We start from the raw sequence: 286914 nt of genomic DNA on the forward strand, positions 1-286914 counted from the left end.
AGTACTTAGGAGGCTAAGAAAGAAGGATCACAGGTGTGAGGCCAGCAAGCAAGGTAATTTAGCAAGACCCTATTTTGAAAAATAAAGAACAAAAGGAGCTCAACAGTAGAACGTCCCTAGGTTCAATCCTGAGCACTGGAAAAAAATGAAAGAGAGAAAGCAAGGAAAGAAGGAAGGGAGGAAGGAAGGAAAGAAGGGAGGGAGGGAGGGAAGGAGATGCCCAAAGTGGCCTTCCTGTTTCCCTCACTTTCCTGTTCTTCTTGGGACCTTGAGCCCCCATGCCCCTCAGTCACTATCGCTCTTCACATTTTGAGGTCTCTGGTGCCAGCCAGCCTGGTGCTCTCTGCTGAGTATGTTCAAAGTAAGCCACAGATGCTCTGTCTACCAGAGATGGGTTCTGTTCTCCACTTGAGATCCAGGGCAGGGGATTTAGAGATTGACTTTTTGCCATTCCTTCAAGATGTCAGCCCCGGTGAGCACAAATCCACTATGGGCATTTTTATTTTCATCTTTGTAACACACACACCTTATGAAGTGGCTACTGTTTGTCTGTTTGTTTGTTTTGTGGTACTGGGGATGGACCACAGGAGCATTCTACCTCTGAACTACACCCCCAGCCCTATTTTTTTTTATTATTATTTTGAAACAGTGTCTCACTGAGTTGCAAAGGGTCTCACTAAGTAGTTGAGGCTGTCTGTGAACAGAGATCCTCCTGTCTCAGCCTCCCGAATGCTGGGACACCCGGCTGATGAAGTGGCTATTGTTATTTCCATTTTTCAGATGAAGAAACTGAGGCTTAGAGAAGTTTAGAAACTTGCTCCGGGCTGCACAGCCAGTCAAGGAGGAGCTGAGACTTAAGCCTTGAGGACCAGCCCCACCTCTCTCCATTCTCTACTACTGCCTATATTGTTTAGAAACCCAGGAGAGAGAACATTCTTCCCTGCGGCAGAAGCTTAGGTGTGTCCTGTTTATAGAGATGCAAGAGCTTCAGGGTAGGGTGATTGAAGTGTTCATGTGAGTATGGGTATGAGATTTCTGAAGAAAAAAAAAGAAGGGCTTTAAAATATGGAGTTAGAAGATTCTCCTATGAGAAGTGTAAACCAAACATGGTGGCACATGCCTATAATCCCAGGGAAGTCAAAATTGTAGATTTTGGGCCAGATTTAACAATTTAGTGAAACACTCAGCAACTTAGTGAGACCTTGTTTCAAAAGGTGGGAGAATGCTTCTGGATTCAATCCCCAGTACTAAAAATGAAAAGAAAGAAAAAGAAAAAAGTGTAAAGCAAATTTTTTTTGTGTGTGTGGTATTAGGGATGAAATCCAGGGGCATTCTACCTCCAAGCTACACCCCCAGCCCTATTTTTTTTTTTTTTTTGGTGGTACTGGGGTTCCTGGAAGCCCTTCTACCTCTGGGCTACACTCCCAGACCTATTTTATATTTTTGAAACAGGGTCTCTTACGCCAGCACGGCTGGCTTCAAACCTGCGCGATCCTCCTGTCTCCACCTCCCAAGGGCAGGGATTACAAGCGTGCGCCACCATGCCCAGTCCCTATTTTTTTTTTAAACAGTGTCTCACTGAGTTGCAAAGGGCCTCACTAAGTAGCTGAGGCTGTCCGTGAACCGTGATCCTCCTGTTTCAGCCTCCCAAATGCTGGGATTACAAGCGTGCGCCACCATGCCTGGCTTAGCAAAAATTTTTAAAAAGCCATAGCCCTAGCCGGGCGTGGTGGCGCACACTTGTGATCCTAGCATTTGGGAGGCTGAGACCAGAGGATCTTGGTTCGCAGACAGCCTCAACTACTTAGTGAGGCCCTTCGCAATTCAGTGAGACCTGGTTTCAAAATAAATAATAAAAAATAGGGCAGGGGGTGTAGCTTGGAGGTTGAATGCCTCTGGGTTCCATCCATAGCCCACATGATTTTGGCTTTTGTTTAGAGCTGCCTCCGGACATTTTTTAGTTCTCTCTCTCTTTCTCTCTCTCTCTCTCTCTCTCTCTCTCTCTCTCTCTCTCTCTCTCTCTCTCTCTCATGGTACCGGAATTGGAAACCAGGGGCATTCTGCCTCCAATCTACACGCCTAGCCCTCTTTTTTATTCTTTATTTTGAAACATGGTCTAAGTTGTGGAGGGTCTCACTAAGTAGCTGAGGCTGGCCAAGAACCTGCAATCCTCCTGTCTCAGCCTCCCAAGTACTGGGATTACAGTCCAGTTTGAGGAGTTCTCACCATCAATGTGCGGAGAGGAATGCATTTGCCCAAGGCCACACAGCAAGGTAGCCAAGCCAAGGGCTTTAACTGCTGGCCAGAAGCTATGTTCTTTGTGCTGAACTGAAGCCAGGTATGGTGGCACATACTTCTAATTCCAGCTACTCAAAATAAAATATTAAAGCCAGGCAAAATGGCGCACGCTTGTAATCCCTGCACTTGGTAGGCAGAGACAGGAGGATCGCGCAGGTTCGAAGCCAGCCTCGCTGGCTTAAGAGACCCTGTTTTCAAATAAAATATAAAATAGGTCTGGGAGTGTAGCCCTGAGGTAGAAGGGTTCCATCCCCAGTACCACCAAAAATAAATAAACAAATAAATAAATAAATAAATAAATAAATAAAATATTAAAAAATTTTTTTTAAATGGCTGGGGATGTAGTTGAGTAGAAGAGTGCTTGTCTACCATGCACAAAACTCTGGGTTCAATCTACAGTACCAAAAAAAAAAAAAAAAAAAAAAAAAGGCAAAGGAGAGGGCCAAGTCCTGGGCAGCCCAACCACTTCAGTCAATGTTGTGTTCTTGGTCTGTGACATGTTCAGTTTCCACTCCTCCCTACTCCTCACACACACACTCAGCCAGGTCCCCTAAGAAACTTATCTCCAAATATGCAAATGCAGTTGTGTAAACCCTTAGAAGCCCCTAGCACGCACCCTTCAGTGGAGGTGTTGATGGAGGCAGTGAAGCCAGAGCCAGGATGAAGCATTTCATGCTCACGTAGGGAAGAGTTCATTTGTCTGACCAACAAATATTTAGCAGCCACTTATAATCTGCCAGGCTGGGCAAAACCAGTCCGCCCTCAGGGAGCTTTCCATCTGGAGGGAGGAGAGATGCAATAATTAAGCAAGTTAATTAACCAATTGCAAATTGTGTTGAGTGCTATGAATGTAACCATGAGCTGTCATTCAAAGTCATTGGGATTGGGGAGAACCTATTCCAGGTACAGTCAAGGAGTGTCTGTCTAAGTGGATGATAATGACATGGAATTGGACACTTGAGGGATGAGAAGGAGCCAGGTGTGGACGTCAAGAAAGGAAGGACGTTCCAGGCAGAGAAATAACATGAACTAAGGTTCTGAGATTTGTTTATTTGTTTGTTTATTTGTTTATTTATTTATTTATTTTTGTGTTGTGGGTCTGGGGATGGAACCCAGGGGCACTGGACCTCTGAGCTACACCCCCACCCCCTGCCCTATTTTTTTTAATTCTTTTTTTTGAAACAGGGTCTCACTAAGTTATGGAGGGCCTCACTAAGTAACTGAGGCTGTCTGCGAATTGTGATTGCCTGGCTACGTTCTGAGATTTAAAAAAATAATTTCCAGGAAGCCGGGCATGGTGGTGCATGCTTGTAATCCCAACATTTGGGAGGCTGAGGCAGGAGGATCATGGTTCGCAGACTGCCTCAACTCCTCAGTGAGGCCCTCTGCAACTCAGTGAGACCCTGTTTCAAAATAAAGAATAAAATATTTGTCTGGGGAGTGTAGCTTAGAGGTAGAATGCCCCTGGGTTTCATCCCCAGTACTGAAAAAAAAAAAAAAATTCTAGTTGGGCGTGGTGGCACACGCTTGTAATCCCAGCATTTGGGAGGCTGAAACTGGAGGATCGCTGTTCGCAGACAGCCTCAGCTACTTAGTGAGGCCCTCTGCAACTTAGAGAGACCCTGTTTCAAAATAAAGAATAAAAATAGGGCAGAAGGTGTGGCTTGGAGGTCAAATGCCCCTGGGTTCCATCCCCAGACCCACACACACAAAAAAGCTAACCTTTATTTATGTGTTAAATAATACTATGTGCCTGGCACGATTCTAAACACCTTACTTATATGGCCTTGTGTATTCCTCACAACAGTCCTAAGAACAGACAGGGAAATGCCCGAGGCTGACTGGCTGGCATGTGGCAGAGCTGGCCATAAGATGCCTCAGACCACCACTTGACCTTTTAACTATGGTGACAAGTTGAGGCTAAACCCAAGTGTCCTGACTTTGACTTTTATGCTTACTTCATGAACAAATACATGGAGTACATACACATACATATATGCTTGCACATATATACTCTCAAATTTCTCTTTCAGAAATCAGCATTTATTTATTATCATTATTATTATTATTTTGTGGTACTATGGATGGAACCCAGGGACATTCTACTTCTCAGCTACACTCCCAGCCCTATTTTTTATTCTTTATTTCTAAACAGGGTCTCACTAAGTTGCACAGGGCCTCACTAAGTAGCTGAGGCTGGCTGAGAACCTGCGATCCTCCTATTTCAGCCTCCCAAGTAGTGGGGCCTAGCTCAGAAATCAGGATTTATTTATTTGTTTGTTTACTTATTAGCACTGGGAATTGAACCCAGGAGCATTCTACCCCTGAGCTACACCTCCAGCCCTCTTTTATTTTTATTTTGAAACAGGGTCTCACTAGGTTGATGAGTCTCACTACTTGCTGAGACTGTCCTCGAATCTGTAATCCTCCTATCTCAGCCTCGCGAGTACTAGGATTACAGGTGTGCGACACCATGCCTGGCTCAGAAATCAGTATTTAAACAAAGGACATCCAAAGGCACCTCTGAAAATTCAAGGCTGCAGGTGACCGGACTCAGTGATACGTGAGTGTGGTCAGTCACTAAATCCCAAAGTGGCAGGTCGCGGGAGCCTGGTAGTGACAAAAACTGGCTAGAAAGGCAGACCTCCACAAGAAGGGACAGGACCTCATATCAGCAAGTTGTTAAGAACCCAGACTTGCTCGAGACCCATACTGGCTCCGACCACCTTTGACCTCCTTATTTATTCTTTTGTACATTTAATGATTGACTTTCTGTGTGCGTGCACACTAGGGTTGAACTACCTCTGAGCTACGCCCCCTGCCCTTTTTAGTTCGAAAAGGGTCTCACTAAGTTGCTGAGAGTCTTGCTAAATTAATGAGGCTGTCCTCCAATCTTCAATCCTCCTGTCTCAGCATTCCAAGTGCTGGGATTACAGGCATGTGCCACCGTGTTCGGCTTGATTAGTGCTTTCATCTGGTCATTTAACTTTATTCAACAAATGTTTACTCTGTGTCTTCCACATGGCAGTTCCTGTGCCGGGCAGCGAAGATACAAAGACAAGTGAGAAGTGGCCCCTGCACTAGAGGAGCTTGCAGTGTAGCGGGGTTGGAGAGCGCGTGATTCAGAGAAGAATTCCTGGGGAAAGTGAGTCTGAGCAGCATCCTTCTAGAAGGAGTGGAGAGGGAAGAACAGTTTGGACAAAGGGAACAATTGCAAAGCTGTACTGATTAGAGGGAGCCTGGCTCAGTTGGCTAAGTGTGGAACTTGCCCATATGCCGGCCAAATGTGAATATGGAAGGTGTGAATGCAAGGGATGTGGGGGCAGAGCCAAGACAGTAAAAATACTAACATGTTCCTCCACCTTCGCTCCAAAGCAACGTACTGTAATGCATGACAGAGGGAAATGGGCCTGGTGATCAGGAGATGGGTTCCAGGCTGAGCTCGGGCACTCATTCAGTAGGTGACCTTGGGCGTGTCCCTTCTGGTCTCCAGGCTTCAGTTTAACCCTCTGTAAAATGATGGGGGAGGATTATGATGATGTCTTAGGGGCTCTCTTCCAGCTCTATCATTCTGTGATTCTAAATCCCTTTATAACAAACTCTAGGAGAGGAGCTTTGCTCTTGCAAATGGAGTGTAAAGTTAATCCTGCCTGTGCTGAGGCTAACTAATGTGGAGTGTGGTTTATCCTACTTCATTAGACCCTGACTCCCCGCAGAGCAGTGCGCAAGGCAGCCCAGGCAGGTAATACCCAAGTGTGGCGGGATGGGGTCTCCTAACGGAAATGATCCCCTACTCTTTCACAAAGCCTGTCACCTCCATTTTCCACACTGTTACCTTGTCACAGGTGCAGATTCAGACCCAAGCAGAGGTATGGAAAATTGGGTCCCCATGCTTTATTTAAGAGCACACCTCACCCCAGCTCCTACTGTGCTGCAAGTTACAGCATCATTTTACAGATAAAGAAACTGAACCCGGACAGGTTTGGTCACGTGGTCGGGGAGGCAGCCTTGCGTGCTGTGTGATATTTGAAGGGAGAGTGTGCTGCTAAGAGGTAGAAAAAGGAAAGGTAATTGGGAAGCTCTGAGGCAGTGTGCTGGTGAAAGACTTCTCCTAAAGGTATTCTGTAAAAATTCTTGCAGATTCCCAAGTCCCCGTGTGTGTGTGTGTGTGTGTGTGTGTGTGTGTGTGTGTGTGTGTGGTACTGGGGATGGAACCCAGGAGCATTCTACCCACAGGCCTATTTATTTTTTTATTCTTTATTTTTAAATGCTCACTAAGTTGTAAAGGGCTGTGGCTGTCTGCGAACTATGATCCTCCTGTCTCGGCCTACCAAATACTGGGATTACAAGCATGTGCCACTACGCCCAGCTCCTTTTTATTTTTTGAAACAGGATTTTGCTAAGTTGCTGAGGGATTCATTAAGTTGCTGAGGCTGGCCTGGAATCTGTGAGCCTCCTGTCTTAGCCTCCCAAGTACTGGAAGTACAGGCATGCACCAACAGGCCTAACCCAAGACTCTTTCTTTCTTTCTTTCTTTCTTTCTTTCTTTCTTTCTTTCTTTCTTTCTTTCTTTCTTTCCTCCTTTCTCTCTCTCTCTCTCTCTCTCTCTCTCTCTCTCTCTCTCTCTCTCTCTCTCTCTCTTTTTCTGGCAATGGAACCCAGGAACATTATACCTTTGAGCTACACCCCCAACTCTATTTTCTATTCTTTATTTTGAAACAGGGTCTCACTGAGTAGCTGAGGCTGTCCTGAACCACAATCCTCCTGCCTCAGCCTCCCAAATGGTGGGATTACAAGCATGTGCCACCACGCCTGGCCCAAGTCACTTTTTCTAAGACCTTCTAGGTTGCCAGGCATGGTGGCGCATGCTTGTAATCCCAGCTTTTGGGAGGCTGAGACAGGAGGATCACATTTTGCGGCCAGCCTCCGCTACTTAGTGAGGCCCTCTGCAACTTAGTGAGACCCTGTTACAAAATAAAGAATTAAAAAACAGGGCTGGGGATGTACCTCGGAGGTAGAAAGTCCCTGGTTTCCATCCCCCGTACCACACACACACACACACACACACACACACACACACACACACACCACAGAGGGACAGGGGCATTAAGGCACATCCCATGATTTTAACTCACTCATTCATTCATTCATTCATTCATTCCTCAGACACTTTGGGGATCTTACTATGTTGGGGTTTCTGGGCTGGGAATATGGAGGACATGGAATGAGATGTCTCACATTGCTCCTGTCCTGAAGGAATAGGAAAATCTGGAATGAGTGGAGTCTCGAATGAAGAAAAGAAGGTTTTGGAAGTGCCTAGCTGTCAGCCAAAATGCACTCTCGTCCCCTCTGAAAAAGAGGCAGGACCAGGAGGAACAGAAGAGCTCCCACAGGTCTCGTGAAGAGTAGGGAGGCTGCTGCAGATGAACAAGTGCAATTAGCCTTCATGACTAGGTCCTGGTAAGCCAGCTAGAAGGTGGTTTATGCGCAAATGGGGGACGCCCAAAAGGGTCAGAGATTAGGTTCCAGAGCTTGAGAGAGGACAGGTACCCAGCCATTACCTAGCTCATCGTTTGTGAATGATAAGACTGAGGTCCAGAGAAAAGTGGCTTTTCCAAGGCCACCTAGATAGCTGAGGGGAGCCTAGAAGTCAGGTTCCTGCCTCCCCAAACAGTTCTCATCCTTGGCCCAGAATAACCATGAATGTTTAGAATTGCGAGTTTTTAATGGGTGTGAAAAAAAATGAAGAAAGAGTACATATGAGCTAAAAAAAAAAAAAGAAAGAAAAAGAAAAACAACCCACAAAAACCTTTCTTTGGTACTGGGGATCAAACCCAGGGCCATTCTACTTCCAAGCCACACACCTCAGCCCTCTTTTATTTCTATACTGAAATAGGATCTTGCTAAACTGATGAGAATCTCACTACTTGCTGAGGCTGCCCTCAAACCTTCATTTCTCCTGTCTCAGCTCCCAAGTACTGAGATTATAGGCATGTGCCACCACATCTGGTTTTAAAAAAAAGCTTTTAGTGGTAATCTAATTTACTGACTACCAAAACTGGCTGGAGGCAAGTTGCTTGATCTTTTTTTCTTTTTTCAATACTGAGGATGGAACCCATGGGGCATTCTTACGTCCAAGCTATACCCTCAGCCCTATTGTTTATTCTTTGTTTTGAAACAGGGTCTCACTGAGTTGCAAAGGGCCTTGCTAAGTAGCTGAGGCTGCCCACAAACTTCCATCCTCTGGTTTCCTCCTCCTGCATGCTGGGATTACAAGCATGCACCACCACACCCGGAGATAAATTTGTTTAAAAACAAACAAACAGATTCCAGCTGGGCAAGGTGGTATACACTTATAATTCCAGTACTTGGAAGACTGATACAGGAGGATCACAGTTTTGAATACAGCCTCAGCAAGACTCAGCAACCTAGTAAGACCCTATTTTAAAATAAAAAATTGTTGGGAGCATAGTTCAGAGGTAGAATGCCCTCAGGTTCAATCACCCAGGTTCAATTCCCAGTAAAAAACACACACACACACACACACACACACACACACACACACACACACACAGAGTTTCTGGCACCCCCAACTCCTGAGATTAGGGTTTGGAACCTAGTAGGACAGTGTATATCTACCTATCTATCTATCATCCATCCATCCATCCATCCATCCATCTATATTTTTTTTTCGGCACTAAGGATTGAACATGGGGACATTCTACCTCTGAGCTACACCCCCAACCCTATTTTGTATTCTTTTTATTTTGAAACAGGGTCTCACTGAGTTGCAGAAGGCCACCTGGCTCAGCCTCCCAAATCAGTGTATATACTTTAAAGCCCGCACTTCACATTCTCTATCCACATCTGCTCTGATGATCAGCAGACAGGACATTCACAGTCCTAGACAACTCTGTCCAATTAACAAAGGAAGAAGCTGAGGTATAGATGTGGGGAGGTAGAGTGGCTATGTAAGGTCATGTCTCCCTGTTACCCACGCTCCAGATGTCCAGGATAGAACGGAGCCAGACCACATAGCTAAGAGCCTTGATTTATTAATAGTGCTTTCCCCTAATACTGTTTTGGTGGTTAACACGTTTCAGTTTCATTTTTTGAAGCAGCTTAAAAGATTCCCAGCTATGCTGCAAGGCACTCAGATTTGTGCAGTGTTTACAATGACTTTGTTGTTCATTAAACAAATTTACCCAGACTAACCCAATATGAAAGAAATCATCTTGTTTACAGTGAGATCCTGACAAAAAAATATGTGTAGCAAAGACAGACAAACACACATAAACCTGGGTTGCCGGGTGGGACTTGATTTGCTGCTGCATTCAATTTTTCTCATTAGAACTTGTTTTATTTGAACATGACTCAGTACCCCGTGTAAATGTGAAGTTGTTAATCTTATTACTATATGGAAAACAAATTAATTAGTATGCATGCTATTGGAGATGAGTTGTTAGGTTGGTGTTGGAAAGATTAGGAAAATACACTCATTATTCCAAATGATATCTGATATACACGTCTGACTTCCACTTTAAGATCGGTTCCAATATATGGGCAACAAATATAGCTAATAAAAAACAAGCTTTTGTGCTCAGCATCTAAATGTTGGTGTTGGCCAGAGTCACATGCAGGGCTTTCTTTGTTTTAAAACAAAGGTCAGTGTGATGAATAGCTGCTGTGGCTGTTCACCAGCCATAGATTCACCTGCAGTGGACAGATGCCTTCCTGGGTTCCAGCTCCCAGCCAACCCCGGAGCCCCTGAGGACGACCTCTGTCCTCTGCTTGAGCACTTTACTTTATATGCCCCACCCCGTAGCACTTTCTACCTTCTTTTAGCAGTCATAACGATGAGCACACCTCATTTTTGCAGGGAATTGTGTGCTCCTTAAAGTGGAGACTATATTCCAATTGGTGATTCAAATGCATATTGACCAGAATACCATGGAAGAAAGCAAAACAATGAATTTAGGAAGCTCTTTCTGTATCAATGTGGAACAGTCACCAATTTTCAGTACCAATGTGGCATAACCACTGAGATATACTGTTAAGTATACACGTGTGAATCTCTCTGTAAATATACTAGTAACATTGATTACCAGGTCACCAGGAGATATACCGGATGGCTGAGGGACAGACATCTGGAGAGACTTTCTTTAAGGTTCCTTTTCTACCTTTTGAATTTGAGTAATATGTATGTAGTGCCAAGTTAAAAAAAAAAAGTAGAACAAACACTGAATTTAAAAGTAAAGTCTAGTAAAAAGCAAACATTTGCTCAAAGTAAAAAATAGACAAAACCCAGATTTATTTGGGGTATTGAATTCAATGTTTCTCAAATGATTTGACCCTGATATTCTCCCTCCCTCCTTCCTTTCTTTCTTCCTTTCTTCTTTCTTTCTTTCTTTCTTTCTTTCTTTCTTTCTTTCTTTCTTTCTTCCTTTCTTTCTTTCTTTCCCTTTTTCCTTCTTTCTTTTTTCATGGTACTGGGGATTGAACCCAGGGGCATTCTACTTCTAAGGTACACTCCTAGCCTTATTTTTTATTTTTTATTTTGAAACAGGATTTCACTAAGTCGCAGAGTGCCTCACTAAGTAGCTGAGGTTGGCTGTGAACTTGTGACCCCCTTTTTTTTTTTTTTTTTTTTTTTTTTGCAGGTCTGGGGATGGAACCCAGGGGCATTAGACCTCCGAGCTATACTCCCTGCCCTATTTTTTATTCTTTATTTTGAAACAGGGTCTCACTAAGTTGCAGAGGGCCTCACTAAGTACCGGAGGCTGTCCATGAACCATGAGCCTCTCGTCTCAGCCTTCCAAATGCTGGGATTACAAGTGTGCGCCAACACACCCGGCTACCTGCGACCCTCTTGTCTTAGCCTCCCAAGTACTGGAATTACAAGCGTGCACCACCATGCCCGGCTCTTTCCTTTCTTATTCGTGGTGTTAGGGATCCAACCCAATGCCTTGATCATCCTAGACAATCACTATAATCTCTGAGCTATATCCCTAGCCCAACCCTCATATTCTTTTTAAATCATTCACTTATTAATATCTTACACACAAGTAACACACTCTAGGCTCTAAGCAACATTTCAAACTACAGTGTGGGTCCCACTTCTGCTGCCAACTCCATGAATGAACCTGACTACATACTTTTTCTTCTCTGGGCCTTAGGGTATTAATCTCTGAAATAAACCAGTTGTATGGGATTATTGCTGATGTTCCTTCTGGCTCTGAAGGTCAGGGATTCTCTGGCAAAAATGTATCTGATGTTTTCTCCAAAGTGAGCCCAAGCTTTGAGTAGCAATGGGAGGCAGGGAGGCCTATGATGTTTGTTAAAAGAAGCTACAGAAGTGCCTGATGTGGACATATCTTCCCTGCCTCTCCAAAAACTGGGTAGCTGGGGTGGTAGAGGAGCCCGAGGACCTGGGCATGCAGCTCAGTGGTAGAGCATGTTCTTAACATGCCCAAGGCTCTGAGTTAAATTTCCAGCACAAAAGCAAAACAAGCAAAAATGAACACCTAGAATATCTCCCAGGAGGCTACAAGAGACCAGTGCATCTTTGGTTCACAACAGTTACTGCTATTACCCAAGTCTCAGCTCTCTCACTCACTGGGAAACCTTGGGTGAAACCTGAGTAGAGACTCAGTTTCCTCAACTGTAAAGTAGGAATAGTAATTGCTTTGCTGCTTCCTCAAATTCTCAATAGGGGTGTTTAATTTATGACAGACCCAGAGCTAAAAGAAAGAGCCTACCATATGTTTTGTCAAGGCATTTTTTAATGAATTAATAATGTTGCTTCTCAAGTCATATTTTATTTGTTGATGGATTTCCTGGGGTTGTGGCAAGAGCATGGAATGAAGCTGTGGTACTCACCCATCACTGAAGGCAAAATAAATTTATTAAAGCCCTTTTCTAAGTGATTTGCCCATTTATATTAAGAATCATGTAGGAATTCAGGCCCTTTGACCCAGCAAATCTAGATCTGGGGATTTTAAGGAAATGACAAAAATAGGAGAAAGTGATATGTATGAAGACACGCACTTTGGGATTATCTGCGATAGTGAAAAATTGGAGTCCTTCTAAATATGCAATACTAGGGACTGATATATCCATTTGAAAGGGTATTAAGCAGCCATTAAAATAATTATTAAAGCATCTATTTTAAAGCGATAATTATGAAGACCATGTGGCATTATAATGATAAACTGTTACATGAAAAAGCTGAACGCAAAGCTGTAACTGCACTAATAAATCACCTATGTAAATTTTGCCTGCCTAGAAGAAGAGACAGAAGAGGAACACTGAGCAGTTTGTTAGGATGGTAGGATTATGGATAATATTCATTCCTTTTAATTTCCCTTATTGTTAAAACATTATAAACTAAATAAAAATCTGAAAAAATGCAATGAAAGCAACAGATAGGTACATTCTGTTGTATCCTTCCTAAATCCTTTCACTGGAGAAAGGGATTAAAAGTGGCTTACCATAGCAAATCATAAAATAAGACCAACATACTTCATTTCCTGTAGACCCTCCTACCCTTCTGAGAATAAATTAAAATATAAACACCAGAGTTGAGTTTTTAAAACCCAGGATTATCTCATTATTCTATTCCAAACATATAAAAAATGCACTCTTTTTTTTTTCTTTTGGATTAAAAGTTTCCCAGCCAAGTCCCATGTATCTGTTCTTCCCTGTTGGCAGGAAATGGGTCACCATTTGTACCTTATGCATTTGCAACCCAGCAACTCTTTATCTATATCTGACATTATCTTTCAGAATTTTAGCAGGAAGGGGCTGGATTCAGTGGCCTCCCAGGGCTGTCATAGCATAGATGGGCCAGGCCCCTGGTTTCAGTGTGGTTGTGACAATGTCATTTGTTTTTTGTTTTGTCGTTAGAAATTAAAGCTAGGGCCTCGTACTTGCTAAGTGCATGCTCTACTACTGAGCTACACCTCCACCCAGCAATTTTTTTTTTTTGTACTAGTAATCGAACCCAGGGGCATTCCACCTCCAAGCTATATCCCCAGTCCTATTTGATTTATTTATTTTGAAACAGGGTCTCACTAAGTTGCTGTGGCTGGCTGCTCCTTGTTGAAGCTTCCCTCACACTGCTGAGCAGATGTTTTCACTGTGCCATACTGGCTCTAACTCCAGCCCTCACTGTGTCTGTTCTTTCCCGAGGAAAATGTTCCCCAAAGGGCAGAACTAGGGCCACTGGTCAGAGGCTACATGGAAGCTGGTATGTGCTTGCTGAGGGAAAGGACTTCTTGGTAGGCAAGCATCGCTCACTGCAAGGGGGTAGTGAGCTCACTGTCCCTGGAGATAATGCAACCTCAAACTGACCACTGTTCACTGGGCTGCTGTAGAGAGACCAGCCTAGAAACCGTTCATTCAATTCAAGAGACTCACTACCATTAAGTCCTTGTTCTATTAGTGAACTACTTATTGATGCATTATTAATTAATTAGCAATCTGTTAACTGATAAATTACTGGCTGTACCATCTTGGAGGCTCTGGCCTATTCTAGTTTCTCTCTATAGAGAATGCCCATTGGAAGATCCTGGGGCAGAGGGGAGTAGCGATTGGTAGAGAATCAGAATGTTTATGACTCATCTTTTTGAGCCTTCCCACGGAGTGAAAGTCTTTCCTCAATTTATGGGACGTGTGTGTGTGTGTGTGTGTGTGTGTGTGTGTGTGTGTGTGTGTAGATATACACAGTAGAGGCCCCTCATTCACGTGCTACTGACTGCCATTATGCCTTTTCACTTTTCCTCCAGGATCTGAGGTTTTCCTCCTGCTTCAACTCTGCCCAGCTGTGTTGTAACCCAGCAGCTCTACATCCGACAATGTCTTTTCAGAATTTTAGCAGCAGTATCATGACAGCTGTTAACCTTACGGCCCTCAGATGTGCTTGAATTGAATTTCTTTGCTTTCTTTCTTTCAGTGCCGGAAAAGAATACTTTAAAAAAGAAACACAATTTTTCAATACGTGAGTTCTGCCAGCCTCTTCCCATACAAACCTTCACTCATAGCTCCTGTCAAACGCGAGCCATTGGCTCCTCTACCAAAGGAGAAATATATTTAGTCAACCAAAAAAATTTTTTTTTTCTTTAAACATCTTGGAAGAATCTAAACCCAACCTAACAACACTTGAGCAAGTGGCCTGTTGTTACAACATTTGATCCCCAACAGCAGCCCTGGGAGGTAAGTTGAGTGGACAGCAAATATTCTTCCCATTACACAGCTTAGGCAACTGAGGAGTAGAGAGGTGAAGCCATACTCATAGGATATGGAAGCAGGAGCTAGAGAGGCCTAGAGAGGACTCAAAGGGCTGAGTCCAGGGAAAAGTTTCTCTTCACATTTATTCATTCATCTGACCCTCACATGAACATTTGTGTGTGTGTGTGGTATTGGGGATTGAACTCAGAGATGTTCTACCTCAGAGCTACAGCCCTAGCCTTATTTTACAGGTTCTTGCTAAGTTTCTGATGGTCTTGATACATTGTTGAACCTGTTTTCTAACCTGTGGTCTTCCTTTCTTAGCCTCCCAAGTGCTGGGGTTACAGGCATGTGCCACCGTGCTTGGCTTCATAGGCACCTTTGATGTGCAAGTTCTGTGCTGTTTCCAGGACTGCCGAAATGGATCGCATACAGAAGGCAAGAGGTCGAGGAGCTGTGACAGTGTAACAGAGGCATTAGCAGAAGTGTGGGTCCCAGAGCGAGCATGATACACTCACTCACAGGGTGACCCCAGGCACAGTGTTTCTGCTTACAAAAAGCAGCTGGCAGTGACTCCCACTGAGCCAGAGGGCTAGGCAGGAAGGCTTGACAAGAAGGTCAGTTTTGCAAAGCTCCACAGGAAGTCCAAGTGATCCCATAGGTACCAGCCCACAGCGGTGGGTAAGTGGATCAAGCATTAAGCAATTCCTACTCTGCCTCCACAGGGGCAGTTTCATCACCAGGGAATTTTCTCCATTTCCCTGCCTTGCCAGTTCTTAAGTAGGCTAAGCATTTTCTACCTCCAAGCTATTGCTCATTCTGAGCCCTTAATCTGTAGCATCCATCCCCATCTTTTCTGATTTATCCTTCCAGACCCAGATCACATGCTGAAGACTAAGAAATCTTTAGAGTTTCCCCCTTGCAGGAGGGAAGGACTCCTTCATTTCCCTAATTATATTTAATGAAAAACCTGATCAAACTCTACCTGGTATCATGAGCTTATTTTTATGACCTGACTGTAAACAATTTGAGGGCAGGAGGTTCTCATATTCATCCAGGACTAGTGTCATGAGGAAGGGGGGTTCTCTTTGCTGAATGGAGTTGAATTTAAAATGGGAGGAGGGAACGTAGTCATTTCCAAAGTTAGAGGTTTCTTTGGAATTTTTGAGACAAACTGAGAATCATTTTCAAATCTGGCTGCTGGTACTTTGGGAATTTGGATGCTACTACTTTGACAAGTTCTGAGCCATTTGCAGACCTGGTGGTGAGGACCAGTGAATTGTAATGGTATGGTCTTTGCCCTGAAAGAGTTTCTAAGTTACCATTTCTCCCGGATGGTCAGGTTTTCCTGCATCTGACTCACCTGCAGAAGTTATTAAAATTCTGTTCCAAGCTCTGTCCCATAGCACTAAATCAAGCTCTCCAGGGCTGGAGCCCAATTGACCTGCCTATAATTCCTCTTGCACTTAAGTTTAGAAGCATCTGTTATAAGGGGACAAAATGCCTTTAGTGGAAGAAGAGCTGACAGTGAGGGAAGGAGCCCTATCCAAGGGAGCTCACAGACTAGGAATGATAAGGACTGGCATAAATGCTTCATCTCCAGCTCCCAGGATAGCAGGAAGGGAGAGCTCAGGGCTGCACGGCATGAGCAGGATAGTAGCCACCAGCTTCTGGAAAGGTTTCACAGCCTAGGACTTAATAAGGCTCATGAAGAATATTCCAGGCTGAAGTTTGTTTTTTTCCCAGGCTGAAGATTTGGGGGAACTTTGTAAACTTATCAGAGGAGAAGGTATAAATTTATGGAAATTAAGCTTACTGATGTGTCTTTCCTTTGGTCCTGGGGACTTTCCCTCAAGTCTACTTATCCCACCTGGTGAGAGGAGCCTGCAGCTGCTGCTCTGGTGACCTCAGGTGAGGTGTGGCAGGGGCCTTCCCATTTGATCCCTGCTCCCCAGGCCCCTGTGAATTCCGTCAGAAGCATTTGGCATTTCTATCATGCCACAAGTCCTTGGCCCATTTTTTCATAGCATTTTGCTTATACATTGATATTCAGTGGTCCCTCATCTGCAAAGTGGGATATTAATTACGCCCTCTGTACCCTTATTTATCTAGCAACAGTCATCCCAGGGAGGTCTCCTCCACCCACCCCAACCCTTGCTCAGTTCTCCAAGAGCCTCCTCTGGTCTGAATAGTGATCTGTCTGCCTTCCCTCTGGTCAGGGATTGGGACTCAAGAGACATCACCCCCTGGCTTCTGAATAGGGCCTGTGCACCCCTTTCTAGGGTGGCTTCGAGGACCAAAGGATGCTATTTGGAGGCTCGCTGAGGGCTTTTTGCCCATGTTTTTGCCCTCCACCCTGGCTCTCATGGCGGTGGTATGTGCCAGGCTGGCCTGTGAGGTTGAGAGAACAGGGAAGCTCGGGCTCCCCAGCTGGGTCTGAAGAAAGAGTGGAGAGCTATCCACTTGGGAATGTGGTCCTTCAGGACTGGGAAGCATGCCACCACCTCCATCCTCTGTCCCCATGCCAGGTGGGAATCTACCCTGGCCAGGTAGTCAGAAGGGCTTTGGGGGCAGAGTTTCCCTCTGGCTCTTAGAAGCTGTCTTGTTGGTGCAAACTGCACAGAGGACCTCAGAAGAAATGCAGGAACCAAAGGCTAAACAGGCTTTGGTGAAAGGAGCCAGGACAAAACCCAGCTCCCAGCTTAATTAAAAAGAGGGCTTAATCCCCCCCCACAAATTCGGATTGCCCACAAAGGAGAACAGGAACCCCAGTGGCCAGGAAGACCCGCAGCCTTAAAAACAAGCACTTGGGGCTGTGCAGGGCAGCTCCGCTATGATCTGATACAATGACTATTGTCAGGGAGAGCTGTTTTTCCATGTTTTTGTATCCTTTTCTTCGAATTTTCTTTTGCTACCTAATTTCATGCATCAAAGGTCAAAAGACAAAAGGTCAGGCCTGGTTTAGAGGCAGCAAACTCTCTACCACCAGGAACGTGTGTCCAAGGGAGCGCTTTGAGGCACCGCCCGCAGACATGGCAGGTTTCCATCCCGCCTAGTTCTCTTTTGTCACTTCTTGGGGGACTTGAGCCTCCGTTTGAATTGTATGAGAAATGAGACACCAACTGCTGTACCAAACTAGGAAAACATTGTTCTCCTTTCAGTTCACCACCATTTCCATCTCATATCTTGATGAAAAAAAAATTGTGCTTAGCAAGGAGAAGCCCATCTGTGAACTCTCAGTCTGCCACTGCAGAGAACTGAACACACACACACACACACACACACACACACACACACACACGTGTGTATGTGTCCACGTATATGCATATATATAACTTACTGTAAATATGAAATCTAAGTACATACTCCTTAATAGTTTTTCTGAGCAAAGTACAAAGAGCTCTCTAGAAAATTATCAACACTTGTTCTAAGAATCGTTTCAATTGAAATAGCAGCAACATTTTAGTATGAATAATTTGGTATGCCTATTTTAGTAGGACCTTAGTGTATTTTAACCTCCAACTTTAAAATCTTTTCAGTGTTCCACTTTAGATTCTTTGGTAAAAGTGGGATGCTGGGACTCCCTTTTGATAAGCACTCTGTGTTTATAAAGAAAATAGAATGTCATGATTTCCCACAAGAAATATTTTTATGATTTAGGAGGGAAACAGCTTTCTTGTTCATAAGCTCCTCATACTAATTTAATATTTCAAATGGCATTCATCTGATTGAAGATACATTGGAAGGTATCTTTTTCTCTTTGCAGACTTTTTTTTTTTTTTAAAGATTTGCATTCCATGTTGAGAGGTCTAGCCTCTACCTCCAGTAGAAAGTAAAGAAGAAATTAAGCACTTTGGCAAGTGTCTTTGGCAACTGCTAGACACTGGGGCTGTCTGCAGGGCTCATCTGAAAGACCCCCTGAGAACCCAGGTTAGCTCCTCTTTTCCATCTTATTTCGGGGTGAGTTCTGGAAGAAGCTACCAGCAAATAGCTGGTCAAGTTGCTGAAAACAGGCAACCAGCTGCAAATCTGAAAGACTTTTAGAGCACAGTTTTATTTCAGATATGTCCTCAAATCCAGAGGTATTGTACTTCAGTCTCTTGATGGCCCCATTAGACTTCCCACCCCCCAAAGAAAAACGCCCTCGGGCGATTTGCAGGTTCACACTGCAGGTCCCAGGGAAAGTGCCCCAACCCTGCTGTGATCCTCACAGCTCTGGCTATTATAGAAAAATGGGAGGAAAAGTAAACGAGACCATAAAAGGGCCTACTTAGAGGCTTCCCTCACTTCTGTTCAGTATTCTGATCTGCACCAAAAACTAAAAGAATCCTTTAGCCTGTGAATTCACCCTCTCTCAAAATCGCCTGTGAAGCAGGTTCTTTTGGGTTCCACTACTTCATGAAATCAAATTATATCACATTAAAATGTTATTAGTTTAAAACACATTAAATAAATGTAAGTCTGGGCCGACGCATGAATATTTAAAGCTCACATCACACCGTGAAGCAGAAGCAAAAGGAGTGAGGAGAGCTAACAGTTCATTGTATTAATAATGATAGAAAAAAAAATCCTACGTGCCAGCTTTCTTTAGCAAAATATGATTTTATTACAAGTCACGGTACTTTTGAATTTAAAAGGAAATATAAAAAGGAACAAACAGATTTACACTTGTTTTCAGTAAGTCTTTTCAATACCTCGTTTTGGTTTCTTAGATCATAGTAGATTGCTAGCATGTGTTTGGCACATTTTAAGTACAACTGAGTGCCTGGTTTTCATAATCATATATTTCGAATGCAACTCCAGAAAAGTAAATTTTATCCCGAAATTCTCTAAGAGTTGCCTTTAAATCGCGCTTCTGAGCAAATGTGTACCGCGTACACTTGACGTCTGCCATGTGTACCTGAGCACTGGAAGCCAGCTGTGGAACTGAATCACTGGTTTGAGTTGAAATGAACCCATTCAAAGGTCCCAGGTCTGCGCTCTACTGGGGTTTCTCTCCATAGCACTTCAGTAAAGCAACAACAGCAATAACCCGCCAAGAGCACCAGGCTCCCCGAACACACAGCCACATCGTGTTTGCCAGCGCTAGCGAGTCGCTGGCACATGGCAACCCGCGAGCCGGCGCCAGAGCTCGAAGCCCTGTTGGGCGCAGAGTACCTCGCCGGCAGCAGAAATGGCTATTTTGACCCAGTCCAACCCTCAGCTCCTTTCTGCCGCGGGTGCCGCCTGAAATCCCGCGGCGACAACCGACGCTGGCTGTGCGTTTTTGGCGTCCAGCGACCTAGGAGTTGAGGGTGGCAAGGCGCCCCTATCCATCCCGGCGCCGCCCCTGGGCAAGCGTCTACGGAAAGGGACCTACTCGCTGCGAGCCGGCGTCCACCCTTAACACTGACCCGGCCCGGGCCGGGCGGACCGGCCAGGGCGGGGCTGGGCATTAGGGGCTGCGCCTGCCCCCGGTGCGGCGCCACGTGCGTCCTGCGCGGACCTGGAATCCTGGAGACCCGCTCCGGCCACAGACGCCCGCGGGGCTGGGCCCCCGGCGGTAGGGCGGGGCCTCCCCTGCCTCCTGCCGGGACGTCCGCCCCCACCCACCCTCTGCGCGAGCTCCAGCCCCGAGCCCGGGGTCCGAGCCGCTCCCCGCCGCTCCTCCCAGGGCTCGCGCTGCGGAAGGCCCAGCGGCCGGCAGTGATGGCCCCGTCTCTGCTAGAATCCGGGCTGGGGTCCTGGGGGAGTGGGGTCGCCGGGCCCTGTCCCAGTCCCCGCTCCACCCGCTGCAGAACCCCGACGTCGGCCTGGAGCCTCCCCACGTCGGCCTCCCCGGCCCGTGATTGCAGCGCCTTTGCTAGCGGGGAGCTCGAAACGTGCCTAGGCCACCCCCTTCGGCGTCTCTTTTCTCTCCTGTCACTGTCGGTTCTTGGAGAAGCCCAGGGCGCGGAGCGGCCTGGAGGAGCCTCCGCACCAGCCCCTTCCCGGGCCTCCCGTCCGCCTTTCCCACAGTCCGGTCTCTGCCGTTTCCGTATTTCTCCCCTGGCCTTCCCCTGCCGGCTGATACGGCAAGCCTCAGGGCCTCTCAGTGTGCCTATCCGTTTCTCCCTAGCGTGGCAGTAAACACCGAGGCGTGTTGAGGTGGGTGTGTTGGCCAGCAGGGCCTGGTTCCGTCCTGGGCACCCTGGCGGTCACTGCGGTTCGGTTTCCCCCCTGCAGGCCGCGCCGGCTGCTCGCCTCCCTTCCCAGCCGCGCGAGCTGTGCTCGGGTGTGGACACAGTGTCAGGGGTAGCACACCAGGGCGGTCAGTCCAAACCGAAAGCTGAGCCGAGTTGGGTTTCTGGCATTCTAGGGCTGCGGGCAAGGGAGATGGGGGGCTTCTAGGTAGGGATGGAGACGCCGGTCTGCGACCAGACCCCACGGGTCCTGGCCCCTTGCCCCGGGTTTCTAGGGCCCGAGCATCAATTCCGTGTCCTCCGAAGCGGTTTGGTTTGGCACCGGCTCCGCGGCAGGGGGCCGCCCCGCGGAGAAGTGGGGAGCGCGCTGGCCGGACGCGAGGAGTCGCCGGCCCGCCCCGCGCTGGCAGAAGGGGCCACGAGACCGCGGCCGGCCTGGGTGCGACGCTCGGGGGCTCCGTGAATTCCGGCCCGAGCGCCCGCACCGCGGGGTGGCGGCTGGCAGCGGGCGCCCCCCCGGGAACGCGCTGGTCTGGGGCGCACAGGGCAGGGCGTCGGCGCCGCCGGGTCCCGTATTTCGGACGGAACGTGGCAAACCCACTATTCGCGAGCTGGGCCTAGTCCTCTGCACTTCCTGGGTGCGGGCAGGAACGAGGTAGCCGTCAGTGTCCCCTCCCTTTATCCAAAAGCCCCCACCAAGCCAAAATACACGGGCAAAACTCACCAAAGCATCCCACAAACACGAAAACTAAAGCCAACACACAAACACACAACTCCAAACCACCACCCAAAGCACAGCTAATCAAAACAAAACCAAATTCCAAAAAGATGTGCAGTGTATCCATGCAACACAAACAAACGACACTCACTAATACAAAGTCAGAACAGGGCGAAACAGCAGGCAGAAAGAAAAGCCTTGCGTAGGGCACGCAGAAAGACCATCGACAAGGACAAAACCACACGAAATTAAAATGAAGACAGAAAACAAAACCCACCCGAAAGACGGAGGCTCAGAGAGTTAAACGCACTGAAATGAATTCCACGAAAAAAGCAACAACACGCAGAACACCCGAACAAAGACCCGCTCATGTGAAAACTCACAGAAAACGAACAGAAACAAAACAAACCCTCTAAATAGAAAAAATAAATAAATAAACCCCAACACCCCCACCCCCATCCCGGGGTGAAATGTCAATTCCGGGAGGGCTTTTGATCTCCAGGCGCGAACAGGCCGCTCCTCGTCGGCTCAGCATCCCGGTGCGGGCGAGGCGAGAGGGCGGGAAGTGGGAGCTGGGGCCGGGCTGCCGAGGAACCGTCCAACGCTTCGAGATGGCCAAAAATCAACTCTCAGAGTAGGGACCGGGACCCTCAGGATGCAGGGAGGAGGCGGCGCAGAGGGACTGCGCAGACCACTTGGTGGGGGGGCCACCCGGGAATCCGCAGCCACGTTTCCGATTGTGGCGAAATCTGCTTAGTGGATGCGCGATGTCCGGTTCCCGCTGCCCACCCCCCTGAACTTTAGGCTCTTCCCCCTAGGTTGCAGCCCAGCCTCGTGACCACCCCCTCCAAAAAACAAACACTTTTGCTGAGGATGATTCACTCTCCGAAACTGCCATTGTCCGGCTGGCCCAGGGTCCTGCGAAGCGCTCCCCCCGCCCTGGAGATCCCCCGCAGCAGGGCCCCACAGGCTTCCAGTGGCCAAGCGGTGCAGCTGGACTCGGGACTGTGGAGGGGGGAGGGAGGGGTGCCTCAAACCTGGGCGGAAAAGAGCGGGCTGGGCATGCCACATCTCTGCCCCATGATTTTCTATCTGTTTGCCCCTCTTGAATCAGGCCCGGGGGCTTGGGGATGCCGCTGGCCCGAGGGCAATGGGATTCCATTTAGAGGCCCGGGTAAGGTGTCCAGAACTCGCGCCAAGCTCCAGGATCTACTGAAATGGTTCTACTCTGCCCTGGTGTTCCAAAGCGGAGGCCTGGATTTCGTTTGCAGCATTTCACAGCTTAATCTTTATACTCTGGGCCAGAAGTGGACATGCTGTGGGGAGGAGTTCTGGGAACTGGAGGCAGAGTGGAACCTGGGGGAATTAGAGGTCTGGTGTTGCCCTAGAATCAGGGGCCCAGCAATATAGTATTGCCGCTGCAAATTGCGGCGGGGGTGGGGTGGTTAGGAACCCTGGGGGCGGGCGCCGCCCTAGGGGTGAGGCTGAGGATGCTGGAAGGTCCCTTCCGTGTCTGGCGACGCTGCTCGTCTTTGCACTCCCTTCAAAAGCACCTGCTTGGCAGAGTGGTTAATTTCTTTAAAACAAAAACATGGCCTGCGTCAGCCGACACAGCGGGTTTGCACGTGGAAGGCCCAGCATCCACCAGCACAGATAGCGTAGAGGGCCCTGACCCCCAGTCGCTGTTTTGGTAGAGGGCGAGGCCAGGGAACGGGGTTCGGCTTCACTTGCCCCTTCCCGAAAGCGCGCGGACCAGCTCCCGGAGCAGTGAGGAGCCTTCCTTCCCTCCCCCTCCACCCTCTATAAAAGTCCGAGGCGGCAGCTCTGCGGCTCTCCCGGCCCGGCCCGGTCCGCCCCGTCTGGCACTCTGAGAGGCCTGGCGGTGCAGCGTGGACACCGTTTTCCCGCTCCCGGCCCGCAGTGCGGGGCGGCGCGCTGGGGGCGCGGCGTGTCTGGGGACATCTTGTGATGTTGGCGAGAACAGGACATGATCTCACATGGCGAGAAGCTCTTTAGTTCCTTAATCATTTCACGGTGCCTTCGGACGCTTTTTTTCCACCTAAAACGTTTAGTTTCAGCTCAGTGATCAGCTACCCCAGCTCGGCGGGGGAGCGGAAGGCTTGAATTATTCCGACCTGTGAGCGGCCCCTGGCACCAAAAAAAAAAAAAAAAAAAAAAAAAAAAAGCACAAAAAAGTGGAAACTTTTTTTCCCTGCCCAGTCCATCAAGTCCTGAAATATCAAAATGGATTTAGAGAAAAATTACCCGACTCCTCGGACCGGCAGGACAGGTAGGATTGCTTTATGGGTTCCAGATCGGGGAACACGACCGGGCTTTGGTCCCCACGCAGGGCGACCCTGGAGGAGGAGGGGCGCAGCATTTTCTCGGGGTTTGACTGTCTCTGCCTAGCGTTTGTGCGTCCTTTTATCAATTTGTTCATTTGCTTCTGCACTCGTCCAAGTGTCTTTGAGTTTGCTTGTATGTTTGTTTCTGAATGTTTGCCTACTAGGAAGTGTGCACATTTGGGTCCGTGTGTTCACCTAAGGAGCTCAATGTGCCCTGAGTAGCAGTGAGTCTGAGTGCCCCTATATTTAAAAAAAAATGCCCGAGTTTGTGTCAAGAGTTTGTGCGCCTCTGTGTGTATATATTTATACTACTGAATGTGTTAGCATGGTGTTTATGAGTTGGTGTTTATGCATATATTTTTAAGTGTCCAAAATGTGTATCTAAGAGTGTTTTGATTATAATTTGGATGTCTGAGTGTACATCTACTGCCTTGAGGGTTTGTACTCACCTGTTATATACCACATGATTTGGGAAACGAGAAACAGGTCATTACTCTGACCTCTCTCCATTTTTTGGACGGACAACAGCTGTCCAAAGTGTACCTGCCAATGTGTTTAAAAGTGCCTGGCTCTAGGGACAGGCATGAGTCGGGGGCCTATGGGGATCTACTGTACTAAGCACGTACAGTCAGGCCCAGGTCCCATTTTGTTTGGGGACAGAACTAAAAATGGAGATATAAATTCAGGATGTGTGGGCCCTTGGTGGGCAATGTGTATGGCCACACACTTTGGGCACTGTTGAGCCTAGCATTCATGTAAAAGGGCAGAAACAACCTTGGCAGGTGAGAGTGGGCTACTAGTGACATTTCTAGAGACCCCCTAGCCTGTCTTTGCTTTTACCCACGACTAGCCTCTGACTGTGTGTGTGTGTGTGTGTGTGTGTGTGTGTGTGCCTGCACGCTCAAGTTTTATCCTGTGGGTGCCGCTCCAATGGAGGAGAGCACAAGTGGGTGTCTGTGTGTGCCTAGCCAGGGTACTTAGCTCCAGTGACTGTGTGCACACAGGCTTTCTTGGCACAGGACTCCTGTGTCTCCCACAGGCCTATGCTCCGGGGAGCAGAGTGTGTTCATGTCTCAGAGGAGGTGTCAGGGGCTGTGTGCCTCTCTTTGCCTTGAGGCCATAGGTAGTTCCTGGCTTCTTTCATTCCCTACCCCATCATGTCAACCTGCACACTATTGTACCCTCAGGCCTGAGAAGAAACTCCTTTTTCCCACCCTGAGCTATCTACTCACCACCTCTACTCCAGTCCCAACTAAAGGTCAAGGAACAGAGAGAGAGAGAGAGAGAGAGAGAGAGAGAGAGAGAGAGAGAGAGAGATAAACAAAGACCCCCAAGGCCAGGACAACTCCTTGGGCTTAGCTTTGGTTCTAACACAGGGATGAGGTGAGGAGAGAGATCTAGGGGCAGGGGAACTGGAAAAGAAGTCCTGAGATGCCACTGAAGAAAAAGGAATTGGAGACGCCCTGTTCTTCACTCTGCATTCCCAGACAGTGGTCCTGACTCCAGGAGGCAGAGTGTGCCATAGATGGGATGCTAAAGGCGCCTGTGCCTGGAAGTAGGGTTCGTTTGCTTGTTGGAAATGGTTGAAGGTGTGGGAGGGTCAGGGAGAGAGAGCCGCGTGGCCCATGGCTGCCTCTCCTGGCAAGCTGTCTACGAAGAATGTAATTCATGGTGGTCGATGGGCTCTTTGATTAGTTCAATCGCCTGAATAATCGTTTAATCAATAAAGCATTTCATTCCTCTGTGGAGCTGGACTGGGTGGGGTTTGTGTAAGGGGGGGACTTGGGGGGATGGAGCTTAAACTCTGAGAGCCACGCCCCTCTTCTCTGTGGGGTTGGCAAAAGGGCTGCCTCCAGGGAAAGGGTGACAGTTCAGGTGGCTGGCACTTCCGCCTTTCTCCCGACTGGGGGAGGGAGGGAGGGGGCTGCGGAGCTGTCCAGGCCGGTGCTCAGAGCATCCAGGGCCGGTTTCTGTGGGGGCTTCTTTCTCAACTTCTAGGCCTTTCACAGGCAACTAGACTCCCTTCAGGGCTATATTCCATTTCTTTCCCCCTCAGTATCCCCATTGGTGCAATGGCAAGGGAGAATGTTCTAGCTCTGAGCCCAGGATTAGGCAAGGTCATTGCTCAGCAGGGAGCTGCTTAGGGATCTACCTCTCTGGCCTCTTCCATGTAGTTTGGAAAAGAAAAGGAGAGGTCGAGAGAGGGCAGGGACTTGTGGAGCTCACAAAGCAGGAGTTATGGCAGGAATAGGTCTGGAAGGGTCTCTGCCCTTAGACCTCTTATTCCTGCTGGATGAAGAGATAGTCTCCCATTTGGCACTGGCATTCAGCCTCAGAGCTCTGGAATGAGCCCAGGGTGGAGAGATGATGATAATTCTCTTCAACGTTGCAGCCTCATCCCACAGTCTTGGGAAGTGGCCTCTCAGTGGTTGTTCTCTGCATTAGAAACGAGAGGCCATAGGAGAAAAGGCTGCTGGACCTTAAGTATTTGAAGGGGAGAGTTTGTCCCAGTGCTCTTTGCCTGGGTGGGGGCGTCAGATTGGTCACAAGAACTAACCCCAAATCAGGTGGTGCTTATAGTCCTGGAAAAACCTCATTTCCTGTACCCTTCCTTCCACATCTCTACTTGTAAACATATCTGGGCTGTGGAGGGCAGGAATCATGCAGGAGTCTCTGTGCCTTGACGTTCTGTGTAATCACCTGTCACTTGTTTTCTCTCTTTGATGCTTTTTTAAAGGAAGGTTAGAGAGAGCCCATCAGGTTAGGGCAGTGTTGTCCAATGGCATCTCTGATCTTCCTCTCACTGAGCAACCAGTCTGAACCCTGTGAGACCTTGATTGGTCCAAAATAAGAGCAGGGAAATGGGCTGGACTGGGCTGCCGGAGCAAATTTCAGGCTCAGAGAACACTGGATAGCAGCCCTGAGAGAGGGAACCGCAGGACATCCAGAGAGGGGAAACTGCATCCCAGACGAAGAGAGGTCTCCAGCAGCATGCCAAGGAAGATGCTCTTGAAAAGTGTTCTGGCTTCGTAGACATTATTCTCAGTGGACTTTCTTCCAGTAGCAAAACTTTCAAAGGCAATTCAATTTACATTAAATTGAGCTGGGCGTGGTGGCACACACTTGTAATCCCAGCATTCGGGAGGCTGAGACCCGAGGATTGTGGTTCACTACTTAGTGAGGCCCTCTGCAACTCAGTGAGACCCAGTTTCAAAATAAAGAATAAAAAAAAAATAGGGCAGGGATGTAGCTCTAAGGTAGAATGCCCCTGGGTTCCACACCCAGACCCACAAAAATAATAATAATAAATTAAGCTTCTTCCTGTGTGGGTCTCTCCTGTTCTCTGCCCCCTGGACATGGCCCCAAACCCTGTTGCCGGGAGAAAGATTGTTGGGTGTATCAAAGTCTCTGCATTAAGTGGGGCGGCCAGCAGGGAGACCAGCTCACTGCTTGTCTCTTTCTCCCAGATCCAGAATGGGGCTCCTAAACACTTAGAGGCAGAGCTGAAGAGCAGAAGATGGGCTCTGAGATGGGACTGCTGTATAATCTCAGGGTAGTCACATAACCTCTCTGGACTGCCTGTGGGTGGGCTGTAAGATTGTGTTAGATGGCCACAAGACCAGATCTGGTCATGCTCTTTGGGTCTGGAAGTTTTTGAAGGCTGTCCCGCTGGGGTGGTGATGAATAACTTGCACTCACAGGTAAACGTCCTCTGCCCCATGCCAGTCGTCAGGAGGTGCAGGAGGGGCTGCTTCCCCAGAACAGATTACACTGGCCCTGTGGGAACCACACAACAAAACACCATCCAAAGCCAAACACCGACTGTGCAAAAAGGGAAATCTGAGCCATTCCTGTTAGAATAGTATCTGTGGTTCCCCATCTCCATGGTGCCCCAGGGATTCTGTGGAAGCCACACCAGAAAACTGGCTTGAGCCGGCATTTCCCAGCCAGGTTCTTTGATTTGGCAGAATCCTTCCTCCCTCACAGATGCCTGGCCATCCCCCAGAGTGTCTGGAGAGAGGGGAAAAGTTTCCAGCCCAGACTTTCTTCTACCCCAGACTTGTGTGTATGATCTTGGACAAGTCAAAATTGGCCTCCTTGCCTCAGGTTCCACATCTGTAAAATGGGGAAAGCATAGCCTCAGAACCTTTTTTTTTTTTTTAGCTCTAAGAGTCTAGATCTACATAGGGGTGTCACTGGCTGCATCTTTGGGGAATCCCCACACTCCCGGCCTCATTAGTGTGAACACAGAGCTGAGGCTGGGAAATCCTCAGTGTCTCTGCCAGGGCCAGTCCCTGGCACACCATGGGGGCTCATAAAACTAGATTTTGATCTGGGGGTCTGAATTTCAGTGATTTTTGATCCACTTGGCCCCTCTATGAAGACTGTTGGGACCTTATTCCTTCCCCAGACCTCTCCAGTCACTGACCTTCCTGCTTCAGGGTGGGGGCTGGGACTGGGATCAAAGATCTGGACCAGTGGGGTTCCAGACAATGGAGAGATAATGCTACCTTCCCCCCTCCGGAGCACAGCACAGCCTCCTAGGTCCCTAGAGGCCGCCTGGGGCTGTTTTCCACAGCTGTGCTCTGGTGGGGGCGGGGTGGGGTGGGGGCAGGTGCCTGCACCGGAAACTTGTCTACTGGGCAGTGCAGCTGGGTCTGGCATAGAAGGTGGGCCCAAAGTGTGGACCCAGTTTAGAGGTATGGGAAGTGGAGCGGGTGGGGGGGGGCAAAGAGAAGGGAGATGTGGGTTGGGGGGGAACTTAGCTTGAGAATGAAGCCTGTGGATGAAACCCCCTCCCCCATCAGCCTATGTTCTTTCCTCCTTACAAGCTCATGTCTGGGGCACGAATCTAAGACCTTGTTTTGGATTTATATTTATTATTAGAGGATAATTATGAATTCAAAATGGTGAGTCTTTGGATCACTCTCCACAACCTGCTGAGGCTGAGAAATCCTCAATGTCTCTGCCAGGGCCAGTCCCTGGCACACCATGGGGAGCTCATAAAACTGTATCATCCTAGGTAAAGAATGGCTGATCCATACTTCCATTTTAAGGTCCAATTTCTTTGATTGTGGTCCCAGAGCCTTATACCTCTGAGAAGCTGAGCCTTGCTGGCCGAAAGCCCTTTCTGGGTCAGGAAAGTTTTAGAAATCCACCCATTTTTTCACAAAAGTTACAGGAACTTCTCCCAGTGAGGAGGGGTCAGCGACAAGGTGTAGCATTGCAGTGCTTCTGAAGGGGCTTTGCTGGACTCTTGCAGACAGAGCATCTGCTTCACTGCCTATCTCAGGGACTCTTGTTAGCACTGGAGGAGACTGGGTCCATTCGGTTTCCAAGAAGCCTTGTGCTAGAGGCTGTTGTTCCTGCCATCAGAAGAAGCCTTTAGTTGCATGCATCGTCAGTCCCAAAGCCTCTGACAGTTCCTAGCCTGAGACTAGAAAGAGGCCTACAGCTCTCCTTCTGCAAACTGGTCCACAGCCGGGGATAGGCTTATTCCCCAGGGACATTCTGGATGCTAACTCCAAAGGATTATTAGATACCTTTCTTCCTGATGTCTCTGACTTGGTCAAGGCATTCTGGGAATCTTAGGATAGACTAAGGGAATGCGAGGACAAAGAGGAGGCAGCTGTGGGTTAGCAGGTGCTTGATCAAATTTGTAAGTGTTTCTGCTGAAAGGAGCATTCATCAAAAACCAGTTAACCCATTTTACAGATGAGAAAAGTGAGGTTAGACTGGCAGATATGAGCATACTAGGAGTCCATCACTTAGATTGAAAGCGAGATCTCTACTTCCTCCAACACTCCTACTTTCTACTTTCTCGAACACCCCTGGGAGGATTTTTTTGCTTGTTTATTTGGCTTAGTTTCTTTCCTATATTCCCCTACTCTCACCCCTCCCCCTGCTTCGGCTGCCCCCAACCCCTCGGGGCGTCCCAGGATCCCAAGGCCGCAGCGGGGAGGGCCCCTGAAGCCCTGGCGGGATCAGCAGGGACACACTCCAAGCACCGCGTGGGCCCTCTTCTCCCTTCCCCCTCCCCCATCTGCGATCCTCTAGGCCTGGGCCCCGCGCGTTTGTCAATGAACGTGGCGCCGCCGCTTGGGCTCCGCCCCCCATTCTCTCCCATTGCCCAGGTATCGGCTAATCAGGCGGAGCCCATGGATTGCTTAGCCAATGAGGCGGTGTTTCGGACCGTGGCCGCCTGCCACCATTCTGATTGGCTTGGTGGGGCGTGATTGGCATGTTAGCCCCCGCCCCGCCCCCGCCCGCAGGGAGGCTGAGCCCCGGGCGGCGCTGTCCACACGCAGCGGGTCCTGAAAGCGGCTCCGGGGCGGCGCGGTGGCGCACTGTGCGCGCCGAGCAGGAGGAGGGCTAGCGCCCGCGGCGGCAGCGGTAGCACCAGCAGCGAAAGCCGGTAGGGGCCTCGTCACAGCACCGACAGTCCCAGCGGCCTGGGTCCTGGGGACCCTCGCTCTCTTCTCCGTCCTGCACTCCAGCCTGGGGCGGGCGCGGCGGCTGTCCCGGAAGAGGTAGCTGGAAGACAGTCCAACCAGACCCCCGCCCCGAGCGAGGGCGGCGGGGCTCCAAGAGTTGGTAGGCGCGAGGCAGAGAGCCAGGCGAGAAGGAGCGGGTCGCTCAGGTCCCCGTCCCCGGTCCTAGCGATGGGGGAGCAGCGGGGGCTGCGGGAACTTTGAAGGCAGCGGGTCCCGGGGCTCGAGGGTTTGCAACTCCGAATCTCTCGGCCCCAGCACCAGTGGCGGACGCCTCTCCGAAGCCACCCGGGCCCCTGCGCGGCCAGAAAGGAAGTTCTCTGCAACTTCGTCCGAGACGTCGGAGAGTCAGTTGCAGAGAGGCTGAGGGGGGCAGGTCTAAGCCCCAGAGACTCAGAAGCAAGAGAGAAAGGATCTGGAAGAGACCAAGGGGCGGAGGAACGACTCTAGAGGCCAGCGAGGCCGGGGAACCAGCCTGGCAGCCCGCGGGCCTCGCTGCTCCCGGGGTGAGGCCGAGCGCGGGCCGTGTGCTGCGGCGACCTGCTCAGAGCTGATCCTACAGTGGCCCGGGGGCTCCTAGCCGTCCCGGAGCTGGGCCCCTACGCTATGACCCCGAAGCCGCGGGCGCATTGGCCGCAACTACTCCGGGCTGGGCCGGGAGCCGCCGCTTAAGCCAGCCAGGGAACGAAGCCAGCCAGAGTTGGGCGCCCACTCGCAGACCCACTACTCTAGCGCCGTTTCCCGCCTCTCGGAGCAGCGTTGGGCAGACTTCCGCAAGGAGGCTCTGGGAGAGACCTCACGGCCCCAGCAGTGTTTTCCGAGCCCGGCCTGGTGGCGCGGCTTTCCGGCCGCTCTGGGCAGCCCCTTGGCGCCGGGAGGCGGCGGCGTGGGCCGGCCTGAAGTCTGGAGCGCCCCGATGGAAATACACTGTAAGCACGACCCGTTTGCATCCATGCATAGTAAGTAGGCGGCGAGCTCGCTTCTCTCACTCTCCGGCCGGGACCGGGTTGGGGGTGCCGGACCGCGGGGCACGTACTGAGGTCGGGAGGATCCCGGACCTCCGTAGCGGCACAGTCAACTTTGCAAAGTGCAAGGGCGTCCAGGCAGGGGCCGTGCAACACCGCCTTGACCGCCAGGCCGGGGCACCTGGTCCGGGAATCCCGCCTCCAGCAACTTCTAGGGTAGGCAGCGAGCTGCAGCCTTTCCGGGGCTCCAGCAGGGACATCTCAGATCCCCCAGAGAACCGTGGCCGGGGCTTGTAGAGGGCTCCAGGCTGGGCCAGTTGGAGGGCACGAAGTTGTAAGGAGAGGTCAGCCGGATTCTCAGCGCCCCACATTCTAACCCTGATGGCACCTTTTTCAGCAGAGGGTCTGATCAAGACTGCCCCTTTGGAAGGAAAGTGGGTCTCTGACCAGTCCCTGTATTTGTGAAGGAAGAGGCTGAGAGTTAAGAAAGGACGCCGGGTTCAGGAATCCAAAGGCGTCCTGGAGTTGAGGAGGGGGGTTTGACAAATTAACGAAGTCGCAGTCTGTGAGCTAAGCTTCTGCTCAGGAGGCAGCCAGTTCATACCAAAACCCTTAAAGACCCCACCGGGTCTTTCTCTGCAGGACGCCTGCCTCAGGATGGCTTTGCCCCTAAAAAGGAAGAAAAGAAAGAAAGAAAGGAAGAAAGAAAGAAAGGAAAAGAGAGAGGGAAAGAAAGAAAGAGAAAATAGAAAAGCCAATTAGTCACCATACAGGCATCCCTGCCTTCTGAAAGCCGCTTCATGTGTAGGAGACGGGAAGGGTCATTTCGGGTGCGGGCAAGGTCTGACTGCCCGACCTGCGGGAACCTGCCAGTTCACCCATTAGCACAGCCTCCTGTGAGATGAGCGCTCCTCTCACGGCGAGTTAACGCTGGATTAGATTCGGGGATTTCAAGGAAATTCCAAGTGGAACGAATCGCGTTTTCCTTCTCTTGGCTTTGGAGCCGGCTCCAGAAAGATGCCAAGCTTAGCCGGGAGCCCGGTGCCGAGCTCTGGTCTCCTGCTGGCTGCAGGTCAGGGAGTTGCTCAGTGCTAAGAGCCCTCCCAAAGCTCAGCTCCCCTCAGAATGCCAGGGATCCAACATCCCTAGTCGGTGGGTCCCCTATTTAACAAAGGCAGTAGAGACCCGGCTGGAGAGAAGGCGAGCTTCGGAGCAAGAATGTCCCTGGCTGCCACAGAGGGAGGGCTGAGCGGCAGGGGAAGGCTTGTGTAGGCAGCCAGGCTGGCTGCAGGCGGGCCAGTTTCTCTTTGTGTCAATATCCAGAGTCCGAGGTGATCCTTTAAAGTGATGGGGAGGGTTGCAGAGAGAAGCAGCTTGCTCAGGTCCCAGCCAAAACGATTCCTTACTGTTTGGGGCCTGTGCTCAAACCTTTTCCAGTCCACAATGACCCCATACCTGCTGCAGCCTTTTCCTGCACATATTTAAGCCTGGCTCTAGAGAGGCTCTGAACTTACAGAGGGAGCCAGAAAGCAAATTAGTTGGGGGCAATACTTTGAGAGGTGGGCAAGCCCCTTGGCTCAGCCAAGTAGTGACTGGGGACAAGATGGGGAGGGCTGGCCCCTGTGCTTCTCTCCTTGCTGGCTGGAATCCCAGGCCCTCACTGCATCCTTCTGCTCAAAGCACTGCTGCCCAGAGGTGGTACCCCAGCCCTTGGGAGATAGCATCAGACTCAGTGGTCTCCTGGCTGTGCATCAGTATGGAGAAGGCAGCTCCTTCCAGATGCAGGTTAGTCCTTGCCTGGGCCTTCAGTCTGCTCCTCCTGGGGCTGTGCTTCCTCCTCTGGTTTTCAGTCTTCCAGGGAGCGCAGTGGGGGGCTGGGCCTCAGCCAGCCCAGTTTCTAGGCATGGTATAAGCCTTTGACTTCTGGAAGAACCTTTGGTTCTGGCACCCAAAACTGTTTGCTTGCACAATATAGGCCAGCTCTGAGGCCCAATTTTCTGGCAATAGGGGTGGGGTGAGAGCAAATAGATCCTGGGAGGTGGTTGGGTTAAGTAGTGGTTCTAAGTCCTACCTCCTTATCTTCTTTCCTGTCCCTGGTCAGTTTTTCTAAGTTACCTCTCTCCTCTAGCCCTTATACCACCACTTCTGAGTAAACAACTTCTATGGGGCAAGCATCACCAGAAAATGGGTTTCTGAGTTCAGAGCTTCCCCCCAACCCCCTTCTATTCTAGGCTCGCCATTCACATCAACACAATACCCACCCACATAAGACGTTTCCTTCCCTTAAGCATCTTTACGAGTTATAAAGCACTTTTGTAGCCAGTGTCCTACTTGAGGGCTACCCAAACCTTCAGTCATGCCCATTTTATAGAAGATGATACTGAGATCAGAGAGACAAAAGGATTGACAGAAGTTCATAGGGGAAAAGCTGGAGCTGCTTCTTGGGTCTCCTTGACAGGCATAATATGAGGCTTTGGGGGGTTCACAGAAGGGGAGAGGGGGTGCCTCAGGTTCCAGAGAGAAGGCAGTGGACTGTGTGGGTGAGTGCACGTGTGTACAGCTTTCGCTCTGTGTACTTCATTCATATCTGTGGCCACAGCCCTACTGTGCATGTGTGTCAACACCTGTCTACCTGTTGGAGAGTCCTTTGGGGAGATTTCAGACCTGTCTCTTCCTTATGCTCCTGTTATATGTCTGTGTGCCCCTTTCTTCTTCCTTGGTGGTGCATCTAGGAGGACTTTCAATGACCCGGTGGATTCTGTAGTTTAATCTGCAGCTGAGTCAGCAGAGGCCCTTTCCCTAAGATCTTATGGCCTTTCGTGGCCTTTGCAGGGTGGGCAGCATGTCCTTATCAGGACCTGAGGAGCCTCCATGGAGGCCTGCCACTTCCAGACCAGAGCCATAAAGGCCCAGGGGCTTCTGCACTTCAATCCTTCTTCCCCCATCCTCTCCAAACCCAGTTCAGTCTGCCCGGAGAAGGCTGGCCTGCATTTCCTGCCTAACTATGTGTTTGCTTCCTCATTTCCACCTCATTTGTCTGCATCTGTCATCGTTGCTGTAAATCCTCCCCTGGAAAGTGCCAGTTTGCTTGGCCCAGCACCCTGCCAGGGGACGAGCCTTCACTTAGCTGGAGTCCACAGGATTGGGACTAGGGGGTCCCCAAGGAAATGGGGCATTGAAGCTGGGGCCTCACAGAACAAAGGTCCCACTCCACAGAAATCTCCTGTCTTCCAGATGCCCCCTTCCTGGGCTTTCCCCATTTTTCCTTCTCTTTCTTGGCCTGTTCTGGCTTCTCCATTTCTTTTTTCTCCTCTCCCACCCGATCTGCTGCCTCCTTTCCAGGAACTTTCTCCCTCCTCTGTCTCTTTTCGTGCCCACTTTTTACACCCTCACCACCTACTTCCTTTTTGCTCTTTTCTTTCCCCTGCCTGCCTTCTGTCTCCAAGACTTTGGGCTTCCCTTCTTTTCAATCCTAGGGTAAGTGGCTTTCCTCAGGCCACAGTTACATACCTTCTTACAGCCACCATGGAAGAGCTCTTTGGGATAGGACTGTGACTGAGGCAAGGCCAAGGGGGGTATGGAGACTTTCCCGGATGTTGAGAGAGTAAGTCTTCTGGGCCTGGTGTCAGCTGTGGACACTAGGCTCTGCAAGAGCAATAGGAACTTTGCCTTTGTGCTCAAAGGTAGAAGATTTGAAGACCTGCTGCGACCTAAAGAGACCAGACTCTAGGAAACTCTTGATACAAAAAAAAAAAAAATTCCTCCAAACTCACAAATGTCTTGCAAGACTACTCTTGGCATTCAGGTCCTCTGAAGGTGGAAGGTTGACACTGTGTTTTGAGCAGACATTCTCAATTGCCAGTGGTATAGAAAATAGGCTATTGCATATGGTCCACAGGGTCTGGACTCTCAGGCCATACCTTAGTGTTCTGGGTTCCTAGCTTCCTTTTCTTGCCTTTTGTCCTCCCAGAGCTCATACTAGTTTCTTTTTCTTTTTTCTTTCTTTCTTTCTTTTTTTTTTGTGGTACTTGGGGTAGAACCCAGGGGCTTTCTACCTCCAGGCTATACCCCCAGACCTATTTTATATTTTATTTGGAAACAGGATTTCATTAAGTTGCTGAGCATCACCAAGCTGCTGAGGCTGGCTTCGAACCCGTGATCCTCCTGTCTCAGCCTCCCAAGTGCTGGGATTACAAGCATGCACTACCACTCTGGGCTTCATACCAGTTTTGAGTTTACTTACTTTCACTTAAGTCTTACTCTGAAAAGATCTGTAGATGTTCTTCTTAGATGCTTTCAGCCCCAAAAACAAGCCTTCCTAAGGCTCTTGGCCAGGGTGGCTGCAGTTTTTCTGGTTTAGGTAAATTGCAGTTGTGTTCCTAACTGTAAAATCCTGTTTGAGGTGTATTTATTTTGTATTTATGCCTGGAGTGTTTCAGAGCAATCAAAACTGATTAAAGTCTATTTTGAAAATCAGAGAAAAATTCAGGACAGAACTGGAACTTAAGTATCGCAGTTACCTTTACAAAATTGTGTCTTTTTAATGGAATAAGCCCGAGCTTGTTTTGAGAAATATTTACGGGAAATTTTAGTGGATTTCCTGGACAGTTTTAGGGATATAGGCTATAGTAGAAGTTTTTGCCCCCTCCATTTCAGATGTTGTTCATGAACGTAGGCAGCCAAAGAAGACTGAGGTGCAATGTTTTAGATTTGGAGTGTGTATGTGTGTGTGACCTTGGAGGTGCCCTGGCTTCCTTATCAGTGCAGTCCTGGGCCGGGCAGTCCCAGTGAAGGAGGAGGTTTACTCCTTCTTGGGCTCTGAGCTGCCAGTGACATCAGCACATGCTTTTGACTTGGTTTTGGCTCCAATCCTCAGCAACATCAGTTCGTGGCTGATTAACAGCTACAAGATTAATGGTGTTGCTACACTGGATCACTGTGTGTTTACTGGTTTAGACCTTCAATTTATTTGGGTCCTTATTTTTTAGAAAATAAGGACCAGACCTTGATGTAAAGAAGGGAGCATGTGGGTGGAAGAGACCCTTCCCTGGCTCCTTTTGCTTAAAATCTATCCCATAGCCCGTGTCAAATCTGGGACTCAGAAGCTTTCTTTGGCTTTTTTTAATTCTCCCCCATCCCCAACCAACTTAGAGCAGGTTGTCAATTGCAAAACACTCCAAAAATTCCAGGGAAACGCCTTTGTAACAAATCCCGATGCAGTGAAGTGGAATATGCTGTGTGTTGAAGATCCTATGACCCATTTCTTTTGTGTGCTCTGAGAGGGTACAGTGGTCAAGGTTGCATGTCAACCTCCCTTCTTAAAAAAAGGGTTCTTAATTTCCTTTCTGTGATGGCAGTTGCTGGGTTTTGTCTCAGCACTCTGCAAATGCCGCTACATTTTTTTTAAAGTCACAAGCCCTTAAGTTAGATTGCTGACTTAAAAACATTTTTCCCTTGAGATGTAGGTTTATGGGAATAGTTTTCTTCACATTTGAAAACATTTTGTTAAAAGAGTTGTCTGTATTCCCTTTCTTTCTTTCTTTCTTTCTTTCTTTCTTTCTTCCTGTGGTACTGGGGATGGAACCCAGGGACATTCTACCTTCGAGCTATACCCCCAGCCCTATTTTTTATTCTTTATTTTGATACAGGGTCTCACTGAGTTGCAAAGGGCCTCACTAAGTAGCTGAGGTTTTCCGCGAACCGCGATCCTCCTGTCTCGGCCTCCCAAATACTGGGATTACAACCGTGCGCCACCACGCCCGGCAGTCTTTTTCATTTTTAAAAACGTTTGTCGAAAGAAAAAGAGTTTGTTCTTTAAATGTGATGTATTTTAAAACAAAATTTTCTCTCCAAGAGCTTTCTTAGACTTTAGCATCATGTACTAAGTTGTGCCCCTGTGCAATCTATAGTTAGTATAGACTGGGGTCTCTAATCATTTCATCATTGAAAAAAATATGGGAGAAATGCTAGTAACTAAAGGAAACATAGTATGGCAATCCTTGTTACCAATGGCTCAAGTGACTGAAAATGAACAAAGGCTAAGAGTAATTTTAAAAAGCAAGTGAAGGTCCTAGTGTAGTTTGCATGATTGGACTCCAGGAGTGCAAGCCATCCAGCCTGCCGGCCATTCGTGGTAGAGGGAATCCGGGTGCTCACAGTGGCTTCTACTATATGACTGGTTCTAACCACCCTTCCCTTGCTTTTTGTTTCTGATCTATTTCAGGACATGGAGGAGTGAATCAGCTTGGGGGGGTTTTTGTGAACGGACGGCCACTTCCAGATGTAGTCCGCCAAAGGATAGTGGAACTTGCTCATCAAGGTGTCAGGCCCTGCGACATCTCCAGGCAGCTTCGGGTCAGCCATGGTTGTGTCAGCAAAATTCTTGGCAGGTAAAGGCAGGCTTCCCTCGATCTTTCAAATAAAGACCTAAAAGAGGCCCCAGCGGCTGTCCAAAGTGCCAGTGTCATAGTGAGCACCAAGGTGGCATTTCACTCTACATGCGCCACACTTTAGAGTTTGCTAAAACCCTTTGAGGCCATCCAACTCAGAGTGGCCCTGGGAAACCCCCGTCTCAAGTGACATGTGGAAGTCACTTAGCCAGGAGGGGCAACACATGTTTTTTGAAACCCTGGTGATGTTTTCTAAAGAGCCTAAGTGTGAGGCTTGAAGGAATTTCCCCTGAACATATTAGGTGATCCCAGGGCAGGGCTGGGAGGAGAATCTCTAAGTTCAAAATTATATAACCAGAGTTTAATGTCTCTTTTTCTGTTTTGGTGTGTGTGTGTGTGTGTGTGTGTGTGTGTGTGTGTGTGTGTGTAGGGAGATTAAACCCAGGACTTTGCAAATGCTAAGCATGTACTCTACCACTCAACTATATCCCTGCCCTCAATGTTTTCCTTTTAATGTGTTTAAAAAGCACAATCATTTTCAGTTTTGGGCTATCCTCAACTTTATTATGTCGGGCTGCCGTATTTTCCCTTTGCGTGCTTTGTTTCCTTCGTCGTGACAGACATCCTAAGTATATATTAAATTATAGAAGTCGGAGAAGAGAAGGAAAAAAAAAAGCTCAGCAAACGCCAACTCTCAAATTTGACATTTGAAAGTTGCCACTTGACCCTGCGATTTGCTGTAAGCAAAATACTAACAATGAGGATTCTCCCAGAGGGCCGTTGGGCCTTTTAGCGCTCTCGTTTATTTTCTCAGTAGCCTCAGCATGATCCAGCGAAGCATGTTGTAAGATGAAGAAACAAACAGAGTGAGGCAAAGTGACTGACCCAGGTTTATCAGCCTCGTCAGTACATGGGTTGGGATGGAGCTTAAAAGACTCCTGAAGCATCTCTGTCTTCCCAGACGCTCCACACACAGCCAGGGGTCTGTTCTTGGGCGTGTGGTGTTGTTGTAGGTCTTCCCTGGCAGGCAGGAACGTCCTTGGGTTTAAGTTGTTCCACGCTTTCTATTGCTTTCCCTGTGTTCAAAAATAACCTAGTCTTGTAGCTTGAATTATGGTTTGAGAAGGGATGCCTGGATAAAAAATAAACATTTTGAAGTATGTCAGCGACATCATGACTTTCTGCTTGCTCTTTTCCTTCTATCTGTTGGAATTCAAGAAATTCTCTCAGATGGAAGGAGCCACAATATTGAATAACCTTGCAGAGTCTTGCTTGAGTTCAAAGGAAGAAGTTTCAGGGCCAGGGGCCTGGCAGCCCCATTAGGGCTCTTGATGCCTGTGTTTACTCTTCATCTTCCTGCTCAGCACAGGTTTCCTCGGCTGTGGAGGCTGTGGGCTTCACTCCCGCTTGGCCCTCAGCGCGCAAAATCAGGAAATCAGCCTGTTCTTGTTAGATGGTGGTTTGGGGCAGGAGGATTCGAGCAAGAGGAGCAGAAGAAAGTAGCAGACAGGGAGATGGAGAAAAGAGGAAGAGAAAACAAAGAGAGTGGTTTCAGAAGGACAGAGAAACAGAAATGATTTAGGAGAGAGAGAGAGAGAGAGAGAGAGAGAGAGAGAGAGAGAGAGAGAATATTTTAGACTATCTCAGCACCAGACTTCTAGAGCTGAATGGGTCACAGATATCTTCTTTGTACTGAGGGAGAGGGAGAAAGAAAGAAGGCCCTTCCTTTGTTTTTGCCGAGACATCTTTGCTGAGCCGACATTTTGCTTGCTGTTTGAAATCTTACAAATACTGAGCCTTTCTTAGGAGGGGATGTCCAAAATCACCGTTCTCACATTCTGCTGCCTCGGAGCCCTCCAAACCTCCCATGGAGACTAAGGAAGATAGGGATCCTTCCCAGGCCAGCCGGCAGCCTCTCTCCGCCAGAATAGATTTGTCACTAGGTAGAGTGGCACTCGGAAGTTATGCGTCGCTCCGGTGCCTGACCGTTTAAGTTGTCAACAATAAATTGGAATTTCATAGCTCATTATTTTCATAACTAAGAACCACAGTGGACAAAATGTCACTCTAATTAGAACTGCCTTTTAAGAAACAAGTTCAGCCCTAAAACAATATGACTGGGAATTTCTGAATTGGGGCTTTTCGATCCACAGATTTTCTTCCTTTCTTCTCTTTTTCTTTCTTTCTTTTCTCTTTTCTTTTTCTTTTTTGGGTTTGTTCACTGAAGAATTTGATGGGCACAAACGAGGTGACAGATTGGAGAGAGCGAGTGGTGTGTGGTGGCTGTGTGGCAGGCAGGCAAAGTCCTGGGGCAGGCAGGTTTCCCCGTCCCCTCGGGAAGATGGGCGGTATGCTGGGAGCGTGGGCATGCAGTCTTGATCACAGGGCTGCGGAGGGGCTGGGGAGGCAGGGCCGGTGGCATGTGAGGCCGCGTTAAATCCAGCTCAAGCCTGGCTGTCGTCTTCTTTCACCGGAGCCTGGTTGGGAGGTCCACGTCATTTGGAATTGGGTGGTATGTTACACAGCAAAAATAAATGGTTTAATGGAGATTTTAATCCTCCAGCCATGCTCTTTATTTTATATTTTGCCAATATTTTTTGGTTGCCATTCTGTATTTCCGTCTTCACAACAGCCCTGCAAGTCAAGCAAGGCAAACATCCTCCCCCTGTTATAGAAATAGGATAACAGAGGCCTAGAAGGACTGAGTGAGTTGGCTGGGATCGCATAGGAATCACACAGTGAGTTAGCGAGAGAACCGCTGACCAGCACCTACACCTCTTGGCTCCCAGACCAGCTCCCTGGGCCTCGGAGGATGCTGCGCATTGGTAGCTGCCGTCTTTTGTCTGTAAGCCAAAGGGCTGTGCTGCTGTTTTGCTGAGAGGAAAGGATGGTTATTAAGTCTGAACCCTCACTTGACACAGTTGCAAGTTGGGGCTTCACCAGTGTCAATGCTACCTTCCAAGTATCTGGCCTCTGTGTCAGTCAAGAGGAAGACAGAGACCTCTTGGATCAAGCCTCCCACGTTGAACTGTGCAGGTGGGAGGGCCGGGGAAGCCTGAGGCCATCCCCCACCAGCTAGGTATGCTGCAGGCTTCATCCGCTGCCTTCTGAGTTGCAGGGTGAATGTGGTAGTCCCATTCAACTAACCTGTTTTAAAGATCCAGCCTAGGGTTGTCTCTCTGTCTGTAACCCCTGCGCTGAGACCATCCCTATCTCACAGGCACCAGTGACTAGTGATTCAGTGAATGAATGAATGCTGTGTGTGGAAATGCCTGGCAGACAGCAAAGCTCTTTACATTTGTAAGGTATCATTATTGTTATTACTTAAAATTTTACAGCCAAGGCAGCAGTTTGCTCTAGTCGGACGAGCACTAGATTCAGAGTCAGGTTTGAAGGAGGAAGCTGCCTCTAGCTTGCAGAGGGAATCGGGCAAGTCACTTAGTCTTCTAATAACTTCTTTTCCATTCTGTAAAACCCTACTGGCCTCATAGGATTGGTGTGAAGATCAGGATAAAAAAAAATGTACTAAGGAATTGAACCCAAGAATGTTCTACCACTGAGTGACATCCTCAGCCCCTTTTATTTTCATTCTGAGACAGGGTCTGGCTAAGTTGCCCAGGGTAGTCTTGAACTTGCGATACTCCTGCCTTGGCCTCCCCAGTAGTTGAGATTACAGGCACGGAGCATCAAAATAATTTGAAGAAGAGCTCTGTAAACTTCAGAGAGCTATGTCTAAATAACAAGTTGTTGTGTTTTAAGTAAAAATTGACATTCTATTGTAAAATTCACGGTATAATTGGAGTCTGCAGGAATTGCCGTCATGCCTAGATTTAGGCATTTTTTTCTAGACTTCTGACAAAAAAATCCTTACAATATTTTCTTGGATATTTAAAAAACCTTGTTGTGAATCATATTTTTCAGCAAGTAATGTAGCAAATTGCTTTCAATTTTTTTCTAGAGAGAGAAAGGATAGATTGAGTTTTGCTTTGTGCTTAAAATTTATAAGTGGGCCACTCTTCTCAATAAAAAGTAGATTTTTCACTTCCACATAATTGCTCCCAAATTATTTTTTCTGTTCTAGAATGTTCACCAACTTGACCATAACCAGACCTACCTAGGCTGAGAAGAATGTTGGCATCTCTATAAATGTTAGAGTTGTTCCTGGGCAATGTTTTCACCCATCCCAGAGTCACCTGGTTTCCTTACCTCTAGAAATTCTTAGATTTAGAAATTACTAGTTATTAAGCCGGGCGTGGTGGCACACGCTTGTAATCCCAGCATTTGGGAGGCTGAGACTGAGGATCACGGTTTGCGGACAGCCTCAGCTACTTAGTGAGGCCCTCTGCCTCAGTGAGACCTGCTTTAAAATAAAGAAAAAAAAATTGGGCAGAGGGTGTAGCTCGGAGGTCAAATACCTCTGGGTTCCAGCCCCAAACCCGCCCCCCCAAAAAAAAAAATTACTACTCATTTTTAAACTGTTTTTTAGTTAAAATAAATTCAACTGCAAGATAATCTCCTTTGGAAGAGGAAGTGAAGAATTCCTCTGTAAATATTGAGAGAGACATCCAGTGACGGCTCAGATTCAGAAAAAGAATCAAGTCATTTTCTTCCTCTGAAACGATCTTTCATGGCACTCTTCTCCCTGGTCTCGGTTTTACTGTAAAACCCTGACATCCTATTTGCGTTAACGAGGAAAAGCTGATAGCATGGAAATGTCCTTAGAAACAGCCATTTACCTCAGAGGAAGCCCCTGGAAGAGCTGCCGAGACTTGTGGTTGCTTTTTCTGATTGCTTGGGCTTGGATTTCTAACATACATTTCCAGTTAATTCTGGAACCCAACACTCCTTTTAATTTTATTCCAGGGTTATTGTTTTTCTCTTATGGAAAAATCAGTTGTAATTTAGAGCACAGTTTCACAGAATGCTGGAGAGTCTGCTGGGGTGTGTGTGTGTGTGTGAGAGAGAGAGAGCTGGCATATTGAAGGTATAAACCTTTCTGGAGACATTTTAGTCCAAGGGGCTTGGCTATAGACCCAGCTTAGCCACTTGGTCTTGTCTGACACTGAGGAAGCGATTTCAGCTCTATGACTCTTGTTTATACTACAGAGGGTACCTATTAGTGTATTTGTTCATTCGTGCCTTGATTTATTTAAAACAACTTATGTGCTTAGAACTGTGGAGGATCAAATGTGAAAACTCACTGGAAGGATTCTTGTTAACTGTAAAACAGTAAATGCATGTGAGAGAATTTTGATAAATACACAACATTCCTGTTAATGCTGTCCAGTAGAAATATAACGTGAGCTGTGTATACAGTTTAAAAAATTTTCTAGTAGCATATTAAGAGAAGTAAAAAGAAACATATAGCTAATTTTAATTATATGTTTTCTTTGACTCAATATATAAAATGATCATTTCAGCATATAACTAATATGAAAATTATTAGTGAGATATCTTACATTCTTTTTTATTTGTTGTAAATTTAAAAAATCTAGCCAGGCATGGTGATGCATGCCTGTATTTCCAGTACTTGGGGGGCTGAGACAGGAGGATTGCTAGTTCAACATCAGCCCTAGCAACCTAGCAAGAACTTATTAAAAAAAAAAAAAAAAGCCGGGTGTGGTGGCACACGCTTGTAATTCCAGCATTTGAGAGGCTGAGGCTGGAGGATCATGGTTCATGGACAGCCTCAGCTACTTAGTGAGGCTCTCTGCATCTTAGTGAGACCCTGTTTCAAAATAAAGAATAAAAAATTGGGCAGGGGGTGTAGCTCCGAGGTCAAATGACTCTGGGTTCCATCCCCAGAACCCCCCCCACACACACACACAAAAAGACTAGGGGTGTAGGTCAGAGGTAGAATGCCCCTGGGTTTAATCCTAGCACACACACACAACACACACATTCTGATTTGTAGTTTACATGTACAGCGTATCTTGATTCAGACTAGTCACATTTCAAATGTTCATCTGTTTGCTGGTTCCTTGTGGCTCAGCTTCTTTCTCCTTGTGTCTTAGGTATTATGAGACAGGAAGCATCAAGCCTGGGGTGATTGGAGGATCCAAACCAAAGGTCGCCACGCCCAAAGTGGTGGAGAAAATCGCCGAGTACAAACGCCAAAATCCCACCATGTTTGCCTGGGAGATCAGGGACCGGCTACTGGCGGAGCGGGTCTGTGACAACGACACGGTGCCCAGTGTCAGTTCCATCAACAGGTGAGGGAGGCGCTGGTCCTGGGGGGTGTGGCGGTCCTGAGGGTTCTGTGTGCCACTCCTGGAGGGTCTGTTCACTCCTTTTATCAAGGCTCCTTAGGAGTTAGTGGACAAGAGGGACAGATTGGGAGCCTGCCCGGTCTCTGTTCCTCTCTGTCTCCTCTTCCTTCTCTTCTTCTCTCTCCAAAGTCGGCAAGAGTCCTTGGCCCAGGGAGGGGAGACCATGCCCCACCCCTGGCTGCTTGAGAACTTTCAGAGCCCAAGGTGATTTCCATTACTGCCTTCACCATCTGCCTGTGTAGAGAGCTTTGCAGTGCATCACCCTGTTTCACAAATGGCCCTCCCTGTCCCTGCCAGCGAGGCCCAAGGTGTTAGCGCTGGCTCACCTCAGAGGTTCCCAGGAAGAAGATCCTGCCTCCAGTTTGGGCAGAGGTTGGGCACTGAGTGTGGGGAGCAGAGCCCTGGCATGGGGTGAGGGATTTGCTTCCTTCTTCCAGTTCTGTTGTCAATCTGAAGTGGGATCTGGACAGGCTTTTGTTCTCTGGAGCTTGTGATGTAGGTCTCCTATCTCTGGGGATGAGGTCCAGGATGCTAAGATGCTCTGGAGTGAGGGGATTGCTCTTCTAGATTTCGCTAAATCTCACCCCTGGAGAGAGGGATCCAGAGAGGCATCCAAGGGCCAGCCAGACACAGCATCTTCCTGGGAGCCACAGCGACTTCTTTCCCTCTCCGGTCTGATCCAGGCTACACCAAATGCTGCTCTGATAACTTTATTTATTTATTTATTTATTTATTTATTTATTTATTTATTTTTGGTGGTACTGGGGTTCCTGGAAGCCCTTCTACCTCCGGGCCACACTCCCAGACCTATTTTTTACATTTTTTATTTGGAAACAGGGTCTCCTAAGCCAGCACCCGCGACTGGCTTTGAACCTGCGCGATCCTCCTGTCTCCGCCTCCCAAGCGCGGGGATTACAAGCGTGCGCCACCACGCCCGGCAAGAGAACTTTAGATATAAAAGAATTTCTTTATTTTTCATTTCTGGGGGTTGAACCCAGGGCCTCGTGCATATAAGACCAGTGCTTTACCACAGAGAGCTATATTCTCTGCCCTAAAAAAAAAAAAATCTCTGGAAGAAAATTTTCTATTGTGGATTCAGGGGTGAAGTTGTGAGACGGACAAAAATGTTAGTTCTCTAAGTCCACAGTGAAAAGAAAAGCCAGCAGACTGGAATCTGAGCAGCCCCTGTTTCTCCTAGGTCACACTCTCTTGCTGAGGAGACCAAGGGGTTTGGGCACATACCTTCTTAGTCTCTGTTCTAGAGGGCACCTCCTGTAGGCTAGGCTTTCACAGGCACTCAGTCTGAACAGCCTGGATGAAATTGGGGTGCAGGATGATACCTGTTCCTCTTCTGGATTATAATGGCCTCCAGGGTGTGTGTGTGTGTGTGTGTGTGTGTGTGTGTGTGTGTGTGTGTTGCTGGGTTTTGAACCCAGGGCCTTGTGCACGCTAGGCAAGTGTTCTACTTCTGAGCCATATACCCAAGCCCTGTGAGTCCCCTACTCCTGGTTCACTGTAGGATTTCCATGACACAAACAGCAAGGGAACTTTTTTCCGGGCCTTCAAAAGCATGGATACGGCAGCACATCCATCTAAAGTGATGCTGGGGCAGTTGGCCTGCTCTGCAGAGCAACCTCTGCCGAGCCCCTGGTCAGGTTTCAAGGGCCCATGGGTTTTTCCAACATAGGTATACATGTCATCAGGTGATTCACAAAATAACTTTGAGTGGGCCGTGGGGATCACAAACTCTAATGCTTTATGTGGGGCCAGGCAGCAAATGTACTGAGGGAAGCAGGCTAGGTGTAAGACTTGAGTGTGTGGCAAGCTAAACAGAGTGGGGCCTATTAAAGGGGCAGGTCCTTCTCAGCTCCAGATGAATGCTGCTAGAAATGTGAGCCCAATGTGTGCCAGAGGGTGTCTATTCTTCAAGAGAAGCCAGAAACCAGCACCTGTGTGTGTTGTAGGACGCATGTGTGCATGTGTGTGTGTACGTGTGTGTATGTGTGTATATGAAGTCTCTGTTTTTTTCAGCAGTGACAACTAATTTCAAGATTACACACTTTCTGGGCTCTGGTTTATATCTTCTGTAATGTAAGGATGAAAACTGATTTGTGATGAAAACATTTTCTTATATTTTAGAGAAATATAAGTGGTGCCCCAAATCACTGAGCTTGTAGACTGGATAAATTTTCCCTACCCATTCACAGTGAACGGCTATTATGCCTTAAAGAATGCATTTGTGTAATTCGGAAAGTAAGTTATTGGAAGGAAACACATGGAACAAAGAGAGCGGTGGCTGGAGATGTGGCAAAGGCTGCGAAGGGGGCACTTGAGTTAGTGGCTCAGGGAGGCACTGATTGGCTGATGCTTGGGGAGCTTTGCAGGCGGAGGTTCTGTGGCTGGTGGCTGGGCCAGTGCTGGCCCCCAGGGCTGTCTGCATGACCGTGGCCCGGCTCGTGGTGTCTCTAAGCTGCCTTCACATTTGTGGTCTCCTGCAGCCTTCAAGGCCTGACTATCCTATAGCAGGTACAGAAACGGAGGCCCAGATGGTGGGGTGCAGGGGAAAGGTGACCTTGAGATAGAGCTGGGAGTGGAGTGGGCGTGAAGGAGGGCTGGCCTCCTTTCATGGCAGTCCTGTAGGACTGCTGGTGACAGACCTGAGGATCTCTGGGAATGTTGGAGAGAGGAGTGAAGCCCTCATTCCTTCTCTGTTAGAAGCCTGGCACCTGGCTGTTCTGCTGTCTGTCTGCCTGCCATATCTCTCCATGACCCTCAGCCCCTTCCAGTGCTCTCTGGGAGGACTCTGTCTTCTTGCCACACTCTTCAGCGGGTGGAGTTTAAGGAGATGCATTCCCCTTCTTCCCTCTCAGGGCAGCCTGAGCCTGGGCTGCACCTGTGTTATTTCCATATGAAGGCAGAACTCCCCTTGCATTTAAATGAATGTGACTTCTAAATACCTGGAGAATGCCAACGTCACCCCGTGGGAGGGTACCCAGCTCTCCCAGCCCATCTTCCTAGCGGCAGCTTCTGGCCTTTGCCAACATAGCTATCATGGTGGCCACTGACCACTCATAGAAATGTGTCCTTTAAACCAGGTGTGGTGGTGCACACTTGTAATCCCAGCATTAGGGAGGCTGAGACAGGAGGATCGCTGTTCACTGACAGCCGCAGCTACTTAGGGAGGCCCTTTACAACTCAGACCCTGTTTCAAAATAAAGAATAAGCCAGGTGTGGTGGCACATGCTTGTAATCCCAGCATTTGGGAGGTTGAGACAGGAGGATCTGGGTTCAAAGACAGCTTCAGCTACTTAGTGAGGCCCTCTGCAGCTTAGTGAGACCCTGTTTCAAAATAAAGAATAAAAAATAGGGCTGGGAGTGTAGCTCAAAGGTAGAATGCTCCTGGGTTCCATCCCGAGTACCACAAAAACAAAAAACAAAAACAAAATAAAGAATAAAAAAAAGGATGGGGTGTGGCTTGGAGGTAGAATGCCCCTGGGTTCCACCCCAGTACCGAAAAAAAAAAAAAAAAAAAGAAAAGAAAAGAAAAGAAAAGAAATGTGTCATTTCTGGTGTCTTAGGGAGCAACCCCAGAAATCAAGATGGGCACAGGGTTAGGCAACACTGAACAGATTCTGCTAGACTTATGGGAAATTTCCTGAGACACAAAGCACATGTTCCTCTGGCTTCTGAAGGAACGCTGTTGCTGGGATGTCTGAGGCAGAGGCAGCCTGAGTGGTAACTGGAGGTGGCTGTGCCGGAGCTGACCCCTGTGGTGTGGGAGATGGGGCCTTCCTTCTTCAGTTGCTGTGGCCTTTAAGCCAGGGGCCAAGTGGTGGGGACCAGTGCCATTTCCAGCTAAGAGGGGCAACTCTGTCTAGCACCAAGTGGTCATTGTCATGTAAGAATGTGGGGGCCCATTGCCGGATATTCTGATTTTCCAAGAGAAACTAGAAATCAGGTATTTATGGAAAAGCTTACAACGGGTACAATATTAGCAACAAATTCAAATATAAATATTCTGTGCTGGGCTCAAGGTAGGTTGGGGCAACCATCTATTAATTCTAACTTTGGCAGCCAGACTTGTGGGGTTGCTTACTCCTTCCTCTCAATTCTCCATATCATCTACAGGCCTGGGTGTTACCTGGGACCCCTCAGCGTGGCCACCTGAACCCCAGGGTTCTGGGTTCCCAGCACAGATGGTGGCCTGTGATTTTTTTCTGCATGGATGGCAGTTTCATCAGGGCTATTGGCATGGTGTTTCTTCAGCCTCAGCTCCCTCTTTTCAAGGCACCATAATTTTCTCTTTCAATGTATTTTATTCTTTTCTTTGTGTGTGTATGCTACTGGGGACTGAACACCTGGGGGCATTCTACCTGAGCTACACCTCCAACCCTATTTATTTATTTATTTTCTTTTGAAACAAGGTCTCGCTAGGTTGATGAAGGTCTCATCCAAGCTATCCTTCAACCTGTGATCCTCCTGGCTTATCCTCCCAAGCACTGGGATTACAGGTGTGTACCACCGCACCCAGCCTCTTTCAATGTAATTTCATGAGGAGTGATGGTGGGTGGTGGTGAGAAGACCTGATTTTCCAGAGTTAGGGGATTGGTATTGAAATGGAACCCTTACGTGCCTACAATCTGTACAGGCTCTTTGGGATTTTAACCCTCAAATTCTAAATGGATTTTGAATCCAAATAGGCTTTATGCTTCCTGGAGGAAGAATTTAGCAGTGGGACTACTTTTCGTTAACTGTGGCTCAAAGAAAAGTGCTCAGGCACAAGAGCTGGGAGCCTGGGGTGACTTGCTGTGTAATCCCGGGCAGGTCACTTGAGCGCTCTAGGCTTTCGCTTCTTCATCTATAGAAAGAGTTTGCTTGCTGAACGTCCTGCTCTGCTGGACCAGGGGATGTTAGATGGCATCCAGGGTCACACTTAGCTCTGCAACGTAAGGATGAGCTCCATCCATCTATCTCTCTCTCTCTCTCTCTCTCTCTCTCTCTCTCTCTCCCTTTCTTTCTTTCTTTCTTTCTTTCTTTCTTTCTTTCTTTCTTTCTTTCTTTCTTTCTTTCTTTCTTTCTTCTTTTCTTTTCTACAGTACTGGGGATTGAACCAAGGGCCTTGTGCCTGCTAAGCAAGTGCTCTGCCACTGAGCTACACTCCAACACAAGGATGTGCCTTTTAGTGTCGACAGCGAATTCGTCCCAAGTGTCTCTCTGGCTTGGAAAAGGTTCTGAGTGCTCTTACTGGGACAGGTCTTGATGATAGCTTGACACTTTTTAATTTTGATTATTATTATTATTATTAATTTTAGAATTCCTAGGATTCAGGTAGGCTTGCTCTTCCTACCACTGATTCTCCTCGGTGGAAGATGATGCCCTTTATTTTTACTTGGTGGCTGCTGCAAGCAGATGGGCCAAATCTCTCACCCCTGGGGGCAGCTTGGAGGCTTCCCTTTAACTGTAGGCTCCCTCATAAAGCGCCGCTGCAACCTTAAAATAGTGTGTGAGGATGGCTACTTCCCTCCCCTCAGCTCCCAAGGGGAATCAGTCCCATGTGCTATTTAAGGCAAATGAGAAAAATATGGGGGTTTTAAGGTTGAGGCTGGGCATTAATCTTTATGAAGACAATGAGAATTATAAGCATTTAACATTTACTGAGCATTTACTATGTATCAGTCACTTCTAAGTAGTTAATTAATTTAATCCTAATAATTACCCTATGAGGGAAGAATGATTCTCGGTCCCATTTTGCAAATAAAGGAATGAACATAGAGAAGCCAAGTCGTTTATCTCGGGTCATGTAGCTGGTAAGTCACAAGGCTGGAATTCAAACTTTAATAGTTTGATTCTGGAGCCTACGCACTTAATCTGTGTGCAGTAGGTGCCTATCAATGATATATGATAATTGATAATGCTTTGGTAGTGATTTAGAAATATTTTAAAAGAAAAATAAGGGACATATAAATTTCTTCACTTTGTTTATGTACAAATTTAATAAAAATTTAAATTTTAGTGGGAAATCATATTTTACTATTTATTTATTTATTTATTTATTTATTTATTTATTTATTTATTTATTGGTACTGGGGTTCCTGGAAGCCCTTCTACCTCTGGGCTACACTCCCAGACCTATTTTTTAATATTTTTTTATTTGGAAACAGGGTCTCTTAAGCCAGTGAGGCTGGCTCCAAACCAGCGCGATCCTCCTGTCTCCGCCTCCCAAGAGTGGGGATTAAAAGCGTGTTCGATCACGCCCGGCTTTACCACATATTTAATCTCCATATTTAATGTATATACATATTTAATTTAATACATATATTTAATAGACATATAAGCTATATGTATATCTGGAATATCTATATTTTCACCTATCTAGCTATAACTCTGTAGATATATATATATATATATATATATATATAATATATATATATATATATATATATATATATATAAAGAAGAAAAGACACAAAAATATAAAAACTAGGTCCAATGCCAACTTTATTCCAGGTGGTTAAAAAAGCTGCTTCACACCAGGCATAGTGGTGCACACTTATAATTTGGGGGGCTGAGACTGGAGGTTCGCGGTTCGCCAACAGCCTCAGCTACTTAGTGAGGCCCTCTGCAACTTAGTGAGACCCTGTTTCCAAATAAAGAATAAAAAATAGGGCAAGGGGTGTAGCTCAGAGGTCGAATGAATGCCCCTGGGTTCCATCCCCAGACCCCCCCCCCAAAAAAAAAACAAAAAACAAAAAAACTGCCTTACTTCCAGGTCTTTGTCCAATCTTTTTTCTGTTTGTTACTGTAACTGGATTGATTATTATAGAAAACAAACAAACAAACAAACAAACAAACACACTCTGAATGTCTTTGAGGAAGAAAAGGGCAAAACATCTGGGCATGGTGGTGTACACTTGTAATCCCAGTATTTGGGAGGCTGAGACAGGAGGATCGTGGTTCACAGACACCCTCAGCTACTTAGTGAAGCCCTTTGCAACTCAGCGAGATCCTGTTTCAAAATCAAGAATAAAAAATCGGACTGGGGGTGTAGCTCGGAGGTAGAATGCCCCTGGGTTCAATTCCTAGTACTGCAAAGAAATATAGAAAGGAAAGAGAGAAAGAAAGAAAGAAAGAAAGAAAGAAAGAAAGAAAGAAAGAAAGAAAGAAAGAAAAGAAAAGAAAATGGCAAAACATTCTTTGCTGTGCTGAAGTGGCCAGGGCTGCAGAGGCCTGCGGTAGGCTGTGAGGTGAGTGGGAAAGTCCACTCCAGGCCATCCCGTGAGGATGCCCGTGCTCTGGGTGAGCAGGGCCACCCTGGAAGGTCAGCGAGGGCAGAGCCTGCTGCCCAGAAAGTTTCCAGGGAGGCCCTGCTGCTCTGTCCTTCATTTGGACAAGCTGGAGACTCACTGCAATCTTGAAATGAACTTCCAAGTGTAATGGTCTGGCATGTGGAAAAGTTTCTTATAGAACGTGGCGTAAAAAGAGCAGAATACAAAACTGTGTACGTGGTTTAGTCCTGATTTTGTTAAGGGAAAATGGGTATTTCTAAATATGAACGGGAATGTTGTCATAAAGGAAATACTCCAAAATGTGATTTTTGGATATATTCTGTATACTTTTCCATGTTGTCCAGATAGTATACAATAACCATATTACTTTTATGATGATGCAACATTTTAATAAATGTTCTGGGGATTGAACCCAGGGACATTCTACCTCTCAGCTACGCCTCAGCCCTATTTTATTTGGAAATAGGGTCTTGCTAAGTTGCTGAGAGCCTTACTAAATTGCTGAGGCTGTCTTGAACCTGCGATCCTCCTGTCTCAGCCTTCTAAGTACTGGAATTACAGGAATGCACCAGCAATAAATATCCTTTTACAAAGGAATAGTTTGAGGTTGCAATAGAACTCTTTTAAGGAAGTGGAACATTTTATTACTACATAACCTTCTCTTAAATGCCAGGGAAGGAATTTTCTTGTAGATCTCAAAGGGAGATTGGCTTGGCTCTGTTCTGTGTACAAGGATGCATGGGGCTAGTGGTCTCCTGGGGGGTCCATGTGTTCTCCCAGCTGGAGGCTTATAATCTAGGCTCCCCAGAGTCCAAGGTTCTGCAGAACATCAGGGCTGCCAGGTGGCAAAGGGAAGTCAGTACCAGTATTCTTTCAACACTGGGTTTTGGGTAAGATTTTATTTATTTATTTATTTATTTATTTATTTATTTATTTATTTTGATGTTACTGGGGTTCCTGGAAGCCCTTCTACCCCCGGGCTATACTCCCAGACCTATTTTTACATTTTTACTTGGAAACAGGGTCTCCTAAGCCAGCGTGCGCAGCTGGCTTCGAACCTGCGCGATCCTCCTGTCTCTGCCTCCCAAGCACGGGGATTACAAGCGTGCGCCACCACGCCTGGCAAGAGTTTTATTCTTTTAAAAAAATTTTTCGAAGCTGGGCGTGGTGGCGCACGCTTGTAATCCTGGCATCCAGAATGTGGAGACTAGATGATGTGGTTCGCAGACAGCCCCAGCTACTTAGCGAGGCCCTAAGCAACTCAGTGAGACCCTGTTTCAAAAATAAAAAGACTAAGCCGGGCATGTTTTCTTAGAGGGACGCATATGTCCCCTCCCTTGGTCATTTCTGGTGGGTGGGGGTTGTAGAGCTGGGGCTCTGCCTGAGGGATGCTTACCTATAATCACAAGCTTCCCCTTTTGTTCACAAGAAGCACACAGGGCCCGGAGAGGGAGTGCAAGTTACATAAAGACACCCAGGGAGATAGGGGCTTCGCTGGGAATAGTCTGTAATTCTTCCAACCCCCTAAGGCCCACCTGGTTGAAGCTTCCCTGCCTCCACCCTTACTCCCCAGCATGGGTATGGGTTTTCTGGTTGTCTGTGTATACCTGGTTGAGGCCTTTTTCTTCCTGATGGTAAATAGCCATTTGTTTTTTTCTCCCCTCTCCCCGTAGGATCATCCGGACAAAAGTACAGCAGCCTCCGAACCAGCCAGTTCCAGCTTCCAGTCACAGCATAGGTAAGAAGAACTTTTGAAAAAAATTTGAAAACCTAATGGGCTCCAAATATTCTAAAGAACTTTTAATCATTCTTATGGACAGATAATTCTGCATAAAACACTTCGGCACACGTACTAATGCGCCTTCTTTGTCATTCTCCAAGGGCTGAACCTGGTAAATGAATTTTATAAATACTGCTAAAAGGTTTTGAATTTTACTGATTATTATGATAAATAGCTTTCACCATGAGACAGAAAATTGAAATCTAAGCCAAAAAAAATCCACTAATGGGGGTCTATAGAATGTCAGATAATTAAAGTAATAAATCAAGAAAGGGATACTTATTCATAACATTTTCTGCATCATTAGTCAGTAAGTAGTTTTGAATGTGTTTTTTTCTTCTATCAACCAGCCCTTCTACAATTCTTTGTGCACTTGCAGTCTTGAGTGAAGATGTAGCAAAACTTCCCAAACTTTCTCTCTCTCTCTTGCTTCGATCTCATGTACTCTGTGAATTGCCATCGCCGGGGCTGCCAGTGGGGTTTCCGATGCTTGTGGGTGAAGTCTGAGAGTAGCCAGGACCTTTTTAGAGTGGAGTCCCATCTCTTTCATTGCCTCCTCTTCAAAGATGAGTTGAAAGTAACGTGTTCATTTAAAGCATATTATTTCTCCATGTGGGATAAAAAATACTTTTGCTATCTGGGGGAAAGTTACTGTATTATAAGAAAGTGGACAGCCATTCAGCAAGCCTCTGACAGGTCAGGATGCTACAGTCCCTGTGAATTCTATGTGGTCACACCTCAGCTTGTACCACCTTCCCATGCCTTTGTCAATGTCAGTCTTTAACAGGAGACTTGAACTTCCCATGGTGATGGGGAACTATTTTAAATTCTGATTCTGTCATTAACTCACCCAGTCAGCATTCAAAGTCCCTTCACCTCTCTGAGGCTCAGTTTCCTTTTTGGTGGATGGAGGGATACTGGTGAGGTGTTTTCTGAGGTCTTTGATCCTCCAAGGTCACCTCTTTGGATAAAGGTGAGAAAGAACGCCTCTGAACCTTGAGATAATTCTTCATTTAGCAAAAAACAGGAAGTGTTTGCTAAGACCCTGGTGTGGACCATGACTTTGGAGACCAGTGCTACAAGGGGCAGGACAAAGATAGTCTCCAGGGCTACCTAGTCTATCCAGGGAATATAGTGAAAAGAGGTTTGCAAAACACTGAGATGAACCCCAAGAAGAAGGTATGGGTACTGGGGGAGCAGAAGGAAGGGAGTCAGCAGCTCTTTGGGGCTGGGGCGAGAGGGCGGAGGAAGGCTTCCTGTGGGGATGTTTGTGGCTGAGATTTCATTTGTGGCTTTAACTGTTTCAGGTCATAGAGCAGTGAAAATCAAATGAGTTGTAACTGATAATATTCTATCAGTAGGTTTAGGGGAGTCTTTCTGCTGAAGGTCAGCAGAACAGTTTTTTTTGGTTCCAATTTTTAAAATTTTATACTGTGTTCTTATTGGTGCATTATAGTCTTACATCAAAAATTTTTATTAAAACTACATCTCACATGTTTATAACCCCTTACAGTTATTGTTGTTGTTGTTATTATTATTATTATGGTACTGGGGATGGAACCCAGGGACATTCTACCTCTGAGATATGCCCCCAGCCCGATTTTTTATTATTTATTTATTTATTGTGTGGTACTGGGGTTCCTGGAAACCCTTCTACCTCCGTGCTACACTCCCAGACCTACTTTTATACTTTTTTATTTGGAAACAGGGTCTCTTAAGCCAGCGAATGCGGCTGGCTTTGAACCTGCACGGTCCTCCTGTCTCTGTCTCCCAAGTGCAGGGATTACAAGTGTGCGCCACCACGCCCGGCTTATTCTTTATTTTGAAACAAGGTCTCACTGAGTTGCAAAGGGCCTCACTAAGTAGCTGAGGCTGTCTGCGAACCGTGATCCTCCTGTATCAGCCTCCCAAATGCTAGGATAATAAATGTGCGCCAACACACCCAGTTATTATTATTATTATTATTATTATTATTATTAATTAATCACTTTGGTCCTGGGGAAGAACTCAGGGATGTTCTATCTCTGAACTATACCCCTTGGTCTTAAGTTGCTGAGGGTCTTAAATTGCTGACATTGACCTCAAACCTGCAATCCTTTTCTCTCAGCCTCCCAAGTACTAGGATTCCAGGGGTACACCGCTTTTCCCAGCAACCCCTTATGGTTTCCGCACTTACTGAGCAGTGCAGAAACTGAAGCTTAGTTTAAATAACTAGCCTACAGCCATGTTGCCAGGAAGGGGTGGAGCTAGAATTGAAATCTGGGTGTTTCAAGCCCCGTACAATCACAAAATACCTACCCAAATGTCATCACCTACAACCTGGTGAGCGTGCATTAAATGTGACTGTTGTTTAAAGTATCAAGGGACTTGTGATTCTCTTTCTCTGTTCTTTGCACCTCAGTACAGAGTAGGTCTTGATATTTGCATAAATCTATTTTAAGGAGCTTTTACTGATGAAGGAAAAGAGAAGTTAACGATTTCTGCTTCTGTGTTTCTTAAGGAAGATCTAACATCAAACTCAACTATGAGAAGAAAGGCCCTGTGCCCTCTAGCTCTGTGTGAGCCAGGAGCTGGATCTGCTCCAAGGAAAGGAACAGCTTCTCACACGGTCCCCACCACGTCTAGCAATTTCTTACACTTTAGCGCAAAAGGCAGCACCGCCTGCCTCAAGCTAGTTATAGCCCAAGGAAGTCTGTCTGATTGGTCTGTAGGTTTTAGTGAACCAAGGGAGAATTACCCCCAGATGGAAATTCAGCTGGATAGGCGGAGAGAACCCTTGTAAGGACTGGGTCTCTCCCTAGGACTCTGGGGTGAGGGGCTGGAGTCAATGCACCAGAGCGCCCCCCCTCCTTTTCCTTAGGATCTTAGAGGCTAGACGTCAGTCACAAGTCTCTGTCCCCACTTCTGGGCAGGGAACATCTAGACCTCACATGGATACATCTGAGAGGGAGGCCCAGTACTGCTGACCAGCTAGGCAGCCCTGAATCCTCCACCTGGTGGAGCCTCAGTCTCCTCATTTGTTAAGTGGGGATAAGCACCCTGGGCTGCCCCAGTGAAGGGAAAAGCATTGTGTTAATGTGGGGCATGTATTGTGCTTTATTATTAATTAAAGAGGAATGGGTCATAATGTCATAGGATTCAGACTTCAGAGTCTGCCTCTTACTCGCTGTGTGGCTGGCGTAAGTCACTGATCTCCCCAGAGCCTTGATCTCCTTCCCTTTCCAGTGGGGTAAATACCATTTCTTAGCTTACATGATTGCTCTCAGAATTAAATGTGATAATGCCCGCCATAGAGTAAGTTCTCAGGAAACATTAGAAATCAGCATTATCACAATTAAGGTTAAAAATAAAATCTAGGTGAACACGAGGGAGAAAAGACAGCAAGGAAATAAAAAGAGAGCAGCCTGCTGTTCGGTGGGCTGTGAGCGTGTGGGTGTCTGCGTGCCTGGGTGGGATGTGAGCTGGAGTCAACAGGCCTTACTTTCTCTTCTCTTGGCCCCTGGGTCCTGCATTCTTGGGCTGGCTGAGTTTGAGCAAGTTTCTATCCTGTTGTTGTTGTTGTTGTTGTTGTTGTTGTTGTTTGTGTGGTGCTGGGGAGAGAACTCAGGGCCTCACACATGCCAGGCAAGCGCTTGACCACTGAACTCCAGGCGACCTAGCAAGCTCCCTTTCTACTCTGTCCCCACGTTCTTTCTTGGATGGTCAGCTCTGCTTGCCGCCCACACTCCCCGTTTCCCCAGCAGCAGAGAACCTGGGCAGAACAGCCAAAGCCTGAGCAAGTGAACCCAGACTGTCACTCCACCCGATGTATGGTGAGGGCCTTGGTGACAGCCAGCACGGGTGCCCTTACCCCTCAGCCTGCTGGCCCTGACCGCCCGCCCCTCTTCCTCTGCAGTGTCCACGGGCTCTGTGACGCAGGTGTCGTCGGTGAGCACGGACTCAGCCGGCTCTTCGTACTCCATCAGCGGCATCCTGGGCATCACGTCCCCCAGCGCTGACACCAACAAGCGCAAGAGAGATGAAGGTAAGAGCCATGCAGCCCTATCGGGGACAGAGACAAAGGGTTGTTTGGGGTGCTTGGTGAGCATGGAAACAAAGATGCTACTTAGCACCCTGTAACCTGCAGAGGACTGGAGTTCCCAGGGTCCTGTCCTTCCTGCGGGGGAACTGGGAGCTGTGGCGGGCAGGCACCTTGCAGGAACTGTGGATTCCCCGCTGGTCTCCTCCCCTTTTACCTTCCCAGGCAGAGCCCTGATGGCTGAGCTTTGTGGCCCTTAGGAAGACTTAGTGTGTGCAGTATGATGCCTGAGGGGCCCTGTGTGAGGAGGTCTGAGCACAACACCAGTGTCCCCATTGGGGGAGCCTTGGAGGGGAGAGAGGGAGCTCGCAAGGCAGCCGCCACCCTTTCCTGCAGAGACCGGGGCACGTGTGTGGAGGGGGAAGGGGTGGGCACATTTCTCAGCAGAGAAGGTGGGGTGTGGAGGAAATTAATAACCACCTCGTCTTTGCCTTTGGGCCTGGCAGAAAGGAATGCAGGGGCCTCACGGGGATTACAAAGATGACAATCTTCCGGGTTGGTTTTTCTCAGCCCCTTGGTGTGCAGAGCGCTGCCTGGGCCTCTGGAACCAGCTGCATCTGTCTGTGCTGGACAGGGCCCACCTAACCCCCGGCTCCTTCCGCTGGATGAGCTGCCAGTGCTGCTGACATTAATCGGTTTGAGGGGAGAAACGACCCCCTGGGAGTCTGTAAAACCTTAGTCAGGAAAAGAAGGAGAAAAAAAAAAAAAAAAAAAGGGCCGTGGTGGTCCGGGGCCTGAGAGCAGCATGACAGAAATCTTGATTCAATTATTCTGTTCCTCAGCACAATTCCCTTTCTCAGCTCCGTGTAAGGGATGTATGTTCTCCTGAGCACATGCCCGAGTACTTAAGATCTGTAACTAGAAAATTGAGTCGGCCCAGCGGAGGCTTGGCCTATGGTCTGCGTGCTCCAGGCAGCGCAGGAGCCGGGCCTGGGCCTCGATTGCAGCCGGGGGTGTGTGGGGATGATTCCCGCGGTGACCCCCCCCCCCACCTCCCCTGCTCCACACACAGATGCCAGAAATCTTTAACTCAGTGGGTCGCTGTGCCGCGCTGCTGCGGGAGGTGGCGGGCCTGCCATCTCTGTTGGTTTATGGCATTGACGGAATCATTGTTTCTCCTACCCGTCACCTAGACTAGCGGCAGATGTGCCACTCTGCAGCCTGCCTGTGTTTGCTCATGGCAGAGGGATGGGTCGTCTCTCTCAGCATCGAGGGATCCGGGCAGAGGTTTTGAGAAAGAGAAATTCTAGTTTTCTGTATACCAGTGGACAGGTCCTGGCCTGGGGATATTGCCTTGCTGTGTTTGTGGAGCGCTGGGCTGGCCTGTGGTCTGACCAGCCGTCACAATTTGGTCTCTTGAGGTGCTTAGAAAAGGGGTAGAGTGGTGAGACGTGGGTAGTGTTCGTCTTGATTGATCTGTACAGGTCAGGCCACACCCTGAGGGCTGGCACATTTGGGATATTGAGAGAGACAGTAAAAATTGGGCTGGGTTCAGATGAGAATAACCTGGTTGGAGAGGGATCCGAACAGAGCACCCAAGGAACCCCCCTCCAGGACCCAGGGGTGCTCTGGCACAAAGAAGAGCAGAACGAGCCAGACTGGGTTACCTCCTTCAAATATTTGGAGGGCTGGCATAGATCAGGGAGGGAAATGAGACTTTGTGGCAAGGTGGTTTCAGCTCTGTGTAAGAAGGAACTTTGTAAGTATGAAAGTGGTCTAGGGATTATAGGGAATAGCAGGAGGCAGTGAGCGCCCCAGCTCGGGGAATATGTAAGCAGACCAAGTGGCACTTGCGGGGCTGCTGTATGAGAGTATTAAGAACCAGAGGTGGGACTGGGTGATCTTTATAATCCTTCCAGTGCTGGAATTTATGGTAAAGTCCTGATCCAAAGAAGACTTGGGAGGAAGCCCAGCCTGTGGTCCGTGAGCCAAGGGAGAATGACAGGATGGTCTGGGGAGCTTACAGATTGTGAAGCATGGGAAGCCCCATAGCAGCCAGAACCGCCCCATCCCCTTCACCAAGCTGAGCAGAGGGACAGGCAGAAATGCCCTGGCTCACATCAGGGCCGAGCCTGGGAGAAGCGCTGTCTGGTGCTCCCTATGTCCTTTCCCATCCTCCCTCTGTTTCTTCCTAGATCCTTGCATTGGCTCCAAGGACAGAGGTGATAAGGCAGGGATTGCCCCCCCTTTATTACAGGAAGTAGCCAAGGCCCCAGGAAGCTCCATGGCATTGGGGTTGGGAGGAGCTGGCAGCCGAGGCCTCCATCCCTGGTGTTGTCTTGGTAGAGCTTCCGGAGAGGCTCTTGGAGGGGGCGCAGCCTGGCTGGCAGAGCCTGGGAACGCTGCAGGGTGGGGTTAGGGAGCTGATTGCTGCCATGAGCCTAGTGAAGTGAGACATGGAGGTTGGAATTTGTGGAGAGCAGAGAACAAGGAAATGGAGATATAGCCCGGCACACCAGGGCTAGCCCATGCAGGCGCAGACCACGGGTTTGTGAGGGTGCTGGCTTCTGGGGTGGTATTGGTTTTCCTAGGAGCCCTCAGCAGGCTGAGAGAAGCCACGGGGAGACAGAGGCAGTAGAGGGCCAAGAGCAACACAGCTGAGGGTCTCACCCCATTTCTCAGATGTAGTGACTGAGGCTCTGCAAGGCAGAGGCGCTTACACAGTGCTCTGGTATGCAGTCCTCTCTGGCTGGGACTTGGGTTTTGCCTGTGAGCATTCCTGGGTGCTATTTTGCTCAGACCTCAGGGCAGGGGATGGGGATAGGGTTTCACCAGAGAAGGTGGGCTGGCCCTCAAGACTGCAAATCCAAAGTCACTGGAGGGGGAGCAAGGCAGGGAGGGGCCTATGTTGATCAAAGGATCTGGGAAGGCTCCTCATAGAAGGTGGGATTGGGCTGGGTGGAGGGGAGAGGGAGTGGACGGGGTCTGAGACTTCAGGGAGAGGACCAGCGTGGAAGGACTGGGGCAGGGAGGTAGCAAGAGGCTGGGATGGTTCAGGCACCGACCTCGAGCTTTTAGTTTGGAAGCGGCGGGGAGATGGTTTTGATGGGTTTAGAGACTTGAGAAACACAAGTCCTACTGAATGTTTCAGATATAAGGGTGGATGGGAAAGTGATCAGGCCGGCACTCTTGAATAAATAGACATAGGATGTGAGCCACACACATAATTAAAAATTTTCTAGGAACCACACTGAAAACAGTAAAAGAAGTCGGGCATGGCGGCGCATGCCTGTAATGCCAATACTTGGGAGGCTGAGATAGGAGGAGGATCACAGGTTTGAGGCCAGCCTGGGCAACTTAACAAGATTCCTGTTCCAAAATAAAAAGTAAAAGGGGCTAGGGTGGGTGTGTGTGTGTGTGTGTGTGTGTGTGTGTGTGTGTGTGTGTGTCTCAGTGCTAGAATGCCTCTGTATTCAATCTCTGGTAATTAATACACATGCGCGCGCGCACACACACACACACAGAAACAAGTGGAATTAATTTAATAATACAGTTTATTTAGTTGAATATACTCCCAAATATTATTACTTTAACATGTAATCAGGGTAAAAATATGATGGCACGTCTTCCCTTTTATTTCATACTGTCTTGAAACATGACATATATTTTACACTGATACATCTCAATTTAGATGCTAAACATTTGACTGTTAAAGCCAAACATAGTGAGTTCTAGCAAAACAAAGTTGTGTTCAGTGGTAAAATATTTAACATGGCCTCTGTTTTTAAATTAAAATTAAATAAAATTAAAAATTTTGTCCTTCAGCTGTACTTAGACACATTTCAAGTGCTCCAAGCCACAGGAGGCTACTGTGTTGGATAACACCGAGAGCACAGTAGGTGCTCAATAAATGCCCGTTGGTGGAATGGATCCGTCGCATGCCTTTGGAGGGCTTATGACTAGTGAGGAGGGTGAGTGGGGGCCCCGGTCTCCTCAGTCGTGGGGCTTCTGCATAAATTCTTGTTTGAGTAAAGAGTTCTGCAGCCAAAATAAAGTTAGAACATTGTCAGGCTGGCAGAGTGACAAGGGCCCTTTCAGACTAGAAGTCCTAGGTTTCTTTCCAGGATGCCTTCAAGACCGTTAGGGATGTGGCTCCTGTGTCCAAGACTCAGATGAGGCGCTCTGCCGCAGAGGCAGCAGGTTAGTCCTGGGCCCTCTGAAAACAGAGCCCGGGCTGGCTAGAGGAAGCCAGGGCCGAGGGGTAAAGGCAATTTACAGCTTCTGGACAGCAGCCAGGCCGGGCCAAGGATGGGGGTGCTGTCTTGGAAAGGTAGTGAGCGCTCTATCAATGGAGGTGTGAGCAGGGGCTGGGCAAATGAGGTACAGGAGAGTCAAAGAAGGCATTCTGGTTTAGATACCATGACGTTTGGGGCCCGTGACTGTGCTGTGGGGCAGCGGCTCTTCCTGCGTATTTCCCTAGGCCGCCGGGCTCAGAGTCTGCAGTATGGATGGGGCTGGGCCGGCGCCGGTCTCATGCATTTTGTTCCAGCCCAGCCTTTGGCCCAAACCTGCTCCCAGAGATGCTCAGGAGGTTTGTGGGGAGGCTCTAAGAGTTGGGGGTGGCCTGGGGGAGAACCAGCCTCTCTTTGTTGGTGTGAACTGAGAGTCCTCGTGGAGGAAGCTGTGGCACTGGCCTCGGGAACCCCGCAGGGCTGGGGTTCAGAGCCTGGCGTGGTACCTCCCTCTCGGGAAAGGCCAGAGGAGCTGGTGGCGGGGCTGGACTTGGCAGGACAGGCAGGGCTGTGAATAGCGGCCATGGGTGAAAGGGTAGCCCCAGACCCTCCGTTGCCTCCTGGGCCTTTGATCTCTGGTAAAGCCTTCTTCCGCTGTCTCGAGCGCCCCCATTCAGGTCCCCTCGACTCCCCTCCCTTCCTCCCCGGAGCTTGAAAGGCCCTGAACACACCGAGGTCAGTGGAGTGAGAATCCCTTTCACCAGCTTAGAAAGCCATCTGGTCTAGCAGTAGTGTGGATTGTGGGGCCCGAGGCTTCTTTGGGACACCAGGGGTACATTGCAAGTGGAATTTCCGGCCCTCCGGGGCCTGGGCTGCCCTCTGCCTCAGGAGGCCCAGGAAGGCCTGCCAGGACACAGAAGTGACCAGCCCAACGTGACCCCCATGGGGAGGCTTGGGAGCTCCTGGCGTGACTTGTCATCCCTCTCTCTGGGTTTCCCTGTCTCTTCTGTTTTTGTGTCTCTCCATGTCTTTTGTTTTGAGGTGCGTCTCATTCTGTCTATTCCGGTTTATTAAACCCGTTTCTCTTCCTTGCTCTCATATACATACACTCCTTTTTCTTTCCATAGTCAATCTTGCTCTTTTTTCCTGTGTGTGTGTGTGTGTGTGTGTGTGTGTGTTTGTGTGTGTGTGTGTTTGTGTGTGTGTGTGTGTGTGTGTGTGTGTATGTTACTGGGAATTGAATCCAGGGTATTATTTTATTTTTTATTTTTTGCAGTACTGGTGATGAAACTCAGGGACATTCTACCTCTGAGCTACTTCCACAGCCCTATTTTTTATTCTTTATTTTGAAACAGGGTCTCACTGAGTTGCTCAAAGTCTCACTAAGTAGCAGAGGCTGTCCCAGACTCTGTGATCTTCTTGTCTCAGCCTCCCAAGTGCTGGGATTTCTGACTCTCTCTCTCTTTCTTACCAACCCTCTTCTCCTCCTGTCTTTCAGGCTGGGGCCCTAGCTGAGGCCTGCACAGCAGACCTCCATAGAAGCCAGAGAGTGGAGACAGGGTTTCAGGTGCTCAGTCTGATTGTGGGCAGGCCCTTGTCTTTTCTCCTTCCAAAGAGCCTTTTCTCTCCCCGACACACAGATCTGACTGCTGTCTCTAGGCTCCGGGGCAGAAGATAGGAGGTTGGAGCAGGAATGGGAAATTGAGATTTCCCAGAGGGAATGGGCGTGAGGCAAAGTCGGGATTCCTGAGTCAGGAGTTAGAGACTGCCTGCCTGGCAACAAGATTCCACCCATGTCTGCTCTCTGGAGAGACCCCAGAAGGTGCCGGGGCGAGGACGCAGGCTCCGGGGCCAGGGGTGAGCAGGCCTGAGGACCCCCAAGCTGAAATCTTTGGCATGTTAGATGATCTCCCTGAACCTCCATTCTGTCATCTGAAAAACAGGTGACACAGGCCTCTTAGATGGTCCTGAGGACTAAAGCCGGTGGCTCCTACAGCGGGCTTCACCCAGAGCCCCTGGTAGTGAGTGCTTAATGTATGGTCCCTGGAGGCTTGCGGACGGACCAGCCGCTGTTGGCAGGCCCTGGGCTGTTGGCAGGCTCTGGCTGCAGGTCTGTTTGGCCACTGAGGGCTGATTTGCCCACCGCCCACATCCTGTTTATAACAGTCCACACAGTGGGCTCTGGGGAACGCAGTGAGGAGAAGCCGGGCGCCCCTGGGCATCTAGGCTGAACAACAGTGCCCCCAGGTGTCAGCCTCAAAGCCAAGGGCCCCTGGCTTTCCTTTTCTGCCTTCCTCAGGCTTGGGAGACTTCGGCCCTCCTTTGCAGAGGAACAGCAAGGCCGCACCTCAGTTTTCCATGAAGAGGAGCCCCAAGTGGCAGAGACCTCTGGGATGGTAGGCAGAAAGCAGAGAGACAGGCCGAGGAGGGCTGGGAAGCTGAGGGGGCCTTGGGACCACTGAGAGCATCGGGGATGTTCCCCTCCAGTCATTATGGAGAGGGGAGGCCAGGCTGGGCGAGGAGGGCCTGAGGGAGGGGAGGGGGAGAGAACGGCTCCCCAGAAGATCCTGGCGGTCCTCTCCTTTTGATGAGCTGCATCTCAGCGCTCGTCTCCCCCCTTCCCGCCATCCTCACAGGTCCATCCGCCGTCCCTGCTCTTGAAAGTCATCTGGACCCTACCCACCCACGTATCACGCGGTGGGGGAACTCAGGGATCCCCAGGGGATTTCCACGGCGCCCCCCACCCGGCCTCCCTCCCGTGCTTCCAGGCCCTGTGAGTGCTCTGAGCTGGCTGTCGGCAGAGCCTCCACCTGGAATGCTGGCTTGAAGCAGGGCTTTGGGCCTGGCTTGGTCCAGAGCCAGCCCCCTCCCCTGAGGGGACGGTCAGCGGTGGGCCCTCTGTGCCTCATACCTGTCTAGGCCTGTGGACCCTTCAAGCAGCAGTATGGGGCACCAGGGACCAGCAAGCTCTATAGACACACAGGCATCCCCTCCTTCATAGTGGCTTTTGGGGCCAGGAAGGAGGTTACTGCATTTGGTCTTGGTCTCTGTTGGGGCTTCCCCAGGGCAGGTCCCCTCCCTGGCCAGTGTGAGATATCTCCTGGATGCTCCGTTCTGCAGGGGAAGTGGGCTTCCCTGGCTCTCGGTTTCCTAGGTAGGGGCCAGGACCATGGTCTTCTCTTGGAGGACATCACTCAGAACTGGGGGGCAAAGGCTGGGCTGGTTGTTATGCTTTGGCTGGTTCACTTTTTTTTTTTTTTTTTTTGCGGGTCTGGGGATGGAACCCAGTGGCATTCGACCTCCGAGCTACACCCTCTGCCCTATTTTTTATTTTTATTTTTTAATTTGAAACCGAGTCTCACTGAGTTGCAAAGGGCCTCACTTAGTAGCTGAGGCTGTCTGCGAACCGCGATCCTCCGGTCTCAGCCTCCCAAACGCTAGGATTACAAGCGTGCGCCACCACGCCCGGCTTGGTTCACTTTAGATTTACAACGATTTTGAATTTTGTACTGACATTTCAAACTCAGGAAGTTTTGTGCATAGGCTTTTTTTGGGGAAGGGTCAGATCTGGCAGCTCAGGCTGACAGCCACTGCTGGGGCTGTTCCATCCCACCTGCTTGGGCACTGGTGCTGCTCTTCTCTGCTCAAAGGTGCTATGCTTCTAGAATCCGAGCACAGACTCCAAGGAGCAATCTTGGTTCCATCCAGCCGGTGGCACCTGAAGCCTAAGGGAGGCAGGGCCTGGCCTGGCCCGGGAGCGCACAGTGCGTAGGTGTGGTCAGGGAAGCAGGCTGTCAGGCTCCCAGGCTGAGAGTGGGTGGGAAGGGAGGCATTAAGGACAGGCCAAGGAACCACCCTCTGTGGCACCCCAGAACCGTGGGATTTAGGCCAGCTGCTGGGCGCCTCCAGATGAGGCAGTCCTTGGACAGGGCTGGGCAGTATGCAAGGGCCGCAGGCAGTGGTGGGAGACAGATGCTCAGGCCCCAGGTCTTCTGGCTCGGGGACTTGCTTGTCCTGCGCCACAGCTGTGGGTGCCTTGGTGGAGACCCAGGTAGGCAATTGCCAGAGGCCTCCTGGACAGAGCTCAGGGGGTTGAGGGTCTCCAGGGGTCTTTCCCTCACGCCCTAGGGCCTGTCCCATGGGTGGGGGCCAGGTTTCAGTTCCTCTCAGCTCCTAGGCCCTCAAGTTTCACTTTGATTCAGTGAGTGAGAGCCTTCGTGAGAGCCAAGGCCTCTGAGCCCCTCCACCCCTGCCGCCTGCTTACACACCTGCTTTGCCCAGGCCCCTCTCCCCTGCTCGATCCTTTCCCATAGGGCCACTCACTGGTGCTCAGGACAGCCCTGGGGGCATGGGACCAGCTGTTCTCAAACTTTTGCTCTTGGGACCCCTTTGAACTCTTAAATTTTTGAAGACCCCAAGGAGCAAGGGTTGATTAAAATGGATAACATTTTGAAATAGTTATTTCTTAATTTATTAAAGTAACAGCAATACAACTGCCATGAATAATCTTTTTTGAAAAAGAAAGAACGAGCCGGGCGTGGTGACGCACGCATGCTCGTAATCCCCGCGCTTGGGAGGCGGAGACAGGAGGATTGCACAGGTTCGAAGCCAGCCGTGCTGGCTTCAGAGACTCTGTTTCCAAATAAAAATATAAAATAGGTCTGGGAGTGTAGCCCGGAGGTAGAAGGGCTTCCAGGAACCCCAGTAACCCCCCCCCCAAAAAAAAAAGAAAGAACCCTGACAAACCAACTATTTGGTGAGAGTGGCACATGTAGCTTAGGATTGTGCAGATCTCTTTAGTGTCTGGCTCCACAGGGGACCACGAGCTTCTCAGAGCTGCTTCTGTTCTGGGTGGTGGGTCCGCACATTCTACAGACTCTGGCTGACCGTGTAGTGGGACTGCACATCCCACAGACTCTGGCTGACCCTGCAGTGAAGGCGGGCAACATGGCCGCGTTATCATGAAAGTAGTTTTGACCTCACAGATCCTCCTGAGGATCTTGGGGAACCCTTTCAGCCTCCCTCAATGACGCTTTGAGAATTTCTGCTCCGGGCTGCTGCAGGTAGTGAGCTTGCTTGTTCATCTCTTGTGCTCAGTTAAGTGGTTGGATGAAAGGGAAGGTGCCATCAGCTTCTCCCTTTCTTAGCTCCTCAGGCAGTGGGATCCACAGCAGAGCTGGGGAGGGAATGGTGAGGCATACCGAGCTCTGGAAAGCCTCTTCTAGCAGAGTACAATATGGAGTGTTTCTGCCTCCCGTTTCCAGCTTGAACGCCTACAGAAAGGCACAGGTGCAGAGGCTCCTTGCATTGCCAGCAGAATTTCTGGGGTTTGATCTCCCTCCAGTGTGCTTCCTTCTGCGCCAACAACAGCCAGCTAGTGCTCCCTCAGTGCTGGGGACTGGGCGCGTTGGAACCCAGCTCCATCTCCTACCCAGTCCAGCCCTGCACTGGCTTGCAGACCCCATTCTGGGCATATTTTTGGTGGGGGAAAAAGCATCATTGATATTAATTGGAAATTAAAATAATATGAAACAAGAAAGTGATTTGGTGTTTATCTCGACACCTGACATTTGAGGCAGAGCAGGTCTGAAGGGCAATGGAGAAGGGAGGATTTTTGTTCTGAGTACATAAGGGCTTCTGGATATTTTTGGAAGGCTGATGGTTGGTGACTCATATGTATATGTGTGTATGTGTATGTATGTAGGGTGTGTGTGTGTGTGTGTGTGTGTGTGTGTGTGTGTGTGTAGGTATTTAATTTCACTCTGAAATTTCCAGTGTTTTTTGCACTAGTTTTTCCTTGGTTCATTTTATCCACCTGTGGAATAAAATGGGGGAGAGGGAGAAAAGGAAAATTTCTGACAAGAACTGATGGAGGAAGGATAGTAGGATAATGGGGGCACTGTGTGTGAGAAAGAGATTGCTTAAAGCGGAGCTATGAGCTGTGAGCGATTGGCAGAGAGAGAGTCGGGGCCCCTAGAGGGATGAGAAAGGAGGATTAAAGGCCAGGGGGCCAGACACTTCCCAGCACCAGCCACCAGGTGGCACCACTGACCCAGGACAGCTTAGTTGCTGTCCAGGGTTAAGGACCAGAGGGGTAATAGGGCAGTGCACACTGGCTATATGCAAGCTGGGCATGCTTTAACTGGGCAGGGGCAGCACGTCCAGGCAGGCTGGCCACCTGCCTAGGTCTCACTTCTTTGCCAGTCTTTCGTTGGGGAGGGGATCTGGTCCTTTCTTACATCTATGGCCCAGATGTGTTGACACAAGCTTTCCAGGGGTCTTTGATCCTGCACTAAGCCTTTACGTGCTGTGTGACCTTGGGCAAGTCACTTTTCTCTGAGCTAGTTTCATTCATGTTAAAACATGGAGGTTTGGACAGCTGATTGTTAAGAGTCTTTGGGGTCCTGGTATTCTGTGATGCACCAGAGAGACCACTAGAGTTAAACTTAGATTCTGGATTCGTCTTGGTTACTGTGGCCTTGGGCAGGTCATTTCCCTCTGAGGAGGTTTTAGTAACAGCTCCTTCCTGGGATTTTATATAAAATAGAAACTGGAAAATGAAGTATTTGGGGTGTCTTGGGAGAGAGAGGATTAGCTCTTTGTAATATCTCCTGGAATACCTCTGCCTGTGACTGCAGGAAAAAAAAACCCACATCATTTTCTGGCAGGTGCCTGCCAGAGGCTGCTGCCTCTGTCCTCCGTATCTCTGGAGTCTTCACTTTTCTCTCTACACTCACTGCTCTGCCTTGGTCAAACACTCTCATCTCTCACTTGGACTGTTGCTGCTGCCTTCTAGCTGGCCGCCACATCCAATGTCCCTGATTTCTCCAAAGAGCCTGCACTCCACACAGCAGCCTTAGTGCTTCTTCTGAAATATGATGATTTTTTTTCTTTTTCTTGTACTAGGGATTGAACCCAGGGGTACTTTATTACTGAGCTACAGCCCTAGTCTTTTTAATTCTGAGGCAGGATCTCACTAAGTTGCCCAGGTTTGCCTCAAATTTATGATCCTCCTGCCTCCGCCTCTTGAGTAGCTGAGATGACAAGATTACACCATTTTTCCTGGCTGAAACGTGGTTCTGATCAGTGACTTGCCAGAAGGGTTCTAAGCCTTCACATGTACCCAGTGTTCAAGGCTGCAAAGCCTTCTGTGACCAGGCGCTGCCTCGGAAACCTCGGCTCTCTCCATTCTAGTCTTTCCACGATCATCCCAGTCAAACCACGTTCCTTCAGCACCAGATGCTCTGTCCTGCTACCAGCCTATGAGTTACCTGCATGGATTAGAGTCAGACAACCCTGGACCTAGTGCCGACTCCACCAATTGCTACTCCCGTATCTTTGGGCAAATTATTTTATCTCTGAGCCTCAGTTTCCCCATATGTAAAGCCAGGGTACCAATTGTGTCCACAGTTGAGTTATGTAAATTGAATGAAGTCATATACGTGAAGACCCCTGAGACACCATAAGTGCCCCCATAAAGGTGGCCTTTTATTACAGTGCTGTTTCCACAGCCTGGAAAACTGGTTCCTTCTCAGCCGCCATTGTGTACTCAGCTGATGTTCTGGAACCTCGGGAGTGAAGGCTTCCTGAAGTTCACTCCTAAGCATTAGCTCTCCTGCCCCATCAAATAGAACCTGATGTTCTATAAATAAAAACGTCACAGTGTCACTCTTCTATTTCCCTGAGAGAACACGAGCTCCGAGAGGGTAGAAAGCACGTCCACAGCCGTCAACATTGTCGCCTTAGTGCCCGGTGCCTGGCAGCATGTATGGACTGAATGGTGACCCTGGGTTTCATAGAAGCCAGGAGCCTGTCAGCTCAGAGGGCGCAGGCTAGAGTAGAGCCCGGAGTCCTGCACATCAAACATGTGCCCCTCTGGCCTGACCCCACCTCTGTCTTCCTGTCCTGGCTGCCAGGCTCCATAGAAAGGGTCCTGTGATGACCCTTCTAGAGGGGGAGGGGGCTCCACCATGTCTGATACACATACACACATGTACATGGACGTACATGCAGGAGTATGCATAGACAGGCATGCTGGCACCTGTGCCAGCATGCTTTATCTGACCATTTGCTTCAGTCATGGCTCTGAACAGGAACTCAATATGGTATAACTGTAATGACTGGACTTACTGAGTGTTGAGCACATATATTTAAATTATTAATACAGTTAACCCAACCACTATACCAAGTGGCTGCTCATTCTCTCCACTTTGTAAGGATTCAGAGAGATCAAGGAATGGTCCAAGGTCACCCAGCTCAGCCCTGGTAGTGCTGGAATTGGTGCGGGGGTGGGGTGGGGTGTCTGGCTCCAGAGCAGCCTTAACCTGCCCCCCCCCCCCCCCCCCCCCCCCCGTACCTCTCACAGAACCCTTTGTGTTGCAAGGGTGGTGTCCTGGTGAGGCTGTCTGCATGGGAATGTCCTCACATCCCTCCAGCGGAGGTCTTCTATTCCACTTTTTTTTTTCCAGTTGCTGTGGAAGGCTGGACTCTTGGAGGGACTTGGCTGGGGGCTTGTGGACCGAAGGGTTCACCCTGCCGGTCCTCCTAGGGCTGTGTGACCTTCCATTTCCTCATTTGACAAAAGGGAATTTTCCTGTTTCTCCGGGTAACTAAAAACAAATCTGCCTACATATTTTTTTAATCAGCACTGGAACATATCAAGTTTCAAAAATATCAACTATTATTTTCCCTGTTATCAGAGTAAAGTGTTTTCACTCCAAATCCAGAGTCCTCCAGAAGACTTTATGGAGAAACGTCTAAATCCCCAGCTATTTTGTTTTTGCTTTATTTATTTATTTATTTATTTATTTATTTATTTATTTATTTTTATTTTTGGTGGTACTGGGGTTCCTGGAAGCCCTTCTACCCCTGGGCTATACTCCCAGACACCTATTTTATACTTTTTCATTTGGAAACAGGGTCTCTTAAGTCAGCGCAGCTGGCTTTGAACCTGCATAGATCCTCCTGTCTCAGTGTCCCAGGCGCGGGGATTACAAGCGTGTGCCACCACGCCTGGCTTCGCTTCCTTTTTTTTAAAATGGTTATTTTTTTATATATATATATCGATAAAATCAATGCTAGAGCATTTCAGGCTAGGGTCAGAAGGAAAAACAAGAACCAACCAGAACTTATCCTGGGTGAGTGGTGGTAGCCTCAGGCTGTCCTTGAGGGAGGGGAGGCAGCCTGAGAGGCCCCGGCTCCTCCTCCGCCTCAGCACTACTTGCTGCGTGATCTCAGCGGGGTTCTTGCCCTTTCTGAGCAGCGGTTGTACCCAGCCTGGGTAGCCCTCCAGCGCCCGATTCCCTCTCCTCTTTCCTCCCTCCTCCCTGCCGCTCCCCCTCCCTCCTCCTCCATCTTCTCTCTCTTCGCTTCCTTTCTGTCTGAGACACAAACGCCATCCGGCACTTTTGAATGGTACTTTTGTTCCGCGAACATCTCTTCTCTGAAAAGGACGATTGGACAGGTTTGTATCTTTTAAACGCCGGCACATTTGATCAGTTAAGAAGCTGCGTACCGCACCTCTCTCTCCAGAGAGGACCTTAAGGAGGCAGACAGAAGTGACAGAGAGGAGAGTTTGTGGGAGACAATGGATGAAAAACAACACAACCTGGCTGGGGCCTCGTGCCCATCCCCTTAGCAAATGCCCTTGCCAGGGCTCTCAGCATCTTCTAGCTTGACTCTAGTGACGACTCCCTCTCAGCTCCCTGCAGAAGAGGGAGAGGGGCCAGAGCAGAGGCTGTTCAAGGCATGTTAGAGATGGGGCTTGGAGCACTGGGCTCTGAAGCCCCAGCCCTGCACTCTATTGCTGGTGATCTTGGGCAACCCATTCTGGGCTTCAGTTTTCTTACTGGCAAAAAAAGAGAGCTGCAGGCTGCCTTCCTCAAAGTCCTGTGCAAATTCCCCAGAAGCAATGAACGCAGGAGAAAGAGCTTGGCCACTGAAGAGCTCTGGGGCTCCGTGGGCTGATCACGTAGTTCATCTCACATAGCGGCTCTGTGACCTCAGGCAAATTCCTTAACTTCTCCAAGCGTCTCTCAGGGCAGATGCGAATCACCCGGGGCAGTTCTTGGTCTGGATTGGGGCCTTTTCGTTTCCCCTTTCTTATTTCTTTTCCGTGCTGGATACTTGAGCCACAATTTTCTGAAGTGGGACTTCCCAGGCTGAAACCCAAATACCGCTCCTCCTTTGGAGTGCTCAGAAGCTTCTCTGACCCTTGCCTCACCTCTGTGTAAAGGGCTGGGTAGCCTTAGTCAGCCTCGGAGGGTGGAGATCGGGCGGCGCTATCTGCACCCCGCTGGCACCCGCCGAATGTTGGCGATTCTGCCAGCTTTGCCCTCTATTACACTCAGACACGGGACTTGGGTTGGACCCAGTCCCAGCCACCACCTCCTTGAAGCCTCTCCTAGGAGGGCCAGGAAAGCCGGGCTGGAGCAGAGCAAAGGAAGTCAAGCTCCCGCCAAGAGCCACCTCCCAAGACCATTGCAGAGTGCCCCGGGAATTCCGCGGAGCCTCGGGCACAGAGAGGCCAGCTCTCAGGGAGGGGCCAGACCCTCCACACTCGGCCTGGGACAGAGGGTGAATGCCTCCCGGGAGGGATCTGGATTTTTCTGAACGATGTGGGAGGAAAAAAAAAATCAATCTCAGCTGAACCGGGCGCAAAAAGAAGGCGGCGAGCGGCGCCCACGGGAAGGAGGCCGCCTGCCCGCGCCGGGCCTCTGCCGAGCATTTGCAATTTAATTGACATTTGGCGGCAGGAAGCCAATCAGTATAAGTCAATTGACGTTCCGAGATAAAACTAATCGCCGGCCGGGCGCTGCCCCCGCCGGCGCGGCCTCGGCTGGGCCTGGGGCGCCGCGGGTCCGCCCGGCGGGCACCGGCGCTGGCGCGTGTCTCGGCCCGCGAGGGGGCAGCCCGCGGCCCGCTGATTGCTGCGCAGCCCATGGCGGCCAGGAGCGGCCCGTAATGAATGACTTTATTTGCCGGGGCCCTGCTGAGAACAATTGAGTTTGTTATGGTAACAACGGATGCCAGCTTCCCGGGACCCCGGGGGGCGCAGGCTGGCGGCGGCCGGGAGCTGGGCGGCCAGGCAGATGTTGCCGCGGCCCGGACGAGGGCGCCGGGATGGGGGCTGGGGACAGAGCAGGTGTCAGCCTCTGGGCGGAGAGAGCCACCGCCGCCTGGGACCCAGGTGCTGGAAGGACACACAGTGCAGAACTGGGAGGGGGGATTCCTTAAATTCCTTGCTTGCTTGCGGGACTGCCTACTTCTGGCGGTGCCTACGACCACTTCTTCCCTCTGCCCGGGAGCCAGGGTGTTGTCCAGTAGTGCTCTGACATCAACTTTAATATTTTGCCCCATGGGAAATTAGCAAAAGGCTCCCCCTTCTTTGAATGCTGTAGCTCAGAGTTGAAGACTGGATTTCAGCTTCAGCATTAGTGCCCCCAGAGAGATCCCTCCCCTCTCTATCCCCTCGGGACCCCAGGCTCCGTGCTATGGCCTGGAGTATCCCTCCTTACCCCCATAAAGAAGCCTTCGCCTCTGAGCCCCCAGGACCTGCTACTGCCTCCTCCACCCGCCCATATGGTCCAAGGGCTACCTCCCTTGGGATATCCTTGGAATATCCCAGAGTCCACAGGGCCCAGCACAGAGCCTGGCACAGATGTGGAAGGAATAAGTGGGGGCGTGGACTTCTTTCTTCTTTATACCCTTGTTTTCCCTCTGGTTCCAGACACTAGAATTCTCCTTTCCCCGTTTTTAACTTCTTTTCCAGTTCTGTTTTCAGGTCTGTTATCACTCACTCAACAAACATCAATGGTGAACCAACTGTATGCATGGTGCTTGGTATAACAGGCCTCTGCTGAATTTCTTGGCCAATGAGAGTTGATAACATAACATGATGTTATGGATAAAGATGCCAGGTCCACTACATGCTGACTGTTGGCCAGACTTCCTTGAGTTGGCCAAGGCTTTAACAGGGGCTTGCTAAGGTCTTTCCCCTTTATCATTGTACTCAGTGACCCCTGGTGCCACCCCATGACAACCACCCATCTAGAGATGTGCAAACCAGCTCACAGCGCGATGCTGTGGAAGGGGTCTAGACTGGGAACTCAACACAAGTTGCTGTGTGAGGCTTGTTCGTTCTCTTCCCCACTCTGGGCCTTAGTATCCAGGTCTATCAAACAAGGGAGTTGAAACGGATGGTCCTGGAGGGCTGATTGGATGGTCTTGGAGGGCTGATCAGATGGTCCTGGAGGGCTGATCGGGAGGCTCAGCTGGGAAGCTGGTGGCAGGACCCAAGTCTCTGCTCCCAGCTTAGTGCTCTTTGGTCTTGCAGTGTGACCAACGGAAAACTCTGACTCCCTCCTCAGCTGTGTGAGGCTGACTGTGGGGTCGAGGCACTCGGAACGTGACAGGAACTGTGCTAACAGCAGCCTTAAGAAGAGTGGGTGCTATGACTGTTTGCCTTTTGTAGATAGAAAAGCTGAGTGGTTAAGTGGTTAAATAACCAAGCTAGTCACAGAGCCAGGAGGTTGAAGGCTGGGATTCAAACCCAAGCAATCTGTTTTTTTTTTTTTTTTTCCAGTATTGGGGATAGAACCCAGGGGTATTCTACCTTCAAGCTACATCTCCAGCCCTATTTTTTATTCTTTATTTTGAAACAGGGTCTCACTGAGTAGCAAAGGGCCTCACTAAGTAGCTGTGGCTGGCTGCGAACCCGGATCCTCCTGACTCAGCCTCCCAAGTCCTGACATTACAAGCCCGTACCACCACACCCGGCTCCAAGCAATCTGTTTGCAGAACCTGTTCACTGAACCACTCTGCTAGTTGGCAGAGGTAGCATATACCCCCCTTATTCTGCCCTCACAAGTCACCCCAATCTTATCCCACTTCCCTTGCTCACAGAACTCCAAGACTTACTGGACATATTTACAGGACAGCAGGTACAAATACATATATTTGGTACTGGGGATTGAACCTTAGGGGCATTCTACCCCTGAGCTATACTCCTGTAACCCCTTAATTAAAAAAAATTTGAAATAGGTTCTCACTAAATTACTGAGGCTGGCTTTTAACCTGTGATCCTCCTGTCTCAGCCTACCAGTCACTGGCATGTCAGGCCTGTGTTACTGTGCCTGGCTGGTGCATTAATTTTTGGAGGTGTCTTTTCTCCCCCTGGCCTTTTCCTCTTTACCTTCATACCAACAACTGAGATAAGGCTTTGGAAGGAAGGGAAAGTTGCTGCAACAGCTGGGGTCCCTTCTTGGCACAGTCTTAGATGAATCTAGTATTTGGGCAAAGGTTTTCTAAAACAGGCAGGGTGGGGGGAACAGATATTGCTTACTACGAACAAGTTTTTACCATCCTTGGTCAATGAAATACCTTTGTTTTCCAGTTGTTTGGGGGCACCTGTCTTTCTGTTTCTCAAAAGGAGGTTTGGGAAACTCTTTTCCAGGAGATAGCCCCTTTTCAGCCAGATAGATTAAGAAAATGATTTCTAATCTGGGATAGTGTGTGTGTGTGTGTGTGTGTGTGTGTGTGTGTGTGTGTGTGTGTGTTCGTTCACCGGGAATTGAACCCAGGGGCATTCTACCTCTGAGCTACATCCCCAGCCCAACTTTTTATTCCTTATTTTGAAACAGGGTCTCACTAAGTTGCAGAGGGCCAGACAAGTTGCTGAGGCTGCCAGTGAACCTGCGATCCTGCTGTCTCAGCCTCCCAGGTACTGGGATAACAACCGTGTACTACCACAGTCAACAATATGGGATAATTCTCAATGGCAGAACTGGAGAGTACTTGGAAATTACATATAGTGATTCTTATGGCATTGTTTTTCTTTTTTCTTCTTTAAGTTTGTGGTGCTGGGGATCTAACCCTAAGCCTTGCACATGCTAGGCAAGCATCTCACCACTGAGCGACACCCCTAGGCATATATAGAGATTTCAAATGCTGTCAGCCCGAGGGTGGGGATGTGGCTCAATGGAGTGCTTGCCTAGCAAGTGGGAGGCCCTGGGTTTGATCTCATAGCATCACAAAATAACCCCCTCCGAGCCAAATATTGCTTTAAAGAAAAGTGTCCCCTCTTTAAAAACCATCTCCTAGTGTTTCCTTTGCTATCCTAAAATGAAATTTAGATAAAATATAACCTGCCTCTACACATAATTTCAAAATCAATATAATGCCCCAACTGTAACAAAAAGGGGAAAGAAAAATAAAATCATAATAAAATGATGTATTTCATTATGTAAATGCTCAGGCGTGACTATACCAGAAGACATAATAAAGTAGTTAGCCGCTTGCATTTATGCGTTGAATCACCATGAATTCAGCAGCTACAAATGTGGACAGCTGTGTTTTTTGGCAATGCAAAGACCTCTGGTGGTATTGCCACCAGCAAACTGTTTTTTTTTTTTTAATTATAAACATGTCCTGATGAAATTCTAGCCAAAGTGAAGTTTAATCTTTCCTCAATTTTTATGGTAGTTGTATTCCTGGAAAAGTGAGTATAAATGAAAACACCAAGTTCTTGTGGACATAAGTAAAACAGAGTTAGGTTCATGGTTTAAGTATTTATCTAGAGTTTTCACCAACCTTAATGTCTGGTGGCTCATGTCAAAGATGTGTGGGTGTGGAGTCATTCTTCACGATGCTGGACTGTGCTTGGTAGCACCCCCAACCCCTGGCGTCCCTCCTTATCAAAGCCCTAACTCTCCCCCAATAGCAATAATAACTCACAGATTTCATACATCATCTCTGAACCGACTGTTCTTGTTGAGAACCACTGGAACAGATGGGTCTCTCTCTAGGGTACCTTCCTTTGGGAAGTTTTGAGTCTGTTAAAAAGACAACTGCTGCATATATTTGCACCTACTTTGTGCAAGACCTTTGCTGGGGAGACATAAGGGACCTCTGACCCACTGTGTGGGTGCTGTGGTGCTCCCAGGGGGGCCTAATTGAGTGAGCCCAGCCCCATCCATATCTCACCCTGCAGGGGGAATCTCCTCTGCCTCCTCCCTCAGGCCCCCAAATGCACATCCTGGCTCACATGTCACTCCTTCCTCCAGGAGCCCTTCTCTTATTCCCCTCTCTGCCACACCAGGCAGGTTCTCTTCCTGTCTCTGGGCTCTCTAAGTCTACTGCTTGGGGCTTTCCAAGGGTGCCGTCCCATGCCGGGACCATACCTTCATTCCCAGATCTTGTCTTCTAGCCACAGGCCGGGCTCTCTGAGGTCTGACGCTGGGTTTTCTCACAGGCTCTCCTTTGGGGTCAGAAGGAGGCAAAAGAGGTCAGAAGGGTGCAAAAGATAAATGCAAATAAGCTAAACCATATTCATACTGGAGAAAACAAAACAAAAAAATAAATGCATGTTTAAACCAAGGAACTCGGCTTAGTTGGGCACTCCTCTGTATACATCTTATCCTTTATTTATTTTTGTTACTAGAAATTGAACCTTGGAGCAATCTACTTCCAAGTTACATCCCCAGTCTCCCTTCACCCTTTTACATTTTGAAACAAGGGCTTGCTAAGTTTCTGAGGCTGGCCTCGAACCGGTGATCTTCCTGTCTTAGCCGTTCAAGTCCTGGGATTATGGGAGTACACTGGCTCCTGATTTGGTACTGGACACATGGTTTCCATGGTGAGCCAGGCCTGGCAGCTCCCTTTGTTTTCCCATATGAAGCTTTGTCTGGGAGCCCTAAGCCAGGCCTGGAAGGTGAGCATCAGCTGCTCCAGAACAAGGGCCACTGTTCTCTAGCAGGAGGGCAGTGGTCGCCTTTGTGCCTCTGGGTCCTTTTTCTCCCCATGAAATTCCTACATTTGTTCTTTCATCCTACAAGTATTTATTATGCACCTGCTGTGTACCAGGTGTTCTAGGTGCTGAGGCCACAGCAGTGAACAAGAGAGACAAAAATGTCTGCCCACAGGAGTGGAATCCTACGGAGGGAAGAGAGAACAAGGAAATAAGGAAAATGAGCCAAACTCATCGGGGGGAGGCAGTGCCTGAACCAGGCAGGTGTGCTTGGGACTGAGGGGCAGCAAGGTGACAGCAACAGGGCGTGTGAGGGCAGAGCCTGGGCCACGGGTGAGAGGTGGGGTGGCGGGGGAGCCCCAACCCCAGAATGAGCAGGATGTCAGTGGATGGCAGCCCAGAACCTCTAACCAGGACCTTCACAGGTACTTTTGTCCCCTGCCTCCGAGAGCTACTAACTCCCATGGGCAGTCCCTCCTGACCATCCCCTGCACCTACTCACCTTTCTCGGTAGCCATTCCTGTCATGAGCTCTCCTGAGTGCCCTTGGGCCTCTGTCTCCTCTCCCTCCAGTGGGGTCTCTGTGCTGTGCCCAGACTGGGCCCTGAGGTTTTCTCCCCCGGGTCTGGATGGCAATGTGAAAGTATTCATATGCTCAGACAAGGGGCTGCCTATTTGAAATAGACTGGGAAAGCTGCTGGGAGGTGGGTTGTCATTTTGTGAGGACAAGAGGCAGTGCCCCTCCCTCCCCTGCTCCTGATCCCCAGCCTGGGGTCTGGCTTCCCAGAGGAGCCTGCTTTATTTATGGCTTCTTCTCAGCTCCCCGCGGCCAGAGCAAAGTCAGCTAGCATGTTTGCAGACCCCACCAGCTCTGAGCAGAGCCAAGGCTTATTTGCAAACTGTCATTGCCTTGGCCTCCTCCAGAGACCCTCATGCTGCGCTCAGCCTTGTGCCTCCAAGAGCCTCCTCCCCCAGGCAGCCAGCCAGCGGCCGCTTTCCCTGATTTCCCAAAGCACAGTCATGGCTTGGAGTTGGGAAAATTAAATTAAACGCCACAGAGGAACCACATCAGCGCAGTGGGCCACGCAGACAGTGGAGAATGAAGTTCTCTGTGTCGATAGGAGCTCATTGGTTTGACATAAATTAGGGAGACTTTAAGAGTTGGGGGTGGGGCCTCCTGAGCTGAGGGTGTAGCTAGTTGGGCTGTCTAGTTGTCTAGGTGACTTTGAGCCACTGCCTGTTGCCCTCTCGGTCCTGGTTTCCAAGCTGTGCAAGAAGCTGCGGATGCTCTTAGAATCCATCACACTAGACAACCAGGAGCCCAAACTCTTAGTCTCACCAGGCCATTATGCTGTGTGACCTGGACAAGCTACTTCCATCTCTCTGAACCTATTTTCTCATTTTAAAACGGGAGCCGTAATCTCTTGCCTACCCGAGATTATCACTAAATCAGATAAGCAGGCGAACGTCTTCACATTCAGCATGAACATATATAAATATAAATATGTACATGAGAGGTGGAGGTTGTGGTTCTTATCACCGTGGCTATTAAGAGTTTCTGATGTGCCTTTCCTCACCTAGGCATACACACTTGCCGGTGTAATCCAGGAGTAGGTCCCCATGAGCACAGAGTCCAAATAAGTCAACTTAACTGTATAAATGGGAAATAACGGTGCTTCCAAGCCGAATGAAGAGACCCTCTGGCCATGTGTGCTAACTCAAGTCCTCCCCATCGTAAATCCACCCCTCACGTGCGCGTGTCTGTGGGAAAACACACCACGGGTATTCACAAAAGCCTCTTGAGTTCTTTTCAGTTGGGACGGGAGATGACACACGTTGGCAGACAGAGGCCGATCTCTGTGTATCCAAGAGAAGTCAAGCCAGTCCAAGTATATCTAACAGGTCAAGCTCTGAAATGAAGAAGCAATAAGCCAGTGAAATGGTACTATCACCGAAACATGATTGATCAATTGAATTCTATCAGAGACAGTGGACAGTGAGATTAACTCAGGCCTGATAGGTTCAATGAGTTAAAGCATGATGTTCATTTCAGCTTCATTTCACCAGTCTTTGCTTGTGAAATTGGTCAATCAATAGAGGTTGAAGATCATATATATATATATATTTCGGGGACCATCTTATGGGGAATATAATCTCAGCAGTTGGCTCCTGGCTGGGGCTGCCTGCTGCAGGTAATGGAGACAGAACAGGGACTCCATCAGCCCCATCGAAATGGCCTGATATCTTCTCCAAATGAAAAGTATTTTTGGATCTCTGATGATTTATCTTTTTTTCCTTTCCCTCACGTTGATCTATGACAAAACCCATACCCATCTTGGAGAAATATAGTGATTTCTCCTGCAAACATTTGTGCAATGATCAGATAGATACAGCTCAGAATATGAGCCTTCTTTTTAGTTATGTCGTCCTTGAGAGAAAAAATAAAGACAGTAAATTCGAAACTCAAATGGAGTAATGCAAAGATATCAGAGTAAATATGATTTCAAGCCTTTTTTTTATTATTTATTTATTTCTGCGCTGCGGGGGATGGGAGATGTTGCTGTATTGCAAAAGCCAAAAAAAGGGCTGTGTGGGAAAGTCCTTCCAGGTATAATTAAAACAAAGCCTTTAGCATTTTTTGATCTCATTTAAAAGCATGATTCCCAGACACGAATCACCCTGTCGCTTCTAGTAATATTTTATTTGCTTCAGAATATTTTCACTACGATGGTTCACATTCCTCCTAATGAGTGTGCAAATCTCTCTGTAAGGTGGAGTAATTAGGTACCACAGGAGGAGGTAATGAACTTGGACAGTATGGATTATAAAGAACAGATTTGCCCCTTGGTAATACACAAGGTATCACTTCCTTTCTGCCTGTTCTTTGAGACCATCTAGGGTCTTTTTATGGGCAAGGCAATCTCATCTCTTTATACCAACACCATGGTAGTTTCAACAGTTTCCTTATCTGTAAATTGGGAAGGGCTAGGAGAAACTTGGCATCATAGGGCTTTCATAAGGCTTCAGTAGGTCAGGCGCTTAGAACAGTCCCCACAGAGTGAGCGCTGAGCATGGCTTGGCTACCCTTTGGCTCAATTTGGCTACCCTTTGGCTTCTTGGCCATCTCTGCTTCTTAGTACTTACTCCCAGTGCTACATTGTGATTATTTACTTTTCTGTGTTCCCCACCCAGCACAGGAACTCAGACTTAACCCCTTTAAGCTCTGGCACAAAGGGCAGGGCCAGACACCCAGCACACTGCTCAGGAATGAGTGAATGGTTCTGTGCGGGGTGGAGGAGGAATCAGGGCCTCAAGTCCCAGGCCCTGCGGCCTGGCTTTACCTTTTCCATCCCCGGGTGTGCAGTCACCAGTCCCTTAGCATCAACCCCTCACAGCAGCCTGTGACTCACTGGGTAACACATGGCACAATCAGACTCATGCACATCCAACCTGAATGTATTTGGCAATTTTATAATCCCACGTTTTCCTTTTCTGAGAAGAAAGATTGAGTGAAACCAATGGCGGAATAATGGTCATTCCAGTGGAATTTTCCTCCTTGCCACTTTGATTTTCTCAGTCTGGCCCTAGTTCAGGATGGGATCTATAACATCACCCAGAACATTGATTTTAGTCTTGGACTGCTGTGGGACATTCCCAGCCTTGCCACCTTGGTCCTGAGCAAGGGGCCTGGCTCACAGGAGATGCTCTGGAAATGTCTGCCAGCCGGATCTGCTCGCCTGTGCCTAAATATGATGCCCTCCCCTGGCTCGGCACCTGTCCGTGCTCACCCAGGCCTGGCTCACATGGCCCCTCTTCCATATCTCCCCCTTCTTAGCTCTGGCTCACCCTAAGCACCCCAAACAGGACTGTGCAGAGACCAGAAGTTTCCAAACAGTTTGAATAGAAGAACTAATGTCACTTTCCATTCTTATTAATCTGAACAACAGGCGACTCTCTGCATTTTCCTTTTGGTGTGCGTGCTGGAAGCTTAGCGCTTAACTGAGTTTTGGTTCTTTTTTGTCCTTGCTGGTTCCAAACTTTATGACCTGTTTCAGATCTTAGAAGCAGGTAGAACATAAACCCCTGGTCATCTCACTCTCTCCTCGGGGATCACTGAAAGGGTGACTCGTTCAGCCTTGGACCCAGAGGCAGGCTTCCTGGAGGAGAGAGTCTTGATGGGTGGGGTGAAGGGCATGCCAGCAGGGGGAACAGAAGGAACTGTGGCACTGGGGAGCGATGCTGAAAGAACCTGGGGGACCGGCAAGTAGCCTGCTGGGGTGGCCCTATCTGGTGGGGCAGATCAGGAGGCCTGGGGGCTTGGGCTTTACCCTAGGGGAGCCTTGGGAGAATTCGCCAGATTAAAAAATGATGACAACATGGGCTAAAATTGTGCCAGGAGCCATGTTGCGGAGATGATCTCATTTAATTCTCCCAAGAGCTGTGTGGGTTGTCCTGTATGCCACTGTCCCCAGCCTACAGATGAGGACACACAGGGATTTTGTCCCAGTAGCTGGCATGAAGAACAAAGAGGAAGGCAGTGAGCACCGGCTATGCAGGCAGGAGACTCGGGTGCAAATCCCAGCTATGAGCTGAGCGACCCAGTGAGTCAAACCTGCTGAACCTCGGTTTTCTCATTTGCCAAATAGTACAAGAGTATTTGCGAGCATCTATCACAGGGATGCCCTGAGGACCAAAGAAAGGCGAGGATGTGAAGATAATGGCTCAGTGTCCTGCACTGAATAGTGCTCCATCCAGGGTGAGATCCAGGGTCTTGGAGAGCCGTGGGTCCCATTGTCTCTGCTGGTCCCGCTTCATTCTTTGCTAGAAAAAGATGATACTCTGCCAAGTGTGTGTGTGTGTGTGTGTGTGTGTGTGTGTGTGTGTGTGTGTGTGTTTTGCTGGGATTTGAACCCAGGGCCTTGCACTCTCTAGGTAGTTTTGTACCACTGAGCTACAGTCCCACTCAATCTTATGCAGGGAATTTTGCTAAGAGACCCCTAGAGCAAGTGCCTTGGCTTCTTTCCCCTTTTATAACCCATAGTCATGCCCAGCTCTTCCCATGGAGAAATTCCAGAGCCACCACCTACCATCAGCAAATTTCTTAAAAATTGTGTCTGAGCCAGGCATGGTGACACACGCATGTAATCCCAACCTCTGGGAGGCTGAGACAAGATTGTGGTTCACAGACAGCCTCAGCTACTTAGTGAGGCCCTCTGCAACTCAGTGAGATCCTGTTTCAAAATAAAGCCTAAAAAATAGGGCTGGGGGTGTAGTTTGGTGGTAGAATGCCTTTAGATTCCATCCCTAGTACCACACACACACACACACACACACACACACACACACACACAATTGTGTCTGAAACAATTTCTTAAAGTTGTAACTTAGAGCCGGGCGTGGTGGCGCATGCTTGTAATCCCCATGCTTGGGAAGGGGAGACAGGAGGATCGTGCAGGTTCGAAGCCAGCCTCGCTGGCTTAAGAGACCCTGTTTCCAAATTAAAAAAAAGAAAAAAAAAAAAAATATATATATATATATATATATATATATATATATATATATATATATAGAGAGAGAGAGAGAGAGAGAGAGAGAGAGTAGCCTGGAGGGAGAAGGATTTCCAGGAACCTTAGTACCACCAGAAAAAAAAAAAGTTGTAACTTAGGGTGGTCCTTGGGTTGGATTGCTTTTAAATTTAGCCATTGCAGCCACCTGAGGATACCAACGCTGAGCTCCCTGGGCTCACCTGACCCAAGCTGGAAATAGCCCAGGTCTCCTCAGTGGATTTTCCCAGTCACCGGGCTCTGGGCTCCTGGGACTGATGACCTGCCAGGACCTGGCTCTGTCCTCCAACCTCACTGTGGGCGGCAGGTCTGGGAGCACAGTGGGTGCCAGAACTGTGGTAGACGTGGCAAACCGGCCTGGCCTGGGAGGTCCTTGGGCTCTTGCGCGAGGCCGGGTGTTATGATGCATAGGCACAGAGAAGGGATCTGGGGGTCATCACAATTTCAAAAAGCTTCCAAGTAAGCCTGGCATGGTGGCACGTGCTTCCCAGCATTCCAGAGGCTGACAGGAGAATCATAGGTTCACTGCCAGCCTTGGCTACTTAGTGAGGCCCTTTGCAAGTGAGAGAGACCCTATTGCAAAATAAAGAATAAAAATAGGGCTAGGGGTGTAGCTTGAAGGTAGAATGCCTCTGGATTCCACCCCCAATACAAAAAAAAAAAAAAAAATCTTCCAAGTGAATGTACCAGTAGAAAACAGAGGTTTCTCCGTCTCTGTCTCCTTCTTCTTCTTTTTTTGCAGGTCAGGGGATAGAACCCAGGGGCATTCGACCTCCAAGCTACACCCCCATCCCTATTTTTTTTTTTATTCTTTATTTTGAAAGAGGGTCTCACTAAGTTGCGGAGGGCATCACTAAGTAGCTGAGGCTGTCCTCGAACCGCGATCTTCCGGTCTCAGCCTCTTGAATGCTGGGATTACAAGCGTGCACCACCACGTCCTGCCAGAGGTTTCTTCTTGCCTGACTTTTTTTGGAGCTCCCCCAGGTTGATTTAGAAAGAATAAAAGGGTTAGAAATGACTCATTGAGCTTCCTTAGTTTACTGTTGGGGCCTCTGGGTATGGGGGTGGGGGAGAAGAACTCACTGGGGCTCACACAGCAAGGAAGGGCAGAGCTGGGGAGTAGAACCCAGGTTGCCGGCTCCCAGCCCTTTCCCTGCTGGGCCCTGGCACTGCCCTTCTGTGCTGAGGAGGAGCTGTGTGGGTGCAGGAGGTTCTGTAAAGCCCCTGGCTTTGGCCTAAATATTTTTAGGGAAATAGGACTTTGAGAAACGCTGGAGGCTGACGTGCGGTGGCTCGAGCCTCCTTTCCTGGGTTTCCTCAGCTTCCAGCTGAGGTCGCATTCCAAAGGCCATGGTGCCAGAGGGATTTTGGAGATTCCAGTTTGTTTTTTATTTTTCCTCCCAGTGAGCATCTGTAGACAGAAACTGCATGATGATTTTTTTTTTTTTTTTTAAGAAACAAGCCAGAACCCTCCAAGAAAAATACAAAACCCCTGAATCTGCCGAGCTCTGAAGAAAACGCAATGGGTTTATGATCTTTTAAGACACACAAGAGACAGCTTTCTCCTGACAGATGGGAATCTGAGGCTGTTTTGCTTCCTTCCTCTTTGCGTGACCAGACCCGATTGTGTAAAGCTTTTAGCTTCAAAGCCGGGTTGTGAATAACATTGGTTTAACCTGAAATTTAAAGCCAGCATTTCTTTGCTCCTCGAGACGGGGCTTCCTGCCCCTTGCTCCCCTGAAGCTAGCTTCCAGAATGTTAATTCTACGAGCCATGGTTGACTAAGCCCAGCACTGGGTCTATTACACATTATTTGATTTGGAGTAGAAAAAAAAGATTTAAAGATACCATGCCCCCTGTATACCTTTGTACTTTTGCCCGTGTCTATCCATATATTTAAGCATCCCATCCGCATTGTGAGTTGAGATTTTTCTCCCTGGGATAAAATGGGTGCGAGCATTTCTGTAGCCTGCTTCCAAGCCCACATTCTCCAAATTAATCAGCTCCTTCCAGGGCAGCAGAGAAACGCTCCGGAAGCTTATGCTGGAGGCCTGTGGGTTCAGACCTGTCCTGGGGCAGGGGATGATTTGGGAGGTTGCTTTTAGTAGCTGTCTCTGAGCGTAGTCTGCATGGCTCACGTTCACAATGCACCTACTGTGTGCAGCATCCAGAGGCCGGCTGGCCTGTCCCTGCCCTCCTAGCCATACGCACCTTTTGTCAGATACTTACCTTGGTTGATACCTGCACCTGTACTGGCCTGTTTCTCCGTTAACATTTGCCTCCTCTGCCGGACATGAGGACAAGGGCTGCGTCAGCTTCTGCCCGTTGCTGTGTCACCCACATACGCACTCACTAAGCCCGGCGGAGGAAAGAAAGACTTAATGAGCACATGCTGGGAGTCTAAATGAAATAGGCGGGCAGGGAGAAGTCCCTGGAAAATGGATGTGGTCCTTCTGGCAGGAAAATTTGGCAGGAGCTGCTGGGACTGAGGTTGAGGTCAAACTTTGGCACAAGTCATTGGAACCGGGATGACTGGGTGGAGCAATTGCTGAGGAGAAGGGAGTGGATCCTCTTCACACACACACACACACACACACAAACACACACACACACACACACACACACACACACAAGTACATAAGACCTTTGGCAGAAGCGCCCTTTGGTGGACGTTGACCAGTGGAGGAGTATTGCTGGGCTGAGCTCCCACGTTCTGTTAGTGTTGGTGACCCCATGGGGATGGTCCCCATGGATGGGCCAAGATGGAAGAAAGGTCTCTGGGGATGATGTCCAGTGGGCAGGAGCAGGCACCCATCTCATGGAAGTCCAGTATTGTAGGCTGCCAGAAGAGGGACCTGGGTTTTATGTGAAGGACATTAATCAAAGTGGTGAGCTTCTGTCTGGCCCACATGTGGCGGAGGGGTCTCTGCTCATTCCGGTTATGGCTCAGCTTGTGACATCCTCTTGGGTCAAAAGTGACGTGGGAGGCTGGATTTATAGCTCAGCGGTAGAGCATGTGCTCAGTACACATGAGGCCCTGGGTTCCATCCCCAAGAACAGAACAAAATATTGGCATGGGACCATATTCCTAGGGGGATTCCTAGGGGGTGAGCCACCTCTGGAAAACCCTCCTGTACAGGATGCTGGGTGCTCTGAGTCTGCTGGCCTTCATGGGGACTCAGTACTCAGATAAACGCTCAAAGCTGGTGTCTGTCCAGATATCAGACCCTGCCCCAGAGTTGCACAGGTTGGGCAGTTGAAGAAGCCTCAGTGATGTGGTGCTCTGACCTCGAGCTCCTTAGGTGGGGACTGGACATGACAGATGGCACCTCAGGCAGCAGTGTGCTGGCAAGGGAGGGGCTGGACGAGGCCTGTTCAAGGCTGCCTTTCAGCAATAAGCTGATGCACACTGGTGGCCCCGCAGCTTCCCAACAGCAGAGGAAGATGCCCTGCTCTGGCCTGGCTCCCACAGAGCCTCCGGTCAGTCCTACAGGGTGACATGGTCCTCGAGAGTCCTGGCAATGAGGTGCCCCTGGGCCTTTTCCTGGCAGGAACCTTTTGCCCTCCATGCTTGCTTTCATTTTGAATAGGTCAAGTCCAAGAGTTACAAAAGATAATGTCATTCCATTTGCTTTTTTATCGATAATTCATGGTATTGTCTTTGAAATGTAGGCATCATCATGAGAAACATGCAGGGAATTTAATCACATACTTTTTTAAAGTTATGTTTCTGAATGGGCAAGAAATTTAACATTCTGAAACAACACAAAGCCAAACAAAAAAGCAAGCTATGAAGCCAGGCATGGTGACATATGCTTGTAATCCCAGTACTTGGGAGGCTGAGACAGGAGGATTGTAGGTTCAAGACTAGCCTCAGCAACATCGTGAGGCCATCTGCAGCTTAGTGAGACCGTGTTTCAAATTAAAACATAAAGCCGGGTGTGGTGGCGCACACTTGTAATCCCTGCGCTTGGGAGGTAGAGACAGGAGGACTGAGCATGTTCGAAGCCAGCCTCACTGTTTCCAAAAAAAAAATATATAAAATAGTCGGGCATGGTGGCGCATGCTTGTAATCCCCGTGCTTGGGAGGTGGAGACAGGAGGATCACTCTGGTTCGGAGCCAGCCTTACTGGCTTAAGAGACCCTGTTTCCAAAAAATATATATAAAATAGGTCTGGGAGTGTAGCCTGGCAGTAGAAGGGTTTCTAGGAACCCCAATACCACCAAAATATATATATATATGATATATATATGTATATGTATATATATACATACATATACATACATACATATACATATACATACACACACACACACACACACACACACACACACACACACATATATATATATATATATATATATATATATATATATATATATGGTCTGAGAGTGTAGTCTGGAAGTAGAAGGGTTCCATCCCAAGTACCACCAAGAAAAAAAAAACCATAAAAATAGGGCTGGGGTTGTAGCTCGGAAGTAGAATGCCACTGAGCTCAATCCCCAGTAACACACACGGACACACACAGACACACGGACATACACACACATGCTATAGAAAGTCTCTCTACCCTCACCTGAATGTGCACTCACTATAAATGTTTCTAATGCATCACTCACACCTATATATAATATATATATATAATAAATATATATACTTATAAATATGTGTGATATAAGTAATATTTTATATAATAGAAAATAAGATTCTTTTTTTTTTTTGGTGGTACTGGGGTTCCTGGAAGCCCTTCTACCTCCGGGCTACACTCCCAGACCTCTTTTTACATTTTATATTTGGAAACAGGGTCTCCTAAGCCAGCGCACGCGGCTGGCTTCGAACCTGCGCGATCCTCCTGTCTCTGCCTCCCAAGCGCGGGGATTACAAGCATGCGCCACCACGCCCGGCCAATAGAAAATAAGATTCTATGTAATATAAGTATATGGATAATATATATATGATGTAAGTCTTCTGTTTTTACACAAAATGTATATAACGTAATCTGTGCTGCACCTTGCTTTATCTTACGTAAGAAGTGTCTTAAAGATCTTTCATACCAATTCACCAATTCACAGAGGGAGTTCTTTTTTCTCTTTGCTGATATACAGTATCTCATTGCGCAGAACTGTCCTAGCTTGCTTAACCAATCCCTTGTCAATAAACTTTGGTTGTTTCCAGTCTTTTGCTCTAGGAACTCTGTATGTATATCATTTTCCTATGTCTAAGTCTAGCCATAAAATAAATCCCCACAGGTGCAATCACTTTATCAAAGGGAATGTGCACTTGTGATTTTGATAGCTTTTGGCAACTTGTCTAGCACAGGTGTGTGACCATTCCCACCAGAATTGTATGAGTGTCTGTTCTCCTACAGCCTTCCCGGCTCAGTGTTTTATTGACTGGTCATATGATGTGGTGGCAAATGACCAGGGTAGGGACATCAGTTTTGGGAAAATCCTTATCTCCACGGAGTGTCTTCAACACAGAAAGGGCAGTAGCACCAGATGATTGATCTTCTGAGTCAGACTGAGCTCTAATCCTCAGGCAAATTATTTAATCTCTGTACGTCTCAATTTTTCCATCTGCAAAATGGGGGAAAATAACAACACACTGTATTAGTCTGTTCTATCTTACTATAATGATTTATCTGAGGCCAGGTAGCTTTATAAAGAAAAAAGGTTTTAGCTGGGCACGGTGGCACATGCTTGTAATCCCAGCATTTGGGAGGCTGAGACCGGAGGATCACGGTTCACAGACAACCTCAGCTACTTAGTGAGGCCCTCTGCAACTTAGTGAGACCCTGTTTCAAAATAAAGAACAAAAAATTGGGCAGGGGGTATAGCTTGGAGGTTAAATGCCTTTGGGTTCCATCCCCAGACCTGCAAAAAAAAAAAAAAAAAAAAAAAAAAAGGTTTTTAGCTTGTGTTCTGGAAATTCAAGCGCATGATATCGTCATTAGCTCTGCTCTGGTGAAGGCTTTTGGTGTATGGCACCACAATGGTGAGAGTGGGGAGAGATCACGTAACATCACAAGGGAGCCACAGAGAAGGGAAGGGCCAATCTTGTGACTTCTAAAAGGTCCCACCATCTCTATACTATCACACTAAGCTTGCATTTTCAACATATGACTACTTGGGGAACAAATTCAAGCCATAGCACATACTTTGGGGATCGCCGTGAGGATCAGATGAGATGCCACATTAATAAAGGTTTTGTAGCCATGCACGCTTGTGATCCCAGCATTTGGGAGGCTGAGACCGGAGGATCGTGGTTCTCAGACAGCCTCAGCTACTTAGTGAGGCCCTCCGCAACTCAGTGAGACCCTGTTTCAAAATAAAGAATAAAAAATTGGGCAGGGGTTGTAACTCAGAGTTCAAATGCATCTGGGTTCCATTTCCAGACCCACACAAAAAAAGGGGGGGGTGTTTTGTGCGGTACCTGGCATATGGCTAAGAGAGGCTGGCTCTGCCATCACCAGCAGCCCCTGACCTGGACCGGCTGTTTCCTCTCTTGTCAGGGAGGGAGCCAGTGTCCTGCCTTTCTTTAACAACTGTGTAACCTCCACCCACCCTTCCTCTCTCGTGGTCCTTAAAGGTATTCAGGAGTCTCCAGTGCCGAACGGTCACTCACTTCCGGGCAGAGATTTCCTCCGGAAGCAGATGCGGGGAGACCTGTTCACACAGCAGCAGCTGGAGGTGCTGGACCGCGTGTTCGAGAGGCAGCACTACTCAGACATCTTCACCACCACGGAGCCCATCAAGCCTGAACAGGTACGCCCTGTGATGAGCGCTGGCGCCACGTGCCCCAGCGGTGTGGGCCTGGCTACTCTCTTGAAGCAGAAGTATCTGGCAGTGTGGGCAAGGGCCTGGCTGGTTCCATTCAGAGTGGGCTTGTCATGGTTCTTGGCCGTACTTGGCCAGTCCCCGCATCCCACGAGGCCAGGAGGACGTGCCTGGGGCTCGGAGGGTTCTTGCCCTGCTGCCTGTCTCTGGCCAGTCGGGACGTACAGGATATTGCTGAATGGTGCCCTTTCTGGGCTCTTTGCACAGAGGAGCGTAATGACTTTCTGAGCCACTTGAGGTGGTCTTGGGTCATTATTCTGTCAGTCAGGGTGACACACTGTGGTCCAAGAGCTCCCCAGCCATAAACAGTATTACCATGGCACCAGTGTGTACCCTACTTCAGCCTCTTTCCAGGTTGCCTGGTTATGCTTTAATAGACTGAATCAGAGAGACTGGAAGTAAAGAGGCTTCTCATTGGACAAGCTCTCACCTGGGTATGGGGACAGAGGGGAGGGAGCAGCAGGACCACCCTGGCTGGCAGCGGCCAGATGTCCCCAGGCAGAGGGCAGTCACTACCTGCAGCTGTAGAGAAGGGACCAGAAAGCTCTCCAGTAAGAGGCTCTCAGGGCCTGAATAAGGTCTCTAAAGTGCCAGATTCAATTCAGGACAATACTTCCTGATGTCCCTTAGGTGCCAGGTGCTTTTCAGACCCCCCCCCCTCGCAAGCACGGGTAGCACAGACATGGTTCCAGCCTGCTGAGAGTGCCCATCTGGGCGGCAGGTCAGAGAGACCCTGTGAGCAGTAACCTCCCCACACTTTTCTACCTGGTACTGGCAATGAATACTGGCCTTTCTCAGCTTCCTCTAGATGCTAATTAGCTAATGCTTCTGAAGTTTCCCCAAAGAGCCATTCAAAAACACACAGGCCACGTGTGCCAGCTCCACGGTGAGGCAGGTTTTGAAGATCCTGGGTACTGAGGAGTGAGCAAGGCTCCCAGGGCTACCATCTTAGGACCACCTGGCTCCCTGAGCGGTCCCTGTGAGGGCTTTTACAGACCATTCAGATGGGGAAACTGAGGCCCAGAGAGGCAATAGACTTGCTTAAGGCCACCCAGCAAGTCACACACTCATTGAACACACACATAAGTGTCCACTATGTGTGAGGCGCAGAACCAGGCACTACAGGCCCATCAGTGAGCAAGAAAGGGTTGGACCTGCCCTTGGGAGCCTACAGACTTGTGAAAGAATCACAACACATAAAAGCTGCCCAGAGGCTCATGGCTACAGCTGGGCTCGGAGGCCACAGTGGGAAACGCACTTGGGCAGAGCTCCCAGGGCGCTGGGCAGAACAAGACCAAGAGATGTGGAGGCGGGGAGAAGGCACCTGGCAGAGGATCAGCCAGTGCAAAGGTCCTGAGTGAGAGGGAATGCCACAGGAAGAGAGCCAGGTGTGGCTGGGATTTGGGGACCAGGTGGGAGGTGACGTTGGAGAGATGGCCCCGGTCCTGTAGACTGTGGTGGGGTTGTTGGTCTTTCTCCTACAAATCGCATGATGTCTCTCTGGGAATGCATGTGTGTGTGTGTGTGTGTGTGTGTGTGTGTGTGTGTACGCGTGCACGCATGTGTTCATGCACACGCATGTTGGGAGAGCTGATCCCACACTGTAGAGCCTGAGCTCTATTTAGGGAGTAGAGTCTGCTTCTAACACAGTCTCTCCCCACTGTTAAGATCCCTTCTCAAAGATGGCAGAAACCACATTTCATCTGACCCAGGAGGAGAGACAGGGGACTCTATCAGGAAAACTTCCTGGTAGAGGTCAACCTTTCCCTTTAGAATCCAGGAGTAAATCCATCTGTTGGCAAGATCACACATTTTTAGGGTTAGCAGGGACCGTGTGGGCAAGCTTTGGACTCCCTCAGTTTTTGGAAAGGACAGAGCCATCCGCGGTTGCCCGGCAAGTTCACAGCAAAGGGCAAGGGTCCAGAGCCCCGTACTCGGCCTGGCCTTCCAGCACAGAGCTGCCCGTGCCTCTGCTACGCCAGGGTTTGCTAACGCGTTCAGTGTCGGGCTCTCTGCACTTCACAGTTCTCGTGGCCACCCAGGATCCAGGTCCTACTCCCTCCAGCTTTAGGGTGCCTAGAAGGAGCAGGCAGAGACTGTGATGCTTCACTCTTGGGGGTGTCCAGAAGCCACCCCATGCTCATTCACACCCTCATGTGGACTCTCGTTGAGCCAACATGTTTCTTGTGTTTGGGCATAGGCCTGGCACTGTGCTGAGCACTCAGAGGCACGAATGGCATTAGCTCTGCCCACAGACTCACAGGGGCCGCGGACCATGGACTCAGAAGCTGCAGGATGAGAGAAAAGGTCCTGTGGGTTCCAATGATGTGTCCAATGAGAGAGGGAGACACCTCCAGGGCAACGATGTGGCAGGGCCCGAAGCACTCACACAGAGATAGAAGTCCGAGGGGGAGGAGACCTGAGTTACAAACTCCTTGAGGACTTCATCCTACCGGAGTCCTTCAGAATGGCGCGCACTTCTGTGCCCGCCTCTGTGTGGGCCGAGGCAGGGCTGACGGGCTCTGGGTTTTGTGGTTAATCAGCTTCACCTCCCTGTAATGGGCTGTAATGAGGAGGGGTGGCAGGTGAGGCTGCGGGCTGCCCTGCACGCACACAGGCACTGGACTATGAATGACATCCCCAGCGCCCCGTTCCCAGTCTCTCCCGACAAATGACGGCTTGAGCAAGGGGCCACTGGTGTGAAGGGGACGCTCGTCAAGGGTACGGCTTCCTGGAGCCCCTCCACTCGCTCTGAGCCAGGAGAATATTCCACGGGCCTTGCCTTACAGTCCCAGGGGGCATGGTGGTGACACTAGGAAGGAAGGGGCCTGAGCCGTTGCCCGTGGGCACTGGCCACCTCTTTTGTTTACCAGCAGATCGAGCTGCCCGAGTCCGTGTCTCTGCCGTCTAGTTGCCCACGAGGTGGCTCGCTCTCACTGTCACTGAGCAGCTTGGCGGGGGCAGGAAGAGGGTCTGCTGGCTTTGGGGCTGGGGAGTGGGATTTGGTCGTGGCTCTGCCCTGCTGAGCAAGCCACTTCTTTCTGGGCCTCAGTTTCCATGTTGGTAGCCATCACGATTTTGATGAAGACAACTAAAATAATGAAGCAATAACAACAGCAACGTAACAAATAACAATGACCACAGAGATTTTTCTCACCTGTGCATGACAGTGGTCAGTTCTGAAAGGTCTCTCATACGGAGTCTTTAATTGGATCTTTTATTTATTTATTTATTTTTTTTTGCGGGTCTGGGGATGGAACCCAGGGGCATTAAACCTCCGAGCTACACCCCCTGCCCTGTTTCTTTTTTTCTTTATTTTGAAACCGGGTCTCACTGAGTTGCAGAGGCCTCACTAAGTAGCTGAGGCTGTCAGTGAACTGTGATCCTCCAGGTCTCAGCCTCCCAAATGCTGGGATTACAAGCGTGTGCCACCACGCCCGGCTTGGATCTTTTATTTTAATTTATTTTTGGTACTGGAGATTGAACCCAGGGCAATCTACCTCTGGGCTGTACCTCTGGGCTCTACTCTCAGACCTGTTTTATATTTTATTTGGAAACAGGGTCTCACTAAGTTGCTGAGAGCCTCACTAAGTAGCTGAGGCTGGCTTTGAACCTGTGCGATCCTCCTGTCTCAGCCTCCCACGCGGGGATTACGAGTGTGCGCCACCACGCCCGGCTTACTTTTTAAGTTTTGAAACAGGATCTTATGAAGTTGCTGAGGCTGACTTGGAACCTGATCCTCCTGTCTCAGCCTCCCAGGTACTGGAATTATAGGCATGTACCACTGTACCTGGACTTTCAATTTAAATGCCTGCTAAGTGGAACAGGCAAGATCTATGAACTTGTTTATAGAGTAGCACTTTTTTTTTCTTCAGATTTGTCCCATTTTCGGGCCCAGGATCATTGGGTTCACAGGACTGGAACCTGACCTGGAGATCCTCTGCTTTTCTGTGGTACAAGATGGTTCCATGGGCCTCTGTGCCCCTAGAAGTTTCTAGAGGCAGTCCTCTGACTGGCTGGCTTTCTGATTGGCCTTCTGTAGCCAGAGTTAGCTTGTCATTCCAGGACTCTCCGAGAGGTCACATCCTGCCAACTACCTACTCCATGGCTGGGAGGAGCAGCCCTGTTGAGGGCCGGGCCGGGCCCCGCCATTATTGCTGTGAGCTCAGAGCCTGTCTTGCTGCTGCTTTTCCTGCCAGGGTCTGTCCTATGTGGGTAGACCTGGCTTGGGCTTTTGTAGGGAAACTCGGTAGACCCTTTGTCCCATGGAAGGGGTTAAGGGAGACTCACTTCCAGGACAATGAAACATCTCCTTTCCAAAATGGTTATTGAAAAGGCAATTTTGCTTTCTGTACATATGGAGCGAGTAAAAATCACCTTTGAGGAACAGGGGGGGAGAGAGAGAGGGGACTACTGCTGGTGGTGAAAGAGAGCATGCATGTCCAGCAGAGGAATCTGTTTCAGGAAACCTGTGTTGACGCCTGGCGGGCAGCGGGCTCTGGCAGCGCGGGTCCCTCCTCCGGCCATGGCCACGGCGGGAAGGCCTCCGAGCCCAGCCTGCCGTATTTACTCTCGGCAGACTATTAACCAACACCAGGCTATTAATCTGGCTTTTGAGCCTTCACTAAAGCCCATAAAAGCTCACAGTTGTCAAATGGAGTTCATTTTAATTTCCTTTCAATCACAGTAAATTATTCAGGTGATAAATCAGCTGGAGCAGCCTCCTGGCTGTAATAGAAACCCTAATTCCTGGCTAATTATCCAGCCCATTGCTGCCAACAGATCAATACGGGCGCAAAATGGAACGGGCCCAGGGCCCTCCCTCCCATCGGGCCAGAGACAGAGAGACAGCTGGGGAAGGGGGACGCGCCGCTGACCTCCTGGGAAGTTCAAAGGTCACAGGGGGTTAAACCGGGAGAAGGCCTGTCCCTTGTCTAACAGAGAAAGCCACCAGAAATGCCTCCCGCTCTCAAGAGCCTCTTTGCCCTCTGAACAGTGGCATTTCTCCAGACCGGCGGGTCAGACGGGACTCTCCGTCACCTTCTCCTGTGGGTATCCTGCTCCTGGGAAGGGGCCCATTTGCCTTTCCCAGTGTGACTGAGCTTGGTCATCAGAGATGGCCTCGAACCTGCCACAAGTCCAAACAAGGGCTGGGATGGTGGTGACAAAGACACATTTCCTCTCTTCAGGGAGCTACGTTTCCTGCCTAGGGTCTGTGTCCTCTCGTGACGAGGTGGAGGAGGATAGGAAGGCTGGGAAGGCCTGTACACCGGGGTAAAAGAGGGGCAGGCTGCTGGCAGAGGCGCTGTGAGCGCTGTGCCTTGAGGGATGGGTGGACTCCGGACGTGCAGAGTTGGTGGACAGTGGATGGAGGGAGTGTTTGGGGGGAGGAACTGCGTGGACAAAGGTCTGGAGGGATGGGAGTATGGGAGGGAACTGCCAAGGGATCCCGGGGTTGGAATGTGAGTTCAGCCAAAGGAAGACAGGGATGCTGGAGCTGAAATGTGGAGATGAGGAAGTTTAGCTCTGTTTTGGGCCAGGCTTTCCAAAAGTGTCCCCGCTCTGTGGGCTGAACACGTTTTCTGCATTGGAAGCAGCCTTCTCTGGGACTTTTTAACTCTCGCGCTGCCCTGGCTATTACTTATGGATCTCTTGTTTTGAAACAGGGTCTTGCTAGGTTGCTGAGGCTGTCCTCGAACCTACAATCCTCTAGCCTCAGCGGTGTGCACCACCACGCCCAGCTTTGGATCTCTTTTTGCTGAAGCCCATCCCCACACAGAGACCCCTCATGGTTTCCCTCAACTTGAAACCCAGCTCCAGACCCTCCTCCCTATCAGTACTTGGCACACAAGAAGCTCTGGTTCTAACCAGGCCTGACCCCTCACTTCCCCACCCGGGGTGGGTGAAATGCCCTCATGTCTGAAGGGGTTACAGACCATGGCCCTACCTTTCATAGGCTGGTATGTGCGTGTGTGTGCGTGTGCCTGGGCTCATGAGTGCCAGGGATGGCTCTGCACATGTTTAATGGCAAGCCCGGCAGTTCCTTCCTTTCTCTCTCTTTCCCTCTTTCCTTTCTTTTCTTTTCTTTTCTTATTGTGGTACTAGGGATTGAAACCCAGGCCATTCTACCTCTGAGCAACACCTTCAGTCCTTTTAATTTTTAAATTTTGAAACAGGGTCTCGCTAAGTTTCTAAGAGTTTCACTAAGTAGCTGAGGCTGGCTTTGAACGTATGATCCTCCTGTCTCAGCCTCCCAAGTACCGGGATTACAAGCGTGTGCCACCACAGCCAGCACTTTTACTTCCTTAACATTGTGTACACTAAAATCCTGCTCACTGTTTTCCTGCCTGGAACATTCTTTTAGCCTATTTGTAAGTCTTACCTTGTCCAGGCACAGTAGGAGTCCTGGCTGCCCTGGAAGGCCTGAACTGACCTGTCCCTAGCCAGAGCTCATGAACACATGGAGTTTTAGTCGTTGCTGTAGCAACTGGCTTCTGTACTCAGTGCCTGCCACAGGCCTGCCTCTCTTCTGAAGAGTACTTGCCCCATCTCCTTACCAAGTCACAGCAACAGGACAGCTGTGGCCCAGAGAGATAAGTGTGGCGGCTTGGCCAAGGGCATGCAGTAAGTGTGGAGCCCGGATCAGAGCTGGGTCCCAGGCCAGATCCCAGGCTGGTAACTACTGGGTGACACCAGGTGCAGTGCAGCTGGGCTGTCCGCTGACTCTTAGTGGGGGCACTCTCCTGGAGATACAATCTGGGGATTGTACCCACTCATTCTGGGAGCCCAGCATGAATCAGGCCTGGGGTTGCCACTCAGACCACACTGATGTCTAGAGGGATGACCAGAGGTTGAGAGCCATGTCAGTCCTGTTCTACCCTGAGCTAATTCTGTTCCTGTCACCTTGACCCTCCTATCAGGAGGCTGTGCTCAGGGCCAATCTCCTCCTTTACAGATAAAGTAGAGTTTGTCAGAAGAGACAACTGAGTATTCTTTCCTAGGAAGGAGGACTGAGTTGAGAAACGGGGACTGTCTGATCTGAAGATAGGAACACTTGGAACTGTGAGCAGGGCAGGAGCCAGGCTAAGAGAACTTTGCAGCACCTTCACACCGCGGAAAGGGCCTCCTTGTGAAGGAGCAAGCTTCCTGCCATTGGAGGCGTACACATAGAATCTGTCCTTTCTGTACATGCTGTAAGAAGTTTAAGAGCCCACCGGTGTGTGATTATCTAAATGGGCAAGGCCCTCTGACCTGGAAGAATGATTCTAAAATAGGAAGAGAGAAGAGTGTGGTGGGAAAGAGGAGGGGATAAAAGGCAGAAAAGAAGGCCTTTTATTCTCAAGCATGGTAGGCAGTTCCCTCCCAGGAATCCTCACTAGGGTGGGTGGAGAGGTCAGCCCCGGCCCAGGGACCATGGCCTTGAGCAGCAAGGCTGCAGGCTGCAGGTTCTTGGGGGCCAGGGTTGACTGGGGCTCCTCCAGTGGATCGTGAGGAATCTGGGGCCTGGGGTGGCAGTGTTGGTGGCTGCTGTAATTCTCAATGCCTCAGGCAGCTCCCTGAATCGTTGGCCTGCAAGTGCTGGGCCAGGTCCCTCGGGGGAGGTAAGAGAGCAGAGGATTCCACAAACCCGCGTCCTGCTGACAGGTGCTACAGCTTGAGGGGTGTAGGGCTGGCAGGGTGGGATGAACGAATGAAGAGAAGGAAGCACCTTTAACCCCAAGGACCTGGCGCATAGCACGATAACTCACAACCCGGGAAGCAGAGTACACCTGAGCCGTGATCTTCATGTAGCAGATGAGGAAATAAGGCAGGGGGAGACTAAAGAAGGAGTCCCAAATGACGCAGGCAGTGACTGTCACATCCTCCATTCCTGCTTCTCGTGAGCACAGACACTCTTCCTCGACAGGGTGTATAGACATCTTCTGGTTGGCTGATTGATCTAGCAAGTATTTCTCAAGCACCTCCCCTGTGCCAGTGTTGTGTGGAGTGCTGGGGATGTGGGCAGCAGCAAAACGGACATGGTTCCCAACGTTTGCCTTATAGCGATGGAGACGACGATCCTCCCAGTAGAGGTGGCATGTCACTGCTGATGGTCAGTGTGGAGGCCTAGGGGGAGAGAGCCTGTGTGTGATGAGGACAGATGGGAAGCATCTCTTCTGGGAGCATCTGTCTGAGCTGGCACCTCTAAGCCGAAGGTGGAGAAGGGTGGTGGGGACAGTCCCAGGCCGAGAGAATAGCCTGTGCGAAGGCTGGACAGACCTCAGTCCAGTAACCAAAAGATGTCCCAGGGGCTGGCCAGTGTGGGAGGCAGGAAGCAGTGTGTGATGTCGTTAGTGAGGTGGTGGGGCCGGATGTGAAGGGACTTGTGGGCCAGGCCAGGGCCTTGGGTTTACCTTGAGGGGAAGGAGCATTCCAAAGATTTTAGACCAGGGCATCAGGATCTGATCCAATGGTGATAGGATTGTTCTGGCTGCTATAAGGAGACTTGGATGGTTGGGGGATTAGGAAGCTATGGCCAGGGTACATTTGGAGATGGCCACCTGCTCTGTGTGGGGCTGGCCTTCTCTCCAGGAATTGTGGCCCCATGATGAACTACTCCTCTCTCCCTGCTCTTCCCTATTTCCTCCATGGACCACCCCCCAACTCTCCAGCCAGGTTCTGGGATTACTAAAATTAGCTCAAACTTGATTCTTTTTTTTTTTTTTTTTTTGGTGGTACTGGGGTTCCTGGAAGCCCTTCTACCTCCGGGATACACTCCCACAGGCTACACTCCCAGACCTATTTTTTAACATTTTTATGTGGAAACAGAGTCTCTTAAGCCAGCGAGGCTGGCTTTGAACCAGCACGATCCTCCTGTCTCCGCCTCCCAAGCGCGGGGATTACAAGCGTGCGCCACCATGCCCGGCTCAAACTTGATTCTGAGCTTCCTGATGACCAGAGCAAAATAGGAAAGATACTTTGTGTGGTACTTCTTGTCCAGTAGGGGAAAATAGACTAGTTCTTCAAAGGAAGTCACATTTTTTTCCCCTGATGCTGACAGTGGAACAGAAGTTTTAATATGGGTTTCCAGTGGTGGTGATGGTGGGGGGTGCTGCAAGGAAATAGCCACAGACCCCAAGATATACTTTGGGGTCCTGCAGCAGATTTTGTAGGACTCTGTCTCATGGGCAAAAAGAATGACCACATAAGCCAGGATGGTGGTGAGTGCCTGTAATCCCAGTACTAGGGAAGTTGAGACAGAATGATCACAGGATTGAAGTCAGCCTCAGCAAATTAAGTGAGGCTGTCAACTTAGCAAGACCCTGTTTCCAAATAAAAAATAAATCTGGTCTGGGTGTGTAGCTCAGAGGTAGAATGTCCCTAGGTGTATTACTAGGGAGTAATACACACACACACACACACACACACACACACACACACACACACACGCACCATGAACACACAGAAAAAAAAAAGAATGACAATATGCTAGCGAGCGCATTTCTGCAGGGCCAGGGCCTCTATGGCCTTGGGACCCAAGCGTGTGGCCTCTAATAGCCAATCCAAACTAATAAAGCCTCGGCACCTGGGAGCAGCACTTCCTGAATTCTCTCATTTGGTGTTCTAGAAAGATGTGCTTGAGGCTTTGAGACTTCTGCAATCCAAAGGGTACCCTAGAACCCCCCCAGCCCTGCCCCTCATTAGAGGAGGTTCTGTCCATTAGAAGGCCCCTCAGATATGTACCTTCAGCCCAGCTCTATCAGCTCAACTCTAGGTGGGGGCAAGATGGGGGCAAGAATTTCGCAGCTTGCATTTCACTACTTTGATGCGGGCTCGGTGTGCAAGGACTGGGGATGCTGATGGAGGAGGGAGTCGTTGGTTTCAGAGATTAAAGAAGCAGGTGGTAGTCCAGGACGCTTCAGCTCAGACTTCTCAGTCTTTGCCATGCACAGCGCATGCAGAAGATGTTGACATTTATGCCACACTGTTTACAGAGGATGCTCGTGGCTGGAGGCAAATAGGGACTATTGGGTATCTGAGCAAGTACCCAAAGACTCACCCCACACCTCTTCAGCCATTTCTGGAATCCTCTGAAAGTCTGAGTGGGGCAGCACCACGTGGGCCAGGAAGGACCCAAGGGAAGCTCTTGGCACATTTTCTCTATAACCAACTGCCCTGCTGAGCAGACCACTCAGGGACAGGTGGAAAAGATGGGGTCAGGGACAGGTGGAAAAGATGGGGCCAAAAGAAGATAGGACTGGGCCACCCATGAAGCAGGCCTGGCCTTGTTGATGCCCTGAACTTGAAGTTCCAGAGTGAGACTGCTGACCTTTGGAGCCCAGTGACCCTGCCCCCAGTGAGCACAGCGGCACAGTGTGTGTCCAGAGCTCTGCCCAGAAGAAGAGCAACTCCTCCTAGGGCAGGGGGCTGCAGGAGGGGATGGCAGAACCAGGGAGCAGGGGCAGGGGCTCCTCCCAGTTCTTTCTAGCATGAAGAGAGGGGTAGAAACACCCCCAACACTGAGATGCTAAACATGGTTTAACATCACATAGTCTTGTCTTTGGAGTGAGATAGTACTAGATTTCTTGCTTCCTAGATCTCCAGAGCTCCTGGGTACTTTTAGACCAGCCAAACTCACCTGTTAGCTAGGCTCTCTCTCTCTCTCTCTCTCTCTCTCTCTCTCTCTCTCTCTCTCTCTCTCTCTCTCTCTCCCTCTCTCTCTCTGTGTTAGTAGGGATGAACCCAGGGTCATTCTACTTCCAAACTGCACACCCGTCCCTTTTAATTTTATTTATTTTTATGGTACTGGAGATTGAAACAGGGGCTTTCTACCTCTGAGCTACACTCCCAGCCCTTTTTATTTTGAAGCAAGTTATCACTAAATTCCTGAGACTGTCCTCAAACCTTGATTCTCCCATCTCAGCCTCCCATGCACTGGTATTACAGGTGTGTACCACCACTCCTGGCTCACCCTTTTTTATTTTGAAACAGTGTTCTGCTAAGTTGCCGAGGGTCTCACTAAGTTGCCAAGGCTGGTCTTGAACCTGTGATCCTCTTGTCTCAGCCTCCCAAGCCCTGGGGATTACAGGTGTGCAACGCCACGTCCAGCTTCCTCTTAGCTTTCTATTATCATCATCTCAAATTAACCAAAGGGTAAAAATTTCATAGACTTTGTGGCACCTCAGCCTGCATCGCTGCATTGCCCAGAGACTTGCTGGGCACACCCATTTGTTCCCAAGCAGCCTTTGTAACGTTTTCTAAGCAACGGGGTATTCTTTGACTTCTTATGGATCAAGTACAGGGTGACTTCCCAGGAAAAATCATTATGCCCGTTTCCCAAGATGGGGAATGTGTGAGGGATCCCTGAGCAACGTGTCATAGTCTACAGGCACAGGGCACCCAGGCTTCAGTGATGGCTCTTTAGTCTCTTCTCTGGTCGTGGTTTCTGCATGTGGGGCGCATGGGGGCAGATTGGACTGTGTCATCCTTGAGATCTGCTCCAGATCTAACATTTTGTGAGGGAAATCTGCCTCCTGTTTTTTTTTTTTTTTTGAACTTGTTTACAGTTTTTCCTCCTGTCTGTTCTACTCTTTTTTTTTTTTATGACAGGCAAATTCTGTGTACGTGGGGTTTAAATATTACAAGTGAATTGTCAAAGAGCTGCCTGCATCTTGCTGGGATGTTCTTTCATTCATTTATTCATTCATTCATCCAGTAGATTTTCACAGCTCTGCCATGTCAGTGACACCGGCCACCTGTGTTGTGCTGTGCCGCATAAAGTAATAGCAGTTGCCGCCACCAAAAGTACTGTGTGAGGATTGACGTCAAGGAGAGATATTTCTCCTCAAACAAGGCTAACAAATACTTGCAGTTAACAAAGGATAGGAGAGCAGGAAATTCCAGTCTGAGTGCTTGCTTGGTTTTTGAGGAGACACTGGAGGTTTGGCTTGAGAAATTTGGCTATTCAAAAAACTCTTAAAAATGACAATAAAACAAACCTTTATTGGCTTGCAATTAAAAAAATAACATAAATGCATGCCTGTAATTCCAGTACTTGGGAGGTAATACAGGAAGATTTCAGGTTTGAGGCCAGCCTCAGCAATTTAGTGAAGCCCTCTCTAATTTAGTGAGACCTTGTTTTAAAAAAAAAAAAAGATCAAGGCTGGAGGTGTAACTCAAAGGTAGAATGTCCTTGGGTTTAATCTCCATTAGCACTAAATAAATAGATGATAGATAGATAGATAGATAGATAGATAGATAAAGGGCTGGGGTTATAGCTCAGTGGCAGAGTGCCTCTGGGTTCAATCCTCAGTGCCACATATACACAAAGAACAGAGATTTGTGATTCTGTTAATAGGGTCTGCACTATTTCTGGTTCCTGCCAATTTCAAATAATAGAAATACTGGATTAAGCAAAACAACAAAACATGCACGCACATACATATATTTGAGGTCTGAAGAAAGAGAGGGAAATCCTCAGGGGCTGGAAATTAAGGGGAAGCTCAGAACTGAACTTTAAACAAATGAGCAAATGTCCTGGTGACCTGGGTACCATCATAGAGAGCAGGGATTGGGGTTTTGATGCTGCATTGGGGTAGAAGATGTGGCCTTAGACCTGTGTGATATGGGAATTGGTCTTGAAGCCCCTGCAAGCAGTTTGATCCCTGCAGGGCCTGCACTATCTGTGAAGTGGGCACCCGATTTAGTTTCACCGATGGGCCACAGAAAGCGGCAAAGAAACTTGATTCCCCATGAGAAACCGAAATCCCAAGCCTGTGCCACTGACAGGTGTAGCAGTTAACTTTATATTATACATAAGGAACCCAGGAATCGAAGTTAATGAAAACTGGAATCCTATCTGTGAAATCCCTGAGATGCCTTACAGAAGCATATGAGAGACTTTCATCTTGATATTTTCACAATTCAGCATATACCACATGCCTGAAGGATAAGCGATAGCTGCTAAAGATGAGCTCACAATCAGAAAACTCCACATAAGGAACCGATGGCAAGTCAGAGACATGGCTAGGAGGATTAGTCATCTAAAAACCTAGCCGGGCGTGGTGGCGCACGCTTGTAATCCCCGCGCTTGGGAGGCAGAGACAGGAGGATCGCGCAGGTTCAAAGCCAGCCATGCACGCTGGTTTAGGAGACCCTGTTCCCAAATAAAAATATAAGAATAGGTCTGGGAGTGTAGCCCAGAGGTAGAAGGGCTTCCAGGAACCCCAGTACCACCAACCCCCCCTAAAAAAACTAAAAATAACGTACAATTGGAAAGAGACTGTAAAATGATAAAAGAAGAGCTAGAAACCATAACAATAGAGCAAACTACCACGAGAAAAGAAGCAAGCCAGAAAAATAACCAAATAAAAATTTCTAGGAATAAAAATTATAGCCATCATAATTAAAAATTAAATATACAAGGGCAAGTAGCCAGATAAGAAACAGCTGGATAGAAACTTAGTTTTTTGCGAAACAGAGTTGAGGAAGTTGCCAGAAACATAGCATAGAAAGTTAAAAAATCTGGAAACATAAAAAAGGGTAAGAGATTAAAGGAAATATCATGAAAAAGTCCAATATACATCTAATAGTTTGATTGGAAAAACAGAAAAGAGGAGAGGCAACAGTTGAGGAAGTACTGATGAAGACTGTGGAACAGGACTTTTGCAGGACATGTATCATTGGATTGAAGAAACATACTAAATCATAAGCAAGTCAAATAAGAATAAAGAATCATCTAGGAAAAATTATAGTGAAATAGAAGAACATCGAAGACAAAGAGAAAATGATAAAAGCAACCAGAGAGAAAGTATAACATTTATACGGGCAGGGACCTTTTTTTTTTTTTTTTTTTTTTTGTACTAGGGATTGAACCCAGGGAGCTATACCCTCAGGCCTATTTTCTATTTTGAAACAAGTTCTTGTAAAGCTACAGAGGCTGGTTTGGAGCCTGAGACCCTCCAGTCTCAGCCTCCCAAGTAATAGAATTAGAGGCCTGTGTCACCATGCCCAGCTGACAGGGTACTTAAAAAATGATCGTTAGAAGTCAGAAGATAATATAAAGTATATTCAAGTGTTAAGAGATAATAATAGTCAACATAATTTAGATGAATGATCATTCCATAGTGAAGGCAAATAAGGACATTTTCAAGGACAAGGAGAGTTTACCACTCACCAGTTCTTGCTGAACTGCTGAAAATGTACTTTAGTAAGAAAGCTATGAGAGCCGGGCGCGGTGGCGCACGCTTGTGATCCCAGCATGCGGGAGGCTGAGACAGGAGGATCGCGGTTCGCGGACACCCTCAGCTGCTTATAGTGAGGCCCTCTGCAACTCAGTGAAACCCGGTTTCAAAATAAAGAATAAAGAATAGGGCTGGGGGTGTAGCTCAGAGGTAGAATGCCCCTGGGTTCCATTCCCAGTACCCCCCCCCCCCCACACACACACACGAAAGCTATGAGAAACTTCTAGTTTCAGTTCCAACAAGTGAAGATCTTAGATGTTATCACTCCCATCTTTACAATAAGAAATAAAGGGAACAATGGGAAATTAACATGTTTTCTTGACCAGTTAGAAAATTGAGTCACAGTGCAAAGGTCCACTCTGTAATATGGATAGGTATGAGACTACAGAGTTACAGCTGGCCATTGGCCAGATCAACAGAAAACCTCCTACTAAAGGGCTCTCACTTCAGTTTCTACTATTGATATATCATGTGTGACTTTCAACAAAAAATTAGGCAAGGAAAAAAGCAAGAAGCAAAATAAGCATCAGATTCAAACCTAGGTATGGCACAGATTTTGGAATTATTACAAAGAGAGCTTAAACTATGAATAAAATGTTAATGACTATAGTAGAAAAATATGAGTGATATAACAAAGAGATGAAAACTCTAAGAAATAATCAAAAGGGAATTCTGGAGGTCAAAAACACGAGAGTGGCTGATCAATGGAGTGGACACAGCCAAGCAAGAAATAAATAAGGTTGAAGATACGTCCATAGAAAGTTCCCAAACCAAAATGCAAAGAAAAGAGAGAATGAAAAACAAAACAAGATAACAACAATAACCCAAGAGCCAAAAACCCAGAACCATGGGATGATTTTAAGGAGAGTAATACAGGAATAATTAGAATGCAAGAAGGAGGCAAGAAAATGGAGAAGAAATATTTGAAGTAGTAATGATGATGTTTCCAAAATTAACGACAGAGACTAAATCATAGATGCAGGAAATTCAGAGAAGGTCAAGCAGGATAAACACTAAAAATTATAGCTAGAGGCATAGCATAGACTTATGTCTGTGAAAATCAAAGACAAAGAGAACATCTTGAAAAAGATCAGAGGTTAAAAAAAACACCATTATAAAGGAAGGGTAAGAATTATAGTGACTTCTTGTCAGAAAACACACAAGCAGGAAGAGACTAGAGCAAAGTATCTGGTGTTGGGAGCTAAAACCACCAATTTAGAATTCTGTATCCTAGGAAATCATTCTTCAAAAGTGAAGGACAAAATAAAGTCTTTTTCAGTCAAACCCAAACTGAGCAAAGTCATCCCCATCTGGCCTATAGGAAATGTTAAAGGTAGCACTGCAGGGAGAAGGAAATGGATACAGGCCAGAACCTCAGATCCCAAAGAAAGGAAGGAAGGAAATCTGAGAAGGAATAAATGAAGGTAAAATAAAACCATTTCTTTCTTTCTTTTTTTTGTGGTAGCAGGGATTGAATCCAGGCTACACCACAGCTTTATTTATTTTTTATTTTGGAAAAGTGGCCGTTTAAGTTGCCAAGGGTCTTGCTGAGTTGCTGAGGCTGGCTGTGAACCTGCTATCTCCCTGTCTCAGCTTCCCAAGTACTGAGATTACAGGTGTGCACCACCACACTCGGCTTTTTCTTATTCTTAGTTGGTCTAAAAGATAAACGGATGACTGTATAAACTGATAATACATACAGATAAGTGAAATGAATTTCAACAACCTCATAAAGGGCAGCAAAGAGGAAGAGGAACAGTCTGTTAAGAAGTTCCTATATTCCTATATTACCATTGAAGAGGAATAGTGTTATTTGAAGGTGGACTTTGAATAATTATAAATCTATATTATGAACTCCAAGGAAAGTAGCAAAAAAATTTTTTTGCAGTACTAGGGATGGAAGCCAGGGGCACTGTACCTCTTAGCTACACCCCCAGACCTATTTTTTATTCGTTATATTTGAAATGTGCCTCATTGAGTTGCAAAGGGCCTCACTAAGTAGCTGAGGCTGTCCGTGAACTGCAATCCTTCTGTCTCAGCCTCCCAAATGCAATGATTACAAGAGTGTGCCACCACACCAGGCTTAAAACTTAAAATGCTAACAGAAGAGACAAAATGAAATCATATGATATATGCATTAAAGAACAGAATAGGTGTGTGGCACACCTGTAATCCCAGCACCTGGGAGACCGGCAGGAGGATCACAAGTTTAAGGCCAGTCTGGGAAATTTGACAAGACCCTGTTTCAAAATAATGAAGATAAAGCCGAGCGTGGTGGCGCACGCTTGTAATCCCCGTGCTTGGGAGGCTGAGACAGGAGGATCGCACAGGTTCGAAGCCAGCCTCTGCTACTCAGTGAGGCTCTCAGCAACTTAGTGAAACCCTGTTTCCAAGTAAAATATAAAAGAGGTCTGGGAATATAGCCCGGAGGTAGAAAGTCTCTGGGTTCTACCCCCAGTACCACCAAAAAATAAATTAAAAAAATTTATAAAATAAAACAAAATAAAAAAAAATTTAAAAAAAGCCTGGGGGTGTAGCTCAGTGGTAGAGTACCCCTGGGTTTAATCTCCAGTACGAAAAAACTTTTTTTGACATAATATTAACACACAAAAATAAATAAAAGCAGAAAATAAAGAAAAAGGAGAAAAGGAACAAAGAACAAATTTAACAAATAGAAGAGCTCTGAATAGTAGTTATAAATTCAACTATCTCAATAATCACTTTGAATGTTAATGGTCTAAATATATTTGTTAAATAACAGAGATTGTTAAGTGTATTAAAAAAACCCATGAAGATCAACATATAAAACTGTATGTTGCCAGCTGTACGTGGTGGTGCACGCTTGTAATCCCAGCATTCGGGAGGCTGAGACCAGAGGATTGCAGTTCACGGGCAGCCTCAGCTACTTAGTGGGGCCCTCTGCAACTTAGTGAGACCCTGTTTCAAAAAAAAAAAAGAATAAAAAATAGGGAAGGGGGTGTACGTAGGACGTCAAATGCCCCTGGGTTCCATCCCCAGACCCATAACAAACAAAAAACAAAACTATATGTTGCCTACAAGGATATGTGGGCTGGGCTGTGTGGCTCAGTGGTAGAATGCTTGTCTATGCTGCCCAAGGCCCTGGATTCACCCTCGGCATGGAAGGAAAAAGAAAAATAAATATGATACAGAGGAAGAGAATGGGGAATTAAACAGCAATGGTAATCAAATCCATTGATAAATGAAGGATAATGTAAGTAAGATTGTCCAATAAAGGATATTGACTGTCAAAATAATGACTCGTTTTGAAAATTTAAAAATAAAATAGAAAGCCGGGCGTGGTGGCGCACGCTTGTAATCCCCGCGCTTGGGAGGCAGAAACAAGAGGATTGCGCAGGTTCAAAGCCAGCCATGTGCACTGGCTTAGGAGACTCTGTTTCCAAATAAAAATGTAAAAATAGGTCTGGGAGTGTAGCCCGGAGGTAGAAGGGCTTCCAGGAACCCCAGTACCACCAAAATAATAATAATAATAATAAATAAATAAAATAAAATAAAATAATTATTATAATTAAATGTAAGATTAAGAAGAGGCTGACCTAAGTTTAACCACCCTTGTATCCTCATATTGCTCAGAAGAAGGGTACATATATGTATAAACTTTGATTGGGGTAGATAAAATTAAGGATACCCACTAATACTCATCATTACACATAATAATGGAATGTGTAACTTCCAGACTGGAAGAGGCAAAAATGAGATATATAGAATACTCAGTAAATCTAACGCAGACACGAGAGAAAAGAAGAAGGAAGGGAAACCATGGTAAATTAAAAATAAAAGCCGAGCTTGGTGGCACACACTTGTAATCCCAGCATTCGGGAGGCTGAGACAGGAGGATCATGGTTCGTAGACAGCCTCAGCTACTTAGTGAGGCCCTTTGAAACTCAGTGAGACCCGGTTTCAAAATAAATAATAAAAAATAGGGCTGGGGGTGTAGGTCAGAGGTTGAATGCCCCTGGGTTCCATTCCCAGATCCACAAAAATAAATAAATAAATAAATAAATAAACAAACAAACAAATAAATAAAAATTAAAAATTGGCTAAGACTAGACCTAGTTAAAACTATTTGAGGAGTCTTAATAAATGTAAAGAGATTAAAATTTTCAGATAATATGTAAGAAAGATAATCAAAACCTATATTCTGTTTATAAGAAATAAACTAAAAACAAAATAGTAGTGAGTCAGGCACAGTAGTGTATGTCTGTAATTCCAGCTACTTGAGAGGCTGAGGCAGGAGAATCCCAAGTTCGAGGCCAGCTTAGGCAACTTAGTGAGACTGTTTCAAAATAAAAAGGGCTGGGTATGTAGTTTAGTGGTAGAAGACTCCTGGATTCAATCCCCAGTGCTGCCCCCCCCCCTAAAAAATGGACTGAAAGTTTATAAATAATGAGATAGAAAAATATAGAGCAGGCAACACTAACTCAATGTGATGTGATTGAATAATGTTATTATCAAAGCAAATAAACTCTAAAGCCACAGCATGCTTAAAGACTGAGAGATTATTACTTACTGATGACAAGAACAGCTCACAGGAAGATACAGTAATCCTGAACTTGGATGCATTTAGCATTAGAGCCTCAAAATATTTAAAGCAAAAATGATCAATGAACAAATCCCATGGCATTTTGAGGAGACATTAACAAATACTTCTTATTAATGGATAGTTCAAGCTAGGCGTGGTGGCACATGCCTATAACACCAGTACTTGGGGGTTTGAGAGAGAAGGATTTCTGGGAGGAAGCCAACCTCTGCAATTTAATGAGGCCTTCAGCAATTTAATGAAGCTGTTTCTAAATAAAAAATAAAATAGGGCTAGAGTATGGCTCAGAAGTAGAATGTCCTTGGGTTCAATCCCCAGTACTAAAAGAAAATTAAAAAAAAAAAGAAAAAGAAATGAACATCTCAGGATGACAAAAACTCTCAAAGATACATGAAAGGTGTGTGCAACATAATGAACAAGGCTTAAATAACTAGATATATACAGGGACAGCAGTTAGAGAATAGGTGCTAGCTGGGAAAGTGCTTCTTAACAGTACTAAAAATCATGCCACCGACCATATTCTTTAATCATAGAACAACAAAATAAAAAACTGAATCCCAGCCAAATATGGTCTCTAAATTTATGTTTGGAAATTAAAAAATGAGGCATGCCTGCAATCCCAGGCAAATATGGTCTCTAAATTTATGTTTGGAAGTTAAAAAGTGATTCGTGCCTGCAATCCCAGGGACTTGGGAGGCTGAGGCAGGAGGATCACAAATTCGAGACTAGCCCTAGCAACTTGGCTAGACCTTATCTAAAAAATAATAACAAATAAAAAGGGCTGGGGGCCTAGCTCAGTGGTAGAGTGCTCCTGGGTTCAATCCCCAGTACCAGGGATGGGATGGGGGCGGGAGAGAGATGTTGACCTATTGGAAGATGACCAGGGGAGGTGGCCAGGGCCTAGACCAATAGCTGACATTTACTGAGCACTTGTTAAGTGCCAGGTATTGTGCTGAGCTCTTTTTGTCACTCCTCCCCTCCCCTCATACCCTGTGGGCTTGGCAGTGTAAAATTATTCCATTTTATAGGTAAGAAAACTGAGAGGAGAGAGGACAACAACTTGTCCAAAGACACACAGGCAAAAGGCATATCTGAAGCCAAGCAGAGTCCAGGGCCTCTACCTGGGTCCCCTGTTTATCCTGCCCAATCCTGCTCACCACCCCCAAACCTGCCTTGTGAGGAACTTGGGGACGAACTGGAGCTGTCTGGCTTGGAGAAAGGACGGCTTGGTGGACACCAGGAGTGTCATCTGCTCTCAGAGGGGCACAGAGCGGGCCACTTTGTGGTCCAAGGGGCCGACCCCAGGCCTCGGTGGGAATTAGAGACAGGCAGCTTGCCTCTCTTCTGTTCTGGAGGAAAGGTGGATTTGTCCATCCTCTCCTGAGGCTTTGGCTGTGAAGCCACGCAGGATGAGTTCACTGAAGACCATCACAGAACCCAGCTCTGTGCTGTGCATGTCTGAGGGTATGGGCATTTTTAGGGTCAGGGCCAGGGCGTTGGCAATGTCGTCACTTTAGACTGATCAAGATGGCAGACAGCTTGGTCCACCTGTGGGTTCCAGCAGTCCTGGGCTCCTGGCAAGAGCTGGCTCTTCAGGACAAGAGTGGAAAAGATGATGAGACAGGACTTTCAGAAGGGAGCCTGGGGGTTTGAGATCTTCGACGTAGATTAGTCCTAAATAAAGAGATAAGGTCCCACCTATGACTGCGCATGGAGCTGGGAGGGCATCTGGAGCTCAGGATGGATGGAGTTAAAGAGGTGTGTCTGGGTAAGGTCGAGGGCAGGTGAAGAAGAAGGGGGAGGCCTGGAGGAAGGGGTCTCAGGAGGGAAGTGGGCATTTGGCAATGTGGGGTTCTACAGACAAGATGCTGTGGCAGAGAGCCCTTGCAGCAATGGCCTGGCATTGGCCCTGGAGAACAGCAAGCCTGCAGACCCCTGCACTGCCCACATGTCCCAGAAGAGGAGGGAATCCTGCTTCCTGTTGGAGGGGACATCGGGACCCAACTCTGGAGGATGTTGGAGGCAGTACAGTGTTGGGATTAAGAGCACAGGCTTCAGGAGCAGCCGCTTTGGACTTTGCGACCTGTTGTGTTGGTTTTGAGCCTCTCAGGAGATGATGGTGACCACCGTGGTTGCAGGCTGACCTCTGGGGTCAGGGTGGTCTTTCCTCTAGTCCTGTGTTCCCATTGCCTCCCCGAAAGGCATGTTCTTTTCTCTTTTTATGTACAAAGTTATTATTTTAAACCTACTCCAATGCTTGAGCTTCAAGCATTGGATAATAGGGCCTGTGACTTAGAAGGCTGTACTGATTAAATGAGATGGAGATAAATAGGGCTCGGCAGAGGGTTCGGCCCATAGGAGGCACTCAATACACTTTGCTTTTATTATTATGGTTATGTTGTTATTAAGGAGCATTTTGCCACAAGGAGGTTCCCAGGGCAGAGACAAGGGCACAGTGGGAGGGCTTGGGAAGGGCGGGCTGGGTGGAGTAGGAAGGGAGCCAGAGAGGGTAGGAGGGGCTTGCACCTGGGAGACAGGGAGCTGGGAACTGTCGGGGTGCTGGAGCAGAGATGGAGCAGAGGTCTGTTTGGCTGCAGGGTCAGAACCTCAGTGCTGTGAGTGGCTGGGAGCTTTTTCCTCCCCAGGCTTCCTCTGAGTTCACTGTTTACCTCGCTACAGATTACACAGGCAAATGAGCTCAGGCTTCAAGGGGAAAATCCCATTAAAGCAATCAAAATAACAATTTGTATTACTTTTAGAACTTCTGCCTGAGGAGCTAAGAAACCTTTGTAATAAATTATTAATTCTAGTTGTACTATAAGAATATCCCCCTACAAACAAACACATCCATGTTTTCTTTATTTGTGCAACAGAGGACAGGAGTTCGCCAGCCTCCCAGATCTGACTAAAAGGGAAGGATGAGAGATTATAACCCAGACTCTGAAGTGTCTAACCGACTAGCCTGCGGAGCATGCACGTCTCCCCTGGAGGAAGGGACGAGATGGCGTCCTGAGGGACACCTGTCACTCTCCCTCATGCACCTTGTCACCCACAGAGCTAGGCCATAAAGCAAGGGTTCCGGAGGCAGCCTGGCCCTGGAATCTAAGCTTGTACCCGGGAAACACTCAGGGGACATTCTTTATCCTTATTACTTACATCCTTGGAGGATACCCAAATGATACAGATGCAGCTCCTGCACCCACAGAGCTTATAGTCTGGGGGTTGCACATGAGTGTGTGTTGGGAGAGGGTGAGTAAGAGGTCAACAGGTGGTGAAGAAGTGGAAAGGGGAAGAGGAAGGGCAGAAGCATGACGGCACGTGCTGGTGTGCTCTGTCTGGGAAGGTCAGGCAGTTTCAGGTGGTCAGAGTGTGAGTTTGTTTTACACACACACACACACACACACACACACACACACACACACTGCTTATAATTGAATACTTTGTTTTATCTCATTTGATCCTCAGAACACATTCTATCAGGTAAGTATTTTCTGTGTTTAAAAGAGATGAAGAAACTGAAGGGCTGATACTTGATACATGGTAACGGCTAAGGTTTTGCATCACTTTTCCTGCCAAGACATATGTGGTAGGTTTTGATACTCCGTGAAATTTTTTTCAACTTTGTGTGTGTGTGTGTGTGTGTGTGTGTGTGTGTGTGTGTGTGTGTGTGGTACTGGGGATGGAACCCAGGGCGTTCTACCTCTGAGCTATACCTCCAGCCCTATTTTATTCTTTATTTTGAAACAGGGTCTTACTAAGTTACCGAGGGCCTCACTAAATTGCTGAGGCTGGCTATGAACCTGCGAACAGCCTGTCTCAGCCTTCCAAGCACTGGGATGACAAGTGTGCACCACCATGCCTGGTGTTAATATATATATATATATATATATATATATATATATATATATATATATATATATAATTTTGGTGGTACTGGGGTTCCTGGAAGCCCTTCTACCTCCGGGCCACACTCCCAGACCTATTTTACATTTTTTTGAAACAGGGTCTCTTAAACCAGCGCGGCTGGCTACGAACCTGCGCGATCCTCCTGTCCCCGCCTCCCAAGCGCGGGGATTACAAGCGTGTGCCACCACTCCTGGCCTGGTGTTAATTTTTATCATCTTTTAAACCTCCACATTCATCACTCTTGGATGTTTGAGTGGCTTCATGGAGCTGCTGTGAAGGGGAGAATTGTTTCTCTATGAGACATCTTTTTGGGAACAAATTAATTTATATGTGTTCTTCTCAACAAATTCATTTATGATGAGAATCTGGGAGCCAAATTACAGCATATAGAATAAACCTAGAAAGATCCCATAGTATCTGTGCCCTGGGCAGCTTTGCAAGTTCTCTCACTAGTATCCTTTCCCTGTTTTTTTTTTTTTTTTTTTTTTTTGTGGTACTGGGGTTCCTGGAAGCCTTTCTACCTCCGGGCTACACTCCCAGACCTATTTTTACATTTTTATTTGGAAACAGGGTCTCCTAAGCCAGCACGCGGCTGTCTTCGAACCTGCACGATCCTCCTGTCTCTGCCTCCCAAGCGTGGGGATTACAAGCGTGTGCCACCACGCCCAGCCTTCTCTGGGTTTTGACACTCCTTAGGATGGACATCTAGGATTTGGTGGGGGGGAGAATAATTTCCTTCCTGTTTTGGCTCTGGACCTGGCTGGCACCATTGTACTCTAGGATTCCAGAAGTCAACAGCTAAGAGACAGAAAGTGGGCACTGAGACCTTCAATTCTGTGGCAGACCTGCCTATTGGTAAAGAAGTTGCTTAAATTGGACATAACCCACAAAAGGTCCTGGTGTCTCTATGGCCTCTCTCCAGCACCAGATTTTCTCTTTGATTACCTGGTAGTCAAAAAACTATGTTTGTGCTCTGGGGCGTGCATGACCTTGAACGATGATCCCTCTGTTCCCCTAGAGGAGCTGAACTCTAGGGAAGTCTTAGGGGAGGACCCAGCATTGGCCACTGGATACCTACTGGGGCAGATTTGGGGTCATCATCTCAAGGTTTCAGCCTCGTGAGTGTGGGGCAGGTTCTGACTGGTTCTAGGGTAGCTTATTTTTCTTTCCAGTGCTACAAACTGAGGCCAGCTGCTTAGATTTCTTTAGATTTCTGGCTGGTTCTCAGTAACTGCATTCTGGCTTAAACGTTCAGTTGCCAGCCATGTGCAGTGGCACATGCCTGTAATCCTAATAGTTGGGAGGCTGAGACCATAGTATTGCAGGTTTGGGGCCAGCCTCAGCAAATTAGTGAGAACATCAACAACTTGGGGCAATCTTGTTTTTAAAAAGGAGAGATCCTGTTTAAAAACAGAAAGCAGCTTAGAAGTAGAATTCCCCTAGATTCAATGCCTATTACCCCCCAAAAAAAATTCAAGTTGTTCTTTTGTGCCTTTCAAGACACGTGCCTATGTTCGAGTCAACACTGAAGTCCAGGGAAGCTGTCCAGGGCACCGGTTAGCCCTGGGGGTTGGGGGATTGCTTCCTGATGGGGCAGTGCAGTTTCCTGTATGTTCTTCCTTCATGATGTGTGTGTGTGTGTGTGTGTGTGTGTGTGTGTGTGTGTGTGTGTGTGTGTATCCTGGTATAGAGAACTCAATGTGAAAGCCTCATTCATTCCTGGCTATATCAGTTGGTAGTGACAGAACACTTAAGATGTGCCAAGGATTGTTCTAGCTCTTTGCATGTACTAACTCTTTCTTTGTGGTACTGGGGGTAGAACCCAGAGGCTTTTCTATCTCCAGGCTATACTCTCAGACCTATTTTATACTTTGGAAACAGGGTCTCACTAAGTTGCTGAGAGCCTCACTAAGTAGCTGAGGCTGGCTTTGAACCTGTGCGATCCTCCTGTCTCTGCTTCCCAAGCTGCGGGGATTACAAGCGTGCGCCACCATGCCTGGCTGTACTAATTCTTTTAATATTTTCAATAGCCCTGTGAGGTAGGGACTTTTATTCTTTTAATTTTACAGACAAGGAAACCGAGGAAGAAAAGAACTAAGTAACTTCCCCAAGGCCATGAGCTGGGAGGTTGTGATGCTGGAATTTGAAGACAGGCTCCATTCTCTCATCCAGGAAAGGCCCAGACAGTAGGACCAGCTGATCCAACTTGCTAGAAAGCAAAACTGTGAATCAAATGTTATAAAATAAAAGTTATTATTTTTAGGACCTAGTTCCTATGAGCGAACTGATTTACAAATAACAACCTGTTTTTGAAAGTTCACTAGATTTGGTTATCTCGACCTAGATTTCATTGTGGAAGGTACTCTAAGCTAGTTGCCCACAGGGAATTTTAGTTCTTTTGTTTTTCATGACTGTGGCTACACCTGCTCCAAATATCTTCCAGTCTGTAACCCTTGTAACTGTGCTGAATGGAGAAGAACCTCGGGGTCTCATCTTCCACAGCTCTCTGTGTTGGACAGGACCCCAAACGATCTCTAAGGAGGAGATTCCCGTCTTGGTCCTGTCTGTGGGCAGTTGCTCAGGACACTCTGCAGGCTCCAGCCTCTGTCCCCATCAGGCCCCTGGCGCCTCCGTGTGGACACAGAGAGGCTTTCTTCCTGCCACTTGTTATCAATAATTTGGCTTGGAGATGCAATGCTTGGGTCAGTCCATTCAATTGGTTAATTAGACCACCTGTGCTGCTTTCTCTGAGTTGCACTTTGGGGTGATGTCAGAATTTATATAAGTATCACCTTAAGAAGTCACCTGTGGAAATTACTCCCTGGTGGACATTGCTATATTTCAGCTTTTTTTCTTTCTCTCTCAGTAATGGGGATTGAACTTAGGGACTTGCACATGCTAAGCAAGAGTTCTATCACTGAGCTATAGCTTTATTTAAATTTTTTTTTTTTTTTTGCGGTACTGGTGATGGAACCCAGGGGCATTTGACCTCCGAGCTACACTCCCCACCCTATTTTTTTATTGTTTATTTTGAAACAGGGACTCACTAGACTGCAGAGGGCCTCACTAAGTAGCTAGCGGAGGCTGGCCAAGAACCCAGATCCTCCTGTCTCAGCCTCCCAAATGCTGGGATTTTCAAATTTTGAGTGTCTCTGCTAAGTAGCTCAGGCTAGCCTTGAACATATGACCCTTCTGCCTCAGCCTCCTGAGTAGTGGGATTACAGGGGTGCACCACCATGCCTGGCTCAGCTTGCTTTTTGGAGACCCGAGGAGAAAGACCTGCCAGGACTGAGAGTCAGTTGGAGAAACCGAGCAATGAGCAGTTTGCTTCTCGAGGACCACGAAGTCACTCTCCCAGTTCTTCTCCAGCCAGAAGGACCAAATGTGGTCCCTCCTGTAGCAGTTCATAACCTCCAGCCTTGATCTGGGCTTTGAGGGTGTGAGAGCCAGACTCCCCGGGTTCCATCCCAGCTCTATTGCCAGCCTCGTGGTCATGACCTCGCTGAGTCTCAGATTTCATCTTCATTGTTGGATACAGCGGATTGTTATGGGTCCCATTTTATGTTCTCCTTTTGCTTTCCTTTCTTCCCGCTATGCCTCCATGTACTGTTGCGAGCTTCCTTCAAGCTTTCCTGGAGAGTAGCGAGATATGAAATCATGACTGGCTGAACAAAGAGCTGGGGTCTTGCCAGGGACCCACCCCTGGGTCTTCCTCAAGCCCTACCCTGCACATCTGGGAGTTTTCACTTTCTGTCCCTGAAAGATGCTGTGAAGTTCCCTTTCGTTTCTGTGACCTTACTTGATCCCCATGCTTGTAGAGGATAGATGGAAGCTACTCTTCCCATTTTGCTGATGAAGCAAGTGAGAGTCAGAACTCTGGTCCTTCCTATGGCACGTCATGCCATTCCTGAGACCTGTTCTGACTTGGCCAGTAGTCTTTCTGTGGTGCACCCCCAAGCAAGTCTTTCTTCCTAATTTTTCATCTGAAAAATGGAATGGGGATGCTTTGAAACCCTTCCAGCTCAGGCACTCTGGAGCTGAGGGTTGTGGAGCCCTCTGCGAGACACAACTCGGTCCCTGGTTTTCCTCTTCGGTGACTCGGTGCCAAGCCCATTTCCCAGGAAACTCACAACAGGCATGCCGGGTGATATAGGGTGTGCAAGGCACCCCTCAAGACAGAGGGATCCTGGGGGGGCATGAACATAGCCACGGTCCTGTTCAAGTCCAGGCAGCACCTGCTCAGTACCATTTATTTGAGCAATACATTTTTTCCATTCCAAAACATTTTAATAGGTATTACAGAAAAAATGGTAAAAATTTCAGACAATGCTAAATATATGCAATGAAGAGTAAGTCTTCCCCTGACTCTTTTCTCCCAGCCTCCCCATTCCCATCTTAGGAAGCAGCCCTGTAATCAGTTGCTTCTGTATTTTTTAGAGATTTTAAAATATGCCTGCAAGTATATATGAATCGAGATGGCCCCCTACTTGGGGTGGTTTGATTTATGAGATTTTTTAAGTCCATGATGGTGGGAAAGTTCAGCTGTACCACCATTCTGGTTTTCACTTTCAGCATAATATTATACTTGAGATATTCAATCTATATTATACAGAGGGCTTTGTGTTAGATGATTTTGCCCAAGTTGTGTGAATATTATATATATATATTTAAGTTAGGTGAGGCTAGGCTATAATGTTTGGTAAGTTAGGTGTATTAAATACATTTTTGACTTCAGCTATTTTCAATGTATGATGTTTATCTTTTCAACTTTTGCTGCATTTATTGACATATAACTCCATCATACACTAAGGAGCATCTCTATGTAGTTTTTTTTGCTTTGATGAGGGTGAGGTCTACGTTTAAATATATGCATACTTAAATATCTATAGTTCTTCCCCTTTTGAACAGAAATAATAGAGCACTATCTACGTATCTCTACTTTTGTTATTTTCTATGAAAAAGTGTTTCTTGGAGACTGTTTCTTTTCTTTTCTTTTTTTTTTTTTTTTGATGGTACTGGGGGTGGAACCCGGAGTCTTTCTACCTCTGAGCTATACTCCCAGACCTACTTTATATTTTATTTGGAAACAGGGTCTCACTAAGTAGCCAAGAGCCTCACTCAGTAGCTGAGGCTGGCTTCCAAACTGCGCAATCTTCCTGTCTCAGCCTCCCAAGCGCCGGGATTCCACCACGCCCAGTTGGAGACTGTTTCATATCATATGAGTACTGCTTCAATCTTTTCAACAACTACAATAGTTTTCCACTATGTGTGGTATCAGAATTTATTTAATAAGTTTCCTGTTGGTTGTGTCCCATATATATTTATTTCTTTTCGAAAAAGCCAGCAGTGAGCATCCTCGTCTTCGTTTATTGTGTACACGTGGGACTACACCTGCAGGATGAATTCCCAGAAGTAGAAGGGCTGGCTTGGTGGGTATGCATTATGCATTTTTAAAGGCAGAGCCAAATTGCTCTCTGAAGAGGTCCACGCCCCTAAGTGAGGAAGCCTGCTTCCCACGGCCCGCCATGAGGCATAGCATCAACATTTTTAATCTGACAGATGAAAATGATACTCGGCAGTTTAAATTTGCTTTCTCTCCTCCTCACTATGGATGAGATTTGTTTTTTTTTTAAAAAGGCATATTATTTTATTTTAGAATTATTAAAAATTTGCCGAAAGGTTGTAAAGATAGATCAGAAAGTTCCCATTTCCCTCTTACCCAGTATCCCCTAATGTTGATGTCTTACTGACTCATAATACCTTTGTCAAAACTAAGAAGCCAATGCTGATACAATGCTAAAATAAAGCACCAGGCTTTATTTGGCTTTTGAACAAAGTTTTCATATTTTGAAGAGGGTGAAGTACACCTGTAAGGCTGTATAGCTATAGATGATGTCGCAGGTACCAACCGCTCCCCATCCCCTCCCCAGGATCCTGGGTACCACACCTCAGGCCTTTGATCTGCACCACACCCGGCACTGTGTGGTGCAGCCCATGCCTCCCTAGGAAGGACAGGCTGGACCTATGGAGCAGCGATTGTGGTTCCTCTGAGCCCCTTTGGGAGACACATGCAGCTTTTGCTGTTAAATGCTAACCTCTGGAGAGGACATTGGGCAGGTGGGAAAGACCCCTTTCTTCTTTCCCTGCACTTCATTCCCCGCATGGAGAGGGCACTTTATAATGTCAAAGAGCTGCAGGGCCCTGCTGTCCTGTCCCTGCAGCTCTGGGAGGTAGGTGGCTCCTTTTGGACGAGGGAACTAAGGCCCGAAAGGGTAGAGTAGCTTGTCTCAAATCACACAGCAAGTACCAGGCAGAACTTGTATTTGAACTTGCTTTTCCTGCTTCCCGAAGAGAATCAGGGCAGCACAGTCACTCAGCATCTGGTCACTCTGCCCCCCACTCTCCAGTTTCTCATCTACTCAGAAGTGCTCTCTGAGTAAGCTGCTATTAGGCTAGTTCCACAGGCCAGGAAGTTGAGGCACAGAGGCTGAGGCCGCGGGTGTGAGTAGGGAGCTGAGATCCTTACCCAGGGCTCTGCTACCCAGCCTGCACGCTCTTACCCTACAGCTGCCTCCATATGGCTCAGGGATTCTTGGGCACTTTTTATTTTTTCTTCCAGTACTGGGGATGAAACTCAGGGGCATTCTACCTCCAAGCTACACCCCCAGCATCTATTTTTTAGTCTTTGTTTTGAAACAGGGTCTCACAGAGTTGCAAAGGGCCTCACTAAGTACTAGCTGAGGCTGTCCATGAACCGTGATTCTCCTGTCTCAGCCTCCCAAATGCTGGGTTTACAAGCATGCGCCACCATGCATGGCTCTTGAGCATTTTTGTTTCTCTGTTGTTTATAGATCAGCAGTACCAGCGCTCCGGTGCCTCTCCCTGCCTCTCTCCCTTTCGGTCTGGTTTCTGGGCTCCTGTGATCTTTCCACCGCCTGGGCGCAGGTTCTTCTTGTCTTATTTTTTTTTTTCATTGCCGGGGACGGAACCCAGGGGACTATACCTCCAAGCTACACCCCCAGCCCTAGTTTTTAATTTTTTTATTTTTGAAACAGGGTCTCACTGAGTTGCGAAGGGCCTCGCCAAGTAGCTGAGGCTGTCCGCAAACTGCTGTCCTCCCGCCTCCACCTCCCGAATGCTAGGATTACAAGTGTGCACCGCCACGCTCGGCTTCTTCTTGTCTTACTGCAGTTTTTCAGGACATTTTCTGAGCGGGTGCTGGGTGCCAGGCTCTACTCCAGGTGGTGGAGAGACAGCAGGGAATAGAGCTTACAGAGCTTCCATTCTCCTGGAGCAAAGATATTTCTGACCGTGGGGCCCTCTCCATGTCCAAATCCAATTCTCCCTCCTTCTGGGTTCTGAGAGTCCTTCCCCCTTCCTGCCCCCTGTTTTCTGAGACAGTGGCACTTTCCAGTAGCTGTTCTAGAGGCCCTGGGCATTTCCCTCTGGAGGCCTGACCTCCTTTTCCAGATGCCCCCGGGGTGTTGCCCTGGGCTCAGGGCTGGTCCCCAAGCTGCTCCCGGGGCCTGTGTGTACGTACGCACGTGATTTACCGTGCCTCACCACGCCACATGTCTTTAAAATTACAGTGCCCATTTCCTGCTGAAATAATTTCCACAAAGAGTGGCTCCTATTACCGCAAGAGGCGTGCAGACGTCATGATTTATTATTATTTATGGTCCCAAGGCCTTGTTTATGCAAGACGGGTTAGGTGCGTGCGATAGAAATGCCATTATGCAAATGACATTGAATGTCCTTACTGCGCCTAAATAATTTTTGTGTTGGACGATTAAACCTCATCTGTTATTGATATGGGCTGCAGTCGGGCTATTACAGAGTCCCAACAGTACTTACTCCCAGTAATGGGAAAATTGAGAGAGAGAGACCAACACAATTGCCTCAAGTGGGCCGTGATGGTCTGGAAGGAGTAGAACATCTCAGGGGCCCGAGCCGAGGGAGCCGCCGACTCCTCTGGATAAATAAGGAAGGCAGCGCCGGGCAATAAATTAGGTCCGGGTTTGAGTGGGTGCCTTGGAGGATTTGAGGCTTTCCAGACTCTTGATTTAGCTATTTGATTTAGTCAGGGGACTAGGCCTCATGCTGAGGGAGCTGCCAGCGTGGAGGGGAGAGGACAGAGGATGAGGGTGGACACAATACTGCTGGGTATCCAATCTGCTACCCATATGATGCTGGCCCCCTCGGCCCTGTGCGTGCTCTCTCTCTCTCTCTCTCTCTCTCTCTCTCTCTCTCTCTCTCTTCTCTCTGTCTTTTTTTTTGACACAGCTGTGAAGTCCCATTTTGATCAGTGTTGATAGCTTATGAATTCCAAAATTGACAAAATTTACAGAAAAATGAGGATAATCCATCTTCCTTAGTGGCCTGTCAGGAGCTGGCCATACTTCATAATCTCCAATTACAGATGCTATTTTCCGACATTTACATGCAGATATTAGAAGCAAATGAAAATGAGAAACAAAGAGAGAATGGAAATGTAGCTATTTATATGTATAAAAGAAAAACAGGTAAATTTGAGACATTTAGATTGCATTTGGGGTCCCTCTAGGAGGTTGGAAAGAGACAGCCTTGAGCAAGTGGGGTTTAAGAACAAAATAGTAAGACACGGGGTCTCAGCGGGCCTGTCTGAGGTCTGGCCATTTGGGTTAGAATGGATCAAGCCCACCCAAACAACTGGGGATGCTTGCCTGGGGCTGGAGGGGTGCATGGAGGGTATCCCTCCAGAGTTTTCAGGGTTCCCTGGGGATCATGGCTCTCACAGAGCCATCAAGTCTGCACATACTTCACAAAAGGGTGAGTTTATAGTCTCCTACATTTATTTATAAGGCAAGAATAACAAAAAAGGGACACTGATGGAAACTGCCTTTAAAGTCTGCTTTTTCTCCAAGGGAAATTTCAAAAAAGTTGGCACATTCTGATGACAAATGTATAAATCCCCCCCTGACAAGTTCTGGAAGGTGCCACTGCTCACTGTCAGAAGAGCTCTGGCCAGGTGTAGAGGGAGTTGTACTGATAAACCTTTAAAATAGGATATAAATAATAAAATTACTGGGGAGAGAAGGAGTCCAGATACATGGATCATCCCTGCTTCCTTCTCGAGGCTAATCTGGCTGAGAGAGGAGGGCCCGGGAGGAGGCTTTGTAATGAAAATGTTCTTCCCATAAAATTGAAGGGAGAACAGCCTTGTTGCCCTCGCAGCTGTATGTGGCACTGGCTTCTGGAAAGCTGGGGATATTAATTAGCACTGCTTCGGATTAAACTCTCCCAACCATGTCGGATGGTACGATTTTTCTCTTTGTGAGCTTGACACAGGGTGGCAAGGAGAAGCCTGCCTGACTTTCCCAGCCTCCTGTTCCCCTGCACTTGTCTTTTATTTGGGGATCAAACCTCTTCCAGTCCTGGAAATGAAAATGAGATATTTGGGGGTTTTCCAGGGCAGTGGGTCAGAGGGAGGCTGTTCTGTTGGATTCGCACATTCGATGGAGATGCTTGGATGGGGAGATCTGAGCATCTCAGCTGCCGTTGGCTCTGTCGCTTTTGTTGTCTGTGTGAAGCCCATGTCTAGCCAGCCGTTTTGTGTTGAGGTTTGATGTGTGTGTGTGTGTGTGTGTGTGTGTGTGTGTGTGTGTGTGTGTAAGAGAGAGAGAGAGGGAGAGAGAGATAGAGGTAAAGGAAATAAAATCGGGAAGCTACATGAATGTGTATGTAGGAGAGAGAAAGGGGGTTGTTCAAAATCAAACACAAATTGAACCTTCAGGAGACGTGTGTTTGTTTACATGAACAGTCTCAAGGCAAACAGCTTGTTTAAGTAAATTACAGGTATTGGCACAAATCATGATTATTATACTTTGTTTTCTGGTCTGGAATGTGAGCTTCTTGGAATAAACACTACAAGATACAAACATATTTCCCTAATGTAAAGCAGAGGCTCTTAAGTAAAGTTCACCTCTGTAAAAGGCGTGTGAGCAGAAGCCCTGATCTCACAGTGCTAGCTTTTTTTTTCTATCTTATGAACATTATCTAAAGTTCTGACTTGCCCAGAGTAGCTAAAACCTACGATTAGCAACTCCTTCCTTTGGTTTCTCATCTTTCTAGAAGCTTCAACCTCAGAAAAGAAATGAAAGGGCTTAAAGCAAGCTTGATCTTTCCCTAATGGTGCTAACAATGCCACATGTCACCCTTTATTTTTCTATTGTCTCCCTCTCATGTTGAGATTAATTACTAATGTTGATGTTGCATCTGAGCATGGCTGTCCTCTGAGTGTATCGTAGAGGAGCTTTCTGTCTAACTGGGAAGAAGAAAAGACAAAGTTAATGGCATTCATATCTGGTCCAATCTGGAAACTGTTTCTAGAAGAGGTCATCTTTGCGCCAGGACTGGAAGGTAAATAGACAGGATTGGGGCAGAGGGAGATGAGGGGCACTCAGGCATAGGGACTGGCCAAGGCGGGGTTTAGCATCAGAAACAGGCAGGTTATCTGGAGATGTCATAAGACACGGTAAGCTGTGCCGGTGGAGCAGTCGGTGTCCCCTCTGGTTGCTGGTGCTTCGTCATGAGGTGGTTTAAGACCAAGATAAAGAACACAGACTTTGGAATCAGACAGAACCTGGGTCTATCCTTGCTCCACGACCTACTAACAGCTCGAAACCTCGGCGTTCTTGTCTAATGAAGCAGGGCGAATCGTAGTGGCTGAGCGGTGGCCCACAGCGCTGTCCAAGATCTTGGGCTTTGGGTCATTCTTCTGGGACACAGACATTATTCTGCTACCTGGTGCCTCATTTTTACCACCTCAAAAGGGGTGTTAGTGACACTGACCCCTTGGCATTGCTGTTAAGATTAAGTGAACATTTATTTATTTATTTATTTATTTATTTATTTATTTATTTATTTATTTATGGTACTGGGCTTCCTGGAAGCCCTTCTACCTACGGGCTATACTCCCAGACCTATTTTTATACTTTTCTTAATTTGGAAACAGGGTCTCTTAAGCCAGCATGGCTGGCTTCGAACCTGCGTGATCCTCCTGTCTCCGCCTCCCAAGCATGCGCCACCACGCCCGGCTAAATGAACATTTAGTCTTCAATGTTTTGACACCTAGAGTAGTCCCCAGTGTGTAGGAAACATCCAGCAAATACAAGTTATTCCACGGCTATTAAGGTGGAGGGGATTTCTTTGTGAGCTTCTGAATTGTGGAATGAAGAGTCTGATTTCATGATGAAGGCCCGGCCTCCCCCGCCTTCTTTTTCTGGAGGTTCCTTACACAGGTTCTGTTTGGCCTTGTGAGCTGGGTGATGAAGAGGCCCCATCCTTCCCCAGGCTGCCTGTGTTTGCCTCTGCAGAGCATCACCTGACAGGGAGCAGAGGGGCAGAGATGCAGCCTCTGGCCTGAGGAGTGTGTGTGTGTGTGTGTGTGTGTGTGTGTGTGTGTGTGAGTCCACTCAGAAGCAGCTGGAGGTGGGGGTGGAGGAGCAGGGCTCACCTCTCACCCCACCCCATTCTACCCTAAGGATCTAGCAGTGCAGAGGGAAGTGTTCCCTTCTTGTTCCTTTATGGTCGCAGGATAAACTTTCTGTCCTCCCCATAGTTGGGATGTCAGACTTAAAGAAAATGAGCTGTGGGCATCTTGGGACACCCCTCCCCTCCCCTGCCAGGCACTTGAGGATGAGGGGTCTTCCTTTGTACCCCTCCTTTCAGGCCTCTCCGTAGTCAAGAGTCTTGCATTCCACTGGGATAATAGGCCTCCCTGCCAATCCTTAGGCTCGTTGCTAGATGGGACAGCCCAGCCCTGACCATGATGTGCCTGGGCAAAGCCTGTGGAGTTTGGCTGCCTGGCGATAGAACTTTGTTTCTGGAACTTTTGTTTCTAGAACTTTCATTCTTTTCCGAGTCAGGACCTGCTCCTGTGTTTTGTGGGAGATCTGTGAGCTTGCAAATAGCACCCTGGTTGAGGGCATGGGAAAACAAATTCTTATTCATTTCAATCATACAATCACTTTACATCTCTAATAAACTTGGAGCGGGCTCTGTGTTGATGATAACAGCCAGGTGACAGGGCCACCGGGAAAGCAGAAGCAGGCGTCCCATGCCCCACTGGGAGAGCAGTCCAGGAGCAGGAGCTGGTGTGGGAGCCTGTGCTCCATCTGGCAGGGGGGCTGAGGGGATGGCACTGGAAGCCCCCGGAGGGCGTTTGTTGAAACTAGAGCTACAGAGAGTACACCAAAGCCACCAGGAGCACTTTCTCATGGCCAGAGTAGCTGCCTCAGGAAATAGTGAGCACCCCGTCATGGAGACATCCATCTGGTGGGCTCAGCCATCAGAGAAAGGGAGGCCTCCGCAACCCTGGGACTCCTTTGGACTCTCAGATTTGGGGCCCATCATCATCTGTAAGAGGCCAGGGGAGGAAAATGGCCTCCTGATTAGTCACTGCTAGAAAGTTTCTCCGCAACAGAAACTATGATATCTGACTCTACCGTGCCCCTGGGGCTCCCTCTGCTGTCGCACCCTGCCTGGGAGCCTTCTGGGGTGCACACAGAACAAGGGAATGAATAATTTACACTTGCAAATCTCTTCTCGGAAGCCCCTCCTTTCTGCGGCAAATCATTCTGGCCCAGGCACAGTCACGGTTCCAGAGAACTAAGAAGAACTGGGGAGGGAACCCAGGGGCATTCTACCTCTGAGCTATAACCCCAACTCCATCTTTTTTTATTCTTTATTTGGAAACAGGGTCTCACTGGGTTGCAAAGAGTCTTACTAAGTAGCCAAGGCTGTCCGGGAACCGCGATCCTCCTGTCTCAGCCTCCCGAATGCTGGGATTACAAGTGTGCACCACCACGCCCGGCTCGTGGTACTTTCTGATGAGTGAAAGCACCTCTGTGACCCTGGGAAGCACCTTCAGTGCTGTGGGTTGACCTAGGCCGCCGTTCCCACCCAGTCCACTCAGTTCCACAGGCCCTGGACCAGCAGCTACTGCCACAGATGACGGAGAACAGCCTCTCCTTATGAAGCTCACACTCTAGTGTGTGGATGTGGGGGGTAAACGGTTATCTGTGCAATGCAGGTGTTTGGGGAACACAGAGGAGAGGAAATCAGGGAGGACTTTCTAAAAGAGGGAGGCCTTTCAGAACCCTTGGCAATTCTCTCCCCTAGTTGACACTCACAGTAGTTGAGGCTGTCCACGAACCATGATCCTCCTATCTCAGCCTCCTAAATGCTGGGATTACAAGCGTGTGCCACCACACTCAGCTTAATTAACTTTTTGTTTTGAGCTAATTGTAGTTTCACATGCAGTTGTAAGAAATGATGCAAAGAGATCTCATGCTCCCTCTGTCCTGTTGCCCCCAATAAAATAATCTCACAAAACTATGCTGCCATAGTACAATTGGGGCATTGAAATGGATATACTCAGGATACAGAGCAGGTCCATCCTAAAATCCTGTCCGTTATTCTTCTCAGTAGACACTTTTAAAGTGTGTGTGTGTGTGTTGTGTGTGTGTGTGTGTGTGTGTGTGTGTGTATGTGTGTGTGTGTGTGTTTAAGAAATATGCCTGGCCCTGGCAACTCAAAATGAAGAAAAGGACTGGACATTCACTCTCGCCCCCTCGTGCCTACTCATGGCCTCTCCAGATAGACTGTATGTCCCAATAGACTGTATGTCCCCAGGTTATGAGTGAGAGAGAGTCCAGAGCAGGAGCTGCCTGGCCTCATTTCACACAACATGAACTTGGCCGAGTCAGACTTGAACTCTGTCCTGTTGGCCTCATTGGGTTTCTTGGCCACATGGCCTCTCCCTTTGACTGCCAGGTCTCTGGATTTGCCAGGTCTCAGCCTCCCAAGTACTGAGATTACAAGCGTGCGCCACCCCACCTAGCACCAGGAGAAAATTTTTAAACCTGTAGTCAGGTTTTAAAATGTGGACTGTGCCTCCTCTGTCCTGAGGATTCAGGGCTTTCTTCCTAGCTGGAGCAGTGGACCTGTGTGTGTGGCCAGAGCACTTCCTGGAGGAGGAGGACCCACCATGAGGTCTGAGCTTTTCCCCCAGGGCTGGCAGTGAAGTCATCTCCGATTCTAACTCCCGGTCTAGGGCCTGCCACTCAGCTTGGTGTTGGCACACCTGAGCTCCCCTCTCTGAGCTCCGTTTCTGCATCTGCTCGCACCCCAGGATTCCCAAGGACATCATGGACCTGCAAGGACGCTGCAGACTGGAAGGTGCTAGGCAGATGAGAGGTCTGACCTTCCTGTGTTTGAACTGCAGAGTCTTTGAGGATGCGGGGCTGGGGGGGGGGGGCTCGAGGAGCAGGGCAGGGCAGGAGGAAGAGGAGGCTGAGAGCAAACGCCCAGCTGTCCTCGGCTCTTGGATCCTCTTACTCTTCCACAGGGATTTCTGGACTGATGCTAAGTGCCTGTAAGCATGGCCACAGGTCTAATACATGCTGGCTGGCTTTTGCTTTTGTTTTACTTTAATTACAGAGACTTTCAAAGTAGATGAAATACTCACCAACCCCTAAGCACCCTGCATCCTGATCCAGCCATCACCAACTCACTCCAGTCTTGTTCCATCCATACTCCTGTTCCCCCGATGCTCCCCTTTAACATTTTTTGATGTATAATTTTATGCCATTACATTTTCTCATTATTAGTGTGCAAGTCAATGCTTTTTAGTAAATCTAAGGAGTTGTGCAACCATCTCCAACATCTGGTTTTAGAATGGTTCCATCTCTCTGGAAAGATCCAGCCCTGGCCCCTGTCAACCCCTGCTCTGCTCGCTACGTCTGTAGATTTGCCATTTCTGGACCATCTGTAGAAATGGAATGTCTTTTCCTCCTGGCATCTTTCGGTGTAACACACATCAGCATGTACCCCCTTTTTACTGCCCAAGAGGATGCCATTGGATAGGTAGGCCACATTTTGTTAACTGCACTTTATTTTGAAGCAAACTCCACATCGTATCACTTCAACTGTAAATATTCTGGACTAAATCTTTAAGTGACAGGACCTTTAAAAAGCTTAATTCCAATACCATTATCACACTTAAAAAGTTAGCAAAAACCAATCCCAGTACTTGGGAGACTTAAAAATCACAGGCTTGAGGATAGCATGCAGTAACTTATAAGACCTTGTTTCAAAATAAGAATAAAAAGGGCTGGGGGTGTGGCTGAGAGGTAGAAGGCCCCTGGGTTCAACCGCAGTACCGCACACATGCGAAGCAGCAACTCCCTTCATGTCATGAAATACCCAGTGAATGTTTGCATTTCCAATCGCTCCATTACATGCCATGATTGTTTTTACAGTTATTATTATTATTATTATTATTATTATTATCATTATTACAGTACTGGGAATGGAACCCAGGGACACTCTACCTCCAAGCTACACTCCCAGCCCTATTTTTTATTCTTTATTTTGAAACAAGGTTTCACTGAGTTGCAAAGGGCTTCACTAAGTAGCTGAGGCTGTCCTCAAACTGCACTGCCATCCTCCTGTCTCAGTCCCCTAAATGCTGGGATTACAAGCGTGCACCACCACGCCTGGCTTACAGTTATGTTTTTACAGACTCTTTTTCCGTATCAAGGTCCACACTGCAGCCGAAGTGTCTCTAAGTCTCCTCTAGCCTATAGGCCTTCCTTTCTTTCTTTCCTTCTTTCTTTCTTTCTTTCTTTCTTTCTTTCTTTCTTTCTTTCTTTCTTTTCTTTCTTTTCTTTCTTTCTTTCTTTTTACCTTGCAGTCCCTATGGTGAACACGGAATCCGTATCACTTTGCCTGTGATTATAGTGGCACAGAGTGTCAACAGTAGAAGGGACGTAGAGATTATCTAATGAAAGTCTCCAGACACAATGGGGACGCAGAGGCCAGCGAGGGAGGGGTGTGGGGCAGAGCCCACTGCTTCCTCAGTCTGCATCCCTCAGGCAGGCCTGAGGACTCTGCACCCCAGCCTCCGCCTCCTGCGGGCAGGCATCCGCTCCTTCCTGACGGCAGCTGCTGCGGGGCTCTGGCCTGGCTCCGGAGGCCTCCTGGCCCGCAGTGGCCATCTGTGTAGCCCTCCCTGCTGCGCTGTGCGCGGCCCTGCCCTCCTTCTCACCTGTCTGTTTCTTTTCTCCTTCATGCTCTGGCAGTGGTGCCCGGTGCTGATGAGACAATACTTGGTGCATCCCCAGGCAGTCCTTTTCCAGGTAATTTCCTAGGGACCCAAATGATGCCCGGCTGGTGCACGCTTTCAAGGGACATGTGCCTCCTGCATCCTTTGCTAGGACCCTTTAACTTCAAACAGTGTTTCATCCAAAGCGCTCTCCCTCGACCATCCCTTGGTTTCTCACAGGCCCCCGCACAGGCAGGCAGGCAGCTGGAGATTAGAACCCCAGCCCCTTGGACTGTTTCTCGCCTTTCTCCATAGAGCTGGGCTGGTGGGCTTACGCCACTCAGGGGAGAAAGGCCGACTGGAGTGTGGTCCCTCCTAGCTCAGCGATCTTTCCATCACTGGGTAAGGGTCACACATGACATGGACAAAAATGAACTAGGAAGTCCATCCCCTGCTCTACCTCAGTTTTTTCAGGTTGGGAAAGATGACCCTGGGTGTCCCCATGGCTCTGACTTGGGAGAGAGTGAGGCTTTGCATGAATTGGAACGTGATATCCCGAGAAAGGCGCACACGCTGGGGCTGGTAGTCTTGACTTTGAGCCTGCAGGAGGTGCCTGTGGCCACAGACAGTGGAAGTTTTCTTCCAAATGGTTGCACTGGGATGGAAAATCTGATTGCTTAGCTTGCAGCACCAGAGCCCCAACGGGAGGAAGCATGGCATTTGAAGAAAGAATCCCAAGTGCAGGCGCAGTAGGGGACACCTGTCATTCTGGAACTTGGGAGGCTGATACAGGAGGATTGCAGGCTCAAGGTCAGCCTTAGCAACTCAGCAAGACCATGTTTAGAAAAAAAAATTAAAAGGGCTAGGGTATAGCTTGGAGGTGGAATGCCCCTAGGTTCAATTCCCCAGAATTTCCCCCTCACTAAGTTGCAGAGGGCCTCACTAAGTAGCTGAGACTGGCTGAGAACCTGCTATCCTTCTGTCTCAGCCTCCCAAGTACTGGGATTACAAGTGTGCACCACCATGCCCTGAGTGAGCACTGAATGTGACTGAGCTTCCTGGCAGCCAAAGCAAATGGGGACATTCAGTGGTTTCTAATGTTCTTGCTGTTCAGTCAGAAGCAAATTAATAATTCACAAGGGGGGAAAAAACCTTTTTTCTGGTATTGAATTGCAGAAGGGATTGACAAAGAATTTTAATAGTCTAGTGGCAGTGTTTGCAGAGGTTTTAAAATTATTCTTTGTATGGCTATTTTTTAATTGCCTTTAACAAATGTCAAATGCCTGATATTCCATCACAGACAAGTAGAGGTCTAACTCATGTTGAACTTTGACATGTGATGAGGGATAGAGGCGGGAGGACGGCAGAGGATGTTAGCACATCACTTAGAGCTGTTGTTCAAACACTTCCCAGTTCTTGAGAGACTTGTCACTTATATCATGCTATTGGATCATTCATTCATTCGCTCATTCATTCATTCATTCATTCTCCCAACAAACACTTAGAGGGCAGTGTGGATGTTCATGTTACATGCTCTCAAAGCAATCTGGAGGGAGAGAGACAGCCACTATACGTATGTGTGGGAGGGATATAATTATAGATCCATGGAAAATGCCATCAGGTGTGGAAGCATAGCTAAGAGAGGGACTTAGCTATTTCTCTGTAGAGGTATAGAACCAGGAATGGCTTCATGGAGGAGGTGACATTTGAGCTGGGTCTGATGGAGAATGTAGGAGTTCTCTAAGTGGCTGAGGTGGGTCCTCTGGGCAGGGAAAAAATAGGGTCTGGATTGCCCAAGGAGAGCTGGTGCATCAGTGCTCCGGGGAGCCCAGGAGATCAGGCAGCAGGCAGTTGCCCTGGAAAATCATGGGTAGCTCAAAGGGACAGACAGAGTAAAGACTTGGGTAGCAATTAAACACTCAAACTAAACGGTAGCATCCCCTGGCTCCTGCAGGAGCAGAGTAAGGGCTGTGGAGGCCCACTGAGGAAGAGAGGCCCTGGGTGGGGGGAGGAGGGTACAGACGATGAAGGGCAGCCCGGGCCTTGTTTCTGAGTTACTGTTCCCCAAGCCACAGCTCTTGGGGCAGGTTCCTTTACCTGCTGGGATCTCCCATTCCTTGTGCGGCCCGGGTTGACGGTTTCACATCTTGAAAAGATAATCCAAACACAAGTGTTGGAGCAATGGGACCAACTTTGTTTGACTGAACTTATGGACTAAAACAAAATCAAATAGCAATTTCCATCTGGAATGTAAATACATTGAGGGGCAGGATATGCCCATGGCCATCCTATCTGCAATTCTTTTACACCTGCATTGGCTCTACTACTTTTGGGGGACTAGACTTTCCCTGGTAGATGAGCTGCTCAGCCCTGTCAGGGAGGCGGGGCCGGAGGGCAGGAGGCAGTGGTGACTGGTGAGGGTGCGGGTATGCTAACTCCCGGCCCTCTGAAGGGGTCCTCGTTCATTGTTCATCCTTGTGTCCACCGTTCAAGTCCTCTGCGGGCCAAGCCCAGCTGGCCGGCCTTTCTACCTCTACCTTCCGCACTTCTTCCCCTAAGACGACTGTGGGCATGGTGACTCAGCTCACTCCGGTCCCTCCTCCTCAGAGCCTGAAGGTTAGGCACCCCTTGGTGTCAGATTAAACACAGCCTGCCCCAGGCACTCTCCTGGCCAAGCCCCTGCCGTAAAGATCAGTGGCTTTGTGCTCAGGTCCTTCTTGGGTGGAGTTTCTGGAGCCATTTGTGCCTTTTCTCTCGGGGTTTGTGGTTGAGAGTCAAAGAGCCTGTCTGGTCTCACACACCATCTTGCATGCAACAGGGCTTGATAAAGGTGGAGTGGACACACCGCACTCAGGCCTCCTATGGGGTATCTCGGGCACAGAAAAGAGGGGAAACTCGTACCCAGCCTGGGGGCCCAGAGACTCTAGAAGACCCCGTCCAGGAAGAAACCCTTAAAGAGGCATCTGCCCTTCCATCTTAGCGTGAGGCCATGCACCAAAGGAGGGACCACTGGGGAGCTTTACTTCTGAATTCATCCTTTGCAAATTAGGAGGCCATGTCCCTTTCTACAGGCATGAAGTCTAGATGGTGACCTTTCCCCAACAGCTCCCTGCTGCATGGAATGAAGGTAGTGTTAAAAAAAAAAAAACATTTCCAGCCATAACTTGCAGCAAGAAATAGATTTTCATCTCCACCTAATACACTTTATACTCTCTGATATGTAAAACGAAGATTCCCAAAATAGGATTTGCCTTTCCTCCCTTCCTTCCTTCCTTCCTTCCTTCCTTCCTTCCTTCCTTCCTTTTTGGGGTGGTACTGGGGTTTCTGGAAACCCTTCTACCTCTGGGGTACATTCCCAGACACCTATTTTTTATATTTTTTATTTGGAAACAGGGTCTCTTAAGCCAGTGAGGCTGCCTTCAAACCTGCCCGATCCTCCTGTCTCCGCCTCCCAAGCGCGGGGATTACAAGCGTGCGTCACCACGCCCAGCAGGACTTGCCTTTTCGATGTGTGAGAGCCATGGGTATTTTTGGTTCTATTCTATTTTTATTTCATTTAAAGATTTATTAGGGCCAGCAAATTGATTTCACTTCCTGTTGATGGGTCATGACCAAAGGAGAAAAATCACTGGGGTACTTGTCAAGACTTTGGAGTCAGGGGAGCCTGGATTGGAGTCCCAGCTCTGGAGCCTAGAATCGGGTGACTTCAGGCAAGTCACTTTCCTCCTATAATAAGAGCCTCGGATTCCTCACTAGTAAGTTGGGGATGGAGTCGACTTCATGAGGGGATAAAACGGAAGGCCGCAGATAGAGCTCCTGGCACAGAGTAAAGTGGTCGTCAGTGGAAGCTGTCGATGCATGAGTGAAGGTTATGGTTGCTATTTCCCCAGCACCACTCAGGAGGGCTGGCAGGTAGAGTGGGACTCAGGCCTCCTAGGGAATAGTAGTCAGGAAAGACTTCCCGGAGGAGGAGGCACTGAGGCCAGGTGACAGGATGACTGGGAGTCGCTCCTGTCCTCACATTCCCCAGGAGCCCTGCACGAGCATCAAAAAAGACCTCTTTCCCTCTTGCATGAAGGACAGGCTTGTGCCCAAGGACTTCGGCTGGACCTAGAGCTGACTACGTTAGACACCTTTTCTTTTTGCATTTAGGTCTCTAATCCACCCGGGATTGATTTTTGTGTCTGGTGTAAAGATCCAATTTCTTTTTTCCCCCCTGTTTCTGAATGGATAACCAGTTACCCCGCACTGTTTATTAAAGTCCATCCTTTCCCGCTGATTTGTACATCTCCACTCTCATATATCAAGGTTGCATATGTGCAGGGCTCAGTTTCTGGCCTTGATTCTGTTTCATTGGTCTATTTATCTGCCCCTGTGCCAATACCACACTGTCTTAATTACTGCAGCTTCATAGTGATTCCCAATGCAGGCAGGCCCAGCTCCTGGCCACCTTCTTCTCTCTTAGAAATTCCCAGGCCCATTTGGGCTTGGACTCTTCTCTGCATGTTTCAGAATCACCCTCTGCCGGGAGAAGATTGATGAGCCAGGGAGCTCTGGACCAGCTGTCCTCAGGGAGCATCATCTTGGGGCTCTGAGGCCTGCAGCACCTCCTCGACTCAACTTCCATCAACCCTGGTTGGCATCAAGGCTGCCCACAAAGTGCTTTCTGACTAATTTGCAAAGTGCCAGGAATGTGCTTGAGCCTGAGTCCCTTCTGCCGCCCATTTGCCCAGTGGCTCCTCTGCTTCCCTCCAGTGCTTTAGTCCTCATCATCCTACGCAGGGTGCCTGCAATCCTTCCAGCAAACGGCCTGCTTCCCTGTCCCAGCCTGCCAAGGACGTAACCCTGGACAGACAGGGACGTGTCCCGCACTGGTAATTCTGAGGTCCCAGGAAGCTCCCCACGCCAGAGCTTGGCATACACGGCCCAAATCTTTGGCTCCGATGTTTGCAAACGTTTTCTTTAACTTATAATAGGCGTGGGGCTTGGTGGGAGGAAGAGACCCGTGACCCACGTGTATAATTTAGTCTGTCCTCAAAGGGGAAGATCCACGGGCACATTTTCACTGCTTTCTCTGGAGACTGCCCTGACAGTGGCTGGATGGCAAGGGGATGACACGGTGCAAGCTCTGATTTCATGAATGGCTTCAAGAAAAGAGCATGGCTCGCAGGCCAGTGCACTTGGTTGGCAGGGGTCTGGTAAATCGGATGTATGTGCCCCAGTTTTCAGCATACAGGCATTTGTTTACTTGCTTCCAGAACTCACAAACACTTGCCAAACGGGACTCAGCCGACTCCATGCATCGGATGGTGAGAGTTTGCAGTGACTCATCACCTGGTCTGGGTTCTGCCCAGTCTACCATGGACAAAGCCCTCATCCCCTTGGGCCTCAGTTTGTGTCTAGACTGGATGACCTCTCAGATTCCTTTCAACCCTTGTCTCTGTGATTCTGTCCTGTGGTTTGAGAGCACAGAAACCAGAAAGGGCTCTATCCATCCTCTTGATTTCTGCCTCACTTGGTCATCCATATCCCCTCCCCGAATTGAGGAGGACGGTTGTCTGGCCGGCTGGGGCTGGGCTGGGGGAACCTGCAGGCCACAAGGGAGCCAGATTCAACCTCTCCTGATGCTGCGCTCATCCCTGCCTACTTCTTTGCCTGGGGAGCATGGTCAGTTCTGGACAATCGGCTTGTCCTGTCAAGCTGAATCTACCCTTCAACACGGGGGGCTTCAGGAGCCCTGTGGGCCTTGGCACAGGCATACCCTAGCTGGCTTGGCGGCTGAGCCCAGAGCGTGGTGCCGGCTCCTGACAGAGGTGCTTCCGTGGATGGGAACTGACATGCCTCTGCTTCCTCTTTCAGACCACTGAGTATTCAGCCATGGCCTCGCTGGCTGGAGGGCTGGACGACATGAAGGCCAACCTGACCAGCCCCACGCCCGCCGACCTCGGGAGCAGCGTGCCGGGCCCACAGTCCTACCCCATTGTGACAGGTGAGGGGTTGCGGGAGGGGAGAAGGAGTGAGAATGCTGCGTGCCTGGGGGAAGCATGTCTTCTTGGTGCTTTTGGACTCTTCTGCTTTAATGAGGTGGCGAGGTCCCGGAATAGGTCAGGGGGGGGACTGCGGGGCCGCAAGTTGTGGCTGAGATGAGACACGGCTGCTTATTTCAGCTGCTGCTAGATGCCGAATGGACTGCACACAGGGAAGCCTCTGTCAGAGGGCCCGAGGCCGGGGCCGAGTGGTCAGAGGCCTGGGATTTAGCCATCTCCCGAGTGAGGCAGCTGTGGTTGGTGCCAGCTTCCAAGGGGAAAGGGGGGAAGGGATCCTTGCAGGTATCATTTCAAAAATTTCCAGAGGCTGAGTCAAGGAGGACTGAGGCTTAGGCTGGGAGTGCTGGGTATGTGCCAAGCAGCTGCCTGCCTGGAAGGACTGGCCTCGGTGGTTCCTGGTCAGTGTGAAAATTAGGAGCATGGTCCTTTGTCTGAGGTGTAGCTCAGTGGTAGAGCGCTTGCCTAGCAGGTGCCAAATTGTGGATTCCATCCCCATACACACACACACACACACACACACACACACACACACACACCCCACATGGCCCTTGCCTCCCTGCTGGGTGGAACCTGCCACTTCTACCTGTGCAATCCCAGGTGATCTGCATGGTAGGGACCATGGGAGCGCCCAGTGCATAGCGCTGCTGTGAGAACCAACAGGTCCACGCATACGGGCTTAGACTTGCCACGCACACAGTAAGCACCCAGTAAATGTGGCTCTTGCGGTTCCTCTCGGAGCCCTTCCGTGTGGCTTGCCAGCTTGTTGTGGCACAGGCTTCTTTCTGGCTCTAGCAGCCCTGAGAAGACTTGGCTGCTTCCTCTGGGAGGAGTCCTGCCAGCCAGGCAGGTAGTGAGGGGCTGGTGCTGCATGTGGGCCAGAGCCTTGGGTTCCAGCCAGAGCTTGCGGGATGCCCCTGTAGGATGTGAGTGGGACACAGTGGACAGTGACAGAGAAAGGGCTTCTAGATGTGCAGGTGGGCTGTGCGTGTATTAGGGAAGCTGAGGGCCGGACCTGAGTTAAGACTTTAGGAGTAGGGACAGATGAGACAGGAGCTCAGCAGGTCCTTTATCTACAGGATCTTATCTACAGAAGCAGGTGGCCAGCTAGCCCCAAAGGATTATCTAACCCATGGATACCTGTAGTTGGGCCCATACAGGACTTGTAGAAATTTTCAGACAACACTTCAAAAGGTAAAAAATCTGAGTTTCTGGCTTTTCTTGAAAAAACAAACAAACAAACCAAACAAATAAACAGAAGAGCAGCTCCCCAGGGCTACATTCCCACTTGGCTATGGTAGGTTTGGGCTTAGAGTAGCAGCCTCTTAAGTCAGGACCTGCAGTCCCAGCCAGCAGCTCCCTCAGGTATCTTACAAGCCTCACCTGGGAAGGCGTGTGGGCTGAGCATCATGGTCGAGAAGGTTGGCTAAGGGCCACCAGGTGGCTTCACTGGAGTCTGCAGAGGATGCAGGAGGCCGGGAAGGGAGCCTGGGTGTGGATTGCATTTTCTTTTTTCTTTCTTTATTTATTTTTTTTGTATTGGGGGTTGAACCCAGGGGCATTCTACCTCTGAGCTATAGCCCTAGCCCCTTTTATTATTTTATTTTGAAACAGAGTTGTGCTAGATTGCCGAGGGTCTTGCTAAGTTGCTGAGATTGTGTTTGAACCTGTGATCCACAGCCTCCCAAGTACTGGGACTACAGGCATGTGCCACCATACCCAGCTTGTGGATTATGTTTTCAGGTAAACCCTTGGCTAAAGATCTGTTCATATTTTGATTTCTCCATTTTAAAGTTATTAATAGAGCAGGAAAAGAGTATAAATATCCCAGACCAAAGTTAGAATTATGCTTAATCTTGAAATATTAGGAAGAGTCTAATTATTAATATAATCATTAGCTTTTTATACTTTTTTTTTGGAAACAGGGTCTCTTAAGCCAGCGCGGCTGGATCATTAGCTTTTTATAAATAAGCAATAGTCATAACAGAAGAAACTAGCCATTAACAAAAAATATATAAAATGCCTAATTATGAGGTGAAGGGGAAATGAAAGGAACATTATCTATAATTAAATAATATGTCTTTGATATGTACATATTCTGAATGTCTGAACTGTGGGACAGCTGGGTGCAGTGGCATACTTCTGTAATCCCAGTACTTAGGAGTCTGAGACAGAAGGATTTTAAGTTTGAGACCAGCCTTAGATACTTAGTGAGACCCTCAGCAACTTAGTGAGACCCTGTTTCAAAATAAAATAAAAAGGGCTGGGGTGAAGCTCATAGGTAGAATACCCCTGGATTCATTCCCCAGTGCCCCCACACCCAGCACACACATACAAATTGTTAAAGTTCAAGGCATAATGCAGTGGTTCAGGGCTTTTCCCGTGCACAGAAGGACCAGGAATGCAGCCGCCCTGAACAGAGGCACGGAGGGTGTGGACCAGGGACTCACACCTGCTCATATTGCTCATGATTTTGCAAATAGGAGAGGAACTCTTGGCAAAGTTCCCAGTGAAACAAAGTATGAGGTTTGCTCGATTTACACGGTGGTTGCATTCCTAGAAAAATCAGAGTATAGGGAGACCGTGAAAATCCCAAGTTCACATTTATATGTAAATCAAGTTCAGTCCTAGATTCAGATCCTTGTAAAGGGTTTTTCACTTACCTGAATGCGTGGCAGGGTGTGAGAACAGTACGGAATGAAGGAAAGTTCTTTACTGTGTTCAGGACTGTTCCTGTGCAAACCAGTAATGCCCCTCATCACCTAAAAGCCCTCCAAAATATCCATCCCCTTCTAGGAAGCTGTTACTGCCCCATGGAGAACTGTGAGAGCGGCTTGAAGGAGACACCCCCAAGAACTTGGGGCTCTCTGTTGCTACAGGACATTCACTTAACTCTGCCTTTGCTGGTGGGTGTGCTGAGAAAGTTGTGATCTTTTGGGGGAAATCAGAGTCTCCCAGCCACCCCCATCTCTCTTTCCTCCCAGGAAGCCCCAGAGCACAGTAGGTTCTCTGCCTGGGGTGTGGGGAGGCAGGTGGTCCCCGCGCTGCTCCATCCCAGCCCTCACACTCCAGGCTGCCCAGGGAAGATGTGATTAGAGAACCAGCTGTATTAAGTATTAAGCATTAAGCTAGACCCTGCTCTACCCGCCCAGGCCATGGTTCAGAAACCGCTCAGCATTTGCACACTGGTGACAGGGCCAGCTGGTCCCTGCACTGTCAGCAGTTTAGGTTTGTTCTGATTGGGACTAATTACCTGCAGGTGTGTCCTTAGGCCAGCAGCCTGCTAATGGGGCAGCCATGGTGCCTACCCACCAAAGAGGAGAGCAGGCAGGGCACCGGGCTCCCTACTTCCGCCACCTCCCCACTGGCCAAGGAGCTGGCAGCCTTCCCTCAGCAGGGCCCACCTGACCTTTTGCCTGGGAGAACTAAGAAGCGGGCCCAGCCTATGTCCTCGTCGGCCTCTTCCTCTGGGGCCATATCTTTGCATCAGCAGGTGGGAATGGCAGGAGGGGGCTGAGAGAGGCCTCCTCTGGTGCGACAGGTTTGGGAGGCAGCGGCCTGGTAGGTGACTCCCTGCCACAGTTTGCCAGGCTTCCCTTGGGCACTACCCCTCTTAAGCAACAGAGACTATACGATGAGCCAGTGGGTAAATGCCCAAGGCAGACTTAGTGGCTGGTCAGTTCCCGACTCCACCAGCTCTGATGTGCTGCGTTCCTTGGCTCGGTGTTTGGCATCTCAGTTTCCCCAACTTGACAGTCCCCCAAAGCACGCCCTCGTATGCTGCTGCTGCTGCTGCTGCTGCTGCTGCTGCTGCTGCTGCTGCTGCTGCTGCTGCTGCTGCTGCTGAGGATTTAACCCAGGGGCATTCTACCTCCAAGCTACACCCCCCAGCCTGATTTTTTTTTTTTTATTCTTTATTTTGAAACAGGGTTTCACTGAGTTGCAAAGGGCCTAAGTAGCTGAGGCTGTCCATGAATTGGGATCCTCCTGCCTTAGCCTCCCCAGTACTGGGATTACAAGCATGCGCCACCATGCCCGGCTTCATATGCCTTTTAAATCTAAGGAATAACTGAGGGCCGGAGGAAAGAGCACTGGAATAGGAGTCAGAGAAAGAAGTTTAAGCCTAGACTTTGCCACCTACCTGGTCCTATTCTCGGGCAGTTGATTGTCCTCTCCGAGCCTCAGTTTTCCTACATATAGAATGGGGATGGCAATGTCTGCCCTTCCCAGGCTGATGTGAGGGGGAATGACTCAGTGGTAGCAGAGGGTATGAGAGCCATCAAGGGGGGCTGAATGTGTGTGGGCACCTGTTGGGGGAGACTGGAGGGACTTAGGATACATTTCACAACGGCATGTGCTCTGAAGAAAATGAGCAGGGAAAGAACAGAGAGAGGCTGGGTGTGGGTTGGTGGTGAGCAGGGTGTGGTGGGGATGAGGCCGCAACTTTCTAGGAAGATGAAGTTTGATCTGAGGTCTCAATGGTGAGAAGTGTTGGAGCTTCTTCTAAATGATGGGAGTGAATCCCAGCTCTTGGGAGGCTGAGACAGGAGGATCGCGCAGGTTCAAAGCCAGCCTCAGCTACTTAGTGAGGCTCTCAGCAACTTAGTGAGACCCTGTTCCCAAATAAAGTATAAAATAAGTCTGGGAGTATAGCCCAAAGGTAGAAAAGCCCCTGGGTTCCACCTCCAGTACTACCAAAATAAATAAACAAGTAAATATAAATGACGGGAGTGTTGGCACTTCCCGGTTTTGCTCAGAGCGAAGGTCCTGGCCACGCAGGGCCAGGGCGAGAAGGTCTTTCCTGCAGTCTTGGAGTCCCAGTGTACATCATCAGGAGCAATGACACTGCTGTGTGCCTTGGGACTTTCCAGAAACATTCAAAACCTGTTCCTCGTGTTGCCTTTAGCCTGTGAACTTACTGACTTTCAGCCCCTGGAGTGGTCTCCGGATCAGGGAGGTGGTTTGGGCTGCATGGGGATGGAAGCCCCTCTGGCTGAGCCACTTTGGGGCTTTCCTGAGGCTTCTGGCTCAGATGTGTCCCGCCACCCCCTTCATGCCACCTCTGCCAGGCGTCAAGGAACCCGGAGCGGCTCTTTATTCAATTTTCGGTCAGGAGCGCTTCCTTTGACCCACTTTTTTTTATGAGTCTTTTTGAGACTCATCAGACACAACTAAATACCTCTTCCGTCTGAGTGAAGTCATTATGAATAATGAAAGCAAGAATACGAGAAGTGCCTATGTATCCAGGCTGCCAAAAGGTGCTGCAGAAAATTACAATAAAAGCTATAATAGAGCCCAGTGCCAGGGGAGCCCAGCGATCAGCCACGGAGCAATCCAGGGAATGAGGGGAGTTAAAGTCACTTTGTACATCAGAAAGGGAGGATGATGTCAGTAGACACTGTTTGTTGGGCTTTCGCTCTGTGCCGGGCTGGGACTTCAACGGTGACCCTGGGGGACAGCCCTGCCTTCACTGGGCTTACTGTCGGGGACTGCAGACAGCTTACAAATGTGCAGCATCATTTCATGATGGCAGGTGCTCTGAAGAAAATACACAGGGAAAGAATAGAGAGGCCAGGGTGGGAATTGGTGGTGAGCAGGGTGTTAGGGGATGAAGCAGCGGCTTTCTAGAAAGATGAAGTTGGATCTGAGGTCTCAATGATGAGAAGCTTTGGGAAGATGTGGAGGAGGGGGATTCCCATAAAAAGATACAGCCTTTCAAGATGCCTTTCCAATGTCTAAATGAACGAATGAACAAATGAATGAGGTGCCCGGAGGGTGGGGCTGTTTCTCAGTTCTTTCTCTCCTGTCAGTTGGGCCCAGCCTGTAAATTAGCCCCTTGTGGGAGGTTCTCATAGTTAGTGGGCAGCCTGACTCTTCACCCAGTCCGGATTAGTTCCATATCAGGGCTTGGTCACTTCTGGTGATGGGGATTTCGCTACCTCAAGGGCAAAGAATTTTCAGACAGCACTTGGAACTGTTCTCAGTTGAACTTATTTCAACAGTCAGGCCAGAAGCTGAGGTTTCTGTGGTTTAGGCCGGCATTTATGCTGTTGGAGTCTAGACCCAGGTACTGCTCACAGGTCCCTCAGCCTGGCATGCGTGGACCAGCCCAAAGGTCGTTTGGTCTGCATAGCAGTTTTTAATCATTAAGATCAGAGAAGAACCCAAATGTCATCAGGAGGGGCCTTGTTAAATGAAGACTAGCTTATGTGTACAGTGGAATAGGGTGCAGCTCTAGAAAAGAACAGGGGAGCTCTGGTGTCCTGATGGGGAAGGCTCTTTGAGATACATTATTCATGAAAATATCAAGGTAAAAAATTGTGTATACAGCAGGCTACCTTTTGTGTAACACATGCATGCAGACAACACAAATGTGTAGTTGTATATGTGCAAATTAAAGAAATTGAAAAGATCTTTAGGAATTTACTAGTCATGTTTAGGCAGAATGTATAGGAAGAGTACTTTTTACTGAGATTTACTTTTTTTTTTTTTTTTTTTGCAGTACTGGGGATTGAACCCAGGGGCATTCTACCTCTGAGCTATACTACCAGCTCCATTTTAAACTTATTTTTTTATTTTTTATTATTTATTTTGTAATGTTTTTGTGATACTGGAGATGGAACCCAGGGGCATTCTACCTCCAAGCCCTATTTATTTTTTTAAATTTTGAAACAGGGTCTCACTGAGTTGCAAAGGGCTTCACTACATATTAGCTGAGGCTGTCTGTGAACTGTGATCCTCCTATCTCAGCCTCCCAAATGCTAAGATTACAAGTGTGTGCCACCACGCCTGGCTATTCTTTTTATTTTTGAAACAGGGTCTCACTAGTTGCAGAAGGCCTCACTAAATAGCTGAGGCTGGCCACGAACCTGCTATGTAATCCTCCTGTCTCAGCCTCCCAAGTACTGGGATTACAAGCATGTGCCACCACGCCAACTTGATATTTACATCTTTAATTGTGAACTTTTGTCAATATATCAACTAGGACAAAGCTAAATTTAAATGTGCCATAAACATCAGGGGATTTACGAAAAAGATGAAAAGGTCTAGCCTCTCTTGAAAAACGTGAAGGACTTGCACCCTTGGGTCTGCATGCCCATGTGGCCGCACTTGGGGGAGAGTAAGATGTGGCTGCCTCCTTCAGATGCCTTAGATAATACCTGGCCTTCCCTCTTGCTGACTGGCCTGCTAGCACCCTGGCCATTAGAGCTTTCAATGGCCTCATTGCTCTATCCCGCCTGTCTCCTCTTATTCTTGCTCTTGCCCAACAGACATGCCCCATGTCAAGCCAAGTAGGGCTGCCCACCTGCTCTCCAGCTGGCCTGGCCTGGCCTGGCCTCCATGGTGCGGCTGTCCTCAGGATCAGCTCGGTGTGCAGACTGTCAGCGGAGGGCCTGGAGCTCCACGCGCACAAGTCTAAGGAATGAGCCATGCGTAGCAGTCCCTCCCAATGCTGTGACATCAGCTCCCTTCAAAGTAAATATTTCAGGTCCTTTGTAACAGTGTGGTCTGCTTCAGGGCAGACAGAGCTGCACAATAGGCTGCTGTGAGAAAACTCGATGTCTGAGACTGGCACTCTCCCCTGAGATACAGAGCTATTTGCATTTTAGAACAATACAGGGTAAATTAAATTGGGGTCTAAAGTATTTGTTTTTTAGATTGCTAAATAGACTCATAGTGACAGATTCTTGGAGTCCTAGAAACTCGGATTTTAGAGCGTTAGTATTTGGAAGGACACGCAGGGGTTCAGAGATGCCAGAGGTCTGATCATTTTAAAGCCAAAATGAAACTCAACCATCTCTGTAATTAAAATGCACGTCAACAAAAATGATGATTTGCTTTCAGGTTAATGCAGTGTTCCCCAGAACTATTTGTTGAAGAAACGAATTAATACTTGTGTAAAGTATAGTGTCAATTAAGAAAAATAATTTCAGCAGAAAGTACTCTGCTTGTTTCTGACCTTGTATTTTGTAGGATAAAAAACAAACAAATCTGGACGGTCCTCCTGGTAATGCATGCATAGATTTTTACACTTGCGGGCAGCTCAGAAGCCAACCTTCCCATCAGCCTTCAGGCAGGTCTCTGGGCCGCTGAATGCCCAGCCCACCCCGCTGAGACCCATCTTCCGAAAATAGCGACTTCATTAGCTTGCTCTCCTGCCAGAGGTCTCCAGCGCCTTGTTATTGTGTGGAGGGAGAGAGGGGCTAAACGATAGCGCCCAGGCAATTGGCAGAGCTGATGCCATCATTCATTCATTCATTCATTCATTCATTTATTCATCCACTCATTCACTCAGCATCCACTGAGCATCCTCCATGTTAACCTAGATTTCCTCTTGGGGGTTGTAGAGTTCCTGCCCCCAAAACACTCTGTTGGGAGAGGCAAGATGGATACATGTACAAGGCAAACCCAAACAAAGCCAAAAACAAAACAGTAGAAACGCTGAGAAAGGCCAAGTGCTTTTAAGGTGTGAGGAGGGGACCATGGCTTCTCTTTGGCTGGGAGGTGTGGGGAGGGCTTGGGAAGGAGGCCATGGCTCTGCTGCTGCCCAGAAGGCAGTAGTGAGCTGTTGGCTCCTCTGCTCTGAAGTTTCTCTCATCACTCTTTTTTCTTAAAAATAATTTCCCTTTAATCAAAATATAATGCATGCGCATTACATGAGGAGCCACACTTCCCACACTTCTCCAGTGGTGGGAAGTGTGTCTATGGACCTGTGGCCACACCCCTCATTCCGTTCCTGACCTATTCCGCAGGGCACTGTCAGAGCTGATGGCTCAGTGTATGCCCCTCCAGAACCTTGTCTCTGTATAAGGTTCTCTGCATCAGACTATACACATCCAGCTTATTTCTTACAAATGGGTTCACACTCTGCACATTGCTTAGTTTTTTAAAAAATTACTTCATGTTTTGTGGGCGCTCCAATCTGTCAGAAAGGAACTTCTGACCTCTCCGATGCCAGGGATGGCTATTGTAAACTTTTCTCTAGCAACACATTAGACACAGCTCATATTCTGAGGGCTGCAGGGTGACTCTCAGTACTGGGTCCTCAGAGCTGCAGATAGAGGAGGGAGGCCCAAGAAGAGGGAGAAAGCAAGGAAACTTGTTATCCTATCGCAGCCCAGGGCTGCTGATTTCGGGTGGAGACTTGAAGCCTATCTGCTGCCTCCCCCATGCTCAGGGCTGTGGGTGGAGGAATGAGGAGCCATGAGAAGCCACAGGAGGCCAGCATTAGTTCAGCACAGAGGAGAAATTTTTTTTGCAGGTCTGGGGATGAAACCCAGGGGCATTCGACCCCTGAGCTACACCCCCAGCCCTATTTTTTTATTCTTTATTTTGAAAGAGGGTCTCACTAAGTTAGGAGGGTCTCACTAAGTTGTGGGGCAGGGGGGCTTACTAAGTAGCTGAGGCTGTCCATGAACTGCGATCCTCCAGTTTCTGCCTCCCAAATGCTGGGGTTACAAGCATGCGCCACCACGCCCGGCCAAAGGAGAGCTTCTTAACAGTCTGAGCTCTCTGAAGGCTGAATTGGTGGCCTCCGAAGATAATAACAGGACAGTCTATCTTCTAACTCAGCCGTGCTCTGTTCTGACTCCATGCCTGTCTTCTGCTGGTCTCTATGCTTAGACGGCGCCTTTGCCCAGAGGTGACCACATCTGCCATTACAGGAAGGGCATTGGACTGACTCAGAGTCAGGTTCGCAGCACCTCATCCCTGCTGTACTGTGGCTCTTGGGGGCTCTGATGATACTCTCCCAGCCTCAGTTTTCTCATCTGCCCAGTGAGAATTCTAATCCCGGCTCCTCCTCTTCTTGGACTGTGGGGAAGAATGCTTGAGGGAAGCATGTGACAGTGTCCCTCGGCCAGCATGAGCTGTCCCCTGACATGTGAGCTCGGGGAGCGCTCACCTCCTTGACTGTGCCAGGGGCTCCTGTGAATCCAGCGGATCCAGGTCTGTGCCTGTAAAGGCTCTCAGTTCCTGCTGAGGGTCTTAGAACCAGCAGGCCTGTTTTTGCCCTGTGCCTCTGGCAGTCCCCAGACGCTCCTCCTCCAGGACGCCCTCCCCTGTTACCCTAGTCGGATCCTCATCCAGGCCCCATCTGCCCGCCAGTATGCCTGCATTCCACGGTGCCTTGATTTATGATTCTTCATGTCCTGCCCAACTTTCTGTGGACACCATGAGCTTGTGTTTTCCCTGCCTCCTGCATCGCAGCCTAAGTGTGGGGCTTGGAATATAGCAAGAACTCAGGCAGTGCTGGCCGGATGAGCTGTTATGATTGGTTGTTACCGATCGCCCCGCACCCCACCCTTCTAGGTCACAGTCAAGGTTATTGACATGATTCACACACTCACAATCCTTTGGTGAGCAAAAAGGCACATTTGATTTCAAGATATTATCATAATTATTATTTCTCCCCAAATGCATTAGTTCCTACTATCTGCTGACTTTTCTTTCCCCAATATTCACAGCTCTGGGGAAAAAAAAACCTCCTCTAATTTATCTCTATTAGCCTTTATTTTCATTATCTGAGAAGCCATAGGACTTCTGCTCTCATCCTGAGATGGTCTGTACACGTTTGGTGAGGCTGCATTCGGCTGGCATCCTTGGGGACACCACCGCCCCTCCGACTCATCCAGAGATGAGCCTGCCAAAGGAGGGTTTGCCTTTCTAGACCCAGTAGTCCCTCTAGGGCCCCTCTGTTGCCCAGGTCTTTTGCCCACCTCAAGGACAGGCACTAAGCAGCCTAACCTAGGGGTTGGTATCTAGGGTGGGGTCCCCAGTGAGACCTCTCCCCGGCAAACTAGTCTTCATCTGAATAGCCAGAGGTAGAACCAGGCTGGGATCCGAAAAGCTGAAAGTCACCAGCAGGAGTGACAGCTAAGGCTTGTATCCAAGCGGATCTGTGTCCCACATAGCCCAAGCACTTTATGGTAGCTTACCCAGGAGGGAGCTGTCTGCATTTAACTGCTGCAATAACTGAGGCGCAGAGAAGACAGGAACTTGATGAAAGCCACACCGCTTCTTGAGCTGGTCCAGGGCTGTGCCCTTAAAAGGCTTTCAAGACAGCTGCTGAGGGACTTGGGAACCAACGTCCTTCAGCAGCATTCAGATGCAGGTAGGCAGGCTGCAGGCACTTGATCACCCGGCCACAGTGCTCTCCATAAGCCTGGCACACTGCTGGCCGGCAAGAGGGCCGACGTAAGCCAGGCGTGGTGATGTACGCTTGTAATCTCAGAACTTGGAAGGCTGAGACAGGAGAATTTCAGGTTCAAGGCTAGCCTCAACAACTCAGCAAGGTCCTCAGCCACTTAGTGAGACCCTGCTTCAAAAGAAAACAAAAGCAAAAAAGCTGAGAGTGTAGCTTGGAGGCAGAAAGCCCCTGGGTTCAACTCCTAGTACCACACACACACACACACACACACACACACACACACACACACACAGAAGGTTGATGAGGAAGGCTGAGTGAAGCAGGACCTGACCTGGGAAACAGAGCACACGGCTAGCAGGTGATATAGGACCACTCCAGGAGCTGGACCCAACCTGGCTGGTCTTAATCCTTGGCAATATCCAGCCAAAGGACACCACGGCAACACCCTCCAAAAGCCGGCACCCCATAAGTCCGCCTCTCAGCGGCACACAGCAGGCTTCCAGGAAGGTTTGCCCTGTGGGTGGACTGAGAGCAGCAGGAAGAAGACATCCCCTTTTTCTTGGGAAACTCTGACCCAGTCCACTGGGGCATGTTTCAACTAGAACCCCAGAACTCTGCAGTGCACCCCACCCCAGGGTGTTGTGGTCTAATATGGGGAGCCTGGCAAAGGCGAGTGGCTCCCCAAATACACCAAGGCTTTCTTCTGTTGTTCTCGGGGGGGGGGGGAAGCAAGAGAAAAATAATTGTCCTGTTTTTCTTCAATAGGCTCTTTTTTACTCCTTCCCCTGTTTGGGAGAGGGAGGCCCAGGCCCTGGGACATGGGTCCTGCCTCCCAAGCCTGCTTCTCTTCACCCCACGCCCAGAAGCTTCCTCGGCTCCCATCCCTTATTGATGCTGAGCAGTAGTGCAGGTGGTGAGAGGCAGGAACCTGTGGCTGGAGGGAAGGGGAGGAGGGAGAGCAGTGCTCACCTCAGCAAGCTGGGAGGGGCTGGGGTGGGAGCCAGGCTACATCTGCTAGAGCTGATCTCAGCTCAGCTTCCATCTTCTCTGGAAGACAGAGGTGGCTGGATTCAGGGGTGGAGGACAGAGGGCCCAAGGACGGGCCAGGGGTGAACGATGGTGCAGTGTGGACTCTGGGCAGGGCTCTCCACCAGCCAGATGCGCTGGCAGCATTACCGCATCCTTCTAACCACTAACATCAGCCTGGGAGAGTCGCCCATGAGAGTAAGGTTCAGAAAGTCAAAGGCAGTCTGTTTTCTCTTATATCTGGAAGCTAGAGAGAAAATAGGAAACAGAAGGGACTTTAAATAACACAGAGAGACCTGTAAAGAGGTTGAAGGGGGTTAGGGGAGAGAGTTGGGGAGGGGAAGAGGAGGATAGAGGAAGAAAACAGTCCAAGTAATACTGTAGCAATATATGAATCACCCATCTCACTAGCTCCTGTGGGAGGAAGGGGAGTGGGGATGGAGGTAAGCGCTCAGAGCTGCGTGCACGCGTGCCTGATCACATCCAACCTCACTATGATGTACAATTGCAATGCACTGATAAAATATTATTTAAAAAGAGAGATATAGGACCATCGCTGCCACAGATAATTCTCTGTGCCAGTGTGGAGCTTATGAAAACATGCCTGTGGGCGGGCATGGGAGCACATGCCTGTAATCTCCTTACTTGGGAGGCTGAGACAGGAGGATTGTAAGTTCAAGACCAGCCTCAGCAATTTAGGTTCTCTGCTATAATTTAGTGAAACCCTGCTTCAAAATAAAATAAGTTTGGGGGTGTAGCTCAGAGGTGGAATATCCCTGGGTTCAATTCCTAGTACCACAAGAAAAGGAAAGAAAACATATCTATGGTTTCATTAGTTTAAAATCTCTTCTGTGCTAATGTAGCTGATGGAGTAAGAAGCTCCCATGGTACCCCGCCTGGGGGGCAGTGTGGTTCCCCATCCCCCCAGCATTCCCTCCTCTGGTCCCCTAGCACCATTTTGGCAGCTCCTACCCCAGGCTCCCAGGGCCTGTGGGAGGACTGGGCCTTGGGCACCTGAGAGCAGCCCATCAACTGCCCAGCTTCCTGGTGGCCTGAGCACACCTCCGAAGGGGAGGAGGGGCCAGCTCTGCCACGGTACCCTCCAGATGAATCCCTTCTTTGACCTTTGTAATTATTCCTGCTCACCCTCCCTTCGCGTATCCCCCCCCCCCCTTTGAGGTGTTGGACTCCTGCACTCTCTCCAGTGTATTAAGGATGTGAGTGAAATTGATGGCTGGGATGTCTCAGGTCTTTATGATGATGAATGACTTTCACTGCCAAAGCTTTTATTGTCTGTGATTTGGGAAGAAGGGGGAACTGATATATCAAGGCTGCCTGTCACACCATTTAATACAGTTATAAATCCTGACGTCACTAACTGGTGGTCAGGTGCTGGAGAATTCCACCGGCCTCTGCTTTGCTGAGCCTTTATGGATTTTTTTTCCTCGCTTGCCTTTCTTGGCTTGACTGTCACAGTTTGTGTTTGGGGAGGGGGAGGGGACCGCTAGGTGGTGACTTTAAATATCCCATGGACTCCCCGGTCTAGGGAGGAAATGAGAGCTGGCCCCTCAGCAGACTGAGGTGAGCATGGAAAATGCTCAGTGAAAAAATCCTGTAAGTCTGCTAATACCTTCTTGGTTGTGCACTACCCTCTACAGTTTGCCGGGTATTAACATCTGTTACGTTTCAGATCCTCCTTCCATCCTGGGAGGGTAGCAAGAAGGGACTCGATCCTTGCATTGTAGAAGGGAAAACTGAGGCTGAGCACACAGGTGATGGAGAGGGAGCGCCCTGGTGGAGCGGCGGAGCTCCACCATCAAGATTGTGAGGTGAGCCAGGCTTGGTGGCGCACACTTGTAACCCAAGCATTTTGGAGGCTGAGACAAGAGGACTGCAGTTGGTGGACAGCCTCAGCTACTTAGTGAGTCCCTTTGCAACTCAGTGAGACCCTGTTTCAAAATAAAGAATGAAAAATAGGGCTGGGGGTATAGCTTGAAGGTAGAATGCCCCTGGGTTCCATCCCCAGTACTGGGGAAAAAAAAAAAAAAAAAGATTGTGAGGTGTTTGCCAGATAGGCTTGGGCTCCAGCCCTGACGGCACACTGTTTAGCGGCTTACTCTGGGAAGGCCACTTAAAGTTTCTAAGCCTCATTTTCTTTGCCCGGAAATGAGAATAACTCTACTCACAGGGTGGTTGTGAGGATTCGATAAGCTCACACACATTTCTTAGCAAGCTTCCCAGCCCAGCAAAAGCTCTCAGTAAACATGGTGTGTGTGTGTGTGTGTGTGTGTGTGTGTGTGTGTGTGTGTGTGTGTGTGTTACTGGGAATGGAACCCAGGGGCCTTCTACCTCTGGGCTACACTCCCAGACCTATTTTATATTTTTTATTTGGAAACAGGGTCTCTTAAGCCAGCAGAGGCTGGCTTTGAACCTGTGTGATCCTCCCGTCTCAGCCTCCCAAGCGCGGGGATTACAAGCGTGCACCACCACGCCCGGCTCAGGAAACATTTTTAAAAGATGGAATTGCGATGAGAGAGGGATGGGGCAGATGTCACAGGAGCGCCAGGAGGGCCACCTCCACCTTCCTGAGGTTGTGTGGTAGGTGGCCAGGGAAGGCTGTGTGCAGGAGGCGGCACTGGGATGGATGGGAATTAGCCAGGCTGGGGAAAGAGGCTGGGAGAGCTCGCAAGAGGGCAGAGGGATCCACGTGATACAGGTGAGGAAGTGCAGGGAGGGAGAGAGAAGCAGCTGGGGATGAGGGAGGGCGGCCTCTGGGGCTGCCAAGGACCTGAAGCCGGAACTTCCAGATGCCTGAAGCCTCCAAGGGCTTTAGGGAGGGAGACATCTGAAGGGAACCTCCTGGGGGTCTCTCAGAGGCTGGACATAAGAAAGAGGACACTCAGCAAGGAGCCCCAGCCCACTGGGCGGAGGCCAAGCGGGAGGAAAAGTGTTTGGGGATGGAATTGGCAGTCGCCCAACATGGGGAGCGGGGAGAGGATGTCAGGGGGGCTCCCTGGTTGGAGTTGGGAAACTGGGCAGATAAAGGCACCAGTGGCTGAGACAAATACCATAGAAGAAGAGCTGGTTGGATGCGTTGGCTTTCCAGTGTCCCGAGGCACCCAGGTGGAACTGTCCAGAGGGTAGCAGGGGAGGGGTTGGGGCTGGGGGCGTGGTTGTGTGTGTGTGTGTGTGTGTGTGTGTGTGTGTGTGTGCGCGCGTGCGCGCGCTCTAGGGATGGAACCCAGAGACTTTTATACCTCTGGGCTACACTCCCAGACCGATTTTCTATTTTATTTGGAAACAGGGTCTCACTAAGTTGCCGAGAGCCTCGCTAATTAGCTGAGGCTGGCTTCGAACCTATGTGATCCTCCTGTCTCAGCCTCTCAGGTACTGGAATTACAAGCGTGCGCCACCACGCCTGGCTGGGCGCGTGGATTTGGAAGTCATGGGCTTAGAAGTAAGGGAAGGAGCTGGGTCATTAAGTGAAGGTGTGTAGAGGAGGAAAGTTGAGAACAGAGACTTGGGAACGGGCTCCGAGAACAAGTGTGGCTAGAGAAGGAAGTGTGGGGAAGTTTGGAAGTGGCAACTTGTGAAGGACAAAGCAGGCTGGTTGATGCTCCTTTGGTCCTGGGGATGGGACCCTGAGCTACACCCCAGCTTTATCTTTTTTTTTTTTTTTTTTTTGGTGGTTCTGTGGTTCCTGGAAACCCTTCTACCTCCAGGCTACACTCCCAGACCTATTTTTATACTTTTTTATTTGGAATCAGGGTCTCCTAAGCTAGCGCGGCTGGCTTCAAACCTGCACAATCCTCCTGTCTCTGCCTCCCAAGCGCGGGGATTACAAGCATGCGCCACCACACCCAGCCTCTACATTATTATTATTATTATTATTATTATTATTATTATTATTATGGAAACAGGATCTCACTAAGTTGTGGAGGGCCTCACTAAATTGCTGAGGCTTATGGCCTTGAACCTGTGATCCTTCTGTCTCAGCCTTCCAAGTACTAGAATTACAGATGTGTGCCACCATGCCCAGCTGTTGGGTACTCATCATCTTGGAGGCTGGAGCAGTTTCAGGTCTTAGCTGTAAATGACAAAATCTTCTCTGGCTGGTTAAGCAGAGAATAGATTTTCTTTCTTTTCGTGTGTGTGTGTGTGTGTGTGTGTGTGTGTGTGTGTGTGTTACTGGGGATTGAATCCAGGGGCATTCTACCTCTGAGTTCTCCCCCCCCCCACTCTCTCTCCCTCTCTCTCTCTGGAAACAGGGAACAGGGTCTTACTAGGGTTACTGACAAATGCTTCAAACCTTCAATCCTTCTGTATCAGCTTCCCAAGTACTGGGATTACAGGCATGTGCCACCATGCCTGGCTAGAAAAGAGATTTTTATAAGAATGTTAGGACATCTCCAAGAGGACACAGAACAAGGCTCAGAGGTCTCACAGTTAGGAATCACCCCAAGTGGTACTGCAGGGCTATTTTATTTTTTCTGTACCAGGGATGGAACCCACAGGCATTCTACCTCCAAGCTACACCCCCAGCCCTATTTTTTATTCTTTATTTTTATAACCCTGAAACAGGGTCTCACTGAGTTGCAGAGGGCCTCACTAAGTAGCTGAGGCTGGATGCAAACCGCGATCCTCCTGTTTCAGCCTCCCAAATGCCAGTATTACAAGCGTGAGACACCATGCCGGGTTCTTGTTTTTATTTTTGAGTCAGAGTCTCACTGAGTTGGGAAAGGCCTCACTAAGTAGCTGAGGCTTTCTGTGAACCGTGATCCTCCAGTCTCTGCCTCCCGATTACTGGGATTACAAGCACGTGCCATCACGCCCAGCTAGGGCTACTTTTTCAGAGATGCCGTACATTTGCCTGTGGACACAGACCCTTAAGAACACATGACTGTCTCTGGGCTCTGGATGCCACCACTTGGATCTTTGCCTCAGCAGAAAGACCCCACATGGTGCTTGCTTCTTTGTGTCACCAGTTTCTGATTTAAAGAGTCTGTGCTGTGCCCTAGCTGCAAGGGAGGCTTGGTAATCTTATTTCTGGCTTCTCTGTTGAGAAGCCCGAACTCTTAGAGTAGAAAATTCTCCCAGCCAAAGAAGGGTGAATGATGATGCCAAGTGGCCAAAAATGTTTGAAGAATTAGAGAATGGGCAAAGAGATCCATGACAGTAGTTTTTGGGGACCACACACTGGCTTTTGCAGTTAGTGGGGCTTGTGCTTAGAGTCATTTATCTACTATAGACCACTCCTTCCCACAAAGCTTGAGGCAGCATTAAATTAAAGCCCAAGGGGGACATTTTCACGTTGGCCAGAAGCCACCCAAAGAAAAGAGGGAATGGTCACACAGAATTCTGGGTGGAGTTGTGACAGTTGAACCCTGAAGTTCAAGGAAAGCCCTAGTGGGGAGAGGCAACTACACTAGGAGCCTGTGGGGTTGGGGTTGTCTCTCAGGATCTGAGTGGGTTCTGGTGAGCTCCAGAACTGGGGGTTGTGCCAGGGAGATGGAAGAATCGAGGACCCAGGGGCCTGTCCCAACCCCGGGTGGGGGCCATGAGGGTATCTGGGGGACATTATTCTTTGACTAGAATTGGGTGGCTTTCTGTGCTTTGACTGGTAGCTTTTCTTCACTGGACATGGGAATGGAAAGTAACACCTGTTGGGCTTAAAGAAATAGCTTCCTGTATTCTGGGCACAAAATTTCCAGCACTTTACATAGGCTGAGCCTGGAGGCACGGCTTGGGAAACATTCTCTGAGCTGCTGGCATTTGGCCTCAGCTCTGCTGAGCATCCCGTAGGGGAACAGAGGTGGACAGGACATGGTCTCTGAGCTGGAAGGAGTCAGGCTGGGCTGGTGTCTCCACTGGATGGCTGTCCCAGACAGTCTGACAAGTACTAGGATGTACAATTGTGTTCAGGGACTTTGAGAGTACCAAGGAGGCAATGTGGGACTGTGAGTGGATAGGGCTGGGTTATGGGGGATTCTGTCACGGAGGGGGGGCGAGGGTGGAGAGGGCCAGGTGCCGGTTAGGGTGCTACAGCAGCACTTGCTAAGGCATGGAGCCAAGCCAATTTGGGGGAGAACGAGCCCTTTAGGGCCAGGTTGGGGTGGCACAAAAGCAGGCATAGCTCTGGGCAGAATGGTTAGAAAAAGGCAACGAGGGGGCTGGACTTGATCCAGAGGCAGCAGGGAGATGAGAACAGGTTCAGTTGGAGGAGGCTGGAGCCAGGAAGGGGCCAGTTCAGGGTGGATGGCAATGGGAAGGCACATTCTCACTTGGCGGCTGGAGGTGGTTGGGGACGGTTGCTCCCCAAGGTGTTGGTGGGAGAGGTGGGCAGGTGGGTGCTGGGGTGCTGGGCAGGGCCTTCCGGGCTGCCGAGGCCTGCTGGGTGCCCTCATTATGCCTCTCACATGGTAGGGAGAGACGCGGCAGCAATGGAGTCGCCGGTGCCTCCTGCTGGTGTGCGGAGCGCCGGGCAAACCACGTGAGATCCCATCCGCACATAATGTGCATCCGAGGACAAAATTAGATTGAGGAGTAAATGGAGCCGAAAATTTCCAAAGCGTTTCCCGTCAAGAAGCTGCTCGATTGCATGTTTTAATTCTCGGAGCCCTTCTGCCCAGCGAGGTTCATTTTGGTGGAGATGGCAGGCGCAGAAGGGGCTTGGAATGGGAGGGGACTGCTAGGACCCGGGCAGAGACCAGAGGGGAACGGAGGCCTCTCACTCCCATAACCCCCCCCCCCCAATCCTCTTCTCCTGGATGAACTGGCCCAGGCCTGAAAGAACCCTGAGATGAGTGTGCTACTCGCCCTGTTTTGGAGACAAGGAAACTGGGAGATGGAAATCAAGCAACCTGCCTAAGGTCTCAGAGATAGAACGCAGGTGGTTGGGATGGCTGGCGCTGGCCTGTTGAGCTTTACAACTCAAGCCAATGCCACGCAGGTTGCATGTTTGAATGTTTTTGTTTATTCACCAAGGCTCTTTCCCTTTCTCTCTCCTTCCTCGATTTTGAAAGCCCAGGAAGCCTGGGGATGAGCAGGGTTTCATTCCCACTGTGCAGATGTGACTAGCCAAGCTCAGCGAGTTGCGTCCTTTGCTGGTAGCATAGAGGGGAAGGTTGGTGGGAAATTCTGTGACATCTGGGTTCTGTGTGTGTCCCCCTACCCTACCCTGCCCAGAGACCCTGCAGACTCAGGCCGCACCTGTGGGGCTCAAGAAGATGCGGGCAGTCCTAGATCCACTCACCAAAGCAAGGGTTCAGGTTCACTTCATCAGAGACATCAGTGCCCCACACGTCTGGAAGAAACAAATCGGTCGGTTTCTTGAGCCTGAGGGGTGTTCTGCGTATGTGTGGGAAAAGGAAGAAAAAGAATAGAGAAAGCAAGGAAAGAAAATTTGGTCCAGGGCACATGGTGCTTCTAGGTCACAGGCCTGCTGTGCGTCTGTGCATGGCTCTCTGGGCAAGGCCCTGCCTCTGCTGGGCTTCACTACCTACAAATAGATTATTGGTCCTTTTCAACAATTGTTATGGTCTTGATTGTGTGTGTGTTAGTTTGTTTGCTTGTTTTGCCATGATGAAGACTTTGGTTCAAATAGAACCATCTGGAAAACTATAAACCCAGTTAGAAGTGAGGTTGAGAGTGGGAGTCCCTGTGGGTTCTGGTGTCCCGGGGTGAGGGGTAAAGGCAGCTCACAGGACATGTCCCAGCTCAGCCCAGCCCTCAGTCCCTGCAGCCTTCACACCTTATGCTGCTGCCACCATCCCTCCTTGGACCACCTCTGCCAGAACCCAGCTCTCTAGGCTCCTCCCCTAACCCCCGAGAGTGACAGGAGGTAGGCGGGTCAGACAGCCGCCCTGCGAAACACCCTGTCCCTACTCCACCTGAGCCCCTCTGGCTCCTCCTGAAGGAACCCTTCCCATCAAGGCCCAGTCTCCGGGGCTCCTCCTTCAGGAAAGATGCCGTCCAACTACAGAGATTGGAGCTCAGGTCTGCTCTCCGCTACACATGGGACCTTGGGCAGACCCTTTGCTTCTTTGAGCCTCTGTTCCCCTGAGATGATGAATAACCAGCAGCTTGAACCCAGGCCCAGCCGACTCATGTGCTCATCCCCAGGCAATGCTCCCAATTCATTGGGGCCCCCACCCCGGCTTTACACGGAGCACTCTGGCCGCTGTGATCCCAGCTGGGGCTCCGGGTGGCTCCGGAGAGGACCAGGGCAAGATGGATCAGCTGGGTTTACAAGATAGTTCGAGACCCAGAACCAGCAGCGGCTTACAAGCGAGAGCTTGAGCTCTTTCGGGGCTCTCAGAAGCAGCCAGGCATTGTGTGAGCTGGCAGAGCCCTGGTGCCTGGCCTGGCTTCTCTGCTCAGGCGGCCCGCAGCGCCCACCCAGCAGTGCAGTTTAATGCCTGTTTTCTGCAGCACATTAATTTGCTCTGCACCCCAGGAGGTGCCTCTGTGGGGCGGGCTTGGTGTTCCCTGGCCAGCAGCACACCTGCCCAGACCTCTGCTCTCCTGGGGACCTCTTCAGCAGTTGGTTACCAATACCGGCCTGACCAGTTGGTTTGGGGCAACAATCAAGGGCAGGAGGGTATGTTGTAAAATATCAATGCCGTCTGGCTAGGCTTTCTCTGTTCCAGTGCTGGCTCTGTGACATCTACATCTGGCCCACTGGACCAGAAGCAACCCATTATGGTGCTAATTTAGGACTGATGGGCCCGAGTCCCTTTACCAGAGATCAGAAGCCTATCTGAGGCATAGACATTTACCTATTGACTTTTTCTTAAAATGAATGAGCTGTCAATCCTCACGTCTCTGTAGTGTGGTTTGAGCTTGCAGGTGAGATGTTCAGAGAAGGGAGGGGACGTGTCGGAGACACAGTAAGGAAGCAGAGACTTTCTGAGTCCCAGCCCAGAGCTGGCTGCGACTCAGTGGGCTTTGTACTTGATCCATAGCTTGGAAGATCCAGCAGGCCCCTCCCACCACACCTGCCCTGTGCCAGATTCCAGCCCCAGGAAAGGCCTTGGTCAGCAGGAACTGGCAGTTAAGAGCACAGGTGGCTGGGTCTCTGATCCTGTCTCCCCCAATCCCCATTCAGCCCATTTTCTGCCTGTGCAGGCTTGGTAAGTTCTAAACCTCTGTCAGCCTCAGTTGCTTCTTTTGTACGTGGGAGGTTAAACACGGGGTAACTGACATTTGGGAGCGTTGCACGGGCCAGGCACCTCTCAGAGTGCTTTCCATGCACCGAGTCTTGAATTCTTTTAAACAGTCTAAGGAGGTGGCACAATTAGCCCCATTTTATAGATGGAACTGAGGCTTGTCTAAGGGTACAAAACAACTAATGATTTTAATTTGGGTAGTCTGCTGCCAGAGCTTGTCCTCCTAACCACTAGGCTCAGCCTGCCAATAACAGAGACCCTAGTAATTTCTACTCCCTAGGGCTATTTTGATGACTACTTGGGACAGAGCACTAAAGCGCTTAAAGAAAACCTGGCAAACAGAAGGAGCCAGGTTGTGTCTCCCCTGGTCCCGAGATGCCGGGGCACATGCCAGGGTGGGGAGACCAGCTCCCAAAGCTTTCCACGTTGGACAAAGCGTCACTTCCTTCTGCACTGGCCAGTGTCCACTTCTCCACCTGCACATGATTCATGCAGGCCTGGGCTGGCTGCATGCCGGCCGGGGAGAGGACAGTGGACCTTGAGCTTTATCTGTGTAGCTTGGCCGAGGCGCTCCTGGCATCCTGACGCCATCCTGGAATGCAGCCCCTTCCCTGTCAGCTGTGGCTCAAGAGCAGGCGGCAGGGAGGAGCCCCACTCCATGCTTCTTGGTTCATTATTCTTTCCCCTTCTAGACAGAGAGTGAGCCCCTTGGGGTACAGACTGTGTCTGGTTCTGCATAAAAAGTTAATTTTAAATCACACGTTAATTTTGAATGGAAGATAATACATGAATGTGGTTAAATATTCAAACTGTACAAAAATATGAAAAGAAATCTAAGTCTCCTTCCCCAACCTCTGCCCTCCTATCCATAGCCCTTCTCCCTAAACCTAACTGTGTTTTGTTTATACATTCAGTAACATTATTTATGTATTAGCATGTAGATTTCGTACATTTTTACTAGCACGAATAGACCCATATTGTACACAATGTTATTCTATACTTTGCTTTATTCATTTAATAACTTACATTGGGGATATTTCCACAGTCTCCACACTCAAATATAAACCCTTCAGAACTGTGTAATATTCCATCATGGGTAGTATAATTTATTCTAGCCGTTATCACAGTTGGGTAGCTCAAATATAACTGCCATCAGTGCAAATCTTGAACTTTTCTTCTGTGTATTTGCACTGATAAAATACTTGAGGTAGAATTGCTGGTCAAAGGGGGAAGTCTTTGTTGTATATTGTGATTGACTTTTTGAAAGAGAATGTGTGGAGGGGGAAATTTAGGCTTTGAAATCAGAACCTCACTTGGCATCTAGATCTACCTCCTGCTAGCTGGTGCCTTATCTGCAAACTGGATATAAATCTGTATAATCTCCTACTCTGGGAGACACAAATGAGAGGTACTTACTTAAATGAGATATACATGGAATGTGTTTAGAATAGTGCTTGGCACATGGTAGCAGCCATATAAATGATAGTTGTTATTGTTGTGGTCATTATTTTTATTATTACTGTTGTTTTCATCTCCGGGTCCTCTGGAGCACTCAGGATGGTGCTTAGAACCTAGTAGGTGTCAGACCATATATGAATGAATGAATGAAGACGTAAGCCAGCCACAGTTGCCCTGGGGATCCTCCTCCTGTAAATTCTGCCTTCCTGCTCATTGGACGAGTGCCTCTCCTGGCAGGGGCTCGGAGCCCTGGGCCTGGTGGAGCTGCCTGGCAGCCCTTCTAATTAGAACCTGCATTGTCACTAACAGTTGCTAGTTCGAGGAAGATTGTGCCACAGATGTACACAGAAATATTGTCTACTCTGAAATGCCAGGCAGGTAAAATTCAAACATGCTCTTAGAGCTGGAACACGGGACCGGAGCCTGATCACTCCCTGTGAGTCCAGGGAAGTAGACTGGCTCTGTTGGAATGAAGAAATGGGGAGCATCGACAATGTCAAAGTAAAGGCCCTGATTACCTACCGGGTTCTCGGATTTGTCTTCCTGGCTCTGCAAATCCAGATTAGATCTTTGGCCAGGACAATTAGAAGGAGGCCAGTCAGAATTAGTTAAACATGAGGGATAAGTAATTTGGGGAAACGAAATTCAGGGTTATTGTTTCTAAGTAAATAACACCACCTACACTGATGGCTAATAGGCCTGTCATTAGGAGCCTGCCAGATCTGCTAAAATGATGGGATGCAGTTCATCCGCTATTAGTGCGGCCCTCGTCTGCAGCCTGAGGTGGGCCAGTGGAGCGCCGCCGCCTTTCCTCTAGCGATGTGAGCACCCTTTACCAGCAGCAGGTCTGAACCGATGGGGACTTCAGGGCTCCCCTGTTCAAACTATTACCTATCTCAAGCACCATCTGGGACAGGGAGCCTAGTGGTGTACATGGCCAGGTTTGTGTAGCAGGCCTGGGGCTGTTTCTTCCCCTCTCCTCCAAGGTGGTCATTGGCCACTGCCATCTGCTTTAGTGTTTGTTGAAAATCTTCAGCTCAGGTTACTGTCTTGACCAAAGTTCCTACAACGGGTATCAAAATATACTTTCAAAACAGTTAAAAATAGCCAGACGCAGTGGTGCACACCTGTAATCCTGGGAGACAGAGACAGGAAAATTTCAGGTTTAAGGCTAGCCTCAGATACTAAGGCCTCATTTAAAAAATAGAGCCAGGCGTGGTGGTGTACGCTTGTAATTCCTGCACTTGGGAGGCGGAGACAGGAGGATCGCACAGGTTTGAAGCCAGCCACGCTGACTTAAGAGACCCTGTTTCCAAAAACAAACAAACAAACAAAAGTATAAAATAGGTCTGGGAGTGTAGCCCAGAGGTAGTAGGGTTTCCAGGAACCCCAGCACCACCACCACCACCAAAAAAAAAAAGATAAATAAAATAGGGCTGGGCTGGGAGTGTAGCTCAGTAGAATGTCCTGGGTTCAATCCTTAGTACCCCCCTTCCACACACACACAACTAAAAATATGTGTATTAGATTTTCATTCCTGTAACAAGATACATGAAATAATTGACTTAGAGAAACAGTTTGTTTAGTTCCCAGCTCTTGAGGTACCAGTCCAAGATTGGATAGGTCCATTGCTTCAGCATGCTGGATGCTAACCTCATGAGCCAGGAAACAAAAGGAGAAGGAGAAGGAGAAGGAGGAGGAGAAGGAGAAGAAGGAGAAGAAGGAGAAGAAGGAGAAGGAGAAGAAGGAGAAGGAGAAGAAGGAGAAGGAGAAGAAGGAGGAGAATGAGAAGGAGAAGGAGAAGAAGGAGAAGGAGGAGAAGGAGAAGAAGGAGGAGAAGAAAAAGAAGGAGAAGGAGAAGAAGGAGGAGGAGAAGGAGAAGAAGGAGAAGGAGAAGGAGGAGAAGGAGAAGAAGGAGAAGGAGAAGAAGGAGAAGGAGAAGGAGAAGAGGGTGGCCACAGTCCTCTTCAAAGGCACACCCCAGCCGGGCGTGGTGGCGCATGCTTGTAATCCCCGTGCTTGGGAGGCGGAGACAGGAGGATCGCACAGGTTCGAAGCCAGCCGCGCGCTGGCTTAGGAGACCCTGTTTCCAAAATGAAAATGTAAAAATAGGTCTGGGAGTGTAGCCCGGAGGTAGAAGGGCTTCCAGGAACCCCAGTACCACCCAAAAAAAAAAAAAAGGCACACCCCAATGACCTAAAAGACTCCCACCAGGCTCCACCTCCTAATAGTTCCACCACCTCCCAATAATACCACCCTAGGACCAAGCCTTTAGGGCCTTTGGGGGATGTTTGTCCAAACTGTAGCATGATTTTTATACAATGCAATGAGGATAATATATAAAATGGCTGGGCATGATGGCACACACCTGAAATCTCAATATTTAGAAGGCTAAGAAGACAGGAAGATCACAAGTTTGAGACCAGCCTCAGCAATTCAATGAGGCCCTCAGCAACTTAGTAAGACCCTGTTTCAAAATAAAAAAAAGTAGATCTGAGAGTGTAGCTCAGAGGTAGAATACCCCTGGGTTCAATCCCCAGTACCACATAGACACACAGACACACACACAGCATACACATACCTATATACATACACATATACATATGTACTATATGTAATGAAGATTTAATTCCATTTGTTAATGAGGAAATTTATAAAAAGATAAAACTGGTTCCAAGAACACATGAGAAATAGGGGTTTATATTGCCCATCAGAAAAACCATTTTTAAAATGCTAGAATAAGATTTCTAGATTAGAGATAAAATCGGTCAATGTTCTGCAAGGCATCAGAGCCCATATCTCTAGGGTTGTTTTCTTACTGAACACTTTACTCTTCCTTCACAGCCTCTGGGCTCTACTCAGATGGTAATGAATTCATTAAAAACAGGAATGTTCTCTCAGAGGCACAACCCTCGGGCTACCTGTGGTGTTGGAAGGCTGTACACACCGCCCATCCTAATGACCGCTTTGTTTTAAGTTCTAGATAATATTTCTTAGCTTGTAGAAAGGTTCCTCATGGTTCTGTGGATATGAGGAAGGGTCCTGGGGGAAGATCCTGGAGGTAGAAGAGTCTGTGATCTGTGAGATGATTGAACTAAGACAGGACTGGACCTGCTGCCTTGAGAGCCAAGTCCAGCAGGGGCCTCGGTGGGTGGGGTAAGCAGGCCTGGGAAGACACACGTCAGGCCACAGAGTCAAGAGGGGTTTGGGGGCCCACTGGACACGAGGGAGGATAGAGGTTCTACCTTGCAGGCTGGCTTCCTCTTTGACAGACACCGGGTCACCGGGCGGGGGTGGTGTCCTCAGGCAGGCCTGGTAGCTGGTGAAGCTGCTGGCGGCGGTGATGGCGATGGGTTGGGGCTCAGAGGGATCTGGAGGGCTTTGAGGATCGGTAGAGGTGGAAAACTGGTGGTTTGAGGGCTAAACATAGACTTTGAACATGTTTTCTTTGGCCCTCGGTATCTATTTTTTAAAATGGAATTGGTTATTAGCATTCACATAGTCGAATGAAACTAGATGGGAACCAGGGCTCCAGCTTCTTTTACAAACTAGTCAGAGCTGAGCAGAGATGGCTGTCCCGGGCCAGTGCCTGCCCTCACTCCACGTTAGGTGGGAAGGCCCGTGGCGCTAATGTGCAAGTCAACAGCCCATGTACAAGGTCCTTTGCTGGAGCCAGAGTGAAGAGGCTCAGCCTCCCTTCCTGGGGTGTCATTCAGGGGTCCAGGAGAGTTCAGTGGCGTGGACCAGAGGCAGAGGCCAGGGCGAGCAGTCGCTGCTGGGTCCGGGTCTGTAGCGGTCAGCACCAGCCTCCCTGTCCACCTACACAGAGTGCAGAGGCCGCCCACTTACGGAATGTTGGGGTGGGAAGACTCTCAGGCCATCTGTGACCACTGCTTGAGTGGTCACATGGGAAAACAAGGCCCAGAGGGGAGGTGGCATTTACCTGAGCTCACACAGCAAGGCAGGTCGCTGTTGCCCCGGGTGAGCAGGTTTCCTGAGCATTCTGAGGCCCCAGCAGAGAGGATCCCTGCTCAAAAGGGCCCTTGCCTTTCCCAGCCAGTCCTGCCACGTTCCTCACATCGTGGGCCTCTTGTGCAGAGACCGCCATCCTCTGGGAGAACCTCCCACTGGGGCGGTCAGGGCTGGTGGCCCCTCTTGGGCCTGGAGGTCTCCATTGAACCATTGTCAGCGGGGGCCACCAGCTTCTCCTTCACAACAATGGGCGGCCTCTCCCACAGCGCGGGCGCGCCTTCCTCCCACGCACACCCAGCGTCAGGTGGGCAGGGGGAGCCTGGTTGGTGCCCTGCGGTATTCAGAGTGAAGGGTTTTCACGCTGTCAGCGTAATGAATTCTGCAAGGGTTTGAAGAGAGGGGCTGGAGGATCTCCATGTCGTGTGTCTGGGAGTGACAACCCCCAGTGGTTAATTACTGCCACACGATGAGAACCGAGCTGGTAGCAGAATGAGATAAGTTCATTATGAGCTAAATTTGAAGCTAATTGGATGCACATCTCCCCCACCCCCATTAATGTACAGAGAAAGCCTACCTAGAAATGGGCGGGCAGGAAAAGAAAAAGTTGCATCTAAGCAGAACCTGGTAAATCAAGCCTCATCGTTCTGCACAGCTCCCTCCAGTGAGAAGAACCAATGCCATTTGATGAATGCATCTTGGTAGGCACTTTTGAGCACCTACTGTGTGCTGGTTGGGCGGGGGAGGGAGGGAAGACCTCTGGTGCCGAGGCAGGAGGAGGGGAAGTACCAGGGTGCTGGAGGACTCTGGTGGCAGAAGGCCTTAGTCTGAATGTGATTCCATCTCTTTCGCCACAGGGACTCGGGCAGGTGCCTGATATCTCCATGTAAAACAGGGATCATAGAGCTTTGCCCTAACGGAGTTTTTGAGGATTAAATGACTCAGTTTCTATAAAGCACAGTAGTTGGAAAACAGCAGTTAGAACCACACCTGGCATCAAGTAAACGCTACAGAAACGCTAGCTGTCATTACCACTCTCAGCTGCACAGCCTGGGGGCAGCTGCTTGGAGCCTTCACTGCCGCGGCTGTAGAATGGGCCTAATAACGGCTCCCACCTGTCGGGGCTGCTGCGTGTGTTGAGGGCAGCAAGGCGTGGGCAGAGCCATGTGGCGGCGTGGCCCAGGCCCGGCTCCTAGGAGCCTCCAGGGAAGCTCTAGTTGGTGATCAAGGGGGCTCAGAGCCCAGGTGGAAGGACATAGGCCCCGCCCTCTATGAGAAGGTAACAAAAAATTCTCAGACATGTTTAAATACTGTCACAAAGTGTCATTATCTCACCCCCGTCTCATTAACCCCCCCTTCTAATTATAAATCTAACACTGAGGATTGGATGGGTGTGTTGCTCACCAAAGGTCACGCAGCGGGGAAAGGGCAGAGGTGAGACTTGAACCCAGGCCTGTGTGGTCCCGAACTCTGCCCCACCCTTCCAGGCCCAAGTCTGGAGGCCCCCGGGGGCCCTGCGTGAAAGAGAGAGCGGATGTGGGGGCTTCATGTCTCTTCAAGCTCTGGGGCTCTCAGAGGTGGCCCGAGCGTCTCACAGTGAGGATAGTGATGGCAATGCACGATAACTTAAAAACATTGAGATAGAGTTCACGTACCTACAATTCACCCGCCTCAAGTGTACCCTGCTCTCTCTCCCAGATGCATCCCAAGAGGCCTCACCTTCCCTTTATTGCTCATCTGTCGAGCATTCCAAACTTAAACACTTCCAGGGCCAGCACGCTACCTTTGCCCCTTCCCTACATTGTCCCTCTAAGACTTTCTGTTAGTTATTTGGAACCTCACCTTGGACTTCCCCGAGGGCTCTGACCTGGGATTGTGTACAGAATGGCAACCTGGACCTTAGGAGGTTGTGGGGCCAGTGTTTAGCTCCTGGGCTTCACCTGCCCCAAGCTGAGATCTACCAATGCCACATCCTTTGTACAGCTGCATAGTACTCTGTGGCATGTATGTAAGTATGTATGTATGTATCACAGTTCATTCCGTTTCCTTTGTTGGTGCATTCAGATAGTTCCCAGTATCCTGTAGTTACAGATAATGCAACTGTCAATAACCTTGTGCATATGCATTTTTGTATTGTTGAAGGTATATGTATCTTCAAGGTTAATCCCTGGAAGTAGGATTATTTGTTCAAGGTCAAATGCATGTGCAGGTTTGTTAGAAATAACCCAATACCATTTTAATTTGCTTTGCTTTTCTAGTAGATGAATGAAATTGAATATCTTTTCAATTCACTTAAGGGCTATTTCATAGAAATATTTTTTGGTGAGTTTTATATCCATGTATTTTGCCCGTTTTTTATGATTTTTAAAATCTTTTTCTCTTTAATTTTTTTTTTTTTTTTTGGTACTGGGGATTCAACCCAGGGGCATTCTACCTCCAAGCTACATCCCCAGCCCTATTTTTTTTTTAAGTGAAATAAGGTCTCAGTAAGTTGTGGAGGGCCTCACTAAGTAGCTAAGGCTGGCCATGAAGCTGTGATCCTCCTGCCTCAGCTTCCCAGATACTGGGATTACAAGTGTGCAACACCATGCCTGGCTTGTTTTCCCTTTAATTTTTATAAATTATTTTTCCCTTTAATTTTTATAAGTTCTTGATCAAAAACATGTAAAAAATATATAAAATCTCTTTACCTATGGCATACTCTACAAATAATTTCTCTCAATTTGTCATTTACATTTGACTTTGCTTTTGTTGTTTTTGCCAGCTGTGAGGTTTTGTTTTATGTAATCTAATTTTTCAATCTTTTATTGCCTCTCTTCTCTTTCCCCATAAAATAAGTTTATTTGCCTTAGAACAATTTATTTAACATGTTTGGTGTCAAATTACTGTTTCTTTTTCAAGATGATAGTAATAGATGATACTTTTAAAATGATTAAGAAATAATTCACATACTATTCAATTCAAGCGTACAATTCAGTGGGTTTTAGTATAACCACAGAGCTATGCAGCCATCACCACAGTCAACTTCAAAACATCCCATCACAGCCCCTGAGAAGGGTTCATTAGCAGTGAGTCTCTTTCTCCCCATTCCCAGTCCCCAGCTCCTGGCAACCACTAATCTAATTTTTTTCTCTGTAAGTTGCCTATTCTGGACAGTGAGTGAGTGAGTGAGTGAGTGAGTGAGTGAGTGAGTGAGTGTGCATATGTGTGTGTATGGTGGGGGGGCTGCTTTCTTTCTCTTAGCATAATGATTTCAAGTTCATCCACATTGTAGCTCAAATTGGTGTTTCATTCTTTTTTATTGCCAAGTATTTCATTGTGTGGATGGACCACATTTTCTCTGTTCATTCATCAGTCAGTGGAGATGTGAGTTGTCTCCACTTTCTGGCTATTATGAATAATGTCGCCATGGCCACTCGTGCACAAGTTGTCCCGTGGACACTGGCTCTCACTTCTCTCGGGTACATGCCTGGGGATGGAAATGCTGGCTCAGATGGGAACACCATGACATTTTGGAACTGCCAGACATTTCCAAAGTGGACATTTTGAGGAACTGCTAGACATTTCCAGACATCCAGAAGTAGATGGGGGTGCCAGTTTTTCTTCTTCTTTGCCAAAGATTGTTACAATCCATCTTTTTCTTTTTTATCATTGCTATCCTAGTGGGTATGATGTTTTACTGTGGCTTTGACTTGTATTTCCCTAATGACTAATGATGTCCAACATCTTTTCCTGTGCTTGCGGGTCATTGCATCTATTCTTTTTTACACAAATTCCTCTTCAGATCCTTTGCTCATTTTTAATTGGTTTATTTCTCTTTTTATTATTAAGCTGTAGTTCTTTCATATATTCTAGATGCAAGCCCTTTATCAGAGAGATGGTTTTCAAATAGTTTCTACCATTCTGTAACTCATCTTTTTTTACTTTCTAAATGGTGTTCTATGAAGGACAAAGTTTTTATGAAGTTCAATTTGTGTGTGTGTGTGTGTGTGTGTGTGTGTGTGTGTGTGTGTGTGTGTTCCTGGAGTTTGAACCCGGGGGTGTTCTCTCTTTGTGCTATACCTCTAGCCCGATTTTATCTATTTTTATCCTGAAGGAAGTGGGGTCTCACTAAGTTGCTGAGGGCCTCACTAAGTAGCCGAGGCTGGCCACAAGCCTGAGGTCCTTCTGTCTTTGTCCCCCAGCCCTGGGATTACAGGTGTGTGCCACCACAGCTGGCTTTCAACTTACCTGTCTTTTCTTTTGTTGTTTGTGTCATATCTAAGAAACCATTGCCTAATCCGGTGTCATGAATATTTATGCCTATGTTTCCTAAGAGTTTCATAGTTTTAACACTTACATTTGGGTTTTTGATCCATTTTGAGTTAATTCGCATATATTGTGTACATCTGGTTTTGAGTCATTGTGAGAAAGCTTGTCCCTATATCTAGCTTAGAGAGGAATTCGCTCTTTTCCTTCTGGTGCATGTACAGTTTTCTTTTTTACATTCCTTTCTCGGATCTATTTGGAGTTTAGGCCTGCGTGTGGTGCAAAGAATCAATCTACTAACTTTTTTTCAAATGGTTCCCCAGATGTCCTCACGCCATTTATGTGACGTCCATATTTCCCCCACTGAGTTGAGACACTTCCATATACAGCTGGGTCTGTTTCTAGTCTGTTCCATTGGTCCCCTATTCTATTTCCTCTGTGCAGAGGTCACACTTTTAGTTATAAAGCCTACGTGGAATGTTTGAGCATCGGGTAGGACCAGTTTCCTTGAGGGGACTTTTGAGAAGCCCTTCAAGAATGGCATGTGATTAAAAGTTATGACATCTGAGGTGCGGTCCCTCTTCTACCTCATAATCTGACTTTGGGCCAGTCAACTCTCATCTCTGTGCCTCAGTTTCCCCAACTGGACAACAGGGGTAGAGGCACCATTTTTCCCTCCCTCTCCAGATTGCAGAGTGAGTTATTTTAAGCCATATACTTGTTATTCTCCTAATTTCCAAAGTCCCACGTGGACTCTCTGTAATAATAAACAAGGCCAAGTCTTATTCTTCTCTCTAGAGAGAGAGAAGGTCACATTTGAGTTGGGACAATATGTCCTTATGTGTCATAATGGGAGAAATTATGTTTGGGGCTCAAATCAGTTTCTTTCACTTAGTTACTTGCAAATTTATTTTATGCTATCTGTAACATTTGGTATCATTGCAAATGATACAAGTAGTTTATTCTTTGGCAAGAAAGGATATAAATAAGCTCTCTGATGTCTCATGGTTTTTAGCAACATCAATTCAGGATTAGCATCCCAGTCCACAGGCCTGAATCAGAGCTCGGGAGGAGCCGTAGCCTCTCCCTAGCTGCCTTACGTTGACTGGTCCTTAAGTACCCTCAGCCCTGGCGACATGCCCGAAACAGGTGAGAGAAAGTACTGTGACCCTGAAAATGCCTGTGTCCTCCGAGGTCACAGACTCCTGGGCTCAGGGCCCGGAGGCTCCCAGGTCATCAGAGCACACCTGTGGTTTGCACTCCCGCTGTGCCTTCCCACCAGAGATTGTCCAGCCTCTGCTTGGATTTGGAGCGAGGTCCTTAAAGACCCCGGAAGTGTTTGTATGTAAAGAATAATGAGTCAAACAGCACGTAACACTTATTAAGTCCCATATCAATCAGCGATGGCCGCAGCTCTGCACCGGGGCAAACCGCACGGAAACTCAGGGCACACAGAGCTATCATTGGTCCTTGCTCATGCTGGCTGGGGACCGGCCAACCGGGGCTGGGCCTGGCTCCAGGGCAGGTCAGGGCCATTTCTGCTGCTTGTGTCTGTCCTTATCTTTGGATCAGAGGCCAGGTGGGGCATGCTCTCATGGTGACGGGACCTGCAAAGGGGCACACCCAGCTACATACGTGTTCCAGGCTTCCTCCTGCTCACACCCAAGTGGCCAAAGCAAGGTGCATGGCTGAGCCCACACTACAGATGCAGAGTCTACACTGCCTGAGTGGGAAGAGCTCCATAAGGCAATTTATTTATTTATTTATTTTAATGAGTTAGCTGGGTATAGTGGCACATGCCTGTGAAACACTGTATAATCCCAGTCCTTGGGAGGCTGAGACAGGAGGAGGCTTGCAGGTTCAAGGACAGCCTCAGTAACTTAGTGAGAATTTCAGCAGCTTAGCGAGACCTTGCCTCAAAAAAAAGCGAATATGAGTTACTCTTCTGTACTTCCTACATTTCTTCTTCAAGCCGATGGGATACAGGTGGGGCAAAGGACTGGGGCCAGCTTTCCACCCCCACCTTGCCTCGTGGGCCACACACCTCCCCTCCCTGCTGCTCCCGACAGCCCCCCCGCCCCCCCCCCCGAGAGGGGTGTGTCCATCACGGAGAGGGGAGGAGCACAGACTTGCTCTTCTGCCTGTTGCTGTTACTCAGACCCTGGGATGGAAAATAATTTCCAAGACAAAGAGCAGAGCTATAGGCAGGTGTATTTAAAGCAAGAAATAGACACCGAAGGAGAGCGCGGGCCCTCTCCAGAGTGAGGGATGGCTTTCATGGCTCCTCTTTTGTAGGCCACTCGTGAGGAGTGGGAAGGAGGAGGTGCATGAGGCTGGTGTCAGCCCAGTGTCACGAGATGATTAGGGTGTTTTGGTAATCTCCGGGCTCCTGATGGGGCCCTCAGGGTCACGTCAGACTGCTATTTTGGTTGTAACGCAGCTGGGCCTGCGAATGGGACATGTCCTTGGGGTGCCAACATGACAAGTGTTGGTCTTTGGGGTCTGCAGTCAGAACGCTCGTTGTTGGGGCTCCCTGAAGCCTCCCCTGGCCTCTTCACAGATGAGGAAACTGAGGCTCAGAATGAATAAGGAGTCCTCTGGAGGCTGCACAGCTGGTCAGCAGCGTGCAGGGATTTGAGCCTGGGCAGGCTGAGACTGGGGCCCCTCTCTCCTGACCTTCATATGCTGAGCTGCAGCTGGCTCCCGGCCTCTTCCCCACAAGGACCTTTGTAAACTATGATGATAAAATGCACAATGTCCATCGACAGCCTCCCCCCACATCCCGTGACTGTGATTCAGGTAGTTGAGACAACACAGAGAGCAGTCAGTCTGTCGCTTCCCCGCCCACCCCGGACAACTCAGACCCTTTGCCTCTCTGGCTAGTTCAAGGAAAATAACTGCACTAAGGGGTGAAGCCCCTGGCTCTGGGGACGTGGTCTGGAGAAACATGCAGCTGTGGATGGTGAAAAGTAGCACTTCAGTGGCGCTCCTCAGAGGCAAAGTCATGTGTGGAATAGGTGTGGCCTTCGTTCGGCCCTTCCCAGTGTGCAATGCCATCCCTGTGGCTGGGGGAGGGACTGGAGGGAACAAGCCCCTGGCACTGCGGCCCACACAAGGCTGGCGCTGCCACCAAGCCCTGCTGAGGTGTGCCCTGGAGAGCTGGTCACCGGATCTGGGAAGGCTGACTCAGGACTTAGGGCGTGCAGGTGGCCTGTGGACCCCATGACAGGAAGCTGCACGCACAGCTCGCTGGCCCTTGGTGTGTGTGTGTGTGTGTGTGTGTGTGTGTGTGTGTGTGTGTGCTCAGGCCAGTAGGAGTGTCAGGCTCTAGGAGCTGTTGAACTCATAGCCCTTTTTAAAATTGGGGAGATTGAGTCCGGCAGCGGGAGGGGAAGTGTGACTTGCCCAGGGTGTCACCAAAGTTCAGAAGCAAAAGTGGGATTGGGCCAGGATGGTGGGTGTATGCCTAAATCCCAGTACTTGAGAGGCTGAGACAGGAGGATCTCAGGTTCTAGGCCAGCCTCAGCAATTTAATGAGGCCCTGTTTCAAAATAAAAAATAAAATTGGGCTGGGGGTATAGCTCAGAGGTGAAATGCCCCTGAATCTAATCCCCAGTAACACACACACACACACACACACACACACACACACACACACAGAAGTTGGACTGGGGTCAAAGGGCCTCAGTGGCCTTCTTGTCCTGCCCCTGGAAATAGTTACGGAGCTCTTGCTGCATGCCAGGCACCATGCTGTCCTGCCCTTGAGGAGCTCCTGGCATTGCACACTGACCTGGGTGAGTTTCTTTTTGAACAGCACCCTTGGCCTGTGACTTTGCTTCCTCCTGCTTCAACCCGCCCGCCCTGCTCTGGCCTTCCTGTTGCTCCTGAGTACTCCATGCTCCTAGGCCGCAGTCATCCTTCTTCACTCATTTTCTCCCACCCACCGACCCTCCTCCCGACCCACAGAGGCTCAGGCTGGGCCTCACCATCTTGGTGCTGAGCCAGGGACTCGTAGCTGGACAGTGACCCCGGGAGGCTCAGTGTGTACCCCCCTCGTCAGGTTTCAGCCTCTCAGGGTAAGGTCAGGGTGGCCTCTGTGTATTCTCTTGAATAGCCGCAGATCATCTCCCTTTGGCATAGAACAGAATGCCTGCGCTGAGACCACCTAAAGCCGATCGACATTCCCACCCCCACAAGTAACCAATAAAATGTGCCCACTTCTTTGGTTCAGGGATCTGGCCTCCTCTTGTCAGAGCCATGTCTCCCTCCCTACATGGAAGCCCCAACGAAGCCTTGTGTGCATGTTGGCTGGCCTCACTCACCATTGGGCCAAAAGATCCCGGTGTCCAGCATCAGTTCAAAGCCCAGCTCTGTTTCCGATTAGCTGTGCCACTTGGGGCAGATAATTATTTGAACCTTGTGGAGTTCTTAGGATGATAAAACAAGTTAATGCTTGTAAAAGAGAGAGAGAGTTTGGTGTGTAGCAAGAGCTATTTGGTGATTACTAGTGTCACCATCTCTAGACTTGCCTGTTCCCCTGCTCCTGTTGCACTGGGCATTGGGTAGGGAGCAGGGACCTTAGGGAGAGTCAGATGCCTCATAGACAAGAAGGACCCAGGACGGCTCCCAGCAGGAGCGCTCTGGGGGATGGGGCTTGGAGAGGCCCAAGAAGTTTAATCGATAGGAAGGGGGGCTACTTAAAAGAGGGGAGGGAGAGTGCAAAGAGGTTTGGGGGCTGGCACCGAGAGCAGGAGCTGATGGGACTGGAAAGGCACCAGTGGGGGTGGAGGGAGGCTTGGAAACCAAGCTGAAGAGTCAGTTTTTAACTTACTAGGCAGTGGGGAGCTACTGAATCTAGAGAGCTGATGCTCATGGATGCCCACGACCTGGCTCTTACCAAACTTTTTTTCTTTTTTTCTTTTTTGGTGGTACTGGGGTTCCTGGAAACCCTTCTACCTCTGGGCTATACTCCCAGACCTATTTTATATTTTTATTTGGAAACAGGGTGTGTGTGTGTGTGTGTGTGTGTGTGTGTGTGTGTGTGTGTGTGGTACTGGGGTTCCTGGAAGCCCTTCTACCTCCGGGCTACACTCCCAGACCTGTTTTTATATTTTTATTTGGAAACAGGGTCTTTTAAGCCAGTGAGGCTGGCTTCGAACCTGTGCGATCCTCCTGTCTCTGCCTCCCAAGTGTGGGGATTACAAGCGTGTGCCACCACGCCTGGCCTTATATATATACTTTTAAAGGCCTTATTTCTATTCCTTCCAAGGTTCTTGGGCTGTTGGTATTTTCTACCTGGTCTTGAGTTAGTTTTGGTAATTTATGTTTTCCTAGAAAATTGCACCTTTTGTTGAGATTTCCACATTTATTAGTATGGAGTGCATATTCTTCCTTTTTTCTATTGTCCTTTTGATATTTCTGGTTATATTTTCATTCCTTATCTTGATATTTTCGTCTTTTTTTTTTTTTGGTGGTACTGGGGTTCCTGGAAGCCCTCCTTCCTCCGGGCTACACTCCCAGACCTATTTTATATTTTTGAAACAGGGTCTCTTACGCCAGCACGGCTGGCTTCGAACCTGCGCGATCCTCCTGTCTCCGCCTCCCAAGCGCGGGGATTACAAGCGTGCGCCACCACGCCCGGCAGTCTTTTCTCTTTTAATCTTGACCCAGGTTCATCTATTTTATTAGTCTTTTACAAATACTAATTCTTGGTTGTACTTATTGTTGTGCCTGCTTTTCTGTTTCCTAATTCATTATTTTCTGCTTTTCTTTATTGATTCTTTCCTCCTATTTTCTCTCGATTCCTTTTATTACTTTTTTATCTGGCTTTCTGAGTTGAGCGTTTCTGTGAGGCTCTGATTTTTGGAACCTTTACTGGAGGGATCAAGATTTTAAGATATGTGTAACAGCGGCAGGAACCGTTGACCAAACATGACCTAAAGGGCAGCCCTCTATTGAAGGAAGAGCCCAATCCCAGGAGACAGGAGCTGGATCCCTAGCCAGGTCTCATCTCAAATCAGCTGAGCCTCCACCACCAAGTTCCTCCCGCCTCATGGGCCTCTCACCCATTGTAGGCATCTGGGAATGTCTCTGAAGGCAGATGTGGCATCCCCTCCAATGTCCTGGCCTCCACCCTAGCACACACAACCATCAAAGCTGTGCATTGAGCTTCCTTCTGCAAGGTAGAGCTGACAAGTAGTGATGCGTGTCCCAGCTGAGACAGTGGAGCCTCTGAGCTCACCGCTCCAGCGCCGCCAGGCCCACCTGCCAGGCAGTGGAGTGGGGGGCTAAACACATGGACTTTGACACTGGGTTCTTGGCTTCAAATCCCATCCAGTACTGGGCAGCCCTGGACAAGCCTCTTTCCTATGAAATAGAACTGGTATCAGCACCTTACCTCATAGGGTTGTTGAAAGCTAAAGGAGTTAACCATTTCAAATACTTAGGGCAGAGTCTCTTATAATTTCTATATAAATGTCTGTAGTCTAGTTGTTGTCACTATGAGAGGCGGGGCCAGGGAAGGAGCTGCTTCTCTGATTGGTGGGGAAGCCAGCTCATCAAAGCAGCCTACCCCTGGCTGTCGTCTGTCTGTCTCACAGTCTGGCCACTGACATCTCAGTCTTGTGCTGAGCAGTCTGACTTGCGCTTACTCTGCTTCCTCGTACCCCTTTCGAACAGCCCTCAGCCTCAGGAGCTCTGTCACAGCTGTGGGGAAAACTGAGCCTGCCCGTACCCCAGGCCTCGGTGCCGCTTAAGGTAGAGGGGGCCTGGGCCGCTGTGAGGAAATGTGAGGTACCGTCCCGGCGGGACCTAAGCCTCTCCCCCACCTTAGGTCTCACTTTTCCCATCTGCAAAATGGTAGCAAGGACTGGTCAAGAGCATCCTTCCTGCAAAGGCTCCCGCACATGGGTGAAGAGCACTGTTATGGAGTCCTGGGAGTCCCTGCTTCTCCTGCAAGGTCCCCGCCTTTCATTCATAAAGCAAGTATTCCAGGCAGATGTCATTCAGACCTCAGGGTGCAAACCCCTGGCCCCTGGAGCTGAGGAGGCGCTGCAGGCATGGAGCTGGAGGGAGGGAGGCATTTGTGCCGGTTCTTGGGGTTTGTGTCAGGCTGTACAGCTGGAGGAAGGGGCTCTGTGCAGAAGGCCCAGCAGAAGCAATGGTGCGGAGGTGGACAGGGGAGTGGGCAGCCCCAGGGCGCAGGCACCTCTGTCGTCCACCTCCCTGCGGTTCTGCTTTCCCAGGGACAGGCCAGAGCCCTGACTCGGTTCTTGCTGAGCTGAGCCGGGGTAGCTGGAGGTGTGTGTGTGTGCGTGTGTGTGTGTGTGTGCGCGCGCGCTCTCACACGCGGGCTCAGGAGCATACACGAGTGACGGGGGCCAGCGGGGGCCTGTTGATGGTCATCGCCCCGACGTGACAAATGTGCATTCGTGTCCGGGGAACTCCGGACACGAGCGGCTAGGCGCGGAGATGCTCACCCTGTGATTTGTCGCTTTGATTCCTCAGGCCGAGACTTGGCAAGCACGACCCTCCCCGGGTACCCTCCACACGTCCCCCCCGCCGGACAGGGCAGCTACTCAGCACCGACGCTGACAGGGATGGTGCCTGGTGAGTTTTTACTGTCGGTGTCTCCACAGCAGGCAGCAGCGGGCTGGGGCGGGGAGCCCCTCAGCAGCCCAGTGACCTCTCTGCTTCTGAGGAATGGACTGAAATAAATCAGGCCCGGGGCCGGCTGGGCCTTGCCTGCAGCTGGGTCTGCTGTGGGATGGGGACAGCAGCACTGTCTCTGGGAGGTCATCAGAGAGAGGGGGCCCTTGACTGTCACTCAAACACACTATTGCTGGCCACGTGTGGAGTCTGAACACAGAGAGGTGCGGCAGGGGTGGGGGGCAGCAGGGGGCTCTCCTGGTGCCCGGTCCCCTCTTTCCTACCCAATCTGTGTGACATGAACCAGCAGAAGCCCCAAGAGCGGCTTACTCCTTGGGTTTGAGGACAGTATGTTCAAAGACAGGTTGCTGGCTGAGGTGGGGGGGGGTCACTTGATTCTACACTGAATGCCCCCAAGACCTGATCTCCTCTGGCCAGTGGCATGTCGGTTCCAAGCACTTTGGAAAGGCAGCCCCGGGTCACGTGGCCTTGCCTGGTGGGGACAAGGCCACGCATCCTCATGGCTCCAGCTGTCTGTGTGTTGGGTGGTGATGTAGCAGGGCTACCCTGAGGGTTCTCTTTAAAAAGATGCTTTTTTAAAAATTGGGGAAACCAGGCCTCTGTTGGATGCTGCCAGGCCTGCTGTACAGGGCAGCGTCGTCTCTCGTCTGGTGTCTCTCGTCTGGTATCGTTTGCCGGGGCCACACCACTCTCCTCGGTGCCGGTCCTGCTGCACCGCTGAGTCTCTGGGCATCTGAGGAGCCAGAATGCTCATTTCACTTCCCCCACTCCCCAGCTCCTGTCTCTTTGGAGCCTCACAGCAGCTCTGAGAAGTAGGCAAGGGATCGTTCTTCCAATTTATTGGTGAGAAAACTGAGCCCAGAGAGGGGCTGGATTGTGCCTAAATCACCTACCGAGCAGAAGCCAGGTGCAGTGGACCCACACTTTGTTTTTCTTTTGTTGTTGTTGTCGTTGTTTTGGTACTGAGGATTAAACTTGGGGAATTCTACCTCTGAGTTATACCCCCATCCCTTTTTTGGAAACAGTCTCACTAGGTTGCTGAGAATCTCTCTATGTTGCTGAGGCCGTCCTTGTACCTGCACTCTTGCTGTCTCAGCCACCAAGCACTGGGATTACAGGCGTGCGCCACCATGCCCAGCCTAGACCCACCCTTAGACCAGGCCAGAGGGCCCCCTGCTCTGGGACCTGCTCCTGTGAGGCCCTGCTCTGGCTCTGCAGCTCTTCCCAGGGAGCAGAGACGAGACTACTGTGCCAAAAGGAAGCACCCTCCTCCCACCCTGGAGACCTCCCCAAGTAGGGCCAAGACAGCCCCATCACTGGTGTGTGCGCCCCTGGGCCTGAGAACCTGCTCTTTGAGGGGACAGGGGCAGGGCTTGGGTGTGAAGCCTGGTGTCCCACAGGTGTGCAGAGGCCTCAAGGAGTGTTGAGTGGGGCGGGGGGGGCAGCGAGCGGCAGGTGGGATTGTGGCCAGGTGGGCTTTCCCCACGTAGCACTTCCTGGCACAGAACACCGAGGAGTCCCAGGATTCTAGATTCCCCCCTGGCCTCCAGGTTGTGTTGGAGATGGATTTAACAAGCTGGGAGGATGGAGCATATTTCATTTAACGGTTTGTTAGCTTGATTTATGACTTTTAAATATGAGACATATGGGAACCGGCCTCCATGCGGGTTCCTGCCCTGGGCCTTGCCAGTGCAGGGAAGGGCTGCAAAGTCTACCTGCAAAATCTCTGCCTCTTCTGTGGCAAGGACTGGCTGTGCTGGGCCCAGGGAAATGTTGCAAGGAGATAGAAGGAGGCGGCAGGACATGTATCATCCTCTCCATCCAGGTCTCATCTCCCAACCTTGAGCAAGTTAGGATGGAGCCCAAGCCACAGCCACATGGACCTGCAGGCGTATGTAGTGTTTTCACAGAACGCCAAGTCCTTTCCCTACAACCTCCAGATGTAGCCACCCTGGGAGGTGGGCAAGCTCTCGAAAGTACTGAGAAGCCAGGGGGTTGCGCAAGGTTGCACAGCTTGCAGGTCAAGGACTCCGTCCTGGAAAGGTGCTCCTCTGCTGTGGGCCATGCCTCAGTGATGGCAGACGAGGAGGTGGCAGCAGCCCGGGCCCTGTCCCCAGGGTACACTAGCAGGTGAAGCTGAGGCCATCTGGCTGGCCCTCCCCACTCCCCACAAGACCCCCACAGAGGCCAAGTTCAGAGAAGCAGCTGAACCTTCTGGAGTATTTTTTGAATTTTTTATTCTCGTTGGTTTCTGGGTCCGAGGGGCATTCACTCCACAGTGCCAGCGCTGCAGACGACGATCCCACGCCTCGGCCCCAAGGGCCTGTTCTCACTCTGCTGCTGTAGCATGAGGGGCTATGTCACATGTGGACCAGGCGTCCCTCCAGCAGGCTGCCAGTACGACCTACAGGGAAGCCAGAAAGACCCGGTTGGTTTTCCACCATGGGCTTCAGGTAACCTCTAGCTGTCGCTGCTTCTATTTATGAGGGAAGGCTCCCAATTATAACGCTTACTTTTGGACACAAAGGAGGTGTGCCTTTAGTATGCACTTAGGCAGTTGAACTCTGCGACCTGAAAAAAGAGAATATAACATGGTTCCATATTAAACGTCAGCTTGTTGGCTTGGCCTCAGGCTTACTTTGAATCCTGAATCCTGATGAGGGTGTTCTGTTCTTCTGGTTCCAGGGCATCCCCATGCCTGCAAACCATGGCTTCCTGTTCTTCCATAGCATTTATAAATTCCTTTTCTGCAGCTCTGCAAGCTCTGTATAGGTCTTTGCTGGTCAGGGACCTTGGAGAAAGCAAACCCAGCATGTGATTATCAGCTTAGAATGGAGACAGTTTTCAGATTTTATTTTCATCAAGTCTTAGCAAATGCCAAAAGTTTTGCACCAAAGATTCCATAGTGTCTTGATCGGTGTAACTGCATGATTCCTGCCAAAAGATATTTGTGCAACCTAACAGATATTGACATGGCATTTGAAATTCTTAAAAATTCTGGGCTGGAGGTAAAAGGAAGGGGAGCTCACTGCCCTTTGGCTTTTGCAAGTCTAAAAAACGGGGAAGCATCTTTGAGAAGAACCAGAAAGGTTCTTCATGCGGTCCACCCCGTGAACCCCTTACTTGACTCCTGTCTGAGGGCTTCGGGCCACAGTGCTAGAAGTCCTGCTGGCGTCATAGCCTTCCTTCCCAGCAACGTGCAGGAGGAACGTGGCCAGCTCCTACGGTCCTGGCACTCTGCTTGCCAAAGATGGGTGGACACTGTTTCTAGATGCCTTGCCGTTGAACTGGTGGCTTTTATTCTCTCAAAGGAGTAGGGGTTGAGGGTGAGGGGCAGCAGGGCGGGGTGGAAGCCTGAGGCTGGGGGTGTCTTGAAGGGTGGGAGGGCAGGCTCAGGAGCTGGCACAGGGGCTCAGTATTCCCTGTCAGGAGGAACGAGGCCTCCACTTCTTCCCCACTCAGTACCTACAGCTTCCTCTGCTTCAAGGGGTCAGCTGCTCTCTACCCAGCCTGCCTGGCCCCCTCACCCCCTTTCAGGTTTCCCATCCTCAGAGAGGCCTTCCTCAATTACCTAAGTGTATTAGTGTCATATTGCTGCTGTAACAACTTGCCACGAAGCAGTGACTTGAAACAGCAGAAATGTATTGTTATCTTCTAGTTCTGAAAGTCAGAAGTCCCAAACAGGTCTTCCTTGTTAAAGGAAGGCTAAAGTCAAGATGTCCACAGGCTGAGTTCCCTCTGGAGGCTCTGGGGAAAACTGTTTTCTTCCTAGCTGAGATGCTGCCTGCATTCCTTGGCTTGTGGCTCCATTCCTCCATCTTCAAAGTGGGTAACATTGGGCCAAATCATTATCATGCTGCCATCTTCCTCCCTCCTGCATCCCTCTCCTCTTAGGAAGACTCTTGTGATGATGCTGGACTTGCCTAGATAATCCAGACTAACTCTTTAGCTCCAGGACAGCTACTAGCAGCCTTAATCCTATCTACAACCCTAATTTCACCTTGCCATGTAATCTAACATATCCACAGCCTCCAGGGATGAGGATGTTTAGACATTTGAAGGGGGCATTATTCTGCCTACCACATACCAACTAGGCCAGTGCCCCCACTGTTCCTCTCATGGGGCACCCTGTTGCTTTCATTCGTGGTACAAAGCACAATCAGAATAATTCAATGAGAGGTTTACTTGTCCCCTTCCCTGTTTCCCTCCAGGTCTGTATATCAGGACTATAAAACAACTGAGGCTGAGTATTTTGCTCATTGCTACAGCCTTGCTTTCTGGTGGTGCCTAGCCCCTAGTGACACTCAGAAAATAGTGATTGGAATAAAAGTGGGAATTTGAGGCTGGGCTGCCCATGAGAGTTTGGCCCAATCTGTGGTGGTCCCAGGGAGCCTGGGGGCAGGGCAGCAAGGCTGCCAAGGAGGCCAGGGCTGACCAGGGCCAGGAGCAGAGGGCCGCTGAAGCAGGGAGAGGCTGGGTGGCCACGAGTGTGGCCTCTGGAACAAGACTGCCTGCATCTGAATCACCATCCTGCTTCTCAGTAGCTGTGTGACTTGGGGAAAGTGTCATAAGTTCTCTGGGTTCTAGTTTCCTTCTCATCTGAAATGGGGATGATGATGGTCAGTGTGAGCATTGAATGATGTCGGATATGTAAGCATTCTTAGAACTTTGCCTAAGTGACATGTAATGTTCATTATCAGCAGTATTATTACTTCTCCAGGGGTTTGAGCTGGGTGTGGCTGTGTGGACAGAGGTCTAGCAGGCATGCCCACAGCCAGCCTGGTCAGCATGTCAAGCCAAGAGCTCTCCAGGGGAGCTCAGACCCCATGGAGGGAGCCTGTGGGTCAGTAGGAGAGCCAATTAGGAAATAATGTAGCCACCAGAAGCACGGGCAAGCAGGAGGGAAGCGGTGCAGGCCTTGAATGCCGGGGAAGTGCCACTGAGATGCGTTCTAGCAAAGTGGCTATCTAAGAGAAAGGTGGGGACTAGCCAGGGGCCAGCATGGGCTCCTGTGGGTGGGAGTGCAGCCCGGCACAGGCCCAGAGTGTGGCTGGCACCAGCACCAGCGAATGGGAGTCAAAGACATATAGAACCTTCCCTGCAATTAGAAAGGAAGTCACTGGAATGGACAGACTAAGAGGGAGCCAGAGAGAACTTGGTAGAGGGGAAAATGGACGGCGCCCTCCACGCACCTCCCTAATGCAAGCATTGGGTTCAGGAGTGTTTGCGTGGGGAATGAACGGCCTTTGTTCTTAGCTCTGGCATTCCCTACCTCGGACTCTCCTCCGGCACCCTCTCTGGGGCTCCGGGTGGCACAGGCCTGGATACTTCTAAACTCCTTACCAACCCTGTCTGGGGTGCACACCTGTTGCTCGTTCCTGACTCTTTGCTGCCCTCTAGTGGCGTCCAGTCACTCTGCCATGCTAGGAATGTAGACGACCCCACCAGAGCAGGCTGAAGTACAGGTGGCCTCCCTATAGGTTCATGCATTCATTCATTCTTCCGATGTTTCTGAGAGATATCGGGTGCCAGTTCTGGGATGGGTGTGGTGTTACACATCCAGGAGCTGCCCTCAGGAAGCTCACAGTCTAGTGGGGGAGATAGATATAAAAAAAATCATCCCTCTGTGCTGTGTGAAGAGCTAAAATAAAAAATCAAATACGCCTGGGGGGTGTATCTTGAAGGTAGAGGGCCCCTGGGCTCAATTTCCAGTACCAAAAAAAAGAGCTAAAATTTAGGAATGTACACAATCAGAGGAGGGGCTTCTGTGTCTACTGGGGTATTTGGGGGGAAGTGGGAGGGTCAAGGAAGGCTTCCCAGAGGAGGTCATTTGAGCTGGCACTTGAAGAGTGGGCTGGTCAGTACAAGGAAACATGAGAAGCCCCAGGGACCAGGAAGCCCAGGCATCCTGCAGGAGCTGGGAGTGTCTGCAGCTGCGGGGCCAGAGGAGACCAAGAAGGGCAGTCTGGGTATGCTGGAGACACCCCTGCTGGCCAAGCCTCACCCCCAGCAAACCTCTGGGTAGCCTTGACAGGGTGCAGGCTCTGCCCAGGTAGATCTGACATGAGTCTGAGTGGTGAGGCTGCCTGTGACCTCGTGGAAGGGGACAAGGGTCTGGAGTGGCCTGATTTGGACAGCCCATGTAACGAAAACTCCAAGGAACCTTGAAATGACAACTGGGCTTGGGGAGAAACCAACACTCCATGCAGACTTTCTGAGCTCTTGGCTATATTTGGGAAGAAAAGAATTGCAAAGCAAAGACTCAGAGATGTAAAGGATACTGGGGGCCTGAAGGTCCTGCTTGAATTGTGGAGGCCTAGGTTCTTATTCTAGCTGTCAATCACAGTGTGATTTGGGGACCTCTTTTTGGGGGGAGGAGTACTGGAGGTTGAGCCCAGGGGCATTCTACCTCTGAGCTATATCCCCAGCCCTATGAAACAGGGTCTCACTAGGTTGAGAGTCTCACTACTTGCTGAGGCTGTCCTTGAACCTGCGATAACTGGGATTTCAGGTGTGTGCCACCACACTGCCTCACCTGGCTCCTTTCTTAAAACTAGAGTGGGTGAACCCTAGGAGGCTTTGTGGTCCTCCCACTCCAGGGCTGCTAAGTCGGTGACATCTGTGCCTGCTCATGTCACCTCCTGGCTAGACCTGAGCACTCCCTGAGCCCCACCACCTCTAGTAAGCACTTCCAAGTTCCCTGTGGACTGGGGGCTGTAAAGTGAAAAGGCCATAGCCTGGGCCATCATGTGTGAACTTCATCATGTGAGGAGAAGGGAGGAGCCTGAAGATATGCTCATCCCCATCACCCCCCTCACCATCTGGAAGGCCTTCCCCACACCACAGCACAGGCTGGGGTGGGCTTTCAGGGCTGGGCGCTCACAGGCTGGAAATTTGGATTCCATTCCACCATCATAAGCAATGTGCCCTTCTCAGGAGTGTGAGGTTCAGGAGGGAGCCATCCCAGGCCTGCAGGTGCTGGGAAATAGTGTTTTTTCACATGCATCAGACAGCAGCAGGGTTTTACCTGGGAAAGCGCACCCTAGCCAAAGACGTGTGCTCCTGGGCCTGTCCGAGAAGTGTGTAGAACTGGGGGCCTTGGAGCTGGCAGCTGAAGATGCCTTCATCCTTGGTGCTGCTCTGGGATAAGGTCGTGTGTTAATTCTCCCAGCGTCCAGCTCCATCCGGTAGTGGTTGGCAGGACCCAGTCCTAGTTGTGAGTAAGTGAGGCCACATGCGTGGGCTCCCGACTACAGTCTTTTCCACCTGGTCCTCTGTCGGTGTTTCTTAAAAACACAGAACAATTGGATTGTGATGGCTTTTTAGGAGATGAAGGGCATGCAGTCAAATGAAACTGGAGTACCTGTGGAAAGTCTGAGACTTGGACATATGAATGGGGATAGACTGGGCCTGGTGGCCCTTCCAGTCCCCCCTAAAGGGTTGGTCAGGGTACCTGATTTGTATAGAAAGGAGCAGGGAGGTACATGGTGTCCTGCAGAGGGCCATGGGTGGCCTTGCTGCGCCTTGAGTCTGGTCCTCCTAAGTCCAGATTCTGACCAGAGGCAGAGTAAACCTGAATCCAAGAGAGAAACCCAAGGTATGGGACAAAGACTTTAGCCCTGGAGGGAAGCCCCCCCCCGCCCCGTGCCACCTCTGCCCAAAAGCCCCGCCAAGAGGTCCTCATGGCCACTCTCACTGGTGACGTGGAAAATAACTGTTGTGGGTGGGGCTGGCTTCCTTGGGATTTGTGGTGGGGTAGGGGACACTGGAGTCCTGGGAGGAGTCTGGCCAGGTAGCCCCCCACAACCATCGCCAGGGCTGCTCGTGGAGTGTTCAGGGCACGGACCAGCCCCTCATCACCTGGATGGCAGCCTCTGCCCATTCGTTCCTCTCTTTCCTGCTCTTTCTCACAGCCTTTGTGAGCGTATCTTAGCCCCTTGGGAGAGGAGGTTGGGTCCCATTTGGGTCTCTGCACAGGGTTGTGAAGAGAAAGGCCTGGGAGCTTTTCCGGAATTGACCACAATTGGAGGCCTGAACTCTTTTTGCCTATAAATTTTTTTTAAAAAAAGGAAACCAAAGCTGGCATTAATAAATTTTATATGAAATGTCTACACATTGTAACATTCACTTTATTAGCTGTTAAATTTAGGGCTCATGAAATTTTCATTACATTTTTAAAACAATTTTTAGGTTAGATTTTTCTCACTTTGCAAGAGTTCCTAAGTCTGAGCCTTGATTGCTGAGAAATCATACAGTAAATCACTTGTGGCCAAATAATTTTAAAGATAAAATTATAAAGTTGTTTTGTATTTTTAGAGCACAAATTATTATTGGAGTGCATTTAATGTGCTGTAAGGTAGGGTTGAAGGGCCTCCATAGTATGGCACCTGGTGGCTGGGGAGGACGGGTTTGGGAGAGACCTTGGTTTCCTGTTGAACCCATAGACCGTAATAAATAATGCTAGGGCCTTGAGCTGAGTAGGTTGCCCTCTCTCCCTCCTCCTCACCATCATCCATCCATTCATCACCCTGCCTTCCTTCCTATATTTATTAAGCATCTGCATGTGCCAAGCATAAACCTAAGGGTGGTATGTCAGGCAAGTCATTGAGGGCCAAAGGAGGACAGGTGTGGTGACGGGGAAGCCCAGGATCTCTGGGAACACCCAGGAGGGGATCCAGCCAGGCTGGGTACGCCAGCCACACCGAGCTCCAGGATTGCCATGCAGAGGCATGGGTGGGGCGTGTCTGAAGGTGCTTTTGCAAAGAGTTCTGTTAAGATTGAGAACACACATTGGCCACATCAGAGAACAGGCGAGGTCAGGTGCACAGCTATCACCCACAGCTGCCAGGGATAGCACCGACTCTCGGTCTGCACGCTCAGAGCTACAGTGGCCAAGTTGCCATCTCTTGGTTGCTTCTGAAGTCAGAGCCTGCCTGGAACTTTTCCCAGAACCCTCCACCCCCCCACCCCCCACCCCCAGTTCCTGCAAACATACATAGGTGCTCCATGGCTGCAGGTGGAATTTTCTGAGTGCAGCACTCATCCCTTCCTCTCTCGTCTGGTCCAGATCAAGGGTTTAGGGTCCACCGTGTAATTAAACAGGGCTCAAGTCCCACCCTGGACCCTTATTTGCTTTGAAGCCTCTCTGGAAGCCGCTGAGACAATGGCCCTTGTTACCCTCTGTTTGAGTTATTTATTTTTTTCACTTTTCCCTCCTTCCCCTCTCAGGGGACTTGCCTCTCGCCCTCATCCCTCATGTCTTCCCTTTCACTTGATTGTCACTCTCATTGTCCTCCCGGGGCCGGGACGCGGGGTGACAGGCACGGGAGCCCAACCGGGCCGGGGCGGCTGGAAATATAGTCGTTAATGGGACCCGCGAAGCCCAGATGTCCTCCCTGGATGCGGGTAATTTGTTTTTAATGAAAAACCACGCGGTGACCCTGAACAAATGAATTTTCTTTATAAGGAGTCTATGTGCAGAGGCAAAAATAAAAGACCCGAAACCCGGAGACTTAAATCTAGGGCTGGAGGGAAGAGAGGAAGAAAGAGGGAAGGGGCGGGAGAAAATGAGAGAGATAAAAGAAGAGCTTAAAAGGATAACTGTGTTAGCCTATCTCTTGGCCTAAAAAGCCATCCCAGGTCAAACACTCCGTAGGCGTGGCCCTGCCAGAGCAGGGTGCAAGATGGCTGTAACCATCCTGAGCCCTTCTTGACGGTGATGCTAAGAATACACGCCACCGTCTGAATGGAGCTTGAGGATTTCCCAGGCTCTTTGTGTGGTACCCCAGTAGATCCTCATAGTAGCCCGAGGCCGGCACGACTCTTAGCCCCATTTTACAGAGAGAAAAATAGGGGCTTTGGAAAAGGTCATACAGCTAGTGAGTGGATGAGGCTAGACAATGAGGGAAGCATTTGCCATTTTGGAGTTTGATGCTCAGACACACTGTGTTAAAGTCTGTGTGGCACCAGAGAAGAGCACGGCCAGAGGAGGTGGGGAAAAAAGGCCAGGTGCTATGTTCCTACTGAGGGGTCTTGGGTTGGAGCAAACTCCCAGGGTCCCTGGAGTCGTGCGCCGGGACTTTATCACTGTATGGTCTTTCCAAGAGTACTTTGGGCGGGGGTTCCTGAAGAGAGAATGCTCAAGAATGAGCCACTGGGAAAATGCGTGCAAAGAAATTGGTGTCTGCAGCCAGGCCTAGTGGTGCACCTGCAATCCCAGTACTCGTGAGACTGAGACAGGAGGATTGCAGGTTCCAGGTTAGCCTCCATGACTCAGTGGGACCCTCAGCAACTTAGCAAGACCCTATTTCAAAATAAAAATTTAAAAGGGCTAAGGGCATTAGCTCAGAGATAGAACACCCTTGGGTCAATCCCTAATACCACCAAAGCAAAGGAAAGAAGTGAGTACCTGCCTCCTGAGAAACAGGAAACTAGCCATGTATCACCCACCACCTCTCAGGACCAGGTAAAGACAGGTCTTGGGGCTGGGGCACAGCCATCGATATAACTGAGACCCAGGCAAAGAGCCTGTCCTAGGCTTTGGGTGAGTCCGCCCTGCTGAAAAACCACCACAAGTGGCTACATAGCCCAGACTGGGGTGACTGTGCAGTGTGTGTAGGGGGGGAGTCTGTCCTAACACACCTCAGAGGGGCCCCCTGTACCTTCTGCAGCCACTGGCCCACCGAGGTGGCTGAGCAGCCTGGGAGAGTGCTGAGGATAAGCAGAGCCCATACAGGGCAGCAGGGGAGTCAAAGGAAGAGCCAGGAGCCCTATTGTCCCCCCCCTACCCGCCCTGGTTCTTCTCTGAAACCAGAGAAGGAAGCCTTTCCCCCTCCCTTCCCCATGCAGACCTGGTAGTATGGGATGGGCTTCAGGCAGCAGAGCTTCTGCAATCGCTCACATCAGACCCCGCGCCACCCCTCCTTTTCCTGTGGGCCCCCTCTTCATGGACTCCCCCCCTGCCCTGCTACAGGGGTGCAGGCAGTGGCCGCCCCACTCCCTCCCCCTCTGCCTCTCACCAGAGTCAGGAGCTTAGGCAAAAATAAAATGGTTGTTTTCTTTTCCCAGGTTCAGTTTCCCTGTGGAAGTTGTGACCCAATTAGAAAATCAAACAAATAGAAAAATCTGACCACAACCCTGCTGAGGTCTAAGTCTTGGCTTCTCTTGAGGCCTTTGCCTCACAGGGGCCCCCGAGCCCCAGCGTCCTCAGCCTCTGTGAGCTGGCCTCCCTCTCTGCTGGTTTCCTCCGTAATTGATGATTTATTCCCCACTGGCTTCCAAAATGGATTTGAGGCAGCTTCTTGACCTTTCAATAACATCAGCCAGACCTGAAATCCCCATCATAAAATAGGAGGGCTGCCAGCATTCTGTGTGGAGGCCCAGGCGTGGCCGCACACCGCCCCAGCTCCCACCAGCGGGCTGACCGACTTTTGACCGTGGGGCACCGTGCCCAGCCCCGCGCGGAGCCTCCACTTCCCTACTGGGAGTGGGGACGTACTCGGAAACTGTTCCTCTCTGGGTGCGTTCCAGAGCATGCTTCCCAACTGACTTTCAATCAAAAGGAAGATCACCAGGAAAACTGGGACAAATTGTGACTTCTACAGTGGACAATTAGAAATACCAGGAGAGGTTGCCAATTGGCAAATAAACTCCTCAAGTGAAGTCTTGGATTAATCACTCTGCCAGCAAGCCAAGCCTGTGGGGGCTCTGTTGGTTGTCCTCATTTGTGGAATGTGTTCTGGCCTTCCTCCTCCTCCTCTCCCTTCCTCTCTTCCCTCCTTCCTTCCATATTTTCTTTGCTTTTCTTCCTTCTTTCTTTCTTCCCTTCCTTCCTGCCTTCCTTCATTCTCCCCTCTTCCCTTTCTCTCCGCCCTCCTCTTTCCCTTCTCCCTCTTCCTTCCTTCACTCATCCATTCTCATTCACTTGTTCATTCATCAGCTGACCCCTGAGCTCCCCTTTGGTGCTGAGCCCAGTTCCCAGTGTGGGCACAGAACATCTGAGTGGGCTTCTCATGGCCTAGGAGCGTCTCTGAGAACTGCCTGTGTCACCTGCTCAGAATGGAGGGGAACCAGCTTGAAACTGGCAGTTTTGCTGGTTCATAGGCCCAGGGACTAGGCAGAGACTCCTGGGGGGATAGAGAAAGAGCTGGGCTGATGCCAGGGAGGGCGGCATGACCAGTAGCCAGCTCCAGCCCAGCTCACCCTGAGCCTCCCAGGGAGGGCTCCAAGGGAAGCCTGGTCCCGGGAATCTGTCCCCCGTAGTGGGGGCCAGACCCCTGTGTACAAACAGGGGGCTCAGTATTTAGAGCAGGGAGGATCAGGGAGCTGCCCGAATGGCTGCCTGCTTTGGAAATTTCTATGCATTTGTAATAACAAAATTACCATAATTTGCTCGTTAACGCAGCTAGATCAGTCAAGCATTGTTCCATTGCAGGCGGGCGGGGAGGCCGGCGCCTCTCTCCACACACCCCAGCCAGCCTGCCAGCCCGTTAGAGCACTGGAAATTAGCATGCAAATGGTCCTAATTCGGTGGGCGAGCTGTCAGGCAGCGCCTCTCCGGCCTTGTCTCTGTGAAGGCCCTGACAGCCCAGCTCTGGAGCTGGCCCACCCTCCTCGCTCCAGCCAGGAGGGGCTCAGAGGGGCACCTGCAGACTGACAGCTTGGCGGCCGCCCTCCCTCGTCAGCGCCATCAGGCCTGGCGGCGGGCTCCCCGGGGAGCAGGCAGGGCCTGCCACCATGCCGGAGGAGGAGGTGGGCAGGCGGTGGGCTGCGGGGGAGGCTGGCCCCCACTCAGGGCCACCAGCCTTGGCTCTCGCCTGGGGCAAGGAGGGCAGAGCGAGGTTGGAGTGGAGTCCCCTGGCTCAGGGCCCAGCTGGAGCAGAAACCCTCCCAGCTGCTGGGTTCTGAGTGGGACCTTCTCTGGCCTGCACTTCCGTAGGGACCAAGTTCAGATCCTGCCCTGCTCTCCTTTCTCCCAATGCCTGACTTGGCATAGGTCCACCTCTAGACCTGGAATCGCTCTGTCTAGGACTGTGCCTGGAATTCCTCCAGCTGAATGAGCAGGACAATTGGTGCTAGAACTGCTCTTGGCTTCCCAGGCTCGGTAGGCAGTCAGCTTCCTAAGTACTCCTGACCCCCAGTCTGCACCCTCCTCCTGGGCTGCTGTGAGGGTTAGCGAGCAGGAGAGGCCCTGCTCTGCACCAGCAGCCATGTTGCCAGTTACCGCAGCAGGTGCCAGCCCTGCTCTAAGGCCCTGTGCTCCCAGCCTGCTCACCCTCCACACTGCCCGCAAGCCCATTTCACAGAGGGGAAACTGAGGCCGGCCTCCTGCTTGCAACTTGCCCCAGTGGTAACACCAAGCAGAGAACCTAATGGTCTTGCTGAGCCCTTGTGTTGGTTTATTTATTTGCTATTTGTTTTTGAGATGGCGTCTCGCTATATTGCCCAGGCTAGCCTTGAACTCCTGAAATTTTCTGTTTTTATTTTTTTTTTTTTTTGGTGCTGGGAATCAAACCCAAGATACCACATTGGCTAAGCAAGTGCTCAACTACTGTGCCACACCCCAGCCCTCAGAGCCCCTTGAACAGGAGATGGAGAGCCCAGAGAGCCAGAGCACACCTCTGCCCGTTGTGTGGCCCAGGGCGCATTCCTGGACTGTGTCGGGCCTCAGCTTTGCCCTTGGTGAAAGGCACCCTTCTCGCCACGATGGTGCCTCGTGCAGTGCCTGGCACATCCTTGGTACCAAATGCAGGTGGAACGGAGCGGGTCCGCGCAGGAGCAGACATGCCTGTCTTTGAGGATCTACCATTCCCCTCTGTAAGTTGTCCTCTTCGACTGTGACAGCAGAGTGCAGAAGTGACTGTGGGCAGGAGAGCTGATACCCCAGGGCTTCCCTTGCAGCTTCTCCTGGTCGGTCCTCACGCCAGCTCTCAGGACGTGTTCCTTCCTTCCCACGAGTGGTGCAGACGAGGCCGAGGTCCAGATCCTGGTTATGGAGAGCAGGCTGGGTCCCAGGCTCCACTTGCCCAGTCAACTGGCTGCTCTTGTGCAGCCAACAACCTAGTCACCCCCAGGCAGCTGCTCAGTTCCCTTTGTCTGTTTTGAGGACATCTTATTGGGTCTTTTTAAATCTTCAGATGAGTGGAGAGGTAAGCGAGACCCTGAGAAATTCAAAACTCCAGCTGTCCCTGGCTCTCTGGGAGAAAAAGAGGGGACTCATGAGCCTGAGTTCCTGCTGTACCCCAGGACTTCTCATTGCTCAGCACAGAGCTGGGCACAGGGCAGTGTTTGAGGAATAACCTGTGGACCAAGATGGAGACCAAGCACGGATGCAGGTGTGAACCCAAAGCCCCAGGCCTACTTCATACCAGACAACTTGAGCCAGAGGTCGTTTTCTTCCTGCTGCGGCCTTTTTTCCCAGCTACTTTTTGGATTATTCATTTGGGGTCTTGAAACCTTAAGGTTCCATGTACCAACCTCTCAAACAGCTGCCATTGGGTTGTTCAGAATGTCTTTTGGAGAGAAAAAGTCCTGCTAGCCACAGGAGCCCTGACACATCAGGGACACCTCGGGAGGGTTTCCTCCCCAGAGGGCCTTCCTGGGGCTGCTAAAACTCCTGGACCAGGCAGGACAAGGCTCACAAAGTTTGCTTCTGCTCCCGGAAGAGTTGTCAAGGCTCCCCCTAGTGGAGAAGCGGGCGCACCTCGCCCCGAATTCCTGTGTGTGGCAAGATAGGTCACCTCCCTGGCCTGCGCCATCCTAGGTTTCCCTCATGGCCACACCTGCACTCTCCTAGATCCTCAGCCCAGCTCCACGGGAGCCCGTTGTACTGCTTTTGTTATGAACTCGGGAGAGGAGGGTGCTGGCCCTGGGTTCCTCCAGCCAGGACTAGATTCCAGGGTACTTTCCGTTACTCCTGGCGGCCCTCATCTGGTCACACCCTGCCAGCGTCCCTGGATGCTTGCTTGGCCAATGGCCTGGCCCTCCCCAGTCTTGTGGCACACACTCCGTGGGAGGGCCAATCTTTCCATCAGAATTTGCAGGGCTTCCTTGTGGGTCTCTTACCCGCCAGCCCTGCCTTCTGCAGCCTGTTCTCAACATGGTGGCGCAGGAGGGCCAAGTCTGGTCAGGTCCTCCTTCACTCACTCAGAATAGAAGCCAACGCCCTTCCATGATGCGCTGACCCCTGGCTTCCCTGGCCTCATCTCCCCCCCCCCTCAAGTCTCCAGCTGTCCCACTCTCTGATCTCAGGGCCTTTGCTTTCCCTGGACTCTGCTTGCAGAGCTCTTCCCAGAAGAGCTACCTCCACTTCCTTCCACTTTTTATTCAAAAGTCACCTTTCCCTTGAAGCCATCCTACTCACTCTGTCTATGATTCCACCCCCTCCAAGGTGTTTTCCCTTGAACGCAGAGCATTAGCTAGCATGCTGTGTGCTTCTTTCTCAGTTTGACTTGTCTGTTGTCTGTGCCACTCCAGCATCAGCTGACAGGCCAGGACCGTGGTCTGTTGCGCGTGGGGCTGCGCCCTCAGTACTGAGCAGCAGGCATTCAGTCAGCATCTGATGAATGAATGTGTCTGCACTGTGCCCTGCATATGGGTGCGTGCCCGTGGGCTCCCCACCCACGCTGCACTTCTTTCCCAGAAGCTTCTCCATCCACTCTTCCCTCTGTGGCCCCCAGAGACATCTGACCTCTCTGTTAGCTCCCAACTCTTACCTCAAAGCCCCCTGTCAGCCAGGTCTGTGGACCAGTCACAGAGGGCCCATAGGGAAGTGTCCATGGAATTTAAGAAAGAGATCTCCACTAGCACAGCCAGCTTCAGGGCAAGCCCACTCACTGTGCTCCTGGGGAAACTGAGGCCTGGACTGGGGAAGGGTCTTGCTCTAAGTATATGGGAGAGGCAGGATGCATGGGAGGCTCCCGCATCTGGTCCAGCCCCTCAGAGTTGTGTGGACGCCCTCGGGGCTGCTCTGTCACAGAACCTGAGCCTGCTCAAGCTCTTGGTAGTCTGACTGGAGTCCACCCCTACACTGTAGCCCTGCGTGATGGCTGGCCTACAGTAGGTAGCCCGCATAGAGCTCAGCCTTCACAGAGGCCACATTTCAGGACTAGACACCGTGCCCCTGAGGATGCTGGGATCGGTGTCTGCATCCCATTCAATCTTTTGGGGTTCCCTTTTCCAAAGCTTACTGGGAGTAAGAGGCAGCCTCCCATCTCTGCTCTTCCCCCATCAACAAATTGCCTTCTCTTTAAGTTTGAGCATGATCCAGATGGATCCACGCTCCTCTGACTTTGCTGCTCTCAGCCCCTGGGAATCAGCTCGTACAGCCTTCCGTGGCTTGGTGAGTTGAGGCTGGGCCCAGGATGCTGCACTTCTCCCAAGCTCCTGGGTGAGCTAGATGCCACGTGCTCTGAGGACCCACCTTGTCTACTGCTTCACGAATTTACCACTCATTGGAATTGCCTCGAAGCCTGGACAAGTAATGGTATCTGCCCTACCCGGGAGGTCCAGATATGCTAGTCTGGGGTACAGCAAGGCTTGTGACCCACTGGCCTGGGTCACTGTGCCTCGTTCCTGCCCCCTAGGCAGCTCTACAGCTGGGCCATGGTCACACTTAGAAGGCAATTTGTTGATGGGAGAAGGGCACAGAGGTGGGGTGGTCTCTTACTCCCTATAAGTTTTGGAAAAGGGAACCCCAAAAGATTGAATGGGGTGCAGACACTGAAGGAGAGAGAGTATCTGAGTCCCTGGGGCCCCTGGGCTGTGGGAGGCAGCGGTCCTTGCGGAGAGCCCTTCCAGGACAGAGACGTGACCACAGGGACCCCAATCTTTGGCTTCCTCCTTGACCCTGACTCTGGTGGGGGAAAAGACAGTCCCCTGCCCTGCTCCAGCCCAGACTGCCTCTCGTACCTGTGTTGTCAGTGCGCTGGTCCGCAGCCACCCGGGATGCAGGTAATTTATGTGTGTGCAGCCCCCTCCTGCAGATTGCGGGCTCTCCGTGGGCAGGGACCGTGTCTGATTCATCTCCGCCTCCCCAGCCCAGGCCTGCTTGCTGGGGGCAGGAAAGGTGTGCAGAATTGAGTGAGCTCCTTGGGGCGCAGTGGGGCGCGGAGCCTCCACGCAGCCGAGTTCCCAGCGCACCGCGAAGCTCGCGCATTGTGATAGTAATTGTGGAGGTAAATCTTGTCTGGTCTTCTCGCAAACACTTGGCCAGGCGTTCCATAAATATGTCAGCAGCAGCATTAAAATTTGATGGCAGGCGGTGCAGGTCGAGACTTCCCAGCAAGGTATGACACCTTCACCTCCGGCTCATTAGTCAGCAGCGGGCACTGGGCCTCAGCGCCAGCCCAGCCCGGCTGGGGGAGGGGAGTTCTTCAGAGGAGGACCCCTGGCTGCTCTGAGGAACAGGCCAAGGTCGAGGCCACGTCAGCTTTGCCTGAGAGGAGGAGTCCCCACAGGCCCCGGGTGGACCCCGAACTAGTGGGTCCCTGAGCTGGAGAGCCCAGGCTGTTCTTCCAGTCTGGGGGCTGGTAATGGGAGCTGAGGACTTTTCAGCTTTATAGTCAGCCTGGTGCAAATTGTCCATCTGTCCACAAAAAGGGACTCAGAGCTAGGCATAGCGGCCCACATCTGTAAGTAGAAACAGAAGAGTCAGGTCTCAGTGGCCCCTTCCATGCCAAGTGTATTCATCAGCTACGAGTGACTACAAGGATATAACGGAGAGAGGCTATTTATGAGGGAAAAAAAAAGTGGTTTACTATGGCTCACAGTTCTAGAGGTTCAAGTCCATGATCGGGCAGCCCCACTGGTTTGGGCTTCCACCAAGGGTAGTGCATGCTGTAGGAATGTGCATTGCAATAGCACTCACATTATCAGCCAGGTGTGAGGGGGGGAGGGAGAGAGAGAGAGAGCGAGTGAGCGAGCAGAACTGGGGTCCCACAATCCCCCTGGTCCCCTTGTAGGGCACATCCTTAATGACCCAAGGACTACCTCTAAAAAGCCCACAGCACTCTCTAATAATTCCACTCTGGGGACCAACCCTATGGGCCTTTGGGGACAGTCACCAATCAGAATATAGCACCAGGACACACGACATCTGGTGGACTGGCCTCTTGCTTGGGAGGAGCTGGGGACTCCCTGCCAGGCACTTTGACTCTTCAGAATATACCCTGGGCTGGCAGGTAAGAATATATTTCAGCAACCCACCAAATGATGAAGTTTGAATATCCTCTGAGGCCCAGATTGTAGGCACTTTCTGCAGGAAGCCTTTCTGGATGCCTTAACCAGAATAGATTACAACTTTCACTCTGCTTCTAAGCCCACTTCGCCCTTTGCTGACACCCAGGTGTTTCTGGATCTAAGAATCACCTTCCATCAGGGATCTCCTGGAAAACTGGGACCTGGGTTCACCCTGCTGAGCATTTCCCCTGGGGGCCTAGCACGGAGATCGGCATGGAATAGGACCACTGTGGATGCCCAAAGGGATGGACTGACCAAAGTAAAGCCCATCACCAGCATGTGAGTCTAAAAGTAAAAATATAGTCCCCCAAATCAGAGATATGAGTTTCCTCCAAGCTCAGCATATGAGGTCCATGAACTCTGGGGGACGGTGTTGCTTTTTACCACGCACCACCTGTGCAATCGTTCATTCCAACTCTGCAGCGGCTCTGAGCAGCACCACGAGAGTGTGTTCCGACAGCTGGCAAGAGTGAATGCAGCTTAGGCTGGATGCACGAGGACCTGGTGAGTTTCTTAGACATTCGTCACAGATACGTGAACTGGGTTTACTCCACCCCGCCCCCGCCCCCCCCCGAGACAATGTAGGGATACACCTCCAAGGTAGAATGTGGGCCGCCTCAAGAGGAAGAGAACCATGAGTTGAGTGTCATCCCAGGTGAACTGGGGTCTAGAGGTGGTGGCTTCTGGCAACATTCTGGTCACTCGGGGGAAGTCTTTAGGTTTCCAAACTGAGCATCTTTCAGTGGGCTAATGAGTGCAGAGAAAAGGCACTAAGAAAAAAACCTAGAACCTAGCACATTCTGGTCTTCCCCACCTAGCCTGCGTCTGGTCTGAGTTATCACTACCAGTGATTTTTTTTTCTCTCTCCTTTTTAATTTCTTATTCTGAGCTCTTTTGGAATGAGTTGATGTTAGCACTTCTCTATAAGGCAAGGAGGACTGTCTGGGTCTGGTGTGGCGGGTGCACCTCGGGAGAGCATCCACTGAGAGCCCCTCTTCATAAGTAGCACTGACTCTGTGGTCCCGCCACGTGCCAGCCCACCTCTCTTTTCTCTGCGTTTCACTCCTTTTCTCTGTAAAGATGGAAGACTCCCAGCACAGATTCCAGGGCCACTCTTCTAGTGTAGGTTTCAGGATCCACTTCTGCTCTGACCTGGGATGGGAACGTCTGCCGGGCATACTTGGCCCTCACTCCGTCGGCACGTGCTGGGGGCAGGGCCCATTGGGTCTGTCTGGCACAGATGGTGAGCCTTCCTCCTGCCCTTGAGGAGGAGCCACAGACTCAACAGGGAGGGAACAAGCTACGGTTACAAATGGCTCTGCTTCTGGCCAGAAATGGGGCCAGGAAATGGGGTCAGGGCTTGGGATTCCGGGGAGAATAGGGAATGCTCTCAACAGGGAGGATTGATCGGGACAGGCTTCCTGGAGGAGATGGTATTTGAATTTAGTCTTAACAAGTTGGGGATTGGATGAGGAGGGGAAATAAGGTGGCATTTCAGAGCAAGGGTCTCAGATGCAGGTGGAGCTGGGCCCAGGGAGCATGTGTGGGGAATGCAGACCGCATGAGGCCTGGACCGGGGCAGGTGGCAGGGGCCATGGGAGGTGGGGCTGGGAAGGGCAGTGGGCCAAAAGGGTGTTGACTGCATCCATGTCACTTTTTGGGCACTGGTCCTTCAAATGTGCCGCCTGCCCTAGGAGTCCACCTGCCAGGTGCTGGCGTCTCCCCTTCCCCACACTCATTTTAAGAAATCAGGCACTGTCTTTCACCCTGGGGAGGGTGAAAGACATGCAGGGAGTCACTTGCATACCGTTGTGCCTGTTGTTTGCTTGGATGAAGGCAAGATGGGACCGAAGTTTGGAATAAGATTACAGCAAGGAAGCAAATTAAAAACTGGATCACAATTACTCAAAGTGTACATTTGCACAGCCACAGGGCTCAAATGGAAATGCCTACAAGGGCAAACAGGCCATAGAAAAAGGGAAGGCAGCCTTGGGCCAAGACAATAGATCTGAACTGCCTGCTCTGCAGCTAATGACACGCTTTGCAATACTGGACAGTGCATCGATCTGTGACCCATGTGAGCCAGGCATGGTGGCACACGCTTGTAATCTCAGTACTTGGGAGGCTGAGACAGGAGGATCGCAGGTTTGAAGCCAGCCTCAGCAACTTAGTAAGAACCTGTTTCAAAATAAAAAGTAAAAAGAGCTAATAGGCCAGAGGTTCCCCACACCAAATTAAAAACAAAACAAAATGGGCACTCTGTGGCCCAAGGGCCCCAGTTCTTGCCTCTGATGGACGGTCAGCTGGTGGCGTTGGCTGTGTGCCCTGTGGCCTGGGGATGGGGGTGAGCTGCTATAGCGCTGAGGTGAGTTCCCTGAGGCATCCTTGCATCTTGGTTTTTTATAGGTAGAGTCAACAGGAAGTGGGCATGACAGTCTCTTCTTTACAGAGGATATAACAGGCCCAGAGAGGTCACTTAGCTGCCTCACAGCTGGCCAGTGGCAGAGCCAGGGCTAAGGCCTGGTCTCCACCAGGGTCCCTGTGACCTGCTCAGTGCAGCCATCCAACCACGAAGTCTGTGGCTCTCTGGGAGAAACATTCCGCATTCCTTCCCTCACTCTCACCCTCTGGCTTGGTTTTTCTCTTCCCTCTGTGTTTCTGAAGGCCTTCGTGGCTGGCCAGAGCTGGTGGGAGAAGAAGTTTTTCCCAGCGATGGATCGATGCACGGTGTTCCCGGCTGTCTGGGTTGACAGGGCTGACCTTTACTGAGCTCGGGTTTTTGTCTCCCTGTTGGGAGCCCAGGAAGGTCTCGCTGTGGGGAGAGGGATGGTGAGCGGCCTTGGCCTGCAAGGGGCCAGGCTGTGGGTGGGTACAGTGAAGACAGGAAGGAAGGGGAAGATGGGAGGTCACGTATGTAAATCTCTGCACACCACTCCCACAGATGAGAAGTCTGAGGCTTGGGGAGAAGTGACCTGGTCAAGGTCATTCAGGGAGACGTTGACAAAGCCCCTGAATCCAGGGTGTGTGTATAACCCAGATTATGCATATGTTAGGCATGGTATCATATATCATACATACATATTTGTAACTGCATATATGTATATATCCTGTCTATATGTTTATCATAAATAATATGTTAAAATATAATAGTGTGTAGATGCATATATGTTACTTAAATATAAAGGTGTATGAAAAGTGGACTGTGCCTCTTGTGGTGCTGTGGATTAGAACACTGGAGCTATAGACGTTTCATGTAATTCCCCAAGTACCTGCTGATTCCTGGGCCACCATACATCCTGCAGTCCTACAAAGCCACGGGAGGAGCTGAGGAAATCTCATGGCACTTTTCAAACTCTCTCCTTCCACCTCCTCCACCAAGATTTTCTCTCCAAGCCCAGTTTGACTCCTTCAGACATAGAACTTGGCTGCGAAGTCACTTTGAAAGACTTTCTGTATGTTAATTGCAGCCGGCCAAGGTCTCGAGCAGAGGTGGGAGCCCACCATCTGCAGATGGGGTCGGCCCCCAGTGCGCTGTGCAAATCCCTATCATCTGGCAGGTGTCATTTTGGGTTAATTAAGAGCTATCCTGAGCCTGTTTACCTGTCACTTCTGAGAATTTTAGGAAACTGACTTTCTTGCCATCTCTGAGCTTTGAGTGAAGGGGAATTGGAAGACACCTCTGATTCTGGGGATGTTCCGGTCCCTGGAATGGCCGGGGCTGCTGCATTCAGTACATTTTATCACAGCCACCTCTAAACTTTATATATATATATATATATATATATATATATATATATATACACACACACACACACACACACACACACACACACACACACACACATATATATAATTTTTTTTTCTTTTTGGTGGTACCTCCGGGCTACACTCCCAGACCTATTTTATACTTTTTTTTTAAAATTTTTGGAAACAGGGTCTCTTAAGCCAGCGCGGCTGGCTTCGAACCTGCGCGATCCTCCTGTCTTCACCTCCCAAGCGCTGGGATTACTAGCGTGTGCCACCACGCCCGGCTAACCTTTGTATTTTAATCAGTGTTTTCTAGTTATCCTGTTGGTTTTCACAGTCAGCTCCCTCATATTTGGAAGATAATGCTGTTTTGAGGAAGCCCACATTTGTCCTACATTTCTTAAGCCTCTGCCTTCTCTCAGAGCCTTCAAGGAAGGAACACATTCCCAGTTTCACTCCATTGAGCAGCTCTAGAGGACCTTTGACTTGCTGGTCAGAAGCCTCTTTCAGCTACCAAGGTCTGGGTGTCGGTGCCGACCTGGGAGCTCTGTGTGCCTGGGGGATGACTCGGTTAGAGCCCCACAGAGCTGGCTTCTCAGTTGCCCCAAAGGCCCCCTTCTTCATCACTAGAGAACCTCCTTTCTCTCGGGAGTGATGCTAATGTTCTATAACTTGGTGGGTTGGATTACTTGGGCATATGCCTTTGTCAAAACACACCAATGGTTCCTTGAAGACCTGTGCATTTCACTGTATGTAAATTTTACATCCAAAGGAAAAAATGTGTTTGTTTATTAAACAAATAAAGAACTTTAGTTAATAATATGCATCTCCAAGTACTTAGGGGAAAAGCTTGGAAATGCAAAATTAAAAAGATAAAAGTCCAGCAGGATTGGGAGATGTCTGACAAGGAAGCCAGAGAAAAACTTGACAGTGGATCATAGGCACATCAGTGTTACCTACCACGTTCTTTCAGGGTCGCTGTGATGGGAAGGGCAGCTGGGGACCACTCCCTCTTCTCCTGTAGAGTTGTTTTTTTCTACTATCAGTGAAGAGAAGGTTCAAATCCTCCCACACACAAGTTTGCAAGGATTATCTGAAGCCAAGAAGTTACTTGATCTTCTCCATGAGTTTAAAAAGTAGAGACTTCCCTTCCCTCCATTTTACAGATTAGGAAACTGAGGCTTAAGAAGTGGGTCTGCATGTCCAAGGCCACACAGCCTGTGAGCGGCAGTGCCTAGCCTGGAGCCTGGTTCTAGTGTCTCCAAAGGTCATTTTTGCCTTCCCCTCCAGGATGGGTAGCTCTGGACAAGAGTAGGAGCCTGAGCACATCTGGGGTATGACACTGGGCACCGGCCTGGAAGGGCACCGGCCCTTCCTACTCAGTCCTACTGATGGCTGTGGAAGAGGAACCAGCCAGCCATGCCCTGGAATCCCATTGTGGACCATCTGCGGGTCCCTTCTCTCCCCCTTTGCTCATGCAGTCGCCTCCTCTGGCTTTACCACTTCTACCCCCTTGTTTAAATAATACCACCAGCTGTCTGCCACCCCCCATGTCTAGAACTCAAGATAAGATTGATCCAAATCCTCATTGGCCACCTCGTGGAAAGCCTGATGACCTCCCCAAGATTTTCGCAACACTTCTGGCTGGAGGCTCACTTTCCCACGTCCAGCCCAGCCTCAGGCTTCTCAGGTTTTCTGCTCTATACTGTGACCACTTTTTTTTTCATCTCAACCCACTGGCCACCCAAACGTGGCACCCAACTGTTCCTTCTGATTTCTCATGTGAGAAAAAAACGCCAACTTCGGTCATGGAGCGTTGTCTCAGCCTGTTTTCTGTTCCTATAACAAAATCCCTGAGAATGAGTAATTTGTAAAGAAGAAAAGTTTGTTTTGCTCATAGATCTGGAGGTTGGGAAGTCCAACGGCACAGCAATGGTGTCTAGCCAGGGGATCATAACATGGCAGGAGGCTAAAGGGCAAGTGGGCACTTTGTAATAGCCCACTCTCCTGAGAAAGGAATTAAGCCCTCTTAAAGACCTCATTACATCTAAAGGCCCCAATTTCCAACATAGCCACAGTGACAATCAAATTTTAGCATAAGTTTTAGAGAGGACAAACTATATTCATACCACAGTAAGTGTAGCAGGCATTATGAATGCCCCAGAGGTGGACGGGGGCAGGCCGAACTCACAACCAATTTATTTATTTTATTTATTTATTTATTTATTTATTTATTTATTTATTTATTTATTGGTGGTACTGAGGTTCCTGGAAGCCCTTCTACCTCCAGGCTACACTCCAAGACCTATTTTACATTTTTTTATTTGGAAACAGGGTCTCTTAAGCCAGTGAGACTGGCTCTGAACCAGCGCAATCCTCCTGTCTCTGCCTCCCAAGCGCGGGGATTACAAGCATGCGCCACCATGCCCGGCACTCACAACCAATTTAAAATGGGAACTTGAGCATTTGATTTCATTTATATTTTTTTTTTACTTATTTGTGATACAAGGTATTGAATCCAGGGATGTTCTACTTCTGAGCTACATGCACAGGCTTATTTTTTTTTTTTTTGAAATAAAATCCCACTAAGTTGCTGAGGACCTCACTAAGTTGCTGAGTCTGGCCTTGAACCTGCAGTCTTCATGTCTCAACCTCCCGAATACTGGGATTACAAACGTATACCACCATGCCTGGCTTGAACATTCCACTTCTTAAATATTTTCTACCCCTCCACACAGGGCACATGCATCTTAAATTTCCACAATTTAGTTCCTTTCACGTTCCTATGCTCAACACTCTTTCTACCTTTACCCCCACACACAGATCTTGGCTTTCTTTTGCATAGCCAAGAATTCAGCGAAGAATCCTCCTCCTTCTCGTCGTCCTCCTCCTCCTCCTCCTCTTCCTCCTCCTCCTCCTTCTCCTCCTCCTTCTCCTCCTCCTCCTCCTCCTCCTCCTCCTCCTCCTCCTCCTCCTCCTTCTTCTTCTTCTTCTTCTTCTTCTTCTTCTTTTTCCTCTTCTTTTCTAATTCTTTTTTGTGGTACTGGGGATGGAACCCAAGGGGCATTCTACCTCTGAGTTATACCCTCAGCCCTATTTTTTATTCTTTATTTTGAAACAGTGTCTCACTGAGTTGTACAGGGCCTCAGTACATAGCTGAGGCTGGCTGCCAACCTGTAATCCTCCTGTCTCAGCCTCCCAAGTACTGGGATTACAAGTGTGCACCACACGCCCTGCTTCTCCTCCTCTTCTTAGGAAGCCATGGTCCCATAGTGTTATGGACCTTTCCTTATGGCCTCATTTTACCTTAAGTATCTCCCAAAGGTCCCATCTCCAAATACCATAGTCTGATTAGAGCTTCTACTCAAATTGGAGAGTAAATATCAACTTGAGTTTTGGTGAGGATGTGCATAGCAGTGCTTTGGGGGGGCTCATATTCAGGATGGGGAGACACCGCCCAGAGAGGTTCAATCACTTGTTGAAGGCCACACGGCAGGTGGGTAGATGGCAGATTCCCACGGGAACGCCCGTGCCATCCTGTCCCACCCGCCTGCTCCCTGCTTCCCTTGCACCCTGGGGGCCCAGCTTACTGTGGTGACTGCAGCCTGGCCTCAGAAGGCCCTGGGTCCGGTCCTCTTTTCTTGTTGGTCTGCTCATTCCTACAGGAACAACGATGGATGAGACTATGGCACGGGTTTTTCTGCTGACTGAGTTTTTAGTCTTTACGTGTGACCAACTTCAAGGAGCACCCAGAGCGGTCTCTGAGGATTGCCATGTGCCGTGTGCCTCCCAGATGGAGGTGTGACAGCCACCGAGGCCCAGGTAGCACCCTGAGCAGGCCTCGCAGAAGCCTTCCTGTCCATGCACGAAGAACAAGTCTCCTATTTAAGGGGTTAGAATTTTGGAGAGATGCTCAGAGCATGGATCCATCGGCAGAAAGAGGTGAAGAGCCCGTAGTGGACCCTTGTGCTGGACGAAGTCATTAGAAGCGGTGTTTATTATATCATCTCTGTCTTAGGCTGGCTGGCTGGAGGCCCCAACAAGAGCCAGGTCCAGAGACTTTCAGTTTCTGCCTGTGAATATCATTCCTTCTCTTGAGGGACAGTTTGTGCATGTGGATGGCGAAGCTATGTCATATCCCAGGCCTGTTTCCTCTTACTTGCGCTGTGGCCGCAGACCCCTGGCAGGTCCCCAAGACATCAGGCTCATCTCCCCTAGCCGGAACAGATCTGGCAGCCCCTGGCTGGTAGCCTTGGCTGGGTCTCTGCCCTGGCAGGAGGACCCCGGGTCCCATGCCTGCTCTGCTCTGTGGCTGCCTCTGCTGGGCCTCATGGGAGGCCCTGCCTGTCACACCCTGCCCTGCCAGGCCTGTAGTGCCTGCCTCCCTCTGCTCTCAGAGTCCCAGGCTTCCTTCAAGGCAGGCTCACTGCTCCCTTCCACCCTGGAAGGCGTCCCCAGGCTTCCCTGGGCTAGACACACCTGACTTTTCTAAGCTGCTTCTGTGAGGTTCCAGCAAAGAAGGCAAGTGCCCCCCAGATGTGAGGATGCTGTGAATTTAGCAGGTGAAGTATAGCAAAGAATTGGGACCCATATTCCCCAGAGGAGCTTGGAGCAGCTCGGAGGGCCCAGGAAGAGCAAATCAGGCTCAGCAGGTGAGAGGGCCTTCAAATACCATTTGTCCTTTTGGAAATAAAAAGCAGAATCCCAGGGTGGGAAAGTAGTATCATTTGAGAAAGAGAGCCCTGGGCTGGAAGCCAGGAGTCTGGCCTTATAGCTGTCCCCTGGCCTGGGCAAGTTGCCCCACCCTCCACAGCTCCATTTCCTTGCCTATAAAATGCAGACTGCTGTATCCATCATGTGAGCTTCACAGGGTAATCAAGGTTTGAGGACAGCTTCAGCAACACAGAGACTCTCAGCAAACTGCTGAAACTCTGTTTCAAAATAAAAAATAAGAAAAAATGGTGGTGTATCTTGGAGGTAAAATGCCCCTGGGTTCAATCCCTAGTACAAAAAAAGAAAAGAAAAAAAAAAGAAGAAGGAGGAGGAGGAGGAGGAGGATGCCACGGTGACCAATACAGGGTGCTTGTCATGGTGGCTAACATTCGCTGAGTCTTCACTGTGTGCCACATGTGCTATAGGTCAGTTCACATGGCCTCTATCAAAACCACATGGTCTTTACAGCAGCTGATTAATCATCCTACTTTACAGAGGAGGAAATTGAGATGCAGAGGGGTTGAGTGGCCTATGAGGGTCGCAGAGCTAGAAAGAGGCAGACCCAGAATTTGAACCTATGCGGTCTGGCTCCAGAGCCCTGGCTTTCAGCCTCTGTGCCCTGGGCTTGAACCTGGGCAATCTGTGCTTCCCCACCATCTTTGTGGCTGGCCAAAGGATTGGTGATAGAGGGCTGGGCATCCCATATTCCATGGGGTGAGGGCTCCATATACTGAGCCAGCTTTCTCTGTGGTGCATCAGATAGTCAGGCACCATCCCAGAGTCCCCAAGAGGTGGCTGGACCAGCCCCTGGATCACCCTCGGGCCCCGATATGGTCAAGCTCCCTTTATCCAGAGTGCAACACCCTCACCCTCACGGGGTAGCTCACAGCATGTGGGGCCCGGGCCCAGGGTCCCCACCGCACCACAGCTCTTAGCAACACAGACGGGGATCTTGGTGGGCTCGTGTCCTCTACAAGGAGCAGTATGGAATGGCAGGGAAGAAGTTCAAGAAACTGATTAAAATCCTGGCACCTGGCAGGTGATCAGTTCACCTGGCTATGGGAACTAATGGTGGAAGTAGTGGGCACAATCATGAGTTTCAGAGGTCTGCTCTGACAGCGTGTCCCTTGTTCACCTGGTGGTTCCCATTTTTTGGGATAGACATATTCATTCATTCGACAGTCATTCCTTCATTCAACAAACAGTTACTCACGCCTGCCAGAGGCCAGGCCTTCCGCTGGAGGTCAGGGTAGGGCTATGAACTGACAAAACTCTCTGCCCCCCAAGAGTCCAGCCTAGCGGAAAATAAACAAGATAAGCAGAATAAACAAGGAAGATTAGAGTAGAATATGTTCTATAGAGAAAAATAAAGTGGGACAGAGGGATGGATGGTGGGGGAAGCCTCACAGGGAGGGCCTCTGCTAGATGAAGCCTAGTGGGAGGCGAGGAGAGAGCCCCGGACATTGGTGGCGAAGGCAGGGGTGTCTCGCGATCTATAGAGCACCCTGTGTCTGCTGGGGACAGGGCACTGAGCGGGGGCTGGAAGTGGCTTGTGGGTGCAGAGAGGAGTCACAGGCACCTGCAGGGTCAGCCTCATGCTACAGGGCATTCAGAGCAGGGCAAACCTGGTGCTGGGCCAGCACAGCAGCCTGGGTCTGCCTGAGGAGGCGCAGAAGAGAGGCCTCCCAGAGGAAGAGGTGTCCCAGAGCCTGTATCCTCAATACGGACGGGCAGGTGGGGATGGGGTTGAGCAAGGTGGTACTGCTGACTCGGGCGCACCCTCTAGAGGAGTTGGGAGCTATTTATGGCCTTTGAGGGCCTCTGGGAGCCAGTGCTAATGTGGGGATGGATTCTATGGTTGCCACTAACTCTCTCCAGCCCAGTAGACCTGAGACTTGCACCTTTGGGGACTAGAGGTCAGGGAGGATTCCTGGAAGAGGGGGCCTAGGACCTGGCTTGGTAGCAGTAGTGAAGCTGCTAAACAGAGATGGCCTTTGCCACAGTGGCCTGATGCCCTGGGCCCAGGCACGGTGATGTCAGAAGTGCCTCTGATGGGGCAGTTCCATGAGGCTCAGACCAGAGGGGCGGGCAGCTGTCCCCTCTGCAGGCCGCTCTGCTCCTCCACCCTGCCCCTGAGGAGGAAGAGGAGGAGGAGGAAGAGGAGGAGGAGGAGGAGGAGGAGGAGGAGGAGGAGGAGGCGGCGTGTGGCGCTGATGGATATGCTGAGGCCGGGCTGCTGCGGCCCAGCACTGTCACCACACTCTCCCTCCGTACGCCGAACCTGACACCCTGACCACTGAGGCATAAAAAACAGAGAATTGGAAGGCTCAGCCTGTCAGGCTGGGAGTGGCCCCCAGAGAGGCCGAGGAGGAGCGTGCGTGTGCGTGTGCATGTGTGTGTATGTGTGTGTGTCTGTGTGTGTGTGTGCGCACACGCGCACGCGTACACCCTGTCTCCATTGCCTGTGGAGGTTAGGGAGAGGGCCTGGGAGCGCCCCCAGCTGGGCCTCTTTGTTCGGGCCCCATGTGGGCTGAGGCCACAGAGGAGAGTGAATTTCCTGTGGTCCCGGGTCATGGCTAGTCTCTTTTGGAAATCTTGGTTTTTTGGCTTTAGGGACACCCTTGAGGGAGGGGGGTCTCAGAGTCGTGCTTGGGCCACAGATGGCCTCATGGGATTGTATAACTCCTAGCATCTCCAGATGGGGAGGGACACGGCGTGCGCTCTGTCCCCTGCAGCTGAAGGAAACCACTCAACAGCTGGCCTTCCAGGCTGGCTGCTGGACACAACCTCTGCGAGGCCCTGGCCGCAGAGTGAGAAGACAGGGCCCGCCTGATCTAGGGTAGGGGGTGGGGGGAGGATTTGGGGATTTCCCCCACCCCACCAGGCAGGTGGTAAGGAGGCCTTTCTGGCTGTCACAATATCAGAGAAGGGCCAGAGACAAGCACACTGCTCCTCGAGCTCCTGGGCTCCAGAACATCCTCAGGGCCACCCTCCCGCCATGCTGTGCCCACTCTGGCAACCTGCCTGAGCATGCCCAGGGCTCTCAGCAGCTGCCCCTTCCCCTGAGGGACCCAGCTCCCTTCCTCCTGTGTTTCTTCGGCTTTGGGGCCTGTCGCTTCATTTCGGTGGAGTGCCATCTGTCTTTCCCCCAGTTAGACAGGACCCCCGGTGCAGCCACCCCTGGATTCACAGTGCAGAGGTCCAGACCACAACCAGGGTCATAGGTATGGAGATAAACCCACTGAGTGGCCTTGGCCAGGGCTGAGAGCCTGGCAGTCTGGGGCTTTGGGCTTGGGGAGGTGTACCAAGGCCATTTCCTGATACCCTGGGCATCAGCTTCCCCTCCTGTAGAATGGAGCAGGGCTCCCTAGGCACACCTGGCACATGATGGTTCAGTGGTACCCATGTGAGAGGCTGGTTTTCATTCCCATTGATACAAAGGGCTTTGGGGAGAACAGACAGTGCCAGTGGTCGGTGCCCACTTGATGAGGATGCGGCCCCAATGTGCCTTTATTGGTTAAGGAAAGTACCTGCAGTTCAGTTCGAAGGCAAATGGTAGTCAGTTCTCTGGCTGACTAGCTGAGACCGAGGCCTTTTCCAAACTTGAGATGACATTGGTTCCTGTTTCTTTCTCTCTCTCTCTCTCTCTCTCTCTCTCTCTCTCTCTCTCTCTCTCTCTCTCTCTCCCTACCCCCTGCAGGGAGTGAGTTTTCGGGGAGTCCCTACAGCCACCCTCAGTATTCCTCGTACAACGACTCCTGGAGGTTCCCCAACCCGGGGCTGCTTGGTGAGTACTGACAGAGGCCTGCAGGCCCCAGGCCTCCTCACTGGGCCAGGGTCCCTCAACATCCTGCATCGAGTCACTGAGGTAGGGTGGGTGACTTGCCTCACTCGCATGTAATGTGGGGTTGTCAAGGGGGCCTAGGGCAGTAAATACCACTCCAGCTCTAACCTCATCCCTCCCCTGGAAGTTTTGGTGGGTCAGAGGAAATGTCGCAGGAGGGGAACAGAAGAAAAGACGGCATTGAGGGAGACTAGGAAAAGTGCCTGCACATGAGCAACTGGTATTTCTTAAGAACTATGAAATATGGTGAGAACTCTAAATAAATAAGAGGCAGTAAAGATGCCAAGGTGGACTGATTGGTGGTGGCTACCTGGAGAGCTATCTTGCTAAGGACTCTGAGACCAGTGGTTGATTAGTGATATCTGCCACGGACATCACCGGTACAAGCCAGTTCCTATTAGAAACAGTAGCTGAGGGCCTGCCAAGGCTTGCCACACAGGACACAGCTGGTGCCCAGCTTCTGCCCAAGCCTCACATTGGCACATAGTCCATGGCTGGTGCCAGCCCAATCTGTGAACATCATTGATGTATTTATGCCCCCCCAAAACCAAGCAGGACTAACCCAGCCCTCAAAAGTCCAAGAAAAGCCTTTGGTTTTGTTGACATAAACTTACATGAAACCCACTGGTGAGTGCCATCTGGAACTAAAGGAATTTGAAACAGAGACCCTGGGTTACAGATATCACTCAGCAGCTGAGGGTGGAGCTGCTCAGCCCTCAGGCAGTTCTGATCCTTCCCCTAAGGTTGGCTGAGATTTTTTCACATGTAGCAGCAAAAGGTCAGACATGGAAAGGCCCTCTGAGACCACTCTGGTTTCTGTCCAGCTTAACAAGGTCTCCTTGAGTAAGAGCCTGTTAATTCCCTGGGTCCTTAATTATTTTAGGACTCAGAAACAGACTTCACCAGAAAAGCAATATTTGAATGTCTTCAAACTCAAGCTACCAAGCCCTAGGTCTGTGAAGGAGGTCCTGAAGCCTCAGCTTTGACCCTTTCTCAAAACCTGTTTGGTGATCATGACAGACGCACAGTAGGAACTCCATTCTATGCCCCTGAGGCCTTGGGCTGCACAAAGCATTTTTGGTGCATCATGCTTAACTGTGGATGGAATAAGGAACATGGCCAATTAGTGCTCCAGGTCGCTGTGCCAGGGAGATTCCCAGCCTTACAGAAGATCGCTGGGCTCTTGCCATCTGTAGCTTCCCAAGGACCTGAATCTGCAGACTAGTCGCTTCTCAGACTTCTTTCTTGGTTTGGTTAAAATCATTTCTGAATATTGAAGCAGGGTCATCACTTACCTGATGTTTTTTCCTTAAATGGACTCTGAGTTGACTCAGCTTCCCGTCTCAGGAACCAGAAGGTATGGGCCAGCTGTGGTCCCCCTAAGCAGGCATCTTCCAGAAAGGTGAGGGTAAGGAGATGGGTCTTAACTCCAGGGCCCAGGTGTCCCACCCTGGAGATCCCTCAGACAGACCTCAGGTTCCAGTACTACTGGGACACCCAAGGGGAGAGCTCAAAGGAGGCCTGTGCATCAGCCTGTGGGACAGATTGCGTCTGATGGGACTGTGAGCGTGGATGTTCATAGTACCTTGCCTCGGGCAACAGTGGGGCCTGGGATCCAGCCAGTACCTGGCACAGAGCCCTCCCCAGAAGGGGCTCCTTTTTCTGACTTTGCATCCTATAGACTGACAGTAGCTTCATTTCTTTGCCTGGGAATTCCAGAGCCAGAGAAGTGGGGATGACACTGCCCAGGCTGGTGTGTCAGGGAGGGATTGAAGGTGGAGTGGTCTGTGGAGCAGGCACAGATGGGGGACCTATCGCCAGGCAGAGGAGTCAGAAACTGATTGTGTGGACAGTGATGGGTGGGAGTGGCCACTCACCTCCAAGGCTTGTGCTGCTCAAGTGGGAGTGAGATCCAGGTCGCAGCCCCAGTTGTCAGGCTTGGGCTGTGTTCCAGATGTGGGGAGGACACAGGCTCTGTCCCAAAGAGCTCATGGGCAGGGGATGAGGGACCTCTCCAGCAGGCCTGTCTGTGCTAAGTGAGCGCTTGTTAATTGTACCAGACACTGGGCAAAACCCTTCCCACAAGTTATCTCATTTTATCCTTTCAACAACCCTATGGAGAACATATTATTATCTCTATTAAACAGATGAGAATGAGGCTCAGAAGGGTTAATTAATTTACACAAGGTCACACAGCTCTCAAATGGCAGATGAGAACTCACTCTGACTCCAGAACCTGTGTTCACAGCCAACATGCATGTGATTCTCTTACTCTTCCTGATGGAGTCAGTCTAAACAATATTACAAACCTGGGAAGAGCCCTCATGCCTCTGTAGAAACAGACCTGAGAGTCCCCAATACTCCTGGCCTGAGCGTGATGAGGGGAACAGGGATATTTTTTTTCAGGGTCTTTTACTTTTTAATTGTACTTGTGAATATATTTGTTCATAAAGTTTAGAAGTCAAGAGGTACAAAAAGTTACAAAGCGTCGAGTGTTCTCTTATCCCTGTCCTTCTGGAAGACCGCAGTTTTCTTCCTTGAAGACAAACCATATTTGTAGTTTATTCTATCTTTCCAAATTTTTATATAGACATACTTTTTGGTCCACTGTTTCATTGTACTATATATATCTCATTTAACTCCTCTTGATGGCAGAATTGATTTACAAAATTGACATTACTCTGAAATTGAATCTTTCTTTTTTTTTTTATCTGTTAACCACATTATTTTTATTTTATATATATATTTTTTATTGGTGCTTTGTAGTCAAACATCACAATGGAATACAAGACTTGTGAGGATATACAAGCACACATCATCCAATTAGCCTTTATCCTATCCTCATCCCATTCCCTCCCCCTCCCTTGATCCCATGCTTGATTTGGTGATTAACTTTGATATATTTGTTTATGTACATCATGTGTTTTAAAGAGATTCCATCTTCCCCCATCCCATCCCCTCTGATTGGTCACCTTAATTGCTCCTCCATAGGGCCCTTTCTTCACCTAGATCTCCTCCAATTACCCATTTCTTCCTAGTTTTTTGCATATTAGGGAAAGCATTTGATTTTTTATTTTCTGTGATATTTCTCTGTGTACGCCTCATTGCAAGTTCTGATCCCACTCTTGAAGGCCCTGGCACCGGCCTGGCCACCCGGCAGACTCTGATCTCGGCCTCGCTGGCTCTAGCACCGGCCTTGCCTCATGGCAGGCTCCGAACCCAGCCTCGAAGGCCCCAGCACCGGTATTGCCTTAAGGCAAGCTCCTATCCCGGCCTCGCTGGCTCCACCTATGGCCTCACTGCATGGCAGGCTCCAATCCCAGCCTCGTTGGCCCCGGTATCGGCCTCACCCCCTGGCAGGCTCCAGTGCCAGCCTCAGAAGCCCCAGCCCCAGCCTTGCCTCACGGCAGGTTCTGATCCCTGCCTTGCTGGCCCCGGCACCAGCCTTACCCCTCGGCAGGCTCCGATCCCAGCCTCGGAGGCCCCAGCACTGGCCTTGCCTCATGGTAGGCTCCGATCCCGGCCTCACTGGCCCTGGCACTGGCCTCACCCCTCGATAGGCTCCGATCCCAGCCTTGGAGGCCCCAGCACCAGCCTTGCCTCACATCAGGCTCCAATTCTGGCCATGCTGGCCCCGGCTCTGGCCTCACCACTCGGCAGGCTCCAATCCCGGTCTTGGAGGCCCCAACATCGGCCTTGCCTCACAGCAGGCCCTGATCCCAGCCTCGCTAGCCCCGGCACTGGCAAACAAGGCTATTTTTGAAAGCCAGGTTAATAATCTGTCAGAATTTAGTTCAAACAACAGAATCTGCTCCAGCTAGTTTAAGCAGAAAACATATTTCAAGGGATATTAGGGACTCCCAGAATCTCCAGGAGGACCAGAGAGGTAGGATGGGACACACAACCAGAAACACACCCAGACACACCACCAGAGCTGCTCTATTGCAAACATCCCCATTGTTTCTGGTTGAAGTTCCCTCTGGTCATTCACTCTAGGCTGCAGCTTCCTTCAGGATGCTCAAGCCTGGGCACCAGAGGCTCTGTCTGCCACCACCCACTCTTCAAGTTGCTCGTTGCCCATTCAAGGTAGTATGCACGAGAGTCTAATGCACAGAGCCCAGAGAATCACCTGTGCCCTCGCAGCAAGCGAAGCCAGGAGGATGCTCTCAAAGAAGCAGGCCTCCTGCACAGAAAACTGCAAACACAGGAGGAAGGATAAATCATGCAGGGCGGCTGCAAACACAGGATATGACCCCAACAACCCAGGGAATCCTAGCTGGGCCATCCACCAGTCTGGGCCTCAGTTGGCTGAAACATAAAATGAGGTGATGGCAGCCTTTACAGAAGGCACTGAAAACCAAGCCCTTTGGGCACATACCCTGAACCCACAGTGATCCTGCCTGCCTGAAGATGAGGAGTCTCCCGGCTCACCCAAAAGCGGTACCCTTGCAGATAGCTCCAGGCCCATCCACACCTTCCAGGCCACTCTTTCCTGGTGTCCTCTGGGGTTTGGCAGAGCAAATTCCACAGAGACTCACCCCAGGGAAACCTAGACTGATGATTTCTCGCATCTGGCAGGAGAGGGTGCTAGGGGTTTGGAAACCCATTCCGTGCTCCACTGTGCTCCTTCTGGCTCAGCGGGAACCTGTACACACATCCAGCCATCATTTGCTCCCACTGGATAAGGCTACCTTCACACACAGGGCTTCAGTGAGGACCCACAAGGTCATCAAACGAAGGCAAAAGACGCAGTGCACGCTGACGTCTCGGGAGAACCCCCCACGTTGTGCCCCTCAGGGGCTGTGACTCAGCATCCCATCCCATCTGGCAGGTCCCCCCAGGCTGGCAAGGGCCAGGGTGCCGCGAGGCAGGTGGGCAGGCGGGGCTGGCAGAGAGAAAAGGCGGCTGCGGTCGATTAGGATTAGAAAGGAGTGCCTGTGGCCGCTGCGAAGGATTAGAGAGGGAGCCAGCCCCAGTGGCTGTCAGGAAGTAAATTGATGGTAATGTGAATTAGAGAGGAAAAATGACAGAAGAAAGGACAAGTTTATTCTAGATGGAGGTGCAGTGGGCACCAGGAAGACAGAGCACTTTGTGAGCTGATGTTTTCATTTTTCATGGTAAATGCAAACTGTCTCCCCAGGCCTGCTGGACAAGCTGACTGAGGCCAAGTTGGGGAGGTGGGGAGTGAGCGGCATTTAGGGTGAGAGGTGGGGAGTGAGTGGCATTTAGGTTAGGGCCTGGGGGCCTTTCCATCCATGTCTTGTGCCTTGCTGCCCCTTTGTGGGGCAGCCCCCACATTTACCCTCTCCCCAGGCCCATCCTCAGGCGGGGATGGTTCCCGATGAGCCTCAGCGGCCTTGGAGTCTCATCAAAGGGGCTAACCGTGCCTGCCCCCTGGGTCTAAATGAGGTGATACATGTAAAGGATACAGCAACCGGTATTACAGAGAGGAAGTACCAGCCCATGGCCGCTGCTGTCGGCGTTCTGGTCACCACGTGGAGACTTGGGTGCACTTGAGTGTGGCCCCTGAGCATGGGCTGGAGGGCTGGCTGTGGGAGAGAGGAACAGAGAGGCCGTCTGGAGCTAGAGCACAGAGCACCTGCAAGTGGGACAAAGACCTGAATTTTTTCCACCTACCAAGTCAGGTGCCAGCAACCTTTTTCTGTGATGGACCAGATAATAAATATTTTAGGCATCGCGGGCCAAAGATTTCTTGTGCAACTAGTGAGCTGAGACATAGTAGCAGGAAAGCTGTCATAGACCATAGGGAAAGAGATGGGTTGGAGCCAAGGGCCCTAGGTGGCTGAGCCCAGCCCCAGGTGGTGAGGAGCCTGGAGATCTTGGGAGCAGCTACGGGCCCTGATGAGATTTCCAGTTTGGAGAACAGACCAGGACAGAGATCTTGGTGAGAGGGTACAATGGCTTGAGCAGGGTGAGGGGGCCAGAAGGGACAGAGGTGGGGGGACTTGTGGACGAGACTGCGGGCCAACCTCAATGCCGTCTCTCATCTCTTCCAGGTTCTCCCTACTATTACAGCGCTGCTGCCCGAGGAGCCGCCCCGCCTGCAGCCGCCACTGCCTATGACCGCCACTGACCCTTGGAGCCCGGCCGGCGCCAAGCACTTACGACACATATCATTAAGGGAGATAGCCTCCCAGCCCCCTGCCAAGACAGCCAGAGGGGACCCACCAGACCGCCCCCCACACCCCCCTCACCTGAAACTCCTTCCCTCCCCCTTTCCTGCCAGGATCTTGGGTTCTGTGGTAGGCCTGTTGGACTTCTGGCCTTTGTCCATTTCAAGAGTCAATCGATGAGCTTCTCCCAGTGGTGACCAGGTCTCTGCACACCAACAGACTGTTCTACAGACAACTGCAGCCTAGCCCGCCCCGCCAGGCCTGCAGCTGTCTGACCATCTTGTGTCTTAGTACAGGCCTGGGCAGGAGACCTGGCTTTTGTTGCTTCAACAGCACCCATGTATATACCTTCTTGATTTTCTGTGGGCCTGAGGGTTCCACTGAGCAGACCGTCCACCCCAACGCACCCCACACTCACAGAGTGTCCCAGCCCATCACCCACCTGTGCACAGTGTCCCCTCTGCCCTGGGTGCCCCTGCCTGGTGGGCCCGAAGCTGCCCTTGAGACTGAGGCTTCCCACCTGGGGCCCATCTCCCTCATTCTCCAACGTCTTCACTAGGAGTCTCCCTGGGCTGGTTGTGCTGCAAGCCCTCCCAAGAGGAATACACCCAGGATTCCTGCTTCTGTTTCCCTGGGCCACAGTGTGAACAGCTCTTCTCCAGATCAGAGGACTCAAAGAGAACCGTCTGGAAGATTCCTTGGCTGCCATTCTCAAGTAAGAGGTCTCCTGAGCATTGATTGCATCATGGACTTTGGTTGTCAGGGCTGGGCAGGACCAGGGGATCAGCCGAACCAGGCCAGGGAGGGGCCCGAGGTTCTCCTGACCCTCTCAGCCCCCGGGGCCACTGAACTGAACTGGATTGTGTCTTCTGTGACATACCTGGGCTTGAATCGCTTTGGACACCCACCATGGACACTTTAGCCACCCTCCAGGACCCCAGCAAGTGGATTCTGGGTGAGCCTATTTCAGTGATAGAATGATTGACATAAAGGACTGTCCCCTGAACCAAGGACCACAACATCCTACAGCAGTCAGCCAGAACTTCTGGGCTTTCTCTCGGGGCAGCCCCTCTGGTCCATGGAGCTGAGCACATGGCTGGGCACAGAGGTGCTGGGGTTGGGGGCACATACCTAACTTCACAGGGTGCAGGCCTCCTGCTGATACAGGGGCCGGGATGGTCAGGGTCTGGGAGCGGGAGCTTGGGGAACTCACTGTGGACTGGGCTGGACAGAGGAAGCCAACTGGGGACACTTGGGAGCAGGACCAGCAGTGACCGTGTGACCTGGGAGTGGTTCTGAGGTGGGCACGCCAGGTGCCCTGACATGGCCTGGGCCTTCATTCCTCACACCTTCTTGCTTTCCAGCTCAGAACAGCCAGGGGGCCCCTGTGCAAACCTGGGCTGAACAACAGCACCGATGGCAGGCTGAATCATCTCGCCTGTCTGCCGTCAGGTTGGCAGGGAGGTGGGGTGGGGAACACTGGCACTTGGGGCTGGCAGGCCCGGCAGGCCTTGCCCTGGCTGCAGCTCTGCTTCACAGTGGGACCTTGGCTGACTTGGTACAGAAGGGTCACCTGGCCGCTTTCTCCTCTTCTTCCCTCCCAGGTACCTGGGGCTGTGAGAGGGTCATCTGGGGCAGGCCCTCCATTTCTGAGCAAGCATATGGGGTGGGCTCCTGAGACCTGCTGATGTTTGAATCGGGTGGGAAACAGAACACCCTGAGAGATGGCAATCAGAAAGACCTTGAAAGACCTAGTCCAGCTCTCCTGGGGAAACTGAGGGCAGCTTGGGGAGGCTGGGGACCATGCAGGGAGACAGGGTAGACCTCCTCTAGCCGTCCCTCAGTACTTTGTCCCTCAGCGCCCCCACAGGGCTGGGCAAAGAGTAGACAGATGCTCAGCAAATTGGAGTCCCCAAGCAGTGGTGGTGGAGGTGCGGCTGGGACTTGGGTGCCGGACCTCTAACACATGGTGATCCCTGTCACCCCCATCTGTCCATCTCCTATCCCTGGGGCCACTGCCTGTGCATTTGATGCTCTCAGAACTGCTGAAGAAACCCGGTTGCCAGGCCAGAGATAGAGCCGAGTGAGCTCAGGGCAGGCACAGCACCCCTGAGAGCCTGCAGGCGGAGAAGGAAGGCAGCCAGAGTCAGGGCTCCTGGGACCAGCTCTAGCTGCCACCTGCAGGAGAAGGATGCTACTTGATTCCCACACACACACTCAGAGGGAGACCAGGTGGTGGTCCGACAGTGGGGGGACCGGGTCTCAGCAAGGCCACTTTGGCCTCTGCCTCCGTCCCTCCTCTCTTAGAATGATGCCCACCATATCTTTGGATCCTGGTCCTTCCTTGTGGTTCTGGGAGGAGGTCAGCCTCCCCTCAACTGGATCCCACATCACACTTCCTCTGTAGAGTCCTCCTGGCCCCACAGTGATTCCTTCTACCTGTCCCATCTCCCATCTTGCCCCTGCAGTGGGTTCCCACCTTGCTTTTCCTATCTCGCCTGAGGCCTTACTGGTCCTCAGATTGGACATGTATTTATTAGACAACCATATGATTCCTGGGCTGCCAGGCAGAAGCACAAGAGCACACAGATGCACGTGGATGTACACACACACACACACACACACACACACACACACACACACACACACCTGCTCTCACCAATCCAGAGCTCCCACACTGCCCAGCAGAGCTGCCTGGGGCTGGATGAGGGAGGAGAGTTCCAAAGGACACAGCTGCCAAGTAGATGCCAGAGTTCTGAACGGAAAACCCGAGTCTGAGGCCTCACCAGCACTGTGGCAGGAGGCCTGGGGCTTTGCTCTGGGCCTTCAGCTCCATGTCCTATCTCTAACTTTTTAGGCAAAAAATTTTTTCATAGCATTTATCTAGCTCCAACCTGGAAAAATTGGTGACATTAAACTCACCATCCCTTTTCCAAGGCGCCCTGCTAAGGGCTAGGGCTCTCATAACTGAGGTGCTTGGCAAAGATTGAGAGATAAATTCTCAGATAGCAGAGTCCCATTCTCTTCCTACTCCTCAGTTCTCCAGAACCCTGCCCCCCGAAGACCCACAGTGAGGAAGGAAAGAAGAGGGCCCAAGACTGTTCTGATGAAAGGGGCCCGGGGTTTGTGGCCTTGCTGGTCCCACCTGACGCCCACTGACACTAACACTTGCAGTCTTTCGCCAGATTCCCGCCATCGCTACTGGGCTTTCATCTGGCTCAGAGGTGGTGAGACCCCATTCAAGGCAACACATGCCCCTGCGGGGCCCGGCTCTCCCAGGGTGCGGGTGCCAGTGTCAGGAGCTGTCCCCTTCCTCCTCTTATCTCTGCCTTTTCCTCTTCAGTACAGTCTGTGACAGTAAGCAGGAGTACCTGAGCTGGGGTCTTCGAGTGCCCACCAGCCCAGAAAACACAAAAGGCCATCTCCTGGGCCCTGACCTAACTGCTCCCAGGCCAGGCCAGGCAGGTGGTGTAACCCGCTCCCCAAACAGAGCACGAGGCAGCATGGCGCATGGGGCCCGAGACCCCTAGAAGCATGCTTGTCCCACTGAGTGACATTCAAGTGTGAAAACCTTTAAAGCACTCATTCAAACGAAAACTGCATCTGTGGGCTAAATCTACCCTCTGGCCACCAGCTTGTGCCCCTCAGTCTTGGTCAGATTCTCCTTCCTTCCCCACCTCATTGTCCTTCATTGCTCAATTGGAGAAGATGGGAGCCCAGGGCGGTGAGCAATATGCTTCAAGTTGTCCAGCAAGGCGGCAGCAGAAACAGGCGAACCTACTCCTCATCCTGGGCTCTTGCAAACTGAGTTTTGAAGGTAGGCGAGTAGACCAGCAGGAATGTGAGGACAGGCATGGCTGTCTGCCTTGAAAGGGAAATAAACACTGCCAGGGCCTTTCCAGTGCACAGTGAAGAGCCCCAGATGTGACCGCAGGGCACTGAGGGGTGAAATCCCTTCATCTGGGGTATGACTGCCCTGCCTTCTGTAGCCTTAGCTCCAGCCACCCCCTTGTGGATGACATTTCCACTAGAATTTAGCTCCAAGCCACGGGGAGCAAATCTTAAAAACAAACCAAGCCCTCCCTACAAATACCTGGAAACAGGCTATGTTTGAGATTCAATGTCCCAGGAGGGCAGAGAAAAATCCAGGTCCCAGGATAGGCCAGGCGCGGGCTGGACTCTGGGTTCGGCCAAGAGGCTGGCTCTGCGGGCCTGGCCCTGAAACCCCTCTGGAGCCCGCCTCTGATGGTTTCCAGGCATGCACACTGGCGTTCCTGGTGAATCTGTCCCTGTAGTTCTCTTGGCCTTGGAGAGAGAGGTCCCAGGCAAGTGCATTTCTTAAAAGGTAACAAAATACATGATTGGAAAGTTGGACAGTCAGGCCACGACTCCTAGCCTGCAGTCTGCCCCATCTCCTGGTGGCCCTTCCACCCTTTGTTCCCTGTCGTCCCCAGGACCTCTGGATTCCCTCCTACATATTCATGGGGGAGCCACGGTGTTGATCCTTACTTCCCCCTGTCAGCTCGGGCTGCACCTCCGGTGGTGGCCAGGTCCCCAGGGGCTGGCTGCTGCTGCTCGCCAGGAGCAGACAGACCCTGCTCTTCCTCTCATTCTCTGGTAGTTCCTCAGCACTGAGGCCCCCATTCCTGGATGCCCCAAGGACCAGAGGGGACCTCAGAATCATGCCACTGCCATCTGAGAGTTCTGATCCAAGGGGACCTGTTTAGCTCATCTCCAAGTTGGGGGGGGGGTAAGTCTAGATAACCTTTATCCCAGGTCTTAGACCCATGAGCAACACAAGGTGCCTCTGTCTTTACCGAGGGAATCTTGGTGGATTCTCCAGAGCGAGGCACTGTGGCCTGTGGCAGGCTCTGCCCCTCAGCTGGGGCAGCTGAGCATGGTACCAGGAGGGAAAAAGGAAGTAACCAACGTGGGATACTCAGTAGTTTCATGTCCCCTCCCTGAATCAGGCCAGGCCTCAGCCCTACTTGTCCCCACTCAGGTCCACTGACTGTGTGGCTGTGACTACGGGGCATGCTTGTTCTCCAGATTACCATGCTCATGGCCATGTCCCTCATCTTCTCCTATAGCACCATTAAGAACAAGTGATTTTGGATGATGGATTTTTGATTTACAAATGGTGCATTTCCCTTGGAGTGGAACAGAAAGGAAACCATTTAATGGCTCTCTTATTTTCAAGCATGAATACATTTTAATGAAACTGTTTTATTGTATTTGAGGAAATGGAGAGTCGAACATGCCAACCAATCAATAGGCAATTAATTGCTATAAAGCTAAAAAGAAAATAAATAAATCCCAAGTCTATTTTAAACACCCTGTAATGCTCAGAGCCTGAGGATCTGGCCTTCCTGTCCACACACACACACCCTGCGCCTCACTCATACTTGAAACTCAGAAAAAGCGGGGAGTCTCCTCGTGCCGATTCTTGCCCACTCTCCCTGCCTTTGGTCACAGAAGGTGCGCAGACTTGGCAGCGGCCTGGCCTGGGGCTCAGGAAGAGACAGAGCTGTCCCCGGGCCCCAAGCCACCAGTGCAGAGTAGGGCAGTGGGCAGCAATGGCCTCGTGTTGCTGGGGCCACACTTCTTGGCCCCAGCTGCTGGGCCTCCCTTGTGGGGCCAGGATGGAATTCCGACTCTGGCTTGGCCCTGACTCCTGCTGGAAGATGCCGCCCTGGGTTTTCACTCTCTAGTGGCCTTTGGACATTGAGTATTTGTAGAAATGCAGATTACATTGCAAATGGAACTCTCTACCAGGAAGACACATGGATTTTGCTTTTCATTCTTTGAGACAGTTGACTTTGTCTTAGGGACTGAGCTTCCAGCATCAAAGAAATACATACCTACTGTATCCGCCAAAGTTTGTGATGCCTGCAGAGACGCTTACAAAAAAAGTACAAAAAAATTCAACAAAAAAATCACAATTGAATTGCCTTTGAAAGTAGGAGATGATCTTTCTCCAACAGATTGAAAAAAAATGCTTCTTAAAAATGTGTATGTTTTGTATTCTTTTTTTCTAGTAGAAAATAACTGACTTGAAATATTGGTGGTTTTTTTTCTTAGTGACGTGTGTTGCTTTTGTGTGTAATAATATTTGAATGTAATTACAGCAGTGCCAATTTGCCAAAGATGTCGGACATATTTTTCTTTTGTTGGGAGGAGGGCAGGGGCTGGGAGGGGGGACTTGGGAGGAAACTGGGGTGGGGTATTGGTTTAATTTTTTAAACTTTTTTGTCAAACCTGGAATTTGTGCTTTTATTTTAAGTTAAATGGTTGACTGCAACACTTTTATTTTAGCTTAGTTGGAGAAACATGCAATAAGATTGGCGTAGTTTCAATATCTGTGTGTCTTTTCATGAGTGACTGTTACTTGTGAAGAATTGATTTTATGTAACCTTTATGTGAGATAATTATTTGTAAATATTTGCCATAATTTTATTGGTTCCTAAAATAAAAGTAATTTTTTAAGTTCAGAAAAAGAATTCCATCTCATTTGTCTTTTGTTTTTACTAAATGTGTAGATATTCTTTTGACAATTCAACTAAATAGCCACGTGGAGTTGTGGGGAATTTGATGGCTCCCGAATAAATCAGGGCCAGAATAAATTCATGGAGCCCGGTGTGGTGGCTTGGCTCTGGATTTCCCTGCAGAGGTCCTCATCCATCTAAGGCCTTTAGAAGCCCCCAGGCACTATCCAGCTGGGCTTATGGTCTGGAGCTCAGTGAACACTGGCACCCACAGAAGCTGGGAAGATAGAGAATGAAATTGCAGAACTCTGGCCCCCGTGAGGCACCTGTCATTGAAAGTGACCCCAAGCCAGGCTGCGAGGGGCGATAGACTGCCTGCCAAGAGAAGTTTTCAAGGGAGCTATTTAAATGGTGGCATAGGCCGGGTGTGGTGGTGCACGGTTGTGATCCCAGCATTCGGGAGGTTGAGACAGGAGGATCATGATTCATTGACAGCCTCAGCTACTACTTAGTGAGACCTTTTGCAAATCAATGAAACCTTGTTTCAAAATAAAGAATAAAAGATAGGGCTGGGGGTGTAGCTCAGAGGTAGAAGGCCTCTGGGTTCCATCCCCAGTACCACAAAATAAGTTAATTAATTAATGGATCCAGAATCAGGTGCTGTGGCATTTGACTGGACTGGACAGGGACAGGAGGGGCAGAGCCTGCCCTGGAGAGGTCCCTAGGCAAGCTGCCCACTGGTTTGGCAGGGTGCTGTACTGGGCGAGTGTACCCTTCTGAAGATGACCTCATTGTTATAGTCATTAGCTATGGAATTGTGGCCGAGTTCTTTAAACTTGACTTCCTTAGCAACCTCATTCATTCACTCGACTGGTTGATGGAGGATCTACTCTGTGACCGGCGCTGGAGAGTCCAGCAGTAAACAGGGCAGAGTCCCTGCTTATGTTAGGTTGGTGATCTAGTGGGCTGTTGTCAGGACTCTGTGAACAGTACAGAGTGCTCAGTGAATGGTGTGTGCCGACACCCAGGCTTCCCACCTTGTGTCTGGGTACAACAGAGCTCAGAGGCCACTTATGGCAGGAGACCCAGCCCTTGGGCACTGAAGCACAGGCGGCATTAGGCCAGGGCTCAGAGCCCAAGACTCACAGTCCTTCTCTGGAAGAGGCTCTGCCCTCAGCCTTTAAAACTGAGCATTCGGGCCGCATGGGAGCCCAGAGGTGGCTTTTCATCAGGGGCCGAGCAGCTGCAGACCCGAGCCCTGCCCCTGCCGGGCGATGTCAGACTGCAAGGGCAGGCAGGGACCGCTGCGCCCCTTGGCACAGTGTGTGCAACTCAGTAATTGCCAGAGATGGAGTGGGCGACTGACCACGTGGGGGCCATGGACGGCAACTCATTCATATTTAATAAAGCCAGCAGCTCAGCCTCCATTCATTTCTGCAATGGATGGTGACGAAGACGAGTCCTGAGGGAGAGAGGGAGCGAGGGCCCTGCTCACTTTCCTGTGCTCCGGGAGCAGAGACTTCAAAAAGAAGCAGCTGCATTTTGCTCAAATTGGGCCCCAAACCTACAGAAATTGGGGAAGCAAGACATGTGCTTTGGTCCCAGGCTCCATGGCCCTTGTTCCTGGTTTTCCTGGGACAGAGGCCTCACACCTGCCCTCCTCCGAAGTAGGGCATCTGTATCTGTGGGGACCGGGGCAGGCGCAGCCCCCATATCATAGAGACAGGGGTGAGGCCTCCAGGTACAGAGGGTGGAAGGGCCAGCACTGCACCAGCGCACGCAGCCTCTTGCAGTCCCTCCACCCTGTGAAGTGAAGCCTCAGGCTTCCCGGGGTGCTGAGTACAGGGAAATCCTGTGGGGGAATGAGGCCACCAGGCAGAGGGATCATGCCTCCCCAGAGCTTTGGCTAGGAGTCTCTGGCTCCAGCACTGGCCGGTCAGCTTGCTGATATAAACAGTCTCTTAACTTTTAGAAGCCTTGATTTCTTCATCTGTATAATGTAGCATTTACCTCAGTGTTTCCAAGAAAAGTGTTATATATTGTACAGGAGCCTTTCCAAACTGGTCAAATGAGTTTTGTCAAGATGTCTTCTCTGCTGGAAAGGGTCAAAGCCTCCTCTGTGGGAGATACAAACATGAGCCAACCAGGAGCGTGCTGTGCGTGGGGTGGCATGTATTTGCATATTCTATTTCTAGGCATCACGTGATCAGTGTTATCTACTGTCTGGGGCAGGCAGGAAGTATAGGCTCAGGGAAAGGATTCCATCTGCTTGGGCAAGAGGCAGTCTGGGAAAGCTTCCTGGAAGAGGAAGAGGTGGGTTTTTGAACTGAGCCAGGCAGGATTTCAACAAGACATTTTAGGAAAAGTGGGATGGAAAGACGTCCTAGGCATAGGTAACAGCACTGAGCCCCAAGAGAGGGGACCCACACACTCTGGCAGGAGACACCAGACAGTTTACCTCTGAGCTAACTAGGCATTGTGGTTCTCTCCCAGAGCACTCCCTCTGAGACTGTGTAGTGCCCCTGGGTCAAAATGAGGTTTAACCTGGGTTCTAGATTGAAGAGGAGGTGTAGCTTGGGCTCAGGTGGGCAGAGGTGGGCTTCCAGCCCCACAGACATAACAGCCTCTGAGCCCGGCAGCTGCATGGTGAAGTGGGTGAGGGCACTGTGGTGGCCCATAGCGCTGAGGCCACCTTCCCTGGACACCACCTCCAGAGCAGTCTCTTGGAGTCATGAGACCCCAGAGCCCGAGAGGAGCAAAGTGGCCTTCATAGGAGCCACCACGGGGGGTCTTCTGTCAGGAGACAGTGGTTTTGGAACAGTGGGGACATGGACACCCCAGGTGATCTTAATTTTATTGTTTATCCATTTGTCCTGATTTTTCAATGATTATGCCTTATACACAATTTTAAAATAATTAAAAAAAATTAACCTAGCTATCTCAGCTTGGCCTTCCCTGCTGCCAGTGACGGGAGCCTCCTGAACCCCACTTCAGTCAGCCCTGAGGGCGTTGAGCACAAAAGCCTTCCTCTTGGTTTCTGAGCACAGTGAAGCACAGTCCCCAAGACAGCAGGAGTTTGTTTTCCCACCAGTCTAGAGACTCCGAGTTTAAGGTCAACGCACTGGGAGGGTTCTTCAGAGCCCTCTCGCTGGCTTGCTGACGGCTGCCTGCTCTTTGTCTTCCCGCCATGTGTCCGCTCCTGGTCTCTTCTTTTAAGGGACTAGATCATACTGGATTAGGACTCACCCTAATGACCTCATTCTACCTTAGTTCTTACAGGCCCTATCTCCAAATATAGTTACATGCTGTGGTATTGAGGCTTAGGACTTCAATATATGAATTTGGAAGTGACACGATTCAGTTTTATTATTTCAAAAGTAATAAAACTAGAGCCGGGTGTGGTGGTGCACGCTTGTAATCCCAGCATTTGGGAGGCTAAGACAGGAGGATCGTGGTTTGCGGCCAGCCTCAGCTACTTAGTGGGGCCCTTTGCAACGCAGTGAGACCCTGTTTCAAAAATAAAGAATAAAAAATAGGGCTGGGGGTATAGCTCAGAGGTAGAATGTCTCTGGGTTCCATCCCCAGTACCGCAAAAAAAAAAGTAATAAAACTAATAGTAATAAAGTTAGTATGGTGTAGTCCATAACACCATCTAGAATAAAGAGACCCCCAGGCCCAAAGCTCAGCTCGCGACCAGCCTTGGCCTGTCCGACACTGTCTCTACCCAGGAGCGTGCATCCTTCTCTGTCAACACCAGAGGCTTCTACACTCCTCCAGTGCTCAACTCCACAGTGTCGCCCCCAGGAAGATCCGTACCTCACACCTTACAGTCAAATAAATTCCTGGTGGATGTAGGAGCTGCTTTAATGTTTTTATTAAAGCCAGGGGTGGCAGTCCAAGCCTGTAATCCCAACTACTCAGGAGGCTGGGACAGAAGCTTGGGGCCAGCCTGGGCAACTTTGCAAGGCCCTGTCTCATAAATTAAAAAAGGGGGGGGGCTAGGTATCTCAGTGGTGGAGGCTTGCCTAGCATGTGCAAGGTCCTGAGTCCAGTCTTAACACTGTAAAAATAAATAAATAAAGCTAGTACATCTATAGTGACATATTTTAAACTTCCCTACGGAATGTGACTTAGCTTAAAAAGATATAAAGTCTCAAAGGAACAGACTGACATATTTGACTAAGTTTTTACTTTTATTTATCTAAGGAAAATTAATGAAATTCAAAAACAACTTGGAAAAAGGAACTGAAGAAATGTGAAAAGGTACAATGCTGTTAAAATGTAAAAATTTTGAAATAATACTATCATCCTCAACAGAAAAACAGTAAAAGACACACACACACACACACACACACACACACACACACACACGCACATCATTCACACATGCTCAATACAAGATTAAAATTACAATTCAACTTCACAACATTTTAAAAAAAAAATAATGCCAGTGAGGGTGCAGAGAAATGGGCTCTCCCCCTGCTCACCACTGAGCTGCCCGACAGCGGGAGGCTAATATTGCCTGCTCATCTCTGGGCCTGGCGCCAGCCCCAGGGTCAGCTGGAGGAGCGGGACTCAGAGGGCTGGGCGAGGGTCCTGCGCCCAGGCCTGACCATGCCCACGCCTGTGGGTTTTGCACAAGGCTGTTTGCCTGCAGTCACAGGAGGCCGTCTGCAGCCCAGGTCAAATGGGAAACGTGTCACGTCGAGCCCACCGAGTCATCTAGAAGAGCACGCAGGCAGCAGAGGTTCCCACATTATCCACAAACATGTGTAAATATCGCGACGGCTGTAATGTAACCAAGAAAATCACTTCCCGTTGTTTCCCCTTCAATGATATTTTCTGCTTGGCTGAGTTTGCTTAGCGCACTGGAAAGGCCAACTCATCAGTTCTTGTTGTTAATCAAGAGCAGTAATTGTCCGAGTTCAAAGCCTTCTGACTTAGACTCTGCTGAATAGGATAACAAGTTCCAAAAATGCTAAGTAGTAGTTTTTATAAATGGGCCTGTGTGTTGTTGTTTTTTTTTTTTTTTAAATAGGGAAGGCCCCTGAAGAGGGTTTGAGAAGAAAGCCTTTCTGTGAAGTGGAATTAAAACATTGTGCATACCTCACAGAGCATGGCAGATAAACTTTGAAAACTTCCAGAAATCCTTATAGCATGGCTATATGGGTGCACACTCATATTCTCACTTACCATGTGAACTTGTGCATTGGTTAAAGAGATGCCAGCAGATGTCATCAATATATCCCATAACTTCAGTGTCAACATAATAGAAATCAGTTCTTTACCTACAAAACTGATATTCCCAGAAGGCAGGAGGCCTTTCACAAGTGGCTCAGGAATCCAGGCATCTTTCTTTCTTCTTTTGGCTCTTAACATGCAGCCTTGAAATTCACCTTGTATGTGTGCATCAGGCCTGCAAAATAGAAAAGAGCCTGGAGATCAGGCCCGGGAGGTTTTCATGGATAGGCCTGGAAGTGGCTTGCACGCTCGCTCACAATCTATTGGCCAGAACCTGGCCTGTGGCTGCCTCTAATTGCAAGGGGGTGATAAGTAAAATAAAAAATTAAATGCGAGTAAAATAAAAATAATGTGCGTACGGCGGAGTGTGAAAAACACGAGAGAGGTCCGGTACACATGGCATGTAAAGTTTTAATGGCACGGCTCTCCCGGGGATCAGGGCGAGGCACCGTGGGGCCCGCGCGCCTGTCCGAAGCTTGAGGACGCGGGCTCTCCTTTTCAAGGTATGTATCTCGCGAGATGAGGGTTTACTCGCGGGAACGCCCAATTCTCGCGGGGGTTTCAGCCCCTCCCTTGCCCTGCAGAGGTCATGTGACACAAAGTCACATGAGTGCAGGACCCAACTTAACATTCCGGCCTTTTGATGGTAGGGATAATGGATGATGTTGGACCCTCTAGCTTCTTCCTGCTGTCAAGGGGCGTCGTCAGGGGCCCCAGGCCGGGAGGAGTCGGAGGTTCAGTCCCCCAGAAGGGGGTGCAGGTGGGTGCATAGCTGCAGTGCGAATTGGAGGTTACCCTGGACAGCTTAGTGATGTGCGCTTGAGGAGGCTTGAACAGGCAAGGGCTATTAAAGAAAAAAACAAATCATGAGATTGAGCAGGCAACCAAATAGGAGACTGGTTTACTCAGTACCTGGAGAGCTACCCTGAGCTGGCAAAGAGGATGGAGGTTGAGGGATCCAGGAGCCGTCAGTCTTCAGCCAGGCTGAGTAGGGCCAGCGGCGGGGCCTGGTCTGGAAAGGTGCTCCCCCTGTGTTGAGGCACCTGGGGCTCACCCTTTTCCAAGGGCATTGTTCCAGTGGCCCTCCTGGCCACACGCCGAGCAGTCCGATTGGTAGGCGTGGCTTTGCCCCACTTGAGGCAGGCTCCTGGAGGTAGTTGTTGTTGCAGTCCTCCACACCTAGGTGGCGCTCCAGAGGGCTGAGCCGCCACCGCCAGCCAAAGGGCAGCTACCAGGGATCTGCTTTTTGGCAAAGTCAAGAGTGTACGCTCCATCTCCGCCTGTTTCTCTCTGGAATTAAAACTTAGATGCTATGTTAAGGTTCTGTCAGCTGTGACGGACCTATACTCACAAAGAGCATGTCCCGGGGCTGGTGTCCGGCAAGAATGGCAACGCAGACTCCCCACGGGCAGAGGGTGTCACCCCAGCCCCGGCGTTTCCCACAGCACCTAGGGCGCGCCCACGCGGGCCGCCCAGCAAAATTGCAGTCTGGCGCGGGCCAAGATGGCGACTGTGACATCACCAGGCAGCGACTATGAGCCATCACAAAATGGCAGCTGGCGGGAAAATAAATGGAAGCTGATGGGGGAGAGCATTTTGAGGGATACCAGACCACTTAGAAAAGTTCCTAACTGTTCCTGGGCCACCGCAACCTATTTCCCAACTCGTATCAAGGCAGACAGGCTCTCAGGGTATCTGCTAGTATAAAGGTTCGACTCCCCATAATTGGTTCGCGGGCGGAAACGAAGAACAGGAAATGGGCGTCCCCGATTTCCCTGCTCAATCGTTCGGAAACAGAGGTTAAGAGATAGGGAAGAACGTCTTCATTCCTTCTCAAAACCGGAGGATGACCTGGTCATCCACAGCGTGGTCCCAGTGGACCATGTGACAATGGGTCACCAAGCGCTTGGATTTTAAGGTCCCAGTGGACCGGAAGACCCAAGTCCGGAACCCGCTAACCAAGGGAAGGAGGCAGTTTACCGGAGTATAGTGATGTCGGCCAGCGCTGGCTGTGACAGAAGCGCTGAGAAGCTGCTGGGGGCGCGGTGGAGCCAGGGCGCGCGGATGCTGGTGGCTGGTGTGGACGGCACTGGCACAGGTGGGATCAGTGGGGGTGCACAGGCGGCATGGCTTGCCGGGCCCGCGGCGTGGAGACAAAAGGGCTTCCAGGCACGCGCCAGACACTGAGGCTTGGCTCCGAGGAGCACCGCCAGTGAGCCTGGCTCGGGGCGGGTGGGGCAAACCGGCCAGAGGTCCCGGCGGTGACCGGAGAACCAAGCTGGAACGGTGCTTTAGGAGGTCCAAGCGGCAGGCAGAGGTCCTGGCCCGCGCAGGCGGTTGGCAGGCAGAGCAAGTGCCAAGCTGCCTGGCTCGGGCCGGAAAGATGGCCGCCGACTCCTAGGATTGGTTAGGAGTGGAAAGTGGGAGGGATTAAAGATTGTGAGGCCTCCAGTGAGGCCATGAGGTGGGAGGGGTTAAAGATGGCGAGGCCTCCAGTGAGGCCATGAGGTGGGAGGGGTTAAGGATGGCGAGGCCTCCAGTGAGGCCATGAGGTGGGAGGGGTTAAAGATGGCAAGGCCTCCAGTGAGGCCATGAGGTGGGAGGGGTTAAGGATGGCGAGGCCTCCAGTGAGGCCATGAGGTGGGAGGGGTTAAGGATGGCGAGGCCTCCAGTGAGGCCATGAGGTGGGAGGGGTTAAGGATGGCGAGGCCTCCAGTGAGGCCATGAGGTGGGAGGGGTTAAAGATGGTGGGGCCAAGATGGTGGCCCCCCAGTGATTCCACGTGTCCAAGATGGCGGGCCAAAGCTGGCGACCCCCCCCCCCAGTAATTCCATGTGGCTGCTTACCGGAATGGCCAGGCCCAGGCAGCAGGGGTGGGCAGGCACAGGGTGAAGGGCGCCAGGGCGCGAGTCCGAGTGGAGGAACCAGCTGGAGCGCGGGCTGGACTTGGCGGGCTGGGGGCTGTTTAGCAGAGTGGCGGCCACCTAGATGGAGGAGGCAGGCGGCCCCAGCAGGCAGGTCTAAGCAACGCCAGGCGCGGAGAAGACATAGGCGCGCGGTGTGGCGCAGTCCGCGGGCGGCGCGGTCCCATTCCAGCGGCGGGCAGCGTGGGCAGGCGGGAACGGCGGTTTTAGGAGGTCCAAGCGGCAGGCAGGAGCAGAGCAGGTGCCAGCATCACCCAAGGAGCCTGGCTCCGGGCGGGTGGAACTGGCAGCCTGGCGGCCGGCGGAGCCTGCACGCCCCGGCAGTGGTGGCTGTGGCCGCAGTGGCAGTGGAAGATTGCCATCAGCACTCCAGAAGAGAGCACGTGGGCAGGAAAAGATGGCCACTGGCTCTCAGCAGAGCGCAGGGCTGGAATGATGGCCGCAGACTCTCAGCAGAGTGCGGGGCCGAAAAGATGGCCGCGAGCTCTCAGCGGAGCTCGGGGCTGGAAAGATGGCCGCGGACTCTCAGCAGAGCCCGGGGTGGGAAGAAGGCCGCCGGCTCTCCCGGAGAGCGCGGGGCTGGGGAAGAAGGCTTACGGTCCGGGCAGGCACGGGGCGGCAGCGGCGGCAGTGGTGGGAGCAACGCCTGCAAGCGGAGCGCTGGTGTGGGACCTCACAGTCGAGCTGCTGGCGGGTCGGAGAGTCCGGGGCTCAAAAAGAGAGTAAAAATAAAAAGAGAAAACAGAAAAAAAAAAAAAATGGGGAGGGACCCAAGAGTTCTCCCAGTTCGGCACCAAATGATAAGTAAAATAAAAAATTAATTTCCTGTTCTTCGTTTCCGCCCACGAACCAATTATGGGGAGTCGAACCTTTATACTAGCAGATACCCTGAGAGCCTGTCTGCCTTGATACGAGTTGGGAAATAGGTTGCGGTGGCCCAGGAACAGTTAGGAACTTTTCTAAGTGGTCTGGTATCCCTCAAAATGCTCTCCCCCATCAGCTTCCATTTATTTTCCTGGCCAACGCACCAAATGATAAGTAAAATAAAAAATTAAATGCGAGTAAAATAAAAATAATGTGCGTACGGCGGAGTGTGAAAAACACGAGAGAGGTCCGGTACACATGGCATGTAAAGTTTTAATGGCACGGCTCTCCCGGGGATCAGGGCGAGGCACCGTGGGGCCCGCGCGCCTGTCCGAAGCTTGAGGACGCGGGCTCTCCTTTTCAAGGTATGCATTTCGCGAGATGAGGGTTTACTCGCGGGAACGCCCAATTCTCGCGGGGGTTTCAGCCCCTCCCTTGCCCTGCAGAGGTCATGTGACGCAAAGTCACATGAGTGCAGGACCCAACTTAACAGGGGGCCCAAGAAATATAGTCTGGCACAGTGACGAGGAAGAAGGGGAAATAGGTCTGGGAGCCAGCTAGCTAAGCTACATCTTTGTGACACCTGTGAATTCCAGAGAATTCCAACCTTGCCTTCCCTCAGTTCTACCAACTCCGGGTCAGTGAAAAACAGAATAGGCTGAAGCAGAAGAGTGACACAATTGTGCCCACCAGCACCACGTGCCTGGCCCCTGCCTTCCCATCAACGGAACCACAGCAGACACCAGCCCAGAGAACAAGCTATTCCTGTCTTGGAAGAGTTGGAAGCCAGTCAGCAGCCCTGCTCCTGGTCCACTCTGATCTTCTGCCCTGCTTCTAAATACAAGACTGAGGATGGGCATGGCGGCACATGCCTGGAATCCCAGCACTTGGGAAGCTAAGAAAGGAGGAGTGCAGATTTGAGGCCAGTCTCAGCAACTTAGCAAGGCCCTTAGCAACCTAGTGAAACCCTCTTCCAAAATAAAAATAAAAAGAGCTGGGGCATAGCTCAGAGGTAGAATGCCCCTGGGTTCAATCCCCAGTACCACAAAAATGAGAGAGAGAGAGAGAGAGAGAGAGAGAGAGAGAGAGAGAGAGGAACAAAGGGACTGCGGGTTGAGTCCTTGAGTCGTGAACAAAAACATCTATGAGTATTCACTGAGCACTGTCTACCAGGCACTGATCTTACTGGAACTTTTCCTGTTGTCCTAGAACTGCATAGCCAAAGCCCTCAGTTGAACCACAACATCTGTAGAACCTTCAAAAGTTGAGTAGAGTTACCTCTTGCAGTGTTGAGAAGGGACAATTCAGAGAATGGACTTGGCCTCCCAGTAACACCCCTCTGCCCAGCACCCCGTCACGATCACCACCACAAACACAAGGAGGCTGAGAGGCGGTCAGCTCCAGGAAGACGCAGGAGCAGGAGAGAAACCCTCCACTTTCTTTGGACAAGGTGCTGCTTCCTCTCCCCAAAACAAAGGGAAATGGCTTTAAGAGAATCCCTTGAAACTGAGCATGGTGCCGCACACTTGTAATCCCCGCGCTTGGGAGGCTGAGACAGGAGGATCGCATAGGTTCGAAGCCAGCCTCAGCTACTTAGTGAGGCTCTCAGCAACTTAGTGAGACCCTGTTTCCAAATAAAATATAAAATAGGTCTGGGAGTATAGCCCGGAGGTAGAAAGCCTCTGGGTTCCACCCCAGTACCACCAAAAATAAAAAATTTAAATTTAAATTTAAAAAATAACAAAAAGAATCCCTTGAAAGTTTGGAAGTATTTTTAAAAGGGGAAATGAGTCCACCCCATAGACAGGCCAACTTGGTGGCCTGCCAAAGAGGAAGTAGAATGGACAAAGACATGTCTGTGCCCGTGAGCAGTGGGGACACCATTGGAAACAATCTCCTTGATACTGCCCTGGGAGACCCCCACCCCAAAGAGCCTCTCTCCAGCAAGGGGACCTGCGGAAGCTGCTGATAGTCTTTGGTGGGGGCCGAGAGAAGAAGTAAAAGGAAGAGCCACATCACCCACCATGTGGGGCTCAGGAGCTGGAAGAGAGGCTTATGGGACCACCATAGGATGGGAAGATGAGATTCTGCAGAGATAAAGTTCCTCATCAGTTGACTTTAAGTTGACCAGAAAAATTATCCCGGGTGGACCTGATCTCATCAGGCCACTTCTTCAAAGAAGGGTCTAGAGGTCAGAGACACAACTGTCCTCCTTTGGGCCTTGAGGGGCAGAGTCCTGGCGGGGAAGGGTAATGTGGTGTGCAGCCTCCAGGAATTAAGGCCTACATGCTGAGGGCCTGTAAGGACTCAGATTCTAACACCAACCAGTGAACTGAGTTCTGCCAGAAGCTAGTGAATGTAGAAGAGGACCCAGAGCTTTAAATGAGACCCAGCCCCAGCTAGCACCTAGAGCGTTGTGAGACCCCAGGGAAGGGACCCAACTGAACTCCTGAGCCCTGGAGACTGGGGACAATAATTCATATTGTTTTAAGCCACTGAGTTTATGGTGACTTGTTATGTAGCAATAGAAGACAAATACAGTTTCTCTATAGACAGCAGGAGCTGCAGCAAGATCCAATCTGCTCTGAGGGAGGGAGGGAATGCCCGCTGTGAATTGTGTTTGGGATTAAAGTTTCAAAAAGAACAAGACTGTGCAGTGGGGTTATGGCTCAAAAAAGGTAGGGCACATGCTTAGCATTTTTGAGGCCGTAGGTTCAATCCCCAGCACATGCCCCCATCAAATCACACACACAGCTGGGCGTGGTGGTGCACGCTTGTAATCCCCGCGCTTGGAAGGTGGAGACAGGAGGATCGCGCTGGTTCAAAGACAGCATCGCTGGCTTAAGAGACCCTGTTTCCAAATAAAAAAATATATATATAATAGGTCTGGAAGTGTAGCCTAGAGGTAGAAGGGTTTCCAGGAACCCCAGTACCACCAAACACACACACACACACACACATACACACACACACACACACACACACACACACACACACACCCCTTCCTGTTAAATACCAAAATGAAACAGTTCTAATAATTAGAAGTTCCTAGAAAGTTCTAGAATCTGACCAATATATCAAGAAAGGTCCCGATGCCCTGCCAGAAACAGAGAGAAGATAGTTTTATATAGTATAGCCAGGTGAGCTAGGGAGAAAAATTAGCTCACATCATGGTTATAGACCCAAAAGCCATTCCAGGGCTCCTTAATAACTTGACTCCACATGTATCATCTCAACCCTCACGATAACATGGCAAGATCGGTACAGTCACTGCCATCCTCTCTTGTACAGATGGGGATGCTAAGCCTGGAGCACAATGGCACCCCCACACAGCCGGTAGAAGTGTGGCCAAGACCTGAAGCAGGCATTGTGGGCCCTGAACAGGGCCACCCCCGGGTGCCTGCTCTGCTTGCACACTCTCAGCACGCGGTCAGCCAAGCAGCAAAGGCCTGAAGGCAGGCCCGGGCTCTCCCACCTCCAGGAGAACATGGCGCCTCCGTCAGAGCCCCCAGGGGCCCGCTCCTCCTCGTGTCTCATTGTGGCAATCCTTGATTTGGCTTGAAGTCACATCTGGGGAAAACTAACATTCCAGCAAAAAAATCACGAATCACCCGGCTGACTTAGAACAGCTGTCAGAATCTGCATGTTAAGTGCAATGCATTTATGTATTTGTTAGCACAACGCAGTAAGTTTTCTTCCTTCCTCCAGGCACTCATTGGTTGCCACTCCATGCCAGGGTCTCTGCTAAGCTCAGGGGCCTGGTCTCTGCCCACGGGGTGCTCCCCCTCTGGTGGGTGCAGAGATAAATCTGTAAGAGAACAAAGGCTCATTAGCAGTATCCCCAAGCACTATGGGGAGGCAGGAGTGCCACAGAGGACTGGGCACACCCCTGTGGTCACCTTCGCCAAGCAGTTAGGATGAGACATCTGCCCAGCACCGGCCACAGTCCTGGAGAAGTGCCTATAGTTTTCCCAGATGAAGAAATGCATGCAGAAAGGTTGGTGTGCTTGTCCTCTTTCTCCTTTCCAGATAAAGGTGCCAGGAGAGAGGTGAGTGTCCTGTCATTGAGGAACCCAAGTAGGATTTGGATTTCCATTCAGCCTGGACTGGGGCCTCCTAAGTGTAAAATTAGCTTTACACTTATTTTTGTGTTTTAATAGAAGGACACACACACACACACACACACACACACACACACACAGTTAAAAAAACTCAAACAGAACAAAAAAAAGTAGGCAGGTGGGTCCCCCCATACCCAACCCAGAGACTCCCAGATCTCTTTCTCAGACTGAAGTCTCTGTGTATCCTCCCAGAGATAATCTATGCATCTATTGAAAAGCACATGTATAGAAGGCACATGTGTACATGTACAATGATCACTTTATTTAAACTATTTTCAGCCACAGAGCCAGGTGTTGGTGGCGCACACTTGTAATTCCCGTGTTTGGGAGGCAGAGACAGGAAGATCACGCAGGTTCGAAGCCAGCCGTGCTGGCTTAAGAGACCCTGTTTCCAAATAAAAGTATAAAAAAATAGGTCTGGGAGTGTAGCCCGGAGGTAGAAGGGTTTCCAGGAACCCCAGTACCATCAAAATATATATATATATATATATATATGTATTTTTTTTCAGCCACAGAGCCTAGTTCCATAGTAAAATTGCCTCTATGTGTGTGCTCACGTATATGTGTGCATTTATGAAACTAGGCATTAAAGCCAAGGGGATTCTACTTCAAAGCTACATAGCCCTTTTAATTTTTGTTTTTAATATGGTATCATTAGGTTACTGAGAGTCTTGCTACATTGCTGAGGCTGTCCTCAAACCTGTGATCCTCCTATCTTGGTCTCCCAAGTACTGAGGTTACAGGCATGTGCCACCATCCCAACTAAAAATTTCCTTTTGATGCCGGGCTTTGTGGCACATGCTTATAATCCCTGTGCTTAGGAAGCTGAGACAGGAGGATTGCACAGGTTCAAAGCCAGCCTCAGCTACTCTGAGCAAGGCTCTCAGCAACTTAGTGAGACCCTGTTCTAAAATAAAATATAAAATAGGTCTGGGAGTATAGCCCAGAGGTAGAAAGCCTCTGAGTTCCACCCCCAGTACCACAAAAAAAAATCCTTTTGAAAAAGTCCAACTTTTCTTGGCAATACCAGAAAAGAATGGGATTTTCCCCCAAATACTTGTTAAATATTTATTTTACTGCCTGTAACAGAATTAGATCAGCTATGAATGACTCTAACAAATTCAGAATAACAGTGGTTTAAACAAGATAGATTATCTTCTCTCACACATGGAGTCTGGAGGCCAATGATCCGTAGCTGATATGGAAACTTGGCTGAAGGATTCAGATTCAGTCATCCTTGGACCCCCTGAGACTGTTCCTCAACCCCATGGCCCAAGATGGAGCACTGGGATCCCAGGCAGCAGGACAGAGGAGACAAAGAAGAGACAACCAACAATTGTTTGAGTATAGGTTTGAGGAAATTGGTACCTGACACTTTTTTTGCAGTGCTGGGAACTGAACCCAGGAGCATTCTACCTTCAAGCTACAATCCAGCTCTATTTTTTATTCTTTATTTTGAAGCAGGGTCTCACTAAGTTTCAGAGGGCCTCACTAAGTAGCTGAGGCTGGATGCAAATCTGCAATCCTCCTGTCTCAGCCTCCCAAGTACAAACCATCACACCCAGCTTGGTACCTGACACTTCTATGTGTGTCCCCTTGAAGTGAACTGAATCACATGGTGAGATCTAGCTGCAAGGGAGTCTGGAAATATCTATCATGACTGGCCCTGTTTGTCAGGCTATAATTTTTATTACTCTGGGAAAGAAAGAGGAGATATAGGAACATGACCAGAAAACCCTGCCTAGTTGTCTAGTTGGTTCAGACTAGAGACACATTCTTTCATTTATCCAATCAATTATTATTGATTAAATGTGCATGAAGTTGAACTGAAGGGCCATAGCGATAGGGTGTATTTCTATGCAGATGTCAGAGGAACCAGACACACTTCAGAAAATCATGAGGGGCCAACTGTTCCTTCAGAGAATAGTATCTTTCTACCTGATTCATCTCATTGATGTCAGAAGGTCCTCACCTCGGACTCTGTCTCTCCATCTGCACCACGGACACAAGGTTGACCCACACAATTTCCAGTTGTCCTGCCCAATGAGTCTGTGGCTTTAAGTAAATCACAATCAAGAGACCAAGCATTCACCATGAGAACCAGAGTCAAAGGTGAGAGATAAAAGAGACTTGAGGGTTGCTTGTATTTGGATTTCCCTGCAGAGGTCCTCATCCATCTAAGGCCTTTCGAAGCCCCCAGGCACTATCCAGCTGGGCCTATGATCTGGAGCTCAGTGAACACTGGCACCCGCAGAAGCTGGGAAGATAGAGAATGAAATTGCAGAACTCTGGCCCCAGTGAGGAACCTGTCATTGAAAGTAACCCCAGCCGGGCGTGGTGGCTCACACTTGTAATCCCCGCGCTTGGGAGGCTGAGACAGGAGGATCGCACAGGTTCGAAGCCAGCCTCAGCTACTTAGTGAGGCTCCCAGCAACTTAGTGAGGCCCTGTTTCCAAATAAAGTATAAAATAGGTCTGGGAGTGTAGCCCGGAGGTAGAAAGCCACTGGGTTCCACCCCTAGTACCACCAAAAAAAGAAAGAAAGAAAGAAAGAAAGAAAGAAAGAAAGAAAGAAAGAAAGTAACCCCAAACCAAAGAAGTGCCAGGCTGCCACTGGCAATAGACTGTCTGCCAAGAGTTTTCAAGGGCAACTATTAAAATGGTAGCATAGATTCGGGAGGCTGAGACCAGAGGATCGCGGTTCGCAGACAGCCTCAGCTACTTAATGAGGCCCTTCGCAACTTAGTAAGACCCTGTCTCAAAATAAAGAATAAAAAACAGGGCAGGGGGTATATCTCAGAGGTGGAATGTCCCTGGGTTCCATCTCCAGACCCCCCACACACAAAAAAAAAATGGTAGCATGGGGGTTCATGATGAGAAAACTTTGGGGACAGAGCTTTTGCAGAAAGATGCCTGCCTGATCCATGAGGCTCTTTTGAGGAAGAATAATATCAAAGAAGACCCAAAGGATGTTATTGTTCTGTCTTCTGTTGGCTTTGGAAACATCTCGCAAAAAAAAAAAATTCACTAAAAACATTGAGCTTCTCGAAGTACTGGGACATTCATGACTAACAAACTGGAATGGGGAAAGGAAGACCAAATGTGGAGTCAAATAGGGACTTCTCTAGATGGACTACAGTAGCATTCTCTAGAGACTGGGATGAAACAATTTTAGTTAATATTTGAAGCCGGGCATGGTGGCGCACACTTGTAAACCCAGCATTTGGGAGGCTGAGACAGGATGATCCGAGTTCTCAGACAGCCTCAGCTACTATGTGGTGAGGCCCTTTGCAACTCAGTGAGACCCTGTTTCAAAAATAAAGACTAAAAAATAGGGCTGGGGGTGTAGCTCAAAAGTAGAATGCTTCTGGGTTCCATCCCCAGTACCACAATAAATAAATAAATAAATAAATAAATAATATTTGATAGCTATTGGGGGAGAAATCCTTGTGAGGAAGAAGTTAAGCCAACTTCAATCGCAGCACTGGAAGAACTCCAGATTGCTTGGAGATTCAGAATGAATCAAACGAGCTGCCTTGGGGGGAAGGGGAGAGCAAGCCATGGGTTTGGAGGGGTGGCAGACACAGCTCAGGAGCCACATAGAGAATGGGGCTGCTTGAGGACTTGAACCTGTGCTTAATCCAAGGATTTTTTTTTTTTTTTTTTTTTTTTTGCGGTACTGGAGATGGGACCTAGGGAGCATTCTACCTCCAAGTGACACCCCCAGCCCTATTTTTTTATTCTTTTATTTTTTTATTTTTTTTCTTTTAACAGAGGAGGAAGGCCGATCTTGATTAATGAGGGTCTACACCTGAACATGTGTAAAATTATTCTTTTATTTTGAAACACGGTCTCACTGAGTTGCAAAGGGCCTCACTAAGTAGCTGAGATTGTCTGCGAACCACGATCCTCCCAAATGCTGGGGTTACAAAAGTGCACCACCATGCCTGGCTTTCCAAAAATTTTTAAATGAGGAATATACTGTGTAATGTTTGGCCAGTTGCAACCTTGGGTCCTTAGACAGTGCCAGAAAGAAGTAGCCAGAAAGGGAGGCCCACCCTCTGCGCTGTCCGTGGTGCTGAAGTGTCTCTCAGTCCCAGGCCAGCCAGTAGATGTTTCTCCTTTTGCCAGGACACTAGAATTCCCTTCCTACTTCCCCAGCAATTCTGAACCTGGTGAGGGTTTTAATTTTCTATCTTGATGAAAAATGTGTGGTTTATACACTGTCACAGGACAAATAGAATTGGGATTTATGTTTCACAACTTACATGGTTTGTTTGGGGTTTTCCCATGTGTCTCGACAGTCCTATCATATTTCTGACAGTTACAATTTTTTTTTTCTTTCTGGGAAGTTGGGGAGAGTCAGAGAACATCTTTTCCTCTATTTATACTAATTCTTTTTTGGGAGTATCTGTGTACAATATGTAGACCTGCACATATGTGTATCTTTGAAAGAATATCTGCATATATATGTCTAGGTGTGGGGTTGTGTGTTTGCGTGTGGTATGCTGGGCTGCGGTGTGTGTACATGTATATGTCAAGTGCGGTTCTACATATTTGATTATATGTTTGTGATGTGGCATTGGTAGTGGTGTGTATGTACCCACAATAAAAAAAATTAGCCAATTAGATATTATTCTGATTTAGATGTCACTAATAACCAAGCCTTTCTCCTCACAATGTCATGCATAGATATGTGTTGGGCCTGCCAGCAGCTGGGGAAGGTCAAACTGTTCTCCATGCATATTCCATGTGTTTTCAATTAATTTCACATCTGTGTTTGCAAGTGTGGTGCTTTAATTACATAGGTGAAGAAAATGTCTCACTCCCAATTATTAATTGAGGTACGTCCCTTCACGATGTGCTACAATGCCTTCATCAGGAAGTGCTGTTAAACACGACATCAATCCTGATATTTTGGCTAATTCCTTTTTCATTATTAGAAAGCAGATTTACAACTCTGGAATCAGAGTGCTGAGTTTTCTTTCCACTAGAAAATTCATCTGTATCCCAGAATCAGCTTGTAGCTCAATGTAAATTCAGTGTAGAATTTAGTCAGTTATTAAGTGGATTTAAGTGGCTGAACCCTGGTGTAATCTGACCAGCAATGCATGAAGGAAAGAGTTGGAGGTGTAAAAAATGTCAAATAGCTTTCTCAGATGCATTAAACTATTAATAAAGATAAAACGATCTTTATGTTTGGGGTTTAGAACATCTCTTTTATGATAGCAAGAAGCCACTTTGATTCACGACTCGTTGGTTTCAAGGTCTGGTGTCATTATTCAGAAGGTGTCAGGAAGAAACAGAGACAAGCTCCTCAGCAGGGGAGAGGTGGGAAAAGAAACTCGGGAGTTTAGGGCTGCTCTGGACCAGCGAGGCTGGGCAGGGAGATGTGATAGCAAAGGACTAGATATAAAAGGCAGCTCCTGCTTGTGTCCACACCATGTGGAGTCCTCTTAGGGCATTTCCATGTTTCTCGTGGCTCTTCCAGGGCGACCATGGCCTCCTTGCGGGGGGTACCACACCGTGTGGCGGTGTGATAGGCTGGATGTCCCCACTTCCCTCTCCACACCAGCTCCATCACCTTACTCCACCTGGCCCTGTATCCCAGCGCAATCTCTGTGAACCACATCACCCAGACTCCTGGCCCCCTGGCTTGTGATTGGATGGATCTAGCCAATGGGAGGCACCAGCAGGAGACTGGAAGGAGAAAAGAGTGTGAAGTCAGAAGCTTTGCCCCTCCTCTCTTTGCCGCCCCCATTTCCAGTAGTGGCTGCCTGCTACAGTTACATCTTTTTGTAGCCCCTCTTCTGAGACTTCTGATCTTCCCCCAGGTTCTGACTTCTACATTTCCTGCCCCTTGCCCTCAGGCCTAGGGTGAAGGCAGCTCCCCACAGATGCTGCCCCATCCCATGTTGCTTTCTGAGCCCTGCTTGTACTCTGCACGTCAACTCATCATTCAGCTTTTCTCGGCTAAGCTCGTTGAGGGGGCGGCACTTTCTCTGTGAACCCTTGCTGATTCAGAGGCGCCTTGCCCATGAGAACCAGATCTGGTCCTCTTGGGGCTGCTTGTGTATGTGAGGGACAAGCACAGTCGGCAGGATGAGGAGAGAGGAGCCAGGAGGAAGGAGCACTGACCGCCTCTCCATCAAACTCCTCAGGCACATCACCGCTGGCGTCTTCTCTCTTCTGTAGACAATGACTGGGCGGTTTCCTGGGGCCGGTGCCATGCTAGGTAGGCCTCACTCTCATAGTTTACAGTCCAGCAAGAGACACAAGCCAACTGCCAGTTTGATCCCATGTGTTAAGAGCTCCAGTGGGGAGGCTCGGGCTCTGAGAGGCAATAGTAGAAGAGAGGTGGGGGTGTCAAGGAGCAAAAGTTTGCTGGAGGAAGGAGCACCCAACCTGGGAAACTGAAGGATGAGAAAGACATCTGAGAAAAGGAGCTGGGGAGGAGACCCAAGGACAGCAGAGTTCCTGGAAGGGAACTGGGGCATTTGACAGCTGCCAAGGGTGCAGAGCTGAAGCACAAAAACAATGGAGGGACAGCCAGGGAGGATGCTGGGGAGCGGGCGGTGCTAGATCTGCGGCCCCTGCCCCATCCCAAACCCTGCTAAGGGGTTCTGCTCTTCCAGGGCCTTTGGACATGGCCAGGTTTCCATTTGTACAAGAGCTGTTGGTCTTCGGTGTGCAGAATGGAAATAGGCCGGCGGCATGGTGGCTCTGTCAGAGGACCCACGTGAGCTGGATTTGCAGGGAAATGAGGAGAAGCGGGCGCTGGTGATCCAGTCGGAACCCTTCACTTTCCAGATGTAGACACGAGGCCCAGAGTGGGTCAGATCTCACTCAGGTCACACAGAGAAAAAGAAGTCTAGAGTCCCGGGTGCCAGCATCAGGCTGGGAAGAAACCACACAGCAATCTGGAAGCTGCTTCAACTGAGGAAGGAGTCATGAGGAGGTACTGTGGGGCGGGCTCTGGGCCCCTGGCCGCTCATGTGTGTCCTTTGGGCTAGTGCGGTGGTCTTTGGGTCAGAGGGAAGCACCCTGTCAGAGCCCGGACCCTCACCTGGGTGCTCCCCGGGGCACCTCGGCCCGTGGCTGGGCTCGGCACAGGTGACTGGCGCTTCCCACCGAAGTCATGTGAATATTAAGCTAATCAAAGCCTGGCCTGAGAAGGGCTGGGGCTGGGAAGGCCCTAACGAGCGTGCGCGTGTCACTCCCTCCACCCCGTCTGGCGCTGTCCCATTTGTCTGGCTGTAATCTACATTTCAAATGATTACATGGGAAGCTGAAGTGGTAGTGACAAGGATAAACGAAGCTTGTTAAACTAATAGCTGCACTAATGCCCAAATATGTGAACTTCCCGACGCAGGCCGCATCCCAGCCTGGCGGAGCTGTCAGCCCGGCTCCCCCGGGCTCCGCCGCCAGCCGCGGCCACATGATGAATGGCCCTGTCGACCAAACTCATCCGGGGCCCAATTAAACAGGCAGAAATGAACTGGAGCCGTCAGGCAGCCGGGGAGGGGGGAAGCGGGGGGGGGGGGCTGAGCCAGACACCAAGAGAGGCAGGGGGGAGGGGGAGTCAACGCAGATACAGACGGGAGAAGCTGGGAGAGAGGGGTGGAGTGGGCCGGGAACTGGGTGTGGGAGAGTTAGAGCCACCAGGGAGAAGGGAGGGCCAGAGATCTGAGAAGGAAGAGATGTCAGGGTGGGAAGGAGAGAAGAGAGACACAGAGAGAGTGAGACGGAGAGGGCAAGAGTAAGTGGGCAGAACAGACACCCACGGCGATGCACGGATGCACGTACGCACAGAGCTGGAGAGACGGTCGGTCGGAGACACACTCAGAGACAGAGTGTGGGGAGACAGCAAAAGAGAGGCCCCTGGGACGCTGGCCCAGCAGGGAGGCCAGAGTCAGAGGGGGGAGGCGAGGGAGGGCCAGGCAGGGGAGGAGGATGGAGGGGAAGAGAGGGCGAGAAGAGAAAATATGTCCCCTGGCAAGTCGTGGCAGCTCAGAGGCAGCGGGGAAGTCGTTCTGTCAGAAAATGGTCATTTAATGGTTTGCCGAGCCTGCGACAGATATGTCATGTGAGGCGGCTCTGCGGCAGTCCCAGGGCATTTCATTTATTAATTACCAGCTTCCAGCCGGCTCCCTCCATTCCTGCCTCGTGCTCCTCAGTGGCTCAGCTCCCGCCTCCTCCAGGCTGGACTCCCACACACAGGCGGGCGCCTTGGCCCATTTTCCGGAGGAGGTGGCCCGGGCCGAGGCCGAGAGGGGCCGGGTCCCCCTGCAAACCTGGCGTGGGCCCTCCCTGGCTACGGAAAGGGAAGGCCTTGGCCAGTTGGCTCTCCTTTTCTTCAATACACATTGTACTTTCTGATTCAGGAATATAATCTCCTGTTGCTTGTGTCAAGATTTTGTACAGTTTGCTTTTTACGTAAACTCAATTTAAAAAATTAAATTATTCGTTTATTTATTTATTGTGATACTGGGTATTGAACCTAGGGGCATTCTACCTCTGAACTATGCCTCCAGCCCTACTTTATTATTTATTTATTTATTTATTTATTTATTTATTTATTTATTTATTGTGGTACCAGGTGCCTTCTGCCTCCGAGCTACACCCCAGCCTTATTTTTATTGCTTATTTTGAAACAGGGTCTCATTGAGTTGTAGAGGGCCTCAACTAAGTAGCTGAAGCTGTCCTCGAACCATGATCCTCCCGTCTCAGCCTCCAAATGTTGGGATTACAAGCAAGTGCCACAACACCTGGCCCTATTTTATTTTTCTTAATTTGAAGCAGGGTCTCATTCAGTTGTGGAGGGCCTTGCTACATTGCTGAGACTGGCCTTAAACCTGTGATCCTGCCGGGTGTGGTAACACATGCTTGTAATCCCTGCGCTTGGGAGGCGGAGACAGGAGGATCGTGCAGGTTTGAAGCCAGCCTCGCTGGCTTAAGAGACCCTGTTTCCAAATAAAAAATATGAAGTAGGTCTGGGAAGAAGTGTTCCATCCCCAGTACCACCACAAAAAAAAAAAAAGCAAACAAACCAACAAACCTGTGATCCTCCTGTTTCAGCCTCCCAAGTACTGGGATTACAGGTGTGCACCAGTGTGCCTGGCAGTGTAACCTCCATTTTACAATGTTCAGATCCACTCTTTCCCCCTGCCCTAGGCCTAAATGTACTCTAGAGCCTGGACTCTTAACTTTCTTTCATTCGGATACCAGGAGCTGGTCTCCATTTTTCTGCAGAGGTGAGGCTAATGCCATCTCTGGTGGCCCCTTGGGAATGTTTAGTACAACAAGGACACACGCCCGCAGATGTGCCTGTGGCCAGCCCCACCCGCTAGGCAACCTGCAGGACAGAGTTGGCACCTAACTGGCCACCTTCCCTCTCTCCACCCACCTTCCAGATGGCCGGGAGCTCTCACTGAGGAAGCACACTGCAGGGGCACATCCTATCTTATAGTCAGTGACTATTCCAGGCTGCCCAGACCCCAGCTGGCCCCCTTCGGATCCTCCAGGACCCCTAAAAGTAAGAGCTTTCCCACAGGAAGTTCCAGATGGAAGTGAGGTCCTTGTTTTAAATGCAAAGCCTGAGCTGAGGGTACAGCTCTGGGAGAAAGGGCTTGCCTAGCCAGGTCAAGGCTCTGGGTTCCATCCCCAGCACAACAAAAACAATAAACAAAATACTGATCTGAGATACCAGGCAGCAGGCAGCAGGCGCCAGGTGAGTGGGGCTATGCCTTTCGAAGGCTGAGGGGAGGTGAGACATTGGTGAGGCTTCTGTTGGGTGAATCTGGGCCATGGCCAGATCCTCCAGCCTCCCCTGCCATCTTGGGAACCTCCAGATGGCTCCACACACATTGCATGTGCCCCGTGCACCTAAGTGAACTTGCCTTCTTCTCCAAACCCTTCCAGGTCCCCATCCCGGCTAATGGCACCTGGCTATGTCTCACAGCACCCTACACGGCCGCCCAGCCACGCTTTCAGTCTCCCACCTGTCTGTCCCCTCACTGAGTCCCCATCATCTTCCTCGGACTTACACACTGCTCTCCTGGCTGGCTCCCTGGTGCCAGCTCAGCCCAAAAGTCCACATCACAGCCACGGTCCTCCTTGCCTGCCTTCCTTCAGAAGGACAGAATCCAGATTCTTGAGCTTATAGGTTCTGCTTTTTTTTTTTTTTTTTTTTTTTTTTTTGCGGGTCTGGGGATGGAACCCAGGGGCATTTGACCTCCGAGCTACACCCCCTGCCCTAATTTTTATTTTTTATTTTAAAACAGGGTCTCACTAAGTTGTGGAGGGTCTCACTAAGTAGCTGAGGCTGTCCGCAAACCACAATCCTACGGTCTCAGCCTCCCAAACGCTGGGATTACAAGCGTGTGCCACCACGCCCGGCTAGGTTCTGCCTATTCTTGCCTGCTCCTGCCACTGGTCAGTGCCCCAGCCACACTTTGCCTTTGGCTCCTGGTGACCCCTCTCTCTCTCCCTCTGTCTCCTCTTCCTCTCCCTTCTCTCCCTCCTCCCTGTACCTCAGGGCCTTTGCACAAGGCATACTCTCTGACCTACGGGAAGAGGTCACAGGCAAATTGGGTGCCTGAGGAGGAGTCCAGATGGGAGTGAGCCGTGTCCTGGGTAGTGTACGCCAGCAGTAGGACAGAGTACTCTTCTGGGGCCGGGGAGGAGCCTCCAGCAGAAGATAGGAATTTTTCCCAGGAGTCTCTCAGGACGTTCTGGCCCAGCATCTCTGACTCAGCGCATCTGCTATTTAGTAATCACAGATGGCAAAGGTCCTCTTTGTGGGCACCTGTCAGTGGAGCTGGTGCCAGAAGCTTCAGGAACACTGAGTTCTAGTGCATTCCTAACCTCAGCACAGGCTCTGTGTTCCAGGCTCCTCAGTCCTCAGAGGGAAGCGGGACAGACAGAACTCACTGTTCCCTTTGGCACAGAGACACTAGGACACTAGGCTCACAGAGGACACTAGGCTCCTACTGAAAGTAGGATTCATCTTGTCATTGAAATTCTTGATCGTGCCCGTCTTCAAAAGCATATCTATATTATTCTCTCCTTAAGCAATCTGTCTCCCAGACTTCTTAGATGAACAGTCCCAGTTGTAAACCCTCCCATGGATCATTTCTTCTACAGCTTAAGAAAGGACCACACTAGCTCTTGGGCTGTTTTTGTCGGCTTTCATTGGAGCTCTGCTCTCCTTCGCAGAGTATGATTTGCTAGGGCTGCCAGTCAGTTCCAGGACAGGCCTGGCCAGTCATAATACCTCCTCCCTGTGGCAACAGTTATTGGACCAGGAGATGGGCATGTGACCCACCAAGACCAATCAGAACATTTCCTTAATACATATATACAGACACTTCTTCTTTCTGCTACAATACATATATTGTCTTTGCCTTCATCTAGAAGGCTTCACTGCTGCAGAAGTAATGAGGTCAATATACTAGTGGAAGAAAACCCAAGAAATGGGGAGAGGACAGGATCCTGAGAGCTTGGTTTAAATCCTGGATTGGGCCATGCCTGAAGCCAGTGCCATCCTCTGGAGGTACCTTGTCCCATGGATCAATGAATTCTTTTTGTTTTTACTGTAGATTATGTTGGTATTTTTTCTCTTGCACCTGAAAGCGTTCCAGAATTAATACAGGATACTTTCTCAGGTCAACTGGTTTTACACAGAGGTGGCCTTCAGCTCTCTGCTCTGAGCCACTTTGGGTGCAGGACCCACAGGCACTAGGGAACAAGGCCCCACTTCAGGCCCTGTGTTTTCCCTCCTCCCTTTCCTGCACTGTCTCCTCCAGGCCTTGGCACAGAGGAAAGCTGACCACTGGAAGTCCTGCCTGGGCTCAAAGGTGGTGAGAATCCCTGAGATCTTTTGGGGCTATGTGCAAGGCCGACTTGGGTGGGAGGGATGAGGATGCTCTCTCACCCAAGTCTCTGATCACACCATGTTCCTGTTCTATAACCTTCAGTGACTCTCTCCTGACATTGGAGAAAACACAGAGCCCTTAACCTGGCATTCAAACCTCTCCAGTCTGCCTGGGATTCATATTCTCTCTCTCTCTCTCTCTCTCTCTCTCTCTCGCTCTCGCTCTCGCTCTCGCTCTCTCTCTCTCCCTCCTCCCTCTGGTCCTTGCTTGTGCTGTTCCTCCTCCCACTCTGGAGTGCCCACCGGTGAAAGCACAGCCCGTCTTTCTAGGCCCAGCCAAGTACCACCCCTGTAGGCAGCCTTCCTCACCTCGTTTCTCTGGGACCACCCGGAAAAGCACCTGCCCCTCTTATAGCCTGTCTATTGACAGCTGCCCATCATATAGCCTTTCTTTTATTAAGTATACTGTTTCTTCTCCCTGGCTTTGTTTCCCTTTCCCATCCCCACCCCACTCCCAGATTGAGTAACTCTGAATTCATCCTTTAGGTCTTGACTCCGTGAGCACTTTCTCTGAGAGTCCTTGCTTGGCTGTCTTCCCCTGATGAAATCTGTTGCCTTCATTTTCTTATGCCCACAGCACTCTAAACTCATCTTCAACAGTGCTTATCACATTTTATAATGAAATATTTATTGCCATAAATATTTGATTAATGCTCATCTCTCTCTAATAGAGCATGTGCTCCCTGAGGGCTGACTTTTTGGAGCTTGAATGGTACCTGGAATATCAGTCAATATTAGTGGAATTGGTATTGGTAGAATTGGTGACCAAAGAGGTGTATGAATGAATGACAGCAATGAATGAGTGGGTATAAATGAATGATTGAAGAACAAATGAATGGATAGCTCCCCAGATCCTTACTAACTAGAGCTAACTAGAGGGACCAGGGACAATGTAAGTGATATTAATACTTATCACTGTTCCCAGCATGTAGTCACAGTACGTGGTCAGTGGACATGAGTTTAACCATCAGCAGGTGTAGTTTCTGGGAGCCCCTGGACTCTGCCTATGGCTATAATGGGAGCCAGGAACCTAGAACCTCAGGCCATGCTGAGCCAAGGGACAAAACATTTTAATAGCCTCAGAGAAGATTCCCTAGTCCTGACACACTAGGATTGCAGAAATGACTGAATCGAGCTCCCCTGCCCTTGGGAAGCACACAGTGTACTTTCCTGAGTGAGTTGTTCTGACCCATCACCTCTCCAATGGGCTATGACATTGTTCTTGAATTTTATTGCTATGAGATAGGCTTACTCCTCAGTAAACAAACAGCAGCACACAAGCACTGTGCACACATGCAAATCCAGAGTGGACAAGAACCCCAGGCGTGTTGAAATGTGTGATGGAATGTCCGTGGGAAAGCAAGCCAGGAGCCAGCTTAAAAAAAAAAACAATATTTATTTATTACAATTGGCAGAGCAATGGAGAAAATTGCCACTTAGATAGGATTTTACATTTTGCAAAGCATTTTGTAATCAGCACAATTTCTCCCAACATTTCTTGAGAACAAGTTGTTTCTGTCATTCCCATTTACAGGCAAGGAGAAGGTAGTGGGAGAAAGGAAAGTGCCATGCTTTTCATTATGAAGAGCAAAAACTGAATGGAGAATGCTGGCTTAGTCAAACATAAGCATTTTTTTAAATGTCTACTGTGTGCTGGGCATTGGGGATCTGTTTATACATAAGACCTGCATACAATTCTAGGCTTTGTTTGAATGCTGGTTTCTCTGGAGATATATTTCCTAAATCTCATCCAGAGGAGAAAACAAGTGTTATTACTTTGCTTAGCCATCTCTCTTTTGAAACTTTATACAAGTCATATGAGTGAGGATAGGCAAGGTAATGCTTCTGAAACAAGTAATCCCAAAATTCTAGGGTCTTCAAACAACAAAATTCTATTTCTACCTCAACCATCTGTCCACTGTAGATCCTAAGCGGGGGCTCTAACTGTACAAATTCAGAGACTAGGCAGAGTTCTGGAAACTCATGCATCATCAGTAGTTCAGTGTCCTGGTACAAGAGTGGTATACATTATTCCAGAGCTCACTTCCTGGCCAAAATCCCCATCAGTACCCCATCCAGCCACAAGGCATCCAGGAAGGACATTGTTTCTTCCCAGAAAGTGGAGAGGACTGGAGATACTTGGCACTAGCACTATAATAACTGCTAGCTAGTTAAATCTCATCCCTTTTCAAGAAGAAAAATTAAAGCCAAATGTTTTTTATCTTTCCTTAAGTACCCCCCAAATCCCTACTCTGTATGTAGAAGGGATTTTAAAAAGCAGGAAAAGAGGGAAAAGCACAAGACAACCTGAGACCTTTGCAAAGACTGACTTTTATCAAAATCAAGATACATTAGAGACAGGTATGGAGCTGTATGCCTGTAGTCCCAGTATTTGGGAAGCAGAGGCAGGAGGATTTCAGTTTCACAGCTAGCCTCAGCAACTTAGCAAGGCCCTCTGCAACTGAGTGAGACCCAGTTTCAAAATAAAAAGTAAAATAGGGCTGGATTTAGCTCAGACATAGGATACTCTTGGGTTCAGTTCCTAGAGAAAGAAAGAAAAAGAGAAGAAAGAAAGTTCTTTAGAAAGAAAGAAAGAAAGAAAGAAAGAAAGAAAGAAAGAAGAAAGTTCTTTAGAAAGAAAGAAAGAAAGAAAGAAAGAAAGAAAAGAAAGAAAGAAAGAAAGAAAGAAAGAAAGAAAGAAAGAAGTAAGTAAAAGGAAAAAGGTTGATTAAAAGGAGAAAAGTTAGGCAGTTAGGCACAGTGACTCATGCCTGTAATTCAAGTATTTAGGAGGCTAAGACAGGAGGCTCACAAGTGTGAGTCCAGCTTCAGCAACTAAGCAAGACTCTATTTCAAAATAAAAATAAAACATGACTAGAGTACACCCCTGGTTTCCATCTCCAGTACTATGAGAGAGAGAGAGAGAGAGAGAGAGAGAGAGAGAGAGAGAGAGAGCCAGCCTTGTGTTATAGTGTTGTGTTTTGGATTTAAACGTCTCATGTCTCCCAGAGAAGCTCATGTGTCACAGTGCAGCCAAGTCTGGAGGTGGGACATGGCTGGAGGAGGTGGATCACTGGGGGTATCTTAGGGATTCTGTCTGCCTGCCTGTCTCTCTCTCTCTCTCTCTCTCTCTCTCTCTCTCTCTCTCTCCCTCTCTCTCTCTCTTTCCCTCCTTTCTGGCCTCCATGAGGTGAGATTGGATCTTTCTTCTACAACCACGCCCTTAATCCTTGTCACCTAGTCTTCTCTGCTTGAAACTGGCTCAAATCACAAACTCCAAAGTTTTTCTTCATCTAAGTTATGTTTGTTAGGTATTTTGATGGGAAAGCTAGCTAAAACACCTAGTTAGTGCAATATGACAAGAAAAATAAATAAAAAGCATATAGATTGTAAAGAAACAACTAAAATTATCCATTTGTAACTCATATGACTGTACATAAGGGAATCTATAAAAATATGATAACCCTAATGACACTAAAAGATAAATTAAGAATGTCATACATATATAAAAATCAATATAAAAGTCAATTGCATTTCTAACACATTAGGAGTAAAAATTTAGAAAGAGATCTTAAAAATAAATGCCAACTAGCCAGGCATGGCGGCACATGCCTGTGATCCTAGTATTTGGGAGGCTGAGACAAGAGGATCACAACTCTGAGGTAGAATGCCCCTGGCTTCAATCTTCAGTATCACAAAAAACAAAACAAACAAATAAAAATGCAAAAGATTTAAACAGATACTTCAGAAAGAAGGTATATAAGTGTCTAATAAGTACACAAAAATTATTTAACATCTTTACTCATCAGGAAAATTAAAAGCAAAATCACAATAATAGATCACTGCATATCATCTAAAATAGCTAAAATGATGAATTGTGGACAACACCAGGTATTGGAAAGGAATAGAACGTGTACTGTGGTGTGCAGTATAATGAGGTACAAACATTTTTGCAAACTATTTAACAATTTCTGGAAAAGCAAAATATATATCTACTCAAATGAATCAGCAATTTCACTTCTATGTATTCATTCAAGAAAAATGAAACTCTATGTTCATGAAAAGGCTGGTACAACTAGTGTCAGAGAAATCTTAACCATAATCATTAAAAACTGAAACAGTCTAGATGTTTAGCAACAGAATGAATAAGTCAGCTGTGGTATCATCATTCAATGGACTATCACTCAGCAATGCAAAGGGACAGAATACCAACACTGCAACAGCCTGGACAAACCTCAAAAATACCACAGCAGATGGGAAAAGCCAGACACAAGAAGTATAGCATAAAAGAGTCCACTTATTGTAGAATAGGCAAAGCTGACGTATATCAATAGAATTCGGGTTAGTGGTGACTTTGGGGGCGAGGGAAGGACTGCCTGGAAAAGTTCTTACTCTGCATTCATAAGTCAATGAATCATTCATTTAAGATCTGAATGGCCCATCGTATGCAAATCACACCTCCTGGGTCAACCTCTATCTGCAAGGGAAGCTGGGCAGTAATGTCCACTAGATGCACCAAATAAAATCGTGGCTCTATTACTACATAAAAAGGGAGAATGGATATTGGGCAGACAGGTGTTCACACATACTTAGGGTGCCAGACCTTGTTCTCAGACCTCACATATTAGTTCATCTTATCTTCACAGTGACCATTATTATCCTCATTTCACAGATGACAGATCTCTGCTACAGAGGGTGTTAAAACTCAGCGCCATGCTGGATGGAGACTAGTTGAAGAAATCAAAGGTATTTCATCCAAAGGCTATAAACTTGAGAAGACCCAAGAGTTGAGGACAAACTCCTGCAGCTTGCAGGACAAGGCATAGGCTTTGCCCTGGGTGGCCCCATATGGTGGAGCTAAGACCAACAGAAGAAAGATATGTGGGACCAGAACCTAGTTCCAGGGCAGAGAAAAAAATGTTCTGAGCCCAGCAAAGACATGGTGGGCAGTCCTGTTCACAGACAAGGAAGCTGATACCAGGAGAGGCCCATGGCTTGTCACACTCGCAGTGATGGAGCCAGGTGGGAGCCTAATGCTCCTTCCTGTTTGCTCAGCCTGTCCCCATCTGAATGGCATCCAGGAGGCAGTCTAGCTCAGTTGATATGCATGGAGACTGGAGTCCGTGGCCAGGATTTTGTCTCCACCACTAACAAGCTGGGGAATTTTGGGCAAAAGTCCGTCTTTAGCTTCAGTTTTTTCATCCACAAAATGAGAGTAATAATGGTAGCTATCTCTGAAGATTGATATAAGAAGCTGGGTGTGGTGGCACATGCCTGTAATCCCAGGACTTGGGAGGTTGAGATGCAAGGGTCACCGCTTCAAGGTCAGCCTCAGCAACTTAGTGAGACTCTCATCAACCTAGTGAGAATGTTTCAACATAAAAAGCAAAAGGGCTGGGAATGTAGCTCAGAGATAGAATGCCCCTGGGTTCAATCCCCAGTGCCACACACATACACACGCCCAAAAAAGAAATTAAAGTGAGGAGTAATTAAGATCATACGTGTTATGCAACAGAGTGTTCACACACGGTAAGTGCTCGGGAAATAATAGTTGTTATTGTTTGCCCTAGAGATCCATAGGTGTCAGAATACCTGGTACCAGTGACTGGCACAGCCTTAAGTTCACATCCTACCAGACGGAAAACATCTGGATCTTGTGCAGTGTTTGCCAAGCCAAGAAGGGCTAGAGGCCTAATTAAAATTGCTATTCTGTTTGTATTATCAAATGTCAGGGTTTTTTTTTTTCTTCCCACCGAGCAAAGATTTTTCTTATCAAAAATCTATTCACTAAAATGCTAATGATCGTCAGTGATTAGAAACTGCTGCTCAAATTTTGAAAGTTCCCAGTGGGCCTCTCAGACATGGCTTGTAACTTGTCAGTTGAAGAAATGTTCTCAACAAATCAAACTTTACTGTATATGTTTAAAAAAAAATTTTATTTCCTTAACGCTTCACTGTGCGGGTCCAAGAGGGACTTTTGAGTTTAGTGACAGAGACCACATTATTAGCTGTGGAGTCAGTTCTAATAGAAGTCTCCCAAGGCAAGTTATTCTTAGATAGGCCTTGAAAACTGCTCACCAAGTCCTCCAAGCTTATCTTAATTTCAATGAGGATTTAGTTTGCCAGAAAGAGGCAAACTAAAATTTTACTATCTTCTTTTCATCTCTCCTCTCCCTCGTCAGGAGGAAACACCTACAAGTCCATGTCCCCCAACATGTAGCCAAGTAGCCCAAGGCTATTGGGTACCTAGGGCCTCCTGGGTTGGGTCCACACAGCCCCAGCAGAACAGGAGGGCTGATGGTATGGTGGGTCTGCTCATCCTAGCTCCTGGCTGCTCTGCCACATGTGCACAGGGTAAAACACCAGAAGCCTGGCCCTCCAGGTACCTGGCTTGGCTTCTAGGTTCTGAGTAGATCCCAAGATACACAGACTGAGGCAGAACAGACACTTTGGGTGCCATTAGGGTCTGATGTCTGTTTATCTGGCAACAGGAGGCCAGCCCAGCTGGAGGGTGAGGATTTGGAGAGACATGGTACCCAAGTGTTTAGAACACGGCTGCAAAGCCAGACAGGCTGGGCTCAGGCTCAGCTCCACTACTCTGCTCATCCGCTCAAGAAATGTGATTGAGCACCTAGGCTGTGCCAGGGAGTGTGCTGGGAGCTGGGGACAGACAAGTGAACAAAACAGATGTTGTCCTTGTTGTCCTGAAAAGCAGAGTCTGGTGGAAGTGTCAATAATCAATTAAGCAAATAAATAAGTGACATATTCATAGACTCACATTAGTGTTTCAGAGGAAAGAAACAGAGTGCTGTGAGCAATGGATCTTCCAGGGTGGCCCCTGCACCAAGAGCCTCAGCATCCCCTGGGAACAAGTTGGAAATGCAAAGTCTCAGGCCCTGCTCACCCCGGACCTGCTGGATTGGAAACTCTGGAGCGGCCGACAACCTGCGCGTTCGCAAGCCCTCGGTTGGCTTGGGGCCCTGGGCTCCGCATACTAGGCTGAGGCTGGCGGAGGAAGTGGTGCTTGATGAGGCTGCGGGGATGAGGAGTGTCTGTGTGAGGACCAAGAGGACAAGCTGCCTGGCTCTGGGGACTTGTGCCTCACTTTATTAGCTGTGAATGGGGATGACTTTGGTTCTCAAGACTTTGCCAAAAGGCAAGTTTTCTGTAAATTATTCTGATCTTTTGGAGCATGACACCACCAGATCCCAGCTCTTGAGTTTTCAACACTATGAAAAGATGTCAAAACATTTTGGGAGGTCCCTATAACAGCTTGAGGACCAGCTCCCCTCCCCCACATCAAGGATCTGCCCGGTCATGTAATGGAGTCAGGGCCAGAGTTGGGAGTAAGGAAGCTTCCAGGAATTTCATCCCAGGGGTAGCTCATCTGCTTCCTTCATGGCTTTTATATTTGCCAATAACCCCAAAGCTTTGGGGTATTTCTTTGGCACAGATCCTGGCACACCAACCCAACAAGATGACATGAACGCTTTCATCTTCAGTAAGAAGGCTTGCTTAAAAAATCAGCAACTTAGTGAGACCCTGTTTCAAACTTTAAAAGGTGGGGGGAAGAGATGCAGCTGAGAGGTAGAATGCCCCAAGTTTAGTTTCCAGCACCAAAAAAAAAAAAAAAAAAATCAAATCAGCACCAACCAGCCAACCAGTGAGCGGCCACATCACAAATATTGCCCTAGAGCCTACTAGGTGCACAGTTGCTGACCTCGGGGGCCTTGTGCCTGATTGGGGAATATAAGACACAGAAGCAGCTGCTCAAAACACTAGACAGAAAATGCTATGAGGGAGACACCAGGCATTCAGGGGCCAGGAAGATTGATTCCTTCAGGGGCTGGGGATACCTGCCTGGATATACCTTCCCATGAGGACATCCATCATTTCTTGCAGAGTTTCCAAGTCTAAAGAGCTTATTATTCCCTCCTATACCACGTTGCTCTTGGGACTGTAAATCAAAATTTCTGGCTCATAAAAATCCTCAATTCTTGAGCAAAGAAAAGAGACATTGAGCAGGGGACACTGCTTTAATCCCCCCACACTATCCTTTGGAAAGGAAAGGAGATATTCAAGAACTGCATCCACTGTGTTTCAGAACCAGAAATTCCTTAGGAAATATCTAGACCAATTTTCCCACTGTAGATGAGAAACAGCAGCCAGAAAAGGGAGGGATTGGGAGCAGCCCCTGGAGGGAAGACCTGGGAAGGGGGAGGCTTGCCGACCAACACTGGTCTGGACTTGCTACCTGGGACTCCTGTGCTGGTCTTTTCATTCTCATCCATGACTACCAATTTCTTGTTCCTACATCCAGAGCCTAAGCCTGTCCACCAGAACTGTCTCCTGCCCCAGGAAAACCAGACACCAGCCCAGAAGCTCAGGCAGGGGACAAGTTTGTTCCGTATGGTTCTTCCTGCATCTACCCTGTTTCTTTATCCCTTGCCCTGGGCTTCAGGCCCTGAGGGTCTGAGACCCTGTGGCAGAGATGTGACAGCCTAGATTTCAACCTGCTGCCAACATGTCTGCTTCCTACAGACCTAAATTCATCTGACCCACGTTCCTGCCAGGTCTCCCTCCCCGGGCTCCTGCTCACCCCGCAGGCCCTTGGCCCTGGCTTGGGCTCTTCTAGCCCCACTAGTGATGCCCCAGCATCCCATCCTCCTGAGGCTCCACCTAAAAGGGTAAAAGTCTACATGGCACTAAGAAAAACGGCTGCATTTACTACTGCTTTAATAGGTAAGAGAATAAAGCCAAAAACGAAGAACATAAAGTTGTGAGTTTGACTAATGAAAATTATACCACTTAAAATCGATGAAGTGAACTAAGGTTAATTGATCGTCCAGGTAACAGAAATTATTTGTATCATTATCGTATGCCAGAAGAGCTCTGCTATGAGTTTAATTTGATACCACCACTGAGCTTCGGGAAAGCACCCTGGGCTTCGAATTTGCCATGTAGCTTTGTCATCTGCTCCCAGTTTTCAGTAGGGAGAGGATATCTTAGTCTAAAAACACCTTCCCACACTTAGATAGCATGACAGCTGTTGTGCTCATAAATTTGTTATTTTAAAAGATAGTAGCGAGCGGGGCATGGTGGTGCCTGCCTGTAAGCCCAGTCACTTGGGAGGCTAAGACAGGAGGATTGCAAGTTCCAGGAGAGCCTGGGAAACTTAGTGAAGACCTGTTTCAAATTTTAAAAACTGAAAACAAAAAGAGCTGGGGCTGTAGTGCAGTGGCAGAATTCCCTTTGTTCAATCCCTAGCATCACATAGAGCAGAAGGCCAGGTGCAGCAGCACATGCCTGGAATCTCAATCACAGGTTCAAGGCCAGCCTTAGTGAGACTCTGTTTCAAAATAAAAATAACAGAGGGGCTGGTGGAACCCCTGGATTCAGCCCCCAGTAATACATCCAAGTCAACTCAATCCTGAAGAAAAATTCTCACCCCTGCCTGTCTGGGAGTGGTCACCCAGCCCATTTCTGGGGAATTCTGGTGGTGGAAACTCACTATCTATGAGGGACGCTGTTTGACATTTAAGCAATATCAGTTGAGGGGAAGGTCTTTCTTGGGTGGAGTGAAAATTGACTCTTTATGACTTACATCATGGATTCTAGTTCTGTTGATCTAGAAGCTAGTGAAATGCCTTCCTGTCATTGGCTTCCTACAATAGTCCCTCCAGGGTTTTTGTTTTTGTTTTTGTGGTACCAGGGATTGAACTGAGACATCCTTCCTCTGAGCTACACTTGTAGCTCTATTTTCATTTTTTATTTTGAAGCAGGGTCTTGCTAAATTGCTAAGGGTCTCACTAAATTGCTAAGGCTGTCTTCAAAACCTGCAGTCCTCCTGTCCCAGCCTCCCAAGCACTGGGATTACAGGGGTGCACCACCACGCCTGGCTTCTCTCTAGTATTTTAAGACACGGAATGGTGTGGTGGTTAAGCACCTATTTACTTGGGTTCAGATTCCTGAATACTAGCTACTACCATGTCAGGAGTTAAATAATCTCCCTATACTTCAGTTACCTTATCTGTAAGACTGGGATAATTGTATTTGTCTTGTAGAGTTCTTGAGATGATTGATGCCCCAGTATACTTAGGGGCCTGGAACATTCTGAGCTCTATAAACATAGCAGCTACTATTATTTTGTTAGTCTCACACGGTACATACTCTCCATTTATTCATCCTTAAAGATTATTCAAGACTCTTTCAGCTGGAAACAAATTTGGGAGCCCTGTAAGTTTCTCAGATCAGGTACAAGAAACAGTAAGGTGTGGCGATGAAAATTAAACGAGCTGTTTCAGATAAAGTGCCGAGCGCGGGTGCTCAGTCCACAGTGAGTGCCAGTAGATACTTGCCATTATGACTGTTGGTGCTTATATAACTGCTCTAAAATTGAGAAGTCGGGCGTGGTGGCGCACGCTTGTAATCCCAGCATTCGGGAGGCTGAGACCTGGAGGATTGCAGTTCGCGGACAGTCTCGGCTACTTAGTGAGGCCCTTCGCAACTCAGTGAGACCCGGTTTCAAAATGAAGAATAAAAAGTAGGGCAGGGGGTGTAGCTCGGAGGTCGCATGCCCCCTGGGTTCCGTCCCCAGACCCGCAAAAATAAAATAAAATAAAATAGAGACGAGAAACTGTTTGCTGATATACATGTCTCAAATCTGACTTTTGAATAACTCAGATGTGTACCTAAGTGAAATGTCTTAAATAAAGACTAGGCATGTGTGCAGAAAATGGCTCTAATTACTCAGCTCATGCAGACACATCCCATCTTTGGAGACTCACGAAGTCTCAGTTCCCATTTCCCCGCAGGTATTGTGCTTCACGGTGATGAATGGGAACTGATTTCTTAGAATAGAAATGCCATTTCCATGGGGCTGCTGCGGCAGCAGGAACGGAGTTAGTCGCATTTGAAATGCGCATTTTTGGAGAGGGGGCCTGAAGCTGCCTCTGAGAACACCCTCAGCTCAGTCCTGAGACTCTCAGAGGACTGGAAAGCCTTTCACTGGCAAGAGTTTCACGAACACCTGGGACTGTTCCTGGGTCACATGCCGTGCGGCAGCTCCCACTACAGCTGTTCCAGGCACAGCAGCTTTCTCTGAGCCAATCAACCATGCTGTCTAGGAAACCCCCGAAAGCAACAAATGCCTTCCTCTGCTCCCCTGGCTACCCACACCTTGTCCTGTTTGGGGTTGTCATTGTTCAAGTGTGACTATATTTCACTCAGACTGTTACATACATTATCTCATTAGACTCACAGTACTCACCCAAGGTTGGTAGGTTTATTTCCATTTTATAGATAAGGCAATTGAGACTTCATTCTCATTTGGAATATTCATTACTATTTCAATTCCCACTTCCCCACACCCTGTGGAGGTGGGCATAGCCAGGCTATAGCCATAGAATTTGTGTTCAAGGAAGGTGATTCACTTTAAAAGGCTGGAAATGGGTTGCCCTGCCCTATCCACATGGCTTTGATCATTGCAGAGGCAGCACAAAAAGAAGTTTTCACAAACCTGGCTTCTGGGGTTACTCCTGTGAATAGAGTCTCCAGCAAACCCTTAGAGAAACATGTAGCAAGAAAGTAAGTTCTGTCATTTAAGCCACGTGGAGTTCAGAGTTCTTTGTTACTGCAGCATAACTCAGACTAACCTGACTGATACAGAAATGTTAAATGACAGGTGTTAAGGTTGCACAGTTGGAATTTGAAGCCAGATTTGTCTGATGTCAAAGCATGTGCTCCAAACACTACTTATTATACTGCCTCCCTCCCTAGGTCTCTGCTTCACAGTCTTTACCACCTGAGCATGCTGACTGGGTAACTGTGCCCCAAGGGTCAATACTTCCCTACTCCCTAGAAATATTCTGGGGCAACTGTGGTTCTTACACAGGCAGACTGGTTTTTACACAGGGCAGGACAGAAGTGAATGAAATTTCCCCTCATACTCCTCTGTTTTCTTATGCTTATTGTTCTCCCTCCTATCCTGAGGGATCCTTCCCCCTAAAACTCCAATCTCAATGGGTCTTTTACTCTATTAAACCATGCTTGTCTCCCCAGTGCCCTCCAGAGAAAGGGCTAGCACCCTGTCTTAACTCTGAATGAGAGCCTTGCATCAGTCATAAGACAACTGATATCACTCAGACCTCCAGGCACAAGCATGTAGGAATCATGCCCTCTTGGCAATTTGCACGCACATACACACACACACACACACACTCACACACACACACACTCATGTCTACAAACAAGCATATCACTTGCTCCCTCCCTCCATTCCAGCATCACGAGTTGTTCTGCACCATCCCTGTCTGTGCATGCCTCCCGCTCCCCAGACAGAGGTGCTCAGGACAGGGTCCACATCTGACTTCTTTCTCTGTCTCTGGAAAGCCCACAAGGCCTGATCCAGAGTGGAGGCTTCTGACATTGTAGCCAAGGATGCTAAACACCAGCGACTCCAAACCTGAGCTCTCACAGCGGACTGGAAAGGCCATTTTGCAACCTCCCCTCTCTCTCCCTTGAACAAGATCCAGCTGAAACAAACAAAAACAAACAAAACGTGTTCTTTTCTCTAAGCCCCAGACGGGTTCTCCCCTAGTGCTGTGCTTTCAAACATCAGCTGCTTCCCCACTCCAAGGTCTATCTATCATCTTCACCAGAATCTGTCCCTGAGGGGCTGTGGCATGAGAATAGTCAACATTTAACACAATCAAAGCTTGTTCTGGGGAGGGGAGGAAGCTGGCAGGGCTGAGCTCGGCTTGTCTTCTCAAAGAAGCACAAACGCCCACAGACGAAATTCTCTCATGAGACCATCTTTCTCCTTCCCCCTTGTCTGTTTCCCTTTCATCAAGGAGGTAAGGCAGGACAAGTGCAAATGCTGGCCCCACTCCACCGCTCAGCCCTCCCACCGCGGCCGCACCTCCTCATCTCAACCTCTCTCTCAGCCCATTTAAGTGTTCTCATCTGTCTACCACGACATGGAAGTGCATGGCCAGGACTGAGGAGTAGGGGTCATTGACACTCCTTCATGTATTCAGTAGCAACTGTTGTACCCCGATGTTCAGTTCATACAAATGCAGCTCCTGATGGAAAATTTTCCTCCAAAGAATCCCAGTGTAATTTGAAGAAGGGGAGAGAAAGGAGAAGGAGATTGCAAAGGGATAAGGAAAGGCCTTTTTTTTTTTTTTTTTTTTTTTTTTTTTTTTGGTGGTACTGGGGATGGAAACCCTCTGCCCCCAGGTTATACTCCCAGACCTATTTTATATTTTATTTGGAAACAGGGTCTCTTAAGCCAGCGACACTGGTTTCGAACCTCTGCGATCCTCCTGTCTCCGCCTCCCAAGCACGGGGATTACAAGCGTGCACCACCACGCCCAGCAGGAAAGACCTTTTGAATGGTGTTTAGGGTCCACTGGTTTCTGGTTTCAGTGCCTATACTTCTTGGTCCAGGAGGAATTACCTGACTGGATACTGGAGACTCCATTCTAGAGTTCCTCCGCAGTAATGTCCATGTCCAAAGAAATATTATCTTCATACTTGAACATGGCCAGATGAATGCTCAGCAGCAATCTGGGTCAAAGATCCTGAAAGAGAGATAAAAAGGAAAGATCAAAAGAGACAGCGGCTTCTCCTGGAATCCCTTCCATCTGCTCTTTGCTTTTTCTGGTAGAGATGTCCCTGATCTGCTCAAGGTACTTGTATGGCATAGTGCAGTGGCCACAGAGGTAGCCGCAGTGTACTCCCAATGATCAACTCTAAACACCTCCAAGCATGAGGCTAGGATACCTTCTTAAAGCTGCTTTTGCAGGAACCAAGTTCCAGCAGCTTTGCTGTGGGCCTTGCTGGCTGAGCCTGGGCCTCTTAGAGAGGGAAGCTTCCCACAGACTACCCAGGAATAGGCTGACTGATGCATCTAAATGCATTTTTCCTCCTGAATCCAGAGACAAGTGCTTACAAATTGAGTGAAATTGATGCAATGTTTACGAGTGAAGCTATTCAATTTTCAATGGCCTCATTCTAAGCCTTTAGCACACACTTCACAGTTTTAGGGCAAATAATTTTTGTTTTGGTCACGCACAAATATAAAAATATTTCCAGCATTGCAAAGCCCCTCCTCTGAGTGCTGCACTGAATTCCATTTCCCTAAGCGTTTGCTAAGGTGTTACTGGTCCATATGCCCATCAGTTGGCTGGTGTTCCTTGGTTCCATGTGATGTCATTTCATCCCTACAGCCCTCTGAGGGTGCGACTACTCCTGTTTCACCAATGAGGAATTTGAGACTGGGAGAGGTGAAATGGCTTGCCCAAGAGCATTCCACCAGTCAGCGTTGGTTTATCTTCAAAGCCACAGCTTCTTGTAGGGCCCCTCATCCATGAGACTGCCCAAGGCCCCAGAAGGAAGTCATCCAGCTCCAATTTATACTGGTGGAGAATCATAAGAGCCTGGCTCACGCCCTTCAGGAAACATTTGTGAATGAATCAATGGACAATCGAGCGGCCTGCCACTTAAGGCAAAGCTCCTGTCTCCTACCCTCCATATTCCAGCAGTCTGCTTCTCAGACACTGCCTGGGGAGCCCTGGACCAAGACACCTGCCCAAGTCACACCCCTCACCCCGCAGCAGCACATAGAACCCAAGCACCGACAGCCCCATGAGGAGGAGACCTGTGGTGAGCTATGTCCATTCCCAGAGAGCTCATTGCTGCTGGACTGAATGGCAGAGTCTAGACTATGGTTTGTCCCCTTTAATCCATGTCAAAATATGGTTGTCATTGTGGCTATGGTGATGGTGGGGCCTTTAGGAGGAAAGGATCAGGATCTTTCTCAAGGGCGTGGGTTCTTGCTCTCAGAGGACAGGACTGCGAGAACAGGTCGTCAGTGAGGTTCCCTTCACCTTTGCCTCCCACCTGCCTGCCGCATTATGGCACCCTCACCAGATGTGGAAGCCTGTTCTTGAACTCTCCTTCCTCCAGCACCATGAGTTTACATCAACATCTTTTCTTCATAAACTACCCAGTCTCAGGTATTATTTTATAGCAACAGAAAATGGACTAAGACTCCAGGCTGTCTGAGACTGTGCTGCAGCTCTCTGTGGTCCTGGCAAGCTCCTCCAGCAGAGCCCTTGACACATCCTCACAGCAGCTTCAGGTGGCAGCAGGGACCGGTTCCCCATGTGAGCAAGGGGACAAGCAGAAGGTCAGGCCTGACCCAGAATAGACCTGGACCAGGCTCTCCGATGTCCAGCCCAGTGCGGCTGCCTCTGCCCCATGAGGCATCTTCTTTTTCAACCACCAAAATTGCAAAGACCCACTTACCCTAGGCCCTGGTTTGCAAGTGGCTTTTGGTTTGAGTTAATAGGAGGGAGTCTGTGATTGATTAGTAATGTCTGCCATGAGCGAAGGCCGGAGTGACACCAGAGGTGAAGTATATTTATGGGCCCTACTCCAAACCCTAAGTGGCACGTTTTTTTCCCTCTACAAAACAAAACAGTTTTGAAATTACCTCCTTCTTCCTGTCTCCAGCTCAATAAAATTTTCTGACCTAATGGCCAGAAGGTGGGAAATTTCACCTTAATGCTACCTAGGAAGGAAGGGTTTGATAAACAATTTAACATTGACTTCAAGATTGCAAGGGGAGTGTTTAATTTGCTCAGGAGACCCACTGTCCTCAAGGACTCCAGTCCATTAGCTTTTGTCCAACTAATGACAAGTGAGTTTTCTATATTCATTAAAGCAGACTTGGGATTTGGCTTGAGGGGCAGTGAACTGGAGAGGAAATAGCGGCAGACTCAGGAGGAATGCTCTTGATTGCTCGGTGTACGTTTTGAAAAAGAATAAAATGGTGTTTTCTAAAATCCTTGTAAGTCGGACTTTTCTCTGATACAGACAGGTGTACCTTCCAGGGGGAAACCAGCACCCGCCCAAAAGAAGGTTTTCAGGTCATTTCAAACCAGCTGGATCCAACTCAGGTGACCTCGCCCGCTAGTGCTTCCTGTGTTCTCCCATCTGGCCCTGCTGGCAGAGACAGAGATGTGAGGCTGAGCCTAGTGGGGAAACTGAGGCAGCACCCAGACCCAGCAGGCGAGAACAGTGAGAGGCAAGCGCATGCTAATCACTGTCATTTGTAACTGAGCCCCTTGCCTCTCCAGCCCTGGCTCGCAGAATCCAACTAATCTCAGTACAACAAACATCCAGTGATCCCAGTAGGTGCCTGAAATCTTGATAAAAAGCCCTAGATCCAACCAGGCTGTCTCTTTGCTTCCTTCAGTCACCCCATGCAGGGGGAGTCTGGGTTGCTCCTGACTCCCGCTGCTCAGTGTCTACCGAAGAGGTCAGGAGGCTTCCCAAGGTGTTGCCAGTCCAAATAGCATCATCTGTGAAAGAGTCTGTACTGTCAGGGTTTGGGCAGGGGCAGATGACTCACTCAAAAGGGGTGGCTAGAGGGAATTTAGTGAAGACATTGTTTACACAAGTGTGGCATGGTTAAGAAAAAACAGCAAATAATGGTGAAAATCCTAGCAACAGAGGGATTCGTTCCTATTCTTCAGTCTGAAAAGGCATCAGGAGAAAGCAGTTATGAAACTCTAGCACCTCTGCAACTGCAGAGAGGATCTTGTCAGAGGGACTCAGCCACTCTCAAGCCAACCGGGAGGGAGCCCCGGGAATAAGCACCTGCCTCCTGCTGGTGCCTCCTGATGGCAAAACAGGAAGCCAGGGAGGGGGAGGCTGTCAATGCCAGGCACAGAGGGCAGGCTTCCTGGGCACAGAGCAGCAGAGAGCAGATCTGGGGGCAAACAGAGATGGCCAGCCCACCGCCCCTTCCTCTAGACATTTGCTGCCATCTGCCGGAGTGTCATGGTAAGCATGCCCTTCTGTGCCATCTCTGGTGTGGCCTCTGTTGGTCTCCGCAACCACAGATGGCAAAGCTGCCAGGACTAGGCCTGACCCCAGCCTTGCTTCCGCACCCACATGGCCTCGTGTTGGCTCCTCCAAACACTCCAAACAGCAGCCAGCACCCTCACTTCCCTCCCACACCTCCACCTACGAATGCCAACTCCTCCTTGAAGCCTACCCTATTCCACTGAAGTGACCTGGGGGTCACATCAAACCATCCCTGTTCTCCTCCCTCAGCAAGTCTATACCATGGTGATTCACCCAGTCTGTTTCTCTCTCTTTCTCTTACACACACACACACACACACACACACACACACACACACACACCTCCTGGGAATAGAAAGTGGTGGCACTTGCAACTAGGCACACTGTCACACCATCTGTAATCCCAGTACTTGGGAGGCTGAGACATGAGGACCACAGGTTCAAGGCCAGCCTCAGCAACTTAGCTAAAATCTAAGCGATTTATTAAAATTATGTTTCAAAACAAAAAGTAAAAAGGGCCATGTAGCTCGCAGGTAGAATGCTCCTGGATTCAATCCCCAGTACCAAAAAAAAAAAAAAAGAAAAAAGAGAGTGGCACTTGCTCACTCCCAAATTCCTTCGTGTAGCCCTCAAACTGCCAAGACTCCATCTCTAAGGAAAGCAACCAAGAAGCCATCTCTATGGGCACTCCTGCCCGCCTCCTGCACAGGTAGCATGGTGCCCCGAGTGAGCCCGCTGGCTGGGGAACATGACAGATGGAATGTGAACCCCAGCCCCTCCCAACCAGCTTTTGGTTTTGACAAGTCACTTTAGCTGTCTGAGCCTCTGTTTCCCCATCCTGCCCCTGGGAATGCTATCCCCACGTGGGGCTGTTGTGGATCCTGTATGTGGCAGCGCGATCAGTGGTGCACTGGAGTCCCCTGAACATGAGAAGGGCTCACCACATCACTCCTGGCCAAGCTTGGCTCTCCGCAGGCCCGGCAGGGAGTCTACAACCTCAGGCAAGTCCCTGCTCCATCTCTGTGGCCGTGAGTATTATTTGACATCTTCTGCTGTCTCCTCATCTTTAAAGCCATTAATCAAATCAGTGACAGTGCTCCTGGCTAATATCCTTGCAGGGATCCACACTCACTGAACCCAAGCACAGCAGCAGGTGATCCGGTCGCCTTCCTGTCCACCTAACATTTCCAGTTCTTTCTGGCACTAGTAGAGCTACCTGTGCCTGCCCCCACTCCTTGGAGCTAGGTCATGTGACTTGGGTTGGCCAATGAAATGTGAACTGCAGTGTAGTCCCACTCAGGAGGAAGCCTTAAGATTCCATGCACATGTGCCTCCCTCTTGCTCCCTTGGTCACAGTGACCAGCAATGTTCCACATAATGGTTGTCCTGTCAGACTGGGCCTCAGACTGACAACGACAATAGCATGAACCTGTGTCCTTAGCTGATCCAGGAGGAACATTCGATGTGGTTGAAGTCATTTTAGGACACTGAGACCTGGAAGGTGCTCATTAACACAGCATAACAGAGCTGAGCCTGACTAATGCCCAGAGGACCCATTGCCATCTCTTATTTCACAGTGAGGGAACTGTGGTATCTATTGCACAAATGTGACTAAACCTTACACAGGTTGGTCCACATCAGCCAGAACATAATTAACCCTTAATAACTGTTAACTATAAAGATAACCATATCCTAGATAGCGACAGACATAGGCATAGATACAGGCACAGACATGACCCTGGGCCAGCAAGGCTTTCCAGGGTACAGTGCAGGCCCTCACAGCCTGGAAGGAAGGCCAAAGTCTCCACAGCCCCACGTGGCTCAGCTTTGCACATCCCTGCCACTCACCACAGGCCAGAGCTCGGGAATCAGCAAACCTCAGCAAAGGCCTCTTGGTTCTTCGCTTCTGTCTGGCCATCGACCTTGACTCACTAGCTATTGCTCCCGGCTGTGTGTGAGCTGGCAGCCATGGATTTTCTTTCCTTCTAGGTTAAGTTTCTGGCTGACAGTGGTGTCTATTACTTCCAGCTCACCTGCTTCTGGCAGAGCCTAGAAGAGCTTGGAGGCTAAGGGGAGCTGTGACAGGCACCGAGGCAGGTGTCCCAGACACCTTCGTAGGCCCGCAGTCTCTAGTACAGGCTCTGATCTTGCACACCATGCGCCATGTCCTGACCATTCTTTTTTTTTTTTTTTTTTTTTTTTTTTTTTTTTTTGGTGGTGGTACTGGGGTTCCTGGAAGCCCTTCTTCCTCCGGGCTACACTCCCAGACCTATTTTATATTTTTGAAACAGGGTCTCTTACACCAGCACGGCTGGCTTCGAACCTGCGTGATCCTCCTGTCTCCGCCTCCCAAGCGCGGGATTACAAGCGTGCGCCACCACGCCTGGCCTGACCATTCTTGACCGACAAAGGGCAGCGTGACTAAGCATTATACTCCAGTTTATAACACTTTTTCCTTTTCTTCATATGCTCAACACTCTCTGGGGTCCGTCCTACATTGAGATCTCTGCCCCCACAAACGCAGTGTCAGTGACAACAACAGTAGTAATAATGCCAACCTTCTGAATGTTTCATTTGTGCCAGGCCTGTGTCAAGCATTCTATAGGCACTGCCCTGTTTAATGCTCCCAATAAGTGTGTGAGATACACATCAGAGGTTATCATTATCATTTTACTATTATCCCTAATAGTAGTGGATCTAAAGAGGGATAAGGTGGAGAGGAGGGAACTGGCATCTCATTTACTCCTTATAATGGCCTGGCAAATTTTATGGTTTGCATGTTGCAGATGGAGTTATTGGGACCAGAGACATAAGGGACTTACACAAAATCACACAGCAAGTAAGTGGAGGGAGAGGAGCCATCCTTGAGTGTGCTTGTTGCCAAAGCCTCTTCTTTACAGAAAGTCACTAGCCACCACAAGTGGAGACAGGCTTGCAATACAGAGGGCATCATAAGCCAATTACACATTTAAGACATAAACAGAGTTTTTTGGGTTGGGGACCATATAGGATGAGTAACTAATTCAGGGGCAATCAGGGAAGTCTTCCCAGTGGAGATGGGATTTGAGTAGACAAGAGAGGAGAGAATACCAGAAGAATGATCTGAAGACTGTGACCTTTCATGCTGGGGACCCAACTTCTGGAGATCGAGCCTTCTAGAATGCTGCCATTTTCAGACACCCCCCTCGCCCGGCTGAATTTCTCTTTTCTTTTGAGCTGGATATTCAGACCATTCCAGTGTGAGGGGAAGCTCAGACACCCCGATCCCTTAGTCCCAGAGCATTTGGAGGGTGGCAGGGCTGAGGGTGGTGGTGGTGCTGGCCTGTGAGAGCTCAGGGACACGCCTACAGAGACATAGACAAACTTCCCGGACACATCCAACGTCCCCAGTCCATCCAGACCTGTCTTCTTGCTATTGCAGGTCTAGCTTCATTCTTTTTTTTTTTTCTTGCGGTACTGGGGGTGGAACCCGGGGGTATTCTCCCTTCGGGCTGCACCCCCAGCCGTATTTTTTATTCTTATTTTGAAACAGGGTCTCACTGAGTTGCAGAGGGCCTCACTAAGTAGCTGAGGCTGTCTGCAACCTACGCTCCTCCTTTCTTTTTTTTTTTTTTTTGGTGGTTCTGGGGTTCCTGGAAGCCCTTCTACCTCTGGGCTATACTCCCAGACCTATTTTTACATTTTTTTATTTGGAAACAGGGTCTCCTAAGCCAGAATGCGCGGCTGGCTTCAAACCTACGCGATCCTCCTGTCTCTGCCTCCCAAGCGCGGAGATTACAAGCATGCGCCACCACGCCCGGCTTGATCCTCCTTTCTTAGCCTCCCAAATGCTGGGTTTACAAGCGTGCACCACCACACCCACTGCTTCATTCATTTTATATCCACCTGTCCCCATGTGGAAGGAAATTGGGCAGCAGTAAGAAGAGAATAAAATAATACAAACTTTTGAGGCTGGGGCAGTCATTAAATGCTCTCTTTGCCCATTGGACGGTGTCCGGGTCTGGGTGGGCAGAGGGCATTGTTAATAGCGGCCTCAGTGTGGCAGCAGGAGACAGGAATAATAGAGTTGGAGAATGTTTTCCAGAATGATGAAAAACAATGGCTCCCAAACTGGAAGTAATGCTCACAGAACCTCTCCACGGATGTTTCAACGTGGCAAAAACTCACGCCTGCTCCTATTCTAACAGAACTGAATTAATTCAGGGACTGTGTGAGCCTTGTACTCCCATTTCGATTACAGGCAGACCTAGTTTTTGCAGAACTCATTAACTAGCAGGTCTGCAGGGACCTGAGCTTCCAAGCCTTGCCGGACAGGCCTCTGGAACCTGCTCCCGAGGAATCCAGGCGCCCGGAGTGTGGGCGCAGCCTGAGCAGAAGGCCAGCCTCAGAGGGTCACTCCGGCTGGTCTTGTGCATCTGAAGGAGGTCAGTGGATGCAGAGGCAGGAGGGGTCTGGACAGGCTGTTTCACACCAGTGCACCAGGCAACGGCCACTTAGAGTCTCAGCGACTGGGGTGACTGAACATTGGATGGCTCTGAGTTCTGAATTTCCTATAAAAGGTCTCCTTTAAGTAGCTTGTCAGCCCAAGTCAGGAGGGCACTTAAATTCACCAGGGGGACATTCCTGCCTGACCCTCGAGGTCTAGCTCCAGGATGCCCTCCTCCAAGAGCTTCTGGGACACCCCAGCCGGCCAGGGCCCCTTCACTCCTCGGTTTCTACTCCCACCCCAGGGCCCTATGCAGCGGGCATTTCTCTCCATTTCATACCTCCCCGGGGCAGGCTCCCTTGGTGGGGGTCATATCCCCAGCCTCAACACATACCATGCTTTATGTTTGCTTGTTGAACAACAAAACAAGTGAATGAAAGGAGAAATGGGGGAAGATAAAAGAATACAACATTTCACCTAAAGCTCCCCAACAGCTTCATACTAAGGTGAGTGGTGGTGACCCTGTTAAACAGCAACCTCCTTACAGTTCTGGGAGGGCTCTGGAACCGGGGGGGTGGGGGGGATCCCCATGGGAGTAGCAGAGTATACACTAGTCAGTCCAGGCTCCGGAGCCGGACTGTTTAAAGCACCGTCCAATTCTGAACCTAACAGTTCCATGACTCTGGCCAAGTTATCTGTCCAAATTATCCATGCTCGAGTTGGCCCATCTATAAAACGGGGATTATAAAATAGTTCTAGCCTCATAGGTTGTTCTTTGAAGAGTTTGCTAACACCGAGCTTAGCAAAAGGTGACGAGCCATTATCCCTGGCTTCCTTCAGCCACTCAGAGGTTGCTGCTTTTCTGTGTCTCCTCCTCTCTTGGTCTCCCCACCATGGGCCTCACTCTCTTCTCTCAAAAACAAAGCTGCCCCGGGTCAATGGGGTCCCCTCGTGGCCAGAATGTGGAACTGCTGATCATGGTTTCCTCACCACCTGGTAAGCATTTAGGCTGTATGTTTGGTCTTCAGCACGTCTCGCCTACTCACAGTGGATCCAAATCCATGGCACCAAAAAGCAGGTCTCCAGATGCTCTAGAATGCGACTGGGCTCCGCTCCTCCATTCTACAAATAAGGACACTGAGACTGGGAAGTAACCGGCAGGTACATGTTAACTCTTTGCCCTCCCAGGATAATACTCTCACCTCCCAGGCAGCCGGGTCAGATGCCCTTGGCTGAAATAAATATCTCCCCCTTCCCAACCCACCCCTGGCTTTTGAGATGTTATTCAGCGATGACGGTCAAGGGAGCACCCTAGATAAAGAAGCAAGGAACAGCCCCAGTTAGCTCTGTGAGCATTGCCTAAGCCAGGGTTTGGGCCAGTTTTGCTGGTTTGACTGATGTACACACTGCAGTGATTGATGGGGAACAGTTACCCACACATTTAGACCTTTAATATGGAGAATTCAGGCATTTATCTATTTACATTTTCTCATGATGTTAAACAGCCAAGGGGAGGTTCAACATGCCCTCCCAGAGGGTGGGTTCTCAGCCAGCCCTTTAACTTTATGCTGTTCTAGTTAAAACTTACATACAATGATCAAATGTTTATCTCCAAACATTATGAAAAACTGTCATGTCAGAGGCCAGACTAATTTTGTATACCTATAGCATAGATGGCAGATTAAACTAAACCCCAACCTCACTAAAATACTAATTCTGGTTACATTTTGGTTGCCTCTTCTAGATCTGGGATGGTAAATGTGTTTCATCTCACTTGCCAATGGCAATTGCTAGATTCTATGTTGAGAAGGATTCTGAGGACCAGGGTAAATGGCCAATGGATGACTTGAAATTCTTTAAATTGGGACATTAAGTTAGACCACTCCAGGCCAAGGGGCCAGAATCCATACCAGGCACTCCAGGAGCACTTGGCTCCTGATCCATAATAGACCTTGAGCCTGGGCATTGGTGCGCAATGCACGGAAGAACAGCCAGGGCATGGGATGGGGGCGTTTGGATGTGAGAGCTGCTTAGAGGGTGGTGATGGCCCTGAGGCCCTTGTCAGCTCTGATGGAGGAAACCCAGAGGACAGCGGGCTGCAGTGCAATGGTGCAAGGTCACTGTGACCCCACCTGCCAGTGGCTCCCTCTTCTTACCCAGGGGGACAAGCCTGTGCCCGCTTCATCAAGAAACTCAGTGTTCATTAAAGCTACAATTCCCAGCATGGCAGACAGTGCCAGCGTGGTGGTCCCGAAGCCCTTCACATGTCTCTGTCCATCCTGGACACCGTGTAGGTCCCCAGACCAAAGGAAGCCCAGGGGCCTGGCGCTGCGGCGCGGTCCCAGCAGGCTCCTGCAGCAGGGGTTGCCTCTCACCTTGGCCCATGGCTCCAGTCCTGTCCTCGCCTCCTGGGGAGCGTTCACCTCCAGGACTTGAATGAAATAAAAACTGACAGTGTGGAGCCATGTTTAGGGCTGAGCTACAAAGGATTCCTGCAATTATCTTTGTCAGAATTCATCTTGTCAACGCCCCTCTGCTCTTCAGGTTGCCGCTCCTGGTATCTTTAGGAAGTTTGAAGAAACTGAAAATGAAATGGAGGGGATGCCAGAAACATCTTCAAGGGAAGCGAGTCCATGGGGGAACAAGCTGGGTGCAGGAAGGGACACGGACAAAGAGTGAAGGGAGAGGAGCCCCTGGAGCCACAGAAAATTCTGAAATCACAGCAGGACAGGACCTTGGAGGCCATTCATTCAACCCTTAACCCAATATCAAGACTCCACAATATCAAGAGTCCAGGGATGAAAGCCCATCAGAGCTCAGATTACTACAGCACTAGGGGTGGGGAGCCCTACGATAGGCTCTCAGAGTCTGGACCAAGATGCTTCCTGGAGAGACCCCCTCCCCACCAGGACTTGGTCCAAACCCAGAGCAGTCCAGGAAGGGGCAGCACGTGTCTAATCACCACACATAGGTTGCCTTGACCATTCACCCATATCCTCTACACATGTGTACATTCACGCCCTCCACCAACAGAGGGATGTTCATGACCCCCAAACTGCTGCATCCAGCCCAGACTTCTGCCATGAAGACTTAAGTCTACTGTCCCTCCCTGGATGGCTACTGTCCCTTGAGTCTACTGTCCCTCCCTGGATGGCTACTATCCCTTGAGTCTACTATCCCTCCCTGGATGGCTAGTGGCAACCCCAAAATTGTCAAGTGAAACAGTGGAGGCACCTGGCAAAGGACTGGGTAGTCACAGATAGTCCCTCATAAGGGCTGACAAGATAGTCATCAAAGATGGAGAAGAGGGTCCAGGGAGAACATCGGGAGTGGAGATGCAGTTGTGGGGAAGGAGCACAATTTAGGGTCCAGAGAGCTGCTGCCCAGCGTCACCTCTAGTTATGCAGGTGATGTCTGGTAATACCAAGTCACCTTTCCTCCTTCCTGGCCCAAAGGTACCTGTCATGGAATCCCAGAATCACTGACGGCAGGGACCTCAGAGCTAGTCCAGGTTTCCAAACTTCAGGCTGGGAAATCAATTTACTGAGCTGAGAGTGTTTTTCAAATGAAATAGAAAAGAAGGGACAATGTCAGAGTGCATCACTTATAGCAAAGGAAAATTGCTTTGCAAAGCTCTTTTGTCGTGTGTGTGTGTGTGTGTGTGTGTGTGTGTGTGTGTGTGTTGGTCATAAAGTAAATCTGATTCTGTGGGTCACAGTGATGACTGTTTGAAAGCCACTGATTTATCCCCCTCCTTTCCCACAGAGTGAATTTCCTTTAAAATACTCTCAAAGAAATGTGTTCACCTGCAGGACGGGAATCGGAGGCTTTTGAGGCACAGTTCCTTCTGCTGCCAACTGTTCTGTGCCTAGGAAGCACTTCCTCACACAGAGCTCAGAGTCCCCTCTAGTTCTCCATCCTGTTGGTCCTCTCTGGCTCTCTGACCATCCTCCCCAAATAAACTCAACCCACTCAGATAACAGCCTTAGAGGAATTGGCAACCACCCTCCAGACCTTTTTTTTTTTTTTTTTCCAATACTAGAGATTGAACCATGGGTATTCTGCTTCTAAAATATACCCCAGCCTTTTTTTACTTTTTATCTTGAAATAGGGTCTCACTAGGTTGCTGAAAAATCTTTATAAATGGCTTAGACTATCCTAGAACCTGTGATCCTCCTGTGTCAGCCTTCCAAGTACTGGGATTATAGGTATTCACAGCCACATCTGGCCATCCAGGCCTCTTGACCAGTTTGCTATTGCTGTAGTAATGGTGGTGCTGAGTCTTGAACTCAGGGCATCCTACCTCTGAGCTACACCCCAGCCCTATTTTATTTATTTATTTATTTATTTATTTATTTTTTTTGCAGTACTGGGGAGATGGAACTCAGGGGCATCCTACCTCCGAGCGACACCCCCAGCCCTATTTTTTTAGTCATTATTTTGAAATAGGGTCTCATTGAGTGCAAAGGTCTCACTAAGTAGCTGAGGGGGGTCTTCGAACCTGCACAATCCTCCTGTCTTAGTCTCCCAAATGCTGGGATTACAAGCATGCACCACCACGCCCGGCTTATTCTACTTCTTATTTTAAAACAGCATCTTACTAAGTTGCTGAGGGCCTTGCTAAGTTGCCAAGCTGGCCTTCAACCTGTGCTCTGCCTGTCTCAGACTCCCAAGTACTGCGATTACAAACATGTGGCACCATCCCCAGAGTGACCATGTTCTTTTGAGGCTCTGGGGCTTATCCTTTTCTTTTCCTTGGCCAGCACCCCTCCTACAGGAGGTAAGATCCGGGCCTCCATTCCAGGTATCCACTGCTGCCTAATTCACAGTCTATGTGGTTTGGATAGGACTGGCCTCAGCCTGGGCTCCAGGGATGTCCAAAGTAAGTGCCACAGGGCCTGGCTCCAGATGGGTACCTGGTCCAAGCTGAGCCAGTTGGAGGCAATGAGGGACTTCTGCTGAAACTATTAGAAAAGATGGCTGGGCCTGGTGGCATGTGCCTATAATCCCAGTATTTGGGAGGCTGAGGCAGGAGGATCAGTTCCAAGACCACCTTGGGCAACTTAGTGATGTCCTCAACAATTTATTGAGACCCTATAACAAAACAAAAAAGGACTGGGGATTTAGCTTGGAGGTAGAATGTCCCTGGGTTCAATCCCTAGTAACAATCCTCCCCCCGCCCCAAAAAAGGTAAGATGTTAAGATGGTAGACAGTACCTCCAGCATTGCAATCTTTGCCAAAGCCTCAGGAAGATCTGCTGTTTAATGAAGCCAACACAAGGGGAAATAAAGAAAAAGGGGATGGAGAAAGACAGCAGAAGGAAGAGAAAAAATAACAGCTGAATTGTGCCCCCAGTCCAGAAAAAGATATATTGAAGCCCTAACCCTCAGTACCTGGAAACAGGGTCTCTACAGAATTAATCAAGTTAAAATGAGCTCATTAGAGTGGGCCCTAATCCAACAGGACTGGCATTTCTATAAAACGGAGAACCGTGGACATAGAAGGAGACACACAAAGATCACGTGAAGATGCACAGGAAAATGCCATGTGAAGCCAGAGGATTGGAATAGACATATACATGGGAGTGAGTGTGTGTGTGTGTGTGTGTGTGTGTGTGTGTGTGTGTGTATTCACAGTAGCCTAAGGTAGTGCTACTTTTAGCCCCACCTTACAAGTGAGGGGCATAGGCACACAGATGTTAAGTAACTTGCCCAAGGTCACATAGCTCATAGGCAAGACCAGGATTCAAATACAGGTAGTTCTGAGCACTGGCCATACTGCCTCTCCAGAGAGGTGGTGTCCCCGTGACCCTGGAGCAGAGGCAACCATAAGCTCCCATGTTTTCATTTACACTCTTTTGTCTGGGTACCTGTCACTCACAGCCCACACCATGGGCACCCAGCTCGAGGAGCCCTAAGTGCAGCTCCCAGGTGTTTGGTCAGCTCACCCTTTCTATCTCTCCCCTGGACACAGGACTATTAAAGGATGTTTATTTATTTATTTATTTATTTATTTATTTATTTATTTATTGGTGGTACTGGGGTTCCTGGAAGCCCTTCTACCTCCGGGCTACACTCCCAGACCTATTTTTATATTTTTATTTGGAAACAGGGTCTCCTAAGGCAGCGTGCGCGGCTGGCTTCGAACCTGCGCGATCCTCCTGTCTCCGCCTCCCAAGCGCAGGGATTACAAGCGTGCGCCACCACGCCCAGCAAGGATGTCCATTTTAATTTCTTTCCTTTTAACAAACAAAGTTTCTTAAAAATGACACATGGGCTCCGTGGATGTTTCTTTCAGACCAAAATGTAGAATGTGGCTAGCAGGGAGCACGAGAGCCCTCCCGAGGGCCCCTGGGCCATTTTTAAGACACTTGGTTTTCTATACGGCAAGAGGCTGAGAAGGACAATCTCAGGTAGTAGCAGGTGGGGCTGGGGGCTGAAGGGAGTTTCCCAAAGAGTTCAATGGAAATTCTTCCTCCCAAGCTTAAAGCAGACAGAATTAGAGGAAAGAGGAATGAGGGCAGCTCACACAGGAGCATGCGCAGGAATCAGGGGGCTGGGTGTTGGCAGAGGTTTAGGGATGGACTTGGAGATATTGTATGGAAGGGGTAGGAGGAAGAGGAAGATGAGACTTCTTCAATATCTCCCTTTTCCACACACCTCTCCAGGCTCAATTTCTCAACCATTTCTCTCCAAGTGTCTTCCTTATCTCCTATAAGAGCCCAAGACTGAAAAAGTCCCACAAGAAGATAGTTAAATTGCTAAAAGAGAAGCCAGGCACAGTGGCTCATGCCTGTAATCCCAGTACTTGGGAGGCTGAGACAGGAGGGCCACAGGTTCCAAGCTGGCCTCAGTAGCTTAGCAAGACTCTGTTTCCAAATAAAAAGTTCTGGGGGCAATAAAGAAGAACAAACTTATGTCATTTGCAGGAAAAATGAGTGGACCTGGAGAACACCACGTTAAGTGAGATTAGCCAGTTGCAGAAAGTGAAGGGTCAGATGTTTTTTCTAATATGTGGAACCTAAGGAGGAATCAGAAGACCAAAGGGACCCCGGATAACAGAGGAGAAACCTCAGTGCAGCCAGGGAGGTGTCTAGGGGAAGGGGAGAGGGAAGAGTGAGGACCAGTGAAGGAATTACTACCATCGGCTTTATGTATATATGTGAAAACACCAGTGTTGATCTCAGTGCTTTGTGGAGAAGGGGGGTGGGGAGGGAGCTAGGGGAGAGCCCACCAAGTGCTGTGTGCCTGTATGTGACTATCAACATGATTTACTTTATGATGTAAGCCTATAATGCACCCATAAAAGTAAATTTAAAAAGTGCTGGGGTATAGCATGGAGGTAAAATGCCCTGGGTTCAACTCCTAGTACAAAAAAATATAATTTTTAATGGGAAAGGGAGGGAGGCTTCTGATGAGCAGAGCATTTCAACTATGGGCACATAGGATCATATTCTATGGAACCCAGCAGGCCAGAGAAGACACACAGGAAGCTGGTCATCAACTCCCAACCCCAGGCCAATGAGAGTGAAAGAAAGAGAAAGAGCGAGCGAGCCGGGTATGGTGGCGCACACTTGTAATGCCCGCGTTTGGGAGGCGGAGACAGGAGGATCGTGCAGGTTTGAAGCCAGCCTCGCTGGCTTAAGAGATCCTGTTTCCAAATAAAAATATAAAATAGGTCTGGAGAGTAGCCCGGAGGTAGAAGGGTTTCTAGGAACCCCAGTACCACCAAAACCCGAGAGAGAGAGAGAGAGAGAGAGAGAGAGAGAGAGAGAGAGAGAGAGAGAGCAAGCAAAAAGGTGCTATGCATAAAAAGTGGGCACTCTATCTTCTTAATTCTGGGTCCCATGTCATCAAGCTGCAGCTTGTTGAAGAAGTATTTGGGTGTCTCAGAGGCCGCTGGTGGAGATGGCTGGGTAATACTCACTGGTCTCGCTGTTGCTAACAGACAGGTGAGTGCAATACCAAAGCAGGAAAGAGGCAGGAAACTAGAAGGGAGGGTGGGAAACAGGAGATGGAGAAATAAAAGAAGGGCAGGAGAGGCTGAAGCGAGGGAAAGGGGAAGATAAGATGTAGAAGGGTTGGGAGGGAAGAGAGCTGGGCGGGAAGGGCTGGCAGAGTGACATTTAGCACTGTCTGCAGGGAAGAGCTGCCCAGACAAAAGAAGGTGCCCACTGGGCTGCACCTTGGGCACAGGAAGGTGTCGGCCTCTGTGGGAATGGCAGCGGGGGATGAGGAGGCCGACAGATGCTAACAAACGACTCTCAGTTGATAAACCTCATTAGACAGAACTTCACGAATGGCTTCATTTGAATTTCCAATACTTGAAAGGTCTCAAACCAGAACAATTATTTCTGATGTAAAGAATCAATACATGGTTTCCTGAGCTGAATCCCAAGGAAATGGGGACATTTCCAACAAGGTTGCTAGGATTAAAACTCCTTCAAATGCCAAATAAACATGGACTTATCTCTTTTTAAAAAACTCTTTTGTAAGGCAAAGGTTAGCACTGGAAGGAAAAGCAAGATGAAAATTAATCTAACTCCCTGTGACCTCCTCGGGCGGGTTTGAATTACATTTCCACATGGCCTGTGAAGGTCTTTCATGTCTCTCGCTCCATTAGTTGGTGTACTTAGCAAAGGTCGGGAATGAGCAGACAGACTGTTCTAGCCAGAACAAGATCCTGCTGCATGGCTCTTTGCAAACCACCTTGTCTGGTGTGATTCTGCCAGAGATTCCTGGTGCAGGCTGAGTCCTCTCTGCAGACACCTTGTCCTGACAACTCTTAGGAATGTTGGACGTTAACTACTGTCATCGTCTCAGTTCTGGAATGGTTCAGGTCTCACGGGTTTACCCAGAACTCTGAAGGCCAGAGAGAATTTAACGGAAGTCTAGAAATCTTCAAGTTTCTTTCACTCCTCAGGGGAAATTCAGCCTTTCAGAGGACTGCTTTACTTCAAGCCAACCTCCAGCTAAATTCAAAAGGAGGAAGAGGAGGAGGAGGAGGAGGAGGAAGAAGAGGAAGAAGAGGAGGAGGAAGAGGAGGAGGAGGAGAGAAAATGGCAAGAGATGCCAGTGTGATTTTTTTTTAAAAGTTTCATGTGGTGGTGAAAGCCTATAATCCCAGTACTTGGGAGGCTGAGACAGGAGGATTGCAGGTTTGAGGACAGCTTCAGCGACTTGTGAGGTCCTCTACAACTTAGACCTTGTTTCAAAATAAAGAATAAAATAAGCTGAGGGTATAATTTGGAGGTAGTATGTCCCTGGATTCAATCCCCAGGACCACAAAAAGAAAGAAAGAGAAGAAGAAAGGAAGGAAGGAAGGAAGGACTGAGGATGTAGCTCAGAGGTAGAACATTCCTGGGTTCACTCCTCAGTATCAAAATAAATAAATAAATAAAAACCCTCCTGCCTGTGCCTACAGGGCTCTGCTTGCTGCCTCCCCTCCCAATGGCTCACAAGTCTTCTCTTTCTCATGATCCAGCCCTACTCAGCAGCCTGCTTGTTCCTTCAGCTGCCATTCTCCTTCCAGCTCACACCCTCCGCACAGGCTGGTCCCTCAGTCCAGCACAGATGTCCTCCCTTTCCCTTGGCCTGGCTCACTCCTTCTCATCCACCGAATTTTAACTTCAGTGTCACCTCTTACAAGAACTCTTCTCCAGTCACTCACTAAAATGAAAGACGACGCCCCATCTAGTTTCTTTTGCCAACATCATCTTTCTTTCTCTTTCAGAGTGTGACTACTACCCATTTGCATGTCAGTTTTGTCCCTCTGAGCTGCAAGTTCCACCGAAAAAGACTACTGTTTCCCCAGCACCTAGAACAATGCCAGATACATAAAGGCTACTCAATAATTATTTGGTGGGTGAGTGAATGTGTTTATTAAGTATTTACTGAGCATTCCAAGGTCATGATGAAGATCCAGTGAGACAATGCCAGGCAAATACGAACGCTTGTCAGCAACAGTGTCGTTTTCATTTCACAAAAAAAAAAGTTATTCACAAAAAAAAAACCTCTCAGACAACAGTGTGGACTACCCACCAGCCCATTCTGGGTTATTTCCAGCACAATATGAACAACAGCAACCATGGAAAAGGTCAAGGTTTCGCCACACTTTGCACAATAAGGATCATTTTACAGTCCAATCATTTGGATTAATCTCCTGACTTGGGTCTGATCTATTTTTGTCTAGCAAGCAAATATATATTGATATTTGCAAAGAGGCTCACGCGTGTGGTGTCCACTAAAATATGGCTGCATTTTCCATAGTAATTGTCTCTGGAAGCTCATTCCCAGCTGCGCTGGCTCATTTAGCTAATCTGCAGTAAGTATGGTATTGATCCAAGCAGCTATGGGGTGGCACATTAGCCTGGCTCAAGGAAAGGTGATTACTTTGGCTGCATGGTCACTTCGCAGACTTGGCTAAGGTCTAAAAGCCACACTGAGTAGTCTGGGAGTCAGCCCTCTGCCCTCACCTCCCGGGTCCTCCAGACACACACGTTGACACTGGCGGTGGGATCTGAGCCGGTCACAGGCGAGTGGCAGTGTGATAGCAGCTTCTCAAGGAGACGTTATCACTTCTACGAAAGGCCCTTATCATTCATTCCTTCCTTCATTCATAATCAGCAGGATTTTACAAACATGATAATACTCAATGCTCGCTAAGATGAATCAAAATTGATATTCTCATATGCTGCTTATGGAAATGTAAATGAGCATAATCATTTGAAAAGCCAATTTAGCAGAATATAGCAAACTGTCTCATCCTGTAATTCTGCTTCTCTGAATGTGTCCTTAGTAAATAGTCACGGATGTGCAGCACTGCTTCTAATAATTATAAATGTGCCAAAAAGGAGATTCGGTTAACTGAATCAGCTATTATATATCTTTTCAGAGATTACTCTTTAACCACAGGAAGTATTTGTGATTGGTCAAGTGGGGGGGGTGTGGAGGGAAACAGCTCTCACAATAGGGTAGTCAATTTGCACATCATGAAACCAAAGTGTTTAGGCTAAATTTGTAATTTACATAGGAAAACTACTGGGTTGATGAAAGAGAGGGTGAGTGCGCGGGGGAATAGAGAATATATTATTCTCTATTCTGTCTTTGCTTGAAATATTTCACAACAAAAAATAATGAAAGAATATCGATTGAAAAGACATATGCCAAAATATTCACAGTGGGTATAGAATTTTAGGTTATTTTTTCTTTTCTTTTGAAAGATTGTCTAGCTTTTCCAAACTCTCTTAAAATGAACTTGTAGTCTTTAGGGGATGCAAAAGGAGAAACAATAGGACTTCCTCCATAAAGAAGGCAGCACACACACACCCAACATCTAGCTGGTGAGCACCTGCCATGCAAGGGTCTGAGAAGATGCAGGGAAGGGCCAGATGGGGGAGAACAGGCATTCCCGGCAGGAAGAACAGCTAGATAGAGCTTGGAGATGGGAAAATGCGCTGTATGAAAAAGATGGTAAGTCCTTCTGTTTGGCTGGTTAAAATCCATGTGGTTGGAGATCAGACAGGGCGTCTCAAAACACCCAGAAAGCAAACATTTGGGAGTCACAAAGTGGGGGGACATAGGTGAGTGGCATGTTGGGAAGCTCTCTGGGTCAGGATGGTCCCTGCAGGCTGGAGGAGAGGATGCTTAGATGAGCCAGGTGGAGAGGCTGGGATGTGGACAGGTGAGAGGTGAGAGGTGAGAGGGCAGAGCTCAGGGCAGTAGCAGGGGCCACCCAGAAAACATCCATAGATGCTTCCCTGCCATCTCCCACAGCCTGGCACAGGTCCCTGGGGCAGAGTTTAAGAGCTTGCGCTGAGGTGCTGGACTCTGAATTTGATCCTGGCTTCCCTCTTACCAGTTGCACGATCACAGACAAGTGGTAGAATCTCTCTGTGCCTTAGCGATCGCATCTGTACGGTGGGGACAGCAGCCCAGAGCAGCCTCGAGAGGCTCCAGTGACATAATGCCCGTGAGCACTTGGCACAGGGCCTCATACAGAGCATCAGTGTGGGCTAACCAACCTGAAATCCACGCGTGATGGCCTGAGAATACCTGTACCCAAGGTACGTAGCATGGGCTATGTTAGCTGTGAAGCTAAAGTTAAAAGCGTAAAGAAAAAAGACCTCATGAAAACAGAAGGGTGACTAGTGGAGTAGTAGAAGGGACTGGGGGAAAGAGGAGGAAAGGAAGGACGGGTACAGGCAAGGAAACGGGTCAAATTATGCTAGGTGCACATGTAAATGCACCCTACTATATTGTTTACAGTTATAATGCACCAGTAAAAATTAGTTGCCACAAATATATGATCACCTATTCACTTACAAGAATGTATGGGAAGGACCTAGTACAGAGCCACAGGGCGGGCTAACCAAGCCGAAGTTCATGCGTGATGCCCTGAGGACACCTGTATCCTAGGTACACAGTATGGACTGCAGAACACCTGTGTCCAAGGTCCACAGCATGGACTCTGTCTTTCCCACCTTCCCAAAAAAGTTGTCAAAGCATTCAAATATTGACAAAAATCAAGATCAAGGAAAGATTGGAAGGAAATTATAGAAACAGTCAGCTTTTGGTCCCAGCTTCCCCAGTAACTCCCAGAATCAGAGATCAGGGTGAGATAGGTGTCCTGGACCAGGATCCCGCAGCCCTGACTCCTGAAGTGCACCTGGGCACGGCCTCCTCTCCTGGCCCAGGGTCCTATCGTTCTTACTCTCACACAAACCTGTGACCAGAAAGTTAACGGATGGAGCTTCCTTCGCTTAAGTGGAGCCAAGATTCATCCACTCATCAGAAGACAGACAAAAAATCCCACCATATGCACCTTGCATCCACTGCTGCCTAATGCTAAGTCTGAGTGGCCTCTTTAAAAATTGAAGGGTTAGACTCTAGATGAAAAAGGAAATCCTATAGAGGAGCAAACAAGACGGCCTAAAGGAGGAGAAAGGAGGGGGAAGAGGAAAATCTCTAAAACATACAATGTACTTAAACATATCGAAGTCAACCACTAAGCCGAGCAAGGGAGGGAGGGACAGGGAGGGAATGGGGTGGGAATTGGGTAGGGGTTAAATCAGTGATGTGTACATGTCTGTACACACAAGTTTTTTACCCCAATATGACCTATGAATATAATGCACCAATAAAAATTTTTAAGAATCATAGCATTTTAATAAATGTTACACAATGAATAAAAAAAATTGAAGGGTTAGAAACAGAGCTGCCCTTGATCCAAGTGGAGATGAGAGGTTGGTGGGAGGAGCCGTGGCCCCAGCAGCCCCATCTCCACTCTTATTTCTAGAACCACAGAAGTGATAAACAGGCTCATTACAAGGCAAAGGATATGCACAATCAATCCACGCCTTTAGGGCTGGGCTACAATTTAAGGAGAGGAGAAGAGGAGATAAATAAAAAGGCCTATTTTCAAGAGAGCCATTTAAGCCCAGAGAGAGGCCATAATAATGTGCACACGAGTTCTGTTTAATTCGTCCCCAGCTCTCTCAAAATTGCCCTGAGATAATCAAAAGGAAGTGAAGAGGAACAACCCAGGCTCCGATTCAGAAGAGGCTGTAGTAATTAGCACCCGGCGACTGGACCCTGCTGTCAGGCAGATCAGGTGGTCGCAGTGGGGCCTCCTGCTGTCTTCCACTGGCAGAAGACACTTCGGTCCCTCCTTCTCACCCTTAAGTTGGAAAGCACAGAAATGACACATCCATGACTGTATTCTAAAATCATCTCTCAAAGAGATAAATGACTTCCTCCAGCTGGTGTGGTCCAGCCCAGGACTGGGAATAGATAAATTCATTTACTCAGGAGCCGGAGTTCCATTTTTCTCCTGGTGCCATTTATAATCCCCTCTCTTTCAATGTTTGAGGCACTCAAGGTGATGAATGTGCCCCAGTCACTGGGCGAGAGGTGAAATCCTCATGGGGAAGATGGGGCAGCCAATCTCGGGCCTGGCGGTGTGACAACCTGCTCCTGGGGCTTCAGGGTTTAAGAACCCACCAAACCAATGGCCCTCTGGGTCCCCGTGCTTTGTTCCAAATGGCAATTCCCTCCCCTTCACACCAGGACTCTTTACCTGGGCCTGGACAAGCTGAAATCTGCCTCAAAGAATGACAAGGTCCCTTCTACATCCCCTGCAGCAGGAGACAAGGACAGGCTGGCATCAGAAAAAGGCAAGACAGCCCAAGTCCTCAGCTCCTGCAAGAGCTAAATGGGCCTCTGGAAAGATCTTCCACTGCTGGTAATTCTTCCCAGGGGGTTTCACAAACCAAGCCCACGGAAGTTGCCTCCTCTGTCTCCTCATTGCCCTTCCAGTTAGTTGGGGCAGAATCTCTTAAACCCCACAAGCCCCAGGTCCCTCATACATAAAGAGAGGCTTGTAACTCTTTTCCTGAAAGGATTCAGCAAAACCAAATACATACACTGATAAGACAGAAGAGCCAATAAGATCTAACCAATCAGATCATAATAGAACACTTGGTCAGTGTGACTCAGCCTGGGCTATACATTAGCATCCCTTGAGAGCTGTAAAATAAATAAATGAATAAAACATGCTCCTCAAGCCCTAGCCTGGGCCATCTACACCTGACCTCTGCCAGAGCTGACGTGTGAATTGTTATGTGTGCAGCCAGGGCTGAGAAGCTTTGGTCCACTTTACTCACTCACCCATCCCCATCCTTAGGGCCTGCGATCAGCTCTTGTCAGGCACTAAATGGTGAACATGTGACTGTGTTCAGTGGGCTCAGGGGCAGCCCCTACAGTGATGGTCACGAGGAGAGGCAAAGGTAACACACTGGTTGCAGTGCATCAGTGGGGCCCTGACTTGAAGCAGAGATAGTGCCAATGTCAAAGCAGATGTCTGTTGAGCCTGTTCTGGGCACTGGACGGTGTCTTTTCATCCTTGTCTTAACCCTGGAGGTGGCACTGTACAGCAGGAAAGTTTACTGATGAGATTGCCGAAGCTTTGAAGGGCCAATAGCCATCCCGGATGATGACAGAAGATGTCACCTGTGGCTCCAGAGCCAGGACAGTCCTTACCTCACTCCCTCAGTGTCGGTTCCTCCTCTGGTTAAGGGGGGTCACAGGGAAGTCCTCATACAGAAGGCACTGGCCAGCCCCAGCTGGGAAGTAATTCTCATATGGTAGGAAGTGAACACACCTGGCTGACAAGTGTGGTTCACAGCCCTGCTCTTAACCACCCCTGGGTGCTGGATTTCAGCAGATAGTGGCAGAGTGAGGCAAGATCACCGAATGACAACCTACACGGGACGGGGCCCGACCGCAGAGCACAGGCTCAGGCAGAGAGTACGCGATGGAGGTTCTTCTCCATCTGCCCTTCAAGTTGCCTGTGAGTCTATGTGGTCCACAGGGAACCGTCCAAGGTCTCCAGCCAGTCACTGACAGAGCTGGGATCTCAGGATGGGAGACTCTAAGTACAGTGCACCGTTGCTTAAAATGGGACAGTGCAGGGGCCACTGGCCAAGGACAGGCTCTCTCCTGAGCAAACAACACTCCTGGTCCAACTTGGTCCTGGACTCCTGGCTTTAACTCTCCACCATCGTGGGGGCCCAGTGTTCAATACCCCCTCGACCCTCTTGCCAGTTGACTTTCTGGTACCGTAGAGTCCAGGACACATTTAAGTTCAGCAAACCAGATGCACTTGGCAGGTGAAGGCGAGACAGAGGCTCACTCTGCTGCTTCTGCTCCTTGAGCATGTGAGGTGTCTTTGCAGGAGTCCCAGTACATCAAGAGGCCAAGCCCTGGCCACCCCATTTTATTGTCGTGGCTCTAGCTAGTGACCAGTTCTTGATTGTGGTTCCAAAAGCTATTTCTAGAGACCCAGCCAAGACCCTGCTCCACGTGAGGTTCTGTAAGTATCCAGTCTTCTATCTTAAATACTCCGTGTGTGTGTGTGTGTGTGTGTGTGTGTGTGTGTGTGTGTGTTTACTGGGGATTGAACTCTAGGGTATTCTACCGCTACACCCCTAGCCTCCTTTTATTCTTTATTTTTGAAACAGGGTCTCACTAAGATGCTGAGGGCCTAAGTTGTCGAGACTGGCCTCAAACCTGTGATCCTCCTGTCTCAGCGTCTCGAGGACTGGGGTTACAGGTGTGTGCCACTACACTCAGCCAAATCTTTTTTATTCTTAAACAACTAAAGTTACTTCTATTATCTGTAATGAAATGAACTCTGATTCAACCAACTTACCTGGTATCAAGAGTGGGACTTAAATGAACAATGGAGAGACAGCATTGCTCTGAACCTGAGGCCAGAGACAGAGACGTCTTCTCTAGCCCACAGAGGGAACTTGGGTGAGTGACTTGCATAGTGTGAGCCTCCGGGCTCCACATCTGTGCGTTAAGAACAGCCACAAGCCCATGCCCATGGGGCTTTCAGCAAATTCACACAGGCTGAGGTCCTCCAGGTGTTCCATCTAACCAATAGGGTGGATGCACAGATTCCTCGACTTGGCAGACAGTCTTGCAAAAAGGAGACAGAGACAGCTCAGGACAGTATTTGTAGATGGAAGAGCCAACAAGAGAAGAGAGGCTCAGGAATGTGAGCAGCAGTGAAATGGAGAGCAAGAAGAAGGCTGCTGGATAGGTGAGTGCTCAGGGAGACGGCAGAGCCTCGGGGCCGAGCGGAGGGGCTCAGACTGCATCCCCAGAGTTTTAGAGTCCCAGCGGCACCAGGCCCACTGACACACCTGCCAGCATCCCAGCCCCGCCTTCTCACTGTTCCCACACCCTCAGCCAACTCGGAGATGGCAAGGCAAGGCAGGTGTGTCCCCATTTTGTAGAAAAGAAGGCTGAGGCTCGGAGCTAAGAAGTAGGGCGGAGGGCACATGGGAGGAGAAGCATGCGCCGGCTCCCTCCTGAAGTCCAGTCCAGCTCATCCCCACCAGGCCCCATGCAGGGGGAGGGGCTGGCTCTGCTGACGGCCGGCCACTCTCACTGGGTTGGCTTCCGTTACATGGAGACCTGGTTTCAGAGCTGAGAAAAAGACCTGGGCTTCCACACAGAAATCCCAGGCCAGGAAGACCAAAAGGCCCGGAGTGAGGGCTGCCCCACTCCCAAAGTCCTGCTGACCTCATGGCTGTAACAACCCAGAGGTAGAAGGCTGATCCCGGCTCTGTCCCTGCCCCAGGAAAAGCTCCTCACCTTGCCGAGTCTCAGCTTACACATCAGTAAAACAGGCATACGCACTTCGTTTACTCCTGAGGTTTTGGGGGGAAACAAAGTAATAAGACACAAAATCCCCTGGTTGACTGTTAGACCCAGCTGTCTGGGGTCTTCACTGAGGCCTGGATGACAGGAGGGGGGCTCTTGCCCCTTGTCTCTAACTGGAGCCCCTATCCCTCCGCCCAGTCCATTGGCATCTCCCTGACATCTCCTTCCTGCCTTTCTATTGTCCTTCCTCAGGACCCTTCTCTGAGGGAGGGGAGGGGGTAGCCAGAGAGCAGGAGGAAGTGGCCGCAGCATCAGGCTCCTTCCTGTTGTTCCCTGGCAGCAAAGCTCAGACCCTGGTGAGCTGGATTTGGTGATGACCTCGAGTGGCCGCGGTGCCCCTTTGTTTTCGGCATCTCAACGCCGCCATGCAGCCACTGTGGCCATCCCACTGCCAGCCCTGTGAGGAGTTCCATCCCATTAACTCCTTCATGTCACCATGGCAACACAGGCTCCCGACTCTCCCAAAGGCAGGAGATAGGAGTGCCACCAACACCAGGGTGGGCCAGCACTCCGTCCCCAGATACACCAGGGGGAGCAGACGCCCCACACATTTCCAGCCGGGGTAGCCACGCCACCTGCGTTCCAAATAGCACCTGTCCAGAAACTACTCTCACGGAGACGGCCAGGCCACTGAGCCTGGGGCAGATGGCTCTCAGCTTATTTTAGGTTAACTTTCTCCAGGATTACACGCCTGCTTTTTCTCTCCAAGGCCCTGAAATCTAAGCTGAAACTAGTACATAATAGCTATTTGCTTATTTTCTCAGGGACTCCCCAGTATAAACCTCTACAAGTATATATGGTGGCTCCCCCCATTTTACAGAAGACATTGAAGCCCAGAGAGGGTAAGTAAATACCCAAGGACACACTGCCATTAAAAGGGCCACTTAACTTTTGAATTCAGAGCTGTGTCTGAGTTGGTATATTTAACATTTCCACAGCTCTTACGGTATGTTAGGCACCGTTTTGTGCTTTATACATGTTAACTCTCTTAACCCTGACAGTACACTCCTGTGAGGTGGATTCTCTCAATAACTCCGCCTTACATATGAGGATGTTGAAATCCAAGTGAGAATGCCCAGAATCATAGGAAAGAGGTGGTGCCTGGATTCAAGCCCAGCCAGTCTGGCCCTTGAGTTTGTGACCAGAGTCACAACTGTAGGTTTGATTGTAATTCTAGGGCTCCTCATTTCCAAGGATACCCCTACTGAACCCCGAAGTTAAAAAAAAAAAACTGACCATTCGGCTCTCTCTGGTAGCCACCCCTGGCTCTCGCTGAGCTGGCTGCCTCTCAAGCTGGCCGGCTGAATAGTGTTGGGAGGTTTATCTCCCTAACCAGCCTGCTGTCTTCTTCCCAATTTTCTCCCCATCTCAAAGTGTTCTTGCATTTCCACTCATTGCGCTGGGCTTTAAAAGGCTTCCATTTGGAACAGCAGCCGGGAATTGTCTTCCTTTGGAGACAAGAGCCTCCCAGTGCCCTCACGAGGGAAGTCCCCCTTGTCCCCCCACACTCAGCTGTCTCCAAAGACCATTAACGCAATCACTTAACAAGAGCCTGGCTCTAATAGAAAGGAAGAAAGAGGAGGAGCATTGTTAGTGGTTTGAAGGGGAAAAGAAATCATAAAATCCATCAAACCTGTATTTGTCTCATTAAAAGTGTTTCTAATTTATAATGTCCTGGAATGCAGATGCCGCCCAGCTGTGCAGGCCTGGCAGTACTGCCTGGCGCACCCCTCCTCGTACGCTCCTGGGCCCCTTCTCCCACCTCACTGGGACTGCCATCAATTTCTGCTCATCAGCGGCACTTACAGTAAATGGATTCATTTGTGGCAATGGGAGCTGAGAGACAAAGGTGACAATATAATTAAGGTTTTTAATTCTATGCCTGAACAGTTAAGTCCAGAACTCATGATAATTAGCCGACTGTAATGAAAGATCTTTAATCGTTATTTTCCCTTTGTTTCCTATAATTGTTCATTTTGGCCAACTACATTTGTCCTTTCGTTTAAATCTGGCCGCACAGTTCTATGTCACTTTCATTATTTCTATAAATTCCAAAGAAAATATGTCGTGGAGCTGGTCATTTACGAAACCAGTGGCGAGATGGCCCAGGGAGCGCATCCATGCACAACTGCTCGTGGGGACTCTGGCTCTTTTATGGAGGAGAGGAAAACTGGGCTGGAGAAATCCACAGACTGGGGGCATGTATCTGCAGTAAAGCCAGCACTGGTGGGTGGATGAGAAAGCTGAATTGGCCACATGAGTCTCTTTGCAAACTGGCTCTGGGGCAGGAGTGGGGGGCATGGTTGTTATCATACAAGTTCCTGACTCTCAAATGCAAGGATTGTTTTTTTCACATTTTAGTGTTCTAGCATCAGAGTGTATCTTTTTATTGGCATGCATATTTAATGTCACATCTATGCTTTGTATTTACCAAACAGTTGTAAATGGCTCGACAATGTTTCTTGCCGTTGCTGACAACTTGGAGTTGAGAAAGGATGGTAAAAGCACCATCCATGCTACAGATATTTGTGGAGCACCTGCTACATTCCAGGCAAGGTGCAGAGGGATTATTTGACAATCACATGGTACTTCCCTGTAAAAATCTTCAGTGTCTCCCCCATATCATGAGGGGAAAAAATCTCAACTCCTGAAAACAGCCAGAGAGCAGCCTTGCCTGCCCTCCGCTTCTCCTCTCTGGCCTTTCTTTCAGGCTGGCTGCTCAGCCCAGCGTGTAGCAAGCTCATTTCAGCTTCGGGACCTCAGTCCGTGCTGTTCTCTGTGCCTGGGGATGTCTCTACCTCCACCCCATCTCAACCCCCTTTGCTTGGAGAACAGTGGCCTCCCGAGCCCAGCTGCAATGCTGCCTTCTCCAGCAGCTCTCCCTAAAAGATGCTGCTGTTATTTTTGTTTCTTGGCCCACTCATAACAGCCACAGTTCTAGAAGAGACTGAGGGTTTGTTTGCTTTCTGCTTCCACCTGTGGACTGGGAGGCTCATGAAGACAGAGTCTGAAGCTGTTTCCTCAGCACCTAGGACAGCGCCTGGCAGCAGAGGTGCTGGATACATTTGTTAAGCCACTAAGCTAACCCTTGAAGACCTTAACCTACAGGAAATGGGGTCCACGGAGATGGAGGCACCCTGAAGGATGAGGTCTTGTGCAGTTGCATGGGAAGGCAGCAGACGAATGTCCCAGGGGAACGGGGCACGTGGAGCAGGGCAGGAGTGGGGCTTCCTAGGTGTAAGCCAATCATCTGTGGGCAGCTCCGTGGCCCAGTTCCAGGATGGGCTCTTCTGCAGTGCACCTCCTCATTGGCCACTCACCTGCCTAAGGAAGTCCCACCTCCCAGACCCTTGGCAAAGGCTTTACCACTCAGTCTTCTCCCTGTACCCACTGCCTCCTGCCAGGAGTCTCTGGGAACCACAGCACATCAAACATGGAGCTGAAGGAAACTCTGAATCCTGGTTCATGCACTAACTCCCGCTTCTAGCAGGGAAAGTTCACTTCAAGCCCAAGAATAGGTCCATGCATGAATTCCATCAACAAGCACCCAGCACCTACTCTGTGCCAGCCAGCACCTGTACTAGGCGCTGAGGGCACAGACGACCAACCATCAAGAGAGTTCTGTCTGCTCATTCTCTCTTTGAACCATCTCTAGTTACTCTAGACATAGTACTGCTGACTTCCAAGTATGGGAGATTCTTGTTTGCTCAGAGGGCCCTCCTGATCTCCAATCCAACTGAATTTGTCCCACAGCCCCCTTCCAGCACAACATGAATCGTTCATTTATTTCCTGGAAAAATATTTAGTAATCACCTACTATGTGCCAGGCACTACTGTAGGAACTAGGGATAGTGCTGTGGATCCATGCTATTTTCTATGCTCCTTGGGCAAAAAGAAAAGGCAAATATGTGAATGTGATCATTTCCCACGTACTCATGACTGTTGTGAGGAAGGAAGGCTGAACCCCCTGAGGAAGCCATGCTTGAGCAAACCAGACTGGTCAGAGAATTGCCAGCTCTCCTCAAACTTGTTCCTCCTCTGTCATTGACATCTCCATTTCTCAGTTTCCTTTCCTTTTCCTTTTGTGGTGCTGGAGATGAAACCCAGAGGCATTCTGCTTCCAAGCTACATCCCTTGTCCTATTTTATCTTTTATTTTGAGATGTGGGTCTCACTGAGTTGCTGAGGGCCTCACTCAGTAGCTGAGGCTGGCCACAGCCTGGATTCTCCTGTCTCAGCCTCCCCAGGACTGGGTCACAGGCATGTGCATGTGCCACCGCGCCTGGCTCCTTTCTCAGATTTTTTTGACCAGGAATTCCAAAGCCCCCAGCTTGTCCCCATCCAGCCCTGTTCACCCTACCCCCTGTCCTCTCACACCAGTCCCCTCCTCACTATCATTCAGGTGTCTCTGTGTGTGTGTTTGTGAGTGTGTGTGTGTGTGTGTGTGCGTTTGTGTGTGTGTGTGTTACCAGGGATGGAAACCAAGGCCTTGTATATGCTGGGTAAGTGCTCTACCACTGAGCTACATTCTCAGCTCTTTTTAGTCTTGAGACAGGGTTTCATGACTTTGAGACAGAGTCTCACCCTCTGGCTGGCCTTGAGCTTGCGACCCTCCTACCTTAGCCTGTCAAACAGCTGGGATTACAGGCACGTGCCACGACACCGCTTTATTCAAGTTTTTATTACGTTGGCTGTCCTTCTTTCCCTTTGTCGCATCTCTTGTCCCCTTCTAATCCATCTTCATCCACCGCTGCCAGAAACAGGCTTCAGAGCTCTGTCGCTCTGCTTTTCAAGACCTGCAGCGGCTTCCAAGTCCTCTCAGAATAAATCCCACAATTCACAGCTTGGTAGCCAGTGTCCTCCATAACACTGAGCTAACCAACCATCTCCAATCTTACGATAGTGTTTTGCCCCTGCAACACCCCAACCACGCTGTATATTCACAACATTTTACCACCTCTGCCCTTCCGGCCATGCCTCCCCACCCTTCCTGGCCAAGTGCCCCTGCCGCCTCCTACATAGCTCTTCCCTCACGCACACCGCAGAAGCACACCCCATGCACACACCCACACACATACACCCACACGCCACACAGCACACACACATTCTCCACCACACATGTCGCCGCGGTCCAGTTCCCCTCTTGGAAGCCCAGAGCACTTCTCCTGCAGCCCTCTTGACCCCCTAACAGATGCTGGGCTGCTTTAGGACAGGGTTTCCTGGTGCCTGTGGCCCTTGAGGCAGTGGGATGGGAGGGAATGACCAACTCTTAGGAGCAGGCTCTAATGCTGACTCAACACTTGCTAGCTCTGTGACCTTGAACTGTCAGAGCTCTCTGTGTCTCCATTTCTCCATCTGAACAACAGGCGTGAACTGAGTTGATACACTTAAGTGCTTAAGACAGCACTTGACGCGTTCTACCAATCAGGATTATGGTTGTTAGCTAACTGGGTAGACGAGTCAGATAGATCGGGCAGAAACAGGCTCCATCTCAGGGGGGCCTGGAGGTGGGCCCGCTCAGGACAGTCTCTCCCAGGTTTCGCCTTCTGGATGACCACTGACAGGTCCAGGAGGAGATTCACCTGGATGCCCTTCTCCCCCTAAAGAAGGTGTCCCCTAATTTCTCTCTCCTCTCTCTCTCTCTCTCTCCCCCCCTCCTTCCTGAAGTTAAGTCATGTCTTCCCACCCCAACTCTGGATGAAGCGTCCTGAAGGTCACCTGGAAGGCACTGAGCAGCTGGAAGCCTGACACATCGTTAGCCATGGGGCGCTGAGCAGGCCGGCCCTCCCACTCCTTGGGCACCTGCAGAGCTAGGCTGTGTGGGGCAAAGGCCCCACCTCTCTCACTCTCGCTCGGGGGGTGGATGGGCTCCATTCACCAACACACTTGATCAGATTCTCCCCACTGGAGACAGCAGTAACACTCATGTTGTTATCTGCCACCCTTCGTGCACCACCAGCCTGTCACACAGAGACTTCAAGGTCCTCTGTGATCTACAATCCCCACTGAGGAACCCAGGCCTCCCTCCCACCACCAGAGAAAACTTTAGCCGATCCCACTGCCTCCCTGTGCCTTTACTTTCCCTTCTGTAAAATGGGGCACATGATAGTTTTGCCTCCCTCATCCAGAGTTGCGGGAGCATTGGAAAATGGGAAGGAGAGAAGAGGACTCATCAGAGCCCATTCATCCCAGAGGAGTGAGGTGCCAGCCCCTGCCCCACCTTTGGCACTAGCCCCCACCCTGGTGACCTGTCCTGGAAAACAGGAAGGGCTTCACAGATCTTACAGAAGCTGAGGAGTCACCCAGGTGGGACTGCAGGCTTCACTCCACCATCTGGCTGCATGACTTTGAAAAAGGTACACATGAGATGCCCTCTTTCCTCCCTAAGCCCAGCCGAGTCTCCATTTCCCTTAGGACATGTTCTGCCTGCCTTGCGGAGCATCTCGAGGGCAGAACAAGAGAGCAGATGTAAATGTCCTTTGTGAGAGTTTTCTAATCAGAGCCCCTGCCATCCAGGGAGTTGGCTGCGTGGGCTGGACCAGACTGGTGTGGTCCAGGAACACACAAGATACACAACAATCTGCAGCAGGACACAGAGGGAGGGTAGGGGGCAAGCAGGGCTGCAGATACCTGACACTGTGATTACCAGGGTTCCAATGAGCTTGGGGGTGTCCACCTTGATGAGGCCCCATCCTCTGACCCCTGTTGCTGATTTCTGGGGCCTGTCTGTCCAGGGCCTTTTGAAGATCACAAGTGCCACTCCTGATGACTCACCCTGCCACCAATCCGTTCCTGTGCCCTTGAATCTATTTAACAGAGCAAAGTGATTAATTATTTTACTGTCTTTATGGTATCAACTTTAACTTGCTTCACATCCAGATTTCCAATTACATAAGCCAGAGTCTTAAACTCGGGAGGACATGTATTATTGAACTATTTATAATCGGAGTTTTTCAGAGCAGAAAAAGCTCTGCCAGGCAAGAGCTACACAACCAAAATTAATGATTCAGAGACCAAAAGGCAATCTTTCCTTAATCAGAGGGGTGTGGGATGCAGGCCGGGGAGGAACAGAGAAGCAGAGTCTGAATCGAGGATGGCAAGCCATTTTCCACTGAAGGACATGGACCCCCTGCCCACGGGGAGACAGATCCGTTGGTAGATGGAAGTCAGGGGGACACATTCCTGCAAGAAGCCATCAGTTTGGGGAGGTATTTTTTGAACTACGTAATCTGGATTACCAGCCGCATCAACTCTGGGTTAAGGATGGAGTTATATTGTTACAGATAGT

General features: G+C 49.5%; 1 protein-coding gene across 8 annotated transcripts; it reads left to right on the plus strand.

The window, feature by feature from the left end:
- Positions 1–23514: 23514 nt before the first annotated feature.
- On the plus strand, positions 23515–209483 carry PAX5 (paired box 5; the record flags this gene model as incomplete). Of its 8 annotated transcripts, none has more annotated exons than XM_080709605.1 (10): positions 23515–23695; positions 37430–37595; positions 43610–43807; positions 52824–52888; positions 56826–56954; positions 89078–89253; positions 133979–134108; positions 172687–172788; positions 203246–203332; positions 209407–209483. In XM_080709605.1, the coding sequence occupies 10 exons, from the start codon at positions 23650–23652 to the stop codon at positions 209481–209483; spliced, it is 1176 nt and encodes a 391-aa protein (XP_080565731.1). The 8 variants fall into 8 exon arrangements, with proteins under 8 accessions (XP_080565731.1, XP_080565733.1, XP_080565734.1 ...); XM_080709606.1 differs by lacking the exon at positions 23515–23695 and adding an exon at positions 31158–31200; XM_080709607.1 differs by lacking the exon at positions 203246–203332.
- Between the last annotated feature and the right edge of the window lie 77431 nt (positions 209484–286914).

Source organism: Muscardinus avellanarius, assembly GCF_963383645.1.
Source record: "Muscardinus avellanarius genome assembly, chromosome: 13".
NCBI classification, from domain to species: Eukaryota; Metazoa; Chordata; class Mammalia; order Rodentia; family Gliridae; genus Muscardinus; species Muscardinus avellanarius.